This window comes from Balearica regulorum, chromosome 1, assembly GCF_011004875.1.
Source record: "Balearica regulorum gibbericeps isolate bBalReg1 chromosome 1, bBalReg1.pri, whole genome shotgun sequence".
In the NCBI taxonomy this organism is placed as follows: domain Eukaryota; kingdom Metazoa; phylum Chordata; class Aves; order Gruiformes; family Gruidae; genus Balearica; species Balearica regulorum.
Genome location: NC_046184.1, coordinates 37,685,352 through 37,933,098, shown reverse-complemented (window position 1 = coordinate 37,933,098; position 247,747 = coordinate 37,685,352). Strand labels below are relative to the sequence as shown.

The 247,747-nt window shown below is 42.1% G+C and overlaps 4 protein-coding genes and 1 pseudogene across 12 annotated transcripts; 1 reads left to right on the top strand and 4 right to left on the bottom strand.

Annotated features, from left to right (window-relative positions):
* Positions 1-23,551: 23,551 nt before the first annotated feature.
* Positions 23,552-80,559, bottom strand: TBC1D30 (TBC1 domain family member 30). Of its 5 annotated transcripts, none has more exons than XM_075745822.1 (14): positions 80,069-80,555; positions 77,985-78,149; positions 77,193-77,216; positions 48,919-48,980; positions 48,467-48,532; positions 45,149-45,274; positions 44,152-44,337; positions 40,547-40,715; positions 38,827-38,995; positions 35,729-35,834; positions 30,023-30,135; positions 29,713-29,852; positions 27,829-28,035; positions 23,552-26,211 (listed from the first exon to the last, which is right to left on the bottom strand). In XM_075745822.1, exons 6-14 carry the CDS (start codon positions 45,212-45,214, stop codon positions 25,430-25,432), a joined length of 1,938 nt encoding a protein of 645 aa, XP_075601937.1. In that variant the 5' UTR covers positions 45,215-45,274; positions 48,467-48,532; positions 48,919-48,980; positions 77,193-77,216; positions 77,985-78,149; positions 80,069-80,555; the 3' UTR covers positions 23,552-25,429. The 5 variants fall into 5 exon arrangements, with proteins under 5 accessions (XP_075601937.1, XP_075601908.1, XP_075601918.1 ...); XM_075745783.1 differs by lacking the exon at positions 77,193-77,216 and adding an exon at positions 27,565-27,621 and having other exon boundaries at positions 25,296-26,211; positions 80,249-80,559; XM_075745793.1 differs by lacking the exon at positions 77,193-77,216 and having other exon boundaries at positions 80,249-80,559.
* Positions 80,560-81,732: 1,173 nt separating this feature from the next.
* GNS (glucosamine (N-acetyl)-6-sulfatase) lies at positions 81,733-103,749 on the top strand. Of its 2 annotated transcripts, XR_012834071.1 has the most exons (15): positions 81,772-82,083; positions 82,798-82,857; positions 83,513-83,719; positions 85,877-85,942; positions 86,341-86,439; positions 88,852-89,019; positions 92,462-92,544; positions 93,935-94,053; positions 94,619-94,722; positions 95,124-95,225; positions 96,430-96,537; positions 97,230-97,340; positions 99,275-99,435; positions 100,091-100,226; positions 103,675-103,749. XR_012834071.1 is itself a non-coding variant. In XM_075745737.1 (14 exons), the coding sequence occupies exons 1-14, from the start codon at positions 81,943-81,945 to the stop codon at positions 100,173-100,175; spliced, it is 1,614 nt and encodes a 537-aa protein (XP_075601852.1). In that variant the 5' UTR covers positions 81,733-81,942; the 3' UTR covers positions 100,176-103,749. The 2 variants fall into 2 exon arrangements, 1 of the variants encoding a protein (XP_075601852.1); XM_075745737.1 differs by having other exon boundaries at positions 81,733-82,083; positions 100,091-103,749.
* Positions 95,219-115,373, bottom strand: LOC104640342 (adipocyte plasma membrane-associated protein-like). 3 transcript variants are annotated; one of them, XM_075745770.1, is made up of 10 exons: positions 115,370-115,373; positions 114,069-114,158; positions 113,390-113,511; positions 109,941-110,039; positions 108,348-108,497; positions 107,800-107,912; positions 106,449-106,609; positions 105,500-105,695; positions 96,362-96,425; positions 95,219-95,366 (listed from the first exon to the last, which is right to left on the bottom strand). In XM_075745770.1, coding segments are annotated over exons 1-9 (951 nt in total). In that variant the 5' UTR covers positions 115,372-115,373; the 3' UTR covers positions 95,219-95,366; positions 96,362-96,407. The 3 variants fall into 3 exon arrangements, with proteins under 3 accessions (XP_075601885.1, XP_075601874.1, XP_075601864.1); XM_075745759.1 differs by having other exon boundaries at positions 95,219-96,425; XM_075745749.1 differs by lacking the exons at positions 95,219-95,366; positions 96,362-96,425 and adding an exon at positions 102,979-104,684.
* Positions 115,374-115,907: 534 nt separating this feature from the next.
* Positions 115,908-179,558, bottom strand: RASSF3 (Ras association domain family member 3). 2 transcript variants are annotated; one of them, XM_075745712.1, is made up of 5 exons: positions 179,059-179,558; positions 121,930-122,037; positions 120,342-120,609; positions 119,140-119,255; positions 115,908-118,767 (listed from the first exon to the last, which is right to left on the bottom strand). In XM_075745712.1, exons 1-5 carry the CDS (start codon positions 179,185-179,187, stop codon positions 118,618-118,620), a joined length of 771 nt encoding a protein of 256 aa, XP_075601827.1. In that variant the 5' UTR covers positions 179,188-179,558; the 3' UTR covers positions 115,908-118,617. The 2 variants fall into 2 exon arrangements, with proteins under 2 accessions (XP_075601827.1, XP_075601835.1); XM_075745720.1 differs by lacking the exon at positions 179,059-179,558 and adding an exon at positions 178,701-178,927.
* Positions 179,559-202,333: 22,775 nt separating this feature from the next.
* LOC142600023 (uncharacterized) lies at positions 202,334-245,881 on the bottom strand (annotated as a pseudogene).
* Positions 245,882-247,747: the final 1,866 nt, after the last annotated feature.

The following is a 247,747-nucleotide window of genomic DNA, read 5'->3' as shown; positions in this document are numbered from 1 at the left end:
GCAACTACTCCCCACCCTTTTCTGAAGTGGATATATAGAAAACTTGGTTGCTGAAAACCCGGGAAAGAAGATTTAACTCAGACACTCGGCCAAAGATCACTTTGGCTCTCCCCACCTCATGGGCCCACGGCCAAACAGCTCAGTGTTTCAGAAAAAGAAGCAAGCATTTACCATTTTTTCCCCACTCTTCAGCTGTTCCCAGACAGATGCTGCACTTTGTAATTCTCACTGGGTTTGCACTGATCTATGATCTTAGTTAACTTACTAATGCAGCAAAAGCTAGTGTGTTTGCTGGGTTGGTGAGTTGTTGCAATTCACAGATGTGTCTGTCAGGTTCCAGGGTGGGTGTTAAAGAGGGGTAAGCAAATGGACAAGAAAAGAATGAGACAGACTCACAGAATCACAGAATGGTTGAGGTTGGAAGGGACCACTGGAGGTCATCTGTTCCATTCCCTCCTGCCCAAACAGGACCACCTAGAGCCAGTTGCCAAGGATCATATCCAGTCAGCTTTTGAATAGCTCCAAGGATGGAGACTCCACAACCTCCCCAGGCAACCTGTGCCAGTGCTTGGTCACCCTCACAGTAAAAAAGTGTTTCCTGATGTTCAGATGGAACCTCCTGTGTTTCAATTTGTGTCCATTGCCTCTTGTCCTGTCACTGGGCACCACTGAAAAGAACCTGGCTCCATCTTCTTTGCACCTTCCCTTCTCTTCTCTTCTCTTCTCTTCTCTTCTCTTCTCTTCTCTTCTCTTCTCTTCTCTTCTCTTCTCTTCTCTTCTCTTCTCTTCTCTTCTCTTCTCTTCTCTTCTCTTCTCTTCTCTTCTCTTCTCTTCTCTTCTCTTCTCCTCCTCTCCTCTCTTCTCCTCTCCTCTCCTCTCCTCTCCTCTCCTCTCCTCTCCTCTCCTCTCCTCTCCTCTCCTCTCCTCTCCTCTCCTCTCCTCTCCTCTCCATGGTTGACCCCAGCCAAGCACTTGCTCGCTTCCCTGTCCCAAAGGATGGAGAGAAAATAGAAGGAAGGCAAGAAGACTCATAGATTGAGATAGAGACAGTTTAATAAGTGAAGTACTAGCTGCATGCACAAGCAAAGCAAAATAAGGACTTTATTCACTACTTCCCATTGACTTCCTCCTCGTAAATGGGACCTCAGCATATGTGATGATTACTTGGTAAAAGACAAACACCTTAACCATGAACATCCCTGCTTTCTCCTCTTTTATTTGAACACTTATTGTGGAACATGATGTGGTATGGTAGGAAATGACTCTGTGGCCACTTTGGGGATCTGTCCCTGCTGTCCTCTGTCCCAGCTGTGTCCTCTCCCAATGTCTTGCCCACCCCCAACCTACTTGCTGTGGGTTCACAGTTGGGAAAAAGAGAAAAAGCCTTGACATTGTGCAAGCACTGCTCAGTGGCAGCCAAAACATTGCTGTGTTATCAACACTGATTCAGTCACAAATCCAAAACACAGTACCATATGGACTGCTATGAAGAAAATTAGCTCCATCCCATCCAGACCCCATACAGCTAAATGGTCACATCTTTCTCAGCCTTTCCTCATAGAAGAGATGGTCCAAACATCTTCATGGACCTTTGCTGGACTCTCTCCAGTATGTCTGTGTCTCTTTTGTACTGGGGAGCCCAGAACTGGGCTCTGTGGTGAACTGCATCTCACCAGTGCTGAGTGAGGAGAAGGATCACCTCCCTGGACCTGCTGGCAACACTCTGCCTAATGCAGCCCAGGAGGCTGTTGGCTTGCTTTGCCACAAGGGCACATTGCTGGCTCATGGTCAATTTTGTGTCCACCAAGACCCCCAGGGCCTTTTCTACAAGGCTGCTTTCTAGCCAGTCAGCCCCCAACACGTACGGGTGCCTGTGGTCTGTAAAACAGCCACCCAAGGTGGCCTGACAGGACACATGGCACTGCAGTTATTTCTCTAGTGGGAGTGGAAGGGCTCATAATTTTCAAACAAAAGGGAAAAAAACCCACAACCTGACCCAGATACCTTGTTGGATACTTTCTGCATATAGGAAGATAGCAACTGTGTGTAAAAGTGAAAACTTATTCATAGTTTGTGTTAAGGGTGTAGAGAGCAGACTTTGAGCTCCTGACTGGACACTGAATCCACAGAGGATTCAACCTACCAGTAGCACTAAGGTTCCTCCTTCGATAACTTCAGAGCATTTCTGCCAATTAGACATCCTGAAAGTCAAGCTCTTTGTGTCTAGCATCCTTTGCTCTGTAAAAGCTAATCCAGAGACCCACAAATGTATGTCAGGCTTTGCTGGCTATTGAAAAACTTCATGTCTGGTTTTCACAAGGTGTGGATGGTTACAAAGAAGTGGTTTATATTCTGTCTAATTGATACTATTTCCATGGCAAAAAGACTCAAGTTTTGGTGAGGTCAGAGGTTTGAATGATGATTGACTCCTACAGGGCCTATCTGCAATATTCGGGAAGGAGAAAATAAGTGTTTCAAGGATCTTATTCTGCAAATATGAGTTTTTATTTCATTTTTGAGAATCATAGACAACATCTGAGTTCCAACATTATACCCAACATGGGAAGGATTTATATTTAGCCCTCCTGTTGACACAGAGGCCATTCACGGAAGTAGGAGGTAGCGGTAGTTTAGGAGCCAGCGATCATGATTTGATTACCTTTGTTCTGTGTAACTAGAACAGAGTCCAAACCAGTAAACTACATACATCCTTGGGGCTTGAAAACGGCCAACTTTCTACCAAGCTGAGAACAATTGACTGAAGTCAGTTGGGAGATGACTCTAAAAAGAAAAATGTTAATTAGGAGATACTTAAGAATATTTCACTAGATGCTAAGAAAGCCACATACCACAATTGGGAAAGAAGGCTGTGCTGGTTACAAAATAACCTGACTTAGAAAGAAAGCAAAATAAGCTAAAAGCATTTAAAAAAAAAAAAAAAAAGACATGAATGAAAGGATGAATTCATAAAAATGAATACAGATTAGGAACTATGAACTGTAAAAAGTTAGTAAGAGAAACAAAGACACACAGGTAGAATTTTATGGCTGGTGAGTCTGAGAATAAAAAAAGAACTTTCCTTAACAGACCAAAACAAAGAAGAATCCTAACCATGGTGCTGGGTTATTACTGAAGAGAAATGGTGGCATTGCTGCTGTAGAGGACAGTGATTTATTCTGTATTTGGGAAGAGAGCCCATGGAGAGCAACTGTTTCCCAACCCCTTTATAAACGCATTTGACCTTGAAGACTTAAATCCTCCCATATCTGGACTTTAATCCTCACGTATCTTGTCTCTGCTTTCCCTTTTCTACACTTAGCCGGTCATGCTCAGTTTTTTTCCACTTTCTACCTCAGTCTCATGTGATAGGCTGCAGACAGGAAAGCAAAACACAAGGGTAACTCCTTGCCTTACTCATTCAGTCTTCATATAACTTTCCTGCTTTCAGAAGACCTGGTTGACTTTAGCCAGCACCCCTTTGAAAGAAAGGTAATCCCTTGGCTGACACCATTTTTTGCCCAGCTTCAAGCAATGCCAAGAGAGCCACTAGAGCTCCTCAGATCTATTTGTCCTTTCCCTGACTGTGTGGGATGTATATCCCCCTTTGGAGAAGGTATTGTAATTAATACTGATCCACATAGGCTAGCAGAAAACAGATCCTGCTGAAATTTTTTAATGAGATTAACAGTTTGGATGAGAAAAGCATCAACACTGATGTAATAGACCTCAAAGCTGCAAGGTCACTATGTTGCTTTGTATTACTAAGGACTGGTTAAGGCATTGTAACAGTGCAAGGGAACATGGCAATGCATAAGTGAATTAGAAACTGAATAAATTAGGTGTCAATGAAGGTGGAAGGATGACTCTTGAAATGACTCTCCAGTACTACAAGATCCTGTACTCAACCCCGCTCCAGTTAACTTTTTTTTTCAGCAATGACTAAAAGAAAGAAAACAAGAGATGAGGAGTCTCAGAAACCACACAGACACCAAGAGGCATTATCTGAGTCCCCATGGCAGTCACTATCCTATCTCCTCTTCTAGTTCGTGTTGTGGGTACCATTCTTTCCCATAAAGTCCTGTAGGAATCCAAGTTTCCAAATCTCCTAAACCCCAGGTTCCTCACTTCCGTGGCACAGCACCATTCACAGGGCAGATGAGGAAAAAAAATGATGATGTTAGGGATTTCCATTTAAACAAATCCAGCAAATAACAACCAGCATCCTATTAGCACGACTGCCATTGTCTGAAGGGATTGTCCATCCCTGGACATCAGGCTTTGCAGAAGAACAGGACTGGTCGGATTTCCCCCTGTGGTCTGCTGTAGTTCAAAGGGGGAGGCCACATGACTATGTTAGACAGGGAATCAGACAAGATTATCCCAGTGGTCTGTTCTAGTCTTATCACATACCGTGGAGGATAACAAACAAATCACCTAGTGTTACCTCTCACTGGAGTAACTCCCCACATTTTTTTGACATTTTTGTAGATTTGCAGGCTCCTACATAGTTTACACTCAGAAATATTCCCAGCTATTCTCAGCTTCCCCAGCCAATCTCTTACTGTCTTTCTCTGGTTTCCCATTTGTTCTTCCAAAGAAAATGGCCTTCATCCATTTTTTTGGTTAAAACTTTGACATTTGGAAAGAGCAGATGAAAGAAAAAAAAATCTTTGAGTTTGGACTAAACAGAGCAGAAAACTGAGCAGACCTTTGCCAAAAATATTGGGCAATTTCAGTAGATGACCTCGCTGGAGACTTGGGGTGCCAAGAAAGGTAAATAACATGGGTGGCTGTCTCCTTTTCAGTTCCCTAAGTTGGATTTGTAAATCAACAAATGATAAAGAAAGCATTTCTGAAATTTTGGAGTGAAGAAGAGGAGAACTATCAAGACAAGCTAATTATTTACACTTTCACAACAGCAAAGGAGTTCAAAGCAGTTAACGTGGATTAAACACACAAAACCACAGCCTACAGACAAAATCCAAATCAGCCATGCTATGAACAGAATGGCAAAATCTCAGAAAATGGCAAGCACCATCTCAGAAATACACGGACTATATAAACTCCGCTGACATGTTGCAGGGACTCAGCAAAGACCCTTCTTTGAAAAGGGGCTTCTTGGGCTGACAGTCACTGTTGGGTTTTTTTGGTGGGGGGAAAGATTTTTAATGGCATCCCACACTTCTGGCACCTTCATAACTGTTGTTCGCTGCAGTGGAAGTTCTCTCTCCTCAAGAATGCAAAATTTGGCTGTTTTTTAAAACCTTATAGATGAAGTGCAACAGAAGTTGGTCAATAAGCCACATGGCCAAGCCTGACTTCTCCCTTTTCAGTTACAGATGGACTTACTAATGTGGAAATGTCATGAATACATAATAGCCACAATGCTCGTTAACATTTAACAGAGTAAAGAATACTTATTTTATACTTTTGGCATCATTTCTGTAATGTGAAGGACATTGAAAGCATGAAGCAAAATTTTCTTATTAATTTCATATGATGATCCCTACTCAAGTGCTCTCCTTTTCTACCGTGCCTGCAACTCCCCTTGAAATCAGCAGGGAATATCTGCCTCGTAAGAGGCACAGTCAAAATCGCAAGCCAAAATCTATATCCTCTAGTGGATAATTCAGAAGAGACAATTTTGCCCTATGTCTTCCTATGACTACACCAGTTTTATGAGAAAGAAGGATCTTCTTTTGTTCCAGTAAAGAACCTTCAGCTAAATTTTAGAGGAAAAGTGGAAACATGTTACAATAGAACACTACAGGGATGAGAAACTCTCTGTTGAGGGAAATGAGTTAAAGTTAAAACAGAAATAAACCTGAAACATTCCATTTTTAGAAAATTGCATATAACATACATGTCAAAGGGCAGGGGTTAGAACAACAGATTTGTGCCGAGATATGCTCAGGAGAAGTAAGTTTATTCACTTAAGATACAGGATCATCCAGATACTGTGAAATGGAAGAAGATTATAACTAACATGCCAGAAGCATGACTGAACACAGAACTCTCAGAGATAGGGCACATCCTACCATAAACTAAATTATGTGCTTTTCAAAAATAAATAAACATATATAAAATTGATAGTTTCAGCTTTAGTACCCGAGCAACAAAATGTATAATTAATCAGACACTGGAAGAAACAAAATCCCACAGTTATTACAAAATTGTAAAACTCTCTAAAAGACGGTGGCACTTATGGACACTGGAGGTTACCAGCTTGTACACAAGAGGAACCTTTTTTCTTTTGAAATGGTTGTTTTTGAAGCAAAGAAACAATTTTTATGATTGTATGTGAGCCTGGAGATGACAGTGGCTGGGTTCAGTTTCTTGTTGGCTTTGGCTTACTGTGCCGTACTGAGCAAGTCAATTAACTTCACTATGCCTGTGTTTCTCAGATGATAAACCAGCAGTAACTTCTAGCTGTGCAATCTTCAGACTGTACTACAAATTCTTTGGTTGTCATTTACTATCAATATTAGGCCTGCCATAATGAAATGCTAATTGCGTTGATCCTTCTTGATGCTATAGTATACTACAGCTAGAACAATAACAGTAAGGCCAGCAATTATGGTATACAGAGATCTACACACTCTCCAGCTGTGCAATTTATTCCTTAACAAAACAACAACAAAAAATATCTTTGAATTTTATTATTTCTTTTTTACCTTTAGAGTAGCTGAAGTAATACTAATCACCATGAACAACCCACTCATTGACGACTGCCAGTGATTAAAAAGGTCCTGAAACAACCTTTCTAGCAGATAATCCTCCAGGAATATCTGTCTCTGCAAGAGGCATGGACCAAAATACAACAGCCCATAAAACATTCTGGTAAAGACTAGTTATAGCAGCTGGTAAATGAGATGATTGACTAAGCAATAGCGTTAACAGGGTGAGTGACCTTTTTCCATCTGTCAGGAGCTATTTCCTTCAGTGTTTTTATCCTATCGTTCTGATATACACTTGTTATGCATTACTTAAGTATTTAATTATAGGTTTCTACCCACAGCTACCACTAATGATAATGCCAAGGAATGACACAAGGTGGTGGAGGAGCTGAGATGGACACGGAAGAGAAGAGTTAGAAAGAGAGAACTGGGAGAAAAACTCGTGGGTATAAAACATGAAAGGGAGAGCTTCAGAGAAAGTGGTGTTTGCTGCAAACGCAGAGGACACCCTTAGGGGTTCAACCAAGAGCAAGAGCCCCTGCCAGGAGGCAACAGGAGAAGCAGGAAGAGAAAGGAGTGGGAAATAGGTAATTGTTTAATGATTTGGGGTCAGAGGGAAAAGATTTAGTGATAGAACATACATTCATTAGAACAGCCCTATTGGGTTAACCCAGGGGTTCCCCTGGCCCAGCATATGACACTGGCCAGAGATGCTGAGGAAAGAGTTTAAAAACAGGGTAAACACAGTGATATTTTCCTGGTGCATTCTCCAAGTGACCAGCAGCCCTGGAGACAAAGGTGACATCTTCCAGCTAAGTTAGCTAGACAAAGTGAGCCTACCTATGGGCTCTGCTATAGAGATTTTAATAGCATTGTACTCCTAGAAAGAATAAAACTTTCAGAAGATCCCTGTTTTGTAAGGGATAGATAAAATTTAGGTTTTATCTGATTCTGAGCTTTTGAATCAAATGTGTATGATGGGAATTACAGTGGGAATCAAAGAACAACCCCCCCAAAAAAAAAGAGGATTTGCTCTGGGAGTCTGACTTAACCTTGGGAAAAGCCATTTGCAATTGCTGTGCTTGGAGTTAAGACCATCTTGAAAGTTTTGGAGAGGAAACTAGAGACTGCTGCAGTGCACTGAACCAGCAAACCACACATTCATAGAAACATGCAGAGGCAAAGTAAAACTTAGAAAAATGTGAGGATTAGTTTGCAAAAAACAAAGGGACAGCTTGCACAGGGTAAGGGAATAAACACACTCCTAAGCAGTATCCAGCCTTTGGATATTGCCATTTTTCCAAGAAACAAAACCAGTTTTCATATACGCATATATACCTAAAAAGTGTAAAATTACTCTCTGCACAGTGCATTACCTGTAGAAATGGTTCCAGAGATGATTGTTTCCAGTAACTAGACAGTCTTCTGGAATATCTGTGAGGCCTGATCTGGGGGAAAATGTCACTTTATCCTTAGAAGCAGGACCCGGGAGGAGGGCAGTCATTCGCCCCATGTCCCTTGTCACCACAAAGTGCCTTAGTCACTTTTAGGGGTGGACAGACAATCCCCTGAACCTAGCAGCAGAGCAGCCACTATCTGGCTCTGCATGTCCGAGGCAGGTTGGAGGAAGGTCAAAGCTCACTTCTGTCTGCAGTAGGGATCTAGATATCCACAGATGGGAGAAGTCAGCAAGCAAGGGTATCTGAAATATGAAATGAAGTAAGCCCAGTCTTCTTCAACAGAGAAAACCTATAGGGGTGCTCAAGTGATTGGCAAGCAGATGTGAATACCTATCAGTTAGGTACATCGTACAGAGTGGAATATGCCTTTGTGTCTAATCCAAGCAGCAATCAGATATGCATGGTTTTCTCTTAATTTTCCTTTGTCTGTGCTGTTTGTATTTGGTATTTCTGTTTCTTGTTCTCCACTTCTCTTATCCTGGCTGGCACCACTGTGACTTTGGAGTATGGTAAACACCAAAACTACTCTATCTATAACCTTGGGGGGCGACGAGGCACTTCCACAATGCCCAGTACAGCCACTTGGTTTGTTTACAGAACCACACAGGAAACAAAACACTGTGCCACTTCTCTACGTGAATATTTGTGCCTTAGTAACTCTGAGGGAGAGAAAGGTAGAGGTGTCTTTCAGGGACAAATATAGAAGTAAGCATCCTGGAAAAGTGATGGAAAAGTGCAGACCTGAATTCAGAAGGTGCTATGAGAACATGCAACACTGAAATTCAGTAGGAAATTTTCTAGACAGAGGAGTATTTTCCCACTCTTGTAACTGCATCAAATTTCTTTGAAGCTGATCCCCAAAGGATGCTCCTTGAGCTTACAAGCCTGTTGCACCTGTTCACCCGGCGTGGCTCCCATGTGCAGCAGCAGCATGTGAATGATGCAGAACACATCAGGAACTCCTTTCCTGAGCCCCAAGAAAAATCAGCTGCTAAATCCACTGCTCTGTATCAGTTCCTTCACTGTATGAAATGTGAGCCCCTTTGATGTAAAGTTAAGGGAGTCTTTGGTGTCTTAGACGATTAATCTAACAGAAAACATATGAATATTATGCTCATTGGTTATAGTGTTGATCCTTCTCTCCTGAAAGATGTAGAAATCCTTCCTGATACTCAAAAGACTCAAGTGCAAATACCACACTGATAAGTCCCAAGGAAATGTAGTTAATAAAAACCCATCTCCTTGATGCTTTGTCCTACAGTCTTTCTGCTCATAGTTTTGGCACAGTTTTATGTGAACTTCAAAAAGTATAATGTCTCTTAGGACACCATCTAGAATCCCTCCAAAAAAATCCTTCACTTTTAGTCCTGTGTGACCAGATTGCTGTAGCTACACAGTAGAAGTTACTTAAAGAAAAATCCAAGAACTTTCAAGCTCATGCGGACTAGTGCTCAGAAAGAGGAGCGTGGAAAGGAGAGCTGTGCTGGTTTCTCTTCCAACTGTGGCTTGACACCTAGAGATATATGTGATGTAACGCAATGAGAAGGCTCTTTTGGAGACAGCTCAAAGCAACATAAGATAAGCCTTGCTGCTTACTGCATGATCTGCCAACTTTTCTTGGACCACAGGGTGGGAACTTGTGGTCTAGCTCCTTAGAGGTGCTCCTTGCAGTTCATTTCCCAGAACATATTATCTGAAACAAATGAGGATCTGCTTTCTGGAGTAGGTCTCATCATTTGTTGGTTTGGGGTACTTAGGAGCGAGGCATCTGTTCTAGAGAGAGGAGAGACAGAGAAGCTTTGCAGAGGTTCCAAGCCTCCATGCAGCAGGGAGCTACCACTGCCCTGAAAATAGTAATGGGGGATATTTGTCCTCAGAGCATCCTCAGATACATGCCCCTGCCAAAGAACCCCGAGAAAAAAAAAGGAAGACATGTTTAGATAATAAATACACTCTGGTTTAGCCAGCTCTGAGTTGAGGTGCCTGACAGGGCTCAACAGGCAAGCAAAACAGAGGAATGTGTGGGAAAACTGAATAATTTGGGTTTGGTTTTGCCTTTTTCTTTTATTCTAAAGATTTCTTTCCTTTCCATTTCTGCTGCTGCCATGTTGCAGGACACCTTCTCCCCTGGCATAACCTTTCCTCATCTTCCCTACTCAAATTCCAGCCATGCCTTGCCATGGTCTTTCTCCTCTCCTGTCCCAGGGGTGTTCCTGGCAGCTTGGTAATTAAGTAGAATCCCCGTGCTGATAAATTTCCTGTTGGTGCCATTGTGAAATGCTGAATACCATCAGAAACTTCCGCTAAACTGAGCAAATAGTTGGATCCAAGTCAGAAAGCTTTCTGTTGAACCCAAGATGCCTGTAAGCAACAACAACAACAACAAGGAGACGTTTTCTGCTGAAGTCACAGCAAACAGTTGACTGACTTACGGCTTACTGCAGAAAGGAAGGGTAAAATTTGATGCAAAATGGGAGCTTATATACTTGTTCTTCCTCAAACTAAAAGCCACTCCATCTCTTCAGAGCTTCTCTGTCCCTCAATGACTTCCTTATTTACTTAATCTGCGTATTGTCGAGTCGCCAGTCGCATCTCATCTTGCACATCTCTGAGCATCCTAACTTGGGAGATCAGTTCAATTCTGTCCTTGTTAGAAACAACAACAAACACCAGAAAAGTACCAGTATTTTCTAAGAAGGACCAAAAATCTGCCTTAGGTTTCAGGTGAATTCAAGCAGCCATTCTGTGGGCACTCAAGTATTAGTTGCGCTGTGCCCTCAGCCTCCAGTTAGCAAAAGCCAGGAGCTCTCCCGTTCTGTGGGTAGCTTAGTGCTCAGATAAACCCGCTCTTTACAGAAAGGCACTCGTAAATTGTGTGCCAAATGGAGGGAAGGACAAACTCCTCCTGCCAGTCAAGTTTGGAAAGCAAAAAAACCCCCCACTTCTCCCAAAAGTAAAATGCCAGAGCACTGGGGTGTTCCAAGTCAATTGAGGAGCTGGGGTTTTTTTATGATATAGGACATATGATTTGAGTTAGACCACATAATGTAAACATTGTAAAAATAGAAACTGAAAAATCACAATGTTTCATTAAATATGTGAGTGTGAGGTGTTGTCAACACTGCTAGAGGGGTTTTTTTGCTTTACTTCACTATTAGTAAATCTAGCAAAATCCACCCAGAATGTTTCAACCCCCTTACTAAATCTTAGTCCACTTCTCCTGTCAGCTCTGTACTCCGCTCTTTGAGACCAAATCTGCCTCGTTTCGTTCAGTGCTATACTTTTATGCACATATAATCTGTTAGTGATTAATGTCCCAGTAAGCAGTGCTCAAAATCATACTGCCAGCTCCCTTTTTTTTATTTTTTAACAAGTATTAGAGCTCTGTGCAGCCCTGTAGAGACCTTCCCCCATGCAGCTCTTCAGCTTTCCTACACAGAGCTCTGTGTCTGCCAGATAAAGGGATTTGGCTCATCAGCTTGATTATGTTTTTCCATTTAGCTCTCGACAGCAGCAAACAATAGTCCGATTTCTTCTAAACTTTCTGCCGTTTAGCACTCTGGTCACAGACTAAAACCTGATGTGGTAAATCCGGGTGGCCCAACAGCAGCTGCCACTGGGGCTGGATGCCAGTTTTGGGACAGCCGCTCCCCACAGGCTCTGTTAGTGACGGTGGCGGTTCCTGGCTGGCCGGATGCCGATGGGATGCTCCTTCCCCACAAATCCTCCTCATTTCTCCGTTGTCCTGTTCAGCCTCCCGCAGCCGCTGCTGTGCTGTCTAGGTCACGGGTCTAAGCCACTACAGGATGTTGTGAGGATAAAGCCAGGGAGGCAGATTTCCTGTACTTCAGCCTTAAAATCATACTCTCTGGTGAGAACATACAGAAAATGCAGGAAAAGGAGGTGCTTGCCGGCTAGGGCAGCGTTCCCAGCCTCAAGAGCAGCTCCTCATCTCCTCCAAAGAAAACAGCAGTGGCGTAGATGGAGGCATCCCACAGACCAGTTGTCATAGCTGAAGAGCTGGGCAGAACCCACAGCTCAGGCTGGAAACTTGGCCTGATTTTGAGGTACGCTGTGCCCAGGGAGTACGTGCAAGGGGCACCTTGCTCTCACATCTCCTCTCCCTTCAATAGGCCCAAGGATTTTCCAAACACTAAGGGAAGAAGGACTCCATCCTTCCTCAGTCGGCCCACCGTTTGAAGGCAGCTAAGGACCTAAGCTGCCATCTTCTTCCCATCCTGACGTGGCCTTAACTTAAAACAAGAGCCTGTGGTGCCAGCAAACTAAAAATCTGCATTGCGGCAACGTTGCATACAATTTCAAAAGCCAAAAAGAGAGCCTGGCAATACATCCCAGACAACCTACTCATATTGCAACACTTATTCTGAGAGCAATAACTTCAGGGTTAGAGCGTACGAGGCATTCTCCACCCCAGTCCATCTCTGCATGGGAGTAGTGAGCAAAACAACATGAAGAAAACATTTCATCTGTAATGATCTGCATATGTGAATGGCAGAGCTTGAAAATCATGTGGACACATGTTCCGCCTGACAGAAAAGCAAGTGGGACTTACTCTCTGTTCTGTGATCCTGGATGGAGTTTAAAAGCTGGTGAATACCCAAGAAGCAACTTAGCAATCCCATTTCCAATTAGTCAGTCCATTGTGAGAGAAAACGAGAAGATAAAAGAAGGAATTCTTTTTTTATTTCTACACATGTGTGATGGCTCTTTTCATCATCATCAAAGTACCTTCATCAAAGCTTTCCATACTCTCCAACAGGACCTCAGAGCAGAACACACCTCTGAAGGAAAAAATGACTGTATTTCACTCACTCACTATTCACACAGTCACTTTTGACCGCAACGAAGCACCAGTGCCTCCATCTTCCCTGAGCAGCAGTGAAATGGTAGAAGTGAAATACACTGACAGTGAGCGATTTTAACCTGCAACTAGTTCTGCAGCAGTGTTAGCTGTGTAGTAATTCCCACATGTGACTTGTATTTTACTGGAGTGATTCCAGCGAGTGCCAAAATATAGTCTCAGATACATGCTTTACCTGTTTTCTAAGAAAGGGAGGCAGAGCACAGGGCGCTGTACAGGAAGGGAAGGGAAAGCCATGCCCACCCCAAGCCTCCCCAAACTGGAGCCTGGCTCCCACCTTCCTTCAAGCTTCTGCAGTTTCCATCTCATCTTACTCTGAGAAAAGTTGCCTTTATCAGGCAGGTCATTTATTTGCTGCTGTGAATTTGAATAATGACTAGTCTCTCTCTGGTTTGAAGGACAGCACCATTTTTCACATCAAAATGCTAAGAAATCACACATCGAGCCTCCAAAAGCATCCAGATTCAAAATAGGGATAATAACTTTGGGAGAAATTTTTCCCTTCTGATGTCCAAACTTTTGGCAAAAACTTTCTCAAACCTAGGAGAGCTAGAAACACAGTGTTCTCCTTTTGGTTTTGTAAAGAAAACTGAGGGAGGGGTTTGTTTTGGGGTTTTTTTCGGTATAGCCTGATATTAGCAGCTAAGTCTGCAAAAAAAAAAAAAAAAAAAAAAAGACCAGAGAAATCCCTCACTGACTCAAGATCTAACTGGGAGAGCTTGTTTGTAACACATGAGAAAGACTCCCAAAAACTGTGTTTAGGAGAAAAATAGACATGAAGAAAAAAAAGGAAAATTGTGACTGGTTCATAACAGGAGTGTAGGTGTCAAAAATGGCCTTCTCCATCACCAGATGGTACACTCGGGTCCCTGCAGCGTACTGGAACAGGGATAAATCATTCACCTCTTTCCATAATTTCCCCTGGAAGCCTGGAGACACACCAGAGTAAGAAGAAATAAATATGAAATGGAAAGTTGGATAAATGAAACATCACGTCCAGGTCAGGTACCACTGTGCAGGTTTTTTTTACCAGCCCTAGAAGACGCTCTTGATCTATTTGGGGATGAAAGAAGGAGGGAAAAAGGCAGGCAGGAAAGGAGACAAGATGAGGCAGGCAGGCAGACAAGAGAGAAGGAAGGATGGAATGAAGGAAGGAAAGAAGGAATAGAAAATTTTGGGCCTGCCAGCTTTAACAGTGGTGGCACCAAGCTGTTTGCCATGGAGACACTGCATGAGGGCATAAGTCAAACCCAGAACATTTGTTTATGAGGTAACTTCTTTCCTGGAGACCAACAAGGCCTTATGGGATCAATAGTCAGTATTAGCATCAGCTATGCTGCATAGTAATCTGCTAGCAGGTAAGCATCGTAAAAAAAAAAAAAAAAATCACCTGCCCATACGAACTGTGTAGTTACAGCTTCATTATGGTAAGGATGCTTTCAATTCACTTTTTTCCTGATACTGAACTTCAGCAAATACCAACCTTGCACGTATTTGTAGTGCTCTGATTCCTCTAACATATCATCAAGGGCTGCGCATGGCTTCAGAGACCAGAGAGCATCACCTTTTCTGCAGGCTGCTGCTTGAGGTGTTGTCACTTCATACACTGAGAGGGGAATGGTTAGAGCAAATTATTACTACTTAAATTCAAATAGCAGTCGATGCTCACCATACAGATTGGTAATACCTGTAAGGTAACAAAATACAACAGCTAAATGTCTGATGCACTTTGTGTCCTTGAAGGAAAAAGGTATACAAAAATCTGTATATTCAAAATATAGAACAGAAAAAATAATCTCTTCTTGTACTCTCTGTCTTATCTATCCATGCTATCATTCCCAAGTCTCATCTCAGAATCAGTACGCGCTTCAGCTCAAAGTACAGTCAGGCTTTCCCTTAGCCAAAGCTACCCAGGTGTCATTTCTGTACTCACTGGCAAACAGAAACGAAGAAGCAAGTTGGAAAATGACACAGGAGATTTATTATGGGTTATCCTTAATATAGAATGTATATTTAAATTATGTCATTGGTATCTTTCAACCTTTTTTCCATTAATCTAAAGAAATAAGCCCCAGGTTGAGATTATTCCCTGCACAGAGCTCCATCTTCTTTTTACTTAATTACTGCATCATGTAAAGTCTAACCACACACAGGTGCTGGGGTCCGGGTCTCCCTCATCCATATGAGTGGCCAGATCTCTAGGACAGAGTTTTTCCACTTTTCCAGATTTGCAGCTTTTCCAGTGGATACACAGACCCATCTATACCTATTTTTTATACAAGACTATCACCTGTAACTTTAGAAGCAGTCAATGTCTTCCTCCTCGTTGTGGTTTAACCCCAGCCAGTAACCAAGCACCACACAGCCATTCGCTCACCCCTCCCTCCTCCAAGGGGATGGGGAGGAGAATTGGAAAAACCCTCTTGGGTTGAGAGAAAGACAATTCAATAGGATAACAAAGGAGGAGAATAATAGTAATAGTAATAGTAATAGTAACAGTAATAATAAATATATTAATATATAATTATATTAATAATTATTATTAGCTTAAAGAAAACATAAGTGATGCACAAATGCAATTGCTCACCACATCTGGAAGGAAAAATAAAACAACCCAATGCCCAGTCTGTTTCCACCTCTTGGCTAGCTTCCCCAGTTACATATGGAGCATGACGTTATACGGTATGGAATATCCCTTTGGCCAGTCTGGGTCAGCTGTCCTGGCTGTGCTCTCCCAGCTTCTTGTGCACCTGGCAGGGCGTGAGAAGCTTAAAAGTCCTTGACTTGGTGTAGACTCTACAACTACCTAGCAACAACGAAACATCAGTGTGTTATCAACATTATTCGCATACTAAATCCAATCCACAACACTATACCAGCTATACTAACTCTATCTCAGCCGAAACCAGGACACTCCCCTTTCACCCTGATGAAGCCGTAGCCCACAGGATGAAACCCATCCATCCTGTGTAGATGGCACAGAGCCATGTCCCCGCATCCTGGAACTTGACTTTGTGTCTGCAGTGTCGCCACCTCAACAGGAGGCACAGAAAATGCCCCCAGGTACCATTAAATAGACAACACTTCACAGTGAAGACACTTGTTCCTCAGGAGGGGAACTGTTGGTTGGAACTGTTCAGTCAAGGACTCTGGTCATGGACATCACTGGCTGTACAAGTTAAAAACAAATTCTGATAATAAAAGTAATGTCTTTCTTTGAAGCATATCTTGAAATGGAGATTAAAAGCAACCAATTGCTGAATTTCCCCAGACATTGTTGGACTAATCACACTCAGTCAGAGCTAGAAATGCCCACACTCTCTTTAGGCACATCTTGATTTAATGACCAAAATCATTTCTGGCTCTGCCCAGGCACATCAAGATTTGTCCTGTGCTGAAATTCATTATCGAATGGCAAGTAGCAGCTCTAGGTGTGCCAGCCAAATCTCAGAGTTAATTAGAGTCAGTTTTTCAGCTTGATTTGACTACACTTTTGCTCATGTGTGGATTAGCCAAGGGACCCAGAGATGACATAAACAAAGGCAGAGCTCTAGGTGCTCTGGGAGTGATGAAGACAAACAGGGAAATTTTACAGAGCACCAAGGGCATCTGTTGCTGTGCAGTAGCTGAGCAAGGGTTGTGTTTGGTTTTAGGCATCTTAATAACATCTTGGTCCTGGTTTAATCTAGGATGTTTGTTTTTCTAGTGACCTGCATTCAACTGGTGCATTTCCCTGGCAGTAAACCGGCTGGTGCACATTCAGTCAGGCTGTGTCAAGCCTCTCTGTCACTGCATGTGTCTGGTCACAAAGATTTGCAGAGCACGCTCCTGAAAAATTGAACTGTAAATCTAAGGCTCATCCCATTTTGCTAGGATGCTGGCAATGGCTGTGTCAGGGACACACGTGGACTGGAGACATCAGTACTGATTGCTGAGGACAGGCAGGTGGACTGCAAATTCCAGCTCTCAGCAGAGGCAAGTAATTCTTCCAGGCACAGGATCCACATGTGAGAGACCTGAACTTGTTTTTTTCTTCAAACTCCAGGAGTCTGAAACACTCATGGGTTCAATGGTAAGGTCTCCAGGGCAGGGCAGCAAGCTGGCAAGTACCTGAGAGGAGGTACTCATTAGTTTAGCTGTTCTGTTTTTACAGAAGTTTGATAAAAAGATTTTTTTTTTCTTTCAAACTTCAGCATGGAACAGCTTAGCTCCACTATTTATGATCAAAATATGTCAGCTGATTCATGACTGGCAGTATCTGGTTGCCATTGCTGACCCACTCTTAAGACAAGGTAAATCTCTACAAGGCACCCAGAAAATCTAGCAAGCTTCCTTCACCTGCCTGCCACCTGAATTGTGTTTGCCAGCTCATCTTCCAGAGAGAAAATTTATTATACCACTAAGAAAGAGCCTTTAGAGTGTTTTAAGTCTACTGCTACAGGCACTGTTTCCAAAGATAGACTGTTAGGCTGTCTCTGTACTTTGGGATCACTGCTCAAGGTTAGCAAGCTTACTAAGGGGAGTCAAATAGAGCAGAGAGGCTGCAATGTGAAATCAAAGGTGAATGGCCTGGAAACTGCTCCACGTGGGATCGAAAATGCCAAAAAAAACCCCCCAAAACTGGAAGCACTATGCTAGGCCTGCATTTCCTTTCACAGGAATTGCAGCCTAGTCGTGCTTGCATGGAGCACCAGTGGCATCTAGTGACCGCACCAAGAAGATCACCACGAATGGGTGAGAACACAGAAAGACACGGTGTGGGCTGAGGCCAGGGGATACATCCCTGACCTGCTGGTCGTGATGGCTGCAAACCGGGTCTAACCTCTAGCAGTTAGTAATATTGCATCTTCGCAGTCAGATATTTTAGCACTTTTACAGAAGATGCTACCGTGTCTCATAAACTGCAACAGTGAAACAGCAACCCTCTGTCACACCAGCCTGGAGGTTCAGCAGCAGTGTGGGACAGCTTGCCTCTCACACGGTGGCAGAAGAACTGTCTCTCAGGTGTGAGTGGAAAAAACACTTTCCAGTCTGGATGGAAACCAGTGACTCAGCGCTGGCTAGTGGGGATGGAGAACGTGTCGGGCAACACCAAGTCATCTGTCCCTCTGCCAAGCAGACAATAGTCCTTCTGTTCCCTCTGGAGAAAGGCCTCTTCTCCAAGAGCACTGGGGGCCAGACAGTGAGCTGCATTGTTGCAGCTGGGTGAAAAGTTTACTAGTGCAGGGGAAACAGTATAAAAAATTATCATACGCAGTAATGTGGAGTTGAAAAGGGCATGGTGTCTAATGCAACTGACTGGTAGTGTGAGAACAAGCGGAAGACCATGAGGTTTACAGCTGTATTTTTGTGCAGATACAACAATAGACCTTCATTTATTAAAAAAAAAGAAACCCAGTTTCATGAAAAGATGTCACTAGGAGAGTAAGGAAAGCTGCAATTATTAGTCCCAGTTATGAAACAATTGTAAGATTTCTGAACACCATTTTTGGTGCCTGGAACTACAAGTTCACACCTCATAAGGCTTTGCTCAGCTCTCCACTCCCTGAGCATGTGTGACTAACTGCAGGTGAGCTGTAATCACTGGCCTTTCAAAGTTTTAACATTGGACTCCTATACCTATGGATGGTCACTGGAAACCTTACCTACTTTTCCTAAGAATAAACTTGCTTCCTTCTTGCTGGCCAAACCCCTTCCCTCCACAGGTGTCCTTCTGGTGTATCTGCACTGACCGGCTCCTGCCCTGGACTCTGGGCCAGTGTTCACACCCACGTGTCATTTGGAGATGCCACCAGGGAAGGGAATGTAAGGTACTTGCACGCACACAGCAGAGGCAGCGAGCAGCAGGAGCAGAGCAACACCACTGGGTGCGTCCCAACAGGGCTGAAAAACTGGTTGGGAACTGCTGCCTGCGTGTCCTTCATCACTGCACGGGCTGCGTGAAGTGCTGGACCCAGGTTTTCAGCCATGTCTGACTCTCTGAGGACTTGTGAGGCTTTCCAGCCTGTTCCCACCTCCTGCCCCTTCAGAGGATCCCTCCAGGCCAGTCCTGTGGCATCTCCCTGGGAAGGAGAGGCCATTCAGCCTGGAGGGGAAGAACCACCATGCCGCTCAAAGTGCAAGCGGAGCCAAACCGGCACACAGCAGGAATCACAGTGACAGCTACTGTTTCAGGCTCACATTTTCTGGTGTTTATTATTCTTTTCATTCCTGGCCATGTCTCCATTATTATTATTCTTTTCATCTGAAGGAGGAAATTTTGCTACTGAACCACTGTTTGTGGTCCCTGCTGTGCATGCAGCTGCCCAGATCAGCACGCCGCTGGTTTGCTGTGGGTGAGCTGCTGGCCTGAGCCACCGGCCTGGCCACCCACCTCACCTCTGTGTGATGTGCACCCAGACAAAATCAGATGACTGCCCCAAGGGAAGGCTGCCTCTGAGTGCACTGTGTTGCTACAGGACTCTTAGGTGTTTCCATCCATTAGTAGTCAGAGAAAAGACGCTGGGCTAAACCAACCAGTGTGGCTATCCTTATCTTCTTGAAAATTCTGATCAAACACGCAGTCAATGAATACAAGCAAGGGTTGAGAGCTCACAAAGGGAAAACACAACCCAAACGTAGAAAGGAACAGTTGCAAAACCTATTGAGTGCTGTGATGTAGTAAGCAGCCCTGTTTCTCTTGCTCCAGTATTCAAAATATTAGGCGCTGCTCAAAAAATTTCCCCATGTCACCAACAATTATAAAGTATCAGAAAACCAACAAGTGATAATGAAACTGTACACACCCTTGAGAGAAGGAGAGAGCAAGCAACCTAGCGTGTAGCAGCCCTTTCTACCAGACCAGCAGGGCTGCTGCTGCCAAACCAGATGCAGAGGACTGCTGTGCTCTGTGGGGTGAGTGGTGCATCCATCCCCCAGATCCCCTGCAAACTGCTGCAACCCATGCTCTGAGCACACACAGGCCTCCAAAGCCTTTGGGCTGAGCTGACAAACCAGTTCCACATTGCAGAACTGCAGATAGCACTCCGAGCTTTGCCCACGGTTGCACAGCCGTAACCGTCTGGCAATGGCCTGGCATACCTGCCAGTTTGCAACACTTACTAACCTTGTTTTGGGGCGGTGTCATCATAGCTACGCCCTCCCCACAGAGCTGGCCCAGAGCACAGGCCAAGAGAAGTCAGGCGTGCCAGCAACGACAGCACGTGTTTTACCGCTGACGGGATTCGAACACTTGCTCCCTTTTCGATGGGTCACTGTGTGACTCGAGCCACAGTGAACTGCATAGGAAGGCTCTCCGCTGGTGTCTCCATCCTGCCAAGGCAGGCTGGGAGCAGCCACCGGGCTACCAAGTGGGTGGATAACAACATCACAGGATGTGGCTCCTTGCTGGCATCTGGCAAGTCCACGATCACTTTGAACACACGAAGGATGAGCAGGGAGTGGCATGTCATGGATCCGATCCTTTGATTTGTTGTTTATAAACAAATGGCCTAAAAAGAAGCTCAGGCACTGAGTTTGCTTTCCCTCAAAACTTCTTGCACCTTTTGCCTGGGTGGGTTTCTTCTTCCCTCCTCCCAACCTCTCCATCCACATGCATCACCTCCTACACCACCACTACGCCTGCCTGCTTATTTCATAGAATCATAGAATGGTTTGGGTTGGAAGGGACCTCAAAGATCATCTAGTTCCAACGCCCCTGCCATGGGCAGGGACACCCTCCACTACACCAGGCTGTCCAAAGCCCCATCCAACCTGGCCTTGAACACTTCCAGGGATGGGGCCTCCACAACCTCTCTGGGCAACCTGTTCCAGTGCCTCACCACCCTCACAGTCAAGAATTTCTTTGTAACGTCTAATCTAAATTGACCCTCCTTCAGCTTAAACCCACTACCCCTTGTCCTGTCACTACACTCCCTGATAAACAGTCCCTCACCATCTTTCCTGTAGGCCCCTTCAGGTACTGGTAAGCCACAATTAGATCTCCCCGGAGCCTTCTCTTCTCCAGGCTGAACAACCCCAACTCTCTCAGCCTGTCCTCACAGGAGAGGTGCTCCAGCCCTCTGATCAGCTTTGTGGCCCTCCTCTGGACTCACTCCAACAGCTCCATGTCTCTCCTGTACTGGGGCCCCCAGAGCTGGACACAGTACTCCAGGTGGGGTCTCACAAGAGTGGAGTAGAGGGGCAGGATCACCTCCCTCGACCTGCTGGTCACGCCTCTTTTGATGCAGCCCAGGACACGGTTGGCTTTCTGGGCTGCAGGCGCACACTGCCGGCTCCTGTTGAGCTTCTCATCAATCAATAGCCCCAAGTCCTTCTCCTCGGGGCTGCTTTCAATCCATTCCCCGCCCAGCCTATAGTCATGCTTGGGATTGCGCCGACCCATGTGCAGGACCTTGCACTTGGCCTTGTTGAACTTCATGCGGTTCACACGGGCCCACCTCTCCAGCCTGTCCAGGTCCCTCTGGATGGCATCCCTTCCCTCCAGCGTGTCGACCACACCACACAGCTTGGTGTCATCGGCAAACTTGCTGAGGGTGCACTCGATCCCACTGTCCATGTCACTGATATGGTAAGCCAGCGTAGTCCAATCTGGTTTTATCAGAAAAAAGACTTGGAAACATTTGTGATTCTTTTTAAACCTGTGGTGAGCCAGTAAGTGCTGTATGCTGCCTGCAGGATGGGGTACAGCCGAAATGGCGTCCTGCAGATTGGGGGAGGCTGGGCCTGAGCATCAGCTAGCCTGATTGATAGGGTCTTATGTTGCAAACCACTTCTGTGTCTTGAAGTGTGTTAAATACCTTATGTCAGCCACAGTCAGCTTGTACAAGCCCTGAAGGCTCTTCAGGCTCTTCAGTGGGGAAGGATGTGCAGAAGACACTCTTCACACGCACACTTTCCTGCAGTGTGCTGGATCCACCCTTCCCACACACAACCCTCCCAGAGGGGTACACCTTTCCGAGGATGCTGTCACCAACACAGATATGTCCAAACATGGTAGTTTCCAGCGGCTTGAGAAACCAGTCACCCAAGTGGTCCCTGCTGGCTGACAACACACGGGCTGAAGGTGCTCGTCTGGGACAAACGCACATCTCAAATCACTCGCAGGGCTCTGTGATGACCCCCTGCCTTGAGCAAATCTTCTGTCAACAAAAAGCAAAAAAACCTGGAGCAAACAAAGCATTGACAAGGACAGGGATCCATTAGGATGAATTTTTTGTCTCTTCATGCTTCAGTGGAGCCAGTATCAGATGATGAGATTGGCTCCCTGCCACCCAGCCAGGTGTCACTGCTGCCTGCGGACAGGCACTGACCGCGTAAATCATTGCAAGAAGGTCAAGGAAAACTACACAATAGTGAAACCACCCACCCTATTTCTGTATGAACAATTTCACACGGCTTAAAATGCATCTTGTGGAGGTTTGAAACAGATCTCTCCTGAATTTTGAACGTGAACTTTTACCTGAATTGGAAATATCCGTGTAAAAGACTGCATTTTATTTTTGCTTGAAACAACCTTTTGTTGCCTTTCAAGCAATCACTTATGTTCTTTTGAATGGATTCTGATAGGATGTTTGTTAAGTGTACAGAATTGTACTTTTCCTAGCTGCAGTTGCAGATGAAACCATTTGTTTGCTGTTGAAGTTCTAAAAAACTGATTTCTACCATTTTTACCCCCAAAGCATAGCTAATTTTGAACAATATCTCAGAATAGTTTTGGACCTGTTTCCACTTGCAGGACTGTAAGTGTCCTCAAAACAGAATCAAATGCCTATTCCTTTAGAGCTTCCATTTGATGATGGTGAAACACATTCTTGAAAAGAAAAGTCAATCTGATCTGAATAAAATACTTTCTCAAAAAGACTCGAGGAGTTTAAAAAAAAAAAAACAACCTCAACAAACAGAAAGGTCATTTAGTTGCATGGAAGAGAGGATTAGTACAAGGAGACCTCAAGGAGAACAAAACGCAGAGGTTTATGGAGCAGAGACTCCCACCATCATGCTTCCCAACGTCCTCGGTGCTGCAATGCCGCTCTTCCAAGCACAGCTGCATCACCAGACTTCTTTTGCTAAAGGGATTCTTTAGGGAAAAATAACTGGAAACTTCTCTGGAATTTCCTGGTTCTCTGGACCTCATCTTAATGTTCCACCTCAGTACCAAGAGAGGAGGTTGCTTTTGCTGTGTGTTCAACAGGCAGATTTTGGGTAGAAAGTAAACATCCTTTGAGGTACTGAACAGCTAAAATGACATTCAATTTTCTCATCTAGCAGTACTTAAAGAAAATTTCCTGCAGCAAACATCATCAAAGTAATGCACTGAGTTGCCATGGTTCCTTCGCCTCAATCCTAATGGTCCAAGTAGAGTACAAGACCCTCAGAGCATGCTCGTCAATTATTGATTAGATCTGAATTGCTACAATTAATATTCTATTGGCATTTCTTTCCCCAGACCAATATCTGCGCAAAGCTTGCTAATTTTCCATTGCTTAATCACATCTTAACACGTTGAAAATTCATGCACGTACTTGCAACACTTTAGTAGCTTTTGCAGAATGACAGTCCTTTTATTTTACTGGTTCAGTATACAGCTGTGCGATACACTGAAGCTAAGAAAAATTAGGGAGAATGATTCACAGTAAAATTTTGAGAAGTCCATTTCTTTTAAATCAAGGCTGAAACAATTCTCATACAGTCCATGAGACTAAATTCTACATTATTTTAAATTTACTTAGCGCTATAAATAATCATTAGTGACAATACTACTATAACCTGAAAATAAGGCAGGGGCAAGATCTGATCTACATCTGGTTTATAGTGTTCACACATGTACATTATTTTATAGGCATACACTTGTATAAAACAACAACAAAATAAAACCATCCCCCCAACAATAAACAGGGTATTTTCTACAGCTTATAAGTTATGGTATACAGTAAAACTGATATCACATCCTATAGGTCATGTGATACATTAATAAATAGATGGCGATATATTAATTTGCAAATTTAACAAAGAATTTTCAAAGAGGAAGTAAGATATTACATACAATGGGGCTGATTCATCATTACTGCTTTTACTGCAGTTTAAAATATTGGCACTTTCATGTCATGGGAAACTTAGAAGCAAAAAGGTAATGAATCACAGTCAATACATACAACTTGTCAGAGCTGTAACATTTTAAGAGCAACCTGAATTTCTTAGAGTTTGAGTGCTTGATTTTGCAACCCTGAAGTTGAATTATCCACATTTAGTTTCTCTGTTTAATGATTATATTTTTTTTAAAAAAAAAGTACTTGTCTTATGATTGGGTTTGGAAGTAAATACTCAGCTTATTGCTTTGGTGTTGCTCTTTCACACCAAACCAGACCCAAGCCATGGAAGCCCACGGCCATCCCGTGGGTCCATCCCACTTACATAGTGGCTGAAGTGTTGGCTTTTAATGATAAGTGGCACCCTAAGCATTTAATCACTTTATAGAATTTAAAACCCTGAACTACTTTGGAACATTCATATATTTTACCTACTGCTAAGCTGGCAAATATGATTTAATTACAAGTCTGTAATCTAGATAATAGCTTTTAAATCCACTGAAGCCAGTATGTACCACAATATTCATACAACTACACATATAGTTGTACCTAAATCCTAATTTTGCAGTGCTCCAACTCTCCAGCAGTAACAGAAATGTATGTATGTGCATATGTAACAGAAAAAGGAGCAAATCCAGCATTGTGGATGGACTTACGTCTGCTATTCTCATGCTCACTGATTACACTTATATTAAAAAAAAGTATCAGCAGGAGGACTGCTGTGGGAAGAGAAGCACAAAACGCTGCTCAAGAATGTCTGAAGCCAGATGGCCCAGTAGGCAAGTGGTAATATCAGACACAAAGCGATACTTTTGATTGCTAGGGCTTGCTTGTGCTTCTCTTAGTCGTGGCTGCTCCAGCTACTCACAGAGCACGATGATGAGATCTAATGGGGAAGCTGCGTAACAGTCACAAAAGCCTGTTATACATGTCTGCTGCACCAGATGATTTGTCCTTCGAGCTTTGAAAGAGACAGGAGGCAGCCATGGGGGGCTGAGGGGTTAAAGGCAGCTGATGATTTTATGTCTGAGTTAGATTTGAAGAAACGGTATGCTTTACACTGCAAATCAATGTTTATTTTGCCACAGAACCATCAGAATCGACAATAGGGTGCCAGAGTGCATCTTCACTAATCTATCCCTTAACAACACGGGAGCACAAATTTTAAAGATACATATTTATACATCTGGTAACCACTTTTGTCCCCATTACTTAATTAAAGATTAGAAATGCTTTGGGACATACATACACACGCACACATTAAAAAAAAAGGCAATACAAATTTTTTGTTGCTGTCAGAAATAGAAAGTGCCAGGTACTATATCATCGCTTCCTGGTCCCACTGTTGCCACTGGCAGACTTATTGAAACTTCTGCTCATTTGTGGGAAGTGTACTGTTGGCGTTCTTTCAGTGGGGCCATACAGCCCTAAATTCCTGGCTGTAGCTGATTTTCGAAGAGGCTTGACACTGGGAAAAGGATTGAAGGCTTGTGGCTTTGGGTTCCCAGGTTGGGGAGATTTAGCCAGGTTTCCACTGTCGCTGGATGGACTGGAGGACTCCGATAAACATGGCTGGCTGGACTGATGGGATGTTGACTTAGCATCGGTTTTGCTATCTGAGGTGAGTTCCAGCGCTTCCAGTTTTAGCTGAACCACTGACATGTTTGTACTACTGCCCATAGAGACTGGCTCAGATGACTGCTGGTCAGCTTTTCGAGTAGTCCTGTCATCCAAACCACCTCCTTCTCTTTCTCCAAAGTCAGAACAGTTGGAAGTCTCTTCCTTTGCACCAAGGCTATTTGTTTTACAGCTCTCGCTCTGCTCATCTATTAGTCCTATGGTGTCCCCGTAGCCCAGCTGGCCTTTGGCCCTAGCAATATTCTTTCGATGAACTCTTATGTGAGTGCGCCATGGAGAGTTCAGTTTTGTTTTAAGATCTTCTTGGGGAATGGGAGACATCTTCCCTGTAGCATGACTTGGGATGTGAATAACAGCATTTTTGAGAGACCTATTATTCAATTTCATCTTCTTTCCTAAAAGGAGATGGTTTATCACAGGGGGATGGTTTACCTGAGAAGGGAGGAGGCTGGTAACTGGCCCTTTATCTGAAAGAAAGTGTTTAAAAGAAACACTGTATTGTTAAAGATCAAAACAAATTAATGTTCTAAAGATCCACCACCAAATTTGATGTCTTTCTTGAGGTATAGCGAACAGTTGTAGGACTGACTTCTATTTAAAAAACAAACAAACAAAAAAAATAATCACTGAATTTCTCTTACATCTTGGAGTTGAACACAAAGCTGAAACTTCTATAACAAAGATTTCCTGCCGTCCCTTCCTGCTTCTTACCTATGGGTATGTCCTCAGCCAGGAATACCATGAAAATAAATCAACAAAAATAGCTTCTCAATTTTTGGAATTGCACTGTAACTGATAGTTTAACATTAATATTGGCTTCTGATCTTTGCCCTCTCCTCCATTTCTCTTCCAACCGTAAGAGGCAATTCAGTCCCTATATGAGGTCAGTCAAATAAGCCTCTCCATGAGGCTTGTGTGACTGGAGAATGAAACAAAGTATTTTTAATGGATAAACCACACCAACTCTTTTCTATTAGGGTCTCTTATTAAACCAGAACCATAGACTCAGAATTAGGTAATTAGATGACAGTTTGATTAAACCACAAACCCAGCCCCGCATCACGATTAGTACGATTAGAAAGGTTTGTGTTTGGGAGGTGGCAATCCTTGGGAATCAACATTTTACTGTTTGCACTGTTCCTGCTGTCTACAGCCTTTGTTCAAGGAAAACACTTTGCCAATATTAAAAAAAAAAAAAAAAAAAAACAAACCCAAACAACTAATCACATTTCCTTACAAATGATGTTAATGAAAAGTAGCAGCCCTATGTATTCAAATGCTCCTGCTAGGACCAGTTTAGACAATATAGAAGAGGAATAAAAATTCTCCACCGTGACCCATCTACATGGTTCCATGCTGACTTAGAAAGATGACACCTAAGTGGAGAGGAATGAGTGGGCTGGGCTGCGTTCAGCTTGCACACCCACTAAAACCTTCAGCTGCGCTGTTCGTGCTAACCCGTGTGTCGCTGAGTTTGCCAGTAGGGGAAGAAGATGCCATAACATGGATTGCTAAATAACGGGTTGAGGTCCGGGTTAATCCTCACAGCAGTATCGTTATGGCTAGGTAAACTGTCAGCCACAATGGAACATCTAAGCCAGGTCAGCTGCGTAATTTGCCATGCCCAGATGAACTCAGAGGAGTTAGGATAATATGGACCAGCTAGGAATCTACCTGCCACTTGATCTGAAGCATACTCATCTCCTCATTTCACTTTTTCCAGTGCATCAGTATGTCAACTCCAAGAATGCCAAAGATTTAAGTTTTTAATCAGAGAGATCAACACAATGCACCCAGATAGCAAAGACACTTTTAAATACCATTGTTCAGCTGGTCCCTAGGACCTAAAAAAATCCCAGGGTCATCATCTTCAGATCCTGACAAAAGAAGAAAAAACATCACCTTCTCATTTACAATCTGTCTGTATGAAGTGGTACCCGCTTTACTACTAATGTGTTACATATTCCATCAGTCTCTCTTGTTTTGTCTATTTGGTTAAATGGAAAAGAATGTTATTTGCCTTGTCTCCTATGATGATGTCAGCATGTAATAAATCAGTAATTGAAGAATGTTTTGATATTTACCTGCTCTGATATACACATGGTGAACCTGCTGTTGCTGCTTCTTCTTTATCCTGGAATATTGCTTTTTCAGTGCATTAATATCGGTGGTCATACGCTCCATCATCATGCTGTTAAAAGCAGCATGATACTCGCTTCGGCAAGAGTCTATTGCTCCTGGACTTAATTCTGCAATGTTACTGGAACCCAGACTTTGTTCTTCATTCTGATCTGCACAGAGTGGGAATAAAGTGGAGATGAGGAGTCAATTGGCATACTCAAGAGTTCTGCAGATTATCTACAAGGGAAGTCTATGTTGGATTCCTATCATCATATTGAACTGTAGTCTTCCATTAAAAAATTATTATAATATGCATATTTAACAAAGCTGCACTATTTATAATAAGTAGTATTACATTTCTAGGACTACTGCTTAAGAATAGCAAGGGTTTGAGTGGAGTTTAGAGAGTACAAAAATCAATTAACATAGCAATGCAAGGTTAGAAGCACAGTTCTTCCAAAAGTACATCTAGCCATCACTGATATAATTCAGAAACTGATTATTAAAGACACTCTTAGACTCTTCTTTAGTCAAAGAGGAGACTAACAATGCAAGTTATAAAATACATTACAGTCAAGCAGGCATGAGATTAAACAACTGACCTAGTGATACCACCAAGCACCACCAAGAAACAGTTATAGCACCACAGGGAGAAAGCTGCTAGTAGCAACAAAAGGGATAGGTGCAGAGCAGCTGAAGATCAGCAACTTGAAAGCATCTCTGATCAACAGCTGCAGAGCAACAGCAGCAGTGCAATTTATTTTCACAGCTGTTTCTGATACACCACCAAACTGGCACTCCAGGGTCAAGGGGATAATTCTTTTTCAGGGGATGTTTATTTGTCTTTGGCTTAGTTCACAACAGCAGTTTGATGTTCTAAGTGCTAGCTTGAAGCAGCAGGTAGGGACTTACAGTCCCTCAGGAAGGGAAAAATAAACCACCACAGCAATCACGAGGAAAATTGCAGCTTATAGGTCTTGGCAAAAGCAAGCAACAAGAATGATCATGCATAATCAGATAACAGTAACTGCTACATCAGTCTAGGGTTTTTTTTGGGGGGGAACGTGGGGGTCAGTTGGGGAATAAATAACTACAGCCTCTCCCAGGATATCATAAAGTCACTGCTGATCCAGTACCATTACGTAAAGGTTGCTCCAAGTTAGCAAATGATCTGCTTTTCTTGTATGGATCAGAATTTTGTTCTGCTTGTAAAGCTTGCACAGGTGAACATACAATTCTGTCAGAAATTTTATTTCAACATGGAGAGATATGAACAATAGTGACATTTTGTCAGAACACCCTAAACCATACCCAATTACTTTTTTTTTTAAAAATGTGAATATACCCAAACCAGACAACAGTCTAAAGGTTTGGCCAAAGGGCAGTGAAATGACGTGCAGAATTCATTCACTGCTGATAGGTTCCAATATTAGCCATCCATATTCCAACAAAGGTCAAGATTATTTATTACATGTACGCTCTTCAGAAAATGCTGACTACCTAACAGCTTTCTTGGAAATAAGCATGGATTTAGGGTGGACTTTTTTCCACACGTGCTTGCTTTTTTTTTTTTTTGTGGGTGGGCAACACTATGGGGTTGGGTTTTTAACTATTTTAGCTAAATCCTTGACCCACAGTGTCATTTATTGTATACATACAGCCTTCAAACTTGACTTTGAAGACATCTTCATTGACCGCAGAGCAAGTCATTTGGTACCTGCAGTAATCTCTACGTGAACATAAAATACAATTTTCATAGCAGCTTTCTCAGAGGAAGCTACAAACGATTTCTGCAAGGTCATGCAGATTTAACTATGTTTTCAAAAAATGAACAAAAGCACTTTTACCTTTCATCTGTTTTTGGTATTTTTGGAGCTCTGGTGCCAAAAACCCACTTAATGGTCCGAGACAGCCAATTGCGTTGGCAATTGAGTCTTCGTCATCTAGGTCATTCTCTTCATCACTGTCTCTGGTTCTGCCTAGCCGCCTGTCAAATGAGAACAGAAGAGAAATAAGAAAGAGACATTCTTAAATTACAATCATTACCAAACATCTTTATCTTCTTTAGGAGCATACAGGGGAGGACACCACCTGCCTTTTCACTATCTAAGGTAAACAATAACCCTATATGCCATAAGCAGTGCATTTCAAACTTACCCTGAAAGTGAAGTTGATTTTACTGCTGCAGGGAAAGGAGTAATGTTGTATGTGTATTTCTCCCTTAATTCTGCCAGTTGTGGGAAGGGAAACTGAGCCATAGTATAAACAGTCTAGGGGGGGAAAAAAAAAAAAAATACAGCTTTTAAAATTTTCTTTTTAACTAACAGACCCACAAAAGATTTCTCCATGAACAGACTTTCACCATCTTGCAGGATTAAAGGCTGTACATTCTTGTGTGCTGTAAGAAAATGGAAATGGTCTAGTTTTATGATTCAGTCAGTATTTCCTGTAAGAAAAATAAAGACTGAGTCACTAGAAAAATACATGGTTAGAGGGGAAAAAAAAAAAAGGAACTGATAACATGAGATGCAGACTCCTTTTCAGCTCCTATTTATTTAATAATCATTGTCAACCCTCCCCTTGCCAGCACACCAGAAATCCTCCTCCTCCAATTATGATTTCACTTACATGAATGCCTCATTGAGGTTTTGGAAATCTTCCAGAAGATCTACATTTCTGCTCAAGTATTCAACGAGGTATTGACACTAGCACAGATAGGAAGGAGTGGGTCCTCACTTGAGGTGGACTGTTAACAGATCCCTTACTTCACCTGAGCAGCCCCAAGAGCTTGTGCAAAGGAAATCACTTCAACACAAAAGTTACAGCCACAGTGGAAGGACTCAACATTATCCAGCAAAGTTTTCTCCTCTCAGTTTCTGGTTTTGATTGTTGTTTTGTGAGGGTTTTCTGAGGGTGGTGGTTTTGTGGTGGGTTTTTTTGGGGGGGTAGGTAGTGGCAATTGGGGTTTTTTTTACAATAAATTTGTTCTATGGTAAACAAAAAACCTCTCTGCAACTCTCTGAACTCAACATGTAGTCCCTAGAATGTAAAACAAGGACATAAAAAACTCCAATCCATTTTATTTACTTCAATATTCAGAGTTAAAGAAGATAAATAGTTGCAAATGTGTTTGCTTTCAGCATTATTTTTGCTTTAAGTCATTTTGCAATAACAGCATGCATGTCACCGGCCAACCTGGCACAAAGACACATCGTATTCATTGCAATATCACTGCTGATTCGTTCCTACCTTTTGTATTTTTCCTACTTTTGTACACTTACAGCTATTCAGGACTTTCAAATAACTGACACACAATTTATTAGGAGTCTCAATGTCAGAAGTAAAAAAAAATAGCCAAAATATAATTTTTCATAGTTTCTCTGAAATATTATAGCTTTTCCCCATCTTGAAAATTAAATGTCTTCTGAAAGACAGCAATGCAAACCTTTCTCCTTAGGTATGCAGGAAACGTTTACTTTTTTTTCTCCTGTGCTATTAAATTAGTGGCATTTTCATCTGAAGGCAAATGGCCTCAATTAAGATTAAAGGAAATTTTGAACAATTTCTACATAATCCATTCTTGAACCATGCCTTGTCTGTGCTAAATACACTAAGGAAAATTGCAAACATGAATTTAGTACTAGACCTTTCCTGACAAAAGAAGAAGAAAAAAAAAATGTTGTACTAATGGCAATGATGTAAGCTGTAAGGAGCAGGCAGGACATTCCTGGCTGGATCAGGCACGGGGCAATAGTGCAGCTCTTCTGCAGGCTTCTGCATGAAAATGATTTTACATTTTGAGCCATGCACAGACTCTAAGGCAAGGAGGATGCCTACAAAAACCCAGAGCTTGAACTGAAGCTTTGCCACTCCATGAAACTACAACGCTACTGTGAAAGACAAATATTCTCTAGGGCCTGAACAGCGATATCCTGACAGTCTACCAGACGAAGGAATTTTATGATCTGGAGAAAGACCTACCTCCGGCCCAATGTGTCTGCCTGTTTGTTTGATCTCCACCACACTTTCCTGATTTTTTTTCCCCATATGTCTCAACTCTCTCCCTTCATAGAGAAGGAGGTGTGTCTGGAATTTATTTCTATTCTTCATGTCAACAGCCTTTTCAGGTAACTCATTCCATATGCTTGTTACCCTTTAAGTGAAACAGTCAACTCCAAGTCCTCCATTTACTCCTTGCACCTACTGTTTTAGATTATGCTTTTAGCTTTTGTCTGTCTCCAATCTCTGTCTCTTCCAGATCCTGTGCAATTTCTTTCATTTAGCATACATGTTTTCAGCTTAATTACTTGTTATCAGACTATAACTGGAGGCCTCGTTTGTCACCTGGTTAAGAGATCCACAAACAAACTTTATGCTGATACAAGTTCCACTGGAAATTAAAAAAAATATTGTCAGTCAGCACCCATGATCCCCTCACACCAATGCTTCAGAGTCAAAGCATCCTGTTCCTAGTTTGTACACAGCCTTGGGCCACTTGGTTAATTCTGGTGAAACTGTGCCAGAGGGAAAGAGCCTACATATACGAAGCATGATGCAGGCAAACTTATTACCTTATTTATGGCCATAACAGACAGAGTCTGGGAGCAAGAAAAGAGACAAGTAAAAAACCTCTCTTCTCACCTTAAATCGGTAGCATTTGTCAATCCTTTACCTTACCCTAGAAATACAAAGCCATCTACACCCTCAGCAGAACACCATACAGAAGGTGAAGGGCTGTGGCTTCCAAAAGAGGGTAAGCAGTTTTGCAGACAGCTCAAACACAGTTCTCTCAACAGCTTCCCCACACTGCTTTAAGGCTCTTCTCACTTCCACTAAGAAGACAAAACAAAAACCAAAAGCAAAAACAAACCCAAAAGAAAACAAAGTGCTACTCAAGTAGAAAGTTAACAGCGAATGCCATCAAATCAGGGTAAATGTCTACAGGAGATAGCCTAAAGTGCTAGGGTACTACAGAGGGATTAATCCCTATTCCCCTCCACCACAATGAACACACAGAGATGCCTCTCCTTTTCCCGTTTGCTTCTCATCTCCTCTACGCTGGAATGTTTCTAGGCATACAAAATTAATTACTTCAGCTGCTTATAAAAATGCTGGCTTTCTGAGAAGGCATGAAAGCGTGTACTCAAACTAGCACAGGCTGTTTAGAGTATCTGCAGATGCCTGGTATACAGCCTTCTGTCTCCATGTTAGAACTAAAGTTTATTAACAGGCCAATAAAATGACATTACTGAATACTGTATTTGTTTAACTTCTAGTCCTCAATACATACCCGATCTAGCACCTGATGTGTACAGTACTTACCCTTTATTTACCTAAGCTGTTCAATCTGAAAAAGGAGGAAGCTGTAGGCTTGCTTACTCCTCCAATCCCTCCACGCTCTCCTCAGCACAACATTGTAAGAAATCTTGCCATACAAGGGCCAAATCCACAAAAGCTTTAAGCCCTCAATCTAACTACTCCCTCTGCATGGGAGGGAGAGAGGCATTTTTAATGATAAACTTGCACCAACATGCTGGTGGAGAATGAAGACAAGAATCTTCTGATCTACTTGAGACATCTACTCTGTCAACACCTACTTGCCCCTGAAGGATCAGCCATACCTCTCCAACTCCCACAGAAAACAGGCCTTTTGGAGCACAATTTGTTTTCTAGTGGCAGAGAAGTGCCTGTTACTCTTTAATGGCTTAAGTGAGCATGGACAGGTAGTTCAGATGCAAATGCAAGTGTTATGCAAGTCTAAAGAAAAGTGAGATGATTGCCACTAGCAACCTCTTCTGAAATGTGTAGGAAAGGCTGAGTAGGATATTGATCCTTTCCCGCAGGAGAATACTAATCCTTGAGCCACCTTGTAAAAAGTACTAGATGTAAATTCATCATTCTGATTTTGATTAAGGAAAAAAGAAAAAGAAAAAAAGAGAACATTTTGAAAACAAAACAGTCTAAACATTCATCTCTGGATGACTCCTACAAAAAAAAAGCCTAAAGCAATTTAAAAACCAATGTCTTTAAGCAGCTGGATCCTTTCATTAATGCAATGGTTCATATTTCTTTATTTGCTTCTCTAACACAGAGAAAATTGTTCAAATGCTGCAGCCGGACACATGGTGGCATTCATATCCCCTAACGGTAAACTCCTGCAGTGCCTAATTCTCTCCACTTATATTAACGAGAGCCTAGAGTGAACACCTCAGATGGAGACAGCTACACTGCCAGTGCCTGCCTTTGACTTGAAGAATGTTATCTATAGTGTGGTATCTTCAACTGAGAGGACACACACAAAACCAGACACGCTGCTTCTCTATGCAGAAAACTTAAACCTGCCACATTTTCCATACCAATGGCAATGCTATCCTACCTTAATGCTCCTCTCAGTGTCACAAAATACACATGTACACTATGAATACACATATACCTTGCACCAACTGCTTATTTTTTGCACAAAAAGAGTGCTAATTTAGTATACTTGTAATTGCAACTGTTAAAAACCCAAAAAGATCCTTCCATTACTCCAACTACTAAGCTACTTACTCCTTATCTTCTATTACACACAATGGCAAAGAAAGAAATCCACAGCAAGTCACTAAAGCCCACTTCAACTCCCAACATTATTCTGTGTCACACATCTTGATTTTGTACTACACTTGAGACCAGGAACTGAAACATAATGAAAATGAGAAGGTGTCAGGTCGTACCGCCCTCCTCACGCACCCTCAATACCTAAAACTGTCTTGTGAGAAACCTTAACACTTACTTAAAAAGCACGCGAGTACCTCTGACCAGCCACATTTCCATTTTTGAAGCAAAACAAAGCCACAGTGCTCACCTCTCCCATTGCTAGAGCTCCCTCATCAGACAAAACAACAATAACAAAAATAAATCTGAAAGTAATACTTTACTTCAGGACAGTACTTTACCAGCCTAAGGAAGTGTATTATCCCAGACAGTCAATAAGTTTTGCTTCCAATAATGTGTAACTGAAGTCACCTGCTAAGTACTGTTAAGAAACTCATGCAACTTCATTGGCTGACACTGACGTTTTTCCTTCCCCTAAGACAGGTAAAAAATTTCAGGTAAATTATGTGCTCTGTATTTGCACCCATTTAATCACCATGCTCTAACTCATCAAAAGGAAAGTTCCAGAACCATAGCATGAAGTCTTTATAAAATATCTAAGTAGACAAAACCTCAAGGATATCACAAAAAGAAGTCTAAGTGCGAATCAATAAAATTGAATCTGCAATACTAAAGGCCTTTTCCTTTCCCAGAACAATGTGGATCTTTGTTCTCAGATAACAACATATGCTTTAAGAATTCAGGGACTGCAATTATCTACAAATGTCTTTGTTTATAGTTCACTGATGACTGTTCATGGCTTTTTCTTTTTTTTTTAAATCACGAAGGATATTTTTTACCCTTCTCACTCGATAAACTCTTGTCTCCCACAGTGTCTGCAGAATGAAAAGGACACAGTGTCAAAAATGACCAAAACATAAAAATAAAACACCATAACAATTATGACTACTAAAAGATTCTACATCTTACTTGCGTAAATCCAGTTGGGTGTTGTATCACAACAAACTTTCGACTGTCAACATACAATCAAGTTTTATCAAATAGAGCCTAGTGGTTCTTTATACTTCACATACAAGATAAGATTTTAGCTTTAACTGCAGGTCATCTCTTTGTTTCACTGACACGCTAGCTCAACTCAGTCATCTTAAAGTTTTATTCTTGGGAGAGTTTAGGTTTCTGCAGTATTTGAACAAAAATGTAATTTGTTAGAAATCAGCACCTGAAGGATGCACAGAAAACACAAACAATAATTATATCACAATTACTCACCTGCATGAGTTCATTGCTGTCAATCAGACTGTCTTCCAGCATCTCCTGGGTCAGCTTGCCCATGGTACTGTAAAACTCATCTGCAGTTTCACAACACTCTATTTGCCTACATCAAAATACATGTTGTTTTTTTATTTTACTTTTACATATGATTATACATCTCCAAATCAAAACTGAACTTTCTGCCAACATAAAATATGTGCTTCCATTAGTCACCTTAACTCCTACATCTATTGCAATCCTCCCTACACTTCCAAATAATAAAACTGTGCACATCACGTTGGAAGTGCTGGTGCAGTAAAAAGATGTACTGAGCACAGCTTACTGTCCTGACTGCTCACAATAAAGGATTCATGCATGTCCAAACAGGTTATTCCCTCTGCCCCATTCACTTCTACAACATGAGAATCAGTAAATCCTGCCTCCTACTAGCACAAGGGAGCTCTCTCATCAGTTCAAAAAGGGAGCATAAAGATTTCTTGACTGTTCTCCACTATGCATCAGATGGCTGAATTCACTTGTTGAACTGTCTTTTTGTCAGACGGGAACATATTTGCTGGCCAGAAAACATTCCAGTGGAGTAAATTAAGTATAGGTATATTTATATATGTCATTGTATTCAAAAGAGCTGAGCTCACATAATGCAGAATGAAGGAAAATTCACTCATATCCTGTGTATTTGTGAATGCTAGTTCTAAATTACAGGTGCAGAGGTTTTTTGTTGTTTTGGGTTTTTTTGTTTTGGTGGTATGGTTTTATTTTCTGGTTTGGGGTTTTTTTTTGGCAAGGGGGGGTGTGGGGGGGCTGTTGTTGTGGTTCTTTCTGGGTTCCTCCCTGCCCCCACTTTTCTTTAAATTTCTAAAAACACAGAATCACCCTCAGTGTCAGCTAGAGGAAGAGAAATATGAGTAATATGCTTTTGTGAGTTACTGTTCTACATACATTAGAGTCAGCCGCTAAACATCCTCTCCTATCAAATAAAAAAAATTTGTTTTACTTCTATCCCAAACAGGTGCATTGCTAGCTACATACATGCTGGTCTCCTGTGTAAAACATAGCTGCTGGAATGATCAAAAAAATACACTGCCATTTTTCTTAAGGATTAGAAGGGGAAGCTTCCCTTGATCTTCAGTGTCTGTAGGGAACATCCATTGAACTATGAAACTCCTATGAAATCTTAACATAGTTTAGCTAAAAGAATGATTAAGTAGTAAAAAAAAAAAAAAAAAAATACCAGAACAGAGTAGAAACAATGGATATGTAACCAATTCTCACAAACTTACCACCTACCTTCACTGATACTTTAAGTCTCTTGTGACCTCCACATACTGCTTTCTCTACTGCACCTATTTTTAAACTCCCCATTCCTTCCGTCTCCCTCAAAACAGAAGTATGATTGAACCACCCACATTTTAGGAAAAGCACTTCTCACCCCATTTTCATGTCTAGAAAGACAGTCTTGAGAAGTATGAAGATCGTAAGACTATGATCACTGTTTCAGGCCCCACTTCTTTAAACCCCTCATTCTATTGCTAGTGGAGAAGAAAAAAGAACAAAAATCACAATCTTCTCCCAGCAAAAACATAGTGTCCAATCTCTTACTTCCTCATCTCATTTGATATCATTAATCACAAACTTACTGTATTTCAATTCTTGTTCAGTTTTAGTGACTCATCCTCTTTTGGATCTCTGGTTATCCCACCAATGTCCCTTTCTGTTAATTGCCCCCAAATCTGCCAGACCTTCTCCCATTCCCCACAAACAACAGTTACAAGGTGTGTGGTGTGATCAGCTTATTCTTTTGGACATATTCTTACAGATTTCTTCATTTTGTTCCTTCCAATTTTTTAAAAAACGTTTCATTTTTGCTTTAAGGTTTATGGTAAAATCTTCCAAGCAGTGGCTTTCTTTTTTATCATGTTATCAGTTGGAACATTCATAGTTACAGTTTTTAAGTATGCAGAGTCCGAGTGCAATGGGACCTTTTATCTAAAGGTATGACACTAAGTAATAAAGCATAATGGGACTACACCTAGCTTACTTCTAATGCAAAGGATTCATGCGAGTTTCATTCATGAACTGAACAAACAAAGCTGTTTGAAAATTATTATTATTATAATTATTATTCTTCAGATTAAAAATTAAAAATACTAAACAAAGTCTCTTACAATGCTACTGGCCTGCAGTGCTAATTTATTCAGAAAGAAAAAAAAAAAATGAAGCCTCCAAGGGAAAGAGCTGAACACAAATCCCAGTGGTTCAGTCTCAGGGAAAAAGGGAAGGTAAGTGTTGATAGGCATCACAAGAAAAATTTGATGCAGCTGCTGACACCAGTTGAAAAAAATCCAGCTGAACTAACATCTGCTCGACCTGTCAGAGCTCTCACCTCCCACTGAAGTCAGTGACAAAACTCAATTCTCCAGAAGCACTGTACACTCTTTGGAATGCAAATATTTGCTATGACAACAGAGGAGTTTTGAAGAACTAACCATCTCTTACGTTTTGTCCTTTGTGGTGAGTTTCCAAGGCCATAAAGGACTATGATAGAAGCTTGGCTAGAATGTACTTAAAAGCAGAGAATTTCAGGAAAATTTGTTTGCAAGCCTTAATTGAAAAGAACTGTGTAACACTAAATCATTCTCTTAGTAACACTGAACTTTGCTCAGGTATAGCCAATGAGTTCAAATCCTTAAGTGAAAATAAGGGAATTAACATCCCCAGCTTCAGGTACCCAACTAAATTAGCTAGTCACCCTCAAGTTTCTCTCTGTCTTTCCAAAGAGCATTTACCAGCTCCCTCAGAGGTCTATGTTCTGCAAAGTCCAACTAACCTTGTAGCATAGCGTGAAGATATTATACACAGACAACACAAACAACTGGAGACATTTCCTGCAGCAAGGGTCAATTAATTATCATGCCATGTCAGAAGCATGTGTTTTTGGGGAAGCCACAGAGGCACTTTGTGCAGCTTTTTCAAAGCAGAATCATTCTCCTGAAATATGGCATCTCATTTAGAATTGAGAACATGCTCTTCAGAACAACATAAGCTACACACATCGCCCATACTGAAAAGAAAATCGGATAAAAATGACCACTTACTCTCCTAACTTTGCCCAGATAGCCAAAGCTACTCTCAGTATAATTTCAGAGCCTTCAAAGAATACAGAATCCCAGATCTTCAGAACTGTATGGTTAGGCAGGCAAGTGGCAAAGAGGGTGAGAAACCATTGCATCGTGAAGACGTTTGTAAGTGGGGGTTCATAGCCTCCTGAAATAAAATAAAATTCAAAATCCTTAAAGTAATTGTAATTTACTATTATTTTACAAGTATAAACTCCATACTGAAATCCATCACACATTCTAGTACCTCTGTTATTGCTCAAAATTTACTTAGCCTGCAGCTGTCCAAAGACAAGCTGAGAAAAAAAGTGATGAAAAAAATGACATACTTAGTCACCTTTCATTCTGCTGCACTGCAAAAAGCTCTAAGCAGCAGAATTGGTTTTGGACTGTAAACCTTGGAAAATACCACTGCACTTTTTTTTGGTCTTGTATCAGAAAGATTGCTTTTCCTTCCCCAAAGCCGTATAAGCTAAAAGCTTTTATTAAAAAAAAAAAAAAATTCAAAAAAACCCCAAACCCACAACAGAAACACCCCCCACAAAAACCCACACCAAAAAAAAACCCCAAAATGCTGCATTTCTTCAGAAACTTATGGCATAAGAAGTCTTTATCTACATAAAGGTGAAGGTGACTCTCTCTGTAAAGTCTTATCTATAGTTTTAATATCCTGATGCACTGCCAGCTTAGCAGAAGTGACTGGAACACATTCAGTTTTCCTTTTGGCTTGTTAACTTTCAAACAAGATTTAGTATTTCAGCCTGAAACTCTCAAGTTTTACTTTCTTGTTATGCTCAGAGAACACTTTCTGCATCCTAGTATCAACTGATGCCCTGAAGACCATGACCAAAGAGGCTGCTGCCTGGGAAAATACTTTCAAACAGCAAATACTTCCTTGATACCCTTTCTTTGTTTTTATACAGTTTGAGCACACTTATAGTTTATTTACATCTTTTCTAAGATGGAACTCAGGGTGCAGTTAGCCGCCAGACTGAAAAAAAACCCAACCAACTAACAACAAAAAACCCACTCTTTCCAAAACACTCTCAAAGAAAAGAGCTGTACCTTGTTTAAAAAAACCAAAACCAAAACAAAACAAAAACCAAACCAAAACAAAAACCACAACACAGCCTACAGGGAGTGCTATACCAGGGGGGGAAAAAAAAAAAAAAAAAAAAAATCACAGTGCAAAGCCACTTTTCAGGTAGCAACCCAAGAAGTATTTCTGAGTTTTGCACCTGTGTATTGCTAAGTATCCAAGTGAAGAAATACTAGCCAGCCACCATTGGCTCTCACACTGTGACTCTTCCCAGAATAGCTGTGTAAGCTAGCAACTACAAGGAGCAATGGTAGGAGAGGTATATTGAGCTAAGGCAAGAAACCACCTTTTCAAGGTAGCCCTTGTACTAAGCTGTGTGTTACAGTCTTGTCACTTCCATACATTTCTATATCCTTGTCAACACAATTCTGTTTCCAGTTAGTGGTGGGACCAAATTATTTCCCCTTTGTTTTTTTCCTGAGTCACCTATTTATGTTAACCTTATCATTAATGGTAACCTTCATCTTTCACCTTACTAATTTAAAATATATATTCTAAGCAATAAACTCATGCAAATACTTAAAAGACTGTATTTTTAGACCAGTGCTCAGATGAAACAATAGCAAAAAGGAATTTAATACCATTTTCTGTTGAACTTACCTCCACTTTCTCTGTTAGCAGCTCTTTGCAGGGTGTCTAAGTGCTGGGACAGTTCAGGAAGCTTCATTCGTAAAAGATCTCGAAAAACAGCCATATCCACAGAGAGAGCACGGAGATTATTGACAAAATAGCTATCAGGAAGCACCTTATCAATTAGGTAAATCATGATCTGTGGGGAAAATGAAATATAATCATGTAGGACTTGCAGAACCAGTTATTTTCTAGGAATAACAGAAAAAAATATAGAATTTTAAACTTCTCTGTCCACTAAAGAATGGCTTGGAGCCAGTGGCAACACATGCCTCTGGTATCTCCATTTATACAGGGAGAAAACATCAACATTTAGGGACCCACAGGTACTCTAGGTATCCACAAGCAACCAAGGTGCAAAGGCCTCTCAAAGGTGTCCAGAATTCATGAACCATTAATGACTGAAATCAGTGTCACAGTAAGCTATGCCCAAATTGGAAGCATTACCTAAACCGAAGGCAACTTTTGGCACTTCTGATGCTGTACATGTTTATGAGATACTCCACACTGTTGGAAAGTTCCACTGTCCCTTCTCTGGTTAACTGCCACAGCTAGAAGACTGATCTTTCAAATTATCTTTTTTTACCTCTCCAAAATACAAGATACTGTTCTTTAAAAAACATTCTCCACACATTTTACTGTGATGTGTTACCATGTGCTGCACTTCATCTTGTCACTTTAAAAGGTGCTAAATTAAGCAGCATGAGACACTTTAAACAGACATCTGTTTCAAGTGAGATAGCTCAGCTACATGGGTGGTAATGTATTAACTGGATACTGTCAATCTTTTAAGAATGCAGAACTTTTTAAGCAGCTCTGCAGAGAAGGATCTGGGAGTGCTGGTGGACAACAAGCTCTCCATGAGCCAGCAACATGCCCTCATGGCCATGAAGGCCAATGGTATCCTGGGGTGCATTAAGAAGAGCGTGGCCAGCAGGTCAAGGGAGGTTCTCCTCCCCCTCTACTCTGCCCTGGTGAGGCCACATCTGGAGTTCTGTGTCCAGTTCTGGGCTCCCCAGTTCAAGAAAGACAGGGGACTACTGGAGAGAGTCCAGTGGAGGTCTACGAGGATGATGAGGGGACTGGAGCATCTCTTGTATGAGGAAAGGCTGAGAGAGCTGGGTCTGTTTAGTCTGGAGAAGAGAAGGCTGAGAGGGGATCTCATCAACACTTACAAATATCTAAAGGGTGGATGTCAAGAGGATGGGGCCAGACTCTTCTCAATGGTGCCCAGTGACAGGACAAGGGGCAATGGGCACAAACTGGAACACAGGAAGTTCCACCTGAATATAAGGAAAACTTCTATACTTTGAGTGTGACCAAGCACTGGCACAGGCTGCTCAGAGAGGCTGTAGAGTCTCCTTCTCTGGAGATATTAAAACAATTTAATATAGCAATATTAACTTACAACTATACTATTTGTGTTTTAATTAATTCCTTACAATATAAGCAATAAATCCCTACCTTAAAGAAACCATTTTATAAAGACTTTTGCTCCCTTCCCATTGAGTGGTATTACTTTAGAAATTTCGGATATATGACAGCATAGGAAAGAACAGAAATCTTTTTGCAACACTGAAGTCCATTCTATTTCACTGACGTGTGAAATCTTTTGAGAATGCTTTTTTTAAAAAGCAGCTTCATGTATTTACAACTTTGCAATAAATACCTTATTCATGACACATGTCTATGTATTCATTTTTATTATTTGACTTTGTAATATTTCCCCACAAAAATGTGCAGGAAAAAATGTTTTTTTAAGTTTCAGTATCTATGAGACTTCCATGCATACTTTGATAGCTTCTACACATGCAAGTTGTGATTTTCTTGCTTACCATAGTATCAGCAGGCTAACTTTGAGGTGTCTCCAGGGATTTAACTTAAACATGCTTTACTTCACTAGTGAAGACTCAAGCATCCCTGGCTGGGAATTCCCTGAAGCTACCTCGTTGGGTCCTGGCTGTTAAAGCCCCATGATGTCCATAGTACCAGCTTTTTCCTGACCTTTGGGAGACACTTCCCAGACACAGAGCTTTTGTTTATAACATTCTTCCCAGAAAGGAGAGCTGACTGACGAGCCCCGAGAATCCCCTTGCTCCCTTAACTCCTACACTCTGCAATAACCCAAATATAGTTTGCCATAGCTCCAATCCTGAGGACAGCCTTACAGGCCACAGCCTCTGCAGCTGTTCCAAAGTCACTCATCACTTGCTTTAGATGGCACAGTGACTACAACAACAGAACAGCCACATGCAAACCCCCAATTCCTTTCCCCCGCCCCGTTCCTCTCCCCACTGCCCCGCCTTTTCCCTCTCTCTTCTGGGGAAATTCCAACCCTGTAAAGCCCATGCACTAAGCTTAGACAAAAATTACTTTATTTTCCATTCTCATTTTTGCCTGGTAAGACCCATTTTGGTGCTAACAGCCTTCAGTGCTTTATCTCTCCAGGGCAGTCTGGTGCCATTTCATTGTCTCCTTAGCACAAGGAGCCTGACACCGCCCTCGGTAAAAGACAATCCAATAACATAAGGATGTACACAGTTCTTAAAATCAGTTTGGACTTCATAAACCTTGGGGCAATCATATTTCCTATATCATCATAATGTGTTTTAGGAGCTTCTGGACAGTATAAGATCACAATAAAATGTGACAAATTATAGTTGAAAATACTGAGGAATTTTTTAGCAAGAATTATTGAAAGAAAATTTTACTCTCTGATATAAAGTAGGTATATTATGGTATTTTCTTCCTATTACAAGCAGCTCTCTACAATGAAGTATGAAATACCAGCTAGCTGGACTGTACTACCAAAAGCTTTATATTTTAGGAGCTCTGAGGGAATTTAAATATTTACCATATTTAAATTATTGTGTAAGGCAAAACAAACAGCTGTATCTCAAGAGTCGCAGTCATCTTTTACTAATTTGATCCCATCTCACACATATGAGCAAGTTTACTTAAGGAAATTTCCACATGATCTTGGCAAACCTTCAACCACGTCCTGTAGTAAAATATATTTCCATTTTCTGACATAGTATAAGTTTCATGAAGCTTTCTTTTAATTAGAAAAGTTCTAAAAAAAATGAAACACTCTATGACTAATGCAGCCCAGAAAGTAGCTTCAAAGTGATTTGTTTTCATTTTAAATATTTATTTTTTTGTTTTCCTAGAATTTGCTTTAAAACACAGCAGATTTATTAACTGCCTCACAAACTACTGTCACACAAGAGGCCCATAATGGCACCTGAAGGTTTCAGCTACCTACCAATGGTGTTTGGAGGCAGATTTGGGATTATGGAATAAAATATTCTAAAGTTAGTAGCAGTGTTCCCACTTATTTTTCCTATGGCCAAGCCCTCATTTTTTTCCTGTTTGAAAAAAATGTTAACAGTGATAACATACAAACTGTGCATTTTAAGTCAGAAAGGATAACAAATAATCCACAGATATAAATTGGTTGACTCCTTTGAGTCCTGCCCTTTTAGGCTGCCTACAAAATCCACACACTGGCTTATTCTGAAGTTCACTAACTAAAAGCAATCTTCAACATTGAAAAAAAAAAAAATTTTACTCACTTTCAGGGCATCCCCTTCATTGCCCTCCATGACTTCCAGAATAAGTGCAGCTAGTATGTTAAAACCTTGACAATAGCCAACAGATTTATTCCACCTGGCATAAGCCAGCAAAACACGTTTTAATACCACTCGATCTTGCTCTGCCTCCTGGCCACAGTAAGAACTGCAACCAGTCCGGTGAAGGTCCTTTAAAGAAAAAAGGGAAAAAAAAAGACAAGAACAAAGAAAAAGTGCATTTTCCTTCCCTGTTTAGTTCTCCTGCCTGTCCCAGTTTTCCTTCCACCTCTACCCTCCCAGTACACACTCCCAAAGTTGATGACAGTGTTTCTTTTTTGATCTGTAAACCTTTAGCTTACTGAAGAGAAATAGGTTCAGCGAGCTCTTAAGCAAACAAGTTACCTAAAAAAATGTTCATATGAAGTTGTCACAGAATGTATTAACAGATATCTACATTTCAAAAAGGCAAGACATAACAGCTGCTTAATTGAACAAACAAGAGCAACGGTTTTTATTGAATTACAAAAATACCTGCCAGGCAACTCAGTTTTCAAAACATTAAAAAAAAAAACCAACCCAGAAACAGTGTCCTTGAGATTTAAGCGATTTATAAGTGGGGGGCAAAACATGTACTACAGTTGTTAATATTTCATGAGTTATATCTAAAGGCTCAAATTACCAAGTACAGATGACAACTGTAATAATCAGGAACACAAAATATTTTGCTCCACGTACTCTAGTTAAGGTTAGTAAAGAGAGGTTTACTTCTTAAGTAGGTAAATAGACTATAGGCAATTTTTTCCCAGCTAACAACAACCAGACTAGTGCAGAAGAAGGATCAAAGAAGCCAAAGAAATCATTTTGGTGGCCCAAAGGGAATTAAGGTATAATTTTTGCCCAAACAGTTGCAGAAAACAAAATAGACCAAAATTCCATCTATTAAAAAAAAAAATCACTTTTCATTAAGAAATTAAAATAAACTAACAAATTAGTTGGCTACCTTTACTATCTGGATGCCCATAGAGTCATCATCAGGATTGCTTCTTTCATTGAATGTGAAACGCATGGTTTTATCCCAGTCAATGGCTATACTGTGCAAGTACTGATCAGCTAGGGTCAGCCAAACCTACACAAGTACACAAAGCAAGTCAATAAAATTAATTATTTCTCAGATAAAATATTAACAGTTTTCATATATATCATTAAATGGACCCCATGAGCTTCACCCATACAAGATCTGCTGTTAGACTTAAAATACGCAGAACTATATCTAAAACAATTTTTGCACAATTAAAGTAATACCTGACTTCCTAAAACAGAAAGGAAGGAAATAGTTAGCATTAAGAGTCCAGATCTGTGAACTGCTTACAAAGATGCAAGTCCGTTGTCAGAAACTGAATCCACAGGGGCCCTCCAAGGTGGAAGCCCATCCTCCTGCAAGGACTCTCCTGGTCAGTTCAGCCCTTTAACCTCATAACCAGCAAGGAGTTTTATAAAAAGGTAATACCACTGCAGGCTTTCCTCAAACTCCACCATGGATCTGTCTCCTGGAAACCCCCACCAAAGAAATCTAGTGGTGCTTCTCTCTCCCAGAGGCCTCTTCTGATCAGCTTTGCAGAAGAAATAGTGTCCAGTATCAAGCATTTGGGATTGACCTGAAAGTGTCACTTGGATCAGAGTAACTGACTCTTACAAGAGGGCTTCCTAAACTGTTGGTGCTACAGGGAGTTCTGAAAACAAACATTCTGACTATTTTTAAAGCCTAATAATTACCAGAACAGATTTAGGCACGTGTATCTAAAACAGAGGCTGGACCTTTATTAAACACTGAAAAGTTTCTGAACTATGAAAGACCATACAATGACAACAAGTCAGGATCTCTATTGGAAAGGAAATTGAAAGAAATCATGAAAGCAAATTGGTCGAGTTTTATATCAGCCATTAACTCATTGAAGTGAGAAAAGCAATTCAGACACTTCCCACAGATTTAAACACTTAGATAGTTAGTTGCATGATGAAGGAATTTATGGGCAGCTCCCAGTATCTCATGTTTTCTGCATTTAAATGTCCCTTCCCACACTTTTGCAAAGCTACCCATGTAGAGGAATGCCGCTGTTCTGCCTCCCAGCAGCCTTTGGCACTGCCGACATCCTACTGATGTTGTTTGACTGGATTCTTTATCTCTGCCAGCCCCAGAAAATAAATGTCACGTGCCACAGCAATAATGCAGATGCCACCCTGCTCCTTCTGCTGCCAGCAAAGGAGGCAGTCAGCATGCTGCTGAAACAAAATGCTTCCTTTATTTTGGTATCAATCTTAAAATCATTGGGAAACCAGGGAATAGCAGTGAAAAGACCCTTTTCTTAACACTACTTCTTTGGTTAGCATCACGTGGTCACCTGTGAGCAAACACAGAGAATGGCAGAATGAGAAGGAAAAGACAGAGATTTGAGTTGGATGATGTGGCAGAACATACCCTCAGCAAGTCTGCTGATGACACGAAACTGGGAAGAGTGACCGATAAGCCTGAGGGCACCTTGACAGGCAGGAGAAATGGGCTGACAAAAACCTCATGAAATTCAACAAGGAGAAGTGCAAAGTCCTGCACCTGGGAAGGAACAACCCCAGGCACCAGTATATGCCAGGGACCAAGCAGCTGCAAAACAGCTTGGCAGAGAAGGAGCTGGGGGTCCTGGTGGACACCAACTTGACCATGAGGCAGCAATGTGCTCTTGTGGCAAAGGTGGCCAACAGCCTCCTGGGCTGCATCAGGCCGAGCACTGCCAGCAGGTCAAAGGAGGCAATCCTTCTTCTCTGCTCAGCCCTGGTGAGACACACCTGGAGTGCTGGGTCCAGTCCTGGGCTCCCCAGTGCAAGAGAGATGCAGAGCTACTGAAAAGAGTCCAACAAGGGGCCACTGAGAGGATTAAGGGAGTGGAGCATCTCTCCTATGAGGAAATGCTGAGAGCTGGGACTGTTCAGCCTGGAGAAGAGAACGCTCATGGAGGATCTTATCAATTTGTATAAATATCTGAAGGGAAGGTACAAAGAGGACAGAGCCAGGCTCTTCTCAGTGGTGCCCAGTGACAGGACCAGAGACAAGAGCACTAACTGAAACATAGGACGTTCTGTCTGAACATCAGGAAACACTTTTTTACTGTGAGGATGACCAAGCACTAGCACAGATTACCCAGAGAGGTTGTGGAGTCTCCTTCCTTGGAGATATTAAAAAGCCATCTGGACGTGGTCGTGGGCAATTGGCTGTAGGTGGCCCTACTTAAGCAGCAGGGTTAGACCAGATTAGCTCCAGAGATCCTTTCCAACCTCAACCATTCTGCGGTTCTGCCACTCACATACCACAGAAAAGTGTCTGAGACTTACTGGAGTGTGGGAAAAGAACATTTCAGGAAGGAAAAAAGGCTGTTAGATGGATGCAATGATTCACCAGAGTTGTAGATTAAAAACACGATCATAGTGGTGTGAGGAAAGTGATACCACAGTAAGTCTTCTGTTCCTCTTTACAAATCAGGGAGAAGGAAACAGTTCGGTTTGGAAAGATAGCAAGAAGATAGCAAAAAGATCTGATGCATCAAAAATATATGGAACTACATGTATTTTATAAACCTTTAAAATATTCTTTTTATTAAAATTACATTTTTAAAGCCGAGATCATGTGACTGACTTAGTTTTATAGAAAAGATGAATAGACATGCCTTATTTTAGACTCGGGAAGTGTTGCTAAAGAAAGCAATAAAGTAAGTTCAGTAAAATCCCACTGGACCCTTTCCTACAAAACTACCTCTGCGCAATTTCCCATTAATGGCACACTCTACCATTCTACATCACTCCTGACTCTGAACTTCCCTAATATAAGCAATCTACCTTCCCCCCATCAAACGTTTCTGTGAACATTCTTGTCAGCACTAGCATCTATCAACTTCACCTTCATACGTATGACAGCCTACACTGGAGATTTGCTCTCCTTTCAGTTCGTCTTCAGCTGCGGGGGCAGCTTCACCACTGCAATTCTTTGAGACTGACAGAATGAATCAATAACATCTGCACCAGAATAAGTTACCTAAGCTGCAAGCGGAAAGACCCCGACTATTGAAAACACCATCTTGACCTGTCTCCTCAGTCTCTCCAGCTGCCTGTGAGAATATCACTGAAGAATGTAAACTAGGAAAAATCCTCAGTACAACTTAAGCTTAAAACTTACAAATATTTGTTAAAAACCACTGATAATACCGATGTCATTCACCTCTCTCCTGAGAAACTCACAGGCATTATGTCCCACAAAGCATGCAGGTCTACCTACCTTTCTCCGCCATTCTTTCGGTATGCCTGTCGGCAATCTGGCCACTGCTTTGAGTGCATCATGCCACTAAAAGTAAAAGCATCCAAAAATCCACCATTAGTTTAATGTAACAGTATGGAAACATTTGCAACACTGCAGACAGGCACATTCATTTCATTTTACTGCACACATTTCAGAGTTTAACTGCTTAATCCACTCACAGGGAAAACATAGATTCATTACTTAATGATGTAACAAAAATGTAATATTCTAGGACATAAAGACATATGAGATATCTGAGTAAACAATGAAGGCCTATTGCATTTTCCAAATACTAATGGAACAGCTCTTGATGCAATTGCAAATAATATGCTGATATTATGATGACAGATGCACTTTTGAACTAGGGCAAGTACCTTCATTGAAGAGAATCCAGTCCTTCATAAACTCAAGAGAAAAATGAATCAAATTACCTGCTGAAAACCATTTTGACCTAAAGATGGTTCAAGAGTGAATTTCAGTTTTGTATCAACACCTAGGAAAAAAAAAAAAAAAAAGGAAAGAAAGAATAACAATCATTATTTTCATTTAGCTCAGAAGGGGAAAAAACCCCCACAACTGAAATAAGAACACAAGATTTCAGCTACAGGTTTCAACAACTACATTTCAACCTGTTTCTGTGAATTCTTGTCTTCATAGTGGATTCAAGGCACATGTTAAGAAGTACATGGACAAGTTTTTAAAATGCAGTAATACCCTCTTCACATTAACAATGTTGTTTGGCACAATTTATTTCACTAAAAATCACGTACTTCACTATTCTACAAACTATATTTGTACATTGCAAACTATCATATGCATCCACAGAAAAAACCAGAGACACACACAAAGAGTTTCTTTCCATTTCAACTTCTTGGCATTAAATCACTCAATACTCATTTCTAACTTGGGGTACTAAAATTATTTTATTGCTCAAAATATCAATTTTTTTATAGTTCCTCAGAACGTAAAGCACATTTGGTCAGTATTTTCATTTAAGCTTAGATTTTGTTTTGGCCATAGGAGCAAATTATTTTAATTGTTATAAAGCATGCCTGCAAATAGTCTATAATACAGAATATTACATAAAATACTATGATCTGAAGTTTGGTCTACACTAGATGCTGATTATGGCACTTGATTATGCCATAACACGAGGAATAGTAACAGTTTAAATTCGCTTTATATCCCCCATTTTGTAGGTACAAGTCTTTGGGCCTTCAAGCGCCGCTGTCCAGAGCCGAGGTGCTGAAGACCGCGGCGCATCCCCTCCCTCAAGTCTTCTGGCACGAAGAATAAAGTCTTTCTTTATTTTTCCTCCATAATTTAGTACGATGTATTGCTCCATATTTTAAAATATGTTACGTATAGCTTCTTGTCTTTTAGAATATCAAGCCAAACATTTTTAATATTTATTTTAATAGCCATACACACACACACACACATATATATTAAAAAAAAAAACCAAACCCAAACAGATTTTAATCCTGCAAGGTTTTAAGTATACAAAATCCATGCTAATCAACTCACCAGTAATACTCAGTGCTTCAGAAGACTAAGCCTGCGAGTCTGACAAACCCAAAATGTAGTGGCATTTGCTAGTTATGGAATGTAAAATGTCTTTCAGAGTTTGCATACTGAAGTGGTGATAAGTAATTCAAAAGCCTTACTGCCTGATAAATATATATTTAAAGACAAAGACTTCTCCTTCAAGGCTTTTTTCTTTTCCCTTTGGTGGTGGAGAGGGAAGAGAAAGAAAGATCATTCACACAAACCCCAGTATTGTTTAGAATTTTAGCATTTTAGAATTGCATCACTGAGATCAGTGCTTTCATTTCCTTGCTTCAGATTTAAAAAAGCATGCTTGTCAGATCTAGAAAAATAAAAGCTTCAAACCATAACAGAAATGCCTTGAAAACATTTAAGGATTAACAGTTATTCCTGGAAGTAACTGTTATTAGTATTCTTCCCCATAACTCCATGGCACTCAGCAGGGACTCCTAATAGATAAGTCTTTCCATAATAATTCAAATCAATGTAACAATGCCAGTAACCTCCTAAGATGAAATTGTATCACGTTTGCTGTAAATGCAAAAAAGTGAGTCTCATTCCCAAGCAATCTTGTGGTATGTACTGGAAAATCCTAATACATATAAAAAGATATCATGACCAAGAACTCCTTTTGTTAAGGTAATAGATGTTGACTTGTTATCTAATACTGCCTTGTAGCTAAGACACCTTCCAAAATAATCATGTATTCATTTCCAACTCAGCAGCCAAATATTAATCACTTCACAGTTTTCTAAGACTTAAAGATCCCAGTAACAACTTCTCTGTCTTATGAATTTCATAAGACAGGTGCAAGAAAAGATGGCCAAGTCTGCAAAAGATCAAGCACAGTAAGATAAAACCACATGAACATCATGAACACAGAGGTCACACAGGGGCCCTGATAGCTGTCTCTCTTGATTAAATGAGACTGAAATGAGACCCTTGAATCTCCATCTACAAAAGTTTATTAAATCATGGCAGACAATTAAGACAGGTGTGAAAATTATTAGAAATGAGAATAACATCCCATGGTAACACCAGACCACATGGTACTCTCTCTTCAGCATGGCGAGGAACCTCTCAGTCAGGGCATGAACTGTAGCCTCTTGTAGAAGCCATGGAGCCTGCATCCCCTTATTTGTTCCCAGTTAGAAATATTGCCAAAATCAAGTTCTGTGATGGTTTTATGACAGGAGAGGGGAAGAGTCATGGGAAGTGAGCCATAGACCATACAGGAATGGTTCCTCATTTCTGTCCCACTTTAAAGACTTTACATTTCCCAAAACCAAAAAATTACAACCTTGTTCAACAGAAATACAGCAAGTAAGCAAGTAAAAAGAAGCTGCAACATGAACACTACAGACAGAGCAAGGAAAGGCTATACCCACCCAGGAACTTCTTGGGGCATCTGCACGAAGGCAACCAGCAAGCTGGGAGCAGCACCTCACTGCCTGTTACTTGTTTCTGGCACAAGAATCATCTTGCTAGGTGCGGTTTCTGCACTCTTCTTCTTCCCAAACCTTCCTACATCCATCGTTTCGCTTCTCCTAACAAATCTCCCATCCCTGCACATACTTCTTTTCTTGCACTCAGTTCTGTCATTTTCATCCTGTCCACTCTTGCCTGGATCATCACCAGCCTTTCTCCAGGACCTCCTTCCACATACCATCTTTCGTCCCTTACACTTCCATTGTGTGCTATGTCTTACCAGCCAATCCCTTTAATTCTGCATCCAGTTGCCTTCTCCCAACAAACTAACTTAGATTCCCTGATACCTTCTTCCCCCCTCAGTACCCCACACCTATCCAGCCCTTCCACAGACCTTCTACAACCATTTTCACTGGATTTCCCCTTTTTTGTCCATCCTCTATCTCCAGGCCACATTCCTCTCCATTACATAAATACATGCTCTTTGCTTTTTTGACCCTTAGGGCCTTATGAGAACTTTTTTACACAGCTCCTCCGCATGGACAGCCTAGTTCCTACTCTTGGGGACTGTAAGTACAGTCAGTACAACTCAGCCCTTTTACATCAAGCCAGCCAGGCTCTAGTGTCATTTGACACATTAAGTATCACCTCCAGGTCATAAACTTTCAATGGATACTTCATACTTCAAAAACATATTAGCCCATGTATGCAGGAATGTTTTGGGAACACATATGAATTAACTACCTAATCAAAGGTACAGCTGTTTGGCACAAGTCAAATTTCTGAAGGGTAAGAGAATACCAAAATATAGCATGTTCAACACCCTTGCAACCAGGTCACCTGAAACCAATACGGAAAAGATATTTAAGAAAAGAAAAAAAAAAAAGAGGAAAACCCCACAAAACTCAGTCCTGTTAGCTTTCCCATGTAAAACACACTATGACTCCTAACAAAAAAAAGGCTGTAAGAGGGAAGATTATACCCCTAGGATTCCCAAACCCTAGCAGTCTTGCACTGCATGACCAAAATGTAGCACAGGATCACATGATGAGCCACAAGACAGGAGAAAAATGTTGTGGTCAGCCAAGTACCTGGGTTAAGGAACCAAATCCCCACTCCTCAGCAACGTTAAACAAAAGGATGGGGCAAAGTCTGGGATTTTTTAAGAAATACTAAACCAGAAAAAGTGTATGAAGATGATCTGTTCTGATGCACGTACAGGAGCTATAGCTTCAAACTTACGCAGCACATCACTAGGTTCTTGGCTGTACTTAAAAGCAGTTGTTGAAACCTCTCCCATGGAAAGCAAATAAATATTTTATTGAAAACAAATGAGGAAAAAAGCCTAAAGCAGCTTTGTGTGCAGTGGGAGTCCAAACTTGGGGAAAAAAAAAAAGGCAACGTAAACTACCACCTTATTGTCGCTTGCTGTTTCAGGAAGATTCTTAGCCTTGCCCTGTAATTTATCTCTAAATGCAGATTTTCATCTGCAAAATGGGAAATAAAAGTAACACCCTGAGCAACTCTGCATGAAATCACTTTTGCCAGGAGCCAGAGCTCACTGGGATGTACCAAAGCACACCTAAAATCTGCAATCTACAGAAACTTCTCAATACAGACAGCTGATACAGACACTGTGTCTGTCTCCATCACTCTCTGAAAGCATGCATCCTGAATGATGTTACTGTACGTACTTACATATGAACAATATGGAAACCCCAACCCAGTGGGATTTCCTAACTTTAAGACTATGGCATTCATGGTTAGATCATTCATGTCTCAGATCATTTCCCCTGGTCTTTGTGGGAATGTAAGTAAAAGAATGTCACTATCCAGATAACATCATTACCTGGGATATTAGAAGATTACTGTAGAAGCAGGGGGCTGTGAGAATTACAAGTCAGGAAATCTCTCTGGTAACAGCAACCCCATAAACCTATACCATATCTGAGACCTTATTAATAATAGCATCTGAAACCCACCTCAAACACAGAGGCAGTCAGCACTGTGTGCCTGATGCACACACAGCTAGTACAATGGGAACCTGAACCTTACACATTTCTATGCATTGCGCTCTCATTATTTTAGTAGAGCTCAAGCTTGCATGTTTTGCAAATGTCTAGGACTAGAGAACAGCTCAATAATGTTTTATCTATAATTAACAGCTCTGACACTGCAAATTGAATTTAAATTTCCAATACTTCACCAAAAAAAAAAAAAAATCCAAAATTTTGATGGCAGGTAACTAAGAATTTAGTATTCAATAATGATCACCTGTCAGTGCATCTGCTGAGAGCCCATTGCCATGGAGCAAACACACATTGTTGTCTGATCACTTGGCCCTTAAAAGATTCTGGATCCTGCTTCGGGACCAAAAAAGCTGCAGAGCTGATGCCTTTCCCCTTCCGAAAGGCACGGTTACGAATTTAGACAACACCCTACCGCAGACAAAGGCTGGGCGGGAGGAGTGCGCTCCAGCAAGCCAAGAGTTAGCAGCTTTAGCGGGAAAGACCTGGTGAGGCTGAGGGGAGAACGCAGGGCCTCGGTGGCTCGGCCCTGCAAGGGTGACCGGGAGAGGCTTGCGGACAGGAGCGGCACCGCGGCCCGGGGGAGAGGGGAGGGAAGCAGCAGGGACCGGGCACAGTCAAACGGCACAAAAGCCGTTGCGAGGCGGCGACGCCGGGCGGGAGGAATGGGGAAAGGAGACGGGAGAGCTAAAGAGCAGAGCCGGATCCGCCGGGTGGGGAGAGCAGGAGGAGCCCCCCGGGGAGCTCCCACAGGGCCCGCGGACACTCGGCCTCCCGCCTGGGGCCAGCCTGGCTCCCTCGCCGGGGCTGCCTCGCACCCGCCTCTGGTGCCTCCTCCCGTTCCTCAGCCCGGGGCGACCTCGCAGGCCCCGCTCCGAGGCCGGCCCAGCCCGGGTAGGATCCGCACCGCCTCTGCCGCCGCGCTCCGCACCCCCACGCCGCGCCTCAGGCCGCGACCACGGCGCCTCGCGCAGGCCGGGCCCCGCCGAGGCTGCCCGCACCGCGGCGGCGGACGAGGCGCGGCCATTTGTCTCGGGCCGGTGCCGGCCGCCACCGCCCCCGGCGCGCAGCCCTGCCCCGCCGCGCCTACCCGCGGCCCTCATCGCCCTCCGGCCGCGTCCTCCTCGCCGAGCCGTCCCCGCGAGGAGGAGGCGGCCCGGGCTCCGGGCGCTCCCCCTTCTCCCCGCTAAGCTGCTTAGGGGATTGCAGCCGCCGGCTGGCCGCCCAGCCGGGGGGGGGAAGCGGGTTACCTGGCTCCAAGGTGCAGAGCAGGCGCGGCGCCGTCCGGGAGATGCAGCTGCGCTTCTTGAGGACGTTGCTGAGGATGGTGCCCACGCCGCCGCCCGAGCTCTGCCGCTTCAGGCATCGCCCGCCGCGCCGCAGCGAGCCCGTCAGCCTGTCCTGCCGCATGGCAGCCCCGGCCCGCCGCCCCGCCGGGAGCTCGCTGCCTGCGGTACCCGAAAGCTCGTCCTAGGGCGGCGGGGCCGGGGACATGGCGGGGTGGGGGGGCCTCGGCCGGGCTGCGCGGCAGCGGCTCGCAGAGCTAGCAGGGATCTGCAGTGCAGAGACAGCAAAGTCGAGGTGCGGGAGAGAAGAGAGAGGACAAGGAGAGGAGAAAGAAAGAAAGAAAAAAAAAAGGGGGAGAGAGAGGAGAAAAAAAAAAAAAAGAGTTGCTCCCGCCCACAATCCTAGCATCACTGCCTGAATAAACCAACAGCCTCTCCTCCTCCTCCAGCACCACCTGGGATGCAGCAGAGGAAGGGGAGCAGCAGCTCCGGTTAGGAATAAAGGGAGCCCAGGCGGCTCAGCAGCAGCAAAGGGCTCAGGACAGCAGCCCAGCCCCAAGGCTGCACAGAGCTCACCCAACCCATGCAATACCGACATGTCTCACCTGACACCTGTTAACAGGGGGCAATATCGACATTCCTGCCAAAACGAGCTAAACATCCAGCAACAAGACTTCTCACGTTAGATTCTTGCCTACAGCTGGCCAGGTACAGATAGTCCTGCTGCCCCTTTCAAAAATCTGTGCTGGGAAGGAGTCCCACAAATGCTACCAGACCACGGAGCAAGGGGAGAGCAATGGATGTAACAGTATCTCCACGCCAGCCTGGGCTGGGGTCAGGTCCCACGGCCAGGGCTGCTCAGGGACAGCCCCAACAGCAGCAAGAGCAAGCAGGCTGTGCAATTTCTGTGTTTCTGACTCTCCAGCACAGAGACTTTGAACATCCTGCACTAAAACAACAGCTTTTTCTGTGAATCTAAACTGCAACTGCAATTATTACTAATGACGTGCCATGCACTAAAAAAAGAAGTTATTCAACAGCATTTTATTAGATGGCTTTCCAGTGCTGTTATTTGACCTAACAGCATCTTAAAAGGGTTTGATACAAAATTTCAAACTAGTGGTTTGAATGACAAGAAGGAAAAGTATATGAAATAATGACAGCTTTTACAATCTAAACCACTTGGTGTTTCTGTGGAAGGAGAACAGATTTATCACACCACATTAGCTGGGCTCAAAGACCAGAAGTCTGAGTCTACCTGCCAACATCTGTAGCTTTGAAACAACAGTTTGCTCCTTTATTAAAAAGGTGGTTTTTATCAGCCATGTGACAAAGATAGGAGAAACTGGCAACAGATAAGCAGCAAAGCCAATTACATAAAATACACACAATATAAGACACAGAAGCAAGCCTTTTATGTTTTAGATCAGATATAGCTATCTTTAGAAGTTACTGTTAATTTTTCAGAGAAGTATGATTTTCATCATGCCTCTTTAAATATCTCTTTCTGTTTTGGAGAAAAATCACTAGATTTGAGCTGCTAGCTTGCACTCTGAATAGATAATTAAGTCTGTGTGTTGGTGGTTCCTTTTTTTAACAAAGGTGACACTTCCCTGCTGAGGTAGATGATGCAAATCACTTTATTTCAGTGCCAGCTGGAGATGATGATTTAGTGGTTAAAGCGTCAAATTTGAAATGAATTAATCTCCCTAGGTGTACAGATTGTACCAATGGGATTGTAACAGAAACATTTAAATACAGAAATAACAGTATAATCTCTCTAATATTATTCTCCTCTTCCTTGAGCACCATATACAAATAGCACCACATCGTTCTTGGATCATTTCAAGACTGGCTAACCCAACAGCACGTGCCGTTACTCAAAGATTCAAGAGCCATAGGCAGTTTCAGGAACTACTTGTTTTCCATACAGTGAGTCATCCCACTAAACTGAACATAATCATATGTTACCTTTGATTTTTAAACAATTACAAATCAGCTCAAAGACAGACGTCAGTATTTCATTGATGAGGATAACCAGCTCTCAAAATGAGAATTCAGTGTCCTCATTACTGCTATTTCTCCTACTTGTCATCTTGTCACTGTATAAGAAAACTGAAAACAATCAGGACAATCATTCTGTGACTTGGGACACAGCTACTTTTAAGGACCAGCATACCATTAAGGAAGCTTTCCCACATACCAGCCAAGTAACACATTAATTTCTTCTTAATCTTAAGAAGAAAAGGCAAAAAATTAACTTCAGGAGACAAAATGAAGAAGCCAAGCCATACTAATGGGTTTGATGACTCACTGGATTATTAGCACAAATAGATTTTAGAGACACGGATAAGCCTCCCATTAAACATACATATCCATATCTTAAGGGCAAAAGCTTAGCTTTTAGAAAAGTGGATGGCATTGGGTTTTAACTACTGATCAGGCAAAGCCTCTAATTTGCCTGCTGCAAGACATGTTCTGCACCACTCCCTGGACTTGCAAACATCTAAGCATGACACTGCACGTCAGCAGCTTGTATAAATTTGCCATATTCCCCACCGTTAAGTTGCAAATAGTCTTCAACGACGGGAAAATTTCAAAGTATATGGAATAGCGCAGCTCACAGACAAATCACCATAGTTTCAAGTTTGTGAAAATGCAACAAATTTGAACTCAAAGATGTCACCAGCTATCATGAATCTAGTTTGATCACCAACTGCAGAGAGGTCTGGCCATGTCCAGAAGTCCTCACCTGCAATTACTGACAAGACCGATAACACTAAGAAAGGATTTGGGGAAAAAAAAAATTAAAAAATTCAAAACATTGTGGCTAGCCCAGACATTTCAGCTCCAAATATTTTGTAATAATCAACCTGAGACGTTGCTTTACCCCGCTCCCCGTAGTTCATTTATTCCCTCCCACACAACAGAATCACTTTCTGCAAAAACCTTACCTCCTCATTTGGTATCTCTTTGCAGTCTTACCACCAGCAGCTGCTAAGCATGCCTTTTAAAGGCCAGAGCATACTTTGTAAGAAATACCAGTTCACATGTGTAACTTGCTCGATTGCTACAATCGGCCTTATGGTGATTGGTCCTACAATCACCACCAGGTTTTGACATAAGAGAAACCAACTCCATTTACCTTAAACCTCCCTGTTCATCAGCCCAATTCTCTCTGTCTGCACTGGAGAGGTGTGGTCTCTTACAAGGAGGTAAGAGACAGGCAGCTAGAAAGGGAGAATGAGCACAAGCAGATGGGGCAGCAACAGGAACAACAGCAGAAACAGGGCCACAAACCGATCTTGCTGACAAAAGGACGTGTTTGTTTGCATGGAGCTTTAACTACCCAAACCCAGGATGACTGGAACGCACAGTTCACTGGTTCTCTTCTGATGCGTGCAAAGGCGACTGAACGTAACCAAAAGACTAAATGGTAAGACATCTTCAGCTGCATCACTGTATTTCATGAGCTCCATATCCTCCCCTTTATTTCATGCAAAAGTGAACAAACCTCCTGTAATTCTGATTTGCATCACAATATCCCAGTAAAATGGTGAGAGTTTGGGGACAAAGCATGCTTGCCACACTTCTAGACATCTGTGTTAACAAAAATACTTAAAGCAACACATACCCATAAAAAATATTGTAATAAATATATTGTATGATAATATTGTAATATGTTTCATCCCAAAGTATTTTAGAAATGACATTTAGGCAGCTTCACTACACCAGGTGCTGATACAGCAAATATCAGAAAGCATGTATATATCAACAAGACGAGGGGAAAAATTTATTGCAACCACAAGGCAAAACCTATTGGATTGACCACATCATAGGCCATTGTTTGCTAAGCCCCAGAGTTCTGTACGCTACCTTTAAAAGCCCACTAAATATAAGCAGAAAATGTAACCCCATTACCACTTGACTTCAAATAGCTCTACAGAAGTTAACAATCAAGAAGTTTTAAATCTGTACCAACACATGTTCTGATGTGCATTCTAGTTCATCATGAACTTCAAAAGTGAAAAGATTTCACTTTCAAATTGCAGTGTTTAAGAGAAAACACATGGAATGAAATATGTCCACTTTGGAAGGAAGAAAGGATAAGGCAGTTTGAGATTCTCCCAGGAGGCAGAACTATTTTAAATACATTTAGCCCATTAACCCATCTTCATCACTGGAGCATAAAATTCCTACCCTACCCAGTTCTATATGTGTTCTATTATTAAACATCCCCCCTGCCCCATTTCCTTCTGCTTGATCCTAAAAGCCTAAAAACAAGCATGACCCACCTGGAGTTTCACACTCCTCCAACGCACAAGATGGAGCCACCTCTTACAGCTTGAAAAAGAGGCCTCTGGCTCATTGGGTCTTTGACATTGAAGGGCACAGGTGATGCTACAGTGCATGTCCTTGAACATGAAAGCCCTCAAAGTGGCACAGTCCAACACTCCTCCCACCTCAGCCTTCAAGTAGAGCATCCCCTCCTGCATTGCCAGTCCTGCTCTACAGGCTCTATTACTGATTTTCTACCTCACACACTGCAGGCGAGCAGATGCTCTGATCTACCAGGTAGCTTTAACTATTGTGTGGACCACCACGCACAGAGCCTGTAGCACTGTTTTGCATATCCACAGTTGCGTGAGCACATGAAGAGGGAGTCTACTGGTAAGAGTGGACAGATCTGTGTTATACAGAAGGAAAAACATGATTTCAGACTAAGAGATTCAGTTCTGCCACCAAGCTGGTCTCTGCTCTCAGACAACTCATCCAGGGTTGTCTTTTCTGGACAAAGGATGGTTCCAGAACCAATACAAAAATGAAGTTTTGCTACTGTATTTGTGCCTAGAAAAGGTTCATTTTATGGACTTTCAACAAGGAATCAGGAAAATGGTGCAGTGTGTTGACAGGCCACAGTCTCATCAACACAGCACAAATATTTTAAACTTTCCATTGCATTAGTCATCATTTGTATCACTTCGTACATAAATGTCACAAAAGAGGTCAGGACCTCACTGTGTTCTATATTACATATCACAGACAAAAAAAGCAGAGCCAATCCTTGCCTAAAAAGGTATTCAGCACAAATATAAACTACACAATGGACAGGAAATAACATCTATGATTTTCAGAAACAGAGAACCAAGATTTAAATGATTAGTCTCAGGAAGTGTGCAGCAGAGCCAAGAAACAAATCCAAACATGCTTAATTCTCATTCTATGCTTCCTCTTCCTTTAGACTCCAGGCATTTAGCCTTCTTATTTATTTCCCCTTCCAAAAACTGACAACACCGTAAGTACTCTTTAACAGCACCTACTCTTGAAGGAAACCCTAAAACAGCCCATTTGTTCTTGGAGGATTTAAGACAAACTAGAGAGGATCTAGGGTATTCTCTTTTTAAAGCGTGCTCTTTGGCCACGGGGCCTTGTTTATAGCTAAGATTCTGATAGAGAATATTGCCTGCATGTTGTTTAGCCATATCTATTGAGGACTGATCTAGAGAACATAATTAAAATAGCACTGCTTAGTGTAGTGTCTTCCTTTTAACAGGGAATTAATCTGCAAGACTCTTACTCCTATAGGAAGCTCACAACTGTGTATACACTACATGAACCTCCAGATTACCACAATCAGGATTTGGCCAAGAGAGAACTTCAGACTCAAGATTCTTCATTATGATCTTTAGTTTTGGGTTGGTGTTTCGCTTTGGTTTTTTGGTTTTTTTCCATTCTCCCCCTTCCCTCCCATACACACTATCCACTCCTTTGTTCTGTACTACACATGTGCATACATTGTCATCAATCCTGTCCTAAAGGTAGAGAAAGAGAGAAGGTTCCTTTCATAGAGACAGGTCTCCTTCACCCCAACATCACCTACCCACAAATCTGTGTTGTAATTTATCTTTTTGGAGTGATGGACAGTTAGACTTAGTAAGTGTATTAACAAGTTGAATAATATTCATAATCATATTGCTTCTTGAAATTTTGGTAGATAAGATACACTCTGAGAAGTATGCCAAACTTTTCCAGCATCAGTGCAAACACTTGAAATATCATACATCTGTAATGAAGGCATCTGTAAACCAGTTGTGAAAGCAGTTTCTAGCAGCTTACAACACAACAGGATGGAGCTGTGATGACCAGTTTCCCATCTAGGGACACACCACATTCACAGGCAGTGAATCAGTACAGGTAAGGCTGACTGCAGTCCCTCAATTCGTAGGTTGTTCTCAGAGTGGCACAAGACGCTTATGCAATAGGATCACGTGGGTGAGAATATGAAAGCCCTCAAAAGCATCACAGGTTGCTAAAACAGAAGTACAGACGTGCCTGTAACCCCCTTCAACCTGCCTATAACCTCTCTCTGTTTGTGAGGATGTAGCTGTTTCCATGAATGGGGAGATGCAAAAAGACTTGCCATCTGAACAGTACCAGGGCTAAGGCAGCAACAGCAGAACCACTTGTACTTGTCTCCCAGACCCACGCACAATCCAGGAGAGTATAATGACCCTATTTTCCCAAGTTCTTTAACAAACCACTCAGCAGTAAGCTACAAGCTTTTCTTAAACCTGTCCCTACACACAGTCACACTGAAAGGCAGGAATATATTAATATTCAAATGCTTTACATCACAAATTATTAACTCTCCTCACTGTGTCACCAATTTACCATCACACCAATTAAAAGCTAGTATTCTGCAGCATCTGGAGTTCCTAGGCTTTGAGGATGAAAGAATTACATTTGCTGATAACGCAGCAACCCTGAGCACACAAGTGACACCAACCAGTGCCAATGGGCTGAGTACAGATGATGGCCTATTTCACCCCAGGCCCATCACTGGGAAGTGACTGTTCCTAGAGCTTAACAGGAGAGAATTGAAAGAATTCCTGAAAAGTAGAAACCAAGTCATGTTTTTTAAACACTGTATGCCACAGATCAAAGGCACCTCAAATATTTCAAGAGCAAAAAAAAAAAATCTACTCTGACATTACAAAACAGACGCAATGTTGAAACCTTTAGGTTAATGTAGGGTTCAAGGGCTGCACTGAAAGGACAAGGCAGAGATATAACTCAAAACTATCCATGTGGGAAACAAAAAGGGCCTTAAATATAACATTGCTTGATCACAAGCCAGGACTAAGTTAGTTCCCCTTATTATGCCAGTAATAGAGGAAAACAAACTTGCACAACTGAGTAAGCCTGATATTCTATTACAGCTTTTTGTATTCGCTGCAGTGCCCATAAATCCTAATTCTGGGCTGCAGCATTATTGTAGTAGGTGCTGTACAAGCACAGCAAAAAACCAGACTGCCTGCTTTGAAAGAAAGAAGAGAAAACACATTGGGATACAGAGGAGCAAAGGGAGACAGTGAGATGATACTGGAAAGCATGGTGGTCAGTAGTCTTAATATAAGAGCTGCAATTGTGTTTCTGTAGGCTTCAGGGCAAAGATAAGTACCAAGGGACACACGTGAAAGAGGACAATGAAGTAGCATAAGGTCAACAAGAGGGCTGAGGGATTAGTTTTAATCATCACTTCAAGTTCAGCATGTCTAAACACCTACAAGAAAATACCGACATGGAGAGAAATTGAGAAGGTGCTTGTTTTAAAATGTTAAGTGTGGGATGGAGGTAGGAGGCATGAGCTAACCTTGAATACTGAGTAGAAATGAAAGGATGTGACAAAAGAGAAGAAAAAGTTGTGAGGAGCTTTGGATATTAAATCAATGAGAGCAAGACATTGACGAGACCTACGATGACCACAAGGGAAGCACAGGCACCTAGCACTCATGCAAACACCTACATCCAAACACTAGAATATAGGTTTGTTAATCACAAGCTGAAGCCCACTGCTACATTTAATTCTTTGGACATATGTATGTTGTCGTCCAAAAGGGCAAAAGTATACCCAGGGGGGAAAAAAAAAAAAAAAAAAAAAAAAAAAAAAGAGTTTACAGAAGCTTTCTATGTCCTAAATACTTGCCACAAGCTCTTTATCAGAAAAAAACAATAGATAAATAAGTGGATAGATCTTCTCATATGAAATTGCAGGGGAGGGCAGAATTCAACAAGAGCATCCAAGTTTCTTATTATTTTTTTCTAATTTGGTTCAACTGTATAAACAAACTCTAAAGTTATAATTGCCACTTGAGGAGCTCAGTCATCTGTGTTGTCCTGATGAAGAAAATACAAGAAATGGGGGGGAGGTGGGGAAAAACAGGGAGTCAATTTATTTTACTTATTGCCTTCATGTGCCAACTATAAGAGTAAAGCAGATCATACGCAACTACATTAAGCAGATAGTTGCATGTCATAAGCAAGGTAAAAGACATGCCATGCAAGGACTGCTAAAGTAACAATATATTTTAACTACTGCAGTAACCAGTAGCATAAAGTCTAGAGTTAACAGCTGGAATAAGAGTCATAGCAACGCTTACGTGCTTGATAAAATATATAGAGAAGACCTTTTAAATTAAATACAAAGTAATGAATTGAAATGAGGTCTCAGAGAGCAAATGTCCTTTTTTTTTTTTTTTTTGGTCAGAGACATGAACTGCCTCTACTGAAACATAGAATTAAAAATATTATTTTGGTAAGGAACATACTAAGAAGAAAGACTGTTGGAGAGGCCTACATAAAAACATTGCTGAAAAGCATGATTATAAAAATTAAGAAATGTTCCCTAACCTTGCTAAGTAATATGAAGTAAATGCATGTCTTGGCCAGTATTCACAACCCAGAATCCTGCTTAAATGCTACACGGTCATTTTAAAAAAACAAATCACCAAGTCAGCAGAAAAACTAATGCAATATATGAAAAAAGAATTCTGACAGGTATGATTTGCAGGTACACTTAAGATAATATTTGCAGAAGAATGGAGGTCATAGCAGATTGCAGGGTCCCAGCTCTAAAACTGAGCTGCTCTTCCTTTATTAGGATCTGATTATTTGCTTAGCGCCTAGCATAGAAATTGAATTTTACAGTGTGGATCACCAACTTCATTGGTCTGAACTGCTATTTTAGAAACAGCAAGATTTTAATCCTCTCAACACAATTAACGAAAGCAAAACCATCTTATGTCCCCAAGACAAGATTTATCCAGACAGAACACTTTCAAAGATCTTAGATTAAAAAGTAATTGTCAAAGTTAGAAAAATTACTAACCACAAAACACCTTTGCTTTGGGCCGGGAAGCACTATGGGAATGGGACCATGTTTATACATGGAAGTTTTTATATGTTTATTATTTGCAGTAATGCAAAGGACATCCATCAAAGACTAGGCTCAGGTTATGCACGGCTTTCATTAGACACATAGCAAAGAGACAGGTTGTTCCTGCACTGCCCAAGGATAAGGAGTCCTGCTTCCAGCACGGATCAACCCTCTCCTAGTACACATGGCCTCCATGGACAGAGCTCTGCTACGCAGGAGCGGAAACAAAACCCTTTCTGGGGCTGGGGATGGGAATGGGGTTCACTCCAAGAGAAGCTCATATAAGCCAAAGAGCTCTTGGAACCACAAATCTCGATCAGTCAATACAGAAGTCCACCACCACCACTCAAGTTCTTTGATCACATATACATTGGTTTCCATTTGCAGATCCCGCTAGTTCTGTGAAGAAATGGAAATTTTCCCAGGAAATTTTGCATGTAGGTGAAGCTATTGCAACCCCTAGTCCTCCAGACCACATAATTCCCTTCATCTCCCATGTTGGCCATAGCTGCACAGAGCACATTCTGTGAGTGTTGGAAAAGGAAGTGGCTAACAAAGCAAAGGAACCTCAAACTACCACCTCCCCTTCCTAAAAAAAAAGTATGTACGTTAGTCATTTAAGCAAGTCTGACAGAGATAGTTTTTTTGCTGAAGTTTCTAAGATGAAGATGGAAAAATAGGTATCAGTTACGATAACATTACCACTCCAAGCTTTTTTATTCAACAGTTAAATGACAAAATTTCAGTTCATAACCCACTCTTACATTGAACGGAATATGTTTACAATTTATCAAAGGCTCATTTAGTACTGAAGCCTTTAAGCCTTTAAAATTGATTTTGAACATGTACACCACCAGGCAAACATGAGTTTTGGTAACAGCAAAGCTCTGATGGTTTATTTACTACTGTGTAGCTTGGGACAACGCACTTCACTCCTCTGAACATGTGCTTCTCTACCAGCCTTCAAGTAGTCTTGTCTCATTAAAAGTTTGTTTTTCAGAGCTTTGTACCATGTGTTTGTTCAGCGACCAGCTCATTAGGTTCCTGACTTCATTGGGCCTCTCTAGGCATTACTATAAATATTATTAATATTTCTCAGATTAGTATTTTTTTAAAAAAAAAGATCAGCTATGTACATGATTACCTCCTCATTCTGGCTTCTTTTAGTGTTACTGGGTAATTATTTTTCCTTCAGCCCAATAGCTACTGCTCCAGTGACCACTGGATGAGATAAGAAATTAGCATAACATATTGGAGAAAAAAACCCAACCCAAACCAAACAAACAACAAACTCCACATGAAACTGTTAGCTATCAATGATGCCTAATCCAACCCAAGAACCAAAACCTGTTCATGCTCTGTATTTTGGCCATATGTATTATATGGATGGCAGTAAAAACATATTGATCAGTACCAGGTTGCTGTGATTTTAGAGAGGTAACTATAATTTATAGGGAACTAAATTTAGAAGCTGTTTCACTGCTGGCAAAACATAGAAAGAAATTTCCAATTTTTACCAAGAAAGAGATATAAATGATAGGTCTGTGTCACTTTCATTTTAGAAAGTGTTTAGTAAGATGATGTAACATGGAGATGGAACATGGGCTTGACTTCCTTGGCAAATTTCAAGGGTAAGTGAGGAGCGCTCATTTACTGCTCAGAAAGTCAAATTTAGGTTATTAATAGCTTCAAGGAGAAAAGCATTTTAAAATGTAAAGTTTTCATTTAACTCTTCCTCCAGAGCTGCTCCAGCACGGAATTATAAGCAGGACTATTGATCCAAGCAGACTAAGTTCACAGCCCACTTTTCTAGCATCTTGTTTTTAAATGTCAGGCTTATCTCACAAAGCTGCAGAAACATAGCTGCTAGCACGCCTGATGCTCCATAAATCAGTCTATTCCTAGCACTAATTATCCCAAGCAGCTGTTATCCTCCATTTGATCTTCAATATCCAGGAAATCTTTCCTTCAAAGACTAACTCAACTAAAGAATGTTTAGCACATGCCATATTCGGAGATAAAAACGCATCTGTGTTACTTAATGGCCACGTACCCTGTTGGGCATTTTCAGTGAAGCCCCATTAACCCTCCTACAAGTTCACAATGGTTGGAAAAAAAAAAAAAAAAAAAAAAAAGGGCATTTCATTAGGAAAAAGAACAGCACAGTTACTTGAACTGAAGTGTAATCCCCAGAGGGATAAAAGAGGAGATGGTGCTAAGCTAGACAAGTGTGAAAGATGCATACAATCTAATTGCACAACTTCTTCTCTCAGGCTGTTTCCACATCCACAAGCTTGCTAGAGAAAGATTAAAGATTGTAATGACATGGTAATATGGTTATGCCGCTCACATAGCCATCCCTGCTGTGAGCTTATACATGCAAATAAACCCTTACATCTTGATTGTCCAACATTTGCCGTAGATGCCATGGCTTTTCACTACCTGCAGGAATCGGAGCAGGATCTGTCATTGGTTCAGAAGTATCTAAAGGATTTGTGAAACACGAATGCACCCAGGTGCACTTCTCACACCTCACTCCTTCATGCGTGGCTTTTGGCAGCACCGCCTGTACAGCCAGCTTCCTCGCAAATTCCCAGTTAACGCAATGAACTCCCAGGTTATACCCTGGATGCTGACAATGCCTTACAGCAAAGTGCGTGACTACTCAGCCCTGTGGGCTGAGCCCTTTGCTCAGCTGGGCCGTGCACCCTACTCCTCCCTCCCCGGCCAACACTTGCCCTGCCCCAGGAACATGCTGGGCTGGAGCAGGGTGAGTTCAGTTTCACACTCTTCCTGCACCTATGCAGAAATCAGCACCTCGCCTCATTTAACCACAACAATCCCAGGGTGACTAGATAAAAGCCTCACTTTTCCGGTTTTTCAGGGAACTACTAGATTAATCAAACTTTACCACTGATCAGGTAGCCATTAATAGCTGCAAATGAGCAGAGGGAACAATTTCTGATGTCATGACTGACTGACAGGGACTGTAGACGGAGAACAGGCTGTTCTGACTGTTGTCGTCACAAACAGCAGCATCCTTCCTTCGGGTGACTGCATGCCGCCTCAGTTTGAGCTGATCTAATCCCACCTTCCAAAGTTACTGCAGTACTACAGAAATAAGATATCACTGCTCTGAGAAACACTTTGTTCAGGCAAATTATTATATAAGTACTACAAGTATTACTTGATAAGTAATCCAAAACACTCCCCCACAATAATCTATCACATTAATCCCTATTTCTAATACTCAGGAAGTATTTTATGTAACAAGTACTATCCAATACATCAACTTTTCATGGCACAGCTGTTGTGAAAAGTGTAATTCAGTGCACTCAAAATTCTAGATGCATCATAAAACTAATCCTGCGGGGTCAGCTACCACTTTGCAAGAGCAACAGGTTTACGCAGAAGAATATGGAAAAGAAGCCAAGCAGTCAACCTCTGAGTTGTATGCATACCCAAAACAAACACAATCTCAGGTGTAGCACTAACTCAACCATTTCACTGTTGTCACAGCTGCTAGCACACTGACAAAGAGTATCTATTATCTCCTATACCGAATGTTGCAGGACAAGAATTTGATAGAGATTCTGCAATCTACACAATCTAAATTTTCTGTTGCAAACTGGGCCTAGATTCAGCAGCCAGATTATTGCTTTCAGAAGGATTTACTGAATTTACTGTTCCGTTGCATGACAAGCAATGAAGCATCTACTCCTCAAGAATAGTTTTTTTTTATATTGCAACCACATTCAGCTGTTACTATCCCATCAATTTTTACATAATAAAAAAATACTGCAGAACTCTATATTTTTGGAGGGAGGGAGAAGAAAGAAAACTAGTTGTAGTTAGATAAGCAGTGGCTGATGCTCTCACCACCTCAGGTGACCATTTCAGGATGTCCCTTCCAGCTTAGCAGCTGGGGCCAACTACTGACACACTTTAGACAGGCCATTTTAGCCCCACTTCAGCCTCACCCCAGATGTCTGCCATTTCCCAGGGTGAGCATTCAAAGTGGGGGAGAAGGAAGGATACAGGGGTATGGCTCTGAATTTCACAGGGCTGATACAGAAGTGGGACACCACAGCTGGTTGACCAAGGTCTCCCAGGTCTCACCACAATCCTTTGGGTGCAGGCCTGGTATCTCCCAAACCGTAAGTTGCTGTACTCAGCGGCTGTACTTGCATCTGCGTGAGGCACATTTGGGGCTAAGTTTGAAGCTCAACAGGCAGAATAGAACAGGCAGCTGAAGACTCTCTCCTCTCAGAGGAAAGTGCCTGAGGTCAGCTGCTCATTTTCCTCAGCTTCGACCCAGCCCTGAACCCCTAGGATCTCCCCTTCCCAGGAAAATCCCACCCCTCCAGAGAGAGCTGAACTGGGAAATGAGCAGCAGCGAGCCAGGAGGTAGCAGCTGCCTCGGTCTCTTAGTCAGCAGGCTACACACTGTCCCCAGGAATTTACCAGCAGCAGTGACCCCAACTCTCAATGCAGACAATTTCCTATTAGGAGTAGCAGTGGAACAATTCTTAACAGAAAAAAAAAAGCGTCAGTCAGGTATATTCTTACACACCCTATTGATAGTGAGCACTGCCCAGTGTCCCTTGGCACTAAGTACCTAGATCCGGAACAGACTCCCAGGGTTTGTGACAAAAGCAATCCTACCTCTGCATCCTGCCACTACTTGAAGCAGCCGCCAAGACTGTCTGCTCAGTTAAATCTTGAGCTGAAGGAGCCCATGATAAAAGCTGTTTGAGAACCGCGCAAGTTTCAGCCAATGATGAGATGGCATTTGTTCGGAGGGGGCAGGGAGGTATTTTTGATGGAGGTTAGACACTTCAGTGATGAGAGTTAGGGACAAAGCAGCATAATACAAAGTGCGTGACATGGAAAAATAAGGATTTGTATAATCCCTAAAGATGCAGAAGGCAAATACATGGCTTAAGAATGCATGTGGGCTCCTCAGCTCCCTAAATCAGCCTGGCAATCCCAGCGTTGAGCAGCCAGGGAGCAAGCTGCAGAGATGGCTGGCTGCATGTTCCCAGCAAGATCTCAGTAACAAGGCTGGTTGGAACCACTCTAATGGAAAGCTCTCCCATAAAATACCAGCTTGTGGAGTGCAAAGTCCTTCACATCAGAATGTTATCTTTGATGAAAACATATTTCCAAACACTAAAAGCATAATTTTGACTCTTTTTAGAATTAAACATTTTAACATCTTACTTAAAAATGGCTCGTTACATAACATGGAATGTAAAAGGGCGAGGTGTCAAAATCTGAACAAAGCATTTTTGTTCAAAATGTAAGCTTTCAGAATTTTGCTTCACAAGCAATTGACTTTTGTGAGTAGGTGTTTTATTTCGCACTGGAGCAAGATATTTTAGTTGCTGTATTCTTAAAGCAGAATTTCCCTCAAAGTGAGGATTCCAGGTTCTGTACAGCTCTAAGCACTAGTTCTTGCCATCTTTTGAATCTTATATTCTGCAGTGGTACAGACAACAAGAACTTTTCAGTCGAGATATGACTAAATCAGACAGCGAATCAAGCCTTTTCTTTCCAGGGAAAATACATAAATAAATAAATATATCCTTTTTAACACCAGAAAAGGAAAGAATTTTTACGTCATCTTGTGAGTCAAGAAACTGAAATTAGCCCCAAAGTGGCCTCTGAGGGATACCAAATCTGCACAATCACACAATTTGCCAAGTTTGTAAGGAAACTGATTGGACAGTTTGTTTACAGCTTTGTTTTTACAGTGGGGAATATCAGCAAAAGAAGATGTCCACCAGCTGAAGTATTTTGAATTAGCCAGCCAAGGGCTTCTATGAACTTGCACAGCAGTCAGCTTTCTGGGGCCAGCACAGATCATCCTGAAGAGCTGGCTGGAGACAATGAAGTGGGGTGGTCTCTCCCTGTAAGGCTTAACAATGCTACTGCTCATCAAGTGATCAAAGATGTCAAAATTCATTACCTACAAGATCCATGCTCTGTGCACACTTCCCATCAGCAGCACAATTACACTTTAAGTCTGGGAACTTTATTGATAATTCTCTAGAGGAATATCCCGTGAGAGGCAATGGAACAGCACAGTGCTGTACCAGAATTTTACTGACGTGCTGCTCTGTTAAACTACTTCCCCTCACACTGCTTCTCCGAGTCTCAGCATCCTAGCTGCACTGCTCAAATACCAGGTCCAAGATAATATTCTCATCAAAAGAAAGTAATCATGGAATTCACTACCTAAAAACTCCCTGGGATTATTCAGTTAGTGATTAGTTCTCAGCCTTTAACACAGAAATGGCACTTTTCATGTGGTTAACTTCCAAAACTGCATACAATGCTATGATAGTGAACTCCCAATGGCATTTAAAAACAAAAATCATTGCCCTTGCAAAGGACCAACATCTTGTTCAGTATTCCAAACTGCTGATACTATGTTTGATAACACTCGCTTTTCTCTTCTTTCTCCCAGACTCACTAACAGATTTCCAGAATAAACAATCTAATTTACATTAGCAAATACCAAAGATGCCACACACTTACTCATTGAAACATTTCTTCATCACCTGATGCACAGCAATGAATGATGCTGTTTGCAGTCCTTCTCCTCCAAGCCTAGCGTTAAAAGCAAAGTAATCCTTCTCAGTCCAGGCTCCCATTGCAATGGAATAAGCTTTCAGATTTCACAGAATCTTGGCTGGCTGAAGCTGAATGAAATATGATAATCAAATGGCATTTAATTTTATAGTCACCACAATAGGTGGCTCTTTTGAAGGCTTCTCCAGTAACATTTTTAAGCATCACACAATTTATTAATAATGCTGAACAAGTCAGTTAAGATCACACTTAAATCTACAGTCATTTTCCCTCATGCACAGCCCATACGCAAGGGACTGGCAGGTGAACTTCACCATCCAGACCAGAACTGCTGCCCTGTGACCCAATGCAGCTTATGGACCAAGTGCACAGCTACCATCCCCACTGAGCCAAGCTCCAGCATCCCTAAATAAAGATTCTCTCCTTTTTTAACTGTCCCATTACTTCACTCCCTGCAAACCAGCACAGGACATAGAATGGATTACAAAAATCCTTGCTAACCAATCCTCAGCCCACCTCTACATCTAGAGTCATAAGTAACAGAGAAAGTCTTCACTCTGTGCAGCATAACTAACAGATTGATGAAAATAGCAATAATTAAAAATCAATAGCAATGTTCTATTTATTTACACATGTATTGCTACAAATAGGCGACTGTAAAGAAAATTCAGACTACCTTTAGTACCAGTTTAAACAAACAACTTAAGATGACTATAACATTTTCAAGCTCATGATTCTGTTGCGTTCCATTTCCCTTTCCCCACCAAAAGGCCTCAATGGACAAAAGATCAGGTGGAACTAAATTAAGAACAATTCATCAGGAAAAACAAGAAGTAGCCACAAGCAATGTTTCTTATGTATGCATTTCAAAAAGCCACAGCATCAATTTGAAGGATCAAATTCATTAGCACCCACAAAGGGTAGAGACTAGTAATGTAACCAAGCACACAAATAGATGAGGTAATAGGAAAGCTATCGAACCGAAACATGCGGCCAATTGAGTCATTTGAGGATGACTCACATGAAATCAGATTCCATAAGAAGTAAAGCTATTTTAACCGCATCAAAGGAGGAAGGTACTTTTGATAGATCAATTAAATAGTTATTGCTATAAAAAGTTACTGAAGCGGATTCATCTGGCTTCAAACATCAGAGCTACTGAGTTAAATTTAAAATGTATTAGACAAACACCTTGAAAATGAGACACAGTTTTCTAAATTAATGACCTGTCTCTCATCTATTTGGAAATATAAATTAGAGCTGGAGATGAACACAGCAAGTACATGATCAGACAGTAATATTTTTAATGTTTAATACAGAACATCCTCCTCTTTAATGTATATTTCAGACATTAAAGTGAGGAACATGAAAAGCAAATACAAGCTTAAAATTTGCCCCCTGACATATAACAATGGAGATGGGGGGGGAGTGTAGTGCAAAATCACCACAGCAGTAGCACTCACTGAGTAACTCAATTCTTCATAAAGAACGAAAGAAAAAAAAAAAACACAGAGCAATTGAGGTGTTCCAGGTTAAAGCATATTTATACAACTGGAAGAATACATCAAACTACCAGGAAGTGAGTAGGAAAAGACAGCTAAGCCACGTGCATAACTTGACCTGCACAAATTATTACACATGTACACAAGTGTTTGCCCCATGTTACAAGACATCTCATCCACAGTGGCAATCATAGAAGCATATCATAGAATACCAGGTTGGAAGGGACCTCAAGGATCATCTGGTCCAACCTTTCTTGGCAAAAGCACGATCTATACAAGATGGCCCAGCACCCTGTCCAGCTGAATCTTAAAAGTGCCCAGTGTGGGGGAATCCACCACTTCCCTGGGGAGATTATTCCAATGGCCTCTTGTTCTCTTTGTGAAAAAAACTCCTCTCCAAGAACCTTATGAAGTTCAAGTTCAAAATCAATATTAGCTGTGTTAACAGCCCACAGTATATTGTATTAAAGCTGTTCTTACACCTTTAATCAAACTTTCATCCTAGGAACTAAAATTTGTGAATACCTTTGTTTTATAAGAAATGTTGAGGGATGAGGAGCGATGGAGAAAACAAGTGAGTAGATAATTAGTGCATGCAGGAAAAAGACAAGGAAGAACATGTGAAAGAGACCAAGAAACAATGTGAGGAAAACTCAACAGATGGGCAGTAGTCTGACGGAGAGCCAGTGGTAGACACTGCAGGGTAGACAAGATGTAGGGAGGGGAAAAATGGAACAGGGCTGAGAAGTCCAATATTTAAAGACTGAGATCAAGTGAGAAAAGCTAATAAAGAGTTAGGAAGGGAGGGGAAAAAAATGTGGAAGATGGAACAGGACATACAGATACGACAGGACTCAAGCTAAAGAGAAACTTTGGAAGGAGGGAGCGAGGAGAGAGAAAACAGAAGTTTGATCTACATGTGTGAGTACTTTTGCACGTCTAAGTTGTATTTATCCAGAGACACCTGATGATGGTGATCTCGCCCAGTCTTCTCCTAACCAACTCATACAACTACAGCATCAGGCAAGGCTTTCCCAGTTTTCTCTGAGTGAGTTCTATACTCTGTGATGTGAGTTGATGCTACAGAGACAGTAACACTATCTCAGAAGTTGAGAGTTCATCCCCTGGAATAGTGATCTGCACCCAGATGATGCCTGTTTGTGCTGGCTTTCTATCCAGTTAAGATGCACTCAAAGAGATCACAAGTATTGCTAATAAGTATATACATAAACCTCTGAATTTCTGTAGTTGTACTCTAAAACATTCAGCTCAATTAGGAGCTTCTGAAGAACCTCCACAACCACGTGGGAATTAATGACCTCAGTTATAATTAAGAAGCCTTTTGTCACCATTTTCCATCTACTTCACATAGGGAACTTAATACTTCTTTAGTGAACAACATTCATTTGACAGCCTGACTTTAAATCTTTTCATCCAATTATTGCCTGACCACATCTGCAAAGCACTTCCCTTCATGTTTAAGGAACGGATATGAAAGCCACCAACCTATGAAAAACAGATACACACCGCTATCTCTGCACAAAATAAAATATTCTGTCTCCCTCTACTGGCTCTGCATTAAATCAAACCAGGAGGAGAAAAAGAAAAACTAGAAATCTAATGTTTATTGTTATCTTAGAGAATTCTATACAGGAGTCAATGCTGAAATAGCACAAGAATAATGCTTATTTTTAATCATAGTTTCTAAACAAGTATTACAACAGAAAATACTAAGAGTCTTTCTGAACACAGCATGAGATCCATATAAATTTATTACAGGTACATAGCACCATAGCTACGTAACACCAAATTAATGATCTCTTTGTGAAATTTCCTATTAAAATTATTTCTCCATTAAAAATACAAGAGTATATTAATGAAGTTTCTGTTAATATAATCAGCTTATTTTATATTGGATCAGATTTAAGTATTCCTGCTTGCTTCCAGCCAGACTAAGTTACAATTTAGCTGGATGGTTTTACTTATAAATAATTTATAGATAATATATGCTTTTTAAAAAAAAAAATTAAAATGACAGGCAATCAAAATTTGTGATTCAAGGAGCTTCTGGTTTGCAGTTTGATCAGTCAAAATATATTTAGTAATATAAGCAAGCTGTCACTATATAAAATACAGGAAGAAAGAAAAGAATAAGATGTCTTTTCCATATTCTTTAGATGATAGCTACAAAACCTTGATTTATTTTTTACTGAATTCTGCTTTTCTCAAATGATATAATTAAGTGCATAAAGCACTCTGCTTTCTAAGATGGATTTGAAATAGTTCATAGTGCTACAGAACCAGCTTATATCTTATTACTCCAAATAAGCCAAAACCACAAGGGTAAGAGAAATGTGTGCCTAGAAGCTGTATTTGCCATCAGGCCATCAATGTGATTTCTCTCTTACCACTTTTCTTCACTGAAGTATTTTATTTAAATTCGGGTTAAAAAAGTGTTATTAAAGTGAAACTGGTCAGTCATATTATCTTACAATCTAGAAGCACAGCACAGCATACTGCTTTTAGCATGTATCCAACAGAACAATTTATCCTCAACAGAGCCATAGCCATTCCTGCTTCTGACTAAAATGCATTTCACAGTGCAGTGAATTTTGCTTTCTGTGTTAATACCTATTTGTATGCAAAACATACATCACCTACCAGGGATAAGAGTCAACAGCATAACGAGAAGCACAGTAAGTTATGAAGTCATCCCTGGTGACCGTTTCTTCCTCCACATTTACTCTATCCGCTCAGGAGTTCCAATGCTGGGTTTTGGTGGTCCTGAAGCACAAGCAAGCCAGGCACGGGCTTCCAAAGCTGCCAGAGGGCTGTGCCTCTTCTCTGCATTCAGCGGAGACCAAAAGAGCCAGCACAGGAGCACAGGTCAAAGACTGATCAGTGGACGGCTCCCTGCATGGTCGGCAAAACTTGCAGACGCTGAACTTTCAGATACTGAACGTAAACAGTTTTAAGCATACAGGTTTCTTAAACAGTACCTGTTTTTTCCTCTGTAGAAGCAGACTAAAGCAGGATAGACATTTCATCAGAAAGTAAGGGATGAAATTTATCAGCCCTGTAATTTCCTAACTAACTGAAGTTACTGCTAGGAGTGAATTTGTCAGGCAGTATTCAAAAAGGATCTCACAAAGCCAGAATTAAGCATGAAGATGAATTTCCATCTTTTTCTAAACCAGTATTTGCTTGCAATTAGTCTGTACAGATTGCTTAAAGGTAGCATTCAAACATCTCAACATGAGCTTAAGGTTAATTTAAGAGTTCTACCTCTATACAGAGATTTTGCTACATGTGGGGAAAAAAAAAATCCCCAGTGCGACAATAGTATAAACATACCATTAAACTCTATATAAATCAGGTGAAAAATCACTTATATTTTTAAATGGTAGAATGATAACGTAACTCCAAGAAATTTTAATTTGCCACTAAAAATACATTTTAAAAGGAAAAATATTTTAACAAATCTTCCATACTTACTTGATAAAGATTTTACTACTACAGGATATCACAATGTTAATGTGAAAGCACATTATAAAGCTTTATGGACATAACATTATATTGCAAGTATATACTTTCATCAGAAAAGCCTGGAACAAAACTGTCTACAAATTAATAACAGTGTTTTGAATATTTAAAAATGAGAGGGTAGTCTACAGAAAGAAAATCTAGTTTCCCAGGGCTTTAGTGAGCAGAAAAACTCTCTTACATTTTGGGGAGGTATGCATTTTTTAATGTTCCTTCACATTAACTGTGCTTTTTTTAAAGTTAAAATAGTAGAAAATAGATTTTTCTACTGTTACCATAATGGTTTTACTGAGACTTTAGGACTTAACTACATACTCAGCAGCTGCACTTCTCAAACTACTCTAAGCAATCACCTTCTCCTGTGCACCTACTTCTACCACCCTCTCCAGCAACTGGAAACAGGGAACTGTTACATAAAAGAATAAAAGAGAAGGAAGAAAAAAAAATAAAGAATTATCTTACCAGATCACCTCTCCAATTTGATTTATTATATCCCACATAGGGTTTACTACCACTACTACTACACAGGAAAAACTACAAAGGCAAGAATAAACAGTTGGAGGGAAGACAACCAGTTGTACCTGCCTTTGGACAGCTGCTCATCAAATATTGCCTCAAAGACACAATTATCAGGAAATTTAAAATTGTACATCCTACAGCAAAAGCTTATTCCTGCATTCTCTGTGTAGTGCTAGTACATTTATACTGAGCAATAAAAACATGGTCTCAATCTATTCTAGAGCAACCGAAGTTATCAGGAGTCATTCAACAAATCCCAGTGGCTTTGGATTAGATCTTAAAGTGAGACATAACTTTTTGGTGCCCTGGAATACACACATCCAGATTTTCAGAAATATAAAGTGAAAATTAACACTAAGTAAATATACTATATTAATAATAAAAATATCTCACTTAAAGAGATGTAATATACAAACCTACACATAGTCTTCAAAAACCTGCACGTACATGCACGGATAGTAGCTGAAGTTTTAAAGTAATGCAGTTTATTGTCTGTCTCAGTTGTTACTAGCACATTTTAAACATAAGGACCGGTTAATTTAAGTGTAAAATGGTACCTGAAATTTGTAAAAATACATTCATATTCAGGATGAAATCCCTTTCAGTCAATAGGTTTTTACCTAACAAATGAGGTCAGGATGCTCAGACCTGCAGAATGTGTAGTCAAATCCTCTAAATACTTAAACACATGCAAAATTCAAGTAATCTCATTTAAAAGGAGATTACAGTATATGCTTAAGCGTTAATAGCACTGAGGACTCAATTATCAAGCCAATGCTGAGAAAGAAAAAGAGTAGGTGGGAGGAAGAAATATGCCTACACAGTACATGACAGCCAAGAACTTTCATGCTAGGTTTAAGTAAAACAAAGGAACACTTTTAAATGCTTAAAAATTAACTTTCACAGTAATAGACAAGCCCTTAACTAAACTACATTAGCACATGCCACTACAGTAAGATTCTTTTAATAAAATTTTTACATGCACCTCAAAGGTCCTACAGGCATTTTTGTGAAAAGACCATGCTTTATTTACTGTACCTGAACATTTCTGTACCTGTCACGCTGCATGTTAATGAAAAAATAAGACAGGGAACATTAAGTTATTTTCACATGTCCCTTCTAAAGGTATAATTTCTATTTATTTTTCATACAGCATTACAAGCAGTTTCACTTTAGCAGAATTAACAAAAGCACTTCAGTTTATCTTTAGACGACAACTTTACCAAGTCAAATAAAAAGGTTTCACAGTGCCGGAAGAAATGGTTAAACAATTAAAGAGCAACATTTCTCCTGTTTTCCCATGTACTCTCTCTGAAACCCCAAAAACACAGGTGCTGATAAAGAGGTTTGAGACAAGTAGGTTTCTTTTTACTAAAATTCCTCATCTTGAACCAACTCAATAAAGAGGAGGACAATCGCTCTGGGAGGACAATCGCATATGCCGTCTATAGTTTCCAGTGAGAAGAATTTCCACTTCTGGCATGTCCCTTATAACCATATGAAAGCACACAGTTAAACACTGCATGCACACCAAAAAATTCAACTTGGACTTTCTGTGAATTAAAGCTGAAAAAGCCTGACAGACAACCTACAGTAAGGGTGCCACACCAATACACAAAGCTGAGGCTATGGCAGCATACCTAGTTGAGCTAGTTGAATTTTGCCTCTTCCCAGGTACCACTGACATCACTGGAAGCCAGTCATATCTAAGGAATAGCGTAGCCTGGCCTCTTGACTTCGAAAAAGAGCACAAGGGTTTAACTGAAATACTGCCCACATTAATGAAATAAACTACTTATACTAGTACACATGTACACAGAAAATACTTACGTCGTTTCTGGGAAACCGCCTGTAAACAGGCTGTGACAATATCGCAGTTCTTCTGGACTTCATGTACAAGCCTGTCTTTCTGCTTCAGAAGACGAAGCAACTTTGCTGATTGAACAGAAATTCTGTAATTCAGTTCTCGTTTTATAGTTCTTAATTCATCGACATCTGCCAATAAGCAGAGGAAATAACTTCAGTACAGGCCAAAACATTCACAAACAGTTTACTGTAGTTGACACGCAAAGGGTCTTACCCCATGGACATTTACATACACAGACTTTCTACAAATTACAAGTTCTATTGACTGGGATAATTCCCAATTATAAACATTTTCAGGATCTGAGCTGAAGTCTTTAATTTTCTTTTAAACTGAAGTACTTCAACTTATTGCACAGTATATGAATCTCAATAATTAGAATTCTAAATTGGAAACATCATGAAAGATGTAGTCAGAATATACCTACAGTAATGCAACAAGGGGTAAATTTTAAATACAGTACCTTCTAGAAGCTGCTTGTGGAAAATGTGCACGGGGAATAAGCAAATGGTAACAGATAGAGGAACATGTTCAAGAAGCTGCCTGTGAAGCTAGAAATGCAACTCCAGGATGAGCTCTAAGTAGGACACACTTTCCACTAAGGTGCAAACTAAGTGGCTTCATCGTGGCCCCAACCATTTCCACTGGTCAGGCACAGTGCCACCAGACAGCTGTCTGCTCCCTGCAGCTAAGTGTTCAAATCCTATCACTTTCATTCCAACCATGCCTTCCCCACTGTAACTGGAAGAAAAATCAATCAAAAAAATCCATACTTTGGTAACCTGATCCAATGAGAAAAACATTTATGCATCCAGGAAAAGCTACTATTAGCAGGACGGTAAACAGCTCAGCTCATATGGCAAATTTTTTTTTCAATAATTCTGGAGAGCTTAAAGAACAGGACAAATTAGACTGAAATGACAATCAATGATGGGATAGTAAAGAGCGAGGTATGACAGCAAAGGAGGGGAGGCACTTGTAAAACAGTCCTGTATTTTATAGACACTACCCTGTTTCAGCACCTGTCACTCAGCTGGAACTCCCAATCACTTGTACCAGGCAAGGTGATTTAAAACCATGCCTATAGATTTCGGGAGCAAAAAATTAAGTTGTATTCCTACTGACTTGTACAGTCACCACAAAAGTAGCGAGCTGAATTTTACTCTTTCCCACTTGTGCCAGTTAACTGTCCCCATAAAAACAATTAACTTTGCAGCAAAATTAATGAGTTAAAATTCTACAAAATATATTCCTGAACAAGCAAATTTCTTGCTGAGTCCCAGATTGCCACAGGACACACAGGAGAACTTGAACTACATCCTGTAACATCAGATGGCATATCATCTAATTAAGCAGCCAAACACAGAAGCAGAAAGCTGTTTGCACAGGTCTGAAAAAAAGGCACTTTTATTCACCCCTTGCTTTTTTTCTTGTCAAAAACAAGAACAATTTAACATCAGACAAGAGGCCTTTGTACAGCCCTCCTCATCAGTTCAACATGGAGTTGCAAGTCTCATTCTTTCACAAACGTGCGGTGTTGTGGCTACTTAGCTTTCGTAAGAATTCTTTAATAGTTTCATTTAGATTTTGGTTAGTTCACGATTGCATTTACATTTTTTATTACACTTTTTTTTCCCCCCCTGGAAGACATGCTTCCCTGCAAATAAACTTTACAATTGTCAGGTTTAAGTTTAAGTCCACTAGAACTAAAAAGACCTGAAAAAACCTACCTCTTATGACACAGTATGTGTAGCATCTCTTCTAGCTCAAGAAAAAAGGGACAAGGAAAAGGAAATTGGTCATTGATTCATTGCCATAATTGAAGAAAAGCACTGAATTCACAGAAGCATGAAAGCTTGTGCAATCTGTCACAGAACCTCTAGTAGGAGATGACCCCATTTTTGCTCCTATGGCACCTAAAATGAAGGAGGGAGGGAACAGCACACAAGGCCTTGGCTTGAAGGAGGTATCAGCTAACTGTGCACGGAAAGCTTCTGGGAGAGATGCCCGTGTACAAAGGCTGCTATAACAAATGAAGGAGAATACGTACATACATACATACACATGTGCGCACAGGCACACAGAGGCAGGAGAGAGCGGTCTATAACCTTGAAGCAGGACTCCCCTGCAGGCACAGAGGAGGAAAGCGAGGCGACAGGGGCAGCTCCCCGCCCAGGCGGGGCGGTGGCAGCGGGCAGCGCAGGGCAGGGCAGGGCAGGGCAGGCTGTACCTTTCAGCCGCAGGTACTTGACCTGGCTCGGCCGCTGCTGCAGCTCCCGGAGGACGCGGGAGCGGGCGCTGCCCGAGGGGGCGGCCGCCTCGGCGGCGCTGTAGAGCTCGGTGAGCAGTCCGCTCACCAGCGACGAGGTGCGGCTGGACCGGCCGCTGCCATGACCCTCCTCGTCCTCATCCTCCTCTTCCTCCTCAGCCAAGCTGTCGGCGCTGCTGCCTGCTCTACCACCCAAGCCGGGCTCCCGCACCTCCATCTTCCGCAGCCACCCGACACCCCAGCGGCCTCGCCAGCGGCGCCTAGTTCCGGGCTCGGCCCGTTCCACAGCGAGACGCGTGTGGGGGGGCGGGCAGGGGAAGGGGGCGGGAGAGCCCAGGCCGGCGGGACTCCCTCCCCACGCACCGCGCGGCGTGGTAGAGGCCGGCGGCGGGCGGGGTGGGGGGCGTTGCACCTGCAGCGGGCGGGCAGGGCGGTGTCGCCTCGCCTGGCCGCGCCTCACGGCGGTAACCTTCGGGGCCGGTCTCCGGCGCCTGTCCCGCTGCTGCCGCCTCGCCGGTGCGCGGGGCAGCCCCGAGTGGTGATCTGGGTCTGTTAACGCCCTGCGCCTCCTCAGAGGAAGGCAGAGACAAGGGCGTGAGGAAATGTAGGACATAACTTCAGCGAGGTAACCGTAAGGCTGTAATTACCCTGCTGTAAGTCACCGTAAAACAACGTAAAATCGGAGTTGATGATAGGGTTTGTGCGGCCACCAGAGCTGGGTGCACCTGGGGCTTGGCTGGGGAGCTGTGTCGCTACCGCACGGTGCAATGCCCGCAGTCCGTGCGCTGCGCTGAGTAACGCCGCTGCTGCGTCCGCCTCCTCCCCCGGACCTGCTTCAGCACACCGCCCGCCTGCAGCAGGACAGCCCTGCGCACCGACCGGCCTCGGCCACAGAGCCCGCTCCAGCTCCCGGGCTGCGGTTGTGGGTGTCGGTAGTGCCCAGCGCTCCCACTGCCCCCCCCCCCCCCCCGCGCTCCCTGTCCGTTTCTGCCTTCTGTTTTTCCTCAATATTGACAGAATGTTTCCCTTTGAGCCGAGAGCTAATTCCGCTGCAGGCCGGACGTACGCTGCCGGACCGATGGGGCCAGCTTTGCAGCCTCGGCTAGTTAACGTCAGGACTTTGGTAGCAAACCCCAGTATTTTACAGCTGAAGAGGCCCTCTCAGAGCAGAGCGGTGCGGTGCCCACGGCCGCTAGCCGCTCGCACGGACAGCGGCAGGACACTCTGAGGAAGACCGGCGGCGAGGGACGGAGCGGACGAGGCCGAGGCCCGAAGGACCGCCCCCCCCGCGCCCGCCCCCATGGCAACGGCTTCCCCCGGTCGCGGGCAGGGGGCGGGCCCACGACTGAGGGGGCGGGGCCAGACATCGGCGCCGGGGCCAGATACCGGCGTCGGGGAGGGCGGGGAACAGGCGGGGACGAGGGGGCGGGGCTGCTCCTCGCCGCGGCGGCTGCCTGGGCCACGTGACACCGCCCCCCCCACACACACCCCGCCGCCGCTGCTCTCCCGGGTCATATGCCGGGGGCGGGGCGGGTCCGCGCGCTGCTGCTCGGGGCTGCGCTCTCGGCCGCACCGTGTGTCTAGTCGCGGGGCCGAGCGGCACCGACTCCTTCCGTCTCTCCGTCAGGCGGCTCGCCCGTCCCCGCCGCTGCGTCATGTCCCCCGCCGCGGTGGTCCGGGGACTGGCGCTGGCCGCGCTGCTGGTGCTGAGCCCGGCGGGGGCAGCTCGGCAGACGCGGAGGCCCAACGTGGTGCTCATCCTCACTGACGACCAGGACGTCTGCCTGGGCGGCATGGTAACCCGCGGCTCCTCCGGCCTGTCCTCGGCCTCCCGCACACCCCCGCCGCCAGGCCGGCCGGGGGGCGCCGCCGTGGGCCCGCCCGCGAGTGGAGCGGGAGGCGCGGGGTTGTGCGTGGGGGCCGGTGGGAGCGTTGCGAGAGGCCTCGCCTTGGCCGAGGGCGTGCTCGTCACCCGGCCGCCGAGGTCGCGTAGCCCGGCTGCGGGCTGGGGAGACCCGGAGAGGGTGGTGAGGGCACGGCGTGAGGAGAGGGTCGCTCCGGGCGCTGAGGAGCGGCGGCCTGGGCCTGGGGTGACAGGCGGTGCGGCGGGGGACAGGGTCTGTCTCCGCGGCCTCAGGCCGAGCTGTCCCGCTAAGGGAGCGTCATCGTGGGCTTCCTCGGGTGAGCGGAGCTTCTCTGGGAAGCCAGCGAGGCTCAAGCGAGTCGAGGCGGAGGCTTCTCCGGTGCAGCCTCCGCAGCTGCAGGTAGCCCCTGAAAACTCCCCGGACTTGTGCTCCCTGGGGCTGATTGCGAAACTGCTGCAGTCGTACGAGGCCCGAGTGAGAAGGCACTCTGAGTGGCTTGCCTGGGCAGTGCCTGACAGCCGTGGTGGTGGTGGTGGTGGTGGTGGTGGGCCTTCTTTCGGGTAGTCGTACAACCACTTCCGCTCCTCTGCTTTACCTAGCATCCTTACGTTTGTAGCTGATTTCCTTTTGCTACTTTTCTTCCAGACCCCCTTAAAGAAGACTAATGCTCTCATTGCACAGATGGGAATAACCTTCCTAAATGCAGTAAGTGTTTACATTAACTCTTTGAATTTCTGAGGTGTGTTGTTTGTATCTTAAGTTATCAAAAGGTCTCAAAACTGGTAATAGTTTTGTGAAGTCTGTACCTGTGGGGTTTTTAAATTCAATCTCTAACTACTTTTAGGTCTCAAAATGAATATAGCTTGAGGTCCTGCTCAGACTCTGAGGGAGAGTTTCACTTCCTAAAAGTACTTGCGCTGGCTTCCTTAAGCTTTAGAGTAAAACTGAGTAGTCTGAATATTTTTGTTACAAACTGAGAAGCATTAGAAGAAGCTACTTAAAACTTCCAGCTTTGTGCATGCTGAAAACCCACTTCACTCTTTTCATAGTCTAATGTATTGCCATGGTTAAAATAATGGAGTGAATCAGTATTTTAATGGCTACTTGTTACTGCATAAGAACCATATCTAATCTGGGAGGGGATTGAAGGGCATATGCTATAGAAACCTAAAACTGGTTTCGCGTGCAGCTTCTCACTAGTGAAAGTACTTGGGATGTAATTCTGTGTGTTCAGAAAGAAGTATGCTTTGCATTGGTGAGCATTTTAATCAACCTAGTAACTGATATTTCAAAGCTATAAATTTTGAGGAAATTTTTTTTTACAATATCAATCTTGTATCTCTTCATCCTGTCTTTCCAGTATGTTCCTAGTGCACTTTGCTGTCCCAGTCGAGCTAGCATTTTAACAGGGAAATATCCACATAATCATCATGTTGTCAATAACACTCTGGAAGGAAACTGTAGCAGCAAGTTATGGCAGAAGATTCAAGAACCATACACCTTCCCAGCACTGCTCAAAGCTATGTGTGGTTATCAAACGTTCTTTGCTGGAAAGTATTTGAATGAGGTATTTTGTGCTTCTTTTTTTTTTTTTTTTTTTTTTACTGTGACGCGGTTGATTTGCATTTGTCCACCTTTCTAAAACATTCAGTGATTTTTATAGTTGTAGCTGATGGTGGGTCCCCAAAACGTTTAAAATGGTGTTTACTTGGATGAACAGTTCTCTTTGCCAAGATGGGAAAAAAATGATGCGAAGTTCAAATCTTTAACTTAACATGCTCAAAATCAGGTTCTGTAGGTACCTGAGCATTTTTAAAGGTTAATTTTGAAAGGATGATGGAATCCAAAGGCTTTTTTAGTATGTTCAGATATGTTAATTTTTAGAGATGATGATTTTAATGACTGGGGGAAGTGGATAGATGATTGGCATGTGGTATTGAAGAACACCATCAAGCCAGTGCCAGACCAGGCACAATGCTAGAATAATGTTAAAGAAAAAAAATCAGTTTGTCTCAATATCCTTGGCTGATATATCCCCTTGAATCAGAGGCCTGTTTTCTTTTTAGCAGTTAATATGGTATTTTAAATCTTAAATGTCCACTGAGGCAAATTCACTGGGAGGACAGATATTATCGTACCTCTTTACAGAGGTTACCCAATGCTTTATTATTGAATCACTTCTATATGTGTGATTTTGGGGTTTTTTTCTGTTTTTACCTAAGCTGTGGTTTGTAGTAGTTTACAGTAAGATGTAAAATTCAGTGCAGAAAGCTTTAAGATCAGGTGTTCCTCTTGCGTGATGGTTCTTAACAGCATTATTTTCCTTGCACCTCTTGGTGGAAAATGTTGGTGATAGAATAACAGAATATGAATTTCCATAGCCAGGAAAAAATTTGTTTCTGCTGATGTTACTGAGGCAGCTCGGGAAAGGGAAATTTATGTGGCTCCCTCCAAGCATCCCTTGACTCAGCACGGTCTCCTGTCCTTGCCATTAGGCGAGCCATGTAGATAGGAGACAGCAGCCCTGAGAAATCACATTGTGTTGCTCTGAGGCATCCTCTGTTTTGAGTTTGGCGCTGTGGTGGTTTAACCTTGGCTAGATACCAGGTGTCCACCATGCTGCTCTATCACTTCCCTCCTCAGCAGGACAGGGAGGGGAGCAAAATAAGATGGGAAAAAAACAACCCTAAACTCGTGGGTCAAGATAAAGGCAGTTTAATACAGCAAAAGGCCGCGCGTGGAAGCAAAGCAAAAGATTATTCTCTACTTCTCATCAGCAGGCAATGTCCAGCCACCTCCCAGGAAGCAGGGCTTCAGTATGCATACCAATTGCTCCCGGAAGACAACCCTCATAAAAAAACCAAATGCCCCCAGTTCCTCCCCCTGTCTCTCAGCTTCTTATTGCTGGGCAAATGTCATACGGTATGGAATGTCCCTTTGGTCAGTTTGGGTCAGCTGTCCTGGCTTTGTCCCCTCCCAAGATCTTGTCTACCCCCAGTCTACTGCTGAGGGGGGGGAGAAATGTTGGAGAGACAGCCTTGGTGTGTGCCGCACTGCTCAGCAGTAGCCAAAACACCGGTGTGTTATCAACACCTTGCTGCTACCAATACACAGCACAGCGCTATGGGGGCTGCTGTGGGGAGAATTAACTCCGCCTCAGCCAGACCCAATACAGGCACTGATTCATCAGCTACTTTCCTTTTTTTTTTTGCTGGCTTAAAGGCTAGTTGTTGCAGATCATTTGGCACTGAGGTGACAAGAGGCTGGCTAGCATTGCTTAAAGTTCGTACCCCCTTTTGGGGGAGGATGCTGGAAGCTGTTGGTCTATGCGAAATTTTCTTCAGTGTCTTGTGAATAGTTATCACAAGCCATGTCTTGTTGCATGGGTGTTTTTATCACCTCTCACCACCTGATGATTACTGTATGTTCTCCAGGATCTCTGCATGTTTTCAAGTGCAGAGTAGAACAAGGAATAAAATTTAAATTATATTGGTGAATGACATGCTTTCACTTACTGTCTTTCTCGTTATTTAGCCCTGGTTTCTTTAACAGGCTGTCCACGTGTTTTTATATGCACATATATTTGTTTTTTTCCATTCTGAAGTTGAAATTGGCTTAATGTGGTTTTTGACCAGTGTTGAATAAAGCACATGAATATGAAACATAATTTCTAGCTTTTATTCATCATAATTGAAACTATGAGTCATGGTCTGTCTTTTTTCAGTACGGAGCAGAGGATGCAGGGGGTGTAGGCCATGTCCCTCCTGGATGGAGTTTTTGGTATGCTTTGGTATGTGACCATTCTTTTTTTTTTTAATACTTAATTTCAGTTGCTTCGTAATCCAACTCATGTTCTAACTTTGGTCATGAAAGAGCAGGCAAAGAGCATCTAACAACTTAATGCAATTTTTCTTCCCTTTTTTTCTTGTATTGCCTATCAGATCCTTGCCTTTCATAAAGGCTACTCCTGCTAAGGTGCCAGGGGAAAAAAACCTGACTTGTAAAGCCAAAGCAGTGTGATATAGCACTGAAATAAGTTTTGTTGTTGGAGACCAGTTTTGTTGTTGTGGTGTCAAATGCTTATAACCTATTTGACAAATGCTTGTTGGCAGCTTGTTTTGATTATTTCAGGTAATCAACGTACATGTTACTTTGCATAAATATGCATGTGACTTTTCTTTTTCACAGGAGAAAAATTCGAAGTACTACAACTACACTCTTTCAGTAAATGGCAAAGCACGAAGGCATGGGGAGAACTACAGTGTAGATTATCTGACAGATGTACTGGTAAGAAATTTTGCAACACCTGTGTTACAGAAGCTGCTTATGACCAAATAATGCCTCATGCTGGGGGCTTGGTGAAGGGTGGGAATGATAGTTTGTTAGGCTGTATTAGTTCATAAATACATGATTGTGCTATCATGATGGTGGGTGGGCGTTAATCAGCAGAGCAAGATTCTGAGTATATTTAGAAATGACAAGTTTGTGCATACAAGCTGTGGAGGGGAAAGGGATTCCAGCTGCCCATTTGCAAGCCAGTAGCCTCACTGAGGGGTTAATACTGGCTGCTACAGTACGTGAGGAACATGATGCATGTAGGCAATTACTTAAATTACTTCATAGAAGGATGTGTTTTGTTACAATACACGACTTCTGTAACAGATTCACTGGGCCAAGATTTCAGTGGGAAGTTAAGCATGTAAAAATAATTTTACTCAGTGTTTTGTTAGATGTTATGATGTGCTAGTATATTGTAATGTCTAACTACATCAAACTGATAACTTGGAAATATCAAAGGCTAATCAATACTCTGTGGTGTGAGAGGGTAGTATATGGACTGTGAAAATGTGTAGCTGACCAGGGGGGGTTTTAGCCTTTTTACCCTCTTAAGGTAAAGAGAGGTGACAAAGATACCAAATATTTAAAGGAAAGTTGGACGAGTTACTTTAGCTCTCTTAAGGCCCTATTTAGCAAGTAGTATTAGCTTGGAGGGTTGGAGGAGGGGAGTGGGAGTTTCCCTCTCCCACTTGCCAAGCTGGAGTCTTAATTTGACATGCTGTTACAGTACATGAGTTGGTAGTGCTGGGAGCTCGCACGTAGCACTTGGGAAAATTCTTCTTTGAGAAGTGTCCTTGTGCAGTCGATTTGTTGTCTTCTGTTGAGACTCCAATGAGTTTCATTCCAGTAGGTTCTTGAACATAGACAGCTGCTTACTAGGAGCAGAACAATGGATGTTTCTTAGGGTACCGAACAGCTGTCTGATTAAATTTAGATTTACACTGTCTAAAGCTAGATTGGAATTGATAAGCCAGAAGTGAGACTATCCTATTACTGGCGTTGTACTGCTCTTTTTTGATCCTTCAGCAGCTCGTAAGCATTTTGACCAACAGGTCACTGCTGCATAAACTTCTTCCCTGTGGTGTGTTACCATTGATCCAGCAGTGTATTATGATTGTATATATGAGTGTTATATTGTACCTTTTGCCTGTAGTTACCAGATACGTATTCAGCATTTCAGAGCTAGTGTTTGAGTTTAATTCACTTCATGGGCAGTGCACAGGAGTAAATTGCTTCTGCAAAGTTCCCGTGTTGCTTGATGTGATGCACAAGCTTTCTCGTCCTGACTAAGGACATCTGGGTACTTAAGTCTCGCTTTAAGAATCTGAACACTTGGACCTGTCTGCTGCAGTCCTGATGTACTGCATTTTAAGCCCTAACAAAATCTAAGTTGATTTCCTGTGAGTTTACCTACATCATACTGGTTTTTGAACTAGGTTTTCAAACTTCACACAGTTCTTATCCTCCCTTAACTGTGTTGTCATATAACTGAAGTCCAGCCCTACTTGCTTAGATGTACAAGTTAGGAGGAAGGAAGAGGAGGGAATTCCTAGTGTATTGTTTCTTCTAGAGAAAGAAAAAGATATCCAAAATAGGGTATGCTAATTGGACAGGAAAGGAAAACGTTGCAAAATGTGAATAGTGAAGAATTCATCTGTGATTAATACCTTTGAAGCTTTAATTTCAAAGGCTGACCAAGGGAAGGCCAAAATGGAACTCACAATCTCTTCTAACTTGGTACTTGAAGTTATGTACAGGCTGAAATGAAAATGAAGTGAAGTGGCGTGAGTGAGTGGAGTTTGGCAGTGTCCTCCACTAGCGCTTCTGGCTTCACCAGCAGAAATGTGGCACCCCTTATAAACTAGGAGCTTGATACAGAATGAGCATATGCTGTAAACAGTGCAGCTGAAAAACTTTTTCAGAACTATTGCTATTTCTGAAGACAATTTAAACTATTGAACTGGGATCTGTCAGGCAGGAGTTGACATCTGAGAGCCTCAGACTCTTAAAGAAAGCTCCCATTTTACTTGATGAAAAACAAGTTTGGGTGGATTTTGTTGATACTTGGAATAGGCATAAACTTCCGATGAGCTTTCCACGTCTAAATAATGCAAAGGTCTAAAGTAGAAAGCTGTTCAGATATGTCGGACAAATTAACACAAATACTTGGGATCTTTTTTTATCACAAGTTGCTGTTCTGGACCTTTGTAGATGAGCAAGCAATAAGTTTCTGAAATAGTTTAAATGTTCCCAGTACTACTGAGCTCTAAATAAGTTATGACTATCTAGTTTGGATTTTTCAAATATTTGCTGTTTTCCTTTGGAGGTATGACTTTTCTTCTCTGACAAAACTGTTCACAGGCCAACATGTCATTGGACTTCTTGGAGTATAAATCTAATTTTGAACCTTTCTTTATGATGATCTCAACCCCAGCACCGCACTCCCCTTGGACAGCTGCTCCACAGTATACGAAGAGCTTTCAGAATGTCAGTGCACCAAGAAACAGCAATTTTAATATTCATGGAAAGGTAAGCTAACTAGCAAGAATCTGTATAGGTTATTCTACGAGTTTGTGAGAGCAGTAGGCAATGACCCTGACTTGCATGTTAAGTTTAAACAGTGAGAAGAACAGGCTAATACCATGAATACTGGTTGTTTAGGTATGTTAATGAGCCTTTCAGGATAAGATATGTTTATTGTGACTTTGAGATATTTGCATACTGAAATCTTGTAAATAAAAAAAGGTAGTGGCAAAAATAAGGCAGTACAATGGAATTATGATTGATAAATGGAAAAAAGTTAATTCCTTGTCCAATTTCCACGCTGTTCTGAAGCTCTGAAAATGTTCTTTCATGGCTCTCAGTACGTTCAGGAGAACACAGAGGTAGTGTGCTACACAAAGGCTCAGGTGAAGAATGAGGAGAGCCCTGTCCTCTTCGGCTGGATGGGTGGTCCAGGACTTGAGCTGGTGGCAAAGCTGCCCCTAGGTGACAAGCATATCAGACTAACCAGAGGACTTGGTGAAATCGTGAACTACAGGGTGCAGGGTCACTAAGGGCTTTGAGAACTTGCCTTTCTTTTGTTGAAATAACCTGTAACCAGAATTGCTGAGCCTAATGTTACAGACTTGCAGGCATCCTTGTGACAGGGCAGTACCTTCCACTGCCAGCAAACTTTGCCAAATATGGTCTAGCTCAGACTAATCTGCTGCAATTTACACTGCTAATAAGTGAAAGTGAAAGTCACAATTAATCTGGTGAGATATTTAACTTACGGAGGTTTTGTATTTTTGATTCAATTAGAACTTGCTACTGTTCGTTGTTCAACTGATGCACTTCAAGATTTGCTCCTGTTCTTAAGACTGAGAGATAACACTGCCTAAATGCCTATCTGGAGCCTAGTGATACTTCTCCTAAGGTCACTATGACTCATGTAGTACAGGGTGAAACTTGGTTTTACCTGAAGGTTGTAGCTTGCAAAAATGACCATGTGCCTATCAGCGTGATATAAAAACATGAATGAAAGGAGAGAGAAGGGCTGCAGGCAGTAACAAATGCTTTAGCCCAACCTGTTAAATTTCAAACTAGGGGAGCAGGAATCAAACTGGGTTTTTTCTCCATAAAAGGATCCCTAACTTTGTCTTAGACTCCATTACTATAATAACTGAATGCTTTTAAAATAGCGAACCAGAAATAACTTGACCGGCAAAGTCAGCAGCTAGCCAAAAATACAGTGTGGGAGTTCCCTTACGTGGAGCAAAAGCTCTGCATGTGCCACGTAACACCAAGCAAAATGACAGCCTGACTTAATGTTTGGTAGTTAGATACAGCAGTTTTACTAGGTTTTGCAATAGGAACAGACTAGTGTTACCCTTCTTCCTAGACACAATAGCTATAATCATTAACTGTGCATTTCTGTAATTGGCAGTGTTGTGGTCTTGAAGCCCAACTCTTCTTTGAGCTTCACTGTTTTCTAGGGTAAGCACAATTCCTGCCATAGCAATAAACACGTATGTAGGCTCAGACCCTTGAGTCCTTGACTTTGTAATGCTTGCTAGACAGTCTTGCGTTGTACAGTCTTGGTCCTCAGTTGTGAACCATGGCAAATGATGGGTAGCTGTCTGGTGTCCCAAGCAGGACTTCATAGTCCAGATGAGTGGTTTATCTAAGCTGTTCTGAGAGAGAAGCTGATTAAGATACGTGTTGGGTATTTCTCCAGCATGCATTGTTTTTCCTGCAAAATTGGAGTGCAGCTGTGTTTAGATTCTGCTGGCAAGATATGGTATGCTGTCTTAAGATCTCCTAAAATTTCTGGAATGTAGGGTGGCAGCAGGATTGGTGGACAGCTTGAGAAAAGAGACTTGACAGGGGCTGATGGAGAAGCAGATTTGAGGATTCCGAGTCAGTGTGAAGCTTAGTGAAATCCGCAAAGGTGTTTAGCTGCTGTATGAAGTTTTTGAAACTTCAGAGGAAGGTAGGAAGAACAAAATACTCCAGAAGAGAGGAAGGTTCTACTGCACTAAGTGACTTATCCACCTGAGTTACCCAGCAAGGTTGTGCCTTATGCAGGGCCTCTCCTAAGCCTATTGTGAAAGGCAGCTGGTGTGCAGGTGACACTGTCAGCTCCTCTGTACTCTGAAGAGCTTCTGCTGAGCTGGGGATGGGGTTTGTGATGGCTTTCGTTACTACTACCTCTCTCAACCAGCACACAAGTCCTAGATGGTTGGTCTTGATTATACTGTGTTGCCTTCCTGAGACAGACTTAGCATCTCTCCAGAGAATTCTTTTAACTACTGGAAAATAGAGATCTAGATACAACTGAATTTAAAATAAATTGGACCTGGTATTAAGTTCCCATCGCCAAAAAAAAAAAAAAAAATCTTTCCTTCAGCTGGCATCAACAGTAAACAGGGGAACTGAGTAACAGCAGGAGATATGAGTCACTTCATTGTGAGTCCCTAAAGCCTGAGCCCGTTCAGAGTCACTCGCTTGTGACATGAAGGCAATTGCATAATGAGAGGCTCTATGGAGAGGCGTGACCAACTAAATACAGGCTCGAGCTGGGGGTGATGAGCGGGTCATCTCTGACCTACTAAATGAGAAAGTGCAAAGCTGCATTGAGGTGACTTTCTCCTTTATTCTGCTTCCCACTAATGCTAACTTTCAGGTTGTTCACAACAGACCTTCCCATGTGTTTGTGCAGCAGCTGACCCAGTTCAGACTGGTGCTTCAGGATGTGGGAGTATCACTTTTCACATGCCTTAGATCATTTCCGTTACTTTGGGGGCATGGGTGAGGGGAGAAAGGGAGGGGCTGTTTCTGAATGTTGGGGATGCAGCTAGAAGAATCAATAACGCCTCAGCTAAAGAAATGCTTTTGTTCTGGAGTCAAAATCCAAATAAAATGGTAATGTTTCTGCTCCCCTCAGTAGTCTCCAGCCCTGAGTTCATAGGCTACCAAGAATCTGATAGTGGCACCATTACAGATCTTTGTCCTCACCTGTCCTAACTGCTTTTGATGCAGGAGTTCCTCCCCACGTCTCTACCTATGCTCACCAGTCTTAGGCTGAAAAGAACCTCACTTTGACAACCAAGTCCAACCTTACAGTGCTGCTCAATCCTTCAGATTTTTTTTTCATCAGACCGTATCTCTGGGAGAGCTTTCCCTAGCTCCTCTCGCAAACTTCTTCCCTGAGCTGCTTTGAAAAGATCCGCAGCCGTTTTCTTCTCACCAAGGGCTGAGCATAATGGAGCTGTAATGCGTTCTACTCTTGCAACTTAGATTTTACATGAACCAAGAGGGAAAACTGGAATCAGGTCAGTTTGATAGCATTGCCTGGCTATTTCACAGGAATCATGTGGATGTTTTACCCTAAACAATGTTTCTGTTGTAATTGGCCTAAGAAAGGTTTAAAAGCTGGTACTTCTCTCCTATACTGATCTTTTTGTCTTTTTTTTTTTTTCTTCTTTAGAACAAGCACTGGTTAATTCGACAAGCAAAAACTCCAATGACTAACTCATCAATACAGTTTCTTGATGATGCTTATAGAAAGCGGTAAGATTTTTTTGTTGTTGCTTAAGATTTCTACTGAGAATTTTTTATTATTTTTTTGAAAAAAGTATTTTTTAAAAGGGTTGTAGTAAGTCTGACAATAGATGTCAAATTGCCTGTAATAGTTCTCTGGCATCTGTCTCAGCAGACCTGACTTTCTGTTTACTTTTTGCAAAGAAACTTGTCATTGACTTCAGAAACATTTTCCTCCCAAATGCTGCCATCATTTATCATAAAAAAGACAAATCACGCTCAGTATCTCTACTGCTTCTCTTCCAGTACACAACAGGTTTTCATAAAAATTGGTCTTACCTTCTACTTCACTTGAATTCCAGATTCTTACATGATCTGTATCTAATGTGATCGATTTATCTGCTTTATCAGATCTATCTGATTTATTAACCTTGGCTCTCAGTCTGTGGTCTCTTTACATGGGAATACCTGACTGGCCAAGGCGAGTGCTCGATTCCTTTTTATAAACAGGGATGTGGAGAGTACTGTGAAGATACAGCTTGTTCCCCCTCTTTAATAAAAAGGACGGCTATTTGTTTACACTGTAGGTGTATTTTCTTTTAAAAGTCTGCAACAAACATTAGCTTAACTTTAAGTGTTAAACTCCATTTTGAGTGGTTATCGGGCATTAGCTTGTCACTTTGGAGATGGAAAACCAAAGTTTTTTTCAGGCTTGCTTTATAAAAAACAAAGGTAAAATTATGCAACAAAATCTTAAATTAAGCCTGGAGATGATAGGAATCAAGAACTGAATAGCCCTAGTTAATTCAGTGTACTACTAGTCTGTGGAGGCTTGTTATGTCTTACCAGAAGCAGTCACTGGTCTCAACAGCAAACCTCGTGACAAAGGAAATAATAACTTGTAGCTGTTCAAAACTTTAGATACACTGGAATAATGGACTCTGATATTACATGAGTAATACAAAATAGCTGATGTAGTTTTCAAGCAGAAAGGATCCCATACAGACAATTAAATTCACGGCAGTCTTGTATTTTTAATATTAAAAACTAGGCATAAAGAACTAATAACAAGTGACCTTGCAGGAGATAACTCTGACTCTTTGCCACTGTGTTGCTTCAAAGTTGGTCTTGACTGTCTCCAGATAAGAATTAATTGGTATTTTGATGTCTTTCTCAGACACTACAGAATAAAATCAACAAGAACTGAAGACAAACAGTCCATTTCTATCTTAAATTGTAGCCTCAAACAGTACAGTGCAGTAATCTATGAAGTTTGTTTTAAACATTTGCAAGAAAACTAATCCGCTTACAGTGGACTTCTGCCTCTGTTGACTTGAAGCAGAATGTGAATGCCCTACCTGCAGTCAGAATTCTTCTAAATTTTTCATGCTTCAATATGAATAACTTTGTTCCTGTATAGGTGGCAAACTCTACTGTCAGTAGATGACCTGATAGAGAAACTAGTGAAGAAACTGGAACTGAATGGAGAATTGGACAACACGTACATCTTTTACACATCGGACAATGGCTACCACACTGGTAAAATTTTCACTGCTTACTGAACATATGTAGAAGATCCAGGAATCGCATAATATTTCACCCTCAGGACCACCCCGGAAAATGGAACAGGTTCTATGGGAAGCCATAGGCATGAGAAGTATTGATTTGAGTTGCAAAACAATTTGGAGCTGCAGTGTGGGGTGTTTGGGGATTTTTATTGTTTGGTTGTTTTTTGTTTGGTTACATTTTTTTAGCATTAATCTCTACCACTGTATCCTGGTATACGTAAAATTACGACAGAAAAGGAGGACGGGTCTCTGTACTCTGTAGGAAGAGTTACCATGAAAGAGTTAACCAGTAAAAATCTGTCAAAGACCTGTCTGTATCATGTTGTACAACTAAAAAAGCAGTATCTAAGCTGTTAAGTTTTGTAAGATACAGCTTACACTTTGAAGCTGTCTGTTCCCATCCTCTACTTTGTTAATGTAGTTCAGGTTAAGAACTTCTTGTGACTTCTTAAAAAAAATTGGCTGCTGGAAATTATGTAACACAGGACTCTCAAACCAAGAAGCCATCTAACTTTTTCCATTTTTCTGTTGTACAGGCCAGTTTTCTTTGCCAATAGACAAACGGCAGCTGTATGAGTTTGATATCAAAGTTCCATTGCTAGTTCGAGGACCAGGGATAAAACCAAATCAGACAAACAAGGTAAGGAAGAAGTGAAATCAGAGTACGGATTTACTTTTAATATTGTTGCATAATTATCAACTTTTAAGTAATAATTTATCCTCTTGCCTATATATGTATCAATGAAATGAAACCTATGGACTGGTAGAAAGTGCAAAGACCTCATTCTAAAAAAGCTGTGTGCTCTTGTTTGAATCAGTAATTTTGAGTAATTGCAGGCTACAAAAGTAAACAAAACATGAGGCTCACTTTCCAAAGGCCCCACAATTGCTTTTGAATGTTACAGGACCCATTAGCCTATAAAGATGAAATTAAGTAGTGTTTAGGTACACCTAAACATTACAAGTACTTAAAGTACAGAAGTCTCGTTATTACATCTGTTAGGTTCTGGTCTTCTGAAGTAAGTTTTCCTCACCCTGCAGATGCTTGTTGCAAATATTGATTTGGGTCCCACTATTCTGGACATCGCGGGGTATGACTTGAATAAGACCCAGATGGATGGGATGTCGCTGTTGCCGCTGTTGGTAAGTAGCTGGAAAGGGATAGTAACTGGTAATTCTTGCAAGGGTTATTTTTCAAAGTGAATACTGCTTCCTTTGATAGACTAGGTCAACTCATAGTCCAGGTTCTTCCCTTGATGTCATTTTCACATGGGATGTTGATAGCTTAGTGAAAAAAGTAGGTATCTTGTTTAAATGCAGATGTATTTTCACAAGCTCTACAACTTTGTGGTCATTTTGTAATAGAAAGTTGTGTCATCCTTTAGCTAATCCTGATATTTTTAATAATTCCCGGTTTGAAGGCTGCATGTTGTTTCTGCCTCGCATCCTCATTCCCCTTTTCCTTAGGATTTCTCAGAATAGACACAGGAAAAAAGCAGACTGTTCTTACTTAAATCTTTGGTTTGCCTCAATTTTCAGTAGAACTAGTTTTTCCCCCTAAACTCTGGGAAAATGTGTGTGGTTTTATAAAGTAAACCTGACCTTTCCAATAAGTAAGCAGAAGCCTATTTAAATAAAGCTGCTTGCAGTTGATCCTTTTAGTTTTAATTAAATTTAGTCTATAAATTGAAGGCAGCTTACTTGGAAACGTAGGAGATCATCCAGACTTAAAACAGTGCTTTGCTTTTAAAACCTTGTATCCAAACCTTAAGCTGTTCTTTAGACAGAAGCAGGTAAAAGGCATCTAGTTTAAACTCTGATGGAATCAAAACTGTGAAACTCATTGTTCTGCTGTATGTGCCTGTGATGGTCCTGTATATTAACTTTAAACTTCTCTCTCCCACTGTCTTTTAAAATGCAGCTACAAATAGAGCAGCTTAGAACTTAGTTGCTTCTTAAAGCGTTTATCTTTCCTTACGCCAAGGGTATCTTTTTCCATCTGTTGCGGTAGCCTGATAGAAACCAAACAGAAACAGCCTTGTTACAGGGATCTGGTCTGTAATGGAGTAGTATCTGGCCATGGGGCTCCTATTTGGTCTTACTGCGTGCTTCTTTATAAATTGAAGACAGTACTTTAAACCCTCACAAGAAGGTGTACTAATATTTTTGGAGTTGGATCCTTGTCTTCCAGCTACACAAGACATTGAAACCTAAGGCTAAATATTATTTTAAAATAATTCAAACTGCCCTGTAAGGAGTGGGCAGCATTAGTGTTGTACCAGGCATGGAGAATTTCTTCTGTTTCACAGCGCAGTGGATACTAAGTCATGTTAACCTCTTGTCCTAGAGAGGAGACAAAAACGTGACATGGAGATCAGACTTCTTGGTGGAGTACCAAGGAGAAGGATACAACGGCAGTGATCCTACCTGCCCTGGCCTAGGACCTGGAGTCACAGTAAGCACGACAAGATCTGTTAATAGTAGAAAATAGCTGTTGAATTAAACCTGTTTGCTGCATAGAGTAACCTAGTTCTGTAAGTAAGCTCCCAGTGTCTTGGTAAGTAGGAGCTAGCTCTGTAGGTCCTGTGCAGCATTTAAGAATTGGAAGGAGACATCCAGCCATGCAGAACTGATGTGTCCATATGACCATACATGACACAGTAACCATTTCAGTGGGGATCTACAGGGCCTCAGGGCTGGGGAGGTACACAGGAAGGTGTGGGCTTGGCAAAGTGAGTGGCAGCGACACCATGTTCTTTCTAAACTTCCAGTGACCTCGTCACCTGATTCTTATCTGTGACTTAAATAAGTCACTAGCTAATTCCTGAATCAAATAAGGTTTGCTTTAAGTAAAGCATCCGATTGGTGTTGTCTTTAGTAGTGGGTGTTGTGGTGTTCAGAGTATGTACATCAGCTTCCCAGACAAAATGTGCTTGATCATGCTGAGTTTAATAACACTTTTCTTAAATTTAGAAGAGGTGAGTTTTTGCTTAAAATCCCCAGTGGAGACTTGAATGTGTTAAATTCAGATCCTGGTGTTCATCAGTTAACTGCAGTTGGCTTGAGCTGGTAGAGACTCTAGGCAAAGGATTGCTAGTTCATCTTTTTTTCCTGCTCTGAAGTTCTTGTTCACTGCTCACTTCACAGCACTGCTTCCCGGACTGCGTCTGTGAAGATTCCTATAACAACACATACGCTTGTGTAAGGACGCTGTCAGCTTCCTGGGATCTGCAGTACTGTGAATTTGATGACCGGGAGGTAAGTCTCTGTCTGACTAGCAGATGTCAACTGTTCCCAACTGTGTGAGTGACTGTCTGCACTCATATCTGCTTTCAAGGTTTCCATAAAGTACTTCGAAAAGCAGATTAGCACTGGTTGCAGAATAAACAGCGAAGTATTTATCTGCTGGTGAGAATGTTTGACCAAAACTCTGGTGGGGTTCTGGGAAGAAGAACAAAGAAAGAAAGAAAAAAAAAAAAAAGGGGGTGGGAGGGGAGTGAGGAAGGGACAATAGCCTAAACTATGATTATTGCCTTCTGGTATCACCTAACAGCCTCACTGGGAGCTGTGCTGGGGGGGGGGGGGGGGTGTTCAGTTCTCTGTCGCACCCTAATTCCATGTGGCAGAGTCTTCTGTATGACAAATATTTTCTGTTACGCTGTACCTCTGCTGTTCTTATGTTCAGCTGCAACTCTCTTCCCTGGGAAGAACTGGAATCCCAGGCTAATCATTTCTATCACTCGCTTGTTTGTCTGGCAAAACAAGTATTTAAGTTACAACTGTGAGAAAGGCCTTTAACCTTATCGTGAGTTGTTTGGGTATAAGGGACGTCATGTCCCCCCTTCAGAAGCTGTTCAGATATCACCGGTGGAGCACCCACTGCATGTACAAAATCGGGTGTGCACGGGGCTGATCTTTACTTGTGCCCATTTGCACACAGTTGTTTCAGAGAGCAGGTTGGGTTTGAGGCAGCTGGGTCACAAATCTAATAAACTGCATTGTCAGCAGATGCACCAGATGCACAGTAAATACATAAACAGTAGGTACCCTCAGGTACCATGCCACCACACAAAACATTTTCTGGTAGTCTATAATGAACAACTTAGACCATGGGAGTAAATCTCACAAGATGGTTTTTGCAGTAAGATTGTAAGACAGACTGTATAGGAGACCAAGATACTGATTAGCAGGCCCTGCCCTTCATTTTTTCACTTTCTGACAATTGATGATGAAGTTAAATGAATGTTGCAGCTTTCTTAAAAGTAGACTCCAAAGTTGATCTGATAATACACTTGATGTCACTTTTTTTTCCAGTAAGAGGGTATGGCTCTGGCATTTTTGGGTCACTCAGCTTACCTGGGTCAGCTAAATTAAGACTAACGGTATTGGGAAGATGCAGAAATGTGGCTTTTAAAACCTTAGAAGAAAGCTTGCAACCAAAGTCTGTCCAGATGCATCTTTATCTAAGTTAGACACAACCCAGCCAGTTTTAATCAGTATCATCTGCAATCAGACTTCTTACTCTAGCACAGACAAAACCTTAGCTGAATTCTTGAGATACGTTTGACTAGTATTTGTCCTACTGAATGGTTTAGGGATTTAATGTACTGAAAAACAACTCTGCCCTAAAATCCTCCAGACAAACCTTCTGAAAGCACACAAAAAACCTTCTCAAAGTGTGTGCGCACCAAAAAAAGCTTTCTTGTATTAGGGTTTTAGCATACTTGTATTCAGCAGATTTTGTTCATGTAGTCAAGACATCTGAGTCTGAGAGCTGGAAGTAGCTGATGAGCACATAATGGTGATGTGATGGTCATGAAATTGTGTATTTTGAGATCCATTAATGAAAAGACAGCCAGCTTAGCCATGGCCTCTTGCTGTGGTCTTACAGTCATAAGATGGGTTATGTGTTCGTGTGAGGAAAAAATCTGCGGTGCAGCAGGTGAGTACTACTTTGGAAGAGTTTTGACTTTCACTCAGTACAGTACTGAGTGAAAAACTTTAGCGTCACCTACATGCTGTCCTATCTTTGACCACTTAGCCACATGGCTAAGTATGGCTTACGTGTGGGGATGCTGCAGAGCAGTTGAAAATAACATTTGAGACTATGTGCTTTCATAGTGCTCTTCCCAAACGATAAAATGTTAATTAGCATTTAGGACTTAATACAGTGCAGGAACTTTCTTCTACAGGTGTTTGTGGAAGTGTATAACTTGACTGCAGATCCACACCAGATCAATAACATCGCTAAAACAATTGATCAAGAAATTCTAGAGAAGATGAACTATCGATTAATGATGCTGCAGTCCTGCTCAGGAGCAACTTGCCGTACACCAGGTGTCTTCGATCCCGGGTAAACACTGGTTCAATGAATTATGGTGATACTTTTAAATATAACTGTGTATGTTTAAAATTCAGCTTTTATAGAGGGTATTTATGATGGAATATAATATTACTGACATACCTACTGTTGTTTAATAGAGATGTTTTCCTGATGCTTCTATTTTTTTTAATCTTTAATCTCTATTTTAATTTAACCTACCAAATATAACTTGATGGTATTAATACTACTACTTTAATCTTGTCAGCCACTGTTGACTTAGAATAATTGAAGCTTACAGCTGTGCTGAGCAGTCAGAGACAAGTGACCTCAGGTTTGCCTGCAAACAAGGAAAAGCTCTGCAGGTTTCTGTAGGCAGGAATTTCCCAAATACTTGTTCTGATTGTTCCTGGAGATGATCTTGGCAAAGAATGTTTCTTGCAGGACCTAAGCTGTATGTGTTAGCCAGCTGTTGTAAGTAAATAGCATTTCTTACCTCAAAATTCAGTAATTGTTTGGACCGAAGCTGTATTAAGAACTACTTAAAGTGACCTTACAGTTGTGCTACACAAGTTTGTCATTTGAGGCAGCAAAGTTTTCTGTTAGAATGCTAGAAAGAAGCTATTTCTAGAAGTGTTGGTCACTGCAGGCAAACTGTAGCTCACACTGACTCTCTTCCTTCCTACAGGTACAGGTTTGACCCACGGCTCATGTTCAGCAACCACGGTGTTCGGGCTCGGAGGTTTTCTGCACAGTCCTTACAAGGCATTTAGAGCCTCTGGCAATCAGCACCCACTGATCAGTTTCTCCAGTGACTGCAGCAGGTCTGTCTCTAACTCTCTTGATCACAGCTGGAAGACTTTTAATGGGCTATTCAAACCCTGTTTGGAAGAAGAACCCTTGTCTTTAGCTGGTTGCCTTGTGCAATATGTATACTTCACAGCTGAACTGTAACTCTAAATTGTTAGACACAGCTAATCTGTCTTGCTCAGATAATTGATTACCATCTTTGTCTTTCAAGTACCTTTTCATATCACAGGCACAGAGGTGAACCTATGCCTATGAATCTGAACAGTTTATTTTGTTCTGAGAATCAGTAAATGCGTATTTGAGTCGGGTTAGATAGGCAGGTGCTATTGCACAGTAATGCTCACCCATATTCAGAGTCATAGACTTTCTTAAAAGCTATGTTTAATTATAGGTTTCCTGTATTGAGCTCAAAGCTGGTAATGACAATAGCAAACTAGCCCAAAATAGCGTAGGAAGGCATTAGTCAAAATGGTAGGATCTGACTAGCAAGTGTCTTGTGCAGAATTAAGATCCATACGCAAAATGCTGTCTTTCAAGGAGACCACTTCACATGAGACCAATGAATTTTGTAGGACAGCTTTGGTAGCTTGCAGACAAGAATGTAACTTCAACCTCCTTCTAGTTTGAAATGCTGGAATGGGTTACTGTGTACTACTGAAAAAACTCTTAGGGTTTAATATAGGCTTCCTAGTGAGTTAAACAAGAGTGCTGAGACTAACAAGTATTCAAATAAGTGTGCCTGTGTTTTGAGCTAACTCTTAAGTCTGTTTTAATATATGAACAGAAGTGGTACTAAAAAAAAAAAAAATCCACAAAAATAACAACCCAGGGCACCATAAGTAGAGTTGATCTGTCTCTAACCTCCAAATGTCTTGAATTGTCTAACATGTTGATTAGTTTCTTGAAGGTAAATTACTTTGAGAGCAAACTAGCTAAAAAGAAATAAATGGTTGCTCACTAGAAGTTAGGCTGAGAGGGCTGTTTTGAGGCAGTTTAAGTGCTTCATAGAGTGTTGCTTTTTGGTTGAGACATAACTGCTCAGAACCTGCAGTAAGTGGCCTTCACACCAAAGGACTGATGGCAGACATCTGGCTGCAGTACGTTATCACTTGATTTCCCTTGGGAAGGGTGATGTTGTCTTTTCAACCTTCTGATTAGGCTTATCTGAAATGCAGCCATCGCTGGCACCCAAACTTCAGTATCTTTCTAAACCCAAACTTGCGTTAGCCTATAACTTCTGTATAGATTCATCGGCAAAACACCGTCTAGAAACACTGACTTGTGTATCTTTTGCGAGACAAGTTCATGTTGCTTGTGGGCAAATCAACTGTGTTATCAGGCAAGATAATAGTTCTCTTGTCAAATGCAACTGTGGCACAACTATTTAGTTTTTAGTTAGTTATTTCAGATATTTTACCCAAATAGAGATCATGATGATTTCAACTTCTGTCACATAAAACCTTCTACTAAGTAATCATTAAGTAGGCAACAAAGCCTGACTCTTTCAAAACTGTGAAGATGCATACCCTGGCGCACAGATCCACCAGCTGGACACAAGCAGTGCTACAGTAAGAGAAGTAGAACCTTCTTTGCTTTTAATTCTGAAGCACAGAAGTTGTCCTTCGCATAGCTTAGAGTTGCAAACTTCTGTCATGGTCTACAGGTTAGATTTTGTAAAGCTTTTGTCTCAAATCTAACTAGTTTCAAATTTCTAGCGTGACCAAATGTTTGGAGACAACACTCGAAAGGTAACTTTTCAGCTGGAGCATCTGTATAAACACGGAGGTTTTTGGATAGTCAAACTACTTACACACTTTCAAGTACTCAGGACTTTTTTCCTCCACTACTACTGTAGCTTTATCCTGTTCTTTTTCTCAAGCCTTAGTATTGCCCATGAATATCCTTCAGACTCTATTTTGTCTTCAAAAACAAAACCAAAGTTCTCTTCATGCTCTCAAGTGTTTTCTTGCATGCTGAGCTAAATCTAAAGTTCACTTATGTAGTGTTTTGCTCAGATAATTCTAGCAACTTAGACTTGTTCTTTGTTTAAATTTTATTTTGCTAGCTGTGTGGAGACCAGTGTGAAATACAGTGATTGCTGCACATTAAACCTCAACAGTTCCATCAAATCTAGGTCATATGTCAAGTTTCTACTTGAGTTAAGTTTCAGTGCAAGTAATGTGTGTTCTGTTGCTTCTTAATGGAAAAAACCTCTGTTATGGGTAGAGATGTTAAGGGCACTGTCTCTTCTTAAAGTGATCTTAAGCCATAACAAGGAAATTATCTTTTAATGATTTACTTTTTGCCTAATAACTAACACGAAAGATGACAGAATTGATATAGATCATTCAGTATGTGTGACCAGATGTTGTACCCAAATTACCACTCTTGTTATCTGTGCACACCTGTAAAGCATTTTGTCTGTAACTAGGCTCAATAACTTAACACACTCACTATCACAGAACCACACTATACCTGAAATCTGCAATAGGTAGTAAATGTTGTATTAAATTGAAATTCAGAACGAAATTAGTCGGTCCTTACTTAACCAAAAAGAGAATAGCAGTTCAGGAAAACATCTGTTTCACTCCCACTTTTGGTTAAGAACTGTTCAGCAAAAGCATGTGGTTGAAGGAAGAACAGGAACCAACAGCTGTCTGCCTTCCATTGCTTTTGGAGGAGTTTGTTGTTACTTGTCCGGTGTCTATTTCCATGAAGCAGTTAATTCTGAGTATTTTTACAGCCTTGAATGAACAGTGTTAATTCTTATCCTTGATGAATAAATAAAAAAACCCCACTATGAAGGAACTTTGATTCTTACCCAGATCTAATTCCCAACTAAGTGATTTTAAGACTAAATGGTCTTCCTGGATATGCCAATTCATATGCTATTTGACCATGGCTGTATCTGTACCTTGTTACTAAAGGCATTTGTTAGATAAAAGGGCCTTACTGGTACAGAGTTGGGTTTAGGTAAAATGTGATTTTTTTTAATTTTTTTTTTTAAATCATTATTAACAAAACCAGAGCTGTGAATTTTAATGATCTCATCTGGTAAAGTAGATACTATACAGGGAGAAATACAGTTCATAACTTTATTACTTTATCCTAAACCAAAAACCGTTCAGTATCAGCACTTCAGCATATCTGAATACAGCTAGTACCTGCTTACCCAGCACAGGCCCAGTAAATGGGGCTTCTTCATTTTGAGGAATTAAGCTGTAGCAGGGACAACATACATGCAAACACACATCCAAAGGACTACTAATACCTTTTCAATCAAGTTAAATTTAAGACTGATTCTACAAGCTAAATACAATATTTCATCATAATGAAACAGCTGTCATTTATTGTGATTCAATTAAAATGAATTTTATTTGTATTACTCTCTGTATGTGAGCATACTTTGCTGTGGCATGTTGTGAGCATACTTAACTTCTGCTGTCTTGAACATTTGTTTAGAAAGTGCCCTTCCAGAGGACCCTGTTCACTGCTGCACTTTTGCGGAAAGAAAAAATAAACTGCCTATCAAACTTCTCTTTCTGTTAATTACTTCAGTTAAACCTTCCTGAAGTATCAAGCTGTGTCACACTTCCAAAGACTGAATCCCTAATTTATAAGCTGTTCTCTGTTTACCACCCTGCCACCTAACGATGGCCACTAGTGAACTTTTCTATGGTCACAGGGAGCCTTATGTACAGCGTCTAGTAAGACAACACGTGATTACTTTGTACCAGGAAGAAACACTGAGGTGAGAGTGTTTGTACTTGTTCATATTTCCTTGGAAACTGATGTAGTTAAGTAAATGGAAAACTTTAACAAAAGAGACAACAGAGAAACTGCTGTTCATAACTAAAAGCAGTATGTTCTGCTTCTGGCAAAGAGGAAGAATAAAATCCTATGTAAGGCTTTTTCCAAAATGGGAACTGTGAGCAACAGTAAGATATGTGCAAGTCGCCTCAATCCCTGTTACAGAGCTGAACTCCTTGGATGATTCTGTGCAACTGTTTAAAAATGTACACATAACTATTTTCTGAACTATAGAGCAAGGTGATTTGGTACCTTTAACCTACTTAAGTCTGAGGCTTTCACAAGCTTCTAAACCAAGTATTTCTGAATTGTATTTTCATTTCTGCTTAACCATGTGGTATAAGTTTTGTTTCTCCTTCGGTGACGTAGCAGTTGTTCATTAAGTAGAGAAAAGTATTTAATGGCTGCTGGAAACAATGCTCCTATTTTTCTTTTGATGCTGCAGCTTATGAAAACTGTGAAGTTTACTGTAGCACCACAAGAAAAGGCAGCTCTGTATTACCTAGATACACCTTCCCATCATGCTCAAAGACATCACTGACAGCCCAAGTGACACTACCATCAGGGTCATGGAAGCTTGCCACAATGTCTCCTTTATCGTTAATTTCTAAGAACAAGCCGTGTTTGTGAAGAAAAAGGTTGTAGAATGATAAAGGAGTCACCTGTTTTAGAAAAAGAAATACAGTGTTAACACTTAATTCAAGGGGGGGGGGGGGGAACATGATCATATGACTAGAAAGAAGTGGCAATGCTGATCTATTGCTTTCCAGATGTTCTAGCTAGATTCACCTGACACTTAATCTTTTGATAATATCCACTGGACTGTGTCTAAAGCTGGCAGTCCACTAATTGCCTACTAATCTTAAAGTACAGGTAGTGCCTGTTTGCTCAAGAAGGTGTGGATGTTGTTTGAATTTATTCCAGCAGCTAAAAGCCACCCATTTTCTAAACACAGGATGGAACACAACTGAGTCACCTGCTTCAGTGTTTTTCCTGTGCAAGTTCTAAGGAAAAGGCAGCCTGTTTCCTACAAAAAGTAGCATGGTTAGTTGTAACCAGCTCCATGACACTTGTGTGGCAAGAATGACTTTGCAGGGTTTGATTCCTATAGCAAAATCCTTGTATTTTGTGTAAAGGGTTCTTTACCTGCCTTGACAATATCATGTTGCTATAAACAAAGGGCTGAGAGCTTGCAACTGTGGACTACTTTTGTCAATACTGATTTTCCTACTTTTATAAATGGGTTCTCAATATTACTACTATAGTAAAACTGCTGTGGTTTAATATGTAAAAAAAAAAAAGAAACCGATCCTCAAACGTTCCAGAAAAATCAAAGTTAGTATGTGTTGGGATGCGGGCTGGTAAAGATGAAGCAGTCATCTATTCCATTTCCTAATGAAGAATAACAAGTTTTTTCATACTTAAAAACAACTTTTTTGCAACACCAATAGTTAATACTACACAGTGTCAAAGTTACCTTTGCAATAAATCTCTTCAGGAATGGATACGGTCCTAAAACATCCAGAAAAGGAGAAAAGAAACTAGCAAAGCGAGTAGTAGATATTCCAACTCTGTATAAGCCTGTGTTTGATAATCTGATGTTGTCTGGATACCCAGGCAGGTTGTCCACGAAAACTTCTTTTTTTCCTGCGTTAGTTCCACTCACCCAATAGCTGCAAAAAGGAAATTTTGAATATGAGTTACAGCGGCTGCTGCAAAACACGACAAGCTTAACAAAATGGAAGATCCATCATTTTGCTTTGTGCAAGGAATTTTTCAAAATACAAAAAAGGACTCTGCAGGAAGTAGTAAATGCAAAGGAGGACTAAACTTGAGTAATGATGATTGGTCAAAACCCCTCATCTTTCTACATGTAACATAAACACTATGTCCTTGTTCTGTTAAAAAAAGAACTACTCATACAAACTGTGCCTGTTAAAGGAAAACTAGTATTAAATTTGACTTTAGACCTTCCATGAAATAAAAAACTATTAAAACACTGACTCCCTTTAAAATGGAAAAAATGGGGTGTTATGCTAATCATCATAATCATGCAGTGACACTGGTCCTCTGAGGTCTGTTGTAACTGTAAGAACGGAGTCATCAGGATAATTGTAATTGAGTCTGAGGGAATTAGGGCTCAATAGATCAGTAAATTGGTATAAAAGACATTTAGCAGTGGAAAGAGCAACTGTTAATCTCTACCTAGAATTAACTAAAACCTATGACTCTTGCAACAGAAAAAAAAGTAATTTAAGTTTCCAATAGCAACCCTGTTAACTGCACATCTGCAGTTCAAATTTTTAGAAAAGCAAGGAAAACCAGGAAAATAACATAAAAGTTATGTTTACCAATTGATTAAGAACATGTAATATAAACTAACATGTAATATTTTATATCTAGGAAAAGAATGATGTTGAACATACCGTATGATTCTACATATGCTGGTTTCTGCTATTAATATGTAATCTTCATAGGGAGACAGCGCAATCCCATTTGCCATGTACAAGCCACTGAGCACCGTTCTTCCTGTTCTTGTTACAGGGTCATAGGCCAAGAGGCGACCAAGATGGTTTGTTTCAATTACCTTAATCAAGACATCTAATGAAAAACTAGGCTATCAACATACCTGGTTTCAATTAGAACAGAAAAATAATCAGAAGACATATTAACATGAATTAGATTAAAGCAGACTTTACAGAATGGCAGATGGCATCTTTATAAAAACAATAGGCTCGCACCACTAAAGGAGCAAAGGATTCTGCTCGTGTCCTTTCCCAGGCTGATCACAGCATTCTTGCAAAAAACAGAGGAACTTGGGGGTTATAAAGCCCAGAGTTCAAAATACGTAGTTCTGCAGTTCCTGCTTTAGTGAAATATTGAGGCTTATCAGGTTTCTGTGAACAATTGCAACTTCTTCAAATCAAACCAGAAAGCATTCACGAGTGTTTTGCTAAAGCAAGTGAACAGCAGACATTTTACCTGTGGTATGAAATAATTTGAGTAAGCTGCTTCTGCTAAAAATCTGCAGGGCAGCTTTGAATTATATAAACATAAGCTCTGTGAAGAGGAAACTGCCTTTATGTTTGTCATTTGTACTGACAACCCTTTGTCAGTTCTGAAATACTAAATGGCAAAGATGATGTACTACCAAACAATAATTCTGATAGCTTTAAGAAACAGCAAGTGGCACATTAGAGATTTCAACCATTCTCTTTTTTTCCCCCTATAATAACTTGGATCTCAATTCCCACCCCTTAAATATGTTTCCCTTAATCTGATTTTTCTCCATGCTTAATTTCATCCACAGTTGTGGTAATAAAGATGAGACTCAGTGCAAACTTTGTTTCTGTGACCTCACTGAATTTCAGCTTTACGATCAGTTCGTTCTAGATGATAAAGTTTGTCTCAAAGGCTATTACTACACCTTCAAGCAGACCAGCAATTTACTACCTTGTATTTACAGCAGTATAAGAGCAGCTTGTAGACAGATACCAGGGAGGAAACTAACATGCTGTAAAAATCCAGACTAGTGTATCACATGACAATTTCTTTTTTTTTCCGGAAGAGCAGTTACAGAATAGCACAGCCCATCCTCTGCCTCAGGGCTCAAACAGGCTGCATTCATAGCATGCTTAGCTAAAACACACAAGCACAATTGGAAAAAAAAAAAAAAAAAAATTGTCTCTTCTGCAGCCTAGCACATAGTGCTGCCAGCACAAAAATTAACACTCAAAACTGTCTGAACAAATGGTTACAAAGATTACCTCATCTCACCTCGTATTTGTGATGTCGTCTTTCCCACTTGCTGCTTGAGTCCGTAAAATAAATCAAACTTTTCTTTGATATTTCTAATCCATTTAGGAATTTGAAAGGCAGCCCATCCACACCTGGTTAATAAAGATGACTACTAGTTAAAATAAGTACAAAACCACCAAGTGTTCAAAATTATTCAGATCCACACAAGCTTAAGGTTTCAGACATTGCAATTCCAAATCTCATAGTTAATGCTATCACTATCCTGCATTTGTCCCAAGCTGAAGTCCAAGCTCCAAATTACTTTCATTTCCAGGGAAATATGTTCAGGTTGCAGCTCAACATAACACATACCAAACCAAAAGCCTCTCACAAATATAATTGCTTTTGTTTTCTATTTTTTAAACAAATCATAAAAATATAAAGCCACTGGGCTTTCAATCAGCCCCAGTCCCCACACTCACTAGTACTGATCTCAACTGATTAAAATGTCTTGATCTTTGAATTTATACATAAACATGAGGACCAAACCCAAGATCAATCTACTTCCCCACTATCTGTAGCATCACCTTTTTCACTCGCTAGCAGGAGGGTTTTCTCTCCTGTCCTTGGATTGACTTTGTACAGGCCTAAATAAGAATCCGCCACAATCAAGTTACCGTCCTGATCCATTCGGACTCCATGGGGCCGTCCACATAATGGTTCATAGTCTGGAGTTCCTGAGATACAAACAGGAGGATGGGTAAGACCAGGAGGCTGACAAAATGAAGATCCCGAAATGCAAAGGCTGCAAAGCACTAAACTATCATCCTTGAATAAACCAGATCCTTAAAAGCTTCCTTAAACTGTCTCTAAAAGTAACTTGCAAAGGAAGTGACAGTAGAACATCAACCTAGTCATCTCTGTGCCTTATTACTTCAGAAAAAATTTGCTCTCAACCTTCAGAGAAATTCAGCTCTACTCTGTTTTCCCAGACAACTTTAAAGATGACTGAAGAACAGGTAGGATTGCTAAATCTGTAAAACAAAATTGATTAGCTATTGTTTATTTTATATTCCCAAGAAGAAGATGGGAGAAACCCACTTTTAGGAAAAATTTAACTAACTACTTCCCTTCAGCTGAGGGGCCCGAGTTCCACAGGTCACATGAGAGTCCTCTAAGTAATCCTCAGGTAAAGCTACAAAAAAACAGATCTAACATGTTTAATATTTTTATAATGAGTAATTTTCCTGTGAGTAATTTTCCTGAGAGCAGTGAAATTAGTAAAGCTTGACATCCTACAGTTTTGTGACCTAATGCCCTCTACTCCAAAATACATAATTTTCCCCCAGTATGCCAGTAAGCAAGGGACAGCATCCACTACAGCTCACTGGAGCTGTAACACATCAGTAACACATGCTGACTGACCAGCAGCTGCCAAAAAGTTAGCTGAGTTCTGGTCTCACTCTGAATGGATCGATCTTTTTGGTCTCATTTTTGGTTTCTTAACTTCCACATAGTCAATTATTTATATAAGACTCAGAAAAGTTAAGTAATCTTTGAGAATTGTTTCAAATTCAGTCAAGACTAGCCCATAGCACAGGAACACTGGGGACAGGGAAAGCACCTACCTAACTCACATTTTTTAGGAAACCAGGCTAAAGCCAATCAGCTACTTTAATGGCCTTTCAGGCCTGTCTGATTCATCAAAAAGGAACAGGATAAAAACATTTCAATGTTTGACTTCCTCATTTACAAGTAAGGAAAGAAAATGCAACCTTGCAGTCCAGTTACTGGTGATGGTACCATGACATGCTATTCTGAGTCTCTGATTCCTTTGTAAGATTTGAACTGTTTCTAAAATACATTTTGATCTTGAGGCAGGAAAATAATTGGATAAATTGTCTTTAGACCACCCTCAAAAAAAATTGGTATAGAAGGACTTCTATAAAATGTTGTTCTTTATTTAAATGGCAAGCCAGTCTCAGGGGCTACAGAAGTGTGCCATTATACCTTAATCCTACCTACATTAGGAAAAACTACATGATAGCAGCAGGCTTTTCTTGCAAATTTGCACAAAAGAATCAGAAAACATTAATGGCAGCTAAAATAGCACTTCAATTTCTCATTCAGTGACATTTATATGAACAAGTTGGCATTTTCACATCAAAACTGTCGCTCACCACATTCAGGCATATTCTGCCCCATTTGAGTAATGAAATGCAGCTGGTCACCACTGATCATCCACAGTTTCCCATCCACAGTACCAGTGTAGATATTACCTTAAAATAAGTATATTAGAAGACTGTTTTAAAAGGGACCAAGGCAAATGAAACTTAGTATAAAAGAAGGACATTCCTCATTATTGTGAGCCCTTCTTTCTTGCTCCTAATTTATATATTTATACATACACAAACCAACAAACCAGACAGGAAACCATACAGCTTACTTTAAATGTATTTTTATAAAGTAGAGAGAGCAATAATAAATTGGAGATTAGAAAAAATATGAATTGTTCATGTTTATTTTAAATAAACATAATACATTAAAAGCCATCTTAAGACTCCTGGGTTAGCAGCAAACAAAGGCATCAAGGATGGGACTAAAGATTCATAGGGATATTCTCGTACTGACAATGAAAATCAGTGAAAGCACTAGCAGAGCTCATGCAATCTACCTTTTTGTCCTGAGGGTTTTGCCACCTTATCAGCTAGCTAAAATGTTCAGTAAATGAAAGGAAAACATTACAATGACTGATGCAAAACAAGAAAGTAAACCCTTCTCCTAGGACATTAAAATCCTAAGCAAAAAACCCAAGTGTGTTTGTTGGTTTTTTGTTTTTTTTTCTTAAGCTGTGATGTTTTGCTTTGGTTTTGAACCACCAGAATAATACCAAAAAGGTGTAAGTTTGCATTAAAGGACTAAGCCCTTTTTTTTATTGGATACTTGCTTAGCAGTTGCATTCTGCTCTGCTTTTAAAGTGTTTAAATTAACAAGGCAAAAACCTCACAGAAGGTCTTCAAATCTTTTGACATTGTATTGTAACCCCAAAACCTTCTGTGTAGAGTATCAAAGGAAAAATGCTAGTAGTGGTTAAGCCCCGCCTTTAAAAATAGCTTCCTCCTACCTTTTGACTTGTCCAGGCTCTGAAATAGTACAATGCACATGACCAATCCTAGACTTACTGTTCAACGAAATACACTTTTAAAGTCTGTTAAGTGTCTGGAAACATTCCTCTGATTTGTCTTTTATTTACATAGATTGAACTAAAGTAGACATTATTTTTTTATGTGTAACCTGCATTTTCACCCTAGCCTTGTTTATGTCTAAAAATGTGCACTGTCACTTGGCAAAAAGAGTTAAAAGATACTCCATAGATGTTATGCTACCTTTCCAAACCAGTATTACTAAAACCCCACAGATTCTGACTTTGTCTGATGAGTAGTTACACCAGATCAGATAAACAGGTATAAAGATGTCTAGCATCTGCTCACTCACATCTATGGAAAAATGTAAAGAGCAAATAGGACAGATTCTCAAAGTATCAGCTGTCAAATCTAGATTAAAAGAATTGTCTAGGATTACTGGCATACAGAAAGCACCTGTTTATCCAAAGGGAGAACTTCGGAGCCACTGTTCAATACAAAAACTTTGCCTGGGAAAAAAAAGAGGCTGAACTTTGCTGTCATTAAATATACTGGCATTCTAATGCCTCCTGAGGCATGTTGGAAACAGCTGAAATTTCTGATCACATACCAGATTCTGTATTTAAAGTGAGAAAGCTTAGACTTGTAATGCTATTTTCTATCATGCTATGCACTAGGCTATGATGCTATACTTAGATTTATATAGCTAGTGCAAGTGGGTTTTGCACTAGACTTCTCTCATGGCTATTTGCAGTAAAGTGAAGGCAAAACAGAACTACTCTAATTATCCATAACATCCTATCTTATTCATATGGAAAACAGTATTTACCTAAGTCAGGCAACATCACCACAACACTTACTACAACTTCAGTCATATTGTATGACTTCAGCTAACTGAATCCAGTCTCCTAAAGCATCCTTAAATTCAGGGATGATCCATGGTAGAATTAACACACTCAAGAAAAATAGAACCAAAACTAGTGCTTTATACAGCATCATGAAAGACATTAGGTTTGGCAGCACAGCGCATTTGCAGGATCAGTCCTCGTATTTAAAATATACTTTGCAAAACTCCAGTTGTGAACCCTACCCTTTCTGAAAGTTGTAGAGGAAGAATTGGAGAACAAAAAGTGTGATAAAAAGACAATTTAAAATAGCACCTTCGAGGAAAGCAGGAAGGAAACAGCTTTGAGAAGACATTTGCCAGGAATGGGTGCCTCAATGCAAGGTGGTGAGCGAGGTCCCTTCCAGGCCTATGCTGCTATGGCTGAAAGAGCTTCTAATTTCAGCTTGCACAATGGCAAACAAGAACATTCCAGATGATTACCTCTCACCTCTGTATCACATGACACAAGACGGTATCTTTCAGACAAACACGTCCTGGGCTATTCAATATTTCCTTGGAAAAAACCATAGAACTAGTACCACCAGTAAGGGAGGGTGTCTGAACTGCCTGGCTCAAACTGCTCTGGACTGGGAGTTGCCTACTTCTCTGCAGTGGCTACTACAGGTATTTATTTTACCCACTTACACACCAAGAGAAGAGTAATTCCTCCAGAACAGGTAAGTCCCGAGTCCACAGCACTAAACCTGTGTCCTAAACAGAAGATCACAATGTCTCTCCTCTGTTTGGCTTCAACTTTCATCACAGTCCCTACTTTGGTCACACTCTGGGTAAGAGAGTTGTTGGAAAGATGCAAAACATGCTACTGGACACAGCTTTAGCTTGCTGCGATCTGTAAGGTTCCTGCACCTGCTGTTTTGCCACCTCACAGCTGCCAGACAACCAAGATGAATTACGTGGATAGGTAAGAGGAGGTTCTATATTACAGTGAAAAGTTCTTTTATATTCTGAGCTGCTCTAAAAATATATTTTTGAGAACTATGCAAAGTTTAAAATAACTTTATTTGCCTTCCCTCTTTGGCTCTGTTCAATAACACCTTTTGAAATAACAGCATGTTGATCTCAGTAACTGAGCTTGAGCAGCAAATTAACACTGCTTCTGGAGACCTGAAACAGAAAAAAAAAACCCCAAGGCAAGCATATCACTAGTTACATGTCAAAAGCCCAAGCTTAGACTCACATTTGGAAGAACTCCCACAAAATCTTTAAGCTGGTTTTTCATGCTACTTTTAAAGAATATGCCATTTTACACCTTTTTAAAAATATATTTTAATACAACTTCTATATATCGCTAATTTGTAAGTCCGTGTTTTTTAATATAGCTGTAGGACATTTGCTATGTCCTTGGAAGCAACAGATAACAAAATGTTCCAGAATATTTTCAGTGAAATGTTTACAAATGTGAAGATATGGAAAAACATACAATTATCTTAATATGTTTGGAGCAATCATTTAGCAAACATTAATATTTTTCCTTCTTTGGATTTAAACTTCTTAAGTCTCCTCTTTTAATAACTTGATCAAGAGATGTATAACCTGTAGTAGATGTATAACTTTACCCATTTGGAAGTTATCTACTTGCCTTCATCATCCACAGTAAAAGACTCGGGACCTTTCAGTTTTCCTGTGAAGATTCTTTGTCCACTCTGAAGCTTTTTATTCACTTGCAATGATCCAACTAAGGCTGGAGGTGGCTTTTCAAAACTGCACCAAATAAATCATGAATGAGACGTTATAAACAAGACAACACTGGACTGTAAAATTAGTTGAAGGGAAAATAATAACTCTTTATTCCAGAGATATTAGTAACAAGGTATCCTTTTTTAAAAAATAATTTGTTAAAACAATGACTGTTTGTTAAAACTATTACTTCAAACTAAATTAACAATTCTGTGGAGCTTGCACACCCAGACTAAGAAGAATACTGACTTTTCAGAAGATTTTTTTTTTCCCCTGAAATCAATACAAAGTTGCCATCATCCTGAGAGTTTTATTCCCTATCACTAGTCTGAGATCTACTAACAATCTCTCTACACATATGTAGGAATGCTACACTGGTCAGCATTGTTTTGCTTTAAACTGACTTTTTAAAAAAGTTTTTATTTTTCAGAAACACAGTTTCTCTTGCATGCAAACTTAAGCAGCATGCTTTATTTGCTCCTGCAGGATGAAGAGCATAGTTGAAAAGTTTTGAAAGCATAGGTATTTCCTGACAAACACAAGCATGCTATTGAACTTCAAAGTTAAGCGGGAGAACATACATGAATGGCTCTGGATCAATGGGAGATGGTAAAAAGTAAATGCTAGCAAAGGTAGCGAGGACTGCCGCTGGAAACCCCCACGCTGGGAACCTGGGAGGAAAAGAAAACAGTTGTATACTCATGCACATACAAGAGGCAAGTGGGAGGGTACTAAGAAGAGTCAATTGTTTTTAAAAGTTAAAAAATTTCAGTGCTAAAAATTAAGACTGAAAAAGGACAAAGCAGACTGCAACAACCTGGCAGCCCCTGCCATGGGAGGAGCGACCCGGCTGCCCTAGAGCAGTACTGCTGTCCTTCTCTGTTCCTGCACTGGAGCTTCCCCAGTCTCCAGATGGGTGATCTGGCCCCTGAACCAGCTGAAAACCACAAGGTTTCTTTTGCTGAGTTGTACTTCTAGTAGTACGTAACTGCTGTAGGCAGTTACACCCAGCTACTTGTGTGGTGAGCAGCTTTGCTGACTCTAGTATCTTTAAAGCCTTTTACCAACCTTACCCCAGCTGAGTATTGGAGTATTTGCTATTAACAGGTTTTACGAAGTGCATGCACAGTCATAATGTGGTTGTTGCACTTAACCCTTTCTATATGGATTTTTAGCTGAGTTTTTTTGGACTTGGTGGGTAAGTTTGACACATGTGAATCTATGGGGTCTTATGTGAATCCACCTCCAGGGAACTGGTCAAACCATTATCAACTCCTCTGCTGCTGGGCTGCAATGCCCAGTGAAGAGCAACAGAGGGACCAAAGCAAACAGTAAAACAGCTCTGCTCTACTCTACTGAATTCAATTAAGGAGGGTTACACCATTTTAGAAGACACAAAATAACCACAAAACTAAACAGACACATTTCTCGAGAAAACGGCTAAAACTCTTGAAGGGACATGAGATAAAAAGGGGTGAAAGGCATTTCCTGAGGAGGGAGGACCCAGGTATCACCTCTAGCCCAGGACACTTTCTCACTGTATTAAGCTTGTTTCTCCCAGAGTTTTTTTTGGTTTTTTTTTTTTTTTATAAGAAGCCACTCACCCGTGAGCTTTCCCACCCAACTACGGGGGAATACCACTCACTGCGAGCCCGTGGCTCCGCCCCCTTTGTGGCGGAGGCACCTCTATAACAGAGGAAAGCCCCGCTCCGGGCCCTGCACCGCCGTCTTCGTGAGGTAAAACATGGCGGGGTCGCTAACCACGGCTCTCTCCCCTTCCCCCACCACCCGGGACAGACCTCTCCTCACACACCGCCGCCGGCTTTCACCGGAGCGGGAGGACGCCACCACCCTCTTCCCTCCCACGGAGTTCGGCGCTTACATGGCGTCGCAGCGGGTGGTTCCCGCCTCGGAGGACGGCTCGGCCGTGGGCGAACGCCCGCCCACGGCCGAGCCGTCCTCCGAGGCGGGAACCACCCGCCCTCCTCAGGGAGGAGGTAGCCCCGGCGGCGGGAATCGCTCGCCTCAGCACCGCCCGGGCGGGAAAGGGGAAGCGGGAGTTGCTCGTCCTCCGTCCCTCCGAACGTGTGGGAAATGTGGGAAAAATGTGGGAAAGAAAATGTATAATGTGTATAAATTTCAAAAGTATTTGTTTCTTCTTGTTGTATTTGAGAAAATGGATTTTAATCTTTATGTATTATTACCAAAATCAGGAAGTAAAATTAAAATATATATACACACAAGTATGACTGGGACACATACACTGAAAAGTATCTGTTGTTCCAGGCAAACCTTAATTTATGCTTATGCTGCATCTCCACACACAATTTATTCCTACAAGGAAGTTTCATTCAGCATCAAAGTGATCACAACAGGAGCTTCAGGTAATGGAAAAAAATAAACACACATCACACAACCAAGTATTGCCAACTTCAACTTTAATAATGGAACGATCAACTTTTTTTTTGCCATTTCAGTAATAACTTTAAGGGGAATAAAAACTTCCCTACAAAAATAAAACTAAGCTTGTCAAAATTATAAATAGTTTAAGTGTTTGTTTTTAAAGACATATATTTTAATGTTTCCCTGCATTCCCCCTCCCTCCCTGCCCATATCATTTAATCATTCTGGTACCATCATATAATGAAATGAAAACAGTTTTGCAACAAAAGCTTTGACAGTTCAGTTTGATGCTAAAATTTAAAAAAAGAGAAAAACTGACTTCTTTTAAATAAAAGCTGTTGTAATTGCCAGTGTGTAAAAAAAGAAAAAAAAAAAAAGAAAAAACCCCACGCATGACATCTTACAACAATTAACTGTGGACTAAGACAAAATTAAAATAGAAGTTTATTTTGGTCCCCCACCCCCACCCCCTTCACCCCAAATCAAGACTCATAGTGCATACAACACTGATTGAGGTTTTTGGCTAAAGTAAATGCAGATGCGCCTACTTAAAAGACTGATAGTTTAAGTTCAAGTAAAAAAATTCACATATTTTTATACTCCACTTTTAAACTCAAACAGTGTTTAAATCTGAGCAACAAATGGTTCAATATTGACAGCGATTATGTACTGATTACGTAGTTATGGGCAGATACATAAATTAAGTAGATGTTAACAGAATACCCACCGACATGCTGCTGCATTCATAGAAAAACAAATTGTAACAAAACATAAAAGCATTCCCTGAACCATTATAAAGTGTCTCACTTGAGGATAATGTTACTAACTCACACATGCACTACAATGTTACATGTGAAATTAAAAAACAAACAAGATATGCCTTATATATACTTTATAGTTAGTCCTATTCTTAATTTCTCTTAACACTTTAAAACATTATGATTGTCTCATTAAGCTTGCAAATTCTTTTTACCAAAAAAAACCAACTGTGAAGAGTTTAAAAAAAAAGTCTTACTAAGGAAAGGAAACAAAGGCACAATTACATCAAATTAAGGGGAAGAACAGAAGCATCTTGGAGTTTCACACAGTATCCATTAGATGTCACCAAAGTTTTAACAATTCCACCAAAGAGTGGTGGGACACCCCCCCGCCCCAACTTCTGCTGCTCTTAAATCGTTAGCACTCCTCCACCTCTCCCCAGTATATAACTCATTTCTTCTCTGGTGTGATAATGACTACAGTATCAGGTATTCAAATCTGCCTCATGCTTCTATTGCACACCCACTTCTTTGGTTTCTTTTGAATGTGCTTCTTTAGATAAATAACTCTGAAAGAACAATTTTATTTACAGTAAAAAAGTTTTCTTGCTACATTTTTCCTACTTTTAAATCAAGTAAATCAGCAGTCTGCAGAATTTGGTAACCAGTTTTTCAATTGAGAATTTAAAAAACATAGGGAAAAAACCCTTCTGAATTACTAAAAGCAAGAGTTACTAAGCTCAGTCACCAACGCAGCCAATAAATGTTAATTTTCTGCTAAGCTGGAAACATGAATAAGAAGTTCTACTTCCTCTGCCTGACTGAGCCTTTAACAAAGCAGCAGAGGAAGCTATTTTTGTCTTTCAGATAATTCAAAATTATCCAGCCTAAAAATGAATCACTGAGCCAGAGGAAAGATCTGACTTCCAGTGAAGACCAAATGCATCAACAGTTATAGCTTATGTCTAAGCACTCACTAGACAGGCATTTCTCACAGAGTTATCTGAGACATTGTCCACTTTTCAGAATTCAAGTAAGCAGCCACCTTTTAGCTTTGCTGCACTTTTCAACCCTCCATTTACACATTTATGGAACCAGCTTCTCCAATAACGACTTGTATGTGCAGCTCCACTTCCATTCTTATTTAGCTTTTGCCTCTCATTCTTTCCCATTATTTCTATTATCTTTATTTCTTTTCCAGTGTGGATTTATGCAGTTAAAAAACCATAAAACTTATTCACAATATTATAACATCCTAAAACTTTAATCTTGTAGAATTAGTATTTCAAACTTTCCTCTGTATAAATACTATTTCAATTTAAAACCAGTCCTCCTCTGTCAGCTGTTAGTTTCCTTCCTCAACTCTTACCTTCTTTTCAACTTTCTCTTTACCCTCTCCAGAAAGACTAATTTAAAGCCTTCCACAAATCTCACAGAACAAACCAGATGATCACATATGCCTTCCATCTATAACAGTTCTCTCACAAATTATACAGTAACTATTTGAAAACAGAAAGGTAGTGCAAATCAATTTCATCTCAAAGATAGTGCTCCAACTAATTGTTGTCCAGACAGTTTAATTAATTTTTTTTAACTCATCAATTTGCACATCCTTACTTCTAAAGCTACCATTAAAGCAAAGAAGAAAAAAAAAAAATCTTATTTCATAGCATCCTAGAAAATTGATTACAGTTTCACAGCTTGCATCAAGGTAACTTGGAAAACTCTAGGCACACAGAGGGTTGCAGACTGATGTACAAACATGCAGAATCCCTTACTTGTGGGTGCAAGATGCTAAGTGACCTGGCTTACGGAACTAAGTCTATAGCAAAATTCAGGTACCCTGGCATCAAAAAACAGTCTTCTGAATAAAGAAAACTACTCTCTGCTGCTCTTTGTACATTGGGTTTGGCATGCTATACTGACATTTGGTAACGTGCGTTTTTCCTGAGTGTCCTTTGGCCCCCTTTTAACCAGGTTTCCACACCCCACCAAGGGCTTCTTCAAGTTTGTCTCTGTAAGCTGCGTAACGCTTCTTTAAGATTTGCAGTTGCTCATTTTCCTCTTTGTCCAGTATACGCAAGAAGTTTTGCAGTTCAGGAATACTAAAAGCTTCCCACTGGAAACAGAAAACCAGAAAAGAATAGATGAGATAAATAGAAAATACACAAATAATGTATATATACACAGTATTTTTAAACAAAGCCTCAGACACTCAAAACAATTTCAAACTGAAACAGTATCAGGCACCTCCTTTGCAAACCTTAGGCATCTGAGAATATTTTGCTTTTTAAAACTGTTTTTTGTTCTGCAAGTAACAATGGGTCAGTATAACCACAGACGAAATGTTTACAAAAGGCACAAAGTAAATATAACAAGAAAAAAAAAATCTGCTTCCAAAAAATGGATCGTCTTGTCAGCACAGATCAAACAGGAGCCCACTCATCCATGAAGTTAAACACATACACAAAACCAGCATGAGTTAACATACCATAACTTCTCCAGTTTCATGCTCACGTAGAACAAAGCTGAGCATTTCTGTTCTGGGGCCTGCCACCAAACGCAGGTAGAGGGGATGTTCTCGATCTGACAGCTTGCATGTATAAACTGCAGGAGAAGGAATCACAGTCGTTATCTTTACTGATGTTTCAAGTGCTTTGAATGATTAACGCTAGCTAATGTTCGAAAATTTCAGAGATATGCACGTGTAGCCACAAAATTTACACGTTCTACATACTGTTTACACATCAGTCTACATACTGGTTTTGAGCAAATGAGTTTTAGGGAGAAGCTGAGCAGATGGCCGAAGGTAACTGCAACACTACTGTCACATAGGAATGAAATGGCGTCTAGTCAACACAGTACATCATCTGAATACAAGCATGGGAAAAAACACAAGAAAAAAATACAACACAGATCTGTCGCTATAACTAAGCATTCAAGACATCAGAGCTGTGGTATCACCATTGTGATACCTTTTCCACTCTAAAACGTCATACACAATGTCTTAAAGACAACCGCGCCTGCCTGACACAGTTGATGTGACCGACAGCCAGAAACATCTCAACTCTTGAAACTGTTCTCAACGTCCATAGAAGAAGGTGGATTCTAAGTGCAAGAACACAATGTTGGCAAAACGCGCTTTTCACTAAAAATACCTTTTGCACCTACTGTTATTTCCAAACACAGTATACAACAAACTTCTAACAGGAGTCAGTGCCCTGGGAGACCCACGTGCACTAACACACATGAACACAGTGCATGCATGTGCCCACGATGCTCACAACCTCAACAAGTGTCTGCCAGCACAAGGACTTCAGGTATCAGACACTGCGGTTTCTCTTTTTAAAAATTTGTCCTGTAATTTAATCTCACAAATCTGCAGTATATCAGGCCATCTGAAATTCAGAGCCTGGTAAGGGGGCATCTTAAAATATAACGGACTGCAAGGCACAGGAGATCTGCGTAGATCATTTAGTGGGTTCTCTTTTGTGAACTATCCTGAAATATCCCCAAATCATTTACTCTCTTACACATGCTACTTTTCACAAGGAAAAAAAAGACAAGAGAGATCAAGATTGCGCCCTCCATTTATGCAAGTTCTTCCACCCTGCTTTTTTTCAAGTACTCCTACAGCACAACTCCCTCCTCAAACCCCCGTAACTACCAAAATGGCACAAGCCTAACTTATACCTTGGTCTTCCTTGTGACAGCGTTTATAAAGTGCAAACTTCGCAGGGTTATCAGCCACAAAAAACTTTTTGAGCAAGGCCTCAATAACTTCACGAACAGTGTTGGTGCTGCTGATGTGAAGCGTATTCACACAGCCATCCGGCAAGTAAAAAGCAGTTTCATTATTGCTGTGAGCACACCTCCCCTGGCTCTGGGAAGACTGCACAGTGATCGGTCTGCATAGTTCCATCTGAACTTTGATGAAGCCAGTGTAAATCCCATTTGCGTTCTGCAACAGGAGGAAAATATTGTACTGTTAAAATTAGTAATGACCCATTGTGACATATTAGCAGATTAGGCAGATTAAAATGGACATAGCGAACACTATTTAAATGCCATTGTAATACATGACATCGCATAGGAAAGATACTGTTTCAATAATTCAGACAGTTATTCTTTCTGATATTTCTGCTGAATATTAATTTTTTCCTAATTGTAACTACTGAATTCTAATAGCATTATGATCTCATCAAGCAAAAGGTATTACAAACTAGGAGATAGTTATTTTCTAACGTGAAAACCTATGAAGTGAAATAGACCACTAATATGCATCTTTAACAACAGATTATATGCACAAAACCAGAAATTATCTCCCGCATATCAGCTGTGCTCATCAAATTAGTCTAAGGCATTGAGATGCTCAAACCCTGTTGCAATTCAAAAAGAACCAGAATAAATGCCAATTTAATCAACTTTGCAAGTTATTTATTCCAGTTACTTCTGAAAGACAAAACAGTAAAATATATCAAACCTTACTGAGCTAGAAAACTAGCAATTTGGTTTTAGGCATAAACACATAAAAAAAATATCTTTTTATTACATAGTCATACTTATAGGGTTTAGAATATAATGGGATTTCATAATTTCCATACTCTATACACCCATAGGAATACGTAATGTATCAGAAAATCTGGACAATGCAATGACTGAATAACAGCTTGCTAGGCAGATAGATGTGAATTTTATTAGTATAATCCTACAGTAGGCTGGACTGAGTCTTAAACCTGGTCCACAATCCTTGGAAATGAAAAGTCTGTATGCATTCCATCGTCTGTACTGTCTGTGTTATGGGGGCGGGGGAAAGAAAGTCTCCTCATGCTGAAAACCTGTACAACTACTCTGAAAAATTAAGTCTCCTATAATAAATATTGCATGTCTTAACTTTTCTCATTGGTTGAGCATCTTTATCAGGGAGATACCTGACAAAACAATTATCTACACATAAATATATCTTCATGTTTACCAGCTGAAGATTTTCACCTGATACATTTACATTTTAGTTTCAAGTGAGAGTTTATCTTAAACACATTTCAAATGACAAACACTTTTCTACTACAGTTTGTTTCAATCCATATAAAGAGAGTAATGTGGATTTAAAACAAACATTTCAGATGTGAGACTTAATTTCCAGATCTAAGAGCCTCGAAGTCGTTAAAACAGAGATAGTTTCATATATAAGATGCTGAGACTAAAATGATTCCTAATGCACTACAGAGGTACAGCTCAATTGCTCCTATTAAAAATTACAGGAATGCTATGCAAAACTTACCAAGGTCATTTTTAATTTGTCAGTTACTGATGAATTATAGCTTTGTATCTTCTCTTTAACTTCTTCTTTACTGAGATAAAGATGAGGTTCTCTCTCCTTCTGAACATCCTTCAACAACAGACACAGCAGTTTTAGAAAACAAAATAAAAACCAATTCTTTAATGACTTTGGATATGAGCATTCTTAGTCCAAGTGGTAATTATTCCACAGAGGCTCAACATAATTAGCTGTACAGCAATAGAAAGGATTAACATGTTAGGCAAATCAAACAGAACACTTGGACTGAACAGAGACGGTTAAATCAACACACCCAAAGACACTTGTGTCCTTTTTTTTGCCAACTGTTTTCATTCAAATATTTATCAGCAGTATGTAAAACAGTTCAGCTCATTTTATGGCTCGATTTGCTCATGTTAATGCTATGCAATATTGCTAAGAATGCAGTTGCAACTTTCATGAAGTACTACGTAGGGCACAAATGGGTATTTCTAAACATAAGAAGAATATATATGAAAATAGCAGCACATACTAACAAGTAACACCAACAATCCCCGTGTGTGCCAGCAACGTAAGAGCACCCCTGCATTGCAACGTGACAGACAGCATGTTACGCATAGGGTCACTGATTACTATGTGAACCACCACAACTAACTTTCTAGCTATATAACGTTACACTAAATTCATGTTTTTTCCATGGGGAAGGCCCTATTAGATTTCTCAACTGCTGCTTTTACAAGCTTGCTACAGATTTTACATGCAGCAATAAAACCAATCCCTGGAGCTGGATTTTATCCAAATAAACATTTGTTCCCAATCCGTATTCCTGCAGCAAACTAGCATTATAAATACACTCCGGTTTCTACCGCTAGCACAAATGCCATATATAGTATGAAAGAGTTTCAGCTCTCAGCTTTAATGATTTAAGATTTCACTTAGAAAGGGAGAAGCTTTGAAGAAGCTCGAAGCTTTCGGGGTACATCTGAACACAGAAATATACATTCACTGCATGGACAAACCATCAAGTCCTAGTGTTCAAATCTGTCCTCACAAGCAGATCCCGTGGGGCAAAGCTTATCCTACGACAAGATTTCCCTGACTTCAGTGGCCAGTCCTGTATCACAGTCTTCTGGACAACACTCGGCACACACCTTTGCAGGCACTTCAGTTTGTCAGAAACAACCCCAAAGATGAACACATCTGGCATGCAACTGTAAGTTTCCATTTACCAGAAAGAATCTGCAGAGCTTTTTCTGTCTCAATTTAAAACCAGCTAGTTTTAGTTCTTTTGGGCTTAGTTTTTCTTTTCTTATATGGTATTTTACTAAATGACATGCTGGAGTGACTTTTTTTCCCATAGCTATAAAAAGAAAGGTGTGGTCTGAATGGAGAACTGGGAACTAGAAACCTTGAATTCTGATCTGGGCTCAGATACTGATTTCCTGCATAACACAGACAAACATACCTTTACTTCACAGATGAGGAAACTGAGGGAAAAAGGGAACACCAACCAAATACAACTCTCCTATTAGCTTCTTAAGCACTGCTTTAAGATTGTGTAGCATCTCACACAGTTGCAAGACCCCACCTAGCCTATTACAAAATACCATTTAATATTATTAAATATTTTATAGAATCCAAGTCTCCATTCTCACTAGAGAAATTAAAGTTTCTTACCCTTCTATTTTTCATCTTCCCCCTCCCCTAAACTGCCATAATAATGACAGATACAGCTTCATCTAAACCCACTTCATCTCCCCAGAGGCCCTTACAGCTTTGTAGTGTTCCATTCGGGGGCAAATGAAGTTATAAAACAAAACAGGCACAGGAAAAAAAAAAATCTAAGTACTAACTTTTTCTCTGAAATCAAAGTAAATGTTATTGCTCTTTTCATGCTTAAAATAAGTATCAAAAGCAATGACCCACAGTCCGAGTCTGGAAATACGGGCACTCTAAATGTTGACTTCAAATAACATTGTGAGAGTAGGCCGAGACAACCTTAGCAGTGGATGCTGAAGGGACAGGGAACAGTCTGCAGCCATAACGGTCTAACAGAGCACGTGCCACCTATATGACTGATTTCACGAACCCATGCTTTAACTTGGAACATTCCTAGTCTGTGTAGTCACAGACAAGCCCCTTCACATGGATACCAGCCAAGACTCATCTCTCCGAGACACGCGCATGTCATGGAGTTCACACCTCCCCAACCTAACACTACTGATACCGAACTTCCAATTATGGACACCTGTTTCAATATTTATCTTTATTCTATTGCTGATGGTTCAAGCAGGTACCTCATCTACCCTGGTGGAGCTGATTAGCATCATGATTATTGAAAATCATCTACAATATCCATTATTATCAAGAGAAAACAGTAACAAGAAAAGAGGAACATATCACCCTTTCCTATGTTCAACCTTTGTTTAAAAAAAAAAAACCAAAACAAACCCCCAAAAAACAGAAACACAACCCAAAAAACCCAACAAAACTTCACATTAACTTCTGTGCACCTCAAGAGATTTAATTTCACAAAAATGACTTTTAATAACCACAAATGACAAAGAGAACTTACTGCCTTTAATTACATAGAGTAAGTTCACAAGACTGACAGCTAGAAAACAACCTGCCTAAATTATATTAATTAAAAAAGAGAAAAAACCTCAGTAAACAAATTAGTAAGTATGAACAGACAGTAAGAAGTAACTTTCTCCTATTTTCATATAGGAGAGTTTTCACATACATTTCTGTTCTCCCAAAAAGTCACTTTTTTCTAGCAAAGTAATAGAAATTTGGTTAGGTTAGAAAAAACACAACCCCATGAGATCACTCTAGTCCTGTGGACTGCCATGAAATCAGGCATAATGAGCAAAACCCAAGCAAGCTGATTTCTGATAGACTCGCTCTGGTGATGTCTTGGAGTCAGGTCTGTAACGTGTATTACAGCACCAAACGCTAAAAAGGCTCTTGATAAAGCCAAATGTGTTTGCAAGAGTGGGCTTGAGGGTGCTGGAAACGACAGGAACACCAGGAGAGAAAGGGGTGACTGCACATGTTGGTGATGAGCTAGAGGTAGCAGCTTCATCAGGCAGGTGGTGGCGGGGACAGGGAATCAGCTGATGTTCTCAGCCTGTCTTCTCAGGTGAGGCCCCGCTACAGAGCTGCAGATCGCCGGGCATCACCAGGGGAGTCATCATTCCCTCACCAATTAAGACATGATTCCCTACTGGAAGGTACCACTGGAATTTCTGCCTTCTTGCATCGGCACTAGAGGCCAGGCAATTTTGGCAAAGTTTAATTCAGCAGACAGAAAAGGTAGAGCCCTGTTTATGCAAAAGCTGAGATAACCTCCTTCTGTAGCACACTGCCAACAAATGTAGCTATAACTCCTTTTCTAAACAACCAAAGTCCGTGCCTCAACTAATTTTAACAGCGTGTAGATTATGCAAAACTATGAACTGAATACAAAAAAAGACTACTAGGATTAAAACATTAAAGAATAGACCCAAATCCGTTCAAGAGGAATGCTATACACAACAGACAAACATTGTTTACTTCAATCATCATTTTCACTACAGTCCACCATCCTTGATCATCAAGACCACAAGACAGTGAACAATGGACAATACATGTCGCAGGAAAGGAATTCTAACTCTATCCCACTGGAAACCTAAGCCTGAGACCTTCATAAATTAATCTGGAGATACTGTAACCGTAGGATAGGGGGCCGTAGATTGTAACCAAAGTAATAGGTAATGAAGCTAACTAACCATGGCAAGTGGCAAGATGACCGTGTCAAGATACAATGCTGCTATGTTTTTTGTACAGTCCCCACCCAACCGGACAATATTAATCTTATAAAGTAAGTTGCTATGGACAGGTACAAGTGCACCTGCACAACAAGGGTACTGCGCATGCCTGCACGAAGGGGGTCATCCAGTGGACACAGGTGCAAGACCACTGATGACCACCAGAGACCCCTGAGGACCACCGACTCAAATCACTGAGCATGCGTGACGGGGAGGAGAATATGGAAATGAATTCTAAGAAATGATTATCATAGGACTGCCTTTTCTGAGAAAAATGATGAATATGTATGTTTTGATCTTACATAACCTGTGTGTTGGCGATCACCTGGCATGCACGTTGGGTGGAGCTATCCCCCGTGCATCCAGCGCTGCAATAAAGAATGCCTGCCTTTTAACACTACATTGGTGTTACGAGGTTTATTCCCGGATTTCGGTGACAATACCTTCCCATTCCCAAACAAAAGCTCAAAACACTCCAACTGCACACACATCACAGCACATTACTTCAACCAAGCAAACAAAACCTCCTCGCTAGCTAGACACCAGTGCCTACAGAAAACCACATTGCATTGACAGTAAACTCCACGTGACTGCTGTCAGGAGCAAGCCAATGAATGAATACCTTGTTGACTTTATCATGAACAAGAAATCTCGGCCCTCTATGATTCACTGGGTCAGCTGCTCTCAGTCAAGTACCATTAAGTCACACACAGATTTGAGGCACCTGTGTATTTTCCTAATTATACTTAACCAACATGCAAAGAGAAGCTGACAAGACAGTATAGTTTTTTTCCCCAATTTTCCTGGACATAATTGCTCTCAGTATACAGTGGCACTGAACTTTTGCCATACAGCTTTGTCTAGCCATGCTTTAAGTTAAAATAAATCTTCTTTGACCAGTGTACTTAGGTGGGTGAAGACTTGGCAAACTCACTTCCCACCATTCTCTTATTTCCTTCTGCATGTGCCACCTCATAACAGGACCCACTACAAGAAAGTCCTCTGTTAACTCTGCTTAGGTCCAGCAGACCAAATTCCACTTTGTTATCTCAGCAGGTAAATTTATGACCTGTAGAAGACTGAGTCATCCAATACAACAGAAGAGTAACAGCAGTAATTATCTTATCTCTACCATGCTTTACAATATACTTTTATCACCTTGGTCTGAAATGGCCACCAAGTGGCTGAAACCATGCCTGTTCAGGGTGGGACTACTGGGAAAGCAATTACACCAACCCCAGCTGCTTTAAACAAAGGAGCAAGGGCATTTCAGAGGTGAGATTTAGATGCTACAGCAGAGTACGTCTATCATCGGTTCTTGTGACAGTTCTGTCTGGTCTGGCGAGAGGAGAAGCCACTCTGTGTCACCTGGTGGCTCACTCAGCCCAAGACAAAAGCTGCTTTTTTCCACCGTGGCCCTCCCATGCCCCCTGGTCATACTCTGCAACCCCCAGCACAGCTCCCGGGAGCCAGCACGCTCCAGCCAGCCAACTCATCCCTAGGCTGATTCATCTCCAGCTCCCTACAAAACGCCCAGTGTGCGTGCCTTACAGAATTTGTATGCTGGGAATTGTGAAACTGCCTTTCTTCAACAGTTAGGCCTGGTGATGAGTTTCTTAACCACAAATCCTTGCATATGTCACAGCAGTAGAGTGAAATATAAGCATGGTCAGTAGGGCAGTTCACGCTGTCGTCTTCTGCTATTCAGGACCTAGATGCTGCTGGGCTTAACAATGGCACTTCTGGGTGCTAGTGTTCAAAAAGGGAATTTTCTCTATAAAACAACGCACAAACATTTCAATATTATTTTTGTAAAAAATAAAACCCTCCTGAGTTAGGTGTGACTCCTCCATCACTTAACCAAATGATATTCTCAGTCACGGCTGCCACATCATCACCTCTTCCTCCTTCCAGTCCAGTTAAGTGTGTTTTCCACATCAGAGCTCCTGGTCTCCTTCCATTCCTTGCTCCTCATGTTATCTGCTACTTCCTCAGCCCAGCACAGATGTGAAAGATAAAAAGTAATCTCAAGACAACAGTTGAATAAATCAGAATCCATGCAGATGATGTCTCTGGGTCCAAAACACTACTTCTAATCCAAGCTATTAATTTCTGTGAAAATCATGCTGTCCTTCCCAACACTTCCAGTGTGTACCATTGGCGGCCATTTGTACTAAAGCCATTCCTCAGGTCAACCAAAGCAGCATTTCATTCTCAAATGAAATTCCTAAGCAACAGCTGCCAGTGAGAGGGAAATGAGGCAAGTGCTTTCATTTCCCCAAGGGGAATAGCTGGTCTTTCATTAGAGCTCATGATGCAATGCCTCTTCACAGTTGAGCTTCCTCTCAACAAAAAGGGCAGAAAATGTTTTTTCTTCAATTGCCTCCACAGCCCCCATGCACATCTCATTTATTGTATAGCAGATGTTTAAGGAAGCAGCACTCTTTGTAACATTTATGACCAGTGCAAAGCCCCCCAGAAACTACTTCAGCATGAATCCTCAAGGAACACAACTAAAACTGTGCGGATTACAATTAAGATGAACTGCAAATCAAGTTGTGGTCCCCAAAAAGAATCGCATCACATCTGGGATTTTCATAGAGTCCAAGTCCCACGGTTACTGCCAAACCCTAGTCCTGCAGGCAGTAAGCAAATGCTAAGCTCAACAGCTAGCAAACTGCTATGGCATGAGGCTGAGAAAGAGTTCCACAAAAAAAACCCAACCAAACAAAAAAACCCAAAAAACCAACAACAACCCCCAAACCCTGAAGCCTTTTTCCTCAGGATCCTTGCCTCAAGACAGATGCAAGGCTTCCCCAAACTGCGACTACAGACTTTTATTTATGGAGGAATACAAGAGAGTCCCTCTCTTCTAATCTCCTATTTTCACAAAACTTCTAGAAATTAGCATCTCTTGAGGAATGGGGAACCAAGCTCCTCTTTAACATTTCAGCTTGACAAAGGAAAATGTAATGAACAAAAGGTTAACGTACCCCAGGAATATATTAAAGTATTTTCATAAGAAATCTGAACAACAAAAGACCTGTGAGAGCTCAAGCCAACTTTTAAGCCATGTCAGTCCCTGCCCTCACATTTCATATTAATCCCACACATATAGTGATCCTTGATTCACTCAAATGAATAAAGATCTTGCTGTAAATTGTGGCCAGGAATAATTTTTTGAAGTAAAGCACTGACAAATCATAGAATGGTTTGGGTTGGAAGGGACATCTAGTTCCAACTCCCCTGCCATGGGCAGGGACACCTTTCATTAGACCAATGACAAATGAGAAATGCAGCCATATCTATATTAAAAAAAAAAAAGTCTTGTTTAGTCATAAAAATTGCAGCTAATGCATCCTACTTACATCGTGTTTGCATTAAGAAAGGAGTTAACAGTGCTATCATACAACAAAAAAGCCCAGCAGAGAACACAGGGAGGAAAACAGATAAAGGGACTTCTGATCACAGTTGTTGGTACTTCTACAAGCAAGAACACTCTTTCCTTCAAACCTGCCAGCACTCCCACAGGAAAAAACCAAAATGAAACCTTGCAATTTAATTATTTTGAAACAAACATCTTGCTTATTTCTCATCCTAACTCTCCTGAGAGCAGAGCAGCTTTGCCAGCAACAGCAATTTCTCCTTCCATCCAAGGGCAAGTCCGCACTCAGAAGCGGCGCTCTTCCTTCATCTGAAAGCCTGAGAATCACCAGGGAGAGCTACCAGTCACATCCACGCACAATGGTCAGTTGAGACACCGGCAGCCAGAAAGGTATGGAGAAGACCAAATGAGGGGAGGGAGGAATATTAACATCCAAGCAGCTCCAAGCATTGTACCTTCTCACATGGCTGCACCTTGTTTGTGTCCTCCTGAATGGGGCGAGGTTGCTTCTGGGTCAGGGAAAGGGGAATTTTCTGACTGGATGGACATGGCCAGAATAATCTCTGTATCCTCTTTAGTACCTTTCGCTTTCTGCACTCAGTGTGATCCAGTGGCATAGAGGGCAAGGAAGCAGTGCCTCTTTTTTGGCTGGCCCGAGTCCTAAATAATTATCCTGACTATCAGAGCAAGTTCAAGAACAGCCCACATCATGCCCTCCTGAGGTAACAAGAGAAACAGTGCTCTCCCAGGTCAGGTGTACAGTGCATCCAGCCTGGTATTCTCCTTCCGACAGCAGCAGAAATAAAGGCTATTTTGAGTGAGCATGTGAGCTTTTTTTTTTCTGCAGCCTCTCTGCTGGCATCCACAAGTGTTGTAGCAGGAATTCAGAGGGCACCTCCCTTCCAAGTCTGTTTAGTGTCCATTTATGGACCTCGTGTCTATACATCCGCATAAACCTTTTTTGACCCTGCCAATACTGCCCGTCTCTACATCTCCTGTGGCAGCAAGTTCCAGAAATTCATGACTGCAATGTGAAAGAGTACTGCCATATGCTTTAAGCTGATCTTCTATTAAGAAGGAAGGTAACTTCTGCTAAATGACACATCTGCCATTTGCAGATGACACCAAGATAGGCAGGAGTGTTGATCTGCCTGAGGGCAGGAAGGCTCTACAGAGGGATCTGGACAGGCTGGATTGATGGGCCAAAGGCCAACTGTATGTGGTTCAACAAGGCTCAGTGCTGGGTCCTGCACTTGGGTCACAACAGCCCCAGGCAGCGCTACAGGCTTGGGGAAGAGTGGCTGGAAAGCTGCCTGGTGGAAAAGGACCTGGGAGTGTTGGTCGACAGCCAGCAGTGCGCTCAGGTGGCCAAGGCAGCCAACAGCATCCTGGCTTGTATCAGAAATAGCGTGGGCAGCAGGTCTAGGGAAGTGATCGTCCCCCTGCACTCCACACTGGCGAGGCCACACCTTCAGTACTGTGTTCAGTTTTGGGCCCCTCACTACAAAAAGGCCACTGAGCTGCTGGAGCACGTCCAGAGAAGGGCAACGAAGCTGGTGAAGGGTCTAGAGCACAAGTCTTATGAGGAAAAGCTGAGGGAACTGGAGTTGTTTTGCCTGGAGAAGAGGAGGCTGCTGAGGGGAGACTTTATCACTCTCTATAACTACCTGAACGGACGTGGTAGCCAGGTGGGTGATGGTCTCTTCTCCCAAGTAACAAGAAATAGGATAAGAGGAAACAGCCTGAAGTTGCTCCAGGGGAGAAAAATTTCTTCACCAAAAGGGTTGTCAAGCACTGGAATAGGCTGCCCAGGGAAGTGGTTGAGAGTCACCATCCCTGGAGGTTTTTAAAAGATGTGTAGATTAGGGACATGGTTTAGCGGTAGACTTGGCAGTATTAGGTCTATGGTTGGACTCTAAGATCATAAAGGTCTTTTTCAACCTAAATTATTCTATGAAATATATTGAGTGCCCCTTAATCCTAATACAGCAGGACCTGGTGAACCGAAGTTTCACATTCGGCTTATCCACCACCTTTGTGATTTTGTAAACTGTGAACACACACCCACCCTTTTTTCTTCTCCAAAATGAGGAGCCCTGGACTTCTTAGTCTTTCCTGAGACTCCATCCTCTCTCAATCATTTTAGAGAAGGGCAACTAACTGCAGTAAGCCCTTCCTGAGATGTGGTGACCAGAGCTGCATGCAGAACTCACGACAGAGTGCCTAAGCTTTGATACACCTTTGTTTATTAACTTTTACACTACAGGTCTATGAAAAATCTTTACCTAAGATACCCATGATGCAACATGGTCTCTCTTCCAGGGCACTTCCATAGTGGTTAAAGAAACCCCCATTCAACTACCACAGCTTATTACTTTAGCCTAATTTTTACAAGGTACAGGCATTCCAGTTAAGTGAATACTTGTTACTTTTAGCCTATTTTCAGTTTTTCCCAAGTACCACCACACTGTGTGGCTTGGCATGCTAATGAAAGCACTGAATGACAAAGGGTAAAGTAAAGCATTATGGCTCCTGTCTGACCTCTCTGATGTAAACACTCAGGTGTTTATATGGTGAATATTTTTAAGCAGCAGAGAAACAAACCGAGAACTCTGACTTCCCTTTATTCACTTTTACAAATTATTTTCCTTCAGAGGCAATATAAACACAGTTAATGTTCAGGCATTGTGAAAGGAAGGCTAGAAAAAGAAATCTATTTCTTGGTGACATTAACATCGCTGTTTAAGTTTCATTTATCATGACCTCACCTCTGAAAACCCCTAGTTACAAACCCTGTCATACCCTATATGGCTGTACTTTAACTACCGGCATGCAAACCAGCTTTAAAAAGCCAGTCATCTGTTTAAAGTGAAAACCAAATGTATGTAGAATAGTAGCTGAGGCTTGGCATTAGATTCTGTCCCCAAAGACACAGCTGTTTCAATTTTGCAAATTTCAGTAAAACTAGAGGTAAGAAACACCATGAACAGTAAACCTGTGTGAGTTTTGACTGCTGGACATTTAAGTAGATAAGGGGTTTAAAGTAGTAAAATGGATTACCAGCCTCTTTGTGACCCGTACAACAAAAGCTAGCTTTAAGCAGACAGTTAGGAAACAAGCTCATACAAGATATCATATAGAAAACTAATTAGCATATCTTGAAAAAAAGGTTAAGTGTGGTCTGGAACCTGAGCTATTAATACAGTTAGCAATCAAACAATTAAGTAATATTAGGACCCTGGGTCATTACACCACAGTATTTGCATGTGACCCTGCAATGCAAGAATCCAAAATCCAACAGGCTCCATCTAACAGAAGGCAGGAAGAGGTTGTTTGCAACAACAATCTCCCACGTCTTCAAATGCAGCTATCTACATTTTACATTAAAATTGGTACTGGAAGCCAACCAGCCATTCCTGGGAAAGTGCAGTGTGGGAGGAGGAAGCCCCGTGACAGGCCAAGGCGTGCAGCCTTCTCCCCGAGGTTACCACTGGCACTTCCCAGCTCTGAGGCAAGGTCAGCCATGGGCCTTGTCTCAGCAGAAGCTGGGTGATGTGCCAGCTTTCACCACCTGCATCAAACACCATTTTATCTTTAGGGCAACGTTCCCTTCCCAGGTTTGGCTGGGTAGTTCAAAGATTGTGTCATCAAATTATTTTTTTAAGCTTTCTGACAAAACCTGCTTGTATCGAGAAAAGGCAACAACTTCCTAACCAGGCCTGGCTTCAGGGCTGGCGTTAGACAGAAATGGTGAGCCTGCACATCACCACAGTCTCATCGGCCAAGTCATTTCTGTTTGGATTTGTTCTACTTGAAAGAAAAAGAAAAAACCAAACCTCTTAAAAATTGCACAGTAACAATTCTCATCTAGGAAACATCGTCTAACACACTGGCTCTTCAGATATAGCGCAACCCTGACAGTTTTTCCCTGGTCATGGACACTACAACGAAAACAAGTGTTGTTCAAAAAGATGCATGGTCTCTTCAAGCAAATACTGATCATGGGGGGAAGTTCCTTTTTTGAGGAACATACAGTTCCCTAAAAAATTCAAGAAGTTACTGTTATTGTGTCTGTCAATTGGTGCTGATCTCATATTTGAAACTTTTCTAAAGGGAAAAATCCCTCCTCTACCACATATGCATTACAAACCCCCACAAGATTTAGGAACTATATTTTTTCAAATAAAACCTGCATTTTAAAGGCCTCAAAAGCCCATAACAGTAACCTTGGAGGGTGGGAAGTTAAAAGTTGTAAGCAATCACTGGTATCTTTCATTAAGTACTCAGCCTCTAAGCCAAAGCAGCCAAATTAACTTCTTAGTATGTTGAATATGATCACAATAAAACCGTCATATGCATTTACAGTCAACTTATGCGACTGCTGCTTTATATACATACACATCAAATGGTAAGAGCTAAAAAAACTAACCCCATCTAAAACCTTATGAAGTTTGCAGTGACTGCAGCTTTCATGAAACCTAGCTTGCTGTGTTGAAGGAAATAAGCCCATAGGAAATATTTTTATGCCAACACTACCTCTCGCTGCATTTGTTGTAATTAACACTCTACACAGCTTCCACAGAAATATTAAAAAAGGAACTGGTCTCTTCAAATAGGCATCAAATTAGATGTTTTGTAGTGCAGACAAAAGGAGGCACCTCTAATAGGTTTTATTAAAAATAGGGTAGTATCCAAAAGACATTTCTGGAGTGGCACACTACAATAGTTAGCTTTACTTACTACTGCCAGATCTGATCTGGCAAAAATTCAGTTCAGTATTTCAGGAAAGAAAAAAGGAGAGGGGGCAAACTAGGTGACCATCTCAGCACCACCACCATGTACTATTATAGTCTAAACTTCCATTGACCTTAATGATAGGATTTTACCTCTCTTACATCCCCAGCCTTAAGAGGTCAAATGCTGAAAAATAGATAATTGACTAAAGGTTTCTGGTATTTATCTCAAGGCTGGAGCAAACAGGAATTCTTTGTTTCTTTCCCCACCTTCTTTCAATTTTACTGAAGTTCCAGTTTGAACTTACTACAGCTTGAGAGCTCAGATTTGACTGCTGTTCCAGTAAGAACAAAATAAAGAAAAGGCTTAAACTAGTCTTGGATCCAACTTTGTTGCACCGCTCTGGTTTAAGTTCTCACCTTGTCAATGATTAATGCAGTTGAGAAGAAACTGGCAAAAGCAGTCCAGCCCCATGCCACCACCTGCAAAAGTTCACATCCTAGTGACCTCGAGCTCACATCGGTACAGTGGTACTTGATCCTCAGATCTCTGCATTGTGGAGACTGACCAGTTGATTCAGCAAGATCATGCCCTGAATAAACTCATCAGCATGGTAACGATAGCCTGCTTTCTGACGGGATTTAATCCCTTGTTTTTCTACACCCCATATTTATTACTCACATGTACATTTAAACAGGCTACCAAGCACTTCAGCTGCCAGAGTGGGACTGACAAAAGGACAAGTTTCTTCAAAACTCGTATGTTCTCTACAATGAAAGAGAAAACACACCCCTACCATTACGAAAATGGAAAACTGCCAGCAACTTATTTGACTCAACCCTTTTTGCAAAAATACACTTGCTGCCTAGTTTCAGTATGAATTTGTTTTCCAGAATACACACACACATTTATTTCTCACAAATTAATCCAGATGCCTCACAAGTTGCAGATATCCTTTTTGGGACAATTTAAGAGAATACTGCTTTTAGCTGGGTGCTTGGTTCTCTGCTAGATGCTGCTGCCGCCTCAGACACCAGCGTCAGCTGTCACAGTCCTCCTCCAGTAACAAACCCACTACCAGGCTGCAGACAACTTCTACAAATCCAGGAGGTTCCTTTCTTAATTAGGACAAACAGATTTTTTTTTTTCTTCTACAGGTGAAAAAACAGGACAAACAAATTGAAAACAAAAGAACTAGCAAAGGAAAATGGGGTTTTGGTTTTGTACAGGCTAAAAAAAGGCCACAGATTATATAAACGACCATTAAGCAAGTATAAGAGAACTACAGTGCAATAAATGCTTTACTACAGAGGTCCCAACTTACCCAAACACTGTGCTAGCCTGGTGCTATGTATCAGCAGAGAGTTTACACCAGTAACATCTCCAGTGGTGACATGAGCACGACGTTCCCTCCCAATCAACTCAATTTCTGTTTCAGGGTAGACAATTCTGTAGTAACAAGCCACTTCAGAATTACAGTGCAATTGTTACAATCAGATTTTTTTTTTAATGGCATCAGTAAAAGTGACACTAGTCCTATTAACGCTAGCAGGACAGTGGAGAGAGAACAGAGTAGGAGGTCACAACAGGTAGGTTCGAGGGAGGTGTGAACAGAAGACTTTAGAACATGGCTAATGAATATCCCACTGGAAAAGCTGGATAAACAAACTTTTGTTCTGAGGAAAGGTCAGGAGAACAGCAATTAGGCTGCACTGGAGAAAAGGGCTTGCTTGCTTACAACCTGATGCTATGGCCTGACTCCAAACACAAGTTATTTTGCCATGCTGGAGAACAGCCACCAGGAAACCAGAGGGGGGGGGGGAATTACATGCTTTGTTCTTAAGCAGCAAATGGAAGAATGTGTTGATTTTACAACAAAAAGTTCAAAAGTTGTTCTTTTTTCTTTCCAAACAGCTATTTCCCTGCTTTTATGGGCAGGATGTTACAGGCACAAGGAAACACTGCTGCTACTCCACCTTTCCTTATGCCCAGCTTCTGCTTCAGGAAGTGTAATTACAAAGTTCATGAAGGCATGAGATCTCCAAGAGCTGATGCGTGTTTCAGGTGGAAGGAGAAGAAAGTCTACTATAATTTTTCATTTAAGAAAAATCACTCTTGTAAATATTAAAGAATAAGGAGAAACAGTACCCACTACACCCTCTGAAAAACAAAAACACAACCACCCACCACTCTCAGGACATTAAAAAAAACAGGTCACCTAATGGACAAGCACGGGATAAGCTAACAACAATAGAATCAAAGTTTTCTCAAATACACAATAAATTCTGCAAAGCAACACTACGTATTAATTGCCTTTTAATAAAATTCCCTGAAATACTTTCATTAATGTTTCCTGTATTTAACAGAAAATACTATACTCAACTAAGAATCTTGATGTTGAATGCATATTTTTAATGCGGCAAAATAAAGCAAGCAACCTCATATAAATTCCATTTTGACAGAGGAATGGAAAAAAAAACCCAAACCATCACCCAGCTGGAAACACAGCATTTACCTATGCCTATAAACTTAAATTTAAGTTACTAAATAATACCACTAATTTATCTTACTAGAGGTTTATCAGTCTCAGGAACCATTCTTAGCTGGCAAATACACGCACACCTAAAACTATATAGTCAAGGGGAATCTCTTCAAGAGCTGGAAAAAATAAGAACAGTATCTGGAACTTCTGACAAACACAAAACCATTAGTCCTGTAAATAGACCAGTCGGTTCACATCCACTGTTCCACTGAACATCTATAACATAGGTCCACTACCAAGATGTCTCCAACTGCAGACTTTTATGTGTGAAAGACATCAGCTTTACACACCTCAGCCAAACCTGTAATGAATTTTAAAGGTTTTTTTCTTCTGTTCCAAACCTGTACAGGCAATGTAGCCAGAACACTGAAATTCTACCAAATTTCTAAAGTAGCTCCTTTGTGTAACCTGATGACAAGACTCTTCAAATTATCAGAGGTCACAGGTTCATGTAAAAGTCTCTTCTGTAAGGTCTAGTTGCACGGGGTAGGGAAGGGGGAGAACACCACACTTGTTTCCTACGCAGCATCCTGGCCAGGCAATACCATATTATAACACAAGACAAGGAGCAGACCTGTAAACTGCAGACAACAGAACAGTGCAGAGAAGGCATTCAGTTTTCTATTTTTTAAAAGGAATTAATTTAGCATCCAAACAATCATTTCGGTCTCACCGATTTGTGTTATGAATGTCAAAAGTCACAGTAGCATAGTAAAAAGTGTCACCTTTGACCATAAACTACGGGGTATCCCTGAGCCTAAGAAAGTTCTTTGAGATAGCAGAGCCTGATCCTTGATTATTAGGACCATTCATTAGTAAGTCCTAATGAAATCAGTAGAGTTATTCATGCAGTCATTTATTAGAGTAATTAGCTAGTAAATCTTAATAAAAATTAGTGCAGTTACTTACATAAGCTCTACAAACATACCAAGGTGACACATATTGATGCCTATGTGTACACACACAGACAAAAGATCTGGTTTTGGAAAAAATAACATGGCAACATCAAAGTGTGGAAACACAAGGACTTAAAGGAAGCTTACTACACGCTTTTAATCAAACATTTTTTTATGATGCAAAGTGGGAAGAAGCCAGCTACAGCTGGCTGTAGTATTATAAAATCAGCACTTCAGAAAACAAGCAGAGGCAATCTAAACAAGCAAACTGCAAAGGATGCAAGTGATCCTAAAAAAAAGATAATGCTGTGGGGTGTACAACTTGAGATGCCACCACACCTCCCGCTTTTGCTTCAGTAAGCTGCATTTTGTTTGTAATTTCTCAACCTAGTACATGTTACTAATTTACATTATTGGAAAATTAACAAGAGTCCCAAACATTTTACAGGCTTAACCAGACCAGGAAATACCACATTTCTAGTAAGTCATAAGCAGCTTAGTCCTATCCTAAGGAAAGACACTGATCAAAACCAGCAACATCTTGATATTACTGGTAACATACGGAGAGTATGCTCTCCCCTCTTTGTTCTCCTAAGCAGTCTTATATGGCCACATAATTAGACTAGAAATGAAGCACACCTGCTTCCAGCCACCCTCCCACACAGATACACAGTGTTTTGGGTCATACAGCCCATACACAGGACAGCCGAGGAGCCTGCTAAGGGACACAGCTTCCCAAAACACCCTCTGCACCCCACAGAGGGACAGACCCTGCACAGACTCTGCACTGTGGTCCCTTTCTATCACTGGAGTCCCAGCTCTGTGCCCCAAGCAACAATGGATGAAGCTGAGCAAGAAATATTTACATTTTCCAACAGAATTAACACTACTGCACTCCTTTCCCGCTCAGCACATCTCAGGAGTCCTTCAGCCACCACTATTTGTTTTTCCTGCCCACACAGGACACCTGCACCCAACCTGATTTCAAAATGCTTTGAAGGGAATGCGTGTGCATGTAAACAGGCAGGCATAATGCTGTGAAGGAGTCACGCTCTTGTTGTAGTTAGTTCAGATGTTGCCAGTAAAATGGGCAACAATTTTCACCACAGAAGTAGTTTCTTTTATATTAGTAATACATGACAGGTAGATGTCCAAGTGACTGCTGTAACCGATGATACACTCGAGCTGGTGGGTGGAGAAGCGCCCTTCCGGCAGGCGCTGGAGTACCAGCCCTTTGCAATGTCTTGTCCACAAAGTGAGAGTATCAAACACGCTCCTATGTAATAGAACTGCTCATAACCTGTGTTCCTACTCCCTCTAGGATCTCTTTGCAAACTAGTACTGACTAAGAAAAATTTGCCAGCACAACTGGAGATTCCTGGGAATATTTTGCGAATCGGCTGTAAACAGGAGGCTTAGTGAACCCTTTCTAAAGGTTACACGTAACGAGGAAACGTTATCTCTGCACCCATAACCTCAGTATTCTTGCGTTTCAGCTTACAGTACGTCCCGTCTATCTGTTTAACAGGGCATTTTGAAATACAAAGTTATCAGGAATGCTGGCAGTAGGATACGAATTTTTCACATTAACTTTTCTAACATTACAAGATCTTCCAGATCTGACTGCTTCAGTTTAGAAAGAGTACTCCCACTGAGAGGGCTACCATCACCTTCCACCACAACAGCCGTTTGCAAGATGTAGTCTCTGTCTGCATCCAAAACCTCATTGATACTTGCTGTCTTGATCCAAGCTGTTTCAGTGACTGTGTGTTGCTGGTAGCTCTGGAGTAGAAAAAACACTGAATAAACCCAGTATAGTAAAATTAAAAACTAAGAATTAACATAAGAAAGAGAAGCCAAAAGCGCACAGCAATCCTCATTTAGATTTACAAATAACAGAACACAACTCTCCTCAGAACCAGACAGAAACTCCCAATATCCAGCTTGCTTATTAGAAACAAGAGCCATCAAAATGCTGCCAAGGGACACCTGGCCCCTTAAGAGGCCTCTCATTTACTTTCTCTCCAGCTGGATAATGGGGAAGGTCAGTATTTTTCACTCCTGCACTCAAACCAGGAATGAAGAGCCAGTTCAGATTTTGCCAGGAATACACATGTAGTTTTAAGGACATGAGGTTTAATTTAGAAGTCTTTAATTGTGTGCCTTGGAAGTGAAGTGCTGAGCAACTCTAGGTTATAAGCTTTACTATGAACTTGAACACAACGACTACGTAATGGATTTAAGTACATTCCATTGGAAATAAGGCTATGGAAAAGTTTCATCTATGGAAAAGTTTCAAAACAGATATACAGAACTTATGGTAAATTGAAACGCAAGAATACTAAGGTTATGGGTGAAGAGATAATGTTTCCTTGTGATGTGTAATTTTTAATAAATGCTTTCAGGAGACAAATAGAGCATGCATGCAGGTGTCAAATTTGCAACAATAATTTGCAAACAGATTATTTAAAAAGAACACAAACCAATACCGCTACGACACACAAGTACATATTGACTGAAATTGTGGCAGACACCAACAGCCATTTTTTAGTTGATCACAACTTTGACAAATGTTAAAAAGCCCGAGCCAAGGTTCACAATATTACATATCAAGACAACATTTCCCCCCCTCAAACTCCAGCCAAAACTGCTCCATTGCAGCAGAGGGAGAAGCTGCAGGGAAACGGTGGGTTTGTCCACAATAGAAACTCATCTGAGCGCCTCTGGAGCAGCTGCAACTGGAAAGAGAGAGCTATGAAGTCCAGGAAGATGACAGGGAACCAGCAGGGAGAGGTAGCGCAGGCACAGCAAGTCAGGACCATGTGCTGAAGGAGATGCCTTTAGCTGTGTTTCAGAATTGTTGTCAATTCAAGAACCACCTACTGTTTAAATAAATGCATCCATCTTTTTGAGCAGTATGGTTATACTTGTTCTCATCAACAACAAATAAACCTTTAGAACAAACTAATTCATTTATGGCTTATGATCAGTATATTTTTCTCCACATAGAACTATTTTCCTTGTACACTTGCAAACACAGGCATTTTTAGGTGTTTTGTAGCAATATTTTCATCAAGCAACTGTAACTGTGAGGCTGGGTCTGCAAGATCCCCTGGTGCAGAAACTGGAAGGAGCCCAGCAAAGGAGGCAGGAACAGTGCAAGGATCCTCTCAAGTGAATTTGGCTTGGCAGGAACAGGTTCCACCCCTGCCCTGAAAAGGAGTTTTAAGTACAAAATATACACAGATGATCACTAATGGCAGGTTCTCTCCTTTTAGGGGAGCTGACTTGAGGCCTGATAGTAATTAGGATTTGCAGGGTCATGAACATTCGCATCTACAAATGAAGCAAGCACATGCAGGACCTGTACGTTCTCTGCAATGTGAGGTACGTGCAGAAGTCTGTCTCAGCTGTAGATCTAACCAGATCAGAAGACAACATTTCTTACTACATAGAGAAGGGAGCACAGAGGGGGACAGGATAGAACACAAGGCACTGATCTGGATCAAAACACCTGACCAGTTTCATTCCCATGCTGGGAGATGCAGCAAGACAGGAGGAACCAATTCTACCAGATAAAACCAAGTGCCATATTTGAGAAATCCTAGCACATCCAAGATGCCTGCACAGGGCTGGCAGATATGTCAGAGGTTTAGCAGGACGTCTGCAACCCATCAAGTGGCAACAGGAAACCAGGATACACACCCCACAGTACCCAAAATGACACTGAATACCTCTGGTTTAAGCAACTGAATCCCAACCTATACATTGACTTGGTGGTGAAATGAATTGCTCTCAGCTCTGCTGCCAGCGAGACACTTGCCTTCACACACCTGCATGTAGGGAGCTGAACCCTACTGCAATAACACCAGCAAGAGGCACCCTCAAAAACCACAGTAAGATGGGGTGGTTTTTCCAAGGAAGATTTAATCTGTGGAATTCCATGTCACAGGACTCTCGGGATGCTACAAGTTTACATAGGTGCAAAGGCAACTAGAAAATAACCTAGCCTACAAATCAAAGAGGTTAGAAAAATGCTCTGGCAGAACACCACTGTGTATTTGCCCTGTTTCTCTGCTCATCCCCTGGCACCTACCATTACCAACTGCCAGACGGGTCTAGACAGATCTTGCTTTTGACTTTGGACAGGTATTCATTCATTCCTTATGTTACAGCTTCCGCTATGGAATGGGAGTATCCCCACTGCGCGAGAGAGAAACAAACAGTGGGTCCCAAACCAAGGCCCGAATAACCATGGTGACTGCCAGATAAGACCTGCCCAGAGCCCAAGGTGAACAGCTAGGGATCACCCAATTCAAAACAAAACACAAAACGGACTTCTTAAAGCCAGAAACATGAGTAGTGATGCACTTGCAGATGCGAAGAAGCTGTTGTTAGTATGTTATTATTGGAAGGCACATTCACAAACATTTGTGAAATATCATAGGGAAAAAAAAATCCATGTTGAAATGATTAATTCTTCTTTTAAAGCAAGCTTTGAGTACCATGCAGGAAATTTATGGCCTTATGCCACATATTCCACAACAAGGAGAAGGGGAAAGACTCATCAAGATTAGCACCATATATTCTATGTGCCGGTTGAGGCAAAGAGTCTGTGGGAGGGATGCTGGCAAGCAATAGTGTAATTAAAAATTGTAACCTAACCCAGAAAGACAAGGAGAGGAAATAATGCTGTCTTTTCCAAACTAGAGACAACTTGACTTAGTTATCCAGTGTTTTTAAAAATAAACACACACTTTAATGTGGTCATTTATAAAAGAATTATTTTATTACTTAGAAAGCACAATCCAGAATTAGACTACCATGGAGCTTAGGATTCATCAAAAAACTATGAAGACTATGATGAGACTTCACACTGAAGCACAATGAGATGTTTTCAGATGAGAACAGTTACACTTAACTTTTACAGGACTAAGCATTGGCATGCATATATATGTAAATTTTTTTCCCCTCATATCTCAACAAGAAGTCTGCTAAACAACTATTTATTTTTTAAAATATTTATGATAAACTAAGAGACATGGGAGTTGAGCTTGAATGAAAAAATAACCACAAGAACAGATGAAACTGCAAAAAGTGATTATGCTTTCTCACTTGCCTCCTTATTAGACTGCAGCATAAATAAAGAGACTTTTTTCAAGAGCTCCTCTCTTGGGGGAAGAGTTTATCTAGCTTTTTGCACTAACTGTCTTTGAAGCATTTTCTTGCTTTACTATAGATGTTTTATTTAGTTTTTACTTACATTGTTGCTTCTGATGAAACACTGTTACAGTAATTGCTTCTTGTCACTAATGCCCTCTCCTCTGTTCCTTCTCAGCACTGCATTAAAGCGTTGTCCAGCCACCAGACAAGATGGGAGCTACCTCAAGTCTAGCAAGACTCTAATGTTCTTCCCTCTCCTGTTCCAGTTGTGTGAACAATTTTCAAGCACAAGTTTTGAATCTGAAGTCAGTATTTTACTATTAAAGAGAACCTCAGTTATTTCAGAGTCCAGAGAGAAAGCAGTAGTACAAGTTCTCTGTTGCCCTGTCTCGAGAAAGTGTGGTCACCAATCCACCACACGTACAGAAGACACTTTAGAGTAGCTGTTCAGAGGTCTCTGTTCAAGAAAAAAGTAAACTGCCAAAGAGACCTCCACTCTCCCAAAGCAAGCCTGGCACTCCAAATCACAGGACAAGCTTTAGAGAAACCAGCTCTTGTTTCAACCCAAGAGGCAGATATGAAATTGTTACAGCTGGCTTTCATTTTGACAGGTGAAGAGACCTCTGCAAATCCTACAGTTACAGCACATGAGAATTAATCTATCCAGTCAGGGCAAAAGGAAAAGCAAGAATTACCCTCTCTGTTTACAACCTTCAAGGAGGACAGAGACTCAGATTTCCTAAAATCTGCCTTTCAGTTGCAGCAAGCATTAAGCCTTCTATAAAGGTCAAAAAAAAACAGAAAAAAAGAAGGTGGCACCATTTCTGCCTGAAAATAAGCAGAGAAAGAAACAAGTAGAAATGTGGGAAGTTAAGCCCATAACATATATGACCTTATTTAAGTAGGTATACCAAATAGGGAGTGACCTGAAAGAAAAATCAGTTGAACTACCATCCATCTTGCTGCAAAGGATATTAAAAAACCACTTAAAAGGATAATAAAGAAAAGTATGAGCAGATAGGGTATCTGGTCAAGAGTTCAAGACCGCCTTCAAGTTTCATGGGGTAATTGGATTCTGTGTGGAAGCCTACATAACAGGATGCCCTTCCTGAGCAAACAAAAAATGATGAGTTAGAAGCTAACAGGACAGCTTCTGCGTTCCTGGGTACTGGGAGGACCAAAACCTGGGTTGCAAGGTAACCCTCAGCCAGTCCCGCAAACACAGCCTGCAGACAATCAGCAGAGTTACTCCCCTTCTTGCAAGACAGACCTTTTCCTAACTGAAAGGAATGCTAATGAGAGAAGTCAATGCGGATCCTACAACATACGTTATACATGTTAAAAATACATACAGACTCTGTAAAACCCACTTGCACACTTGTTTACATTTCCCTAACCTGGGTAATACAGCAGCGTGGTACTGGCAGAGGCAAAAAGCTATGACTAGCACCACAGAACAAGGAAACTGAAGGTCCTATGGCCTTTCCCTTGAAGCAGCACAACAAAACAAAAAAAACCCAAAGTCAATCTTCCTTTGTTCATTTTCACACTTTTTCCAGAAAATTGCATTGATATTGAAGCTGGGGGGGGAGGGGGAGTGTTTGACAGTACTATTTGAACAGAAATCCACCTCAGAATCCCACTACCATCTGTTGCGATTTATAGCAGAGATGTATTTTAAAGCATACAATCCCCTGAGGCATGCTGCTTCTCTCACTGGCCCCTCTTGTACAATTCAGAGAATTCTGCCTTGAGTAGCAGGAACACATAGCTACATCCCAGGGAATTAGATAAAATAGAAGATATGTATCTTCTGAAGTCAGTGAGCATGTCTCAGCATTTTGCAAGCTCTGCTACTGCCCCAATTTTGCTGTTTTCCCCACAGAAAACCCTTGGGCTGAGGCATGCATGGGGAGGCGATGGAACATTAACTTTTCCTGAACGCTGGTGAAGTAAAAAGGTGGCTATACATCAGGACACTGCTGCTCCAAGCAGCTGCCAGCAGGTCAGAAGGGCAATGTACACCACCCAGAGACACAGTAAACTGAAAAACCACCACAGTGATGATAACTACAGAAAGACATGGACAGAGAATGCCTAACGACTCCCCTCTCCCACAGCAGGAAGGGGAGTGGAAGTCTCTTTGACAGCTTCCCTGCAGGAGAGGCTTCCCCTGCTGCATCTTGTTTTTACCAGCAGAGCTCTGAAGGACATCTCATAGCCACCTGCAGATCATTCAGCTCTGCCTACCCTCTCAGAACACATCTGGGGAAGCCAGAAAGCACAAGTGCAGGTGGCTTGGTGTATGATGGGGCTGCACCGATGCAGTAAGGGAGCCAAGGCTCTGCACATTCATGTGGTTGAAAAAACAGTGGCCTCCTACACAGACCTTCTGAAAGACACAGACTCCATGAATGTAAATTAGCTGGTTGTCCCAAAAGAGGGTGGGTTAGAAAGAAAGTGCAGATGATCATCAGACATATCTCACAGGGATAGAGACAGAAACATTGACATTTGGGGAAAGGAAGGAGCTACAGAAAGTAAATACTCAGGGCAGCAAGTCCCTGCATGGAGAGCAAGCAAGTAGCTGTTATCTGACAAGGGAAAGGAGTGGCTGTAGGAGGTACCAGAGATCAAAGATTCAGTAAGTAGAGCAGGGAGGAGATTAAAGGGCTGAGATGCAGACATCCACCCAACCCAGGCTGAGTCAGTACAACAGCATGGAAAAAACCAGGGAGAGCTCAAGCCCTGGTGGAAAAGGGAGTCCTGCTGCACCCAAGAGACATATAAACAGAAATCATCATGGGGAGCAAAAAACCAGCAGAGGTAGGGCTGGGGAAGAAGAATCAAGAAAAGACAAGCCAGTGGTATGAGTGGAAGGGAAACACAGTCAGTATTCCAACATCACAAGCACTTCCCAGCACCACAAGTGTCACAGCATCAGGGTGCTCTTCAGACATGACAACAGTCTGCCACGTCAAACAAAACTGTCTTCTAGCAAAGTGACACCACCACAGCCTCCATGCCCAGGGGAGGCAATTCTTTGAAGAAGCAGTCAGGAAGCCATTTATATTGTAATCCAGTACAAATGCCCAGTGGTCCAGGACACACAGATACTTCTCCTCAACTCGGGTTAAAGATTTGCTATGGAAGGCCAGGAAACAGAGCTTCTGACTTCCAGCTCCCCAGAATCCAACCCCATCCCAGGGAACACTCCTCCTTGGCTTGCAGCTTACCCTGCTGTCTGGTTCAGCATAACAAATGCGCTTTGATCTCCCTGCAGCAGCTGCTGTCTTCCTGCCCTTCCCGGGCCACTCTTGGAGGGCGCAGAAGAAGGTACACTATAGCAGCCTGGCCTGCAAAAACATCACTTCAATCCTCCTTTCTTTAAAGATACTATTCACACTGCATAACAAGTAAAAAAAGGAAATGGAAATAAAGAGCCGACTGCAACTACTCAGCAGACTGGTAAATCAAGTAGTATAGTTTGCTCGGTGATAAAATAGATTAAGTAAAAGAAAACTGGAGGCAAGTATAGTTTAGTGACCTAGAGGTACCAGAAAGAACAGCAAAGGTGTTTGCTGCTAACTAATAACAATGAGGGTAAGTGTGTCTCTCCTTGCTGTAAAAGCCAAGGAAAAAAGCAGCACTTCATTTTCTGACAGTTAAAAAGCTAAAGGGATTCAAAATGCACCTGAAAGGGAAGGGAAAGCTGATTCTTTTCCTACAGAGGTGCACTTTAATTCACCCAATGTCCTCAAATATCTGGAAGCAGCCATCACTTCTAGCATGCATATACTGCGCCTACTGTCTCGGAGGAAGCTGCTGGGTGTCACTGACTAATTTCAAATTAAAGTGCAACAAGTCAAAAGCAAGGTTGTTCCCATTGCTACATGTGAAACAAGCTTCTAAAAGCACTACTGCCAAGTCCATTTTGTTTAAAAGTACCTGTCACAACAGCTAAGCCATTTTAGGAAGTGTTTAAAAGAGAATAAGCTAAATGTAGCGCTAAATTTGAGGCTTACAGAACTCAAGTGCTTTTTCCAAATTACCCTTCATTTCAATATTGCATTCAACAGGTCAAAATATGGAAAGGCTTTTCTGAACTTCCAAGAGTTAGAAGCCTGAATTTCTCAAGTGTCAAGTGCTTGGAGTTATCATCAACTTCTTCTGAAGGCGTAGGAAGAGAGCTGTCAGTTACACTAAGTAATCCTTTCCGTAGAAAATAAACCAGTAACAAGAAAACATATTTGCACAGTAAAGTCCAAAAGGACTGCAAATTCGAAATTAACCCTTAGTCTTGTCTTTACATTTAATACCACAGCATGCCTGCAATAACATTGAAAAACAAAACACCTCTCATCACTTGCTGCAGGCCTGATACTAGTGCATATTTCATGTTTCTTAAAATATATTTAAACTAGCTTTGGCAGACAGACTCAGTATGTTTACAAATGACTTCTGCATAGCGTAGATTACCTGCTGATAGGTATTTTCTAGGTACTGAGCAATGTATGGTTAGATTTCAACAATGAAATCAGTTTTCTTTCTGATTTGTCGCCATTTGCAGTAGCAAAAAATAAATATGAATATGCGGGAAAAGATTACATGGTAGTTTTGCCTTGATTATTTTGTGCTTTAAAATAAAAAGACAGACTTCCTGACATTTTCAATGTGTTATCCACTGCCAGTTTAATTTTGTTAAAAGACTCCTCTTCAGGCTGTCACTTTGACTAGCCAAGAGAGAAGATGGAGAGCACTTACTAGCATTGTTTATGAGATGACAAGTGCTTCGAAGGACCTATTAGGTATGTATAAGAATATCAATTCAGACTAACAGTGGAAGTTACTTCTGGAAAAGAGACATTCTCCATTGGATCTCTCCAGAAGATAGGTAACACCTTCAGACTTGAAGCTGTGCATCCAATTTAAAGATTCCCCAACAGCAAGTAATTCAAAATTGAAGTTACCATTTATTTTCTTCATGCTCAAGACTTACGAGCAGGAGGTAGCACTACATGGTGTAGTGCATCACTTCAAACCACCAATAAGAAATTAGAATTTTTTATTGTTTTTTTAATGTTGTATAGTCAATCCTCTACAGTGGGGGGCTGGGAGGAGAACATGGGCAGAAGCAAAGTACAAGCAGTAAACAGATGATTAAAAAAAAAGGACCCACATAAGTTGTCTCCATGTTCTGACATGGCTGGTACCGAGCAACCATCAGTAAGCTCTGCTGAACCTAAGCCAGCTCCTCCACAGACACCAAAGCATCCCTGCAACACATGTCATCGCAAAGAGCTACAGTGCAGGATTTAGCCCATGCATTGCAAAACTCTCCACGCCCCAATGGGCCCTCTCACATCCCAGGCATCTTGACTAGCAAGGTTAAAGCTCCAAATGGAGATATACTCTTTTCTGTTGGCAGATGTACTCAAGCAGCCCCACTCCCTCTTTTTCTAGATGAGTCATCTTACCGGAGTTCCCTGATCTTATATACTACGGCCCCAGCAAAAGCTGTATTGGCAAAAGCAACGGATAGAAGGAACCAGTGTTACACCAGACAACACAGCCACCAATTCACATCACACTCTACCTTTAACGGCTTTTGTTTACTCTAGGGAGCAAACACTAAAGCATTATCACCCAGACTTGGGTCAAACATGAGCATTAAGTTTTCCTAGGTGGTGTGATGCAACCCAACAACTTGCTGCTCTCAAGAACAAATGGGGTATTTCACTCGCCTTCCCTATAGCTGCAGGTCTTGCCTCCTCCCTGGCTCTCAATTTATTCAGTCCCCCCGATGAGGGAAACTCAGCTCACTAACCTGTCAGAAAATTAACTCTGGAAGAAAAGCTAAGCTAGCAAAACAAGGTCCAAGTAGTACAGGAGGCAGTACACGAGCAGAGCATGTAAGATTTTTCTTCGGCAACTTCAGGCTGCTTTACCCCATCAGTGACTTCCTGACCCACTCACACAGTGTGACTCACATGTCCTATAACAAGGTTTCTGGGGTTTGGGTTGGTTGCTTCTTAAAATCAAGAAATTAAAGGCACTTCCATGCAAAACTAGAGATAACACACCCTAGTTTTCACTAGAATCCTTTACATGACTCTTTGAAGAGTCTATTATCTGAGCAAATCAGTAAGGCAAAAACTCAGTATGTATAAGTTTAAATCTAAGGATCTGGACCCATCAGATCCAGAATGGAATTCAGACTTCAGGCACAGTAATGTGGGTTTTGAAAGAGGATTTGTTCACCACCAGTGAAGCCATTTGGGGAAGTGCATCATATTGACTACACATGCAGAATTTTTTCCTTCCTAGTTTTATTTTATTCTTCTCAATTTCAGAGAGATTGAAGGCCTCAAAGAGCAGCTCTAGTAGGAAACTACAACAGAAACCAAAACTGGAGCTGCTTGTCTCATCAACAGGAGATAGCCCAAGAACCCAAACAATAACAGAGGACGACATCAACTGCAACAGCCTCTGTACATGGACAATCCTTGTCCAGACTTGCAAGCCCAAAACAGAAGCAGAACTTTTAACTACTGCTGCCAGAGATATTAGGCATGCCTATGCAGACAACCGACAGCCTTAGAAATTCAACATGTACATTCAAATCTGGCAACACCTCCCCAGGCTGAATTTTTTTCAGCAGGAACTAATGGACAACCTCACAGGTTACTTCTGCACCAGAGCAGAGTCAAGTCTGTGCGGTTTTGCCCAGTCTAGTCCATAATACTTCTGCAGTCAGACAACACGTTTCCTCTGCAACCAGAATGAACTGTCAGCTCTCCAGCAAGGGACAGCTGTGATGTCTATTAGATAAGCACCATTCAAATTTTGACTTGGGGCCTGCAATGAAGAGAATTAGTATGGGAAAATGCTACTTGAAATGACGCAAATCACTATGTGCCCTTTATGATATTACAGGGTCACTGAGATAAGTTTTGTGCATTCCAAAACTTTCACACACTCACTTAGGTATACACTTAATGAAATTAAATGCAATCTCGCATGTCTAGTAGTTGACTATTAACATTAAAAACAACTGCTACTGGAAACAAATCATGGTAAATGCTTATCCAGAAAATATTTTAAAATTACAGAACTGCAAATATCATACTACTTCTGAATGCGGAAGGATAGTATTTCCTTTATTAATCTTTCTAATCAGACTTAATGTTTAAAAAGTTTCCTAATGTGCTTCATGTATTTGCCTATAAATCATTTGTTTATAATCCACCCCACACAATGAACCATCTTTCTGTAAAGCATCAAAGTCATCTTATACAGTTGATAGATGTTACAATGAAGCAACACATCCTCAATGGGAAAGGAAGCATAGCTATAAAAGGCAGGCATGCAGAAGATACTTAAATTTAGCCAATGGCAAACTTGAATATTCTGTTATTTTATTCAAAACTACTTTCCTGCTTGAAGAAATTTTTACTGCAACAACAAATATTCCAGCTTTCTTCAACAGCCTCTCAGTTTACTGATACCCCACAGTACAATTAAAAATAAGGTAAAAATTTAACATGCTTCCTATAAACTTGCTGCTAAGGACAAGCAGTCATTTGTATGATCCAGATAAGACATGTAATCAGCCACTTACAATAACAAAGAACTCAAAAGGAATCCTGTTTTCCAAAGATGGAAGTGGTAAAAGCAGCAAAGAGGAGAAAAAAAATAACATCCTTTGGTCTGACACATAGTGTCTATCACACATGACTAAACTCTAGGTCATACATGCAGTTCAAAATAAAACTTTTTTCCCCCTTTTGAAATTCAAAAGATTGCATCAAATGGAAGGACATTTTGTATATTTGCTTATAAACAACAAAATTCTCAACCTTGTCCCTCTTACATCAATTGCTGGGTTAAAAAAAAAAAAAAAAAAAAGCTTATTCAGGTCAGATAATTGCAAAGACCAAAACATGCTGTTCCTTTTATTCTAGGAAAGACTGATGTGATTAGAATGAAGACAGATTTGATCTGTTCTTCTTAACGAAGGATTTTCCAGTTTGTTTCATCTGCAGGTGACTAGTCTGGTGAAGAGCCTTTCAGTCTCTGCCATACACTGCGAAATGGACCTACTCACGGATTTTTCACAAAAGGTATCATGGGTTGTTTAGAGTATCGATGACTAACAGATTAAGCTGTTCCAGAAAATTAGTTCTGTAGAAACAAACCACCTCGCCTCTAAAAATCATTCCTAAATCCCACTCCTCATTGGAAGTTATCTCCAACACCATGCAAAAGGTTTATGCTGTGAGAGTGGAAGAAAGAAGCACGTGGTGATTCTGAAGTAACCAAGTGAAGCCAAAGCACAGGATGGAAAGCCAGATGCCGGCTTTAAAAGAAAGCCAAATCCTTTGAGGTTTATAAACTCATTAAAGATGTTTCTGTCCATTTTTATCTGTGTCTTGTGATAGAATGGTTAGTGGAAAGCAGGCATTCATAATTCTGCCAGAATCCAGAACAGGCCCACTGCGGAGGACAGCTAGCCCAGAAGTTTCCCAGCCAAAAAAAAGCCCTTTGAAAGAAGCCCTGCAGCACTTCATCCCAGAAGAGCAAGTGCTGAGAGGCACAACTGGGGGATGGGAAGGAAGCTCAAGTATCTGCCACTCCAAAAGGAAAGGGGGTAAAGGGGTAAAACCACTGTACTGCAATAAATACACAAAAGTCCAGGGAAAAGGTAATGCCAAGTCTCTTTCATTGGGAGCATTCACAGATCTCCACTGTTTTGAGTTAAAAGCAGATTGCCTTCTCTAACTAGGCAGACCCTGGACTAAGGCAAGAACTGACCTATGCTAAACAACTCCGTAAGAGAGTAAACACACATAGAATGCTTACTCTTCTCTAGATAAACACAGAGAGCTGACAACAGCACGGCCTCAGCAGCGATGGACACAACCCATTTCCCTTCCCCGTGCCAAGCACTCACAGGGTGCCGCCATCAGTGGAGGGAAAGCAGAGGAAGAGGGCTGGAGTTGCAAGCCAGAACAGAAATGTAAGACTATGCTCCGGCCATACAGAGTCCAAGCTGCTGCAGGCCATACAAACACAGTCTTATTTACCCAACTTTTCAAAACTTCCAGGTCCTCCTTTGTTCTAAAAAAGCAAGGCTGTTCTAAAAACATTTTCTGACTCAAATGACCCAAGGTCAGGGACAGCATCAGCTCCATTTAATACTGGAAATTCTTCCAGTAGCCTCTGAAAGGCCAACAAAAAACCCCAAGTGGTTTGCATGCAAAGGAACTAATTAAGCCTGATTTGCATACAACCTACTTATAAACTAAACTGCACAAGACTTTCATATGGATGGCTACAAAGGGGCAAGTTGTGACTGAAGTTCTTCTCCCTTGTATGGATTATACAGCTTCTCTTTTCAGTGGATGCCCTGATGCCTCAAATGGCATCTGCTCCCCACTGCTGCCTTTCTTTTGGCTGAAGCACCGGCAGGGTCTCTCTGCAAAACCTGCTCACAGCTTAATTAAAGTTCTGCAAAAGCTTCAGTCCCTGCATGTTTCCATCCCTTTGTGATATCCACTCAACACGTTATCTAAGCTTAGAAGAGGGAATGGAAAGATTGCAAGAAATCTCACTACGGGAAACAGAGCTAAAAATGGGCAGCCAGGATAGTTTTGAGATCCTACGACCAGCAGCAAGTCAGGATAGGTTTTGTGTTAAATCATACCTCCACCAGAGCAACGACTGATTTTGAAACAGCTACACACTATGTTGAGATACAGCACAAACCCACTCGTATTTCTGCCACCCATGCTTCTACTTTTACCCTGCACAAACATCTTTCAGCCTCCCCAGGCACCAGCTGAGGGGTCTGCACAAACACTACAGATCTCTTATGCCACATGACTCTTACAGCAATGAAAAGGGAGTTTAAGAGTTTCAGAAACACCACTCTTGTAGCAACCTCCTGCAAGAAGTTACTGTTACATTGGTAATGTGGACGCAAAAGCACAAAGCAAAAATTCTTCGTGCGCTTTTGTAAATTGTGCGAGTATTCAAATAAAAATAGAAGACAACTTATTTTGCTCGAAGAATTAATTTTTCCTCCAGAGATGGATGTAAGATGACAGGTCATCTTGAAAATAAGCCATATCATTAACACAGAACATTTTCAAATTAAAATAAAAGAAACACCATCAAGGTTCAAGACAAAAGAACAGTCTGGCACTGAAGAACAAGACCTCCTTGAAAGGACAGCTTTAATTGCATATCCTTTCCAGCAGAGCAAAGCGGGGGCAGGGGGGAAGAGAGAATCTGAAGTGGGACACAGAGCTATAATTGCATGGGCATTTGCTAAGTGGGTCTGCATTTGCTAAGTAGGTCTGTGTATTCTATTGTCCAGAATTTAAAAAAAAAAAAAAATCAAGAGATAAGCACTTCAGCCTGCATAGGGCTTGGACACCTTCCCAGAATTCAGGTCGTAAACAAAGATCCTCATAAGCAATGAGGGGTGCCAGAGCAAACACTTCCATGTAACTGGTCTGCATTTGCCTGTCTAGCCAAAAATTAAACGATGCACTTTTTCTTTTTATTGGCAAGCATGCAATACAAAAGTACAGCAGTTTTACAAATTTCAGTCTCTCACCCACTTTCACACAGTATCACTGTATGTCAACACCCAAGTTTTAAATACTGTTATACTTAGTATATACTTAATCTACTCTGGTGTGTTTAAAAAAAAAAAAAAATCCTGCATTTACTTTCAAACAAGTTCTCTAGAGAACAGCCAAAGCACCCTGAAGCCTGCTGGAGAAAGTCAGCTGGATTTCCAGAACAGTCACACTCTGATAAAAGGAGCTTCAAATTTAGTCTGAAAGCACATCTAAAGTATATTCCCACCACCCTGCCAAGGAAGTCAAGGGACTAGCATTGATCTGTGGTTGCTAGACTTCACCTTGGACAAACATTTTAACCACTTGTCAATTATCACCAGCCATCTTCAAATCTCCAAGAAAACAGCAGCCAAAAAGGAGGGATTTACAGTTAATAATTACCCAACATACTGGTATATACAAATAGGCTTGCTTAACAGATGTCTGGTAAGTGGTATTGACAAACATCATCTGAAAAGCATTTGTATGCAGCCATGGATTGTTCTGTGACCTCTTCAGACATCACAGCCATGAAGAAAGAGGTTTAAAAGAAGACACAAAATACTAAAGGTTGAATTGATGGTATCAGCTCAAAGCCAGCCCAGCCAGTCCTGACAAAGAAAACAAAACAGGCGGTGGAGGAAAAGATGACAAAAAACCTGCACACCTTTCCCCATACATAAGCTGCTCTCAAGCATCACTGTATAGCACAGACTCACAGTTCCTTCCCGATCAGGTCACCATTCATCTTCAGAGCTCTCACCAACCCACCACCTGCACCGCTGCAACATACACCACCACCTCCACTGGGCCACCAGCCCCATTGAGGTTAACTACCCACAGCACCCAGTTTCCGTGCAAACCCCCACTCCAGCTCTTACTGGGAGCTCCCTGAGCCATCTTTCTCCTTGCTCTTGGAACTCCTCTCACCCAGGAGATGGGGCCCAGCACCCCACATTGCTAAGCAGAGCACAGTGAACACCAGAACTACAGCACTCACAACCTAGCATCCCTCGCCCACAGGGAAGTCAACCCAGGGCTCACCCCTTCTTTCCAAGTGTCTTGGAAATGACTTGAAGAGTGGCCTTTTCCCAAAGGCCGTGTCAGCACCCCTCTGTCCCAGCCTCTCTCTTTGCTAATGCTGGCACACAGCACTGGGGAAGAGCACATCAGGAGCAGAGGCTCAGCTGGGCAGCTGCACGGGTGGACTTGGAGCACATGCCAGGCTCTTATCTCTGCTCACATCATCTCCTTTACTCAGGGTAGATGTTTTAACTCTTTGCGTAGTCGCTGCACAGACAGAAGCTCTGAGCCAAGACAGGGAAGAAGGAAGACAGAGGCCAAGCAATTTCCCCTAGTCTCCTCACCCTCACCAGGACACACCAAGTGTCTCCAGAGGGCCAGATGCACGCATGCTCTTCCAGTCCGATGGCTGCTGATGATCATTGCTCCGCTTTTCAGCTTTCAATAAAACAAGGGACTTTGAAATTAATTCCTAAGGGATATTTCTAATTGGCAGAATCAAAATTCATTGTACATAAATCTAAATATTTATACTCACTTCTCAGTGTCCCACTGCATTGCATTCATCTAAGGGCTGAGTTCAGAGACTATTACAAAAAGACTACCTTCAAACTGCCAAATGCTTTCCAGGTCTCAGCAACATCAATCAGACTTTGGTCCTTCTGCTCTGCTAGTGCTACCCAGTCTGCTGGTAGCCATCCATACTTCCCGGTTTGTTTTAACAAAGTACCCAAAGCAGATTTACACATTTGTAAAAGAAAGATCTAAGAGAACAAGCAAGGGAGGAAATGTGTCTCATGTCTCGTACAATGAAAACAACTAAAATACTAGATCTAATCTGCCAAATAATTAGGTATCATTCAATGTACTTTTTTAAACTTGATACTTTTCTTACATTAATAGCATGCACAGCTCTGCTATTTACCACAATCCTGACTGTATTAGTGAGTGCACTAATTAGATAGCACTTACTCACGTGAGTGCTATCCTATTTTCATCACTGGTCTTGTGGTGGAGAAAGAAGAAAAAAAAGAAGAAAAAGAGTGGTGATGTTTCCTTCCAGGTTTTCCAGAAGCTTACCAGGTGATACTCTCTCTCTTTGAAATGAGCAAACTGAATTATTAAACTGTCAGGAGTCAAGACACTCAAATGTTCCCATTTTGTGATTAGAGAAAGGCAGGAGGAACACACAGCCACCCTTCTCTCCTTCCAGTGGTCCAACGGCAGAGCAAAACCTCCTGCCAAGAGGAACTGCCTCTTCTCTTGCTGTAGCTTCTTTTTCACCTGCATTTCTCTATGCTTCCATCCAAAAAAAGACACTTTCTTCCTCTCAAGTAGTCATGACATCCAAAGAGCTACCTATATTTACACTTTTAACTGTCATGCCATAACCAACAAAGCCCAAAATAAAAGTACAGTCATGGCACAAGGTTGATTACTGCAATAATTACCACAGGCAGATAGTTTCAGCTGTGAAACTTTTAATGAAGTGGTATCATCGGTATTTATTTGCAAACAGATTAATAAATCCCTTCCAACCTTCTCTCAAAACTGGCAAGCAAAGGACCTTATCTGCAGTTTTAAAAAGCAAGCAAAGGACTAAGACTTGATTTCCATTAACAGGCTCACACTTGCAGCAGAAAGTTCTTGTAATTGCTTGAGACTGAAGTTAGTCAAGGCACAGGAAAAAGTGCAGTTACCTTTTGGTGTAGCATAACATTTAAAATGTGTTTCAATATGTTTAAACTAGTGCCTTCAACTTTATTCTCTAAATGGATGAACTGGCCTGTTAAGCCTGTTACAGGGAACAATGAAGGGAGGATTCTAAAGCCACAGAAAATATGAAAAGCTAGAAATACACAAATGCGTGCATTTTAAAAAATCAGGACTCTGCAAGCAAATCTAAGTCTTACATTGCAATCCTATTTGCTGCACTACTTTGTCAGATTTTTTTTCCCCATCAGCAAGTTCAACTGCTTTCTCCTTGCTTATCTCCTTTCAGAAGCATTATTCATTAAAAAAGGACAAACCGTAACTGCACAAAACCAAAAAGCCCAGACTCTTCCACCTTCTGCTTACCTGTAGCATCTCTATCCAGTTGAGAAATCTGTCCAAACACTCTAAGGCATGTCTTCACTGCACCATCTACTGAGGCTCTTCTTCCCAAAGCACAGCTCCACAAGGTAAGCCAAGCCCAGATAAGGCTTCTTGAGGTCCCACCCTCCCTGTCAGCCTCCCCACCTTGCACATTCCTCCATCCACTATACCATCAGAACTGCTCCTCTTGAAACCACAGAGAGATCTGCTTCAAGGAAGGCATCTGGCAAAAAACCTACCTTAATTAATTTAAACTGAAGCTGCAGTGGAACCACACCCTCTGCCCAAGCGACAGCAGCCATGCTCTAAACAGCCTTAGACCTGCAGCATCCACCTTGTAGGTGTGTGGCTGTTACAGGGCACAACCAACAGAAATAGGATGATCTGCTCCATGATAATCCCTTCATGTTTTATCTTGTGAGACATCGCTTGTTCCTCTTGGTTCATAGGATTAATCTAGGAGACTGGAAACCTGGCTGTGCTCAGCACCCTCTACAAAATGTCCAAACAACCAAAAAAAGGTATCATGAGTTGCATCAGACTTGTGTTTTGACATAAGCTACATCCTCTGAACCAATTTGTGTTTTATGTTTAGTTTACCATGTTTTGACCAAACTGTTTTGTATACATATGCTTCAACAAAAGTGGAGTATGGTGAAATTATGGACCCAAAAGAAAATACTACCTACCTATTTACAGATAACCTGTGCAGATCAGCAATCCAATAACTAACATGGGTAACAACTTATAGCAGAGTTAGAAGACTTCTTTATGAGCATGCAGTCATGAAACTGCAAGAACAAAGAGGAAACAGAGCAAGTGCTGCCCAAGGAAGTATGCCATAGAATCATAGAATGGTTTGGATTGGAAGGGACTTCAAAGATCATCCAGTTCCAAAACCCCTGCCATGAGCAGGGACATCCACTAGACCAGGTTGCCCAAAGCCCAATCCAGCCTGGCCCTGAACACTTCCAGGGATGGGGCATCTACAACTTCTCTAGGCAACATGTTCCAGTGCCTCACCACCCCCACAGTGAAGAATTTCTTCCTAATATCTAACCCCCAAGTCCCTCTACTGAGGGCTGCTCTCAATACCTTCTCCCTCCAGCCTGTAGCTGTGCTTGGGATTGCCCCAACCCACGTGCAGGACCTTGCACTTTGCTTTGTTGAACTTCATGTGGTTCACGTGGGCCCACCTCTCAAGCCTGTCAAGATCCCTCTGGACGGCATCCCTTTCCTCCTGGTACATGGCTGAAAGAATGGGATCCAGTTCCAACTTGAGTTTCAGTAGGGCATGCCTGCCATGTTTCAAACTTTTTCACTCACTTGCCTTTGTTGGGGTCAGGTCAACGTTTGGATTTCTCAGAGAGCAGTATTGAGGTTCGTTTGACAGCATATACGACGGGACAGAGAAGAATGAGAAAGGATCTCTGAAAGTACCTAAAGAAGTAATTCCTTTCTACATCCAGGGAATGGCACCACGTTTCTAATGATTGCACTTAGCACACTTCTGCTTCATACCTACAAGATAACGAAATATCAGTGCTAGTACTAACAATGCTGCTTCTATAATCCTTATAATAATAAATACTCCTCTGCTACTTTTTGTTTCCAACATGATTGCTACCAAATATGAAACACCTTCTGAAATATGTTTTTCCCTGCGTCTTCCAGATCTATCTCTGATAGATGAAAACATATAGGTTATTACCTAAGAGGTTAAATCCTGACATGCAGCATGGAACGTCCATCTTGAATTCCCCACGTTTTCACAACTAGATTGTGCAGTAAAGGCTGTATTACATATTACAAGATTTTCCCAGCATTGGTCATAAAGGCCTAGCTAAAACCAAACTCATTTTAATGAAGAAGCCTTGATTAAAATGGGCAGGGGGGGAGAGAAAGAAGAAAAAAGCAAGGGTGGCATACTAGCATCTTTACTACGTGCATCATCAAGCTGCTTCAGGAGCTGTTTTAAGCTATAAATTACTAAAAAAAAAAAAAGAAATCTGTAATCAACTTTGGCTGTTACAGGAAAATTCAGTAGGTTTATGACTTTTTTTGCAAATATCAGGCTATTTTCACAGAACATGTCATTTTATCATCTTACGAGGCTAACACCTATTTCACTAATGGTCTACTACCATCACAACTCAGAGCTACATCTTCATATTCCAGTGGTAACTTCAAAAACACCTCAGGAAAGAAATCACCAAATCATTAAAATCAAATGTGCTTTGAAGAATATTTAGGGTCTGTATTTAGGGGCGGGGAGAGATGTGCCTTTTAATTATTTTTTTAATTAAATCAGCTGCAAGTTTTAAAGTTCAGAGCATTAGAAACTGCTTTGATGTTTCACTTCACAGAATATCAACCTTTTAGCACAGTATAAACAATCATGTCCTCCCATCTTGAGATAAGCTTCACATCATGTGAACACGTAACTGAATCAAAAGCAGCTGTCAACTTCAACAAACCCATCAACTGTATAAAACAAAATAATCTGTGATATAACTATTAATCATTTTTGCCCATGACTGGGCAAATGCATGCTGTAAGCAGAAGACATTTAGAAAGATACTAAAGGCATTTTGTAACTTCTGTTCCATCGGAATAATCTGTAACTTATTTAAAGCCTTTGACATTTGTATTAAGGCACATCTTACTACCTCACAGTAGCAATGTGAACAACAGTTCGGATATCTGAAACACCAAAAGTCTTCCTACAACCACCACAGCAAAGGTCTTCACTAGAAGAGTCCCTGAAGCCCCTGCAAGTGGGACAAGCCTTTCCAGGGTAACATATTAAGAGATGAAAATTAAATTTTTCCTAGGATTCAGCTCAGCAGGTACAACACTCCCCCCCAAAGGCTTCCATGCCACAGCTGGCACTGGGAGACATAGTAACAGCAACTGGAGAACTAAGGACACCAACAGGAGTGAGTCAAAACAAGAGGGTGCCACCAATAACCTCACCAACTGAAAACACATTTCACAAGTTCATCTCAGGCACACGTGAGCACAGACCAGGGGCTTTTTTTGTGACAAAACACAGGATTAACCTCCCAGGAACCTCACTACAATTCAGCAATCAAAGAAACAAGCCAATTTGCATTATACCACCTGCTGTGTTTCCAGCCAACTTACCTGATTTTCTGGCAGCTGGGCACTTCCATAGGGTTATTGTTTTACAGATAGTTCCATTCTTACTCAGAACTCAAGAAAGGTGTATATCAGGAATTATTTCCACTGTATTTTATAAGAAACCTGTCATCCCAATATCAAGGCAACTACAAATGCCCTATTTGGTTAAATAAATCAAAGAGGAAATCCTGATGGAATATGTTCCACTAGCAGCACAGTCACTTTGTATTTGACATCCATTGACTTAAGAAGCATCACTGGTTTTCCTCCTCACCTAAATACCTGGCAATTATTTGGGATAACGTTATGTATACTGCGATCAGGTCTAAGATGGAGGAACTGTCTACTCTGTGTGCTGGCTAATTGGCATCCAGCCTAATCCAGAATATAAAAGTCTCACCGTAATAAGCACATAAGCTGTCTGCTTCATTTTACAGAAGATCAAGAATTCAGGCCAGAGTAACAAAAAGTCGGAGACCCCATAGCCAAATCCACCTCATGAAGTCCCCTTGCACACAGGCTTGAGCTAGCGATTCAGGCATTCTCCCAATTCTACTCTTTGATAACAGAGTCTACTGAGTATTTGAGTATTTTCTTAAGAAAAAAAGTTGCAACTTACGGCACAGAATTAAAAATCTTGTAGAAGATATTTTCTTTAGTACATTTTTAATTAAAATAGTGGTTTAGGTAAGTTAAATTTTATTTTACCATTATATTTTTTAAAAAGCAGTAAAGATACCTCCTACGCAAAGCAAGGGACCAACAAAAGTTCAGAGAAGTGGATCACATGGTCAGCTGAACACTAATACTGTTTTACAAAGTCTATGAAAATAAACTTGTTCCCATAAAGGCCAACTCAGACCCCAAAGCAATACTTTGCAGCTGAGATAGAAGGTATTTAGATTTGTCAGCAATTCTCTCAACATTCTCTGTTACAAAGCACAGCAGTGCAAGTCAGTCTCAGCCTAAAAGGAGAATGAAAAGTAATTTGTACCAGAACAAAACAGGTTCTCACATGGCCAGAACCTTGAATTAAAAGGGGGGGGGGGGGGGTTCATTCTGTACAGGAATATATACTGTCAGTTATGGAGTCAAAAGAAACATACTTAAGAAAGGCAACTCTTTATGTAGTTAATTCAACTTTAGATTCAATGAAAACATAGAGATGCAGTCAAAAATAATGTGAAGACTTAATTCAGAGATTTATCTGACTGATGTCCAGAAGCACTGGCTGTCTCCTCACACTGCAATATGTATATGCACTAGTCCCTTACCACTATGCTAACATAAAAGTAAAACAATTCAATGATATTTTAAGTCACTTCCCCAGGGAAATAACTAAATTATACTAGCAAGTAGAAAAAGACAGTCCAGTCTTTGAACTCTACAATGGTCCCACTCCATGAGAATATCTTACCTAGCTACTGTGAATCCATTCACTTAGATCCTGAGATCCACTTACTGGGCTCACTAACAGCAGCTAAATGGTTTTCATTACAGAAAGAATTGATTAAGACTCCTGTCATTAGTCATCACCCCACACTGCATATTGTTTGAAGGGGAAAAAGGTGCGCCCTTAATTCAACAACTAAAAGGTCTCTGAATGTCAGGTTAAAATACTCCCAGGATCTGGTTTATTTTAACCTGGCCTGCTAACTCATGCAACATTACGAACTGTCCTTATTATTAGATTTTACATCAAAATTAGCTCAAAGATTTAGAAACACTTAAATACAGAAAACAAGATTTTAGAGTTACAAGGCCACAGTTTATATAGGCACTGCCTAAGAAAAGTAAGGCTGTGCTAAGTTCGGCTCCACACAAGCTGGGAGTATCATGACTACAGAAAGACTTCTTTAATGAAAGATCAAGTTCTCCTTAATAAAGCAGGCTTCTCTTGTGCAGATTACATGGGAGTTTTGATTACTGCTCGCATCAGGTTGCCTGCACAAGTGACATTCCCCTGACTCTGTCTCTGGTATTCTTCCAAAGCCAGCATTTGTATATGGGCACCCAAGGCAGCAACTGTTCTGAGTATGAACTTCTGATTAAGCTGTCCATTTTTGTACAGGACAAGACATTGGCCCCTGGTGCAGAACAATGAACAAACCCTTATGCTGTCTGTGGATAAGGGAAGGGCAACTGACGTCATCTACCTGGACTTGTGCAAGGCATTTGACACTGTCCTGCACAACATCCTTGTCTCTAAATTGGAGAGACATGGATTCGATGGATGGACCACTCGGTGGATAAGGAATTGGCTGGATGGTCACACTCAAAGAGTTGTAGTCAACAGCTCAATGTCCAAGTGGAGAACAGTGACAAGTGGCGTTCCTCAGGGGTCAGTACTGGGACCAGCACTGTTCAACATCTTTGTTGGCGACATGGACAGTGGGATCGAGTGCACCCTCAGCAAGTTTGCCGACGACACCAAGCTGTGTGGTGTGGTCAACATGCTGGAGAGAAGGGATGCCATCCAGAGGGACCTGCACAGGCTGGAGAGGTGGGCCCGTGCGAACCACATGAAGTTCAACAAGGCCAAGTGCAAGGTCCTGCACATGGGTCGGCGCAATCCCAAGCACGACTATAGGCTGGGTGGGGAATGGATTGAAAGCAGCCCCGAGGAGAAGGACTTGGGGCTATTGATCGATGAGAAGCTCAACAGGAGCCGTCAGCACGCGCTTGCAGCCCAGAAAGCCAACCGTGCCCTGGGCTGCATCAAAAGAGGCGTGACCAGCAGGTCGAGGGAGGGGATCCTGCCCCTCTCCTCTGCTCTTGTGAGACCCCACCTGGAGTACTGCATCCAGCTCTGGGGGCCCCAGTACAGGAGAGACATGGAGCTGTTGGAGCGAGTCCAGAGGAGGGCCACAAAGCTGACCAGAGGGCTGGAGCACCTCTCCTGTGAGGACAGGCTGAGAGAGTTGGGGTTGTTCAGCCTGGAGAAGAGAAGGCTCCGGGGAGATCTAATTGTGGCCTTCCAGTACCTGAAGGGGCCTACAGGAAAGATGGTGAGGGACTGTTTATCAGGGAGTGTAGTGACAGGACAAGGGGTAATGGGTTTAAGCTGAAGGAGGGTCAGTTTAGATTAGATGTTAGGAAGAAATTCTTGACTGTTAGAGTGGTGAGGCACTGGAACAGGTTGCCCAGAGAAGCTGTGGAAGTGTTTAAGACCAAGTTGGATGAGGCTTTGGGCAATGTCATCTAGCGTAGGGTGTCCCTGCCCGCAGCAGGGGGGTTGGAACTAGATGATCTTTGAGGTCCCTTCCAACCCTAACCATTCTATGATTCTATGATTTCTTCTTTCAGTCGGAGCTCCTGAAAGACAACCAAGTCACAACTCAACTCCCCATCTCAAGTAAGACCTTTACTGTGCCTCACATCCAACAAGGATACTTTGCTCCAATTTGCCCTTAGGAGCAGACAAGTGTTCCTATTTATCATCCTGCAACAGATGAAGCATGTCTTCTATGCAAAGACTCCTTCCTCCTCCTCCATTTCTTAACTATCAAATACAAAACACCACCTTTTTTAAGCCTTCAGCTGCAAGGGCAAAACTGCCAGGTCCATGCCTCATGGAGAGTTAAGGATTTCAGCAGTTTTCAGCAGCACCAACCATGGAAGCATTTACCTCTATGAAACAAGAGCCATCACTTCGGTATTATTTTTGGATCACAGGTACTCCTGCTGCTGGAAACGGGGAGCTTGACAGAAGATTAAAATTAACTTTTCTCCTCCTGTTCCTTTGTCTTCACCACTTTGGTTAAACAGCCTAGCCTGACAGATCCAGAAATGCTTGTGCAAAGCCTTCTCACCCCATTGCTCTCCAGAGTTACAAACATATGCACATCAACAAAAAAGGGATGGACTACACTAAGTCATCAGCCTGGACTACGTACTCGCTGTGCTCTTTAGACACAGCCTAGGTTACTTGCCACATGTCAACTTTGCTACTACCAGCAAGATAACCAGAGCTAAAAAAAAATATTTTTTAGACAGGTGTAGACACCTGTCTACACCTACTCTACAGAATCTTTGCACAGATCAATAACAACATATTAAAAATCATAATGTAGTAGTTCAAATTATATTCATCATGAAAAAAATTGCACTGACTTATGCGATCTCACAACAGCATTAAACCTTGAACTTACTTCAGACATTAGGACAAACAATGCAGGGCAATTCTCCCATTACACAAGATGCAACCACCATATTCTTAGCCTTTTAAGCAGTGCCAAAGAATATGCCAGTTTCTGCACACATAAGCACTGTGGGTCATGCTGAAATCCCTGCTGCAGTTGCTAGAGTTTATACAGGTTTACCAGATGATTCTCAGATGAGCCATGAAGATATATGACAATGAAATGAGTAGCTCTGAACAAAAGGACTTCCATAATCTTAGCTTATGTACCTATACATGAACACAGCAAAATCAAGCTGCTGGTGGATCGAACAGCAAGATCAGCAGGTTTGTTCCTGACGAGCAGAATTCTCCAGAAGAGAGCAAGCCAGTAGAAGAAAAATCATGCTCTAAATAAAACTTCTAAACTAAACTCTTCCAAGTTTACAGGCTACTGTGATCCTATGCACAACTATGTATAAGAAGTGACTGAGAGGAAGTCCTCTATGATAAAGGTTATTAAGGCATTAAGCTACTTTTGAAGTATTAACAAATTTGGTGTGTCTCAAACTTTTCTTCAAGAGGGACAAGCCAAATCACAGGATCCCCTGCTTCAGTGGAAATAAGATTAAGCACTCAGTTATTAAGCAAACTATCATCTTCAGTCAGAGTAGAATTTGAACTTCAGTTTTTATTATTACTAATCAGGCTTTAAAGAGACCATATTGATTAGGGACTGCAAACACAAGACACTGAGACTGTGTACTATGAGGAAAAGTACAGCATGGTCAGACTGTGCATTCATGCCCTTGATCGCACCTCGAATCAATTAGAAGACTGAACACAAGTAGTCCTAATTATGGACAACAGGGATAGCTACAAAAGATTACAGACAACTGCCTTTGTAATTTGCCCCTACTGTATTATTGCACATAATTTCTAAAAGAAACACACTTGCAAACAGCATTTTCCACAATGACTTACAGGGTAAAGAACGAGACAGAGAAGATGACAGCCAGCACACAGAGTACTCCCACATACCCAACACTAACACTCCATACTTCCTCTGAGAGGCAGATGAACCACTGCTGCTTTTACTATTATTTTCAGCACAGCCGAGATTCCTCCGTATACGGGAACACAAATTCCTCTCTAGCACACACACAGATGAGTAACTAGAAAATGATCTTAATTGCTACATAAATCACATGTGGCTACTTAGCATAGCCAAATACATGTCTGCATAGGAAGCGCTCTCCTCAAAACTGTCTGCAGTATTTCATCAGCCCCACAAAACAGTGAGTACGCCAAAAAACCAAAATGAAAGTAGTAATTACTCAGCCCAAGTCAATTTATACCTGTCTACAGAAACGTGTAGGCTTTGTTACAGGCGCCTAAACTCATACAAAAGCTTGACGATAGTGTAGTCAGGTTAGCACTGCACTGAAACTGGAGGGGATGACAGCACTCTGTGCTAGCTTCAGTCCCACTGGGACATGTCCCTGAAGTCTGTGGGACATACTGGTTCTCAGACCTTGCCTGAATGTTGGCATCAAAAGGTACAAATCCTTCTATGTGTGAATATATATAATTTTTTTTTTTTTTTTAAATGTGTGTATATAAAAATACATAAGCCCCCTGTTATTTCGACCTGGGAGGAAAGCACTGGACACATTGAAGAGCCTCGCCTGGCACGCAGCCTGCAGAAGTCCCCATGGCCTTAGCTGCCTGTCCATGAGGAAACCTATCACTCTCACTTCTCTCTTCCCGATGCTTACGTTGCTTGATTTGGCTCGCAAGTATACTGTCACAGGCAAACACTGCATCACAGATCTGCCACTTCATCTAAAATCCTCTGTTAATCAGTTTATTTGCAACCGTTAACCCAACACTGGTGCCACTGGCTTTTTAAAAAAGGGACAAACTGCATTATCAGTTTTTGCTTCTGTTTTTTCTTCGTAATTTTGCTCTTGCAGTGGCTAAATGTTAGCCAGAAAGAACATGTTCCAAAATTTGTCTTACACATAGGTCTACAACTGAAATAAGAGATCATGAGAACAGGATACCAAATTTTCTCCTTCCTTAAGTACCTGTTTATGGGTTTTTTAAAAAAATTATGTAGCGTATTCAGATGATTCTGAACTCAGTTGCTCTGGAGAGCACTTCCCTGAATTCACCAGACTTCAGTTAAAAACAAAACTCCTTGTGTATACGTATCTATTCACACATGTCTAAAGAAGTTTAAACGTTTTCGACCATAAGGCTATAGGTGCCCAATACTTCCAGACTTCAGTAAAGTCCAAAGCTCCAACAGTTCTGCCCTTCTGCCTTTGCATTTAGATAAAGCCACAGCATTATCCCAACTTAATTACATTACCTAAATCACAAAATACCCATACATAGTAAGTACTCCTGATCTTACCAGCAAGAAGCCTAACTACTGTACTCCAACACTCAGATAGGTAGATCAAAGTCTTTTATTCCCCCAAATAAAAGGAAAAAAATCCCAGTGTTTATCTAGTGATATTCAAACAAATGTCAATAACAAAGCTCGTAACACATTGCCGGGCTCCAGAAGTTTATGCTAACAGAGAAAATTTAAATTGATTCTAAGAATCAATTGTGATGATAAACCAACATACAGCAATCAGCATCCTCTGCACAGAGTATAAATCCTGTCTCACCCCCAGAGGGTGTCCGACACCAGAAGGGGACTCGAACTTCACCCCAAAACAGCCACCTCGCTCCTGATGCACACAGGTCACATTGAGCGCTCTGAGAGAAGAGCGAAGCAGAAACACAAAATAAGGACCATTAGTTTACTCCAACAGTGATGTGGGCTTAAAATAGACACAATCTCTATCCCGCCCATTCCTTCAACTCTTAACTTTCAAGTATTTTAGTTGTGACAATGTTTATCCCATAATATACACCGACTGCCAAATGGATTTAAAAAAAAGAATAAAACATAACTGGATATTTTTAGTTGGTTTTTTTAAAATAAGTTTCATGACTACATGTCAGACACAAACCTAAACTTTTTGGCTCCAAAGCAAGCCTATAATTAGAAACCTCATTTGTTCTGGTAGTCAGGAGAGCCATTTTCCCTAGGGAATGTAACTGAAAGGAAACCCAGGAAGAGCTGTAATGGCCAAACAACGTGAAACTTATTAATAACGGACACTGGTAACACAGAGCCATTCTAACTAGACTTGAGCAGTTACAAACTGCATTTTACCCCTAGAAACCATTTTCTTCCCAAATAGTGCTTTTTTTTTTTTTGTATCTCTTCCTCTCAATGAAATGCCTCAACCCACTGTGCAAATTCAAACGGAACAGACCTAAAAAAGGGCTTCTGGACCCAGAAGTTTATCTACTTTTTTTTTTTTTTTTTTAAACACTTGTGCCAGCTTATCCATTAAAAAAACCCTACACTTTTCCCTGCAAACCCCCCCTTCCAACAGTGGAACAAGACACAGCTGGTTACCTTGCCAGGACTAGTTAGGGATGAGACTTTCACCCTCTGCCTTTTGCCTCTCCCCTTCATACCTCTGCTCTCTTATATCCGCTTTCCATTTCCAGCTTTTTTTTTATGAATTTCCTTTCCCACCCCCATTACCACACCTGTAAATTCCACCAACTCACAGAAAAGACAGCCACAAAAACGTCATGGCAGGTGTAGCCAAAAAGATAGGCCTGTAACGAAGGCCTGCTTATATTATACATAATAAGAAAATGTAGCCAAGAAGAAAGGCCTGTAATGAAGGCCTGCTTGTATTATATGTGATAAGAAACTATTCATTATTACTTTAGGTAGAAGGCTAACAATTCTTAGAATGAGCACCTGCTACACATCATGAGAAAAAGGAGGAGCTACAAGACACTTCAAGGTCCTTATGTACATACTTTGCAGAAAGGGAGGACATTAATTGCCTCCAGCAACATCCTTATCTTTGAGGCGTATAGCAAACAATTACCAACACTGAAATACTGAGAAACTAGGGGAAAGGTAATTTGGGCCCGGGTCCCCACGACCACCGACCCATAAGCCCCCTACCCAAATTATACCACCTACTCAAAAGATAGAGGCGGAGAACAGAACTGAGCATGCGTTCTAGTTTGCATACTAAGCGAAGAAATATGAACCAATTATTGGAACGGGGAGTGTACCACTTTGTAATCTTTGTAACATTTGTGTATAAATATGACAAGAGAACCAGCATTAGGTGTGCCTGATTTGAGGAACTATCCTCCTGACACCCAGCGCTGCAATAAAGGAAATGCCTGCTTCTTAATGCTAAATTAGTGTTAAGGAGTTTTCTTTCATTCCCGAATTTCGGTGACAGTTTTGGCGACCCAGATGGGACAAGGCTTTTGAATCTCGACGGATCCGTGGGATCATAGGACCTCCAGCCGGCACCGAGGGATTCTCGGGGAGACCCTTCGATCCCCCGGACCGAAGAGTTCTGAGCACGTTCCCTGGGACAGGTAAAAGGCATTTCTCTTACTTTTTAAATGAGATTTAAGATTTTTGGGTTAGAGGCCCCCTTAGCCTTCAAGTAAGCCGTGGCGTGAGCTACGCGAGGGGCTATTGTACTGTAATTTAAGATTTTGGGTTAGAGGCCCCCTTAGCCTTCAAGTAAGCCGTGGCGTGAGCTACGCGAGGGGCTATTGTACTGTGATTTTAAGATTTTGGGTTAGAGGCCCCCTTAGCCTTCAAGTAAGCCGTGGCGTGAGCTACGCGAGGGGCTATTGTACTGTGATTTAAGATTTTTGGGTTAGAGGCCCCCTTAGCCTTCAAGTAAGCCGTGGCGTGAGCTACGCGAGGGGCTATTGTACTGTGATTTAAGATTTTTGGGTTAGAGGCCCCCTTAGCCTTCAAGTAAGCCGTGGCGTGAGCTACGCGAGGGGCTATTGTACTGTGATTTAAGATTTTTGGGTTAGAGGCCCCCTTAGCCTTCAAGTAAGCCGTGGCGTGAGCTACGCGAGGGGCTATTGTACTGTGATTTAAGATTTTGGGTTAGAGGCCCCCTTAGCCTTCAAGTAAGCCGTGGCGTGAGCTACGCAAGGGGCTATTGTACTGTGATTTAAGAATTTTGAAAAGAACTTTTGAGAGGTATTGATCAATCAAGAATTTGTGTTTTAATTGTTTTGTGTTCCTTTTGTCACCTTTGTCATTTGTCAATTTTTGTTTTGTGTTTTTTTTGTGGTATTGTTTTGTGTTACTTTTGTCATTTGTCAATTTTTGTTCTGTGGATTTTGTGGTATTTGCGTTACAATGGGTAACAAACCTTCGGTGGATGGGGGAATATTAAAGAAATCTCCCCTAGGGTGTATTTTAAAACGTTGGAAACAAATAGGAGGGGACCCTCTTATAAAAAGACAACTAATTGAGTATTATAATCACTGGTGGTCGATATATAAATTGGATGATCAGGAAAAATGGCCCAAGAATAAGAATTCGTAATATAATACAATATTACCATTGGTGTTGTTTTGTAGAAGGGAGAAGAAATGGGATGAGGTACCTTATGTTGATTTGGTTGGGTTTTTTTTTCACCTTGCGAAATCATCTTGAGTGGCTGAAGGACTGTGGGTTTACCCTGCAAGACCCCCTGGCATCAGCACTAGAAAAGCAGAAAAAGGTAGCAGGAGGCTGTGAAGGTGTTGCTCTGCGTGTAGTACGGGGCAACGGTGTTTGAAGTGCGAGCGTGATGAGGAGGATGATTTGGAATTAATGAAAGATGTTGGAGGTTGCATGGATGGTTTTTGGTAACAGGGAGAAAGGGAAGGAAGTTAGAGAAGAGCAACGAGAAAACGAAGGAGAGCGGAGACAGGCAGGGAGAGACAGGGAAAGAGACGGTAACCTGAGAGCTGCGCTGCAGGGAGCGTCAGCAAAGAGTAACTTCAGGGGAGGACGGCAATACTGTGGGGGAGAGGCGGGGCCTCTCCAGCACAAAATACCAGTAATACCTTAGGAGATCATCAGTGTGCCTATTGTAAAGAACTGGGACATTGGAAATGGGATTGTCAGAAATTTAAGGACTGTTTTAGGGGTCCTATGCCTATCAGTCCAGAGGTTCTGGAGGAGGCACGATACAATCAAGAAGCAGCTCCCTTTCCACGTCAGTTCCCCTTAACTAAGTCCTGAAGGGGACCAGGGGAAACCTCCCCAGCAGAACCCCTGGTTATAGTAGAGCTGGGAAAACAGAAAATAGATTTCCTTGTAGATACTGGGGCAACTTATTCTGTATTAAACACTTGTCAAGGAAAATTGAGCAATGATGCAGTAAATGTTGTGAGTGCCACAGGGAAAGCGGAACAGCGTGTCTTTTTTTCCATCCTTTAAATTTTAAGCTTGGAAAACAATGGGTAACTCACCAATTTTTATATATGCCTGAATGTCCTATACCACTCTTGGGACGGGACCTATTGAGTAAATTGGAAGCACAGATCACCTTTAAAGATGGAGAAGTTCAACTATTAATCCCTGAATCTAAAGCCATTGAGGCAAGAGTTTTTATGTTGCAGGAACAACCTAAGACTAACGAAGGAATTCCCAAGGAGGTGGAGAATGCAGTGACACCTTTGGTACGGGCTAGTGAGGTTCCAGGTAGATCCAGAAGAGCAGAACCACTAAGAATTATCCTTAAACCTGGAAGAAATCCGGTAAGACAAAAACAATACCCATTGAAGACAGAGGCCAAAAAGGGATTAGAAAAGTTAATACTCAACTTTATAGAATATGAGTTGCTCACATAATGCGAATCAGAATTTAACACCCCAACCTTACTCGTTAAAAAGCCAGGGGGTGAGGAATACAGATTAGTGCAAGATTTACGAGCTGTGAACCAAATTGCGCAGGACATTCACCTGGTGGTGGCAAACCCCTATACATTACTTACAGCCCTCAAAGATAAACATGAGTGGTTCACAGTCCTAGATTTAAAGGATGCCTTCTTTTGTATACCTCTCGAGAAACAGAGTCAGGCTATTTTTGCCTTTGAATGGAAAAGCCCAACCACTGGACGAAAAACTCAACTAACCTGGACTGTGTTGCCTCAAGGATTCAAAAGTAGTCCAACAATCTTTGGAAACCAGTTAGCTAAAGAATTAGAAATATGGAGAAGAGACCATCCTGGAGGAGTTATGCTGCAATATGTGGATGATATCCTATTAGCAGCAGAAACCTGGGAGGAGTGTATACAAATGACTATAAGCTTATTAAACTTCTTAGGATAAGGAGGATACAAAGTGTCCAAGAAGAAAGCACAGATTGCAAAACCAATGGTCACTTACGTGGGACTTGAGATTTTACAGGGCCAGCGGAGATTGGGAACAGATCGGAAAGAGGCTATTTGTCAGATCCCAGAACCGAAAACAGCAAGAGATCTGAGGGCCTTCCTGGGAATGGCTGGATGGTGTCGTCTGTGGATATCCAACTATGGACTGCTGGTAAGACCTCTTTACGACATCTTGAAGGAGGCACAGAGAGAATATCTGCCTTAGAACCCTGAATGCGGGCAGGCCTTTCAGAGCCTAAAAAAGGCTTTGATGATGGCGCCTGCCCTAGGGCTGCCGGACTTATCTAAGCCCTTCGAACTATTTGTATATGAAAGGCAACATCTCGCTTTGGGAGTATTGGCCCAGAAGATTGGGGACTGAAAGAGACCAGTCGGGTACTTCTCTAAGCAACTGGACCCTGTAAGTAAGGGATGGCCGGGATGTTTGCGAGCTGTAGCGGCCACTGTCCTATTAATACAGGAAGCCAGGAAATTAACCATGGGGCAAGAGATAATTGTATATGCACCCCATATGGTTACCACAGTTCTAGAACAAAAGGGGGGACATTGGTTATCCCCCAGCAGAATGCTTAAATATCAGGTGATGCTATTAGAACAAGATGATGTAGAGCTCAAAGTCACCTCTGCTGTCAATCCCGCTATGTTTTTTAACCATGAATGAGGAAAGTGAGGAATCTTTGAGCCACAACTGTCTGCAAACAATTGAAGAAGTCTATTCCAGTCGCTCAGATCTGCATGACGAACCTTTGACTAACCCTGATCTGGAGCTGTTTACAGACGGTAGCAGTTTTGTACAGGATGGGAAATGAAGGGCTGGATATGCTGTTGTTACAACTACAGAAGTTGTGGAGGCCGAGGCGTTACCCATCGACACGTCGGCGCAGAAAGCGGAACTGATTGCACTATGTCAGGCCTTGAGAATAGCTAAAGGTAAACAGGTAAAAGATATGGACAGACTCCAAATATGTCTTTGGTGTCGTGCATGCTCACAGAGCCATTTGGAAAGAAAGAGGATTGCTGTCAGCACAAGGATCTTCTATTACACACAAAGAAGAGATTTTACAACTTCTCCAAGCTGTCCAGGAGCCAGAAGAGATTGCTATAATGCACTGCTGGGCACACCAGTTTGGGCAATCCAATGTTAATATAGGAAATCATTTGGCAGATTGCACTGCCAAGGAGGTTGCACAACAAGGTATTCTAGCACTAATCCCAGCTAGAAGGATACAGCTACCAGGGACTAAGCCTTTTTACAGTGAAGTAGACCATAAATTGGCATTGCATTTAAAAGCAACAGAAAATTTAGAAAGATGGCTGATAACCCCCAATGAGCAAGTTATTGTGCCACCTCAATTAATGACACAAATAGCTGAGGCCAGACATAAACAAACACATTGGGGAGTGGAGTCTTTGATTGACAACCTCCAATCACAAGTACTTAGTGTTCGAATGACTAAGATTATAAAATCAGTTACACAGAAGTGTCCAGTCTGTTTAAAAAAAAAAAAAAAAAAAAAAAAACAACAACCCTCTTAACCAAAGGAGGCCACCCCCAGGGGTTACTAGGTGAGGGAACTCCCCCGGAGATTACTGGCAAATTGATTTTTCTGAGTTACCCAGGCAAAATGGCTATCGATATCTTTTGGTTTTGGTGGATACCTTTTCAGGATGGCCTGAGGCTTTTCCCTGTCGCACCAACAAAGCACGGGAGGTTGTTAAATGCTTATTAAAGGAAATAATACTTAAGTTTGGTGTACCAATTGGAATGTCCTCAGATAGAGGACCGCATTTTGTGGCTGAGGTTTTGCAACAATTAAGTCAAACCTTGAATATTACATGGGATTTACATACTCCATGGAGACCGCAATCTAGTGGAAAAGTTGAAAGAATGTATCAGACTCTTAAGAGACAAATAAGTAAAATCTGTCAGGAAACAACATTAAAATGGCCCCAAGCCCTTTCTTTAGCACTTCTCCACATTAGGGTACAACCTCGGACTAATAAAAAGGAAAAACGCTTGCAGGTCTAAAGAGATACGTCACCTTATCTGAACCTCTGACCCTTGATACCCCCATGCATCCATACCAGCCTGGCAACCACGTCTACATGAAGACTTGGAACTCTGAACCGCTAAAGGAAAAGTGGAAAGGCCCCTTCCAGATTCTTTTGACAACCTACACAGCAATCAAGGTTGAAGAAATTGAACCATGGATCCACTATACCCGAGTTAAGAAAGCCCCCCCTGGATCAGTGGCAAGTAACTACGGAAGGACCTCTAAAAATCAAAATTGAATCGGGTTTGAAAAAGTATGTCAAATATGTAAGATGTCTTGCTCTGTTAGGACAGGTATGGTCCTGTTCTGGGTATTACTGGCAGTTTCGTTGCTCTCCAGTCAAGGGAACCAACAGGAGCTATGGTCTCAAGCCCATAAACAACATACTGGTATAACGGGGAATGTAGGCAAAGCTACCTTACTGACAGTGGTAATACATGGAACTGAGGTGTTTTTAGAAAATGAATGGGGCTTGGAGGATGGCCATTGTGGGAAAATTCCCATATTTAAGGGGAAGGTAGGGAAAGAAATGAAAATAGGATGCAGAATGATAAATGGATCTACACATCAGAGGGCAAATAAGGCCACATCTTGTATAGGAGAAGGTCAAATTATGACCCAATGTATTTCTAGTACCTTAGATTGTTGGCACAATTTTACTTTGGTACAATCTGTGCACATAATCTGTTTAGGCGTCCTTGATCAATTGTTGGCATTAACATTAAATTTAAGATAAACGTTATCGAACCTAGTATGACACGATCCCCTAGTCTAAGCCTGGGCCTGTGCCAACTGGACCCTCTGGACTGACTCCACTTACTTTTAGCATTGGTCCGTATGTCATTAAAAATGTGGGACAACAACAAATCTTATTAAATCCATTTTATTCCCTTAAAAGGGTAGAGTTGTCCATACTGAAATCCTCGCCAATAAGTTAGCTGATGCCACTAAGGACGTGCAAGGATTACAACATCCTCTTCGATCCTCTCTTTCAGCTTTAGGGGCAAATCAGTGGCTGTTACCAGATATATTGCCTCCATAGAAACAAATTAATGAAAATGACCACGAGATAATCCTGGAGGGCCTGGGCACTGGCCAAAGTAATATCTCATTAGCTCTTAGCTGTATTCAAGCCCAACTATGGGTCCAGTCGGTGGCATCAGCAATCATTAGAGAAGGGGAAGAAGGGGTCTTACCTAGTGAAGTCCCTAAAGTCATTTGGGATAACGCAAAATGAATTTGAAAAAGAATTCCAGTCTTGATGGCAGTTAGTGCATTTCACCTACAATCCCACCAACCATAGTGCCACAGCATTTGTACTGACTGTATGAAATGCTTCAATACATACCCCTATAGAAATGAATTTAACACTTGTGAGAGAACTTTTACATCATCAAGACCTACAGAAAATTTTGCAGACATGAAAATGGACGGAAAACATTGATAACCATCCACCACGATACTGAGAAAATCCATCAGGTGTTGGAAAGAGTGAAGGAAGATGGGGAGCATAAGTGGTGGGATACTCTGTTTGGATGATCGCCTAACGTTACTGGACTATTGAACAAAATGTTGCATCCGGTTATTGTATTGCTTTTGCTTGTCTTATTAGGCTTTGTTTTAACTACAGCTTTGTATATTAAACTTTGGATAATGATGAAGCACATGATACAGCTCACAACATTTGCCAGAAGTACTGCTAATATATCTACTGATTTATATATGGCTTTGATAGAAAAGGGTGAAGGTGAAACTTTTAAGAATCTGAAAGGATCTGAAAAGTTTCAAAAGGGGGGAATTGTAGCCAAAAAGATAGGCCTGTAACGAAGGCCTGCTTATATTATACATAATAAGAAAATGTAGCCAAGAAGAAAGGCCTGTAATGAAGGCCTGCTTGTATTATATGTGATAAGAAACTATTCATTATTACTTTAGGTAGAAGGCTAACAATTCTTAGAATGAGCACCTGCTACACATCATGAGAAAAAGGAGGAGCTACAAGACACTTCAAGGTCCTTATGTACATACTTTGCAGAAAGGGAGGACATTAATTGCCTCCAGCAACATCCTTATCTTTGAGGCGTATAGCAAACAATTACCAACACTGAAATACTGAGAAACTAGGGGAAAGGTAATTTGGGCCCGGGTCCCCACGACCACCGACCCATAAGCCCCCTACCCAAATTATACCACCTACTCAAAAGATAGAGGCGGAGAACAGAACTGAGCATGCGTTCTAGTTTGCATACTAAGCGAAGAAATATGAACCAATTATTGGAACGGGGAGTGTACCACTTTGTAATCTTTGTAACATTTGTGTATAAATATGACAAGAGAACCAGCATTAGGTGTGCCTGATTTGAGGAACTATCCTCCTGACACCCAGCGCTGCAATAAAGGAAATGCCTGCTTCTTAATGCTAAATTAGTGTTAAGGAGTTTTCTTTCATTCCCGAATTTCGGTGACACAGGGGGCTGCAGGTGCAGGAGAAGGAAGTAAGAGAGCCAGTCTGGAAGTTGTAGAGACTGAGACCAGCAAGGGCAAGAGAGAGAGAGAAATCAAGCTTCAGACGGGGAAGGACTTGTGTTGACAGCGAGGCAACAAGCACGTTCTTGGGTGCAGGAGGAAAGCATGCATTTCTGGAAACTGCCAACAGAACCAATTCCATTTTTCTTGCAAGAACTTTTACAGAGCCCTATATGAAATGGTGAAAAACAGAGCATAAACACACAGTTGTTTTTTCTTAAAGAAGAGCAGCAACCAAGTGTCAAAATTCCTACCTCCAAGCTATTTTGCATCAGACATCAAGCAGAGCCCTCTCACATTTTGTGTGCAAACTATTCACAATTCAGATGCTGAATAAGAGTTGCAGGATTTGTTGTCTTCTAACAGCTGGGATCCATGATCTTCACAGCACCGCCAGCTTCTGCAGCAGTGTTTCCCAAAGCACAGTGGTGTCCTCCCTCATAGATCCCTCATGTTTAAGGAGGGGGGAGTGGGGGGAGAGAGAACAGGGAACTGGCATGTGGAAGGGAAGCACAGAAAACATATGCAGGAAGATGCATATGCCTCCAACATATGGTAGGGCTTGCAGGAGCAGGCATGACTGTTTTCACTTTTCCTGAAAGGATGGGGGTGGGTGGGAGGAAAGAGGGAGAGAAAAGGGGTCAGCTTTCAAAAGCTGGCAAAACATCTTATTTTGGTATTTTCTCTACAGGGAATGGACAATTTCCAAAGGCTTGATCATACAGAAACACGGGCCTGATCTCGCAAAAGCCTATGCACATGGATAACTTTACCTCACACGAGTAGTCACACTGGCAAGACAAAAAATATTTACAGTTCCTCCTTTTTCATTTATTAAATGAGTCATTGCAAGCATGAAACAAGGCCACACTGCGCTTAATCTAGCCTCTTGATACTTAAATTCTACAATAGTTACAGAAGATAAGAAACCCTACATAAAGCTAAACGTTCATGAGCAACACCACAGCATTAAGCAACTTGTATTTTATGCATGCTGCCCTCAGATTAAAGTATTTCTTGCTTAAAAAAAAAAATCACTTTGGGGTCACTGCCTGTCATATGCTGTAATGGGTTTTATGCTTTTTTTTTTTTTTTAGAAGTGGTATAGAGAGAGGAAGAGACAAAACTTTAACCACTCTACAGAAGATCAGGCATCTTAGTACCTTTGGGCTTTGCCTATCACAAGATTTTTACACTAGAATTGGTATCAATCCTTTAACCCCACCTTAGCTGCAGAAATTGAGGTACGTAAGCCCATCCCTGCCCCATTAAATAGAAGACAAAAATTCAGCCAGCTACTTAATTTCCTTTTTTTCTTCTTTTCTTTGGAAATCCATACAAAACGAGTCAAAAATGCTACTACTGCATTTCTCTGCAGGCACAGCTGCAAGCCAAACGCTCTAACCCATTTCTTCCCTTCAAGAAAGGGGACAGAAGGAGCTAAGACAGAGGGATAAGTCATTGCCAGCACTTAAGTCTTCTACAACAAAAGAAACCCACACTGCAAAACTTAGAATCTGTATAGTTGAGAAAGACAGAAACAATAACAGCTCCCCCTCTTCGCTCAAGGGGACATAGTATGCATTTTTTGACCAAACCTCAAATACAAACCAAAAGTAACATCCTCATCCGTACAAAGAGGCTTATTATGATTGTTATTGCTGGAAGGGGAAACTAACTCTTACTGGCCACATGACTGTTGAAATCTACATTCAGCATTGTTTGGGGATTATTTTTTTTCTTTCCTCTATAACTCAGCAGCTCAGAGCAACTGGTAATAACTTTATGACTAGAAACATCAGCTGAGCATTTCTGATGCTGTAGAGTCAGCAATACAGATGAATTTGTTCCAGGCTACTAAATACATACTTAAACACGTACCCTGCAGCACCTCACTGCAGTATTCTTTTGGGAAACATTAAGAGCACAATATCAAATTTTAGGGTTTGCTTTGGTTTTTTTTTTTCCGTCCCCCTTGCTTGGAAATGTTACCACCACATACAGCAATTTTTGTGTTTGCAGTTTAATACTTATACAACTAGTATTTGGTAACACAACTCATACAACAGCATTATAAAGACACACATAAGTTTTTAGGATCTGAATCAAGACCTGGGCCTTCTCACACCTCACAATACAGTAGCTACGCACAGCTTGACCACGGCTAGGTATCTGTTTGCACAGTACTGTCACGCCATGGTCCTCCTCTGTAAGAGCCAGGTGGCAGCCAACACTGGCCAAATCAGTTAGCAGGTGAAGTTCAAAGACCCATCGTTCACTGCCCACTGCCGTTCCTCTAGGCCATGTTATGCTACAGAAAGCCAACCTTGGTTTCTCTCTCTCTCTAAGGTTCTCCATCTGTTATGCCCCGTTTGTGATTTGCTTAAAACTTAAGCCCTCTAACTGCCCCTCAGGAAACCCCTGCTCCCATTCCAGGAAGCACACAGAGTTTTCTTGAGCTTCAACTTCCTCTGCAAAGTTTGGCAAGAAGCCTGGGCACACCCTCTTCCTACACCTGAGCTCAGGCACCTTGTGTAAATAGGCTGGGACCAGCTTTTTATCAGGTTGTGGCTGCTTCACCAGGGTGCTTTCTCCACCCCCACGGGTGGACCAGAGGGCACCCGAGGTATCCAGGCTTTGACAAGCGAGTTTATAAATAGGTCTCCATAGCAGCAGTAAGATCGACACGAAAGTCCAGTAGAGATAAAACGTCAAAAGTCTGTACAAAGAAACAGGCGCTGAACAGAGAGAAGCCACAGACACTGGTGGCAGCAGGGGAAGAAGAGCTAGGATAAACAAAACAGGCTCGCTAGCTTATAGTTTCCAAAGATACAAACCACCTCTAGAAAGAGATCCTGTGCTCTGGGAAGAGAAAAATGAGAACGGCTGGACTGCTTAGCTAAAGATGTTTACCCTATATGGTTTAATGACTGTTCTGGTTTGGACAGGGACTGCTCCATTTTGTATCCCCAATGCAAGTTTTGATCCTAGGAGAGAGGGGCTGGTTTTATTATGGCAAGGGTTCCTCAACACACCAACACCTCTCACTCTGCCTGCCCCGTACGTCCTCCACCGAAATTTCAATGCTGACCACAAAAGGGGTTGGTTTGGGGTTTTTGCTTTGTTTTTAATCAGTTCTTCACTTCAAAGCCCACTTGCAGTTGATTTCCTGAGCTCGAATGCTTAAACCGAGACGCTTAAACACTCCTGAGGGCCTTTCTCTGCCAAGGAAACAGCTGAAGAGGCTGTCATTCATTCCGAAAGGAGCTCTGAGAGGAGTGAAGAGGCAGACGCTGCCGTACCCCAGCCGAGACCTCCCAGCAGGGCTGATAGCACAGTTACTCACCACAGAAACATGTGATTTTTTGATCACATCCCCAGCCCGCCGGACTCTGAGGGGGGGTCAGACCTGCAGTCTGGCTCCCTCAGGCCGGCTTCCGAGCGGGGCTCCCCGGCGGGCTCCTGGAGCTGCTGGGGGTCCCTCGGCCCGCGCAGGAGCCCAATCGAAGCCCGGGGAGGAAAGCCCTTCCCCGCCGCCTCCTCCTCGCTCCGTCTCGGGGCCCGTACTGCCGGGCGGCTCCCGCCGGCCCTTCCCCGTGGGGGAGGCGGACACGTGGAAGGCGAGGCCGGAGGGAAGCGGCCCGGTCCGGCGGCAACTGCCCCGCGGGGCGCGGCCGCCCCTCAGCCCGGCACACGGCACTTACTTGCGGGGCGGCTCGGGTCTTGCCCGGCGGCCTCCTGAAAAAGGAGGTGCGGGCGGTGAAAAAGAACTCCTCGGACTCCTCCTCCTCCAGGCTGCTGTAGCCGCTGCTCATGCTGCTGGTCCAGGTCATCGGCGACGGCAGCGGCTGCTGGTACTGCTGGGGCCGGGCGGCGGAGAGCGCCGTCCCGGCCGCCACATGGGGCCCCGCCGCTGCCGCTCCTCTCCCAGCGCCGCCGGGCCGGGGCGCAGGAGGAGGAGTCGTCACTGCTCTGGCGGCTCCGCTCCCGCCCTCCACTCCCTTCCTGCCGCACAAGTTTCCGCGGGCAGCGCCGCTCCGAACCCCGCCAGGCGGCGAAGCCTCCGCCCGCCCCGGGCAGCAGGTGAGGGGGCGGGGGCCGACCGACTGTCCCCCCCGCCCCGGGCCCCGAAACACCGGCCTGGCGTGAGCGGGGGAGTCCCGCCGGCACGGCGAGCCCAGCAGCCGGGTGCCGCGGCCCGACTGCCGCGAGGGCGGCGAGGAGGGAGGTGGAAGATCAAAGCACAGGCGTGAGCTGGAGTTACTGACCCTCCTCCCCCTCATTAATTACAAGCAACGAGGCAGTTGAGGGGGTCCTTACTAAAGAAACAAGTTTCCAAACTTTTCCCTCATAATCACCTGATTTCACTGGCCTACACGCCTGTAAGAATAAATTTATTAAAAAATAACCGATGGTAAAATAATTGCAAGCCTTTCCTGCTTTGTTCTTCCAGTAATCTTTGAATTTAAGCTTTGCAACTGGCAGCAGACCCAATCGTGCTGAGCAATAACAACCTTGGATCCCCGCAGCTGCCGTGGGTGGCTGGCCCTGGCCTCTCCTCCGTGATCAGGCCCACAGACTATTAAGTCAATGGAATTCATCGCCCCAGGATGTAACTAGGATCCAGGCTTGTGAAGACTCAGCAGAGATTAGATATGTGTACAGATAGAAAGAATATCCAGAGCTGCAACTGGGAAACATACTTAAAAGCACAAAAGTTCTGATAAGATGCAGGGCGTACATCAAACCTGTTACTAATGGGAGAAATCATAGACAATGCCTGAAGGCCAAGTCACTCCATAATTACCTGCTTCAGAGTTTCTCATGTCTTCCCTTAATTTATCTAAGGCTGGTCACTGTCACAGACAGGATACTGGGTTCAAGGTACGGCTTCCTAAGGCTACACAGCTGCCCAAAAAAGCAGACTTGCCTTTCCTGCACGCCTTCAGCCCAGTGTTCCTGCTGTCCCCCCGTGCCATGGCCATGATCCCATGGGGGGAAGTGAATCACATCAGCCACTCACGCTGGAGCAAACCCCCGGAGATGAGGCTGTGGGGATCAGGAAGGAGGGCAGGCAACACCTTTCAGCAACAGCACAGCCTTAGGTTAAACAGATTTGAAGCTGCGTGTTTACCAAGTCACCATTTAAGCCAATATATCAGTTCCCATGGTCTCAGTACTCGCCCACAGATGTATCTGGGATGCCATTAGCTGATGTCCCTTTTCCTTCTTCCCCATCCCCATCTCGCTGGTTCCTCACAAACTCCTCATCTGCTACGTGTGGCTATTCCTATTTGCCCACCCAAGTAGGGACTGGGTCTGTTTCTGCCAGTTAGGTGCTCTTCCCGCACCAGTATGCCGTACGTATCAATAAAGTCACCTCAACACCAGCAAAACAACTCACACTGAGAACTAAAACCAGTTAATCAGTTCAGGAGGTGTTAAATCCTTACTTTCCCATCAACTCTGATTCTCCCAGATTTTTGTATGGAGTTTTGGCATTTGGCAGATTAGAAGGCTGCAAAGCTTTTACAAACAAATAATTGAGTCTAACAGTGTAGATGCAAATGTGTCAGATCTTGAGACTACTTGTTGGCCCTGTAAAGCCCCATCATATTCAAGATAGCTTTAAGTTGAATGCCAGGTTACTTGAATGCGACTAAAATGTATTAAATGCTTGCTTTAGACAAACGAGCTTTGTGTTACCTGGCTTACCAGGACCAGACCCATGCCAAAAGGAAGTCCCACCAGAGATCTGCTGGACTTGCCTCTGAACCCGTCCAAGACCCAGCAACCTCAGTTTACAAAGCTTTTGGATATAATGCCCCTGACCATGATCACAATTAAGGTGAAGATTTTTAAGTGACTCAGGTGTGCTTAAAAAAAGGGATTTGTGTTTTCAAACTACAAAGGTGTTTTTAAATGTAATCCACTGGCACGCTTGAGGGACTCACAGCAACAAAAGGCACTGTGTGCATAGCTCGTTTGCTTGGCCACAGCCTCAAACCTGACAGTGCGTGGGTGGACCATCGAGCTGGCAAAGAGGATCATTTAGACAATAAGCTGCTGCAAGGGAGCTCAAGTCCATCTGTACAAGATCAGTTCCAAGTCCTGGGCTCAAGTTTGTATGTTCTCGGCAGCAAGGCAGGGCATTCACCTTGTCTGTCAAGCATGATTTATATTGGTAACACCAAAAGATTTATAGTATCATCTTCTCCTGCTGCAACAAAGAACGATGGAGAAAATACGTCTAAGTTCTTTGTGAGAGATTTTCCAATATAAGTTAACTCCTCAACTACAGCTCTGGCTTTAAGCCTACTAATTTTGACCTGTGATTTTTTTTTCTTTGATTGTGAATTTTGAATTTGACAGTGATTTTTTACTTTAATTTTTTTCAGACGTGACACTGAATCAAGCATTTCACATGAAGGTACAAACAGATGTGATGCCTTTCGATTTTGATTTGCTTGACACTTGCAAATAACATATCCAAATCCTATCAAGTATTTTGCAAGGCTGATACTTAAAGATGAATCAGTACCCCTATGGATTTCACTGTTCCCAGGCTACTCTTTGTTCATATTTTTAAGGTCTATGTCCCCAGACAAATACTTTTCCACCTTCTCAAATTGACTTCTTGATCTTACCTAGGTAAGATTCATCCAAGGCTCTTTGTTAGGTGCTGCACTGAAACCTCTACACTACCCTCCTTGCATTATTTTTGGTTCACTTGGACATGCCTCTTAAATAGTCGACAAAAAAATCTGAACAACGCTACATAATGAAAACAAAGACAGCCATGTCTCAAGATTAAGTTAGTAATAAGCTTTCTGAAAGCATACTTGTTCTTAAGTAGAATTATTGAAGCACTAGGTTAAAATAATGAAGTTAAAAGCCAAGGAATGTGGCACAGGAGAGAGAGTTAAAACATTGACATCTCAATAATCAGCCCTTCCAAGAAACAATTCAACCCAGTGAGAAATTAAGCTGGCAATCAGTGTTCATAAGATCACACAGGCAACTGGCAAGAAGAAGGAGATGCTTTCTTTTTAAATGAACAATTAAGTTCAAGTAGCAAGTAGTGCTACAAATGCACATGTGAAGAAAAGGAGAAGAAACTTTTTTGTTGTTTTTATTAAAGCTTGATGACACAGGTGGAATTTCAGAACATTTTTAAACTATAGCCCATTCAAGCCAGTTAAAAGTGGTGACTCAAGTAACACAACCAAAAAAAGTAATGGGCACTGTGTGTTCCAAAGCAAGTGTCTCATGAATAAAATATTAATAAAAAGCAATCACAGGCATAGATAACCTGTGTCACGTACAACTTTTTGTTGTGTAAAGGGAAAACCTATATAAAATCATTGTTACATTCAAGGATAAAATTCAGCTTTAAATCACTTTATGGTTTTGGAGAGTCAGTTAGTTCAGAGAAATGAAACGTCAGGCATAGCATCCAGAAAAGTGGAAATTAAGGCTGAACTTCCTAAATGGCAAAACAGGTGTGAATAATTTGATGAATCTGGCAAGGATTAGGACTTTTAACTACCATACCTGAAATAACCTTTAAAACCAGACATCGAATTTCATACAAGGTCTTGCAGTCTCATTTGTTTATTTGTATTAAAGTATCGCTTTATTGAAGTGATCACAACACCACAGGAAAGTATGGTTGAACAGCATCACAAGGGGTAGTTCAGCAAATTCATCCCCTGCACTGAAGAAGAACCAAGGACTTTACACCATCCCTAACAGAGCTTTAGCTAACCCATTCCTGAAACACAGTATGGTAGTGTAACATCTCCCCAAAGGTCATCCCTTCCACTGTTTAAGCTATTTATTGAGTTGGAAAGTTTTTCCTAACATCTCATTTTAAATCTTTAAGCTTGGCCATTTGCTTCTTAGCAAAAGAAAGAGAGGGAGAACAATCCATCGCTGTTTTTCATAGCAACCTTTTGGGTATTTTAGGATTCTTTTTATTCCCCTCATTCTTCTGCTTCCCAGACTAAACAAAGGGACAACTGATAAAACATCCTATAGAGTTTATATTAACTCCATCAGCAACTGCATGATGTTTACATGTTTCTAAAACATCCCCTCAGCCCTCTGACATAGAAACTGGGAGCACTCATTAAAATGGGAAAGCTACTATACATTCACTCAGCCATTAATGCTGCTTTGAGCCCCAGCACCAAGATGCTCAGGTCTACACACAAGCCCTGGACTTTTCTCCAGATTTTTGCCAGACTACATCAAAAGGCACTGGGTCAAAGGAGCAGAAAAGCTGAAAGTAAGATAGGATGTGGGCTTGGAGAGTCCTGCAGCATTTAAGACTATGTTTCTCTTAAAATAAAAGCAGTAATGTGGAGATCTCAAGAGAAGAGTCTACAGATTTCTCCTTTCCTACCTCCCCTGAGTTCAGTCTCCCCGGGTGAACCCCTGCAAGAGTGCTTACGTGCTCTGGTGGGCAGGACCTGTGGCAGCCCTGCAGCAGCGGGCAGCAGCCTCCGGTGGGGTCGGAGCAGCAAAGGGAAGCAGGACGCTGGCCGTGGGAGGGAAAGGGTCAGCAAGGGACTGAATTTCCTTACCTCCCTCTAAACCTGCATTAGTACCCCTGGCGTCACCAGTGTTTTGCAGGAGGAGATTCATTAATGACCCTAGCAGTATTTATGATTATAATTGCTATGAATTTGCAAGAGGCCCCCAGCCCCTGTCTGCTTCAGGAACCCTTCTGGTCACTTCTGGAGTCCTGTGGTTCACTCTCTCTCTCTTATTTTCTGCCTTCACATGTCTTTGCAAGTGCCAGCCCTGATCCTGTAAAGGCTTGACCATGGACATAGTTGTATCCAGGACTGGTCCCTATGGGACATACTGAATCTTAAGATATGGTTAGGCTTGAAATCCAAAAGGGTTCATACCTAACAGCATATTGGATTTGTCTTATTTGTAACATATTTACAAGTAAATATAACTATTCCACGATGTTTATTATGCAAATTATGGCTGTATAGCAAAGACTAACCAAAAACAAGTTGTGGAGGAAGAAAAGGCAGCTTGTAGCAGACTGTCCCCTTAAAATCAGAACAAATAATTCAGAAATTATGTGGCTTTAGTTTTTTCTACATTCTAGCTGAAAACAGTGGTAATTTCAAATGATCAAAGCAAAGCAATAACGTTGAAATACAACCAACACAGAACATCCACTCAGGCCTGTAGTTTCCGTACACCAGTAAACTTTCTGTTCACTCATTTCTCCCATTCGTCTTGAATTAATAGCTCAGGTCTGTTTAGTACCACTGGCAACAATGACAATTACCCTTTGATTCATACTCAGTGACTTGTTAATTCAAACAAGGTCATTCCAGCCACACGGGCACATGAGTGCAGACTGAAAACAAACAGGAGCCAGCTCAACAACCTCTCTCCATCTCCTGGTGAAGAAACACCATGGGGACATGTACTTGCTATGGCATATATGACCTTAGATGGCATTGTCAGGAACCCTCTTCCAGGTCCTAAAATTCTTCATTCTGCCCAACCCTTAAGGCCCCTTGGTGCAACTCTTTCATCCATAGTCCTCAAAATGAAAGGCATACCTGGAAACCAAAACCAGCCCATGTAATGGCTTTCTTACATGTTCACACACTTGGAGTCATGCACCAAATCCATGGTCTTCATCTGCCATACTTGGACTGGTCAGAAGATAACGGAACTCAGAGCAAATTCATCTCCCCCATCCTATTTTGGGAGTTGTGCTCAGAGCAGTCAGACTGATGTTATTTTGAAGGGGGATAGAAAGGGGATGGAACGAGGAATTGTGCTTGTCTCCTTTTTTTACAATGCTGCAGACATGTGGTCACCTACCCTACATGCACAGTCTTACTGAAATCAATAGAGCTACTTCTTATTTTAAACATGCACGTAGTTTGGAGGATTGGGGACTTTATCTTGGTTCCTACCTAAAGCTATAGAGATAAAACTGTACTTTCCTGACAGTTTTGGAATTACCATCATCCTCAGGTTAGAGTTTGACAGTTTCCCAGAATATTCAAGCAATACCCCTTTTTATCTCAAAAAGATGTGAGTGTCATCGACCCAGCTTAGCAAGATGACTCAAGACTGGCCAGTGTAAGACCACAAGTACAGCCTTCACCAAGGGAGTATTTCTGCATATTGGAGACACTGCCATGGAGTCTAGCCACATCCTGCAGTGCAAGTGCCAAACTCCTCACATCTGGCCCTGGCCCAAAACCCACCTGGACCAACTGAGAGACTCCCATTGCCTTCGAAAGGATTTGGATAAAGCTCATAAAGCAATCCTCTACTCAGATGCATTTTTCTTCCAGGTTATTTGCATCCCAATTAGGCAGCAGTGCTCTCCAAAACAGAGACATTTGCTAACAGTTGACTATAAACTACATTATTAAACAGGTACTTTCTTGTCACAGATATGAAAAGGTATATTTTACAGTACAAATGATGAACAAATATTTTGTATGTCTGTCATACGTTTAATCACAGAGTTTCAGAGCTGCACAAATGTACCAAACTGAGTCTTGCCCTGTCCCTCACTCTCGTTTCAAAAGCTGGATTTCCGTGCCACAGACAGATGAGTGGATATGCCGGCAGTAGTAAGAGTTCAAATCTGAGAGCCACGTTACATCTGGCAACTCATTCCCTGCAGCAATGGCCTTTTTAGCTTGTGCTGAAGCCAGCCCTAACAATGTCAGATCACAAGTTTGTCAGCACCCCGATGTAGCCCCAAAGCCCTGACTCAATAGGCAGGTGAAGAATTCATCCTTACTCGCACAGTCCCATTGATGTGAATAGTCAAACGTAAGTGTAAGCGAAGGTTGGTGTAAGGGAAGCTCAGAGGCCTGGGAGCTCTGTCATCTAATTCTCTGCAAGTACCCTTGCCAAGCCAGGGTAAGCAGTAGAGCTACTATATGAGAAAATATAATCTTAAGGAAATATTCTATAATAAAGTGTACAGAAAACAGACATTCGCTGACTTCTAATTCTCTTCCTAATTGCTAACAGTATGTAAAAATACTCAGGGCAGTAAAATTAACTAGGACCTTCTGTTTTAAGTATAGAAACCACAACTGTGGAAGCTCAGCATGCTTTGTGGATACCACGAAAATGTGAGCCCTAATACGCTGTAGCTGCAATCTGATTCCCAGCATCTGTCCTCAAACTAGTGAACTGGTGGGGGAAGGGGCTTTCTGGTCAGGGAATCACATCCACATTGTCATTTTCTAGACAAAGAACAAGAAATTGTCCCATCTTACTGCATACAAGATGACATTTCGCTCTGTTTAATAAGTCTGATTGATTGCGATAGATAATAGAAACTCCCTAGAAACTGTCCCTGCAAGTTTAGGACTTTCTAGTAAATCCTCTTGACAACAGCCCATAAAGACAAGCATCCCAGAAAGACAGCACTATTTGACAGGACAACAGATCTGACGACTTGTTGCTGAAATGCTTGTCTAATCCATCCAGTCCGCTCTTAGCTGGAAAAATCTGAAAAATATTACCCTCAAAGTGCAGTGCCCTATGCTTGCTGAGCCAGCCCTGCCAGCTGAAATGCTGGGGGCTGCAGCAGAGCAGCCCCGCTTGCATGCTCGTGCCTGCCCGCTTGCTCCCCAGCTTGCAAGCCCAGCAGGCAACGGAGGAGCTGCCAGCTGCTAATGCAAGGTAATTAATTTTTTTCTCACTCCGTACTTCTGCAGTGCTGCACAAGATTAACATTTTTCACATTTTCAGTAGGATGTGACCACCTTTGGAAACTTTGCCCTGAATCCGCCTTTCTTTTAGCTGACTCTAACTGCTTTCACATTTGGTCCACGTCCCATTCACCAGCCTAAAGCTTCCAATTCCCACCTTTGCTGTCGTGCTCTTCCTCTGCGAGAGCACTGGTGCAGGAAGTTTAAAGAAGAGACATGAGTGTAAGGACTGGAAAAAAACAGAAGTGAGAAACAGGCAAATCAGCCAAAGTAAAAACCAAACAAAAAAGGTAATTTTTGAAAGAAGAATCAGATTTTTCTATCCAGAATTCCTGAAAATCCCAGAACAAATGACAAGATAGATTTCTGGGTGGAAAAAGAGCAACATGTCTAGGAAATCTGAGATGTATGTTTCTAATTTTGAAGGAAGATTTAGAGAAAAAATGTACTGAAAAAATAAAATGGATAATTATGGGGAAAAGTACACTACATAAAAGGGCAGCTAAAGAAAGTGTATGTGTCAGGGCTGAGAAGACACTGGAGAAAAGAGAAAAGGAAAAAAAAAATATATGGTGCTTCTTTTTTTTTTTTCTTTCAAAACTGTGGAATGATGTGCACAGCATCTTGAATCCTCAGTTTAGCAGATTTAAAGTCAGCCTCCTGGCTTCACAGATGGAGGGAAAAGGAAGGGAGGGAGTGGAGGCCTTACATCAATGAGAAGTCCAGCAGAGCTGCAGACCGCACAGGGCCATAGCCTTGTCAGAGGTTTCCTGCTTCTGTGAGGCTCTTGCTCTCCTCTACCTACATTTTATGGCTCAGATGTAGCGACAGTACTTTGGGGAAAAAAAGAAAAAAAGATGAACCAGAGGGAAAATAAGCGACATTTGCACTTAGATGCAGCAGAACCATCCCACCCTGAGGGAAAGAAGCTATTTATGCCTCTGCCTGCTGCCACGTCTGGTCCTGCCATGGGTGAAGAGGTCAGAGCCTGAGCCCTGGGCTGATGCAGGGCAAGTTGACGTGACTTATTTTTATCTGTTTCATTAAAAAAAGACAACCATCAATGTTATAAAAAACAAAACACATACAAGATATATTTGGATCTCAAAGAGCAGTACTTGTAAGCTGGGGAATGCCTCCTTCATGGCTGCCTGCCTCGAGCTTAACACGTCCCCTCCAACCCTGCAATGCGGGGCATGACCGAGACCCCCCCTGCTTCTCTAGCCTCCAGCACAGGTCAGACACAGGCCAGTATTCAGGTCACAAAGGAAACTGTACATCTGGCATACTTGTGCCTATTTGTTAGAGGTAGCCTTTTATACATAACGTGCATAATATGACCTACCATTCATAGGACTTGGACCTACACTGCCAAATAATTCAGCTTCCCAGCTCAGTCCTAGGGTCTGGTGCTGTGATAGTTCTATTTTACACATTAGTTCATTTGTGGCCCCTCTTTTACAGCAAATCAGTGCATTTCCTTCAAAAGAAACCCCAGGGGTGCTTCCAGGGGTAGCCAATGCCAGAAATGACACCATCTCAGCTGCGTGAACCCCTCAACCTTCCTCTGCTCTTCACCATCCTCTTATGCTATCCCATCCAGCGTCGCCCCCTCAGCCTCCCCTCATGTTTTCCAGGCAATTGGAACCAATAAAACATGCACGCCGTATCCTGAGTCCACGGGCAGGGGGGTGTAGGACACAGCCTGTTCTAGGAGGGGGCAGCTCTGAGAAAACTGGACCTGAGCCGCTTTGCACTACGTGGCCTGAGGCCAGGGGTCACTCCCTGGGATGGAAGCGTTTGGCTGCGGAGAGAAAGAGTAATGGCTGGCTCAGAAACTGTGCTGCATCTACTCGTTATTTTTCAGTCTTAACTGGAAAAGCAAAATATTTAATTTCATTTTACAGTCATTGCTTATGTTTACTTTGTTTATAATGTTAAGCTTGTTTTCTAAAGTCAGAAAAAAACACTGTTCTTAGAAAATAAAATTTTTTTCTTATTTTACTAAGCTTGGGTGATTACTCTTCACTGTGATTTGACAGGGGACGATCCAAAACTTGAATGCTGTTATCATTTGGATGGAGAGAAATGGTAGAAGAATATGTAAAAAGAGGTTTTACACTGCAGAGCTTTTAATATGAAATTTTGCCAATTGCGGGACATAACAAATTGTACAGAGATCCTACAGAAGCAACATCTCTGGTATTTTCCCAGCGCAGCAACATCCAAACTCTGATGCCACGGCCATAGATTGATTTTTCATGGCTTTAAAGAGGGGTAAACTCTGAGGTTCTGGAAACCGAACTAGTTGTAAAGTAAGCAAGATTTTTATAGAATCGCTTGTAATTGTTATCCAATCCTTCTTCTTCAGACATGGCCACAGACTCGCTGCACAGAAGTATTATTTACATACTACTGCATTAGAAGGCCACGCGGGTTTAAGTTAGGCACGTGCACCGGGGCGTTACACAAGAACGGTCTGTATTTGAGCACTGCCTCTCCGGCATGACCCGCGCTTTACAGAAACTTGGTTAAAAGTCACAGAAAATGGTACATCCGAAGGAGAAGCTGGGGGAAGGGAAGCAGAGGAGGAGAAGCAGATGTGTCTAACTCGGGCTGTTTTACAAGCTATGACTCCAGCATTCGGTACCAAGCATATGCTATATTTTCTACTTGAAAGCCGACTGCCACTTCAAATGAAAATGGTTTTGTATGTGCTGCACCATAAAATTACACAGACACAGAGGTCCACGCTAACTAGCTGTTTACCTCTATGCTTCTACCACAGCACATAAGTTATAATCGGAGGAAGGAAACTCCTAGGAGATCTGAAGGCTTTAATTGTTTCAGCGTGCAGATGGTTTGCATTACAGCAAATCGACACAGCTCAAGGTCAATTCATAGTTCAGCAATAGCTGCTTCGGCAAGTGAATTTAGTTTGTTTACACCTCTTCTGGGGAAGGTTTAACTGCTTGGTTACTTATTTTATAGATATTTCTAGGCTTAAGAAACACCGCAACAGGTGAAACTGGAGGAGCGTAGGTTGCCACAGCCATTTCCTTCATGTCTGGTACTACGCAATTTTTAGAGCAGCTAAATTTAGCTGTTTTCCTACAACTTGCAAACACTTTGTTTCAACATGTTCTCTTTTCTGTCACTGACATAAAACCGCTCTCTACGGACTCATGAAGATATTTTCCGCAACTCTGATTTTCTTTGCTACGTTGAGATTTGCCGCACAACCGCTGCACCTAGAGACGGAGGTCTGACGCAAGTAGTTACTCCTGCCCTTAGTTATCAGTCTGAGCTGCTCCTCTCCCAGAGGTTCCCGGTCCCTCTGCACAGGCAGCTCAGCTGTCCGCGAAGCAGCTGCTGAACTGCCACAATTTAGAGCTTAGATTGTTAGGATAAACTGGAACCAATTTTGAATTTTTTTTTTTTTTCTTTTTTAATAGCACCAGGCTGAAATCTGCCACAGTACAGCAGCTGCTTCATTAGCTGAGCCATCCCTCCGGGCGAAGCAGAGCTCCCCAAGAGGAAAACAGGCTGGGCACCAGGGCGGGGGGGTGGGGGGAACTACTGTAACGATACCAAGGTAAGATGTCACTGCTCCATGTAGGAGAGGAACACAAAGCACTCTGGAGCACAGAGCACCAGCCCACGTGAGCCACAAGCGCTTTCTACTGCCTTGCACCAACTGGATCCCAGATCTGTCCGGGTAGCTGCCATTACAAAGGCAATCCCACCAACACCAACTGTTAAAAAACTGCATTTAGCAAGAACAGTGCATGATTTTTGTTTTAAAAGGGATGGGTTTTGTTCCTCACACCTTGTCTTTGAGTTTTGCTGATCAGTGCTTATTCCCATCAGTCATACGTTGTGTCCATCATTTATCTTCTACCTCTTGTCCCATGGGGGCAGTGCCAGACCCCCACATAATCGTGGGGTAGCACCATGTCTTCCTGCCTGCACTCGGAGTGCCAGACCTGGAGAGAAACCACAGCAATGCATTGCCAAAGAGAGGTTATGTTTGTGTGACTCAACAGATGTACAGATGTGTCCATATGTCCATATGTGCAGGTAATTTAACACTGTGGGTGCTCCTCCCCTCTCCTGACATGCAACCAAATTAGCAGAGTCACAGGATAATTGAAAGATGGGTTGTCCTCAAGGACAGAAAGTAATCGGTGAACATGCAGTCTGCTTGCAGACCTCAAAATATGTCAAAAATATCACTGACTGTAACATCACAACAGAACGGTGCTAAAGAGCTCATGCTCTTTGCTGTATGCATTAGGCATCTACCTTCATTTTGTTTGTGTCTGAAAACTATCTGTTTCAAAGACCTGTTTTTAAATTAACTTAGGAAAACTCTGCAAAACTTTTTAAAAGAGGCTTGTGGCAGGGCTGCGAGGATTTGAAACAGAGAGGCACACCAACACTGTGAACCTAAGAATTTCACCACGTCCTGGAAGCAACCTCCTGCCACAATCCCCCTACGTCGCGCTCAATGGTCCTCGATGCAGCCTTAACATCTGCTTTGGCATCTGCTCTTTCGGGAGGATCTGCCTCTATGTGCTTTGCCGCTTTCAAAAGCCTGCCTGCTGTTGCTCAGGCCGGCTGGCAGTGTTCACCACTGCTCTGCGCTCGGGCAGATACCCTTACAAGGAAAAGCAGTGATTCGCCCCCCTCCTCGGTGGGATTCCGGTAGGACATCCACCACTGTAAATCCGTAATCCAGCTTTACTGGGTCCATTGAAAATAACTTTGGGAGACAAGAGGCAGCCTGAGCTTTAAGTCTAGTGCTTCACATACATAGATAATAAGCTGAGGTGCATTTACAGGATGGCGTGTAAAGTTTGTCTAGCTCCTAACTTGGACAAGAGGCTGCAGGCATCTGAGCCAGAAAGCAGGCGGCTGCCAAAATGAAGCAGGCGGCTGGAAGCAGAGCAAACTGCCTCCATCAGCCCTGCCAAGAGGTTCTGCAGGTCAGCTATTGAAATGATTTGCACATCAGCATATTTCAAATTTCAAATGCAGACTTTTCCAAATGACCACAGCAAGAGCATTTGTAAAGAAGGGGCTGTTCTCAGGGGAAAGCAATTTCCTAAAGAATCCATTTCCTTACTTAAACACCAGAAAGGTGGAAGGTTTTCCTAAAACTGGCACTGAGGGCATATTTGTGACATGGAGATAATTACTGGAAGTAACTGATGAAACTGCCAAATCCAAGCACAGCAGAACTGCCAGAAATTTTTTCCTTCTTAATTGTAGCCAAAAGCCACAGGTGACTTAAAAGAAACGAAAGCGTGGGGAAGAGTGTGGAATGACCAGGCAAGACTGTTTTTACACACGGTGCTTTAGCACAGTCTAGAGGACTTGTTTATGAAACACTGCCAACCTTTGGACCATGGCCAACTCATCTGAAAATTCGGGTAGCCTGGGGGTGGGTGGGATGGAGGCATGCACGCTTCTCTCGCTTCAGAGGCCCCATGCCTGCTAACCTCTCTTTCTGGCTTGGGATGCAGGGTAGTTCCCATCCCCAGCACTGGGACACGCTGTGTTGACTCCCCAGCAGGCAATCTCAGTCCACAGAAGGCTCAAAACTGTGAGTTGAGGACACTTTAAAGAAAAAAGAAGATGCTTAACAGATGTTTACAAACTGATAGTGAAACTGGATCTTTTGCGGCAAAACTCTGCCTTGACTCTGCTGGACCCTACGTCTCCTTTTTCACTGTCTAACCTAATGCAATGATTCTCATACCCAAGAGTGGGCTTGCCCTGGGAGGTCCAGACTGTGTGATGGGAGACAGAGGGAGAGAAGAAGGAAAAATCCAGATGGCTCATGTCAACAGCCCCCCTTGTCCCTTTTCTGTTTCTCTTCTCCTCTTTCCCTACCAGTGAAGGTCTCTCCTGTCCCACCACAGGGTATGTGCACGTGGGACGAGCTACTCTTGCATAGGGTAGAAGGACCTGGCAGCAGGGGGGTGAAGCCCAGTGGCTCTGGGGGGGTGGGTTGATCCAGGGGAAGCTGTGGGAGCTGCACAGCCCTGCACAGCTCAGGAGGCTCCTGCTGGGAGACAGAGCGCGGGATCTCAGAAAGATGGTTCAGCCAAAGAAGAGGACCCCTGATCTACCCCCAGAGTAACGTTAAGGACACTTCTCAGCCAGCCAGCAGCTGCCTAATTACAACTGGAAATATGGACTCTAGCTATTTCCAAACTTCTTACTTCTTGTATTCATTCACTCCCATAAATTTTTTGTGTCTCTAGCTATATCTGTTCATTGTGGGGAAAAGAATATAAAGAACTCCTCAGTAAAATCATAGTTCACAAATGCAGCTGTCAGAGATTTTACTCCTTCCACTCTCTCATACTGAGTTACCTCTGAATCTACCCTACCTGCAATCCTCAGTTTTAAGAATTCACCCTTGCTTTCCTTCCTCAGATGATGGATTCTTTAACAAATTCAGGAATATTCATAGAAGTTACGGGTAAAGCATAAAGAAGAAACAATCAAGTTCTCAGAATGTACCTCTGTGCCACACAGTGCATTTATTTGCCCATATGACTTTGCAAGAGCGAGCTCGTCCTCAGTGCGACTATGAGCAGCAGATAGGCAAGGAACATTATTCACAATGTCACCATTTCCAAAAACTTCTTCCGCTTCTGACTCTCCTGACATATTTGAGGTAAAATGAAATAGCAGGTTTGCATACTGTGGGCACCTCCCTCCCCCTAGAAGGAAGAAAAGAAACCTGGAGGCGAAAGATGAAAAATTAAATCAGCACATCTGAAAATGAAGGCCAAATTGACTTGCTGAAGGCCATATCTAATCAGTCATTAGTAGAGCAAGGATTGCAAATCTGGCTTCCTCAGTCCCAGTTTCACGCTCTAATTGCTACCTCCAACAAATTGCTTTATAGAAATCATAAGACCTTACCGATTAGTCACATATGCAGATAAAGAAATCTCTCTCCAAGGTTACTGTAAAGGAAAGTACTAGTCAGGATGGCAAAAGGAAGGTCAAGGGGAGAGGACAGTGCAAATGGAATACTCAGAGTGGAGCGTGGACTGAGTAATGTTCCTCTAAACACAAGTGTAGGAGTATTGGGAAATGTAAAAGTAGCGTTCAGCCTTGCTATACACTGGTCTTCCTTCCCCAGAGAATAATGTTGTAGAATTGTCTGATAAGGTCGTTGTGATAGAAAAGCTTAGTGAAATCAAGACAACATAATTTTATCCTGAAGTCAGCTAGGTGAGGTCAGCCCCAGGCAGGATGCACAGTGCTGACCTCATCCTGCTGCCCCGTGGTAAGTATCACCACAGCTTTGTTCTCACTTAGGATTGTAAAGTAAAATAATCAATGATGGTATTTATCTTGCTGTAAACAAACACTCTGTCAGAGAAGACAAAGCCTTTAAAGGGGATCGACCGTGGCTACATACACACTTGCAAGTATTGGCAGAGAAGAAGATGGAGAAGCATAGGACATGATTTAGGCAAAGCAAATAATTGTATCCAGTTATCCAGCTGACTGCAGCACACCAGTAGGCAAAATACCTGAAATGGGCATCTGCAGCTCTCCATTGGGTCTCAAGACTAGTTGCAACATATGTGTTTGAAGATCTCTCGGGGTCCCATGATGAAAGTTTTCTTCTCAAGCGTAAAGGGGAGATTTTTTCCATTTTTCTCTAGGGGTTATCCACATAGGGCAGGCATGCAGAGACTAGTTAGGTTTATCTTCTAAGGGCACTGTCCAGTTTCCAAGCAGCATGGCTCCAGGATCATCTGGGCCAGGATCTGATCCAAAACTCACCCTTAGGAGAGGCCTCTTGATTAGAACCGGGTCACAAGTCATAAGAAATCCAAAAGTCACAGGTGAAAGGTGATCAAGATGCAAAACTACCTCTAGATCAAGAATCTCATCTGGAGTATCACAACCATAATGTAAGGTGTATATCTTTAATGAAGTGATGAAGGGGCTTTATCTCATTTTTGAAAGCATTGTTACATCATTTGTGAAATAATAAACATTCACAGAGATAAAAAAAAAAAACCAAACAAAAAACGCAACTGATCACCAGTATATTCTTTGTAGAACAAACCAGATCTAAAAAGCTTGTAGGAGTCTACATTTTGTAGCTCCATCTCTACCTTCAGAAGAAACAACACAACAGCCTTTCGTATCCAGACAGCTTCTTTCGCTTGGCAGTAAAGGATCAGAAAGTCAGAGGAAACAGAGGTGCAGGATCCCCAGTGGGACCTACATTGCAGGAACGGGGGCTTACAATAGCTTAAATAAAAAGGGAGAAGGAAACACAACAAAGTGACTATTGCTCAAGATCTCCCACGAGTGCTAGGAGAACCCAGTATGTTTTGATCCTGGGAAAGCCGGCTATGTCTTTACGCTTTGGGTAGGAACAAGAGGACTACTCCCTAAAAGTTTAGCTAGTATGACTTCATTGCCATTGCTTTAAAATAACCTAGTAAGTGGTGACAGTTTCCTCCTTCCCAGTAAACATATTGAAGCAATAACAGTTGCTACGTCACTGAATTTTTACATGCTCATGCACACTATTTGCAGAGTAAACGGGGAATATGTCAGTTCTTATCCACACTTCCCATGGAGCAGACTGACATGAGACAACACATACAAGAATGGAGCTTCACTGCGTGAGATCCCTGGGAGAAGGGGAACCACCACGCAGCAAACACGCAGAGTTGGGGAGAAACCGGGTTCACCCACACAGGTGGGCTCCTCTGCACCGAGGAAGAGTCCAGAGGGCAGCTTCTAGGCAGCATCCCCAGTTAGAGGAAGCCATGAATGAATAAGAAAAAAACGCTACCTCCTGTCATTTGATTCCTACTCTCTGGGAAACAAGGCTTTACATTCCTGTAAGATAAACAGCACTGCATCAGAACAATACAGGGCTCTGTTCTCTACCTGTTTTCCTAACAGCTGTCTGTGGGGCTGCTGGTTGGCAAGCTACTTGGATCAAAGACTGGGAACAAATATTTTCATATCTTCACCCAGCAATGTTATCATTAAAAATAATCAAAAACCACTCCCCACCTTCCTTCCCCACCAGGGAAGGTTTTGCATCATGCCCTTCCTGCGCTGAGTCAAAAGGCAGCAGCAATCTCTTCTCTGTGTATTTGCAACAGCTGCTAACATCATAAGTCAACAAAAGCAGCCTGATACTGTAAAAAAAAAAAAAAAAGTGTGAAGCTCCGAGAATATTTTAGGCAATCTGGATGAGAAAATGGAATGCGAGTTTCACAACAGTTCTGACTTTCTCTTCTAATCAGCTCTCACTGCCATCTTGCTATTTGCTTGAGGCAGGTCTACGTGGGGTGAGTTACGTAGTCTGCAGGCACGTCACCAGCCCAGCTACCTTCCTGGACGTTCAAATGCAAAATAAAATCAGCCTCGTGAATAAGCACACTGGAAAGTGTGTGATATTAAATATTTCTTTGAATTCTTGTTCTGCTTGGAAACCAGTCACCCCTGTGGATTAATAGATTAGGACAGACCTGACATGGCTGAGGTGCTTTATGGATATCAAGTAAATAATCAGGCAGCCTGTGAAGGGGGGGGCGGGAATGAAAGCCACTGTCACCCTGTTTACCAGCCTGTCTCTAACAGAATGGTGAACTTTAGTTGTCCATCTGTCATCTACGGCACATGGACTTTTGAGTAGAGTCAGTGTTAGGATTGTACCGGGACAGAGACTTGCAGGGGCCGGCGTTCAGCCCTCACCAGTCTCCCAGTCAGTCTTTGTTTCCTTTGCATGCTTTGAGGGTTGAGGAGAGCACTAAAGACACTATCATAGTTAGTGATTTATCACCCAGCAACTGGGCAACTTCCATGTACAATCAGAATCTACAACATATAACAGCAAAATACCCCTCTTTGAGCATGCACATTTTGATGCGGGCAGCCAACATCCATTTGCCTACACATGCCCCATCAAAACCAATTGTCCTAGCGATCCTCTTCCTGATCTGCATGTTGAAAATCTACGCTAAAGACAAGAAAGAAACCATGCTCTGATCTCTTCGCTGCAAACTACCACAAGCCCCAACCCTCTGGATCCTCGCTTGGTGCCAGCCTCCCCTCTGCTTGCTCAGGCAGAGCCTGGCCACCCCTCACATCAGTGTGCAGCTCTATCACCCTAGATAACCTACACAACACATAAAACTTAACGTTTTAGAGGATCAGTTCTCCTTGAACTTTTTCTCCAGCGCAATTAGGCAACGCTATTTGAATATCGGAGAACCACCTGGAACGTGCGGGACGTACGAGCCTATATTACTTGTATTAAATTTGTAATGTGATCATCTGTGCTCTGCTGAGCCTGCTGAGATACTGGGAAGATATTAGTAACTTTAAATTAGGAAGAAAACTGCCACAATAAAAAAATGCAGCTGGTATTTTACCTCCTACACCCGGCACAACACTCACAGCAGGAACTGGAAAGGATTGCGGAAAAATGTCTGTGGTAAGAATAGTCCGTATTAGAAATAAATGGTGGAAGAAGAACATTGATCTTATAATGACAGCTGACATAATGGCAGGCTGAAGCTGGTCACATTACTAGGGAAACACATATCGTTTTCTAGGAGACTATACAAACCTCTTCAATATGCAAACACGTAACTGTGCTAAAATCAAAACTGCATTTTAAATGTTCCCCTCGTCTAATAGCAGTATTTTCCTCTAATTTGAAGCCTTGTCTGCTTCTTCTACCTAACTAGAAAATCAGAGCTGTTTGACTGGAGTTGATCTGGTTGCTAAACAACCGATAATTGACTGTCTCTGGGTTTCAGCAACGTGTTCTTTAAGCAGTGAGCTGACTACCTTTCTGTTTGAAAGGTCAGGACCGCGTATTATCCAAGTACCTTAAATGGAAACACCCCCCCCCCCAACAACCCCAACTTCAGAACAAAGAGTTTAAAGATAGATTTACTCATCAAAATGTGTGATTTTTAAATAATGTTTAAAAACCATAGTGGTGTAACAACATGACTCTGATTTACTTCTATGGGCTGAAAATTCCATAGAATTTTCAGTGCCAACAAGCTGAAGTCCACTCTATTAAAAATGTTAATTCTAGTATTACACTATTTGGTGGTATGATGATACAGGTCCCCTCACCACATGACTCATCCAGTCTTTACTTACTGGGCTTTAAGATCCACTTTTAATTTTTAAAATCCCTCCTTGTTTAAATGCATCTTTTGGATTCCTCCTACTTGCAATATTCAGCTACTGCCTCAGTCACCATTGGCCCAAGCATTTATTCGGTCTGCTCTAGCAAACCCAACAGACTCTTCCATGATGCCTACACCAGAGAACACTAAAGAAGTCCCAATATCTGATATAGTAAATTAGACTTCTTTAAAATGTTGCAATGAATTTATAATTTAAAGATCTTAAGTCAGTATTGTGCAAAGCCCATTTTAATAATACCCCTGTGAAGAAAGGCTGCAGATGGTAGTGCCCCAAGAACTGTTGTAGATACTCTCAAATTACTTTTTGAAACCTTGTGACTAACTTCTAGTTTATATAATCTATTAAGGCTTTTATTTTTGCCAAATGGATTTCCCTAAAAGTAGCTTGAGCAATATACACAATTAGAACTGAAATCAGCTTCAGGTTTGGTTTACAAGTTTTCCCAGTCATTGGCAAAAACAAAATCCACCTGCCAGAACAAAGATAATTCATTTTTCCTCTTCTCCTTTCAACTACTACCAAGCATAACCAGGTTTAAGAAAGAATTGAAATACACAAGCCATAAAAATGATGCCCACACCACTACCAAGAGTTAGTAGAGGACAGCAATCAATAGCTCAACAGTAGCTTTCATTACTAATCAAGAGCTGTACACACCTCCATCATGATATTTTGCTCTGTATTGTCAATTTTTTTCCCAAAGGGGTTATTTTTGTAAAGACATGTCAAACTACCTCACCTCTGAGTGGGAAGAACTGAAACCATTTTCAGTTCCATTCAGATGATAACCTCAGTGCCCATTCAGGTCCAGAAGTTTCTGTATTTGCACTGTGAGATCCTCTCCATCTTCTCCACAGCAGATTCATGCATTTTGAAGCAATCTGGGGGGGTCTTATTATCCAAGCCATTTGGGACAGCCTATATCCCTTTCTATACTTTACCAAGTGCCTCAGGTCTTGTACAAATCTCATCTCTGACCACCCTCTGTCTTCGAGAAAATTTGAATGCAGTGAGACCTCTTTGGGAAGGGGTGACATCTTGAAGGAGAAAAGAAATTGTATCTGTGGCTCATACATAAGAAATTTTAACATTTTGATCCATCTGAGGTGAAAAAAACAAAACCAAACAAAACCAGGAAAAGATGGAAGTCCACATAATGGCTTCAATACTTCTCAGACTTCGAGAAGCCCTTGGCAGTGTCGGTCAAAAGGTGTTGCTCCTATAATGGGCAATGTGGTAGCACAGGAGAGGAGTGCTGGAAAGGGGCTCTGTTCATCCCCCTCTGCTCGTTCCTGGAGGAAACTGGCAGCTCTTTGCACAGCTCTTTCCGAGTGCTCTGTTGCAAGATCACAGAGAACCTATATCCACCATTTGCTCTTTAATTGCTATACGAAGCCTGTTCAGGAGGGGAACATTTAGGGCCACACAATGAGCAAAACACTATCACCTTTTCACCTGAGCCATATAGTTCTACCAGTACTTGCAGTATGTTTGAAATTGTTAGTTTCATTTACAAGTATTTAACCCTGCAGCCATAGTGACCCCTCAAAATAGCTACATAATGGAATTTCCTAGACCTTTTTATAATGAAATATATATGTGTGTATGTATACATACACACACATACACACACAGAGAAAGGAGAACAAAGTTCAGGCCTTTTGAGCTCCAATGACTTGTTAACAAAGTCAAACAGTGTGTCCATATTCCAGATTCTCAGACTATCTGACCACTCATGGATGCACCAAAGTACTCCAGTCACCGGCAGTTGCACAGGATGGAAATCCCTCAGAAATCTGTTGACTCCTTTTGCAAAATTAGCAGTTAACAGTCTGTTAGAAATTCCTCTTCCCCGTAAGGGAAATCCTAAACCGAGATTCTCAAACTGTGGTTCGACAAGACATTTGCTCAGGGTTATTTGGAGTTTAAGGTGTTCCAGCCCCTGTTGTGCTGACAGTCCACAAGCTGCGTTGCGACCTGAAGAGCTGATCGGGCTTTGCAGGAGCAAACATTGCAAACCACAACATTTCCCTCACCTGTACTCAAACAGCATTGTCCAAAAGCAGCAGTACTGGCACCGCTGGCAGTGGAAGGGCAGGGGGGAACGTGCAACAGAGTACGGGCATGAACGAGCATCCAGGGCAGGGAACTACAGCCAGGCCACAAGTTCTGCTGCACTCAGGGCACCACAAGGTCATTGCAGCAGGACAAACTGCAGTTTACATCACCCAGATCAAGTAGAAGACACATTTTAGTCTAAAATGGTCTTAGGCCATACCGAGTTAGGCCTCAAAGCATTTGTCTACCATCATACTCAGAGCACCCTGTGTGGAGGAAGTTACGCAAATATAAAGGTGCCGTGTCCCTTCACAAGAAAAGATCTAAGCTGTACCAGCGTAAGAACGCCAATGTAACAACTTCAAACTAGTGCTTTGCCCACATAAAATTATTTTGTTTTAAAAAAAACAATACACTTCAAAGCAAGATAGTTATCCCAGTAGGAAGAAAATGCACAAACCCCAGGATTAAGGCTTGTTAGCAAGTCATTCCTCTCCATAAATACTACGAAGTTCAAGTAGTTCTGCAAAATCCTTCCACATTTTAAGTCGATGCTCGCTGTACGGGTGTGAATCAAAGAAAATTCACTCAATAGCCAATGTGACTATTAAGCAGGTATCCTTTATTGCAGCGCTGGGAGTCGCACCGGGATATTTCCACGAACGTGCGTCTCGACGAGAAACAAATTGTTCGTGATTTATATTACAAAAGAGTTTACATATTCATTAGGTTTCTGATACATTTAATACATATTCATTATTATTCCAGGAACTCCTGAATATATGCTAATGTCCTGATACGCCTGCGCAGTTTCTTTCTCAGGTGGTCGTCAGGGGTCGTCCTCCTCAAATCTTCCTCTTTCTCCTCTTCTTCAGTGTACAGAGTTGGGTGACCTCTTCTTCATTATCCCCGTTTTGCAAGCTCAGCAACCTTGTTATCCATCCCGCCCAGATGGTCCCAGGCTTGTTGGCATGTTGGGCCTCCCTTTATCAGGTTGCCTCAAACTTTGTGTCTTTTCTAGTTCATACCCAAGGACTATTCCCTAATTTACGGCTTCTCTTATCCTGCTTCTGCATTCCAACTATTTTATTAATTGTTTTCTTTTGTACTGGAGCATGAGACAGGCGAAGCCTGAGTTTGTGGGGCCTGACTCAAGTATTGCCAAGTTATATTTTTTTTTTTTTTTTTAAATTGTTATACGCTAATTAGATTCCCCTATTCATTCCCCCCTTTTCATTAAAGTTGCGAATTCTTTCGCAAGAAGGCCTACAATACATTCTCTTTTTGCGATGTTCTCTTAAAGTATTTCCCTGACTCTACTGCGTGTCTTATCTTATTTTGTTTCCAGTTCTCATATTCTCCTGAAGTTCGCCTACTACACCAAAATGCACATTGTATTAATATACAAGTCAGGATTATCATCAGTCCTATAAGCAGGACAAAACCAAATAGCTGCCGGAGCCAGGTCGAATTAGGTAGCCAGGAAGTTAACTTGTGCCAAATTTCTTCAAAACCCCATGAGGTATCGTCTTTAGTTATTTTATGCAATATTTCGCTTTGTCTACGGATTTCGTCTAAATCTGTGGAGATTCTACCGCTTTGGTCTATGTACATACAACAGCTTATATTTATGGTTGCACAAACACCACCTTGTGAAGCTAATAATAAATCAAGGGCCATTCGGTTCTGAATCACTTCTTTTGACAGACTAGTTATTTCAATTTGCAAGGCCTGTATTGCATCAATGGTTTTGTTCTCAATGTTTTCTATTACTGCTGAAATGTTCACTATAGTTTTTTCTAGTTCACTTACCCCTAGCCATGGGAGAAACCACCTTACAAAACTATGGAACTTAGTAAACCTATCTGCTATAGCGTTATGAGTTTTCTTTATCCTTTTGAGGGAAGTTGTTATTCTTTCATCCTGTGGGTATAGTTTGTCAACGATAGTAATGTTAGGAACTAAAGCTCCAAGAGTACAAGCTCCTTTCCATCCTAGGGGCAATATCTTCATAGCCAATGTACCACATAGCCAATACCATCCCGTTCCTAATGGGACCGGGAATCCAGTATAGTTCAACCTTTGAAAAACAGGATCAATCAATGTCATATTTAAAAATGGACTTGTTATATTTGAATATTCTCCTACAAAGGTGCCCTTTCCTGAACTTACTAAACAACTATTACTTGAGGTATAATTCGCTATCATCACGTCTACCTTCCATTCCTGGTTCCATTTGGACTGGGAATCTTTTCTAAGGGTGGTGTTTGCCCAATAAACCGGATTTGTCCAGGAGACATTAGATGGAAGCGGAACTCCTATTAAGGATATTCCATGGCTGGAATATTTAGGCATCTGAGTGATGTTTTGGACTAGAGAGAAGTGTAGATTTTGATTCCATCCTTCTACCTGACTGACATGGCTCAGGCACTTGAAATGGTCCATTCCACTTCTCTTCCAATGGTTTACCTGTGAAATTCTTAACATAAACCCAGTCTCCGGGTTTAAAAGGATGTATGGGTTGATCTAATCCTCTAACTCGTGTTGCTAGAACAGTCTGTTCGATTATATTTAACTGTCTGTGACTATTACCTTTTCCTATTACACCCATCTGAATCTTGTTTGAGGTATTCGGGTTATTCTTTAAACAAATTTCGCACCTTTGGGTTACTTGTTTCACACTAGTGTACAAATTTCAACTTACTAGCTTCTGGTTTAATTGTTTATATAAAGCATCTGTACCCCAATGTGTTTTCTTATGTTCATCTAAAACTAATTTCCATAACAAATTAGAGGGTACTATTATTCGTCCATCTGGAACATAAAACCATCCATCTTTTCCTTTGTTACCTTCTAAATCATTGATTAATTTTTTATCTTCTTTGGAATACTTATCTGGCTCCAAATCAGAATTTGGAATTTGAAGTTTACCATCTGGAATTAAGGCTGCCATCACTTTACCCTTTTCTGCTGCCTTTCTAGCCCCTGAGTCTGCCAATTTATTGCCAATCTCTTGGTCGGTGTTACCTTTTTGGTGCCCTTTACAATGCATAATAGCTACTTTTTCTGGAAGATTTACGGCTTCTAGTAACTTTAGAATTTCTTTTGCATGTTTAATATATTTTCCTTGAGCAGTGAGAAGTCCTCTTTCCTTCCAGATAGCACCATGGGCATGTACAACTCCAAAGGCATACTTTGAGTCTGTCCAGATATTAATCTTCTTCCCTCTTGCCAGCTCTAACGCTCGGGTTAGGGCAATGATCTCAGCCTTTTGTGCTGATGTCCCTGCAGGTAATGATTTTGCTCCTATTACCTTTTGGGTAGTGGTCACAGCATATCCCGCTTGGCGTTCTCCGTGTTTCACAAAGCTGCTTCCGTCTGTATACCAGGAGTCCTCGGCATCGTGGAGCGGCTCCTCTTTTAGATCGGGGCAACTGGAATATACCGCTTCCATCGTTTTTAAACAGTCATGGACCACCGGCTCCAAGATTTCCCCGCTAAGGAAAGAAGCTGGGTTCACAATGTTAGTGGTGACTATAGTTATATCATCTTGTTCCACTAGTATTGCTTGGTATTTCAGAAATCTAGAGGGGGAAAGCCAGTGTCCTCCTTTTTGTTCTAACACGGCTGAAACTGTATGAGACACCATTACTGTAATTTTCTGGCCCATTGTGAATTTGCGTGCTTCCTGTACATTCAGGATAACTGCAGCTACTGCTCGTAGACATCCAGGCCACCCTCTGCTTACTTCATCCAATTGCTTAGAAAAGTAAGCTACTGCTCTTTTATAAGGGCCTAGCTGCTGAGCCAGCACCCCTAAGGCTATTCCTCGCCTCTCATGAGAAAATAGCCAGAAGGGTTTAGACACGTCAGGAAGACCTAAAGCCGGTGCTCTCATCAGTTCTGTTTTCAGTTGTTCAAAGGCTCTTTTTGCTTCTCCCGTCCAGGTCAACTTTAACTGATTATCTTTTAGTAATTGATACAACGGTTTTACTAAGAGTCCATAATTATATATCCATAATCTGCACCATCCTGTCATACCTAAAAAGGTCCTAAGTTCTTTCGCTGTTCCCGGCAATGGTGTGCGGCAAATAGCTTCTTTTCGACCTTTACCGAGTTCTCTTTGTCCTCCCGAGATCTCAAATCCGAGATAAGTGACTTGTTGCTGAATCACTTGAGCCTTTTGCTGGGAAACTTTGTATCCACTCAATCCTAGAAAATTTAACAAGCTCACTGTCCATTGGGCGCAGTCCTCCTTAGTAGTTGTAGCCACTAGTAAATCATCCACATATTATAATAAAGTCCCTGTCTGAGATGGAGGAGTCCATGTTTCAAGTTCTCGGACCAACTGGTTCCCAAAAATAGTAGGGCTATTCTTAAGTCCTAGAGGTAACACCGTCCAAGTTAATTGTGTTTTCCTGCCTGTTTCAGGATTTTCCCATTCAAAAGCAAACAGCTTCTGACTCTCTGCTGCCAAGGGCAGACAGAAAAATGCATCCTTCAGGTCCAGTACGGTAAACCAAATTTGGTCCTGTACTAGCTGATAATTCTTCCCATCCGGTTTCTTCACCGGTAAAATTGGGGTATTATACTCTGATTTACATTATATGAGCAACCCGTATTCTATAAAGTTGAATATTAACCTTTTAAATTCCTTTTTGGCCTCTATTTTTAATGGGTATTATTTTGTCTTACCAGATTTGTTCCAGGTTTAAGGATAATTCTTATGGGTTTCGCTCTTCTGGATCTACCCGGGACCTCATTAGCCCGTGTCAAAAATGTCACTGTATTCTTCACCTCCTCGGGAATTCCTTTGTTAGTCTTAGGTTGCTCCTGCAACATAAAAACTCTTGCCTCAATGGCTTTAGATTCAGGGATTAATAATTGAACTTTTCCATCTTTAAAGGTGATATGCATTTCCAATTTACTCAATAGGTGCCGTCCCAAGAGTGGTATAGGACATTCAGGCATATATAAAAATTGGTGAGTTATCCATTGTTTTCCGAGCTTAAAATTTAAAGGATGGAAAAGGCACACTGTTTCGCTTTCCCTGTGGCACTCACAATGTTTACTGTATCATCGCTCAATTTTCTTTGATAAGTATTTAACAGAATAAGTTGCCCCGGTATTTGCAAGAAAATCTATTTTCCTTTTTCCCAGCTCTACTGTAGCCAGGGGTTCTGCTGGGGAGGTCTCCCCCGGTCCCCTTCAGGACCTAGTTCAGGGGAACTGAGGTTGAAAGGGAGCTGCTTATCGTGCCTCCTCCAGAACCTCTGCACTGGTAGGAACAGGACCCCTAAAACGGTCCTTAAATTTCTGATAATCCCATTTTCAATGTCCCAGTTCTTTACAATATGCACACTGATGATCTCCTAAGGTATTACTGGTATTTTGTGCTGGAGGGGTCTCGCCTCTCCCCCTTGGTATTGCCGTCCTCCCCTGAAGTTAGTTTGCTGACGCTCCCTGCAGTGCAGCTCTCAGGTTACCCTCTCTTTCCCTGTCTCTCCCTGCCTGTCTCCGCTCTTTCATTTTCTTGTTGTTCTTTTCTAACTTCCTTCTACAAAACAACATCAATTGTAACATTGTATTATATTCCAAATTCTTATTCTTGGGCTGTTTTTTAAAACTTCTCCGCTCTGATTACTTCCCATTTTACTATCTCGCCAACCACAAACAATCTTTACTATTTCGGTAGCACACTCCTTTTTCTCAAGGGGTTCACACTTTACACTTAGCACACTCTATGTCTGTCCCAGATTGAATTCACAATTTCTGTTTATACCATAAACATTCAAAAATGATTATTGATTCACAATATTTTTGGGGTGTCAAAAGCAATATTCTGATTCCCACATTTATCAACAATTCTACTTCAGGGGCTGCATCATTCGGATTTTTAGTTAATCTTTTAACACAGCAATAAAGGACATCCAAACTTACATGTCAATGCTACTATTAATCTAAATAATTACCCACAAGGGTATCATTAATCATTCGCTTCGTCCTTCTCCGGCTGTTTCCCTCGCGGGATAACAGAACCGCGGATCCGGACTCCACACTCGCTTCGTACGTGATTGTACGTCTCACACACTCACACAAATTCAAACACCTCAAGTTATACTTGAGAAAGAAAAGAAAGAAAAAGAAAAAAAAAAAAAGAAAATTCTTGAAACTGTAACTGTTAAGCTCCTAAACAACCAATACCTCCAGACAGTTAGTTTTCAAGTGCGTGTGTGTGTGACAGTAACTGTTAAACTCCTAAACAACCAATACCTCCAGACAGTTACAAGTGCGTGTGTGTGTGTAACAGTAACTGTTAAACTCCTAAACAACCAATACCTCCAGACAGTTACAAGTGCATGTGTGTGTGACAGTAACTGTTAAACTCCTAAACAACCAATACCTCCAGACAGTTACAAGTGCGTGTGTGTGTGTAACAGTAACTGTTAAACTCCTAGACAACCAATACCTCCAGTCAGTTACTGTCCCAATGTATGCGAATAAGACGCTAGCAGTCCCGCATACGCTCAACCCTGCGTTATAACGTAACGACCTACGGGGAGCCACCAAACAACCGGTTCCAAAAACAGAGTAGTAACTGTTAAACTCCTAAACAACCAATACCTCCAGACAGTTACTTAAACAAATAAAAATAAAAACAAAATATTTTAAAGAATACCTTTCAATAGATGGTCCTTGTCTGCCCCCGCAGTGATCCGATTGAGGAGAGGAGTCTCTCCGGAGAAATCCCCGGGGGTACCCAAGAGAGTCCCAATCTCAATGGGTCCTGCAGCCGGGCAGAGAGGGTCCCACCTGGGTCGCCAATCTGAATCAAAGAAAATTCACTCAATAGCCAATGTGACTATTAAGCAGGTATCCTTTATTGCAGCGCTGGGAGTCGCACCGGGATATTTCCACGAACGTGCGTCTCGACGAGAAACAAATTGTTCGTGATTTATATTACAAAAGAGTTTACATATTCATTAGGTTTCTGATACATTTAATACATATTCATTATTATTCCAGGAACTCCTGAATATATGCTAATGTCCTGATACGCCTGCGCAGTTTCTTTCTCAGGTGGTCGTCAGGGGTCGTCCTCCTCAAATCTTCCTCTTTCTCCTCTTCTTCAGTGTACAGAGTTGGGTGACCTCTTCTTCATTATCCCCGTTTTGCAAGCTCAGCAACCTTGTTATCCATCCCGCCCAGATGGTCCCAGGCTTGTTGGCATGTTGGGCCTCCCTTTATCAGGTTGCCTCAAACTTTGTGTCTTTTCTAGTTCATACCCAAGGACTATTCCCTAATTTACGGCTTCTCTTATCCTGCTTCTGCATTCCAACTATTTTATTAATTGTTTTCTTTTGTACTGGAGCATGAGACAGGCGAAGCCTGAGTTTGTGGGGCCTGACTCAAGTATTGCCAAGTTATATTTTTTTTTTTTTTTTTAAATTGTTATACGCTAATTAGATTCCCCTATTCAGGTGTGACATCCCCAAATACACGCGTGGTCTTTGCAGCTATGCATTTTACTAGCGTAGCTCATGCAAAATTAACTGGGTTTGCACACCATGTGATTTTCAAAGTCCCGATGTAGATAAAGCAAAAGCAGGCATCACTGGAACACTTATCCGTTTGCTTCTCATTGGGGACTGTTCTGTGCCAAGCATCTGACGCCTGCCTTAAATACTGTGGTGCAACACAGTAAAGCAAGTGGTGCTGAGAACCCAAAGTCCTCAATATAAACACTTCACAGGTTTTACTCAAGACAATCTCTGCTTTGATCCTGTGGGCTGAATGCCCGTGGGTGGTGGGAGTGGTTAGGTGGGCTCCTGGAGTGCCTCTTCTCAGAGGTTTCAGGAAACAGCTTAATTTTCATCTGAAAGGGAAATAAGTGTTCTGAGACTGCTCGCTGGTATCAACCAAAACAAGGGAAGTGAGGACAATTGGAAGATTTGCTTCAAAAGCCCACTCCCGCATCTAACCAAACCCCTGCAGACCAGACGCCATCCACAGAATAAGAATGCAAAAATAATTTTGTAAAGGAAATAGATTCAGCCTTTTTCCCATCCTCTGGCTCCTTCACCATCTTATACTAAACACCTACTCAGTTGTATATGTGAGATGGAGGTTCTAACTTGAAACAGAAAGGAAAAATCACCTTAAGGCTGAGACTAAGTCCAGAAAATGTTAGCAGGGAGGGGAAAAGCAATTTTGAAAAGGCAGCTGAGCTGGGAATTGTATTTCAATTAATAGTAACCTGTAAATGCCAGCTCTTGTAACAATGTTTCCATTCAGAGATCTTAAAATTATTTTTAAAAAATTCTAATTCCTTTTTTACCTAGAAGAAAAGCAGGTACGTCCTAGAAAGACACAGGGGTATGAGCAGGCAAGCAGCAAAGGAGCGAACTCAAACCTTGCAGTCTCCAGCGATAGCTGTGTCTGCGCTCTGCGCGGGGGACAGCCGTGCACTACGGAAATGGCTTTCCAGGTTTTATGCAAGTAAATGATTGTTGCTTCAAAACCAACGTTTGATGGGTGCTGAAAATAGCGTTTGAATCCTCATCTTACGTGTATCAGCTGTCAGACACACACTGACCCAGACAGCTAGTGAGGAAAATGGAGATTTGCAACAACTGTCACCCACAGCAACCAGCCAGATTGTGACTTCTAAGAGGAAGGGATCAGCAGGAAACAAACACTACTTCTTTGATGCAATCTTGTTGCACACAAACAAATGCACACAAAATCTGGCTTCCCGAGTACTGTAAGGCTCAAACAGCAAGAAACAGTTTCCTTGCTCAGTATTCATAGCTGCTTTACCCAAGCCAGCACTCTTAGATCTCTCATGGCCAAGCTGTACATGCCTTTTTGAGTATAAATGGCTTTTAATGGCCTTCTCTTTCCGCTCCTGTGGTATTTTCTTGCAGATAGTCACCCACATTTCCAAAACCTGTGTTGCCATGTCCTTCCTCCTCCCCACCTCCCCTACTCTTCCCTTCAGCATCAGAGTTATTCCCCTTTGCTCCTTCCCATAGCAAGTCATGAGGAGCTCACAAGAGGCTGCGTCCTCAGTTGCAGTTTGAGTGGCTGGAGCAAGCATCTCCCTGACCAAATAAATGTCGCACTTGCAGAGAAAATTCAGTGCTGACCTGGAGCACACACAGCAAACTCAGCAAGGGCACGGAGAAAATGTTAGTGCCCTCTCAGAAGTTGCTCCTGGTTACGTGTAAATGTTCAAGGGCTTACCATCCGATTAAGTTTGCGTAGACTTTTGTGGAGGTCAAAAGGTAAATGTATTTGAAAATGCAAAGAGGCATGAGCTAATTAGCACAATACAACCTTTAGCACAGCACTAAAGATCTACAGGGCTCATTATCACTGTATGGACCTCCTTCTCAGAGGACACTGCCCCCACCCCCCAAGCTCTGTCTGCAGAAATATGCTGCTGTGATGTGTTCCCTGACCAAAGAGAAAGGCCCTGATGTCGAGGGTGAAACGCAAGGAGTGATGCTGTGTGGTGGTTTAAGGAAGGAAATGAGGAGGCACACAGTGACCCATTGAAGCTGCTGGGGAATCCAGGTGAGGAAATTTGAAATTACCCTAAGAGAGATTTGATGAGAACGGAGGGATTAACACGAAACCCAGTAGGATCTTTAATGGTCACAAATAGCCGAGCTCTTAGTTTTATTTGCCTCCCTGTGGCACTACACCCTGCAGCACAGGGCACCTGGGTCATCAAGCTCATTTCATGAGCTTCTTCATGGTAGGGCTGAGTCTATCTGAAGAGGAGCTCTGTCCTCACGTTCTCATCCCCTGCCATACATGCCTGCTCTAACCCCACAGTGACCCAAACCAACAGGAAAAATACCTTTTTGTGGGACTACTTTTCAGCCAGTTTAGCTGAAAACTAATCGGAGCAGCAGCGACCCAGCTGGCAGCAGCCAGTTGCAGCTCGACCCATCTGTACTGTAAAATCACAGCACCGGGTGGGAAATGCAGCTTTGCTGGCCATGCCTAAGTGCGACATTCTTCCCGAGCAGCTGGGTGAGGCAGGCAGACCACACTTCATGACAGAGCTGACAAGAGAAAGCAGTAATTACATGAACACGAGACCTATTACCTGACCGTTGTTGTAAGATGGATCTAAGGTGTCATGTGGAGTGAGGCAGTCCATTAATTTTCCATTCCGCCGGCAGCCCAGGTGCACCAGATCTCGGCAGTGAGCATGGCAGGTGTATTTGCAATCTGAAAAATGCACACAGACACCAAAAAGAAAAAAAAAAAAAAAGAAATAGAAATGAAGTTGCAGCAGGCGGAACCTAGGAGAGGCACATCCTCATTTGCTATGTGACTACCACCTCTCAACTGAATCTCCCCACCTGTATGTAAAGATAATAATAGTTGCATATTATTGGAGATGTAAATTCACTGGAGTGAAGGTGACAGTGCAGCACATCTCCCAGTGTCATACTGGCACAGCTGCAGTGATGCAGTTCACTAGTTAGATCAGGGCTGCCTTGGTGAGATGTTTTTGCAAAAAGTCCATAAACTGCCACAAACTAGTTATTAGCTAGTGTAATGTAAGCACAAAAGGGGCCGTTCTCAGAAAAGACACAACATTTGTGATTTACAGATTAAAAACTCTACCCACCTACAATCACTGCTACATGGTTTTAGGTGGCTTAAGTTCTAGGTTCTCTTAAGAATATAATCATGATATTGAAATACAAATATGATATTTCCCCCTCCCTGGAAGTGTTCAAGGCCAGGTTGGATGGGGCTTTGGGCAACCTGGTCTAGTGGAGGGTGTCCCTGCCCATGGCAGGGGGGTTGGAACTAGATGATTTTTAAGGTCCCTTCCAACCCAAACCGTTCTATGATTCTGTGAAAACAGAATGAGAAGCTTATCTGAAGCTGTAATTAACCTAGTAAATCACGAAGCTGCCTTCAGGAACAATTCAGAAATTTCACTTGCTGGCTAGCAAAGTCAACTAAGATGGCTATTAGAAACATAAATTCATGATAACAGAGGAAGATGGCCCCACTTCTAGTAAGAAATCAGATGATTCATATAGCCTCTAATCTCAAAGAAAGAATCACTGTAACACTATTTGCAAAAACAACCTGTATTTGCTCTGAAGCCTTGCTGCCTTTGCTGTTTTTCTGTGTAAGTTGGGCAGAGTTCAGGATACCACCTTTGTCTAGCACTAAATGTCACTTTCTATTTTTAGGTTTTAAATTGTTTATAATTTTGCCAAAGAGCAACCACTTGTACTTCAAGTTTCCGTGCTGGGGAACATCATGCTGTTTGTTTTAGAACATTTCAGCTAAAACAATTCAGCCATTTCCAAGAATGACTTTTGGAGGTGTCGTGGTTTAACCCCAGCTGGCAGCTAAGCACCACGCAGCCGCTCGCTCACTCCCCCTGACCCCTGGTGGGATGGGGAGGAGAATGGAAAAAAAACAAGTAAAACTTGTGGGTTGAGATTAAGACAGTTTAATAGGACAGCAAAGGAAGAGAAAATAATAATAGAATATACAAAACAAGTGATGCACAGCACAATTGCTCACCACCTGCAGACCACTGATACCCAGCTAGCTCCCAAGCCACAGTCCAGCTCCCACCCAGCTTCCCCTGAGTTATATACTGAGCGTGATGTCATATCGTATGGAATATCCTTTTGGCCAGTTTGGGTCAGCTGTGCTGGCTGTGCCCCCTCCCAGCTTCTTGTGCCGCTCCTGGGAAGGCTCCTGCCTCCTCGCTGGCAGGGCCTGGGAAGCTGAAAAGACTTAACTGTAAGCACTGCTTAGCAACAGCTAAACATCAGTGTGTTATCAACATTATTCTCATCCTAAATCCAAAACACAGCACTGTACCAGCTGCTAGGAGGAAAATTAACTCTAGCCCAGCTGAAACCAGGACAGGAGGAAACACTTTCATTTTCCGTAACTAAATTACACTTAAAAAATATTTTTTTCTTACAAACCTTTATACTTGCTAGGTTTAGAGCTGAATTCTGGATGGTCTTTTCTTTGTTCCCTTATCAGCCTCTCAAAAATCTGTTTCCCTCATGTTTGATTAGATTCCCATTAGAGTTCCTCAAGAATAAATTCCTGAAGGTTCCCATTTCTGATCCACACTCTTCAGCAGTGTTATGGGGCAGAGCAGCAGAGTGTTCCCTGAAATGCTGCTCCTCTTGGCTCGGGAATGGATCTTCAAGACCCTTGCACCGGCAGATCATCCAAAAGTAAAAATTATAATGTGGAAAAGATGTAAACATGCAGGCACATTTCTGTGCCTGATATAGAATTTATGCTATACATGCATTAAGGCAAGATGAAATAGATTTCATTTGGCACAAAGTCTGCCAATACAAAGTCAACCAGTCAAAACATTTCCAATGCCAATGACCCAGCAGAGTGAGTCCATCCTGGATCTGCATTCTGGATCAGAACTCTAGGATGTTTCTGATCTTAAACCAGACGGACTGTATCACAATAATATATCCCAAGTCACGCTCCTCTTGGGACATCAGCAGTTCCAGCTGATTATGGGGCAAGAAGACCCTGTTGCAGTATAAATCAAAACATTGGAAAAAGGCTCTAACTCTCTGAAACTATCACTGTATTTAATGCAGAATTTGGAAAACATGAAGCAAAAAAGGCAGAACACTACAGGGGGAAAAAAAGGATGGTTAAGGCAGCTCTGCAGTGCCCAGGAGAAATGATAGCTGTCCCTGTGTCCTTGCATGATGTTGGCAAGTCATGCCAGACTTTTCCCAGTTGCTGGCCAGTCTCTCCTGAGTGCCACGTTTGAGCTACTTCATCCGATTTGCAGGAAACATGGAGCATTTCCAACCACTACCAAAGTCAGGGAGAACTGTGCTTTTAACCCAAATGAAGTATTTTTCCAGGGTTCTGTTTTATGCTTATGCAGCCAGGATTATTTTTCAGACAGATCACACACTTCACAGAGGAGTTCTGGAGAAGAAAGGAGTGTTTGTGGAGCCCTTGAGAAGAGAATAATTTGGTATTTGGGAAGGGACCCCGTAAGACACAGTTGAAAAGCCTCACTCATACCCGACAGGATTAAATAAAATTCGGAGCTGTTGTTCATCAGGTGAGGGAGCAGGGCAGCCCCATGGGAAAACCAGAATAGAAGCCCTTAATTAAAAATGACATTGTAATGCATACACAAAAGAAGGTCAAATGAAAGTAATACTTACATTTCTTTTTTTTCTTAATTTCTGAGTTCTTTACTTTGCAAGTTGAGTTATCTTCTTAAGAAAAAATGCTTATGAGATCGCACTGTATGTCTACCTTTCTATTCTCTGCCTGTAATTCTGAGAGAGCTGACCAATTTCAACCACAAAGGGTCTAAAAGCTAATTAAGTTCATAGGAGTTTTATGAAAATTATCTCCTGGCTAAAGGAGGGAGACCCAAACTAATACCCACACTCAGGGCAAGGCAGGCAAAACTCAGCTGTTACACCACTGTCTGGCAATGACTGGACAACCAGCTACTGCACGTGGTCACCTCCATGATGAGCACGTTGCGGGAAATGGGGCACAAAACTGTAGGAAAGCAGGCTTCACTGATTCCCCAACTCTCTATGATCACGCAAACGTCTATTCCAAGCATGCACCAATTCTAAAGATGCATTTTCACAAATAATATTAGGAAAAAAATCTGTTAGCTAAACAGTGTTCTGAAGCAGGATTACTAATTAAGTTAGGAAACATTATCTCTCAATGCTATTTTGTTTGTCATTTATATTCATTTTAATTTGTGAGTCTGTAATGTCATTTGTAAGACAAGCCCATAATTTCTGCCTGGCTATTATAGGCATAATTGTGAAAAATGTAAAAGCTTCATCTCTGAAACTCTTTCAATCATAAACTAGATTTTAACATACTGATTATAAGTTTAATGAGCAAGACAAGAAAAAGGATGATTTTTTTCGAGCACAGTAATACTTAAACTTTTTTGCTATGTGTTTTAGCTTTAAATACATTATTTTATTCCATTCATGGCATACAATGTTTCACAACAGTCCAGGTAGCATCAAATTAAAAAGAATATCTTTTTTCCAGTAATCCTTTACTAGAGCACTTCCAAAATTACTATGAGTTCAAAAAGTAGCTATTTTTCTGGAAAGACTGTTTTGGTTATTAGATTGTGGATTGCCGTATTATTCCTGCTTGGAAAGCAATCAGAACCAGGTGCTCTTTCCTGATGTTGTCTGAAAGAAATACTGTCCTTTGAATTCAAAGATCTGGGGGCTTTAACTGGGCACAGCCGATAAAAGCATTCGCTGACATCTAGAAAAGCTAACAGGTTTATTTTACTAATGCTCAGACTGTCCTGAACACTGAAATTGTTTATGAAAGCTATGCATCAGTATAGATTGAATATGCATGATTGTCCTGCATCATTAGGAAATGCAAAGTAAGTATGTATTTATTAAGCATACAAATATTATGCTTTAAAAGTTGCATTGCTAACTACTGAGACATAATGTAATACCTTATTATTTATTATTCTATTGCAACAATGCCTTGACTAGAGTCATAGAAAACTAACTTAGCAAATTGTAAAATGACATGAAATCAAGACTACTCCTATCCTGCCTTCACAAGGGTGAACTGTAAGACTTCAACACATTCATTTTACGTGAATAGTCCCTACCTGATGTTTGGGTTTTCTTCACCCGAAACTTGATTTTGCGTGATAGCTTGTAAATAGCTGTCCCCATAACTGATTTGCTCCAGGGCGGCGCAGCAGAAAGCAAGCAAGTGAACAAGCAAGCAACCCAACAGATGCTCCCAACATCAGACCCTACTAATTGAGCATTACTGAATCAGGCGGCGGCAGGCAGAGGCTCAACAGCAAAGTCTCTATCCTGCTGTGGTCTTCCCTGCCTAGGAAATGTGTGTGTTCATTGCTGTGATGGCCCAGAGAAATTTAACTTCCGAGTGGATATGGAAAATGTATGTTGTGCCTGAGCAACTGAAGCACATGGGAGGTTCAAAGTTAAATTGGTGTTTACATTTGCATCATTTATCAACCGCAGCAAGTTTGAAGAAGTCTTTATTAGAAAGCGTGAGGAGGGCATACAACTTGCTCCTGCTACTGTATGTGTTAGGAAGTTAGCAAGTAAAATCATCTTTACCTGAGAGCCTGTGGCTTGGTTCCTAGCAATGAGAAGAGAGAATACTGCTATGCTTGCTCAATGGAAAGTATGCTTGTAAAGCTTCTTGGAAAAATATTCAAACTACATAAGGTGCTTAAAGCTTTAATTTGTAATCTATTTTCAGCCAGCAGGTCACAAAAAGAAGGAGAATGAAGTTCAGCAATATTTCTCCTGCAAGATGGAATTGCATTTCTACAACACATTGTTACCAACATTTCATACTTTAGTTTGTACTTTATATATGTTGTGTTGTTGTCCTTTTTGCTCATGGTCAGATGTCTACATTCTAGTTTAATGTTAAGGTGGCTACCAAGATTTTTTTTAGCAGTTTCACTAGAAGCTGTAATGGAACAAGAAACCTGTTTGGATAAACAGCCTTCAGAGAATGTTAAGCACAGCTGCTAGAGGGTGGAGATCTGTAACATCGGTTTTATCTCTATGCAGTTCCCTTTATTTCTGATTATTTATTTATTAGTCACACTTAACATCAGTCTGAGATTAAAATAAAGTGCATTGTAACCATATTTCCCAATTAGTGAGTCATGGGTGATTTTTAAGGGATCACAATCATTACAGATGAGACAGACTTTCCAAGCTCCTTACGGCCATCCTTTCCCTGAGGGATCTCTGTACACATTTTGTGCTCCTTCCCCATTGCGGAGCCAGACAAGGCTTAGATCAGATTGTAGTCCAGCAAAGCCCACATCTTCCAACCCCTTGTAAAGCTGTGCCTATCCACAAATGCCACTTTGCCAGTTAAGGTCTTCTAATCTGCTGTTTCTCTGTAGACTCGGCTTTCAACAGGTACACCGGCCATTGCCACGGCCACTGGCCATGAGGCCCCGTACGGGATACACACTTCCCATAGAGAGGATCCTCTACCATTTTCCCAAGCACAGAAAGACCATAGAACTGGCTGAACTTGCTCCCTAGGGAAATGCTCCAAGAAGCCTGCTACAAGTATCTCTAAAAAGACAGTGAAGCCTCTTGTTTCTGGAGTGGCATTGCGGGGGCTGAATAAGACCAGAAGATGTAACCAGATGGGTCTTCTCCTTCAAGCAGATGAGTACTGTCTGCTGGAAAGCAGGTGGTCTCTCTCATTCAATTCCTGCTTCCTACAGCTGTCGTAAGCCACTTGAAAATATTAGCAGGAAGCATGGATAGAAATGGCAAACGATGAAGACTATTGAAGTGCTGGTGCTAAAACTAGTCTTCAAGATTTATAACTTAAATGCCCACACAGAATTGGAGTCATCATCAGGGGCAGTGACACTGCTTACAAGAGCACTCAGAAGAAATTTTGGGTGCTAATAACCTGGGAAAATGAAGTCATTATTATGCAAGTGCCATGGTTGGAAAGTTGCAGCCACTGTGTCAAATTTTCTGTTGTCCTTTCCCCTCCCGCATTGCAGAGCATGGGAAGCTACAAAATCAACCTGTTTCCTTCCTTCTGCAAATACATGACCCGCCGCGAAGAAGCCACAGTAGGTGACGTATCCCTATTCATCCTTTCCTTGCAGAATAATAACAAGAAACAGAATATCTGATACACTGCTTTTCAGAAATGTAGGTGATGTTCGCTCTTAAAGAAGTACTACACCAAACTTCAAAGATTATTAACATTTGTAACATCTTAGTTTCAAAAGGATGGTAGACTTGTAAAGCAGAAGAAAGAGCACGGAAATCCACGACACTTTAAACAGGAATGCAAAAGAAGCAAATGAAAGTGGAAGGAGGTCAGCTGATAGAATAATCTTCATTGTACAAATGCATTTTTGCTTCAGTTTTCCTAAAATCCTCATCTTCTATTTTCACACTGTGGGCAAATATAATTTGGATTCCAGTCTTCAATTAGTAAAAACAAATAAAAACCTCTCAAACACTCATCTGTCACTACATCTAATATATTCACACATTTTACTAGTTAAATAATAAAATGTTACTTCTGACAAAACCCTAAAACTGAAGCTAAAAGTCAAGGGAATATAATTACAGATAGGTGGTTTATCAAGAAGACTTAAACCATGATCTACCGGTGATTTTAAAGAACTGCAGCTTTGTTAATACTAGTCCATGAAAAGTCATCAAATTATACATTACTCTTTATGTTTAATACTGATTTAGTGAACAGAATAATTTTGAACAGATAAAGTCATACTGAAAAATTAAAATGAGACCAGTTACTGACTGTACCAATGTTGTCCTTGATGAAAGAGGATGTACTGGGTACAGGAGCAGGTTTTATATTACAGTATAAACCAAATGCTGACATGGCACATTAAAACATGCTCAGTTCAATTGGTTTCTACGAGGAGAAAAAGTTACATGTCTACATATGACACTGTGCTGGTTTTGGCTGGGATAGAGTTCATTTTCTTCATAGTAGCTGGTATGGGGCTGTGTGTTGGATTTGTGCTGGAAACAGTGCTGATGATAACACAGGGATGTTTTAGTCACTGCTGAGCAGTGCTGACACAGAGCCAAGGCCTTTTCTGCTCCTCACACCACCCCACCCCACCAGTGAGGAGGCTGGGGATGCACAAGGAGTTGGGAGGGGACACAGCCGGGACAGCTGACCCCAACTGACCAAAGGGATATCCCATACCATATGATGTCATGCTCAGCATACACAGCTGGGGAAGAAGAAGAAAGTGGGGGGGATGCTCGGCACAATGGCGTTTGTCTTCCCAAGTCACCATTACACGTGATGGAGCCCTGCTTTTCTGGAGATGGCTGAACACCTGCCTGTGATGGGAAGTGGTGAATGAATTCCTTGTTCTGCTTTGCTTGTGTGCGCAGCTTTTGCTTTACCTATTAAACTGTCTTTATCTCAACCCACGAGTTTTCTCACTTTCACTCTTCTGATTCTGCCCCCATCCCACCAGGGGAAAGTGAGTGCATGGTGCAAGTCCAGAGGAGGCCACGAAGCTGATCAGAGGGCTGGAGCACCTCTCCTGTGAGTTGGGGTTGTTCACCCTGGAGAAGAGAAGGCTCTGGGGACACCTCATAGCAGCCTTCCAGTACCTGAAGGGGCCTACAGGAAAGATGGAGAGGGACTGTTTATCAGGGAATACAGTGACAGGACAAGGGGTAGTGGGTTTAAACTGAAGGAGGGTCGATTTAGATTAGACGTTAAGAAGAAATTCTTGACTGTGAGGGTGGTGAGGCACTGGAACAGGTTGCCCAGAGAAACTGTGGATGCCCCATCCCTGGAAGTGTTCAAGGCCAGGCTGGATGGGGCTTTGGGCAACCTGGTGTAGTGGAGGGTGTCCCTGCCCATGGCAGGGGGGTTGGAACTAGATGATCTTTGAGGTCCCTTCCAACCCAAACCATTCTGTGATTCTATGATTAGTTGCCAGCTGGGGTTAAACCATGACAGACACAAAAAGTTACTTCCAAGTTTAAATGACTGTTTGGAAATAATGGCATTTCTGCAAATTCATATCTGACACTTTTGTTTAACCTATATCTTTCTGACTTCAGATCAACAGAAATAAGAATTACTCTGGATCCTGACTAGAGATTCAGAATTACAAGACTCCTCTTCAGAAGAGGGGGAAATTGTTAAGAAGACACTTAAAGTTTGGCTCCCATCCTGCAGTCCCACCAAGCCAATAAGGGCACCTCTGGAAGTTTTTGTGCTTTTGAATCACATGAAATTATTGATATAAATTTACACTGACTTTTCAAAGATCTCCATACTAGCAGTTGTTGTTTTTTTCTGGCTGCTAATGTTTTCAACCCTGCATCCTAGCACTGTGCAACCCCGAACATTTACATACACACCAGATAAAACTGAATCTCTGCTAGGCTTGCAACCCCACCTGTAACTGCCACAGCCCCACTCGGGGTCAGCAGCCCTGGCCTGGGAACAGGATAAACTCCTGTAACAGGTTCCATTAGGAGCTACTCATGGTGATTGACATAAAATTAACACGAGTGCCAATGGCACAGATCTGCAAAATCGGGTATTTGCATATATTTGGACCTCAGCAGAAGGCAGGTGCTTTAACTCTAACAGAACAGTCCAGGACCCAACCCAAAAGCTCACTCTGTTTTTGTCTGCAAAGTGTCTTACCAAGGTAGAGTTTTGCACTGAAAAAAAAAAAAAAAAAAAAAAGAAGAAGAAGAAGAAGAAAAAAGCTGTATTACTCATTGGCTGAGGATTCAGAGTTTTTAGATAACAGTTTATCTATCATCTAGGCAGGCAACAACCTGACTTTGCCACATCCACATTACATTTGCAAAACAAGAGGGAGAGATCAGCCTTTTGGTGTGAAGATGAGAAAACTCTTTCTTGAGTGAATCACTGACTGAGAACTCCAGGGAGGCCCAAAGGAGATGATGAGGTATAAAAATCAGCAACCTCCAAGAGTGTGGGACTGTCTAACATCCCTGCTGCCTGGGAACACAGGGACCACATTTCTGATCACATGCACCAGACAGTAAATAATTGGTTAATAAATACATTCAGCTTCCCAACTGCAAAACAGGATGGAATGACAGGCATTTTAGATTAAACAGCCTAAACCAGATTTTTTTTTAGTTTCTGCCACTGGTACCTTTATAAACCTCTACAATCCTGTAGTCTCTTTTGGAGCTTTTAAATACTTATTTTTGTATGCGCTTATCTTAACCTGGTATGTGCCAGAGGGTTTGCTAGATAACTGGTAAACACCAAGACACATATGTTCTGTGGACATGGTCATCCTTAACCCTGGGGGCGGGGGGCGTAGCGAGACAGGCTCACCAGGGCTGACACCCAGGGCAGCTCACCAGCCTACCCGAAGAGTGGAAGGAGACATTGCCACCTAGCTGCAAGTTGAAGAACTAGGATGTAGGAGTTTGCATGGATGAAGCATCTTCTAGAGACCACTGTTAGCCAGGCAAGCTTGCTGGCATCTGCCACAAAGGTCCCTGACCGCTGAGGGAGGATTGTCCACTCTGCATGCCAGTGACTGTAACAACCATGTGTGAGGAAGGGTTAATGCCTATCTTCAGCTACTAAAATGTACCCTGTTTGTCAGATGCTTAAATGTCTCTGAGCACCTGGCCCTAGGTGACGTAGGAACATAAATCCTGTTGATTTACTCTGGAGCTATTAAAGAATTAAAGTCAATTTAACCTGTAAAGCTCGTTTGTATTTTTATCAACATGACAACAGTCTCAGGTCTTCTCCTTCCTTCCAGTGCTTGCCAACAGGCTCCAGCTAAGACATGTCACAGGAGACTTGCACAAACCTGGGATCCTATACGACCAGCCTATAGACAGGCTGATGCTCCTGAACACTCTTCCACCTCTTTTGGGCAGATAACACTCTGCGTGCAGTCCTGTTTACAGCCACCACTCCCGCAGAAACAGAACACACAGTGTTTGCCAGACCACCCTGAAATAATCACAAAATCTGTTTGCAGACGCGGCTGAAAACATTTACTTCATTCAATGGAGGCAAGAGTTAAAACATAAATTTGCAATAGTGGAAACACTTTAAAAAACAAAAGCACGAGGCAAGGAAATACAAGTTTAGACTATATTTACTTATATTTAGACTTTATTTTCTTCTCACAATCTCCTTTATTTGTTTCAGCATCACAGCCAGCTGGGGAGCTGGGCCACATCCCCTCCCGAGGCTGCCCCAGGGCTGGCACGCTTCTGGGAGCTCTTAGACCTGCCTGTTTGTGGAGGCAGACTGAGGGGTACAGGGCTGAGCCCTCCTCCCTGTAAGGGCTCCCCTGGAGTTAACTGGGCACAGGAACGCCACACAGTAATGCCAGCGTGTGAAGGAGAGGAGACACCTCATTTCTCCTTAGGTCCTCTTGATATACACACATCTATGGGATTCCTTAGTTAAATTTCCAGGCTACAGCTTGAAGATGACTCTGAGTGTACAGCCTTCCAAAGAAACGATCTGAATTGCAATGCGCACCTTGAGAAACAAGCTCCTCAGGCTGATAACATTCCTTCTGCCCTGAGCTTTGAGACCAAACATGAAATCATGAAACCGGGACAGGGGGGTTTCAAGCAAGCAAGCTTCTCCTCCCCATGTACCTGGCTAGTTTTCTGAGGTCCCCTTCTAGGGACACTGTCACAGTCTGCCAAAAACCTTAAGAAAACCTTAAGATTTAGTAGATTTTTTTAAACACTCTGTAGCACTGCAATTCCTACCATCTTCTAAAGCTCCATACATGAAAACGACAAGACCTAGTAAGCCTCAACCTGTTAATAAAGGCAAAGACTAGTAAATCATGCCCATGCTTTGCAGCAAACATGAAGGGAATGGTAAGTGCTCAGCTCCTGGTAGCATCTTTCCAGAAACGTGATCTCAGAGACCTAACTGCTTGCCCCAGCCACCAGACAGAGCCTACAGCTCCTACTTCTTCATGCCAGATAGCGGCGGGGAGGCCAAATTCCTCTGTGCAGCAACTTTCAAACAAGGGATTGGAGACAAAACTCAACAGATATCTTGATGTATCACCTTGTCTGTCCTTTCATGACAGACTTCAGAGAGTCCTTTTGTACTGCTGACACAGCGAACCACGCACCCATCACATACAGGCTCAGGGGAGAAAACACCAGTGAAAATCTGATGGACCTAGAGAGTGACGGGCTTTACTGAGCACCTGTGGCAGTGACAAAACCAAGGTACCACAAAGCAGCTGTATTTCTTCTTCAGTTCAAGAGCAAAAGCATTACATTTCTGGAACAGAAAACAAACCTTATTCTCCATTTCTGATGTTAACAAACTGCAGTGAAGCTATGGCACAAAAAGAAGGAAGTGTCCTGTAGATAAAAATCCTATATACGACCTGCTCTGGAAAGCAACTTACAATAATTTATTTACATTTGATTTCCCATGGAACTAGTAATTCTTCCTTTTATGCTTATTTGTGTAAGACTTCAGCAGTTGCCAGGTATCTCTACAAATTGCTGAGGTGCACGGGGGAAGAGCAGAGTGCCGAGCCCACCTGGTCCGCGAGGCCAGGCAGCCCGAGAGGAGCCGTGGGGTTGCACTGAGCTACACCTGCAGCAGCGATGTGGCAGCAGAGTGACCACAGTGGTAAAATAGGAGCTACAGCCCCTTTCCTCTGACAAATCTGCCTGTTGGCGTTTGGAGCCTAACTACCAACCTAATCCGCTGGACCCAGTACATTCTACCAATTGGTTAAACACAGCCCAGGTTGTCTTTAAATTAAGTTTTCATATAGAAACCACAAAATGCAGGAGTCCAGAGCACGTGCTGAATTCCAGATCTCCGAGGGAAAAGAGCCTGAAGGAGGATGGGGATGTGGGTGCACCAGCTCCCCACACCTGTTCTTCCCTTTGTGGCGGCTTCAGAAAATGCATTTGAAATGCACCTTTGACAGAATTAAAGGCATCGGATTTTACATTCAATAAACACCTGGCTGGGGAACATATTGCTACGTACACTTCTGCACTGCAAATGTGATGGAAAGTAGCAGAAGAATTTCTGTTTAAAAAGTCAAAAATTGGTCCAATAGTATTTACGCAGTTCCACTATGTGTCACGCTGGTACTTTGGGACTTCCACTTGCTCTGACTGTTAGCCTCTTTCCAACGTTAAAAACCTAAACAAATGGGGAGAAAAACCCTTCCATGTAAAAAAAAAAAATAAAGTGAGCTCTCTTCTGTAGGCAAAACCAATAAACCCCCTACTTTTGGAAAGCGTTTACTCTAGTGCCCTCTATTGCTGAACCCCCAAAACAGCCAGTTAACTCACTGATCAACACTTTCTGTCGGTTTTCCTTTAGAAGAAACCTGAGCAAAAAGGAAGAACTGGAAAGAAAAGTATGGCTCAGGTCGAGCTGCCTGCGCTGCCGAGGAGCTGTGAGACCTGAGTTAATAAACTCCCTCTTCTTGCTGGAATTACCGGCAGACAAGAGGCACCACTTTCATTCACGGAGGGGATGGATTACAGAAAAGCAGTCCTCAGAGCTCAGAAGAGACCTGATTTACCTGCTTTACCTGGCCACAACATTGGGAGTTCATTCTGAACTGCTGCTGAAGGATCAATGATCATTCTATTAGGGGAGATAAAACCAGCAATTACATGCTAGGAGGACAGAAGCCAGACCTTTAACTGACATCACATGAAATTTAAAAACTCGAACTTTCTGCCAAACAAAACTTGCAGTCTGTTTTGTCTAAATGTGACATGAGAAAAAAAGTTGAATCAAATCCATCAAATTAAATGAAGCATAATACAAAAACTAGTTGTGCTTGCACAGAGTGTTCCCTATCGATCACCTCTAACGCTGAGTAGAGCTCAATTCTGAGCTTGCTTTTGCATGCTGCATCCAAGCTCGGTCTATGTTTACATGTCAGGCTCTAACGTTACATTACTTCTTTAAAACAGGTAATTCCACACTACTGATTTATTAATGTTCCTCTTCATAAATGACCAATCCACAGGTTTTATTTCAGACATCACAGGTCATCATGCCCACCCTGACAGTGGACCTTGAAACAGATATATTGGGGAGGTGCTTAGTTTAATGCACACAGTTGGTCGTCTTGTCTTCCTACAAGCTCCCAGGGCAGCAAAGAGATGCAGACAGCATCTTCCGACAGCTATTGTTTGGCATTGGCAAAGGAAAGAAAAAATGTGGCAGCACAAAAATGGAAAGTAAAATTAAATTTTCCAAAGTACTTCAGAAGAACAAGCCCACAACAGGCACAGTAATAGCAATTCCTGGTGATGCTGACATCTCTCATGTGTTGTGGACATTCACTTTGGTAATCCTGATCCGAGCAGGTATTGGACCTGTAAGATGAAGTTCAGTCTCTGAACAGATTTTTTTTTCTCTTACATTTATTACAAGCTTATGAAAAATCTTAATAACTCTCCAGGTACAAATCAGGATTTTCCTTTGGAAGGGAGGCAGAGTAGGCAAAGAGATTCATCTTGTCTTGTTTAAAACTGGTAGAGCCAAGGAAAAAGGAATTTAGCGGGATGCCACATTTGTCTCATCTAATTATCCGAGAAATGGAATAAAACAACAGATGATGCAATTTGCAAAAGCCACATGACTGGCAGGAGCTGTGATAATGATAACCACTATGGAGAAAAGCATACCATGGATTATCCAAACACCAACAGAATGCATCTCCTTTGGGAAAATACAGCCTCACAGATAAGAGAAAAACTAAACAGTTATTTAATGGATGGAGAATTACACAGAAATCAACAACCGTGAGAGAGGTTTACATATTCCCTAGCCTTTACCAGTTTTGCACTTCAAAAACACAGTAACAGATGAAGTGAGTTAGACCAAAGATCTGCCTAGGCCAGCAGCCTGTCTTGGGAAGAGCCTGCCAGCAGATGCTTAGGGAACATGCAGGAGAAAAAAAAAAAAAGTGAATTTTAAGTGATATTTCCCCCTTATGCCCTTCTGCTCTGCAACTTAAAACAAATGAGCCAGAGGCTGTATCTGCATCTTTTTATTTAATATCCCTTGATGTCTCTTTCCTCCATGAATTTATCTAATCCCCTCTCGAATACGTTTATGCTCCTAGTCTCCTAGACATCCTGTGTCAGTCAGTTCCACAACTGAATTACGTGCATGCCTACGCATGCCAAAGAGTAGTTTGTTTTAAGCCTCTTGTTTGGCCATTTCGTGGCGTGGCCCTGACTTTTACGCGATGAGAAACGGTAAATAACTATGCTGTTTTCAATTCTTCACACTGCTCTTATTAGTACGGAAGTATATTCTCTTGCAGCTGCCTCTTACCAAGCAGAAAAGCCCTAGTCTGTAGCAGTTAAATAACCTCTTTGATAATCCAAAGTCTTCTCCTGTGTCTTCAAATACTACTATACCCTTTTTAGGAGGGTGGGGTGACCAAATATTGCTTCATACAATGTGTGAGCGCAGCACAGCTTTCTGGGTTTTCACCTTATTTCTTTCCTAATACTTCCATATATTCAGTTCCCTTTTACCTTGAACATTGGGACGAGTGTCTTTGGAGAACCGTCCACATGATTAATTCTGTTTTCCAAGTGATAAAAGCTAAATTAGAAGCAACTGCTCTATATGTGCAGTCAGCGTTTTCCCAAGTGCTTTAGTTTGTATTTATCAAAACTGAATTATCTTTTATTTCCCAGTCACTCAGTATGATGTGTTTCTTCTACAGCCTTCTACAATTAACTTTAAACTACCCTGATGACCTGTTAACACTGACATCCCACAACCATATTCTTTTTCATTTCATTAATAAATGCTTTTTTATTACAGATGCCAGCGCAGCTTCCTCTTGAACTAGGTAAGTGCACTTTTAAGGAAATCATACAAGAAAAAAAGTGTGTGTGTGTGTATATATATATATATACACACTTAAAATGAAAAGAGATAGTAAAAGCACATATAGAGATGGTTTGAAAAGGAGACTAGAAACTAAAATCATGCTTTCACAACACAAAGGATCTTTAAATGGCACACCGCCATTAATAATTTATGTTATCTGAATATTGGACACAGGCTAGTAAATGTTGATTAAGAACATTCAAGTCAAATGGGCTGAAATGTCCAACGTAGATGAACAAATATGAACTGAAAGGCTGCACCCAGTCCTAATGCAGGCAGAAAACCTGTATGTATGGTCTGATGGTAAAAAGGCCATCATCTCCTACCTGCTTCCAATTTGCTGCAGTAGCCTACCCATCTCCAGCACTATCTAGGTCATAGCCATGAACTAGACATTCAGAAGATATGTTAGCTGGCCAAATATGAAAATAAGAAATGAATTCACAAATATTTTAAACTAAGTCATTCTAAATTGACCTATCACACTAAAATGATGTTCTTCCTTCCCAAATGTGTTATAGATTTATTTTGTCAACTGGATATATTTTGCAGAGAGTGTTCAAAGGTTGGCTTTTCTCTTTTTCTGATCAGTTAAACCTTTACATGTGAATTCTTTTAGGAGGTAGCAAGTTTAAGGGATATCACCATACATAAATGTGATTTTATAGTGGACACTTGACCATTCTGACCAAAAGTTCTTCAAAATCAATAAAAATACAAACTTTAATGTTAAAGAAGGACCAAAGGGGTAACACGCTAAGGCAGAAAAGTCACAAAAAACCCCACCCAACAGCGAAGGGTAAAAATCAACTTCAGGTTGTGTGAAGTACAGTTAGTTTAAGATTTTGTCAAAAAAATTCTCACTTTCTGCCCTCTGAAAGAGCCTTCCTACGTACCTGGTAGGACAGCAGCTCAAACTGATGAGAACCCTCCCCAGCTGAGTGCTGAGAATAAAGCTCTTCATGAGCCAGAAGGATTTGGCAAGAAACATAACTACACAAAATCGCCCACCTCAGACTGACTTAATTTGCTGTGTCTATTTATTTATTTATTTATTTATTTATTTATTTATTTATTTAATGGTTTCAAAGCAAGCAAGGTGTCCTGGTTTCAGCAGGGGTAGAGTTAATTTTCTTCCTAGCATCTGGGGTAGTGCTGTGTTTTGGATTTAGCATGAGGATAATGTTGATAACACACTGATGTTGTTGCCAAGCAGTCAAGGACTTTTCAGCTTCTCATACTGCCCTGCCAACAAGAAGGCAGGGGGCACCCAAGGAGCTGGGAGGGGACACAGCCAGGACAGCTGACCCAGACTGGCCAAAGGGATATTCCATACCATATGACGTCATGCACTGTATATAACTGGGGGAGTCAGCTGGGAGGCAGTGCGGCTCAGGAACTAGCTGAGTATCGGTTTCAGGTGGTGAGCAACTGTGCTGTGCATCACTTGTTTTGAATATTCTGTTATCATTACCATCATCATCATCATCATCTTCCTTTTCTGTCCTATTAAACTGTCTTTATCTTAAAAAAAATGACAGCAAGCATTGTGCTTTTCATGTGCTTTTCAGGATATTATGGGATGCTTTTCAGAACAGGCCTAAAATCTGTTTTGCTCCTGTATAAGCCTGAAAAATGTCATAAAGGTTTAAAGCAATGCAGATCACAAGGTCATCTCTGCCAGGGGTGAGCATTAGTTGCTTCAGAAGAAACTGCAAGAAACAATAACAGTTGTGGGATCTGAGCCACAAAATTATCTCAAACTAATCCCTTGTTGTTAAAAATTAGCTTAAACCCTGAAGCAAGAAGATTTATGTCTCTTTCAAAGCTTTTCTTGTAGCTTCAATTGTCATAATATTGAATATTCTTATTCTTCCAGATCCTCTTTAAATCTTGTTACATTCCTGACCTCAGCAGCATCCTCTGGTAATGAGTTCCACAATTTAATTACATGCTAAATAAAAAAAAATAAAAATTTCCTTTCATCTGCTTTACATTTGTTACCCCTCACCTTATTCCTCTGCTCTATGACAGAGAAAATAGGGGCTACTTGTCTATTTTGATTTTTTTGATCATTGCTTTCTATAGTCATACCATGGCCCCCTATGATATTTTTCTCTAATTCCTTTGTGTTTCAGTACCCCTCCCTGACTTCTGGTTATGTCCTTTATGATGATAAAACTTCTAGTCACATGATGTGTCAACACAAATTCTATGAAGATGTTGTAGGAAAAAATCCAAACATAATTCAAAGAAATAAAGGCTACAAACCCCTAAATGAGAAGGGAAAAAAGGAAGAGCCAGGGAACTACAGGCCGGTCAGGGAACTCCGTGCCTGGCAAGATTATGGAGCAGACCCTCCTGGAGACTATGCTCAGGCACATGGAAGATAAGGAGGTGATTGATGACAGCCGACATAGCTTCACTAAGGGCAAATTGTGCCTGACAAACTTGGTGGCCTTCTATGATGGGATTACAGCGTCGGTGGATAAGGGAAGGGCAGCTGACATCATCTACCTGGACTTGTGCAAGGCATTTGACACTGTCCTGCACAACATCCTTGTCTCTAAACTGGAGAGACATGGATTCGATGGATGGACCACTCGGTGGATAAGGAATTGGCTGGATGGTCACACTCAAAGAGTTGTAGTCAACAGCTCAATGTCCAAGTGGAGAATAGTGACAAGTGGCGTTCCTCAGGGGTCAGTACTGGGACCAGCACTGTTCAACATCTTTGTTGGCGACATGGACAGTGGGATCGAGTGCACCCTCAGCAAGTTTGCTGACGATACCAAGCTGTGTGGTGTGATCGACACGCTGGAGGGAAGGGATGCCATCCAGAGGGACCTGCACAGGCTGGAGAGGTGGGCCCGTGCGAACCACATGAAGTTCAGCAAGGCCAAGTGCAAGGTCCTGCACAGGGTCGGCGCAATCCCAAGCACGACTATAGGATGGGCGGGGAATGGATTGAAAGCAGCCCCGAGGAGAAGGACTTGGGGCTATTGATTGATGAGAAGCTCAACAGGAGCCAGCAGTGTGCGCTTGCAGCCCAGAAAGCCAACCGTGTCCTGGGCTGCATCAAAAGAGGCGTGACCAGCAGGTCGAGGGAGGTGATCCTGCCCCTCTCCTCTGCTCTTGTGAGACCCCACCTGGAGTACTGCATCCAGCTCTGGGGGCCCCAGTACAGGAGAGACATGGAGCTGTTGGAGCGAGTCCAGAGGAGGGCCACAAAGCTGATCAGAGGGCTGGAGCACCTCTCCTGTGAGGACAGGCTGAGAGAGTTGGGGTTGTTCAGCCTGGAGAAGAGAAGGCTCCGGGGAGATCTAATTGTGGCTTACCAGTACCTGAAGGGGCCTACAGGAAAGATGGAGAGGGACTGTTTATCAGGGAGTGTAGTGACAGGACAAGGGGTAATGGGTTTAAACTGAAGGAGGGTCGATTTAGATTAGATGTTAGAAAGAAATTCTTCACTGTGAGGGTGGTGAGGCACTGGAACAGGTTGCCCAGAGAAACTGTGGATGCCCCATCCCTGGAAGTGTTCAAGGCCAGGCTGGATGGGGCTTTGGGCAACGTGGTCTAGTGGAGGGTGTCCCTGCCCACAGCAGGGGGGTTGGAACTCGATGATCTTTGAGGTCCCTTCCAACTCAAACCATTCTATGTTTCTATGAAATACTACAGCCCTCAGTTTAAGCCTCTTATAAAATGTTATATACCCATGACTAAACTAAAGGTACTTAAAATATTGTCAGCTTCATTTAGTATATTCAGAACCACATCAAAGACATCATTTTAGTCCTTCAGTAAGTAATTTAATCAAAACCAGTTACTAAAGAGCATCCTTGAATTTTCTTCCTTCTTTTAGAGCTTAGAAAGGAGCATGTTAGTTGTAGGCAATAGTACGTGGACAACAATTCCAAGGACAGGCTGGAGAACTGAGGATTTTTAGGAATAGCAACCTAATTATGCTTTGCTAGCTCTTTCTAAAATTGCATCAAATGCAACTTTCTGAACACAGTGCCCTACAACAGTACTAAATTAATTGTCATACATAAAAAATAATTTTGTGCTTCTGCAGATTTTGTTTCTAGGTCAGGCAGAGAGGACAAGGCATCCTGAGACATGGAGTGACAGAAGCAGAATGAAAGCAACCAGTCTGAGGGTACTGTGCAGAGGCACAGTGCCCGTCTCTTGGTTCAAATGACGTATGAGATCATAAAATCCATGACAAAGCATATTAGAGAATGTAATTTCTACTCTTCCTAACACATCCACACCATGAAAGACTCAGCTTTGTTGTTGTTAAAACATTAATTTATTTGTTACAGCATTAAGTGGCTAATAACTATCAGTAAGTATTATGGAAAGCTTTAATGATCAGCTGGGTGATTCATCTGTGGAACAAGCCCGGTAACGCAGAATTGTTCTGCTGGCTCAGCCTGGCTGACCCAACCAGAAAATTGTGTTAGTGCCAACACAGGAGCAAAACCTGGCAGAAAGACAGAGATAAAGAAGTTGAAAACTCTGGTATGCTGGAGGCGAGGGTAAATCTCCTCATGTAGCAAGGTGACTAGACGCTCAGTACTGTTAGCTTATGTGTTGGAGAACTCTCTCAGAAGGCCAGAAGAGCAATTTGGTTAAGAGTTTCCAAAGCGTGGTGTTTTGGAATTAAGGGAGCATGTAAGTAATGTGGTAATTCCTCAAGAACCCAAGAAAAATTCTGGCCACTCAAGAAAAAGGCAGAAATGTTCACGGACTTCAGTGTAGCTAAGGTTTCATGCCACTTGCTGTCTTTATAAAGACTAAGCAGCAACCACCACTGCACACAGGAGCTGTGTCCCCTCCCCTGTGAGGAGCACCAGGGCTTCAGCTTCCAGTTTAGTACAGACGTACTCGATGAGACTGGCTTCTGCAAAGTGATGAGAAGTTTGAGTTGAATTTTCACACTGAGATTTTTTTCTGCTTGGATGCAACCTTCTGCTAAAATGACACATTTCCACTGAAACCACAATTTTGTGATAATCATCTTCTTGCACAGGTAGAAAAGGACATGTAGGGCACTTCTGACACTATTCACAGTTTCAGTTCAAAAGAGATACTAACACATACAGTAAAGTGAGGGTAGAAAGGCAAATCTTATTCAAACCACTAGATGGAGAGGGAGATGGGAGAAAACCCATAAAAAGTATTATTTTTAAAGCACTCAAAGTTCCCATTGCTTCTTGTTACAAGCCAAGGATGCAATTATTCTTTTCTGGTACTGAGGGAAAAGATAACTGGCATGTAAACAGTTTTACATGTGTGTAACTCAGTAACTAAAGCTCTCCATAACATTTATTGATACTGTTTAACCACTTATGCTTTTACAGTAACAAAAGAGATGCAGGAATGACCTGATGTGTTAGGAGGACTCGTGCTGATTTGACGTAGCTCCTATATACATACCTGAGGGAGAAACAACGTCTACAAAAACGAGACATCAAATATCACTGACATGAATATTAATATGAATAAATTATACAGCTGCAAGAGAATTCTTCATCTGAGCAAGCCTAAGAAACTTTCTATTGCATTTCCAAAATATTTTTACAGTTTTGCCTAATGAGTCTCAGAGAATGGAAAAATGCAAACAATGCTGGCCTGGAAAAGGTAACCAGCTGAACAGAAATAAATTATTTTTCCCTTTGAATTTCTTTTTAGCAGGGAAAAAATGTCTTAAGCAACACAGCAGCAGACTTACCAGCAGACTTCCAGAGAAGTTTTACTGTTCTCCTCCTCGAACTGCTCAATGATTTAGGAAACCAGTAAAAAAAACGTGCTATCCTCCTGATGGTTTTCCTCAAATCATTTCTTATCGCCATAGCTGAAAGGTCTCCACAGCTACACCAGGCACAACAGACACACGTATCCGGACGGAGAGAGGAAAGCCCATGAATACGCACGCAGAGTGTGCTCACTCTGAGCTCAGCGTCAGCCAGCACGGCTCAGGACCACCTGTTAGTCCTAAATCCCCTCCCTCTCCGTCACTCCGCTCCGAGCCCTCCAGACCTCCCTCTTCATGACAAGAAGCAGCTATATTAATAGATGCTTCAGCTAAAGAAAGACCTAATAGATGCTTCGGCTAAAGGAAAGCTAAAGAAAGAGTCTTAACCTGGTACTGTGTTTCCAATGATGTTAAAACAAGACATGTTTTCCACAGAAAGGTTTTGAAGGGCTCATTTGTTCATCTCTAGCTACCTTTTCCAGGCTGTAAACAAATAAAGCCCAAAACTGATAGGGACGAGTCCCCTTTCAAAAGCTCTTGATTTAAATCAACAGGATTTTCTCTAGAGAGAGTGTTTCTCAAAGACCTTCTTATGAAGGTTTCTTAGCAGTAAATTCAACAGACGTTTCTCTGGATACACAGCATGTTAAAAATGTGACTTTACTCTTAATGGATTTTAAGGCAAACATAAGAGTCAAATTATTCACTCCCACAGTTTACTTAAAAATCGAGCATCTATCGACATATCGCTATCCAACCAAATAGCATCTCAGTACTTAGACTACACATGCTTCCAGCACGATACATATTAAATTGTAAATCCAGAGGTGCTATGAACTAATTGCCCCTGCAATATATATATCACAAATTCTAGCACACACTTTTTAACAGCAAGACACTTTAACCATTTCCCCAGCTTAGTACGATTTCCTCGACTACGTCACAAGTTTCTCTTCAGCTTCTCACATTTTATTTGATTTTTTTTTTCTTCTGCTAGATCTGAATGATAGAAAACACTGAAAATCAAGACTAATGTCATTACAAAACAAAGATCCTTTTATATCAACCTTTAAACTACAGAAAGTAAGGGCTTTGTTACACCAGCTACATTCACAGCACGCAGTTAATAACTCTCCTAGAATTCACAATGTATTTTTCTACACTAAAATATGTGAGGTATTTAACCCCATTTTATACATCTGACATTTTTAACATACTGCTGCTTCTCAGGACCAAGCTGGATAGATTGACTGCATTTCCTCTGGTCAATATGTCTCTGAAAACAAATAAACATTTCCATTTATACTGTATCTGCCACAATTCTTCAGCCAGTGTCAATGAAAGAGCAGAAGGCAGGACTCAGGCCGCCAGACTTGTCTCTTGTTCGAGCTCCACCCCGTCATACCAGCAGGAATTTAGTAGCAAAGTGACGGTTTTAGCACAAGTAGGAGGTCTGCCACCCAATTCAGCACATGCAAGGAGCAGAGTTAAAGGCCCAACAGCTAACTTGCTTCTTTCAGGAAACAGCATGGGTTTGAATGTTTAAGAACATTTGCCAAATACCAAATCAAACAATGACCTTTTTTTTTCCCTGAAATGTATACATATAAAAATTTAATGAAAATCAAAGTGGCATAAAAAAGCTTCCATACTATTTCACACCATAAGTGAATATATGTTAAGAAGCCTAGTTTTATAATTTGATAAAGAATCCATACAGATATTTAAGATCTTTAGCAGGATAGGAAGAGCACAGGAATATTTTTTTTCACTTGACAGAAAACGCTGATGCAGTATTTTTGTTATACTGGTATTTTATGAGGCTTAAAAACATATTCAGTAAAACACGTCAGAATATAACAGTATCAAGGAGTAAACTGACTTTGCTGATGAGAATAACAAACCTTTGGAGGTTTACACCTTACAGTGTTTAGTGCCTTACTGGAACAAAAAAAAAGGCAAGAGCATAAAACATTGCATATTACTTTAAGGCAAAGAGAACTCATTCCATACAGAAAAAGTCAGCTGGATGAATCTGACAATTATGCTATGCAACTAAACCAGCTAATACAGATGAGAACATGGACCTGAATTCAAGCTGACCTGAACAGCAGCGGTAGTTAGCCTTGCGATAATTTCATGACTCCTCCATCACTTTACATTTCTAGGCCCTCGTTAGGCCAAAATGTAGAGCTAATGGACGCCAGCCCGTCTCCTGCAGCTCACGGCTGAGGGCTCTGTGAAGATGACAACCTGAACTGTTAGCTTTACAGTACGAGCCACTGTGCTCTGCACAGCAACGAACCGCTGTCAGCCTGCATCAGCTGCGTCAGCTGGGCTACGGAGAGTTCATACAGCCCCTCTGAGACAACTCTGATCGCTTATATTACACCGAGGCATTACTAAAGTTAAGAATTCACTGTATTAAGCAGGTACTGCACAGGGCTACACGTGTACCTTTCAATCTACTCTGATGAAAAGACAGCGCAAGGAGATGCTTTCCAAGGAGGACAGAAGGACCTGAAATGTGAGCAGAGTCACGCTCTTGATCCCTGCCTCCCTTGAAGGCAAAAAAAGCCGTGTGAGGCTTTTTCCTGCAGCAGATTTCAACCCCCAGGTCATACTCTGCTCATCTAAGCAGCGTGCTGGAGGAGGGGAGGGAATGACTGCTGCCCGCGCAGCCGTCCCACCTGCCTGGGAAGGGAGGTGAGCAGCTGTCCCCTCCGCTATGCGGGCAGCCTCTGACCTCCCACCTCCCCGCAGCGGTGCGGAGGTCAGATCTCAGCAGGCCTCCGCGAAGGGCTGACGCGACGTACGCAGACTCCACGCGCGTGCTGCCCGTCCCGCGTGCTCTCCAGCCGCGGGCTGGGATGTGTGGCAAGTCATCCTCTTGGCCCTGCTCTCAGCATCTGCCCCACAACCTGCCTTCCACGCGGAAACCTGTGCACACCGGTTGGGAAGCAAAGGGGTGCTCACGAAACACCCAGCACTTTATGCATGTCACCATCTTCCCTGACCTGCAGAGCTACACAGCGACCCAGTGGCCGCCTTACTGTAGCCCTCCCGTGCCCACTGATGGAGCTGAGAAACCTGAAAAAACCCCAAACAAACCCTTGCTGTTACACAAAATACTCTTAAACCATGAACTGTAAACAACCAGCAGTGTCTGACTGGGAATATTCCCTGGGAGCGTGCTGAGTTTATATAGTTTTAAAGCAAATTCTTTGCTGATAAGCATTTGTTAGAGCAATGCAGCAGTGCTGAGATACCACAAAAATGAAGTCTAACACTGAGGAGGAGCGCAGACAGCGGTACCAGATGGGGGGCAGACGCAGAATTTTCTCTGCTCTGGGGCACAGGAGATTTTTCCTCAGTGAGGAGTTACTGCCGTTTCCATTGCTCCCAGCTCTCAGGTAGCAAATGATTGGGATGAGCAAAGGATTCCATTTGCTGTGACTTAACTGGAACTTCTCTGTTTAGTCTGATTTCAGGAACAAAGATTCCCCAGGCACCTATTCACAGTGGAAACTGTGTGTAGGAAAAGCTAAACGGATTAAGGAGTATCTGCTTGTCTGAATTAGCAAATGTCCCTATTAACTGGGTTCAAAATGCATTTTTGCTTGCTTTGTAGGTAATAATGTACTTGAAAAACGAGGTGGTGTCTTCCCAACCTGCCACAGTGTGGGTATGTGACACTATGCTATATGCCACAGCGACGGGCAGAGTTCAGTGGGGAGAGGTGCCCACAAGCCAGTCTTCACGAAGATGTTTTCCGTATTGATGGAGCTTGAACTTCCAGAGAAGCAGAAACACACTTCCAGACCTCCAAGGACTGTTTCCCTTCATTTTTTTTGCCTGCCAGAGATCTGAAATGGACTAAGAGATTTTAGCAATCCAGAACTGGGTTATGCAGAGAAACACTGTATCTATGCAGTGGACAGAACTGAATGTGTGAAATGTATTTATCTAGAAATTATAAGCAAAAGCTGTGATGTTCCTTAAACCCTGTTCAGCTCTGTCTCAGAGTAAATTTTATCCAAGTAGCAAGAGAGGGGTCCTGGCTAATGAGTCCCTGGGGTTCAGAACTACTGCATTTGCGTGACACTGTCAAGACACAGTATCACAGATTTCATACTAAAACATAATTTATAACATCATCATGTGTGGCCAAGCTATGCAGTTGCTAGGAAGCTTATAAAAAACACAATACAACTACTAAAAGAAAAGAAACGACAACAACAAAAAATGCTACAGTTGAGCTTAGTTCAGCAAAGCTAGCATAACACTTCTGATTTCCAGCTCAGCTGTTCATCCCTCCCTAATCTAAACAAGTAGCTATATTTGTGAGCTTTCTAAAAAAACTTTTGATTCTCAGCAGCTGCACACACACAAAAAGAAGGGATTAACAATTAACCACTGATTGGCAATCTGCAACTTCCAAAACCTTGCCTCCATTTGAGGGATGGAAATTGAAGAACTGTAGTACTCAAACTGATGTAAAACAAATTTCTTGTCAGATTTCATTGTCTGTTACTTTGCAGATAAATAAATAAGGTTAAAATAGAATTGTATAGACATCTTTTTAGCTGTGACATCCAAAGTATTTCACATGTTCAGTCCTCTGTTATCAAGGCTCCCAATAATTTATACACCGATAGGTAATAAATGTGATATGAAAGTAAAGAAAACAAAGCAGAAGGGGAACAATGTTGAAAACCCTACAGAATGCACTATGGATGACAGTTATGCTAAGAGACAAAAATACCATGAAAAGATCACGCAACCTATACCTTGCTGCACATCAAACTGAACCACTACCAGATCTATATCACTAGACATTCCCATCCAACATTTTTTTTCTGCAAAAAAATTGCTTCTAGTCCAGCCACACTCCTATGATTAGAATGACTTTTTAAGTAAAACAGCATAAAATTTGGATGTAACTCTTCCAAAATGGAGAGGAAGCAAATGAGCATTAAACAAGCACGAGCAGTTTCAACCTTTTTTCATGGGCCCACGGAAGTCTCTCCGTACCAGCAGGTATGTGGGCTTCGTCTCTTTGAACCCAGACGTCCGTGGCAGAGTGGGTTGTCACAGCTCCCTTGGCAGTCAGCAGAGAAAGACCAGTGGCCCTTGGGCACGCTTATTCCCATCTTGCAGCAAAGCTGTAAAATCCATGAGACCAGCTGCAGTTCCTGAAGAAGCCAGGATGCCATGGTGGAAAGCAAAGCGGAGGCTGGGAGAGTATTAGTCCTTCTCGGCACTGGCCCTGAGCAGCAGCAGGAGGGACAAGAAGCGGTGTCCTGACTCTTCCATGGCACACCAGGCACATCTTAAATGGAAATCCCTGCGGTTTTTCAGGTATGCCATCTCTGTCGGAGATGGAGGACGGAACCCAGAATGACCAAACCCAGAGCAGACACCCAACAACCGGAGGCCTCGTTTCAGGTAACCGACAGGTTCAGGTTTCCGACATAAATACCCAGAAGCATTTTCCAAACACAGGGGGATTTTGGTTCATTTTCTTCAGGCCCTAAGTACTCTTTATTCAAAACAAAATACGTAACACAAATTCAGCCTATCAATCACGTCTCAAGGTCCTCTGAGGTGAATTTCTTACTTCTACAGGCTATCTATTGGGCAATAACTGGATTTCGCCCCTTGAGTAGTAAGGAGTAGGAAGGTTTCTTCTGAGCAATCACTCCAGTGAAGCACATCCTGGATTTAGAGGAAGAAAATCACAGTGCCGAAGCACATTTGTTCACATCTGGTTAGTTCTCATTTCACTCTACAATATATTACACTATCATTAAAAATTTTCATACATTGTTACATGAAAAAGAATATCTCTTCATGTATTTCAGCAATATTTCAGTATCATCCATCCTACCGTACAGTTGTTCCCTGTTTCGTTTCGAATACTTCAACCTGTAAAATTTGTTGTAATTTGCTTTATGTTCTTTTCCAGATGCCGGAAATGTGCAGAGTCAGACAGGACTGGCACAGTGCCGTGACAAAAGTGAGCGTGTGACGGAGAGGACTGCTGTGCTGGTCCAGCTGAGCACCGGGAAGATGATGCACTTCTTCCCCGCGACTGCTGCCGGTACAATGTCATGCACGTTATCATTTTTCATGTAGTTTGGTGACAGGCTTACTGTATGTATCTATGCAGGTTTGAAGTTGAATATAAGTTTAAAAAGCTAAATGCAGAGAATAGTGGCGTGATGTGAAAATAGCAGATTAGTGTTAATTTTAGCTATGTAGTAGATACTGCGCTCGCAGCAGTAAACTCAGGAAAATGATTGGACAGTCTTTAGGAAAACCACTTTTGTACATACACAGCTACACTTTAGAGTACAGGGAAAACAAAACTCAAGGCTAAAACTGAAGAGAAGATACTGAGTTGCCTTGTAACACAGTTTGACACATAGGATTTGACTCAGTGGATGACAGACCAACTTGCCTGTGGGCTTCGAGTGACTTTGTGCCAAAATTAGTAGACTTCTCAGTCAGAGCTTGCATGGAACTATCACTAAGGGAAATCAGATTGGGGAAGAAAAACAAAAATATGTGCTAAACGTTGCTAAAACAGTACATTTATTCATCCTAATCTGGTCTGCTTCAGACAAAAGTAGCCTGATTATTTGTTAGGGTACAAGAAAGCGGGGAGCACCCTTCTTTAGATCTCTGCATGTTGTATGAGTGATTACACGCTGTTTACACTTGAAGACTAACAAGGGTGCACCTTGTACATTTATTCTCTCTTAGAGGAGCAAGATGTTTCTTATTTTAGCTGTGGCAGCTATTAGATAATAGAGTAATATTTCAAACTGGAGTATGAGAGAAAAACACACAAAAGAAATATTGCAGAGCTTAACTTTCATTGTAGCCCTTCAAACTTTCTTCCAAGCTCCTACACTCACCGTCAGGCTATTACACCCAAGCTACTGTACATGACATGCTCTTCCTTCACCGAGCAAAATCAAAATGGTGTTCATCAGTACTCAGTACGGTGTGGGGAAAACAGACATGTCCAGCAGCTCATAAAGCCACCCAGCCAAAACCAGCATTGTTATTTTCTTTCTGTTGTGCACACTGCTGATCTGCATTTAACTGCCTGGATAAAGAAATCCATCCAATCGTGCTGGAGGTTTCTGGTCAACGCTACGCAGCAACAGAAGAGATGACTACCATCACTGGACAAGAGCTGAGCTCTAATGCTGCCTTGGCCAGTGACCTCCTGGGTAACCTTGAAAAAATCATTTCAACTCTCAGTGACTTTCAACTCCCACAGACTTTCATCTGTGGCTGTTTTGCTCATAGCACTTCAGACCAGTGGCTGTTTCTTCCTGTGCAACCACACTATTAAGGATTTAGTGTGGCCAGCAGCTCCTATTGCTGACAGCAAATAAAAAAAAAATTGCAGAAAAAACCCTTAGCAACAAACTGTATTACCAGTTTATCAAAAAATATGTTATCCAGTAAAAATTTCAGTTTCATCTTTTTCCCCTGTGTATTAAAAGCACAGATATTAGCAATATGTAAATAGTATGCAAGCAACGTAACACAATGTAATTTAAAAGGCACCTGTATTGTTACTTCCCACAATGCCCCAAACCCCTGGCCAAGCAGTACTAGCCACTTGTTGAACTTTGAGCACGGTAGGACTGTATAAAATGAGCATCAAGGTACAGCAAGCTCTCCAAGGCTTTCATGTGACAAGGTCAATTTTCTCCTTGGTTCCCCAAGACTTTCTCAGCACGCAGACCATCAGGAGGTATCATGCTGGTGAGTAATGGCAACAGTTTCATTACTAAGAGCTTCTTTGCTTTTGTAAAAAGGTAACTTCTTTGATGTCTTATTACACATCTTGAGGACATCCTAGGTTATGAACGCTGCCTGCAGAAATACCTATTTTATCACTTTTTCATTAGCGGACTCCTTTCTGCTCCTGTACCAGCTCTCGAATACCAGTTTGTTTGAAACCAAGCCTTATGGCATCTGGCCTCCTTCCACCCTGCATGTGAAATGAAACAGAAGAGTATCTCCACACCAAGATGCCCTGGGCAGAGAGGGCTCCTGCCCACTCACAACAGCCTCTGAAGGAGCTCCCGACAGAGTGGCTCCAAAGCACGTGAGGAAGACAAGTGAGAAAGCCACGCAGCATTTTCAGAGCCTTTCAGTGCTGAATGTTATGGGGTGATTCTGTAAATTTTTTTCTTCACTGCTATGCAACCTGAATAACAACCGCTTGTATTCTCTGTAGTCTCTTAGGGTTGTATCTGAGACACCCATACTCTGAAGGACACCATAATTAATAATTAACCATTCATAGGATGGTGAAAACGAGAACAAAGAGCGAGAGATGCTCAGAGAATGGGTGAAATCTTCTAGGTATGACAGTCTATGGCTTAGGGGTGGAAGAGAGATGTCAGTGGCCAAGAAAACAGGACCCCAAATAACCAAGGAACTCGGTGAGGAGTTATTGTTCTTTGCAAACAGGGGGGAAAGGGCCTGAGCTTTGCAGCAGTGGGAGCCTTGCTGCAGCAGTAGAGACCACAGAAATGCCCCAAGAAGTGCAGAGAAACTGAGACAGCCGGCAAGCATTACCCTTGAAGAGCAAGCTCCATCAAAGCTGCTTCTTGGTCTCCATTTCCATACCTCTTCCTTCCTCCCTGCACCAGGCACAGCAGCCTCCAGCTCCATCAGCCCTGTGAGCTCCAGCAAATCCCACAGGAAATCTGCTCCAGCCCCTACAGATTCTGAGAAACTTTGGTAATTTTAGATTTAAAACAAAACAAAGAAAAATTTGAGAACTGAGCATCGTTAAACAGCTCTCCAGAGAAAGAACGGGAAAGGGAAGCTGCCTCCCATCGCTGTTATTTCTAATCCGCCCCGCAGTTCTCTTTTGATAAAACTTCTGGAGGCTCCTGTGACCCTGAATGGTTTTGGTAATTCAAGTTGTAACTCTAGAAGTAGCTTTAGCAACTTAACCTCCTCATTACGTAGGATTACATATGAACGCACTCCTACTGCAGAGATAGCGGACAATGTCTATCCTCTTCTTTAAAAACATAAGAAGTATGTTACACAAATTTGTACCAAAAAATATCTTTTTGAAGGAAAAAAACCCCCACTAATCCCTGTGTTTGCTCCTTGCCTCCACATTTTACCTTCATTTCTGTAAGGAGGAATCTATTTTTTTACCATTCCTGCTAATTAGGAGGCATTTAGATAACACATCCTGATTTGTTCTGAGGGGATAAAGGGCATGGGGTTTTGGTTGAGGTTTTGGTTGTTTGTACAGATACTTTAAAAGCCCTGTAGTAAGAGAGCTATATCACATATTAAAATGTGATGCCTCTGTACTTCAACTGCACTAAAGGAGGAGTCCAGCTACTGATCAGCACCAATGCCCAAAAAAGCCATTAAAAATGGCCCTTAAACTGTGCTCTATGCTTTACAAGGGAAGGAAAAATAAAGTCTGAAAAATGGATAAAAGACATGTAGCAATGAGTCAGTGAAGAAAGCTGAAATGACTGCCTGGTAGATTTGAGAGGAAGAGGATACTTGCAGTCTCACCTGTTTCCACGGGCTTCTGCACCTCTGCAGAGCACCTTGGAGCTGGAGAGGCTTCTGTGCTGGGACAGGGGTGTCTGCCTGCGCACAGATCACACTACACCCGGACAACACTCCAGGCCTAACACCGCAGGTATAGAAAGTAACACTATAGGCAAGGAGGAAACAGGTGGAGGGACGTGATTTCCAACTAGTATTTAAAGGATACCTACTGACCCGATGCTCATCGATTACGCCTTTATAAAGGACTCCAACCACCAGAAATCTGACAGAAATACTCTATTTTTTCCTTTAGCAGGCAGCTTTCTACAGGCGAATTAACAAATACTTGTAAGTCTCTGCTTCGCAAGGTCCTTACAGTATTACAATGCACTGGTCTTCTCACAGAGCCCCACCAACCTTGCCACATAAAACCAATACATATACCAACACATACGCTGTTGCATGGACAACGTACAGTTGGTAAGAGTAATAAATATCAGTTCATCAAGGTCATGCTTTTAACAAAAGCATCCGTGAATTCCCAATCGTGTCCCATCACTACACACTGGAAAGAAACAATCTGTTTTTCATGGTACCTCTAAATACCCTCCGCTTAAGTATCTTCAGAAAGTTTGAACTGAAAGTCATGTAGGACCTATAATTTCTCTCTATTCTCTTAAATGAAGAATAAAACTCCTGAAAAGGCCTAGCAACATTCCCATTTGGTTCAATGAAAAAGTGCATCAGAAATGAAAGCGTCAAAATGCAAGGTAAAAGTTATAGAAATGAACTAGAAAGTCCAGAATAAGCAGTCCACAAAATAACTCCTTCCACGCCCCCACCACCCAGGTACACCCAGTCCGTTGACCAGACTATGGGGAAAGTAAAACTGTTCAGAAACCGTATTCCAAAGCCTGGCAGGATAGACTTTCGTCTAAAACCAGGAGAAATGCCTCATTTTTCCAATGCCAAATGATACGCTGAACTAATGCAACAGCTCCAGGGCTCCTACACTACATAACGCTACACACCATGAAGTCATCAATACGGTATAAGAAACTGATAATTGTCACTCCAGAGCACTCTCAAAGAAAAATTGAATGCTAGAAAAGAAAAACTACTCTTTACTGGATGTCATTTTATTGGTATAGACTGGAATAATCCCAACTGCTTCCATTCCAAATGGCTTTGTGCAGAGAAGTCAGGCCAGGCAATGGCATTCTGCATCTGCACAGTATCACCAGGTTTTCACCCCAAATAACAGAGGTGAAAAGGTGAATAGTGGAGCAAGTCCGAACTGCTAAACCAATTAAGTCTCTCTTGAAAAGGAATCCAAAACAACAGCAAGAGCTCAGATACTACAAAGCATCCTTTTCAGAGGTATTTCATTACACTTGGCTTTCTTCCTGGGCTGAGGTTCAGAAATATCAGCGCTGCCTTATTTTTTTTCCAATAAATAAGTTGCTTGAATAATGTGCACCTTGTGCACTGCACTGAAACAGATGATCACTCACCTCCTTGATCTTTTTTTTTTTTTTTTTTTCCATTCTGGTCTTTCTTCCCTGAGTTATATGAAAGTATTTTTTTTCAACTTTTAGCAGAAGCCTGCAAACAAACTTGTGAATTACAAACAAAAATCTCACAAAAGGCAGAAAGACCTTTTCTCGGTACTTCTTTATTCACTCCAGGGATCCCACCTCACTTTACGATGTGTCCCAAGGAGTGCACAAAAACCCCAAAGATGACCACAGCCCCGCTGTGAAAGGATGAAGGAGAAGTCCAGCCCCTACTGAAGCTCAGCTCAGGTATCTTCCCCGTCCCTGTGGGGAAGGCAGGACAGAGACGCTGAAAGGAAACCCCGCTCCCATAAAGACGTCACAGATCTTTTATCTTAGAAAAAAGTCTGCACCTAAATACTTTAAAATCACTCCTTTGATGTGCCCTTTGACCACTTCCTTATCCCAGAGGGAATTTCTCATGCCTTTTAATTCCTATCACCAAATTTGGCACGTCTGACTGTGATTCTGTCTGAGGGCAACAATCTAGTGAGAACTGACTTCAACCAATGCTCAAACAGGGTAATTTAAATGAATATAATATGTCTTTGTGACTCAGAAACATGGAAATTTAGTACGTAGCTCCCTCTTTATCAGCAGTGGACCACCCGGAAGATGCTATTGCGTTTTGCTTTTTAGATGACATACAATGAAAGTCCCTACCACTTGTGGCCTCTGGAAAACACAGTTATTTGGGAACCTTCCGGCACTGTCACACCTTGCCAGGCAGATTAAAATCTTTGAAAGACGTTTGCAATTTTAACCTCAGTTGTAATCTCTGCTTCACAAGGGATACCCAGAGGAGACCACGGCATTTTCACGGAGGCTACTGCTGTAGCCACAGATTCAGCTGTAGTGCTGGATGTATCTGCTGCAGCTTTCGAGGCCAGTTTAGATGCACTTCAGACACTGAGCGCAGCTGTGCCTTCTGGCTTTCCAAAGCAGGGGACACCTTTTTCCTCTGTATTCACTTACAGAAGAGCCCGTGGCTCTGGGTGCAGACCGACGTCTGGCCACAGAGTGGATTTAGCAGCTCTGAGGCCGTACGTTCCTTCACGCCTCAGCTGCCCTGACACAGCCACTGCTGTCGGTGCCCTCAGCCAGTTTTTCAGCCAGATCCGTTCCTCACTCTGGCTGGCTGGTGTGCCTGCAAACTGGGAAAGAACAGAGGTTCTTGCAGCAATCCTTGTGCGCTTAGCTATTGCTGCCTTTCATCTCCACACCGCTTTACAGCTTTTAAATATCATAGTCATGCTAAGTCATAAATGTTGAATGCTTCCTCTGCTACTTAAACAGCAATTTAAGAGAGCAGCTTGAAGTACTATGGCTCCTAAAAACGGAGCTTGTCATGGAGGAGAAGGAAAAACATTGTAAGCTGTAATCATTCTGAGAAAATGTTGCTGGAAGACGTATAATCCGACATGACACTTGAAGTTCTTGCCACGGAGCATTTGATCATAATAGAAAAAATATGATTTTTAAGGTCTATTTTCACCTCAGTGCACTATACATCCTGTCAGAACAAACAGTGCACTACTTAAATCATAAGTGAAAAATATTTTATTTTCACAGCCAAAGTATTTCCATTCCAAGAGTTAACTGTAAAGTAGAGCTACTGAAAGTGAGTGTAACTGTGAGAACATTATATCATAACAGAAATGTTATATCTCAGCAGAGGCCAGTATGAGGTTATTGCATCTCCTTAAGGTAGAACAAAACAATAGGAAAAGCTTGACCTTTCTGTCCTGCCTTGGGTTTCAAATGTCATCTGTTAAACAAAGGCTCAGTGATGTAAATCAAAAGCAAACCACACACCTTAGCACGTCACTCCACAAGGGACAGCGCTAGATTGCCCTGAGAAGCGCAGCAGCACGGCAGCCGCGGGTGAGGAGCAGCCGGGGAAGCGAGCGCGCCTGCGGGGTACCGCGCTGAAACCACGAAACCCAGCAGCGTGGCCAAATGCTTTTCAAACCGTAGGATGGCACATGAGGGCTTTTCACCAGCACTGGGTAATGTATGTTCTCCTACATATAGCTATCAGGTGAGCGAAATCGCTGTATTTTAGAGAACAGCAGTGGTCATGAAAGGGCTGAAAAGCAGAAAAGTTGTTTTCTACACAGGGAAAGGAAACCCCACCGTTGCCCACTATGAATCAGAGCCCAGCGCGCGAAAGGTGCGTACATGGGACATGTGATACTCCAAGCCACAGCCTCCTCCTCCCACCCAAAGGACCGGGCAGGGGAGGGAACCGCATGCTTTTCTCCAGGCCTGGAAGCCCACAAGAACCCTTGGCAGCAGCACTGCCTGCACCCCCTGTAACACGTGTTACCTTCCCACGGGGTGGAGAGGGAGCGCTTTTACCCGGATCACGCTGCACCCATGCTACGCCATCACCCCGTGCTATGCCGTCACCCTGTGCGAGGCCATCGCCCCGGCCACGCAGCACGAAGGGCAGCTCGCAGCACCCAGCCGGCAGCCCTCGTGATCCGACGCTTCACGTGGCGAAACCCAGGCTCCCATCACGGCCGGGTGACGAACGCGTTTCCAGCGCCACCGGTGCGGATCGGGAGACACCCGACCTACCCCCCCCCCCCCCCCGCGAAACCCTCAAGTTTGTGAAATCCGTGACCTCCCGGTTCCCTCGAACCCGCGGCCACCGAGAGAGCGCGACCCCGCCGCTCCCCACCCCGACGCCCGTTTCCCGCCAGAGGCCGCGGGCGGGCCCGCCGGGGCGCTCACCCGCGCAGCGCAGGCCCTGCGAGAGGACGAAGCGGCAGCAGAGGTCGCACCACGTTCCCGCCGCCGCCGGCCCGAAGCGGTGCGGCGGATCCGCCGGCGGCGGCGCCTCGAAGATGGTGCGGACGTGGCGGGGCCGCGGCGGCGCCGGGCGGCGGCGGCCGCCGCCGTACGCGGGGCCCGGGACGCCGGCGGGCGCGTCCGGCTGCGGAAACGTGTTCGGCTGCGGGAACGTCTCCCGCGCCGCCCGACCCCGCGGCGGCTTCCCCCGCCTGTCACCCGGGGCCGCCGCCATGCGGAGCGGGGTGCACTGGCCGCTGCCTGCTTCTCCCCGCGGAGCGGCCGGGGCGGGCGGCGGTTGACGCCTCACGCACATGACACCCGCGGGCGAGGGGAGCGGGGAGGCGGCGGCGGCGGCGGGGGGGGACGGGGACGACGCGCCGCACCGCGTCCTCCCCCGACCTGGCGGCTGCCGCTCGGCTCAGCACCGCGCCGGGGAAGGTACGGGCCGCGGAGCGCCACCCTGCCGCCGCCTCGCTTCCCGAGTCCTCGCACCATGAAACGTCTCGGGGAGGAAGAACCACAGCCGGGGGCTCCGGAACGCTCCCGGTCTGCCGGTCCCCTTCCCTTGTCCCGCCACCGCAGAAAGTAGTTGATGTAACCAGCACTTTTACCTGCCGTTTTCAAGGCATTCACTCATAATGTATATTACAAACAGAAGATGCGAAGCGTTTCCAGGAGGTACGTTTTACTACCGTAGATAAACCAATTACGATCTAACAACACACTGCTTGTGGCGTCTGGTTTTTTTGTTTCCCAAGCCGAAGTTTCCACAAGAAAGGGAAAGAGTCGCCGCCTGTGGCGGCAGGTCGGAGCCGTGAGCTCCGCCACCCCGCCGGCAACGAGCGAGCGCCGGCCGCGGAGCTGAGGGCACAGCCCCCCCCAGCCCAGCCTCCCTTTTTGTAGCAAGCTGGCAGCAAGTCCCTGTAAGCAAGGTAAAGCCTTCATCTATCAAACCTACAGCTTCGGAAAACACGGTAAGTACGTTTGACATTCACGTCTCCAAGGCGTTAGAATCATCGTCTATTTCAATGCAGCCTTGCACGGATTTTAAGTGGTCTAAAGTAGCATGTAGCCCGGCCTTTTCAGGATGTGGTGATACAGGATTTATGAACAATTCATCTGCACCTTCACAGAGAAGGTTCCAAGGAATGAAAGTGGAAAAAAAAATAAAATTAAATCTTTCTTTGAAGATTGTAAACTGCTCCCATCTGCTTAAATCTGAAACTGCTGTAGGGCTCCCACAGCAGTCACCACGGGAGCAGCACCATTGTGCCAGCGTCATCTTCTTTCACCGTGACTTAGCAAATGTGCCTGCCAAGCAAAGCCATCAGCTCGCATAGTGAGGTGCCAAGCTCGGCTCTCCCCAGCACGGCGCAGAGCTACCCGGCCAGGTGCGCTTGCTCACGACCCACTCCGCAATCGCTAACAAATGCCACATCGTACGGCATAAATGTACTGCAGGATGCTGAAGCAACCCTCGCGCTGGCACGGGGGCAGCTGGCAAGAGCTGGTGATGCACTTCGCTAGGTTCTGATTAAAATGATGACTTAAAGCAGCTACTCCAGGCAAGCTTCCCATGGCTTGGCAGCGGTGACGCAACCCCTACCTCACTGGGAAGACTGCGGAAGCCTGGGTAGTCACAGACTGCATCGGCTGCTTGTGTAAGTCTTCAGGAGCAGAATAAAACTGTGAACAACTGCAGTACACCTGTATTTGTAGCATGCCAGCAGCTCTAGCTGTTGCTCTCAGTCTTCCTTGTCAACAGGAAGCAAAGCTCTCCAGAAGATGTGCATCTACAACTACGGCTGGCCGGGCTTGTACCAGTGTCAAAACAGCAAACTCCACTAAGGGGTACTACCCCTACCACATTTTTTTGTGATCAATGGAGCAAACAACAAAAAAAAGCTGTTTAGAGCACAGAAAATTAAAAGGTCATGTAGCGTTGCCAAGGGCAGAAGTGGCCACAAGAGCTCCCAACAGTTAACCTGTTCCTAAAACCTGCCTTCAACGTGGCTAGCCAAAGCAATTACCGTGCCCCTCCTGCAAGGGATTTCACAGGAACAGCAAGCTGTGCAACTACCTAGTAGTCGTCTGTGTTGAATTTTACCCAAACAAGTTTATGCAATGACAGTTTATTCCACATCTCCCCTTTCTAGACTTCCAAAAACCAAAAAGTAAT

Excerpts from the sequence above, each read along its gene's own strand:
- TBC1D30 (XM_075745783.1), bottom strand. The coding sequence starts at position 80,504 with ATGGAGGTGCGGGAGCCCGGCTTGGGTGGTAGAGCAGGCAGCAGCGCC. Across the intron at positions 29,853-30,022 it reads AAATCAACTTCACTTTCAGG|GCGGCTAGGCAGAACCAGAG; the intron begins GTAAGTTTGAAA and ends CTCATTTGACAG. Across the intron at positions 27,622-27,828 it reads CCATGTGTATATCAGAGCAG|GATCTGAAGATGATGACCCT; the intron begins GTAAATATCAAA and ends TTCTTTTGTCAG.
- GNS (XM_075745737.1), top strand. The coding sequence starts at position 81,943 with ATGTCCCCCGCCGCGGTGGTCCGGGGACTGGCGCTGGCCGCGCTGCTG. Across the intron at positions 82,858-83,512 it reads GAATAACCTTCCTAAATGCA|TATGTTCCTAGTGCACTTTG; the intron begins GTAAGTGTTTAC and ends CTGTCTTTCCAG. Across the intron at positions 85,943-86,340 it reads GGAGTTTTTGGTATGCTTTG|GAGAAAAATTCGAAGTACTA; the intron begins GTATGTGACCAT and ends TCTTTTTCACAG.
- LOC104640342 (XM_075745749.1), bottom strand. Across the intron at positions 105,696-106,448 it reads AGCATATGTAGAATCATACG|CTATTGGGTGAGTGGAACTA; the intron begins GTATGTTCAACA and ends TCCTTTTTGCAG. Across the intron at positions 104,685-105,499 it reads TGAAGAGATTTATTGCAAAG|GTGACTCCTTTATCATTCTA; the intron begins GTAACTTTGACA and ends TTTCTAAAACAG.
- RASSF3 (XM_075745712.1), bottom strand. The coding sequence starts at position 179,187 with ATGACCTGGACCAGCAGCATGAGCAGCGGCTACAGCAGCCTGGAGGAG. Across the intron at positions 120,610-121,929 it reads ACAAATTAAAAATGACCTTG|AACGCAAATGGGATTTACAC; the intron begins GTAAGTTTTGCA and ends CTCCTGTTGCAG. Across the intron at positions 118,768-119,139 it reads ATGAAACTGGAGAAGTTATG|TGGGAAGCTTTTAGTATTCC; the intron begins GTATGTTAACTC and ends TTCTGTTTCCAG.